This window comes from Alosa sapidissima, chromosome 11, assembly GCF_018492685.1.
Source record: "Alosa sapidissima isolate fAloSap1 chromosome 11, fAloSap1.pri, whole genome shotgun sequence".
Taxonomy (NCBI): Eukaryota; Metazoa; Chordata; class Actinopteri; order Clupeiformes; family Clupeidae; genus Alosa; species Alosa sapidissima.
The window spans coordinates 1,433,896-1,722,253 of NC_055967.1; the positions used below are offsets into that span (position 1 = coordinate 1,433,896).

The window sequence follows — 288,358 nt, forward strand, 5'->3', positions numbered from 1 at the left end:
CTGTAGGCTACTGGGTCAATTTGGGAGCTTGCATGCCACGACTCCTTCCTTTTGGCCAGTTTGCAGGTAGCATAACGTCTTTTTCAATTCATAGAAGGGAGAGCCCAGTCTTTCGTGTGACATTGAGGTGCGCAAATAGTTTTTAATAGCCTGTTAATAGCCTGTAGCTGAAAAGCTTCGTTCACCCGATGCCAGTCACTGATCGCAGTGTAGTAGGCCCCTATCTGCCCCCTTTGGAATTGTATCTAGAGCCTATTATAAGGTCCAGTGCGTTATGTCCTGGGATTCGGACGTGCTCAAAAAGAAAAGAAAAAACACTTGTTGCTTTGATATCTTTTTCGTTGTCGTTTGAACGTCGGCAAGCAGGCATGTTGCGGTTGCAATTTAAATGAAATTTCTACAGTAGGCCTACAACATGCAACATGCTTGTTAGGCTGGGCTACTGTCAATGTACTTGTACAGGTTCAAATGTTGTAAATGTTCAACAATTGCTGGTGTACAGGCCATAATCAATTAGCTAAATCATTTGTTTAGCTGTTTAAAAAAAATCGTGCTACATTCAAACGCAAAAAGGTGCTTTGATATCTTATTCGTTTGAACGTCGGCAAGCAGGCATGCTGCGGTTGCAATGAATGAGGATAATTGGTTTTATCTGCGGATTTATTTTTTGCATTATTTTGAATATGGCTCCAGTCTCAACAGCACTCAACAGCACAGTTACTTTTTCCACACGCATCTAAGTTCTAACACACATATCCCCTCTGCTTTCTCTCTCTCCATCCCTGCGCACGGTGCTTTCTTAAGCTGCACCGTCTTACAACAATTGCATCTACATTTTCATATTAGAATGTTTTGTCAAGTGTAAGCTTAAACTACCGTGATCAATTTAAGTTCCCGTGCCCCCGCTGAAAGTCTCATGCGCTTATCGTTACACTATCAAATCTATAAGTAACGTGACAAATAGGGTATAAGATATATAAACTCACGCTATTGTATTATCATATATGTTTGGTAATGGCTCAGCTTTCTCTGATTGTTCTACTGACTTGGAAACTGCATCATAGAAGCAGTAAGTCAGATCGCATCAAAAATAGTAGTGGCAGAACTCCAAAGTGACACCTTGTGGTTGTTTGTGTCAACTGCAGTTTGTGCCATTTCTGCTGAGAAAATGGGGTGCGTGATTCCTGAAGGAACCCGTCCAAACTTAACTGGGACCCACTGTAGGGGGCGGTAACCTTTCTGATCCTTTTAACTGTCAGTATCTATAGGCTCCTTGCCCTTTCACACCAGGGGCCTCATTTATAAAGCCTGCTACACACAAAAAACGCTGCGTGAACGGGGCTGAACTGTGTGTACGCATCCTTCACCGCCAACATTGACCATCCGTAAAGTTTACGCAAAGTTTTTTCAGGCATCTAAGTCAGCGAGGCCTATCTCACGTCACATCCAAAATATATATTTACAGGTGCCAGACAAAACGTGTCAGAGAGAAACAGGGAGAAGGTCTGCACACAGTTCTGTGTGGGCTCCAAAAAAATACTTTATCTATCTCTTAAAGAAGTACAGTGAAGGCTGTACATCAGCAGTAATATGAAAAATGTACCTCAACGACCATGGCAACCTTGACGGGGACAACAAGGAGGCAGACATCCCCTAGCCCCCCCCCAACTGCACTACCCTATCCCACCCATAGTGTCTATTTACAAATGTACATACTGTAATTACACTTATAGCCATATTCTACTGCTTTTCACCCTGCACATACACTTATTATTAATACTATTGTAATGTTACTGTTTCTGCACTACAATGGTACTGTTACCACACTGCACATAGTTGTACATTCTGTACATATCTGTCTATATGGTTCATACTAAATATCCATATTTATTCAGTTTTTATGTAATATATTCTGTATAAACTGCATATCTATATTGTTCTTACTACTACTATAATGGTACCGCCACTAAATTACACATACCTGTTCATGTTGTTCATACATTGTTCAAATTACATAGCCATATTTATTCTGCTCATAAGGTAACTGCTAATACACTGCACATATTTATTAGGGCTGTCAATTGATAAAAAAAAAATCTAATTAATTACATACTCTGTGATTAATTAATCTAAATTAATCGCATATATGATTTTTGCTGTGAAAGTATTTAAAATATTTAAATTCAAATGAATCATTGAATAATCAGCATTAGTGACATTAAAGTTCAAAAACTCTTTTATTATTATTTTAATAATGGCCATAATAATCTATGATATGACCTAATATGCTGAGGAAATAAATTCAAAAGTGCTTCGGGAAGAAGTATTTTTTATCACATACATTGCAGAGGACTTTATTTTAATCAACACTTTATTTTTATCAACACCATCAGGCCGTTTTTGAAAAGTAAATGTTCCAATCAATGATCTAGGCAGCACATTTTCTTCTCTCTCCTTCATTTTACAGTCTAATGGTTACAAACTACAACGGTTCGGGGTCAAAGGTCATACAGAATCGATTAATCTGCGTTATTTTTTTAATCAGTTATTTTTTCTTAAATTAATTAATCGAAATTAATCAGTTATTTTGACAGCCCTAATATTTATATTTAATTTATGCTACTCTAAACTACCTTCTGCAAAACAACTGTATACTACTGTCTACACTGCACTATATTTCTTGTCCTGTCTATATGCACCACCTGCCTATACTGTGTATATCACATTGCACTTTTCTGCTTTTTTGCACTTCTGGTTAGACGCAAACTGCATTTTGTTGTCTCTGTACTTGTTCTCTGCACAGTGACAGTAAAGTTAAATCCAATCTAATTTAATCTAAAAAATTATCTGCCTCTGCTTTGCCTCTTTACGGATCATGTTAAGCGTCTGCTTCACCTCACTGTGTGTTCACTGTGTGCTGAGTGTGTTTCACTAATTCACAGATTGGGATAAATGCAGAGACCAAATTTCCCTCAAGGGATCAAAAGAGTATATATCCTTATACTTACTTATACTTTCGTTGCCTTGTACTTGTACTCTGCACAATGACAATAAAGTTTAATCTAATCTAATCTAATCTTGTAGTGTGAAAGAAGACACTGCTGTTTCAGGGGAGTCACTACACAATTCTGTTCTGTGTCTTCTGCTATCGGTGCTGCAGTTGCATCTCTATCTACCTCTGTGATCAAAAGGTCTGGAAAAAGGTGTGCGCGCACACACACACACACACACCCAAAAGAAAAACAAAAGACAGGATTAGACAGGATGCTGCTAATGACAATATAAAAAGTAATAAACAATAATAATAATAATAACAATATACCCACTCTCTGCAAAAACTGCTTATCTAATAAAATGTAACCATGTAACAATGTAACAACTCATCCTGAAAACAAGCAAATTTGCGTTAAAATTATTTTTTGAGAGTACTAACTCTCTTCATAGTAAAAACAATACCAAATAGATTTTTTGAATTTAATATAAGATTAATAACACTTGGTTAGATTTTATTTTTTGCAGGGCTGTTAATGATTTTTTAAAAGTCATCTCTGAACTTCTTCAGTGCTGGACCGGTTTCACCATGTTGGACATCTAGTTCCTACTTTTATTTTGAAGGAATGTCGAGTAGCGGATGAAAAACCTTCGTAGGGTTGCTATCAGGGTTGCTAGCCAAACACTGTGGAAAGAACCTCTTTGATACACAAGGAATTTACCCATTACAACCATACCTAGACTGTAAAAACAACATATTTTATCCCATTAAGTTATCAGTAGTACTACCGCTTCGTGTTCAGGTGTAAGTTTATCTGAGTGAATGCGGTAGTTCTAGCAGCTAGCACTAGAGGTTTTAACTAACGTTCGTTGTGTTCGGCTTAAACATCAACGTTGACTAAACACAGTGGCTATAGTCCTAGCTTCTAACGTTAACGTTAATAACTGTTAGTGCTACACGTGTTAACGTTAGTTTGGTTAATGTTATTCATAGCGAACTTAGATAATATTAGATAATATTAACCTAAAAAGATTAGTTAGTCCTGAATTTCGAAATGTTTGTAGAAGCTAGAATTAAATCTTAACTCGGGACTTTTGATTTCGAGTGAATAAATTAACCCAACCTGCAAAATGTTAGATTGGAATGAGATTGAAAATGTTGATCCAGATGAACTGGGAAACGTCGAGGCACTTGTCGACACATTACTTCAGGTAAGTTGTTGCCTATTTATTTATACCAGTGAAGTGAACTATTTTAACATATCGTACATCAATACTGCGTTCGGGTAACGTTATCAATGGATATGTATGGCAAGCCAACGATGCCATTATTACGTCTAACAGTTTGCTTCTAGTTTTAAGATAAAACCGCCGTATTATTTATTAACTAGAAAATGGAATTCCAGGGAATTACCATTGCATGTAAATGCAAAAAAGCTGCTGTGTATAACATTACATTACTTACAGTATGATTATTCAGATTACATAGACGTGTCCAGTATTCTTGAAAACCACTTACTTGATTAGATGTTAGCTTAGAGTATATGACAGTCAGTAAAAATAAATTGTTAATTCAATATTGATCAACATTCTTTGTTTTAATACAGCAGAATGATACTCAGAATACACTAATGCACAATTAACAACCAATGTAAGCTTGAAGTAAAAAAAAATCACAGTTGTGTGTGTGTGTATATATAAACAGAACTTGATAATGCCAATCATACAGATCTATTTATCAGTGGTAATTCTGAAATGGCAGCAAGAGCTAGAGGTCTCAGTTAATTGTAAAAAATAGGTCACTTTTGATGGTGATAAAGACTGAAGAACAAGATCCAGCCCTTCAGATGATCAGTTTTAGACAGAACCTAGGTTAGAATCTTAATTTTCACACAACACAGCTCAGGTCTAAAAACGGAGGTCTAACAGCACAGCTAAGTTTCACAAATGTCACAGCACATGATTCAAATGTATGCATGCTTCATATAGTTGTTGGCATAGTCCTCCTGCAACAATATAATACCAGAGCCCGTCTACGGAGAGCCTTGCCACTCCGTATTAAGTAAGTCCCATTGTACCATTGTAATTTTGGATGCAGTTCCACCAGAGTTCCACTGGGGGCGATCGCCATGAGTGCTGTATGTATTATAAGGTCCTGTCCATGCATTAACTTTGGTTGTTATAATTTTAATATTTTCAGAGCATTTTTTTTAAATTGGGCTTGATTTTCAAAAAGCCTGTTTTCATCTTCTCATTTCACCACGTGGACAGTTAACAGGATTTTTTTAGGTTAGGTTTGAATGTCGTTAGCTAATGTTATCGAAACCTAAAGCTAACCAGTCAATTTAAAGTGACGACTTATTAACGTTGTTTAGGTGGGTTTCATAACTTTCCTTATATCAACGGATTGGATAAGTGCTAACGTTAACTATTCCCCTAACGTTAGAACTACAGAGTTTGGCTACTTGTGACCTATCATTTCATACATAGTCTATAGTATAGAATGCTACATAACATAATGTTAGACTACATAAATGAGTCAAATACCAAAAATCGGACCACTTACCTTGTCTGTAGTTAGAGAAATGTGCCTCTGGAGGAGAGTTTTATGAGCAAGTAAAGTATTACGGCAGGCAATGCAATAATATTATTTTATGTGGGGCAGCTAGGACCATAACAAATGTGGAAATAGTTAAGTAGGCCTACATGGATATTTAATGTGTAAAGTACCAATATTATACCAAGTCCCATTCACAGAATAAATGCATGTAGGTGTTTTGAGGAACACCAAAATAAACATTTACAATTTAATAGATTTTTAGCGCCCCCTCAGGTGAAACACAGCATAGCATTTTGCTCCTTTTATTATGGGGTTAAAGGAACACGCCACCCAATTTTGGTAGTAATGTTCTTACCTTAACTTTCACGAGATGAGTCATACCTCTCCCGTGTCGGTACGTGCACTCAAACGCTCTGGTGCGCGGCGAGATTGTGTTAGCATGTTGCTATGCTAGAGGGCTCAGACGTAGAAGTAATCAAAAACATCCACGTTTTCCCGACTTAAATACAGTTACAGGAGTAGTTGATTAAAATGTCTACGGTCAAACAACATGAAACGTGGCGATTTTCCAAGCGAATAAACAGGAGAACTACAATGTGTGGCGCAATAGCACTTGGGAGTTTGCTTGATCGGCCTCCCCCCTCCCCTCTGAGCTAGAGAGAGGCACACACACACTAGAGATGCGCTGATGGCAGGGCTCCGAACCGGTTCAAGGAACGAAAACCGAAAACAAACGGAATTTTACGAGGAGTGGAAACGGAAACGAAAACAAAATGGTCTTCAACTGTTCCGGAACAGAAACGTTATTCTGAAATCCACAAAACCGGTTAATAACGTTTTTTTTCGTTCTCTTTATATTTTATAAAATTTCACAAAAGCTATGTCAGGGAGACTATTTCCGGTTGTGCGAAAAACAAGTCTGCATCTACACTGTTAATGTGAGCTAACAAGCCACTATGTAGCCAACTACTTAATGTTAGCTGGTGTGGTTGTTACGGATTGATTTCTGCAGTTTGAAAAAAAACCCCGAATAATTGACCTTTGGTCCAAATGTGTACATTTTGTCTTGCTGTTGTAATGTAACCTATCCGTCTGCCACTTCGGATCTTAGGCCAGCTCGTAGCGTAGGCTACTGAAACTGATTTGGAAATTGTTTGTAGCCTATGCGTAATAGCCTATTTTGCCTGTCTACGCCTTGTCGTTTTAAAGTCGGGATTTGAAATGTTTGCGCAATTATAGCCTATTCTATGTAGAAGTGTTAAACGGGAAATTTGAGATCTTGTCAGCAACAGACAGGTTCGTTTATAAACAGGGTTGGAATTATAGCGCAAGCCTTTGAAGATCTCCATATGGATAAAACTTAGGCTACAACCAGGTAAGGAGTTTAGCACGTATCCAGAAATATTTTTGATAAGAAATTATTTATAGGCATAGGTTAGGCCTACAGTAAGTCTGTAGGCTATGGGATGGATAGCCCATCTGAATGTTTTTGGATGCCGCCTGTGATTTATTGGTTGTTTTAATGTATGGGTGATGCAGCGCTGCTGACGTGAGGCTAGAACGCTCTTGCCTGTTCTAGAAAGACTAATCCAATGCAACAAATATAGCTGCAAGCAGCAATGCGGGGGCCTAGCAGAGCGCTATAGCAGGAATGGCGTTGCCATGGCATGAGCAAGCACTCACAGCAAGAGGCCAAATTACACCAATGTCCTTGTGCATTCTCACAATCAGCTACCATGTCCCTCTACCAAGTTTGGACTTCATACACCAAAGTGTTGCTGAGATGTGAGCTCACTTTCTTTATTACAGCACCCCTAGAGGCCAAATGAGACCACTTTCCTACTGTGTCCTCACAATCAGATACGAAGTCCCTGTACCAAGTTTGGACTTCATACATTAAAGTGTCTCTGAGATGTTAGCCCACTTCCTGTTTTGCGGCTTCATCGCCATATTTGATTGGCAGTCATGGGCCAATAAAGTGGAATTTGAAAAATCTGACAAGTATCGTTTGTGCGGCTCGGTCTGAAGATCATCTCCGACAAGTTCTGTGAAAATCGGATGAAATTTGTAACAGCTGAAACTTTCCGTAGAGTTTGGACTAAATCCAATATGGCGGAGGTCCAATATGGCGGAGGTCCAATATGGCGGAAAGTGATAGGATAGGGGTCGATGAATTCGGGATGGTCCAAGGATTCAGACACTACCTGAATTGTGAAAAGAGTCAAGGATCAAGCGCATGAACGCATGTCCAGCATTGAACTGGTGGTGGCGCTAGAGTGTTCAATGCATGAAAATTGCGTGAGTGATTGGGACAGTGTCCTGACTAATGGTATCGAGTTTTGTTATGTTAACTCAAAGTACCACAGAGATGTTAGTCCACTTCCTGTTTGGCAGCTTCATCACCATATTTGATTGGCTGTCACGGGCAAATAAAAATTAAATTGAAAAATCTGACAAGTATCGTTTGTGCGGCTCGGGCAGAAGATCATCTCCACCAAGTTCCATGAAAATCGGATGAAATTTCTGACCACTGAAACTTTTCGTAGAGTTTGGACTAAATACAATATGGCGGAGGTCCAGTATGGCGGAAAGTGACGTAATAGGGGTCATTGAACTTAGGTCGGTCCAGGGATTCCAACGGTGCCTGATATGTGAAAATCGGACGCACCGTTCAATGGTCACATGCGTGAATGCAGTCCAGGTTCGACCCATTGGTGGCGCTAGAGTGTTGGGCATAGAGTTCTGGAATTTGGTGAGCGTGATCATGGGACAGTGCTGAATCAGTGTGCCAAATTTCATAACTTTAGACCCAGCGGTTAAATTTTCGGCCAGATTTTGACCTGTTGGTGGCGCTAGATGGCTGGGTTTAGAGGTCCGTAAATGAGTGTGAATGGTCAGTGAAGTGTCCCGAAACTTTCTGCCAAAAAATCTGCACTTTTTAGCCAGGCGTTCTATGGGCTGCCATAGACTCCAATGGCGGAAGTGTAATAATAGGAAAAGCTAGTAACTCAATGGGTGCCTTCGCTGCTAGGCCCCCAAATATAGCTGCAAGCAGCAATGAGGGGGCCAAGCAGTTGAGCAGGAGTTGGGATTGGACTGGACTGGACTTGACTGTGTTGTGTTAGATAGGATTGGATTGGACCTGATTAGATTGGATTGGACAGGACTGGATTTGAAGGTCACCTAATTTATTGTCTGTCCTCAAGATGTACTCCTAAAACTACATACCAAGTTTGGTTTTAAATCGGTGAAAGTATTGATAATTATAGAAACCCTAGTGGTCAAAGGTCACCAAAATAATTGTGCAGTCTTAATATGGGGTCATGACTCTATACAAGTTTAGTTTCAATCGGTGAAAGTGTTAATAAATATAGCGCCCCTAGTGGTCAAAGCACACCAAATTAGTTTACAGAATTTTAAATGTTCCAATGGTGAGGACTTGCCTATATATTATTTAAAACAAATGGACATTGTCATAATAGATAGCTCAGAACCTCAGGTTTCTAAAAGTATATAACATGACTATGTTTCAGGTAAGTTGATGGAGTGTATCATTCATTTGTAATCACCTGGCGAGTTTTAATTGTTTTATTCAATAATACTCCATGGGTAGCCTTGGCATGTTCTAAAAGGGTAGTTCTATAAGGTATTCCATGGGGAAAAGAGTTAAAAAATCTTTGTATATTCCCACAAGGTGTTTAGGTGCTCTGAAAATGAGAACCAAAAATATTTTTAAGACTTGTAAGGTCTGCTGTTTAGAACCTGAAGGAATTTATTTTCTGTTCATTGTTTTTTGTGAGTGTTTCTACTTATCTCAGTAAGGAAAATAAATCAAGAGCCTATGTTGAGTACAAATATGTCTTCTGAAGGCTTAAACAGAGCCCAGCCAAAAACTTTAATAAAATTTGTATCAACTTTGAGGGACAGCTATGACCATGCAGGATAATCCAGACCAAACGTGACGATTTTGCTACATACTATTTATGTACCAGCATGCAAAATGTGAGCCTCCTACATGGTTTAGTTCTTGCGCTGTGGGCTTTTGAACTTTGACAAAAAAAAGAGGCAGAACAAAATCGACACCCCCCTCCCCCTGTAAAACTGGCTGTATCTTGGAAAGTATTGATCTTACATAAGAGTAATTTTACAGTGTGTCTCCTGGGTAACATAGGTACACCTGGTAAATTTTTCAGAATTTTTTGAGACCTAAGTGCGTGGGCCCTGGTTGAATTGACGTGGAATGACCCCAGGGGTAATTGGGCTTATTGATTGGTCACTTTTTCCAATCAAAGCTCCAAGTGGCCCAAGTGAGCCGGCATACGTGTGCCGTAAAGGATACCATGCCATTAACGTTCAGGCCATAGGGGACCAAAATATGGTTATACGGCATTTGTTGGCAAAGTGGCCTGGATCCATCCACGATTCATTCATATTCAACACCAGGTAGGTCTCTGACATTAACATAAATTATTGTTTTACAGACTTCATTATAGGCTCCACTCAAATACTATTTAAAATATGAAATGTGCCCATTTACAGTGATATCAATGCTTACCTAAGTGAGGGCAGGGCAAGTGGATGGCTTTTGGGAGACTCGGGATACCCCTTGAAACCCTACCTAATGACACCAGTCATGAATGAGCAGACAGAGGCAGAGAGGAAGTATAATGTGGCACACAAAAGGTGCCGTAGCCGTCAGGAGAGGCTTTATGGTATATGGAAAGGAAGGTGAGACATACTGCTTTGGTGCATTCAATAGTGTAGATAAGGTAGTAACCCTGAGTGTAGTAACCCTGAAGAAGAAGCTAGTGTTAAACTATACACTTCAAAAGCAATGTAGCAAATGTATAAGTTTAATATTATTTAATATTAATATGGACTGTAACATCATACCAAAAAGGAAAGCATGTTACCATGACGGCAATACAAACTAACTGGTTAATTGGTGCACTGCTGGTTAATTTATGCTGTTGTAGATGGAGATGCCATGATAAGAGTGGGGGATATCTTCAGTATTCCCCTGAGAGAGTGGTGATGTTTGTGAAGGCCACTGCTGTGCTGCACAATGCAGGATGGCTAATCTCCCGGACCCTGAAAACATCCCGGTTGAAGATGAGGAGGAAGGCCATGATGGCATAGGCCTACATGATGGTACACAGACTGGCAGAAATGCCAGAAACAACTTAATTGCACATTATTATTGGGGGCCAAGCAGCGAAGCTGCGAAGGCACCCATTGTGTTTCTATGATTTCTTATTATTATTTAACATCTTTCCTCTGCCATTGGAGTCTATGGCAGCCCATAGAACCGTCTGGTGAAAAGTTGTGAAATTTGGCACACTGATTGGGGACAGGCCAATGATTCATTTCACCAAGATTCATGCCGGCACCTTGAGGGCTCTAGCGCCACCAACAGGCCAAAGTTGGACGTGCGTTCACGCACGTAACTTTTGACCCATAGGCCCAATTGTCAGAAATGAGGTATCATTGGAATCCTTGGACCAAGCATTGAAAAAGCTTGGTCCAAGAAAAAAAAATTTTCACCACCATTGAAAAAGCTGTTGGTAGCATCGGCTAACTAGCGCCAGATTTTGGAGTGCTGGGGACAAGCTGAGATGGGCTATGAGACATACGTTCACACTCGGTATCATGTTTCAACACACTTTAGGTCAATATCACACCGGAATTCTCCTTTAAGTTAGGATGAGCAGTTAGGATTATTTCTGTAATGAGGCCCCAGAGCCAATGTAGTGAGTTTGATTTTGATACGTGAAAGCTTTGTCGAGATCTGAGTTCACTTCCTGTTTGGCGGCTTTGCCGCCAATTTTGATTGGTCGTGACTGGTGACCAGTTTTGATTATGGGTCTCAAAGGCAATGCATTTATGAGACATGGTCTGAAGATCATCTGTGCCAAGTTTCATGAAAATTGGATGAAATTTGTGACCTGTGAAAACTTTTAAGTGTTTTTGATGAAATCCAATATGGCCGTCCAATCAATTATGTTAATGTCAAAAGTTGATATGTGTCAGCCTAAGGACCTCCCAAAGTATTAACAGAGATCACTAATATGTTTTAACTTCAAACACATCACCCCATAGAGGCCAAAACGTAGTTTTGTTAATTATAGCGCCACCTGTAGGTCAAAAGTCATCAAATTTATTGAGCCTCCTCCTAATTGGGTCCTGAGCCCATGTACTGAGTTTGGTTTTGATATGTGAAAGCCTTGCCGAGATCTGAGTTCACTTCCTGTTTGACCAATTTTGATTGGTCGTGACTGGCGACCAGTCTTGAGTATGGGTGTCAAAGGCAATGCAATTATGAGACATGGTCTGAAGATCACCTGTGCCAAGGTTCATGAAAATTGGATGAAGTTTGTGACCTATGAAAACTTTTAAGTGTTTTTGATGAAATCCAATATGGCGGAGGTCCAATATGGCGGAGAGTAACGTAATAGGAGTTATTGAACTCAGGTCGGTACAGGGGTTCCAACTATATATGGATGTTCAAAATTAAATATACGGTTCAAAAGTTAAGTGCATGGATGCAACGCCAACTTCAACCCATTGGTGGCGCTAAACTGCCTGGGGTTCAGACTTGAAAATTGGTGAAATGGAATATGGGAATGTATGGAATCAATGTGCCAAATTTCACAACTTTTTATTATACGGTTCTATGGGCTGCCATAGCCTTCTATGGCAGAGGAAATATGTGTAAATATAGCTGCAAGCAGCAATGAGGGGGCCAAGCAGTTGAGCAGGAGTTGTCATGGCAACCCAATGTTGCTACATTATACACACACCCAATTAACCCCCCCCCCATCCCACACACAGACATATACACAGATAAACTTCCTATCCCACACATCCCAATAGCTCCCCACACATACGCACACCTCAAACATCACCATTTATTGTGCATCCTCAGGTTGTAGTCACAAGTCCACATACCAAGTTTGGTGTTGATACGAGAAAGTGTTGCAAATTATAGCACCCCTAGTGGTCAAAGGTTGCTAAAATTATTGTCTGTCCTTAGGATGAGGTTCCAAGTCCATATACTAAGTTTGGTTTCAATATGTGAAAGCATTGCTGAAATATGAGCCCACTTCCTGTGACTATAGCGCCACCTATAGGTCAAAAGTCATCAAATTTATTGGTCGTCACAGGCAACCGGTTTGGAATATGTCTCCAAAAAGCAATGCGTTTATGAGTCATGGTCTGACGATCATCTGCGTCAAGTTTCGTGAAAATCGGAGAAACTTTGTGACCTTTGATGCCTTTTAAATGTTTTTGGTAAAATCCAATATGGTGGCCGAATCAATTATGTTGACGTCACATGTTTGCATGTGTCGGCCTAAGGACCTCTCAAAGTATTAATAGACATCACTAATATGTTTTAATTCCAAACACATCACCCGTTACAGGCCAAAACGTAATATTGCTAATTATAGCGCCACCTATAGGTCAAAAGTCATCAAATTTATTGAGCCTCCTCCTTATTGGGTCCTGAGACCCTGTACTGAGTTTGGTGTTGATACGCGAAAGCCTTGCTGAGATCACTCCACTTCCGGTTTGGCGGTTTTGAATATGGCTCCAAAAAGCAATGCATTTGTGAGTCATGGTCTGAAGATCATCTGCGTCAAACTTCGTGAAAATCGGACAAACTTTATGACCTTTGATGCCTTTTAAGTGTTTTTGATGAAATACAACATGGCGGAAATTGACGTCATGGGTGCATCCAGTTTGGTGTCATCCAAGGATTCCAAATATACCTTAATGTTCAAATTGTGGTGTACGGTTCAAACGTTAAGTGCAAAGATGCAATAAAAAAATTGAAACGTTGGTGGCGCTAGAGCACTCCAAGTGCAGACTTGAAACTTTGATAAATTAAAGATATGACTACCGAATCAATGTGCCGAATATCCCAACTTTTTACTGTATGGTTCAATGGCAAATTAGCGTTTCGTTATAATAATAATAATAAGAACACATAGAATCACTATGGGTTGCCTCGCAGCTTCGCTGCTTGGCCCCCAAATATAGCTGCAAGCAGCAATGAGGGGGCCAAGCAGTTGAGCAGGAGTTGTCATGGCAACCCAATGTTGCTACATTATACACACACCCAATTAACCCCACCGTCCCACACACACATACACAGATAAACTTCCTCCCCCACACACCCCAATAGCCCCCCATACATACACATACCTCAAACATCAACAAATGTATTGTGCGTCCTCGGGTTGTAGTCACGAGTCCACATATCAAGTTTGGTGTTTTATATGAGAAAGTGTTGATAATTATAGCACCCCTAGTGGTCAAAGCTCACTAAATATATTGTGCGTCTTCAGGATGTGTTCACGAGTCCATGTACCAAGTTTGGTGTCGATACGAGAAAGTTTTGCTAATTATAGCGCCCCTAGTGGTCAAAGTACACCAAATGTATTGTGTGTCCTCAGGATCGGGTCCCGATTCCATATACCAAGTTTGGTTTTGATACGTAAAGGCGTTGCTGAGATATGAGCTAATTTCCTGTATCTCTAGCGCCCCCCTAGTGGACGAAGGTCACCAAATGTATTGTGTGTCCTCAGGATGGGGTCCTAAGTCCATATACCATGTTTGGTTTCTATATGTGAAAGCATTGCTGAGATATGACACTACTTCCTGTGATTATAGCACCCCCCTAGTGGTCAAAAGACTCCAAATTTATTGTGCGTCTTCAGGATGGGGTCTCAAGTCCATATACCAAGTTTGGTTTCAATATGTGTAAGCATTGCTGAGATATGAGCCTACTTCCTGTGATTATAGCGCCACACTGTGGTCAAAATGTACCAAATTTCTTGAGCCTCCTCCTAATTAGGTCCTGAGCACATGTAGTAAGTTTAGTCTTGACACGAGAAAACCTTGCTGAGATATCACTTCACTTCCTGTTTGACGGCTTTGATGACAATTTAAATTGGCTGTTACGGGCGAACGGTTTTAGATTTGAAGACAAAAAAGGATAACTTTTTTGAGGCTTGGTCTGAAGATCATCTGCACTAAGTTTCGTGAAAATCGGACAAACTTTGTGACCTGTGAAAACTTTTAGGTGTTTTTGATTAAATCCAATATGGCGGCCGAATCAATTACGATGACATCACAATTTGGCTTGGGTCAGCCTATGGACCTCCAACAGTATTAATAGACCCCACTAGTACATTTTAATTCCAAACACAACAGCAGCTACAGGCCAAAACACATTTTTCCTAATTGCAGCGCCCCCTAGAGGTGAAAGGTCACCAATGTTTTTGAACATCCTCCTGATGGGGTTATGAGTCCACGTACTAAGTTTGGTTATGATGCATGAAATGGTTGCAGAGATCTGAGCTCACTTCCTGTTTGGCGGCTTCGCCACAAATTTCGATTGGCTCTTACGGGAGAAGGGTTTTAGTTCCGAAGATGAAAAGGGATCACTTTTGTGTTGCTTGGTTTGAATATCATATGTACTAAGTTTCAAATTACATGAAAATTTATCTAAAAATGTGGAGAATGCAATCAAGCATTTTGGACGATATATTTGCACAATCTGGCAGAATAGGCATGCCGATGTGCGTTTTATTTGGAGACTGTTTTGCGAGACAGAGACTGAGTTTGCTGCTGATATTCTGGGGATAGGCTACAACATAGCCAATGTAGGACTTTAGCCTTTTAATATAGCCTATTTGCTGCATTGGATCAGTCTTTCTAGAACAGGCAAGAGCTTTCTAGCCTCACGTCAGCAGCGCTGCATCACCCATATACATTAAAACAACTAGCGGATGGTGGGCGGGTGCGGTTTTGAAAATTGGTCAAAAAACGTTGGTGCTGATGGATGGTGGATTGATGATAAGTTTTGCTATGCAGTTATGGTTGAAATGGCCCATCAGCGCATCTCTCTGTGTGTGCCTCTCTCTCGCTCAGAGGGGAGGGGGAGGCCGATCAAGCATGGATTCTAAACTCTGTGGTTGATAGGATCTACAATTAGGTGTTAATTAATATTACTACGCTAGGTCGAAGTACTCCCAAGTGCTATTGCGCCACACATTGTAGTTCTCCTGTTTATTCGCTTGGAAAATCGCCACGTTTCATGTTGTTTGACCGTAGACATTTTAATCAACTACTCGTGTAACTGTATTTAAGTCAGGAAAACGTGGATGTTTTTGATTACTTCTACGTCTGGCTACGTCTGAGCCCGCTAGCATAGCAACATGCTAACACATTCGCGCCGCGCACCAGAGCGTTTGAGTGCACGTACCGACACAGGAGAGGTATGACTCAACTTGTGAAAGTTAAGGTAAGAACATATATTACTACTGACATTGGGTGGCGTGTTCCTTTAAGTTTCCAAAACACCTGTAACTACATGCATTTATTCTGTGAATGGCACAGTACATTATTGGTACTTTACACACTAAATGTCCATATTATTTCCACATAGATTTGTATGGTCCTACTAGCTACCCCACATACCATTTCAGTTGTATAAAAATTGCACAAAAATACACTGCGTTCCAAATTATTATGCACAATATGGTGTGGCATACATCCCGCTCCTTCAATTCAGTTGTGTATGTTGATTAGGGATGGGCAAAGCGAGGCTTTATGAAACACTGAAACGTTCGAAGCAATTGTTCGAAACAATTCCGACACCTCAGAGCTGTTTAGGGTGAAACAAATCTGTCAAATGCTTCGTATTGGAGATGTAGTCTTTAAAGTTTGTGGCTCGCTGTGTTACCTGTGTTTAATCTTTGTCAATAGCTAAGCGGTCCTGCCCTTGGTCAATTACTGGATGGGAGACCACATGAAGTCACAATAAAGAGAATCTTATTGCTGCCACTAGTGTTGTTTAAATCACTTTCTTCTTATAAAAACTCTCAATTTCAATTCAATTTCAATTTATTGTGCTTATATAGCGCCAAAACATTACACATGTATCATGGCGCTTTACAGAATGTAGGCAATCAGAGAAAAATAAAAGAGGGAGAAAAGAAAAGGAAGAAAGAAAGAAGGAAGGCCCATGGGTAACAGGGGCGAGGAAAAACTCCCTAGAATTGGAGATACATATAGGAAGAAACCTCGAGCAGATCCACGACTCAAGGGCCTGACCCATCTGCCTAGGGTCAATACGGACAGTAAGGTCTGTAAACAATGCCAAATGCATATGATAGTCAGGTGTGGAGAATAGGACATGGTGTTTAAAGCACCTGAGGTGAAAGTTACAAGAGGTGGGATGATTACGTATCCGGTATGATAAAGCATTAATCATGATTTAGTGAGAGAAAGTGCAATAGTCCGGCGTCGGAATTGTCCAGGAAAGAAAGTTGTCAGGGGGCAAGTGGTGGGTCAGCAGACAGGCCAGAATCCGGGCAGAGTTGTCATAGGCAGGTGATGGGGCTGTACGGGCCAGGAATCCAGGTAGGGGGACAGTAATACAGCAGTCAAGGATGGGACTTCAGGTGGGATGGGTAAGAGGAGGGCCAGGCACACGGATGGTTGATGACTGGTGATGATATACCTCACAAGTGAGGTACAGTAAGGGAGAAGAAAGAGAAATGTAGAATGGGTTAGTATTACTTGAAATCAATGTGGTTAATGTCAAGAAGGGATCAGTGGTGCTATATATTGTTACAGTAAATCATAGTGAGAATGGGCAAGAGAGGGAGAGTTGAGAGAAAGAGAGTAGGGGAGAGAGGAGAAGGGGGAGGGGGGTTGTACGGCGTGGCACATGTGAAACATGTGTGAAAAATCTAGATTTTTGACCATTCTGAGAGTTTAGTTGAAACTGTGTGGTTAATGATGAAGTAAGAAAACATAAACAGATACGATCTGAAACAATACCTTACAAATCAAACGGGGATCGAACCTCATTTGAGCAGCCTGGGCTACCGTGCAAAAAACACCCTCACTAACCACTACACCATCATGGTTAATACTTAAGAAAAGCCTACACTGTTAATTGAATGCACGGGCACGCCTGCTAACACCGGTGAAATGCACCGAAGGTTCACTTAACTTTGGTCACATGACATGGGGATTTTGAACAATGTTTCGAAGCAGTGGTCACATGACATGGCTGTTTTGAACCACATTTCGAAGCAGTGTTTCGAAACACTTGTGCTTCGAAGCCTCGACACTGATTCGAGACGTCGGTTTCGAAAGTCACACCCCTAATGCTGATGTAATTTCTGCTGCACTCACCCAGCCATTACCTTGTGCCACAATACAGAGATGGTGTTTTTTTTGTTTGTTTATTTCTCCACTGAGGCAAATTTTTTGTGGTATGCCACGATGCAACGAGTATACTGCTGACTTGACTCCTGGCATGCGTGGCAGCATTATCACCTGGAGGTCCACGCTCCGAACTGATGTCATGTCCGGCCAGTCCCTCTCTGCATCTGCCAGGTAGCTTTGGCGGCTCTCTAGGGCAGACTGCTTATGTTTGTTCCACCTTAGGCACTCTGGGCAATCTGAGCTTTCTGTCTCCCCTGTGTGGCAGTTCGCATGTTCAGCATGTTCCAAACAGTCCTCACATCGTAAAATAATAACAATTTTGAAAATGTAAAATAATAGAATTTGAATCATGTGATAAATATGTGATGAATCACGATTAACTACAGAAATTCAGCGATTAATTATGATTAAAACAAATAATCATTTGACAGCCCTAAAAAACTTTAAAAAAGCAATCCCTATATGACAGCTATGCTAGATACTTTGTGTGTGAGTGAATCCCTATATGACAGCTATGCTAGATACTTTGTGTGTGAGTGTGTGTGTCAGGACCGTGCAGAGCCTCTTGGAGGGGCAGGTGCTGAAATTGAGAAAGGGGCATATGGAACCAGATTTTACATCATGCTAAAATGAAACGCCTATAATTAATTAGGTTTGATCAAGCAGTTTTCTTTATTTATTATTCCCGTCCCACTTTTTGTACTGACTACTGCTCCTAGAGCGTTTGAGCTGTTCCAACGCGGTTCCAACTCCCAAAATCAGGCCTGAACCGGTGTATGTTGCTTATATTTTTTGAGTGACTGCCCCTTGTCGTTTTTGTGTTATTCCTGTTTTTCGTCGGTTCCCCCCCCATTGAAATGAATGGCGGAATGCTCAGGATTTGAATTTGCATTATGACATCACAGCTCTATCTGCCTGTAAGTCTTGATTGCTTGCACCTGGCAGAGTTCTAAGCCATCTGGCAGCTGCCTAATTGACCTGTTGCTAAGCGCCACCCTTAGAACGCTGATGAGTCAATGACAGTCCAGCCTCAACGGGACTCGGACATCAGCTTGGACAACTCCATAGGAAACAACAGGGAGGAGGAGTTTATTAACTCAAAAAACCCCGACGGATAACCATGGTCAAACGTTTTGCAGGGGGACGTGTAATACTGAAAGCCGGTACCCCGAGAGGCTAGAAAACGGGGTATATTTTCATCAAGAGTAGCCTACAGGACGTCTCTCGCGTTTGCAACAGCTCGACGTAATCTAGGCTACTAAGCCAACAACGTGGGCACAGGTTCCCTGTTAAATCCCAAGATGAAAATGCTCATTAACCAACTACTATATTCTTACTACATCAAATATTAACGTAACCTAACATATCTTAGTATCAATCTTCCGCTAGCTAGCTAGCATTAACGTCAGTGGTTTTTGCACAGTGATTTGCACGGCTACTCGCCACAACTAGCTTGTCACCTTGTATGTATTCTAAAGTTTTGAATACACCCCTCCATAGCATAATTATGTCCCTTTTGATAGCTTCTGGAGGAAAGTAAATCCTTTTTCGACCAAAACGTCCTCAAAGCCTGCTTTCATTTACTGTCAGCTGCCATTGTCCACAATGTATTTCTAATCAAGTCTGGTTTGTTTGTCCGAGTTTTCACACGGTAACAATGTGGGGCGGGGCTTAGCGACAGGTCAATTATGAAGCTGGGCTGTCTGTGTCTGTGAAGGTGTGTGCAATGTGACCCGTATGTCCGATTTTTTTAAAAATGAGGTATGGTTGGAATCGGGATGAAGCGTTCCATGCCCCTGATCAAACCCACTCTTGCAGTTACTCGGAGATGTAATTCTTGTTACTATTAAGACATCTCATAACAGGTCTATAGTTCTTTACAGCAGCTGAATTTCCTCTTTGGGATCAATAAAGTATCTATCTATCTATCTGTCTATCGAATTGAGTGAGTACTTTTCTTGAGCAAAGGTATAATCTTTGCTTAAAGATAAAGGAACTTCTCCAGAACTGAGGGATGAATAAATAAAATGCATGACAGTCTGCAAAATTGTAGGGGTGATGGATTGCAGAAGAGTTGAAGGAATGGAATCCAGAGGGCTTATTGTTGGACAACTACATTGTATGATTTTTGTGCGATTTCACAGTCGGTGACTAAATTTCCAAAGTCAGACAGAAATCATGGGAGTACTGGAGTCGCGCCGCACTCTTGTCAACTAGATCGTTTAGTGTAAGGTGCCAATCTTAGCGGTCAAAGTCAGTCTTTTTCTAGTTTTGGCGTTAGACAATATCAAACATGAAAAGTATTTTTTTTAGTTGTGGCAAATAGTGACATGAACAATATAATAGTGACCTCTCTCCAACAGAAAAGGGCAAAGTAGGCGACAGCTGTAGCCTATATGATAATTTGTTTTTTAACTTAGTTTCTTACAAATTATTAGTCGGCTATTCCATGTGACAGAACAACTCTATATCGGTTAGCGATGTCACACATGAAACAATGCTGCAGAAACACGAAAATATGACTTTGATATGAGTAGGCTATCGTTTGAGTTCCATCTAGTGCACGATGGGAAATCATTTAAAGGAATCTAGTTGCAGTCTTGTAAACAGTGAGCCTGCTAGACTGTGACTTAAAAACTCGATGACTTGTGTATTCTGAGACTGTAGTCTTTCAAAAAAATGTTTCCAAATCTTTCAGTGTAAGGAGGGCATTAGTTGAACAATAAACTACTTTCTTTTTAAGAGGGAAAAAATCCAATGATGGTACGATTTACACGAGGTAATGCCTTAGCATGCTGTATTGTTAAATGTGTCAACAGTTTCGCAGCAGCTGTAAAAGAAGCACTATGACTGAACTTGACTACACTTACAAACTTAGCCTAGCCTTTTAAGTTTTTAGAGATTTATCAATTGCTGGAGTTCCATCTTTTAATGGGGTTCTATTGGAATTGACTCAATGGTTCCCAAATTTTTCATGCCACCCTCTGACAATGACTCGCCGCCCCATCACAACAGCGCTAAGATTGCTCACAACATAGTAGATGCCCGAACAGATACTGTCAACCAGTTGGCATTTTCCTGAACGATGAGTCTAAACAGCTGTCATTTTCAATTGATATTCACTACCATTAACTTTTAATTTAATTTCACTACCTGGACATTTTTCTCCTTAGGTTGAGAAGAGGGATTTACAAGAAAAAGAAACGGCATCTTTAGCCCAACTTTTCAGCATAGTGCAGACTCTCCTGAAGGTAAAGCTACAGTATTTCTACAGTCTATTATTGATGTAGTTATGTTGTAATTTGATCATCTTTGCTGTACTGTGGAAATATTTTCTACAGTTTATTGATGTGAAGCTTTGCTAGTATCAGCAGTCTCTCTACTCTTTTTTTTTTTCCGACAGATAAAATGTCAAGAACTTTTATGTGCATATGAGATGATAGACAAGGCTGGAGTTGATTTGGCAAGAACTGGTAGGTTTTTTTTCTCTTTAGCCACATAGAAGAACTTTTCGTTGAATGTTGCAATCATGAGAAATATAAAATATATTAAATATGAAACATTGTATGTTTTGCGTTTGTGTACTCAGAGAATGCATTTCAAACCGAAGTATCCAAACTACAGAGTGAACTGGAGGTAAGACAGTTTTGCAGTAGTTCCTTTATAGAATAAAGCTATATCATGATCATCTGGTAGGCGCCGCACTAATGGCAGCCTGTTACAGCAGCTCCACTGTGTACTGAGTGTGTTTCACTAATTCACGGATTGGGATAAATGCAGAGACCAAATTTCCCTCACAGAGTCAAAAGAGTATACTTATACTTATACTTACTATATAGCCGGGATGTCAAAGTCAAATACATTAGAGGGCCAAAAAAACAAATTTGCTACAAGCCGAGGGCCGGACTGGTTCAGTGTTTATTAAAACATATTAAAATGACTGCACGTAACCTATTGAACCAAGACGTGTACTGTATTTTATTTAATGATTAAATGAATAATGACTGTGACTGAAGTGCGGGCAAAGTTTGCACAGAAATGTAAGATTTTTCCCATCCTCACCGACCTTGTCATAAAACTTGTTTAAATGATCATACGATGCCTCCTTGCTGCTTTGTCGTCAGCCTTTCTCAAACTTCTTTGACCTGAGGCCCAGTCAAGGCATACTTTGGGGTCATAGGGCTCACCTACATGAACCCACCCCCTCCTCCCACCCCCCATCAAATTATCATAATGATATCACAATTATTATTATTTTTATACTATATTGCTATACATGCTCTTCAAAACAGTTAATGTTTAAAGTGCTAAGATTGTTCACAAAAGTTTGTGAAAACATGCACATCAGAGTACTGCTTTACTAATATAAAATATAATTAGGCCTACAACAGTTTCATTGTTTTTGCATTGTTGCATGATGCTTACATGAGAAATACTCAAAACAACAGCAGTTATATGGGTGCCGTTGTTTTGGGATGTTTCCCTCATGCAAGCATCATACACTGATAGAATATTTATATGCTATTTAATTACATTTAATTTAAATGCCTGAATGTAAGGATTCAGGAAACACATAGCTTTTGTGAATGGTAAATGGCGGATCAGATCATGCGTAAATCACTGATCTGGAGATCTTTAACTATCTTTAACTAATAGCTTTTGGCTGACTTTAATACTTAATGCCAGTGTTTTATATAGTCTGTGCTCTGTTTTTTTATGGAAGTTGCATAAATCCACGTCGTTCTATTAAATGTTGTTTCATAATCAAATTGCCTTCCAATAGGTTGAAGCTTAGCTTTGCTACCAACGAGCACACGCATGCATTGAATAAACGCTCATACCACGACTTAATTATCTATGTTTGATGACACCAAACAAGTATTTCCTACTAATTGCAGAAATGTTTGTTTTCTTTTTCTGTCCGCGGCTCCTTGATCAATTGCGCAGCAAATTATCAGACGATGGCCCGGGAATAATTTAACTGCAGACCATTGTCCACATTGCGGACCACGGCCCATAGTTTGACAAATGGTGATCTGCATGCTGCCATATTAAGTCCTTTTTACGGTGTGTTTTAGCCGGGTTTTCGCGTGGAAGGCTCTGTAGAAATCTGGCACCCTATTCAACGAAGTTAAACTGAAAGAGTGTGCCGTTCACAGACACCAGAATGAACGAGTTAGGCCTACATTAACGTTACATTAACGCACAGTAACGTTAATCAGGCAGTAGTAATACAGTACGTTCAGTTCACGTTCGCTCAAAATATGAACAAGTTCATGACCTTTCGTTCAGTGAACACGTTCAGGCACAACACTGGGGAGGGGGGTAGCTGAAAGTTCACATCTGACTGAATACTGATGAATAATGAAGCCGAGGCCCACTTGCGGCGCCGCAGTGAGTTCGTAGGCTACCGTTGCATTGTGGGGAATGGAGTATTGGTGCGTGCAAAACAGCAGCCGTCGGCTGTGGCCTGCGGGCCGGTTCTAATACTAATCAAATATCATCCCGGTGGCCGGAGATAATTCATTCGCGGGCCTTGACTTTGACATGTCTGCTATATAGCTAGCGTTAGCATTGTGGCTAACTGACTTAGCTCCTGTATGGTCATTGGTCAGAAAATGAATGGGATGACATTCGAAAGAGAAAAGTACAGTTATTTGGTATAACCGCGTTTATGTTTCACAAATACACCAGCAATTAAATTAACTTTATCCATAAAGCAATATTTTAGCCCAGAAATACTTCTGGACAGGGGTGTAGTACGCTGTCCCCCCACTTCTTGGAGCATTGTTTTCACCATTTTAATAGGCATTTATTAATATCATAAGCGTTGTTACCAGTGATAACAAAAGTGCATGCATCACGCAAACGTCTCCAATTAGGCACCCTAAAATTTGTTACAACAATTACCATCATGCTGTAGCACACCACCATGCCTAAAGACATCAGAAAACTATGCAGCTCGTCGTTCCGCGTTACCCGAAAGTAGTTAGAAAGTGGCTAGAAAACCATAGATTACAACTGCCTGTATCCGAATCTAGCAAGCATCTTCGTTGCCGACTGATGTAATTCCTTCGATTGTGTTTCGCAGAAAGCAGGTAGACTAGTCCAGTGGTCAAAATGACATGATAACATACATAAGCAAGTGTGCGTAATAGGCTACAAGTGATTTTTATTGCGGGAGCGCCGCCTCATGTGATGTGTTTAGGGATGAAATATCAAAAATTGTATTAGGCCTATTTGTAATGGAAATGACTGACAAATAGTAAACCAATAAAGTGATAGGCTATCTAACCATAAGCAATGACCCAAATAGTGAACCTGCGCACAAAACAACTTTAGGAAAAACTTGGTGCAGCTATACAAACAAAAACTTTTCAAAGACAGCAACTGGCACTTGCCTGCTTAATGTATTTCTGTCTTTTAATTTTTTGTTTTGTTTTATTGTCTGTGCACCTCTGCGTTTTAATCATTAGCAATGACATTGATATGACGCCCCCTCAAATTGAGCTACACTGCCCACAGCGTATTGAATACGTGTGAATCTTGTGTGTGCTATTGTTATTGCCATGGTTTACAATGACATCATTGAAATAGCTAACTAATTTAATTTAACTAACCTCTAATTTAACCAAACTAACCTTTTACTTATCATGTATACAGACCTTTCTGCCCTGTAACTGACCCTAGCCAGATAGGTCAGGCCCTTGAGTCGTGGATCTGCTCGAGGTTTCTTCCTATATGTATCTCCAATTCTAGGGAGTTTTTCCTCGCCCCTGTTACTCATGGGCTCTCTCTGAATGTTTTAACACCATGAGACGTGTAATGTTTTGGCGCTCTATAAGTGAAATTAAATGAAATTATTTTAAAAATCCCCACTATACCACTCATGGATGTTAATCTACAGTATGTTACGATCTAGCTGTCCTAACAGTGCTTTTACCACCAGTTTAAATAAATATTTACATTTGCGTTCATGAACCATTTCATCTAACAACACCACTGGCATCTTTATACAGTGGGTCCCAGTTAAGTTTGGACGGTTTCCTTCAGGAATCACGCACCCCATTTTCTCAGCAGAAATGGCACAAACTGCAGTTGCCACAAACAACCACAAGGTGTCACTTTGGAGTTCTGCCACTACTATTTTTGATGCGACTTGACTTACTGCTTCCATGATGCAGTTTCCAAGTCAGTAGAACAATCAGAGAAAGCTGAGCCATTACCAAACATATATGATAATACAATAGCATGAGTTTATATATCTTATACCCTATTTGTCACGGTTACTTATAGATTTGATAGTGTAACGATAAGCGCATGAGACTTTCAGCGGGGGCACGGGAACTTAAATTGATCACAGTAGTTTAAGCTTACACTTGACAAAACATTCTAATATGAAAATGTAGATGCAATTGTTGTAAGATGGTGCAGCTCCTTTAAGAAAGCATCGTGCGCAGGGATGGAGAGAGAGAAAGCGAGAGGGGATATGTGTGTTAGAACTTAGATGCATGTGGAAAAAGTAGACGTGCTGTTGGGACTGGAGCGAGTCATATTCAAAATAATGCAAAAAATAAATCCGCAGATAAAACCAATTATCCTTATTCATTGCAACTGCAGCATGCCTGCTTGCCGACGTTCAAACGAAAAAGATATCAAAGCACCTAAAACAGCTAGACAAATGATTTAGCTAATTGATTATAGCCTGTACACCAGCAATTGTTGAACATTTACCTGTACAAGTACATTGACAGTAGCCCAGCCTAACAAGCATGTTGCATGTTGTAGGCCTACTGTAGAAATTTCACTTAAATTGCAACCGCAACATGCCTGCTTGCCGACGTTCAAACGACAACGAAAAAGATATCAAAGCAACAAGAGGGTTGAGTCTGAATGACACGACTCATTTTGATCCTCATACAAGGATACAAGGATACAAGGATACAAGGAAGTTTATTGTCACATGCATATAGTTACTGGAAGTAAGAAATGCAGTGAAATTATGTCTGGTGTCAGCCTATTTGTGCATTAATGGGGGGGGTAAAAAGTGCAGTAGAAGAGGGGTTTAGTAGATTAAGTGGCAAGGGCTGCATAAAAAAGGTGGGGGAGGATTGGGATTGGGTGGGGGGCACCAACAAGGAGCACCCAAGAGCAACAGGGGCAAGGAAAAACTCCCTTACCAAGGAAGAAACCTTGGGCAGATCCACGGCTCAAGGGGCTAACCCAACTGCCAGGGGTCTTGGTGTGTGTGTTGGGGGGATGACAGGGGAGATGGGATAGTGTGCTGTGTATGTGGGGAGAGGGCAGTGTGCAATATGTGTGTTGGAGAAGCTTCCTCATGAGACAATGTGCTGTGTATTGAGGGGGGGGGGGGCAGTGTGCTGTAAGTATGTTGGGGATGTGTGTTGGAGAAGCTTCCTGATGAAATAATGTGCTGTGTATGTAGGGGGGGGGGGACTTACTATTGCAAGCAGAGTACTGTATGTAATGTATGTGAGTGATGACAGTGAAGATGTGTGTGTGGGCGGGAGGGGAGTGGAGCAGTGACTGTGTGTGTGTGTGTGTGTGTGTGTGTGTAGTGTGTAGGTGGGTAGGTGGGGGCAGTGTGCTGTAAGTATGTAGAGGATGTGTGTTGGAGAAGATCCTGAAGACAATGTGCTGTGTATGTGGGGGGGGGGGGGGGGGGGGGCAGTGTTCAGCAAGTATGTAGAGGAGTGCTGTATGTATGTGAAGTGATGACAGTGATGATGTAAGTGTGTGTGTTGGGGATGGGGGTGGGGTGGGGTGGGGGGTGGGGGGGAAGAAAGGCTAGGCAATCAAGGACATGGGTAGATGGAGGAGAAATCAAAAATAATAAATAAAAAGTGTGCAAAAGTTGGAGAAAGTCAGATATGTGTGTGTGTGTGTGTGTGTGTGTGTGTGTGTGTGTGTGTGTGTGTGTGTGTGTGTGTGTTTTGACGTGTGATGAAATAAGAAAATAAATAAAAGGTCTGTAGCATAGGGAGAGGGATGTAAAAGTGTAAAAGTGCTAAAAGTCTTGTAGGTGTGTGTGGGTGTGTGTGTGTGTGGGGGGGGGGGGGGTCATGAGTGCTGAGGAGTGAATGAGTGCAAAGTCAGTATAGTGTGAGTTCAGAGTTGGGAAATGTTTGAGAGTGCTGAGGAGTGAATGTGTGCAAAGTCAGTATAGTGTGAGTTCAGAGTTCGGATGGCCTGGGGATAAAAACTTCTCCTGAGTCTCTCAGTTCTGGCTTTGTGACTACATAGGCGTCTTCTTGATTTCAGCGGTAGGAATAATCCATTGTTAGGATGAGAAGAGTCCTTCAGAATCTTTTGGGCTCTTAGGAGTACTCTTCTGGAATAGATATCTTGATAACCGTATAGATGATTGAATAGATAACCTATTGATGACGGAATAGATAACCGTCTATAAAAAAAGTGTTTTTTTCTTTTCTTTTTGAGCATGTCTGAATCCCAGGACATAACGCACTGGACCTTATAATAGGCTCGAGATATAATTCCAAAGGGGGCAGATAGGGGCCTACTGCACTTAAAACTTAAAAAGATTGAACGAAGCTTCCCGAAATTTGGAAATTGCGATCAGTGACTGGCATCGGGTGAAAGAAGCTTTTCGAAGTTGAACAGGCTATTAAAAACTATTTGCGCACCTCAATGTCACAGGAGAGACTGGGCTCTCCCTTCTATGAATTGAAAAAGACGGTATGCTACCTGCAAACTGGCCTATGATTTCATTGCTGAGTTTGCGGCAAATCAAGATATGGCGAGTCAGTGTCATTTATTTGTCCAATGTTAGCCTACAGACCAGTTTCCATAGTGCACATCTTATCAACAGTTTGAATGTCGTGTGTGTTTCTGCTCATTGACAAATACCGTTCAGCACAATGATTCATGCCCAGTTAATTTCCCCTGTTAGTGTTCGCCTTTGTTACACTATTTGGTTTCGTGATGTAGCCTATGATAAACACCATATGGCCAAATATGTGACTCAGCTAATGTTATAGGCTATACAATTTCCCCTCTTACAGACAAGCTGGTGTAGCTTATTAGACTAGGCTACTATTAAAATGCACCGACGGTAGCCTTGGCTATGTGTAAAGTAAGCTATCGCATGATTTCATGCACGTAAGTTCATGCATCTGTCAAGTTCGCACAGGGCCTCGCACCCCCTTGCGACGGCCCTGCAGCTCCTCCTAAGACAGCGAGGAAAAAGTTAAAATACGCGATAAACCTGGGAAAAGTTGACAGGTTTGTTTCGATCCCGGTGATTATTGTGAAATTGTGCAAACGACAGCCTTTTCAAGGCATTTCAAGGAAGGAGTCGTAGCATGCAAGCTCCCAAATTGACCCAGTAGCCTACAGAAGGCATCAATAGCCTAAATTGTTGGGACTCGGGAGGGTCATGCGTTTTTTCTCAATCACTTTGGAGGGTCATAGAGAAATTTCTTGCTGGCGAGGGAGGGTCTTTTTGACTAACGCTCCCAAAACTCCTCCGGTAGCCCCTGAACAGTCCCTAATTGATTATAGCCTGTAGGCCTACACCAGCAATTGTTGAACATTTACCTGTACAGGACATTGACAGTAGCCCAGCCTAACAAGCAGATGTTTCAAAAGACGCAATTAATCAGAAATAAATAATGTAATCTGCATCGCTTTATTTAACAAACTGCAAGCAACAAGAGGGTTGAGTTCGCTGTGAGGCCAAACCCAAGAGCAGAGCCTATCTGTTAAGGCACTCGATAGGCTATAACGAGCTGTGTGCGCCTGGAAAGACCATAGAAGATGCTTTCTGAATAGCACAGCGAGCGAAGACGGCTCTGGTCATCCCATACCCTCCCCCCACTTCCTGTAGCCTACCATTATGACTTGTTGCCGTTTTGGGACATTAAGCTTTTTCACGTTAAGCCGCCCTCCCCCACCCCCTTCTTTCACAAGCAGTGGGGGAGCGCGGGGCACAAGTAACACTTTTTGGTAGACAAAGGAGGCTTCTCCGTTTCTGTCGTTTGGCCACAATCCGGTGCCACCAGGCCAGGACAGATATTTTAGAGCAGGGGTGTCAAACTCATTTTCATAGAGGGCCACATCATTTAATTTATAGGTTACTGAGGGCCACATAATCGGAGAACATGTGCATGGTGCAACCATGAAATCGGTATTGCAGTAGGCTATGGCTTATTCAAAATTGGTGTGAAATAATGGTCCTAACCACTTTAAAACAGTGTGGCTGAAATAAAAAACAAAAAGCCTACAACAGTAACATTTTCAAATGCAACTTCTAGGCCTACAGTATTAGTTAACAACTGATCAATATGCATTCATGGACTGACATTGATAAGAATAAACTGCAGTCAATAATGTGCATAACAATGTCCATAACACATATCACCACTAAAATTAACTGTGGCTAAGAAAGGTACTGTGTGTGTGTGTGAGAGAGAGAGAGCGCTATGGTACGTACACCCACCCACCCCCACCCCCGCAAAAACAAATTTACGTGTGTACAATATTTGTCCGTTTCCCGGTTTTAGGTCCGTGCATTGCAAAAAAAGTAGCCTACATAGCATAACAATATCCACATGCAATAATACAACAACAACGTCTACGATGACCTATTCATTTGGACAAATTGATACAGCCCTATAGCTAAAGTTACCTTTAGTTTTGTTCTACCGTACCGTGACGTCTGGCTTTAAACAGCTGTAATCTAACGTTCTGACAAGCACACCAATTGCCTACCTTGTTCTTGCCCATCTGGAATAACTCCTCTAGCTTGCTGCCTCCATCCTTTCTGTTTTCGTTGTTTAAACTTGTGATATCCATAACTATTGAATTAGCCCAACATTGTGTGCTGATAACCATATATAGATAGCCGAGTAAAAGAAAACAACAAGTAGCCTAGTTGTGCCTGCGTGCGTATTCTGTCTCCTGCTGAAACAAAATGTGTTCGCGTTAATTTTGATAACGTTCACTAACTTTACGCGATAGAAAATTGTAAATAGCCTGATGGCATGCAGCTAATGGGATACTGTGCATAGTTGGGAAGGTATGGTGAGCCAATTTGGTGTGATGCACATTACACACACACAAGGGAAGTTTTCTCTCGTTGTTGAGGGACTGACGTGCGGGCCGTTCAAAATCATCGCCCGCATATGGCCGTACATGGCCCGCGGGCCGTATGTTTGACACCCCTGTTTTAGAGAGGAGAGACGCCGGTGCAGCTCAGATGTCTTCTTAATTTTCTTTATTCTTTAGTAAAAGGTGCAGAACATTATTAAACTTTGACTAACGTTTCGATGTGTCGATGTTTTTGACTAACGAACATCGAAACGTTAGTCAAAGTTTAATAATGTTCTGCACCTTTTACTAAAGAATAAAAAAAAATTAAGACTACATCTGAGCTGCACCGGCGTCTCTCCACTTTTTGGCTTTGGCTAAATATTTCTAAAATCATTTGAGTTTCACTAGTCACATGTTTTAACAAGCAACACTATTATTGAACTAATAACAGACGTGTGTCGAAAATTGACTTTATTTTCCATAGCCTACGGAGAAATAACATATGCAGAGTCTAACCAAGGTCAATCTTGCCAAAAAAGCCCTCAAACCTGAAAACACATGAGGCAAAAGTGCAAAACATCACAAAACTAACTAAACTAACACGCGCATATTTTTGTATTGCAATCATTGTTGCCTACAGTTGTAACAGCGCGTATAGTCGTTTTATGCGCTCATTATAAAGAATGTTTAACGTGTCCTAAGAACAGCTATCAATTAATCACCAAACGTCTTATAAACAAGTATTGCCAGGAGCAACACCTTGCAAAAAATGATAACAATAGGCCTAGGCTTTATATGGCTCTGCTCCTGCCTAGATTCGAACTCAGAACTGCCTGAAAGTTGCAGACCTGTTCTGGAAATACGTGCATTAACCCACTCGACCGTCAGACAACGCTATCTGTTTCGAGTAGGCCTATTGGGTAGGACTGTAGCCTACACTGGTTGCTGTGGCACAGTCTTGAGTGACCGAATTCGTTTTCCTTTGTCATATGAATGCTGTCATTTTGTTAACATTACTGTTAAGGAGATGCTGTAGGCAAAGTCTATATTTCAACCTCGTTAGTATAGTAAAAAAAATCAGAACTATTCACAAGGTTTCTGGGGAGCATATTTATGTTCTGTTAGCAAGCGAACTTCTCATGACTACCAACAAAGTAGCCTACTGCCAGCTGACGAAGCTCTCATTTTAAAACATTACTGAGAAACAGGCACTGTACAATCAAGAAATCTTGCTACTGAATCCAAAACTATGTTTAACATTATGTACAAAGCGTAGGCTACAGTGGACTAGCATGTTGCGGGGGCTGCTAAAAACACAGAGAAACGCACTGAAAACTCGGCCAATCACAGCCCTTGCTGTCGAATGCGCCGTCTGGTTCGACCGTGGAACGCCACAGCGGACTATGCTGACCCCAAGCGGCTGCAGTTGTACTTACATTTCACCCAGCTGCGTGAATCACCTTGATCGTGAATGAAGTGTCAATTTTTAACTGGGACCCACTGTATGACTATCAGACCCCGAACACAGCAATACATTGAACTTCATCATAATGTAATTTGCCGTACGCATAGACAGTAAAAGAACATCTCTCTTTTTGCCGTCCAGCAATGGCGCCGTCACGTGACTAAGTCACATGTCTGCAAACGTCACCTACAGGAGCCCAGATGACCAATAAGATCCTTGCTAATGAGCTCACGATTCACAACTTCACCAGGCGTGAAAAAGCCTCAGAATCACCTGTGTGAAGCTGGCCCCCCATTCTAGAAGCCTAGTCCGTTCATCACTAGTGGATTTTGTTGAAAGTGAAAGTAGACGGGTTGATCAGCTGCGTTCTGAAGAATGTTTGATTCAAATTCAGTCTGCGTGGCGAACTATTTGTTTCTCAGCAGAAGCCATGAAATGGTAAAGGCCAACAAATTGATTTAGATACATCATTTATGAAGTTGTTATTTTCTCGTTTTGGCTTTGCATCGGGTTCACATCCAGTTCAGGGTTTCCGTTTCCAACATCACTAATCTGAATGACCTATGTCCCGTAGCACTGAGTTCCATCATAATGAAGTGCTTATATCACCTCCAAACTCCCACCATCACTAGACCCATCTCCTCTGCCTTCCACCTGAGCCTGGAACACCTGGAGGATAAGAACAACCACATGCGGATGCTGTTTGTGGACTTCAGCTCAGCATTCAACACGATCTTCCTTCAGTATCTGGTGTGCAAACTGGGTCACTTGGGCCTCGGCACCCTCCTATGCAACTGGCTATTGGACTTCCTCACCAACAGAACCCAGTCTGTACGGGTGAATAATAACAGCTCCAGCGTCATCTCCCTGAACACCGGTTCCACTCAGGGCTGTGTTCTCAGCCCCCTGCTGTTCACCCTGATGACCCACGACTGTCGTCCCAGATTCAGCACCAACTACTTTTTGAAGTTTGCGGACGACACAACCGTTGTGGGCATCATCCAGGACAACAACGAACTGGCCTACAGGGATAAGGTGAAACACCTGGTGGACTGGTGTAAAGTCAACAACCTGATCCTCAATGTTGACAAAGACAAAGAAGGAAGGACATCATTGTTGACTTCAGGAAATCTCGGCCCAGTCATACACCACTCCTCATCAATGACACTGCGGAGGAGGTCGTCAGCAGCAGCAAGTTCCTGGGGGTGCTAATCACCGATAAACTAACCTGGTCCCTTAACACAACCTCCCTGGCAAAAAAGGCACAGCAGCGCCTGCACTTCCTGCGCCAGATGAGGAGAGTCCCCCCCCCCCCCATCTTGATCACCTTCTACAGAGGCACCATCGAGAGTCTACTGACCAGCTGCAGATTCAGAGACAGTTTATTTCCATTGGCCATAACACTGTTGAAAACTCACATACAATAAATAAAGCCTCATCTATGGCTGTAATAACCCCTCGTGCAGCCCCAAACCTCCATGGGATCCTCACTGGACTATAACATCCTGTTACTTTATTCTTTTATCAATGCACTTTTTATACAATTAGATTTTTTTAACCTTTTAAATTATACTAGCACTTTATATTCTGTGAATATTTAAATTCATAATGCATAAAGTGTCCACTCCACCGTGAGCCAAAGTAATGAAATTTTGTTTAATATGTGCACTAATGGTGTGTTTATTGAAAGTCTAAGTCTAAAAGTTGCAGACTCTTGAAATGCCTGCTCGAACCACAATACACCCGAGAGATGTGCGCTTCTATCGGTAAGTTTAATTTGTGATGGCTTCATTTCGTCTGCCTGCAAATGTAGCCTAGGTTTAACAAGCTGCCAATTCACACTGGGTGCAGCAAAAATCCCAGCTATCCACAAGTTTCTTACGTCCCATGTCTACTTAATATAGTCATTTTCGTTGGATAGCCTGCATATTGCGCAATTACTATACAGCCTGTCCAAATATGCCATTTAGGGATCATTATTTGTGTAGCCTAGAGTGAATCCTTACTCAATATTGATTTGCATTGTTTATTATCACATATGTCAATGAGTGGAGTGCATGTACATCTACAAAATTTAAACAGGGTATAAGGCTTAGCCGACAATTAAAAAATAAAAAGAGACCCGCACACTGTTCTATAAGCTCCCAGAGTGGTTTATTATCATCCTGACGAAGACCTCTGGTCGAAACGTTGTTAATAAACTTACGAAGACCTCTGGTCGAAACGTTATTAATAAACCACTCTGGGAGCTTATAGAACACTGTGCGGTATCTTTTTTTTTATTATCACATATGAACATCACATTAAATAACCTAGGACTTCGCGACACGGGGCAAACTTCTACCACCATTCCTCTGAGGGAATGTCCAATCTTTGCTGTAAAAGAGCTTGATGCTCAGTCAATTTCTCCCTGAATAAAAATGATGATGTATGGTTATGAATGGAGGAATGAATGCATATTTATAACTGAATGTATGGAGATGTATGAAATTTTAAATGAATGTTCATGTATGACTGAATGCATGGATGCTTACGGAAGTAGGAATGAGTGTCTGTAAGGTATGTATGGCAGAACAAGTATAGAGAATGGCAATTTTGCAATTTGCACAGCTCCTTGAGTAGCCCAAATGTTTACTGTACATTTGTCTTGTAATTGTTTTAACCCTGTGCTTGTTTTGTGTCTCTGACTCTTGCAGCAATTTCTCTCAGCGTCCAAAACAAATTTCTCCTTGGGGAGTCAAATAAAGATACTTTGACTTTGACTTTTTTTTTTGTTCTTTCTGGATTTAAATTATATAATTATATAACATATTCTTGAATTTCCCCTTGGGGATCAATAAAGTATCTATCTATCTATCTATCTATCTATCTATCAGTCTGGTTGTATTTTAAATAAATCACTCCTCTTTCATATGGCCGCCCTTGATTTCGAACTTGCGCTTGCTAGTCAAGTGTTAAGCTAAAATGAATGCTAGCTTGCTAACAACCAAGCATGAGAATGCTAGCAATGTAATTAATTAAACTGTAGAAAAGATTGTAAGAAGTGTTACATTTTTACCTTATGCCTGCTACCGACTAGGCGTAATATTTTTAGATTAGATTCAACTTTATTGTCATTTAGTTGTCATTTAGCAGAGTACAGGTACAGAGCCAAAAGCCGGCTTTAGACCGTCGAGCCAGGCCAGGCTAGGGTAATTTGAGGGGCCACCTGGTTATAGTAGCTACAGTAGTAGGCTACAAGCCTCATGACCCTGAGACGTTTGGTTTCAGACTGACATGTCATTAGCCTCTCCGCATTACACCTCGACACCCCCTCGCTTGTGAAAACGTCACCAATACCACCCATTTTCACACAAGATGAGCAGAAAGTTGTGTATCTCTTTCCTATACTGTAAGCTATCGATGTCAGTCACCTATTTCTGTCCTTTTACGTGTATGTCACTTAACAGCGTATTCATTTCGGCGGATTCCTAAAGAAATGTAAGCACACACAACATAAGTGTATCTAAATGCGCTATGTACCATAAATGACATTTTACCGTGACTCGAAGAGCTGTAAACAGTGTTGTAAGGCTGTGTGTACAAATCCGCTTGGAGCGCCAGTGGAATTTTGATTTCACAAAGATGTGCCGCGTGAGTGGCCACCCACCAGCCCAGCACCAAACTCCTAGCGCACAGTAAACAAAATAGGATTTTGAAGGCAGTAGATGCTCCTGCTAAGAACCAAACCAGAATTTGTTCAAATCTACACATCTATGGCTACTGGAAAATGTAAGGTTAATTTATCAAATGTTATTTTGAAGTATTAAAAACATCTTTATTTTAGAATTTCTGAACGAAAGGGGCTGAAACTGAAATTGGAGCTTTTACGATAGTGTTATTCCACACTATCGATAGCATAAAACACACTGGCAGGAATAATTTAGTGGGACGTTTGTCTATGTTAATTAACTCATAAGTTCACTTTTAATTTTAGCCTACTGTACTACATGGCGTCCTCTGGACAGAGTTACGGTGTGTTTCCACACCGAATTTTTGCGTCGCTCTCATTGAGGTTGAATGGCCCTGGTTGGGCGAAATGAAAGCGAATCGCCGAGGCAGGCGAAACAAAGTTGGCCAAAGTTTAGCTTTATTTAAATGAGGACCATACGAGAACCAATCGGGTCCGCGTCTTTGTGTTTGGAGACGGGAGTTACAAAAAAGTCTGACCAAGATGGCGGAGACTACTACTACTGAGCTGTAACACAAATTTGTATGCGATTAAAATGTTTCTACACGAACATTGGCAACTTGTATCAACACAAATTGTGGTTTATATGCCACACAAACTTAGTCAGAGCACATACACCACTAAACAGACCACTATATATGTTAGTTTAAGCACTCAATCTTTTTATCTTTTTTAGCTGACAGGCGAAATGCTAGTATTTTAGGACATTGGATTGCATTGTAAACCTAGCTAGACAGCTAGGCTACATGCTGTAACACAGGTATGAAATATATTATGTCTTATTGACCTTGTTGTTTCTATGAACATGAATTGTTGTTTATAGGCAACATCAACTTAATCGAGGCATAAAGACCCCTGGATATCTTCATTAAGTACTTAAACATTTGAACTAGCTGATTAGCCTAATTAGCTCGCTTGCCACCACTGGCTAGACACTGCAGTCAAAAGGTTAACGTTAGCGGTTTCGCCGTCACGCCCCCGAGGCGAAATTTCGCTGGCCGAAAATCGTGAGGTGTTCCGCTGTGTGGAAACCCACCGTTAGCCTACTGACAGGCAAACATTTTTAATACGGACGTAACCGCTATCTCTAAACTCGGTGTACTAGCAAATACTGCTGTGCTTTCTATTCCATTCTATCATGTTTCTCGACTTCACACACAACAACACACAAACTACTTCAGAGACAAGTGTGGTGTCCCACAGTGTGTGGGGGCCATTGATGGGAGTCACATTCCAATCATAGCACCAGAGGAATACCCAAGTGATTATTTTAATCGAAAAGGGTGGCACTCTATATAGTCCAGGCAAAGTAGCGTTTTATGACAGACTAATTGTAAAATCATTTTTTGCAGCTTAGATCATTTCTATGAGGTGTCCAGAACAACATACTAAAAGTCCTAAGAAATCCTAGTTGAGGAAAAATGTAAATTCTCATCAATCCAAAATGTGTGCCAAGAAGGCTAGGCAACAATACACCCCCAATGGGGCTATTTTTTCCCCTTTACTCCTATCAAAATGAAACTTTACACAATGAAAGTACCCATGAAAAGTATTTTTTTTTGTATTAGAAGTTTCTTTGAAAATTAATTTTAATATGCAAATGAGCTATACACTAATCGAATATCCCCAAAATACACCCAAATAGGCTTAATTATTTCCTTTACTCTTACCACAATAACACTTTACATAGTAAAAGAATATATGAAAAGTAACTGTTTTTGTATCACAAGTTTCTTTTGAAATGAATTTGAATATGCACATGGCTCCTCACTTATTGCATATGTCCTAATTTGCATAGGCAGAAACACCATTCATATTAGTCTATGGGCTAGGAGGGGTCCACATGCACCCCCCACTACTAGACCTAAGTGGTATTTTCTTGTAGCCCTGGTCCAAGAAAAAACATGTTACTCATACCTTTGGGTCTGTGCCATTTAGGAAAAACTGTTTCAACCATATAAACCATATATTTTCTGAAAGCTTATACCCTATTCTATTTACCAATACCCAATGTATTATGCATGGGCAGCATACTAATGAGAAGGGTTGGACATGTCTCATGTCATGTTAGATCACATCCTGAGGGTCTAAGATTTCAGAAAATATATGGTTTATATAGTTGAAACAGTTTTCCCTTCATGGTACAAACCAAAATGTATTATGTGTACACTCTCTTCACCTAAATCCATAAAATCCCATTCATTTCAATGGGAAATTTACTTAGTGGTCTACCAGGTACAGTGGGAATAAGTTTATTTCTTGTTAACATGTTTTTTCTTAAACTCTGGGACCAGGGCTACAAGAAAATACCACTTAAGTTTAGTAGTGGGGGGGGGGGTGCATGTGGACCCCTCCTAGCTCATAGACTATATGTATGAGAAATACATAGGCCCAATCTTCATCCAATCATCCTACTGCAAATGGGTGATGGCAATGCTGCTTTTAGACTGGCCTCTAACCTGAAAACTGCCTGGATTGGTAGTACCTGCCAGGGGTATATCCCCCGGCAGTATAGTCTTCAGGGTCACTGAGGCACACACACAAGCCTCCCCACCACGACAAGGTAGCAACAACAGGGGAGTTTCCTTTTCTTTTTTCTTTTTTTTTTAAAGTTTTTTTTTAATGTTTTTCTTTTAAAAATCCAGCCTGGATCCTGGACCCCTTCACTGTGGCTCTTGGTTCTGGCACCCCTCACTTCCTGGTTTGTTCTTTGCTTAGTTCTTCCCCTCTGGGTCATATTCATCTGATAAATCAGGCAACTGTGAGTTTGTAATGGCTAAGATGGCTATTCTGACTTTCTCCTGATGTTATCTGTAGCGGAATGTCATTAGGTAAGGCTTGTTCGCAAATAATAATAAAAAAGAATTTAGAAAGCAGCTGGAGGCAAGATTGTGCAATCAATTCTTAAGGTCAATATAAGTCTTTTTGTTAGTTATTTGGTCCCTGTTTTTAGGGGCCAAGCAGCAAAGCTGCAGGACCCCATTGAGTTAGTAGCTTTTCCTATTATTATTCTGCCATTGGAGTCTATGGCAGCCCATAGAACGCTTGGCTAAAAAGTTCAGATTTTTTGGCAGAAAGTTTCGGGACACTCCACTGACCACTCATACTTATTTACGGACCTCTAAACCCAGCCATCTAGAGCCACCAACAGGTCAAAATCTGGCCGAAAATTGAATCGCTGGGTCTAAAGTTATGAAATTTGGTACACTGATTCAGCACTGTCCCATGATCACTCTCACCAATTTACAGAACTCTATGCCCAACACTCTAGCGCCACCAATGGATCAAAACTGGATTACAAATTTATTACAAATTTCATCCGATTTTCACAGAACTTGGCGGAGATGATCTTCTGCCCGAGCCGCACAAACGATACTTGTCAGATTTTTCAATTTCATTTTTGTTTGCCCGTGACAGCCAATCAAATATGGCGATGAAGCCACCAAACAGGAAGTGGACTAACATCTCTGTGGCACTTTGAGTTAACATAACAAAACTCGATACCATTAGTCAAGACACTGTCCCAATCACTCACAGCAATTTTTATGCATATACATTGAACACTCTAGCGCCACCACCAGTTCAATGCTGGACATGCGTTCATGCGCGTGATCCTTGACTCTTTTGTCTTATTTCACAATTGAGGCAGCATCTGTGTCCTTGGACCATCCCGAGTTCATCGACTCCTATCCCGTCACTTTCCGCCATATTGGACCTCCGCCATATTGGATTTGGTCCAAACACTACGAAAAGTTTCAGCGGTTACAAATTTCCTCCGATTTTCACAGAACTTGGCGGAGATGACTTCAGACCGAGCCGCACAAACGATACTTGTCAGATTTTTTAATTTCAAGTTTATTTGCCCGTGACAGCGAATCACACATGGCGATGATGCCGCCTAACAGGAAGGTGGCTAACATCTCGGCTATGCTTTAATGTATGAAGTCCAAACTTGGTACAGGGACTTGGTATCTGATTGTGAGGACGCACTACGAAATTGGCATCATGTGGCCTCTATAGGGGGCGCTGTAATGCAGGAAGTGAGCTTGTATCTCAGCAACGCTTTGGTGTAAAAAGTCCAAACTTGGTATAAGGACCTGTTAACTGATTATGATGACGCACTAGGAAATTGGAATCATTTGGCCTCTATAGGGGGCGCTGCAATACAGGAAGTGAGCTCCTATCTTAGCAACGCTTTGATGTATGAAGTCCAAACTTGGTACAGGGACTTGGTACCTCCAGGGTTCCCGCGGGGTCTTAAAAAGTCTTAAAAAGCCTAAAATTCAGAACTTTAAATTTAAGGCCTTAAAACGTCTAAAAAACGGCCAGATTTTCATTCCGAGGTCTTAGAATTAATTTAGTCAGGTCTAAAAAATATTTTACCATCGTTCATTTCCAGAAACACTGGCCGCAGAAAGTAGCAAAAACGTATTGAGTCGTAGCTTGCAAAGCAGAGCTCTAGCGTCTTTGCTACCTTTGTAACAAAGCAGCAGAATGCTCAGAACATTGGTTCAGTGTGTTGTAGTTCTTTCTGGGGGATATTGGTGTTGGTACGTAGCCTATGCAGTGATAAATCTACAAATCCTGTGATAAATGCAATACCTGCCCGCAAAATAGCCTACATCTGCGTCTCCTCAGAACTTGTTAAAGTTCGGCTACGTGTGGAAAATGGGAAAGTGTAGGCCTACTTTCAACGAGACATGGCTAGATCCAGTGATGCCGCGTTACTCTATTTTGACCACTTTTTTCGGTAGCGAGTCTAACGCGCTACTATTTCTAGCAATCAGATTAAAGTTACTTATCCAAGTCACTGTGCGTTAGGCCTACTATTTTTGTCATTTACCTTAGTAAAAGATATATTCTTAGCTTTTTTCTTGTCTCGGGGATTAACGCTCACGTTTTCAGCATGATGACGTGTAATACCACGCAGCAACACAAACATAAACAACAATAGAGGGAGGAGAGAGATGCGCATTTTAGCTATAGGCTACAGTCATTATTTTGAGTTTGTGTCCGCTAAACATGATAACATTAAGGTACGTTGTACACTCGTGCTGGTGACAAAGTGCTGTCTAGCTAGACATCCCAAGTCTCCCGAAGTTCTGGGAGTCTCTCGATAGCGGCTTCCTGACGCCCGCAATTAGATAAAATCTCCCGGAAACTAGAACGAACAAGAGCGCGCAAGCCAGACCGGGAATTAAAATCGCATGTGCATCTGAGTTTAGCGTGCACACGATGGAGAGGGAGAGAGAGAGGGGTGGTGCGTGTGTGCCTGAAGCACATCCAAGACAGAGAGCATCCTGGCCTGTTTTGCTAAATCAACCAAACAATTTTCAGTGTAGGTGGGCTTTTATCTTTTTTCTCCCGAACTAAATTAATCAGTTCAGTGTATCTAGGAACAGGAGCATCATGGCAGAGTCAGTGGCCCCCAAAAAGGAACATTTAAGACCCATTTCACATCAGACTGCACAAAAGGGTATACCCTTGTCTCATAAGAGTAAAACATAATGATAGTCTTGCACACTGCACTGTTTGTAGCATTGCCCATGGCTGCAAAAGACTTGTTGAGGTGAGTTTAACAAGTGTCATTTAATTTGCTATTATTCAGGCCTATACTAAATGGCTAGTTGCCAAGGCTACGTGAAAAGCCTTTTCTTTGCAAACACCGCACTCTCCCGTTTGTTCTCTTTTTGAAAATGAAAAGCCCAAACTACCAAAATCTACATATTCTATCATAACAATTTCTATCTATAGGCCTTCCTTATTTGGTGTACTGAATCTGAATTTCAGTATCTAAGTAGGCTAAAGGGCTACCTCCCTAAAATTACTTTTTTTCAGGTTCGGATGTCTGCATTGTTGACATTACTGTTAAAATGCATTTCCAATTAAGTGAGTATTGGCAAAACCGGTTGTCATTTTTATGTTGAGGCGGTGGGGGGTGTTGTCGGCAGCTGCTGAAAGTAACTAATAAAGTAACTTGTAATCTTGTACTTGATTTTAAAAGTAACTAAGTTACTTTTTAAAGGAGTAATCAGATTACTTTTTCAAGGTAACTGTGGCAACACTGGCTAGATCACAGCGATGTCTGCTGTTGGTTACAAGTGGTACCAGCTCCAGGTACGAGGCTCGCTGCAAACTTTACAAAAAAACTATTCAATTAGGGACTCTGGGTGTGAAGGCGCTGGAGCCACAAGCCAGAGCATGCAGATTACTCCGTGAGCAATTCAACAGAGAATAATGGAAGTGGATTTGGACACATATTAAAAAGTCAAAGTCAGCTTTATTGTCAATTTCTTCACATGTTCCAGACATACAAAGAGATCGAAATTACGTTTCTCACTATCCCACGGTGAAGACAAGACATATTTTACCAATTTAGGTCCACAGACAAACATAACATTCAAGTAAACAAAAAAGTATATAATACTATATCTTTAGGAGGGCTTTTGATCATCTTTGGGTGGTTTCAGCTTCAGTGTCCACCCAAAACACACTTTCACACCCAGTTTCAACTTGTCTCATTTTTGACTTCCTTGCTGAAATCTATTCTATTTGAGGGCTAGTTTGTTTTAGATTATTTTCATTTTGGGCTTAAGGTTTAGGGCATTTGGTACGTGACCAATATTTTTCCTTAGTATACTACAAGTGAGCAATGTAAAAATCAGTTGGGTTGTAGACGTTGGGTGTGGAAGGTTACTAGTTTGATTGTTTTATCTGTAAATTAAAGGAACCGTATGTAAGAAAAATATTTCAATTAATCATAAAATGTCCCTGATATGTCACTAGACATTAAGAAATCAGGTTAATTTCAAATACTTATATCACTGACAACAGTAGTCCGGCCGGATAGTCATTTAAAAAAGTGAAGTTGCAGCCCTCAACTGATGTTGATGTTGTGTTTTGTCATGTCATGTTGTGTTTTGGCCTGATGCGCCACCCTCCACCTATTTACTAATCACAAAGTCAGTAGTGTTTCGCCATCCGGGTTGGCAACCTTGAGTCAGGGGGGAGGGGGAGGGGATACACCGCTCTTCAGTATTTTGAAAGTGATTGCAGTACCAGTTTTGGCCACAATCTTACATATGGTTCCTTTAATGCTTTTTCAACGACTTCTCAATGATTTTTTCAGAATTTCTTTGATTTGAATATTTTTTGGTAATGCGTCGTGTAGGTCTTAAATTTCAATATTTATGGTCTTAAAATGTCTTAAAAAGGTCTTAAATTTGACTTATTGAAACCTGCAAAAACCCTGTACCTCATTGTGAGGACACAGTAGGAAATTGGCATCATTTGGCCTCTATAGGGGGTGCTGTAATACAAGAAGTGGGCTCATATCTCAGCAACGCTTCGTTGTATGAAGTCTAAACTTGATACATGGACATATTAGCTGATTGTGAGGACATGCAAGGAAAGTGGTCTCATTTGACCTCTAGGGGTGCTGTAATAAAGAAAGTGAGCTCACATCTCAGCAACACTTTGGTGTATGAAGTCCAAACTTGGTAGAGGGACATGGTAGCTGATTGTGAGAACACACAAGGACATTGGTGTAATTTGGCCTCTAGGGGCGCTGTAACAAAGTGAATGAGCTTATTTCTCAGCCATTCTTTATCCAATTGCAATCAAACTTGCTGTGAGTGCTTGCTCATGGCATGGCAATGCCATTCCTGCTATAGCGCACTGCTTGGCCCCCACATTGCTGCTTGCAGCTATATTTTCTACTTGTGACCTTATGGCTTCTTGGCCATAAGTCAATTACGCCTAGTGTTGAGCTCATTTGCATATTTAAAATTGATTTTTCCAAGAAACTTGTAAAAAAAAAATGTTACCTTCCATGTATATTTTCACTGCAAGGTTTGATTGTGATAGGAGTAAAGGAAAAAATAAGCCCATTAGGGTGTATTTTGGGCATATGCGATTAGTATGTTGCTCATTTGCATATTGAAATAAATTTTCAAACAAACTTCTAATACAAAATGTTTTACTTTCCATGTAGACTTTCATTGTGTAAAGATTTATTGTGGTAGGAGTAAAGGAAAAAACTAAGCCTATGCGCCTATATTCGATTAGTGTATAGCTCATTTGCATATTCAAATTCATTTTCAAAGAAACTTGTAATACAAAAACAAAATACTTTTCATGGATACTTTCATTGTGTAAAGTTTTATTTTGATAGACGTAAAGGGAGAAAATAGTCCCATAGGGGTGTATTGTTGTCTGGCCTTATACTGGCACACATCTTGGATTGATGAGAATTAAACAGATTTCCTCAACTAGGATTTCTTAGGACTTTTAGTATGTTGTTCTGGACACCTCATAGAAATGATCTATGCTGAATTTTTTTTTTTACAATTAGTTCTATTTTTGGCTCCAAAATTAGTTACTTTGCCTGGACTAATAGTGCTACAGGGTGTTGTGAATGCTAAAGGGTTGTTTTGGGATGTATGTGTAGGGTATGCTAGAAGTGTCCATGACGCTCGAATTCTAAGACAGTCTGACTTGTGGGAGAGATTGAGTGATGGACAAATATTAAGTCAACACAAGGTTAATATTTCAGGGCATGACATTGGACAGTTTTTGATTGGAGACCCAGCCTATCCACTACAGAAATGGCTTATGAAACCATTTGCAGACACAGGACGACTTACACCAGAGCAGCACAGATTTAGCACCAAAATAAGTAGTGCACGGTCAGTTGTGGAGAGTTTGGAAGGCTTAAAGGAAGGTGGAGGTGTTTGATGAAAATAAATGATTGTAAAGTTGAAATGGTAAAGAAAATGGTGCTGACATGCTGTGTGGTGCACAACATTTGTGAGGAGTATGGTGACTGCTATTATAAAGACAATGAAACACACATGTGAATGTGCAACCCCCTGTACATGCTCTGCCTGATCGGGGCCAACAGGAAGGAGCTGATGTCCGGGCTGCATTAATGCGCTATTTCAATACCCAAGATGAATGAACACAAACACACACGTACATATCTCTCTCTGTGTAATTGGATATTCTGTTTATAGACAATAGATAATAAACAGAATCAATAGTTATAGACATTACCAGTAAATATTACAAATATCGTGAAACTCCAAATAATAGCCCGGGCTTTTATTTTCCCAAATCGCCAAACTGCACCGGCTAGTATTAGAGACAGGCGTCTATATGAGACAGGCCTTTAATTCCCTTTACATAAAACTTTTCCCCTGCAAAGATGGAAAATATTATCGAATTAATTATTTCAAACACACTGAATGTCTACCTATATGATTAGGCTATCTGATGACAATTACGGATCATCATTCATTTAGTGTTGAGATGTTGTTCATTGAGTGAGATACAGTAGACCTAAGATCCAAATAGCGGGGATAGCCAGAACAGATGAAACACGTTTTAATTAAACATAATTTACAAAGAGATCGTATCACACTGAAAGCTCATATTTTGTCACTAGCAAATAGCCTATATCGGTCCTTTGTCATACAGTTGCATTATCAGCCCTGACCAAAACCGTTCAGGAATTATTTATGCAAAAGTGGAACGTGCTTAATGTTTCATTCTCCCTCCTTTTCGGCACGAATAAAACAGCATGAGAGAGCATGAACCATATAGTTTCTCCCGTTTTGTATTTGCCAAATTTGACAACAGTCTACATTCAAATCATAGCCTACTTCCAGGCGCACGGGAACATATTTTTGACCAGGGGTGAATACGCCATTTCAGCGCCGTGTATGAGTAGGTCTAAGAGTGAGAAGTTTTATAATGCCCTGGGCAGCCACATTCCACTGCAACTATGCGCAGCACTTGCCACTCCGACTCCGAATAAAAACTGCTCGCGCACACACCAGTCCCATAGAAGCGCACTTGACTTTACATCATTAACCTTTCTGTAACGGTTTCGTGTCATTGCGGATCTTAGGTGTGAATTGGGCTTTAAACAGACGATCTGACGGGTTTTAGAAGATTAAATACAACCCGAAACTAAAAAACAGACCAGGCCTCTACTGGAGACCGGCCTTTAACCCAAACCTGTAGCCACGCCAGGCGTTTAAAAGAGACAGGCGTCTCTTTGGGACTCGCCGATTATTTGAAGTTTTACGGTAGTATGTATTTAAGTGTAGTAAATAGTATAAATGGTATTATTGATAGACATATTGCCAGTGTGAATGAACTACTTGTTCTAAACAGAATCAATAGTAATAGACATTACCAGTAAATATTATAAATAGTATGTATTAAGTGTAGTAAAAAGTATAAATGCTTTGATAGATTGCCAGTGTGAATTAACTATTGTTCTTTTTCAATTGCGGAGACAATTCGTCCCATGAGGCCTAATAAAGCATTGCTGGTACTCTCCATTCTATCTAAGAACATTTCGTTGAATCTCTGGCTGTGCTCAAGGAACAATCGGTCTCTTCTTTCATCTACTTTCTCCATGTGCTCCAGTAGGTCCTGTTGCTGTGACTTCCTTTTTCCTACAAAAAACCCACACAATAATATCTTAATTTCCATTTAGCAACCATCATATTTGCCACATTACTTCAGAAAAAACACAATTTGTAAATGTATTTGTAAAAGTATTCACTATGTTCAGTAAACAGGTTTGTATGTACAGTTAAGAACAAAATTATTCATACCCCTGGCAAACTTTTAATGTTGATTTTCTCTTGACCAATGTGTTTGTTCTGCCTGAAAATGGCACTGCCACATGCCAAAAGGTTGCAAGACAATGTGGGAGAAACATGGAATAAAAAAAAGAAGCATTTTCATCTTTCATCAAAATGGTTCATTTAATACCTACCAAGCATCTCCATGTCTCCACAATGATTCTAGACTGCACCTTTTTAACAGCAATCCGGGTTTTGAGTCAGGAACAATTGATTATTTGCAATCACTCTGGCCTTGTGCTCACTTCTTCGACAAATTGTCTGGACTCTGGCTCTGCCACTCTAAAATGTTGATATTGTTCTTGGTTAACCATTTCTTGCATTGTTTGGCTGTATGCATGCTGCATTGTGTGGTTTAAAGGTCCAATGCTACCTATTGGGGCAGGTTTCTCAGCACACTGCCTGATCTTTTCCTCCAGAATCTCAATGTAGCCTCTTTTTTTAGTGTTACCGTTTACTTTGAGAAAGTCACCATTATTATATTAACCATTTTGAGAGCTGTGATGGCAGTTAATGATGCTTCTAATGATTATTTAAAAAGGGTATGAATAATTTTGGACATTTTCATATGTAATTTTTCATTAAAAAAAAAACATTTAAAAGACAAAAACACTTCTTTTTTTGATTTCATGTTTCTACCACATTGTCCTACAACATTTTGTCGTGTAGCAGTGTCATTTTGAGTCAGAACAACCATAATGGTCAAGAGAATATCAACATTAAATCAATATTTGTCAGGGGTATGAATAATTTTGTTCTTAACAGTCAATGGCATAATACAGATTATAGTACAGAAACCTTGAAAATCAAGAGTTTCAAGAGATGGCAAACTGAGCAAAACTTAAACATACTGCTATATGTATTATTACACTGCGTATGATCAGTGTAAATGTAACACAGCCAGTTCCTACCTTCCTTACGAGTATTACACTACAGCAAGTCTCAGTTAATGATCAAATATGACATTTTCTCTCGTTGATCAGACGATCGACACAATTCAGTTCAGGACAGGACTTAACTACACTGACAGCCTAGCTGTTGTAACCGTACAACTTTACCTCAACAGCTGGAAGCAAGCTAGAAGCTACACAAACACACAGCTAATCAACAAGTAACGTTAACGGTAACAAATGAGTAACATTATACAACAAAAACATGCAAAAATATAGCTGCAAGCAGCAATGTGGGGGCCAAGTAGTTAAGCAGGAGTTCGGATTGGATTGGATTGGACTGGACTGGACTTGACTGTGTTGTGTTAGATTGGATTGGATCGGACTTGATTGAATTGGACTGGACTGGATTCGAAGGCCATCGAATTTATTGTGTGTCCTCAAGATGTACTCCTAAGTCCACATACCAAGTTTGGTTTAAATCGGTGAAAGTGTTGATAATTATAGCACCCCTAGTGGTGAAAGCACACCAAATTAATTGTGCATCCTCAGGATGTAGTCCCAAGTCCTTATACCAAGTTTGGTTGCGATAGGTGAAAGTGTTGCTAATCATACAGCCCCTAGTGGTCAAATGTCACCAAATTTATTGTAGGTCCTTAGGATGTGTTTACGACTCAACGTACCAAGTTTGCTGTCGATGCGAAAAAGTCTTCCTAATTATAGCGCCCCTAGTGGTCAAAGTACACCAAATGTATTGTGTGTTCTCAGGATCGGGTCCCGAGTCCATATACCAAGTTTGATTTCGATACGTAAAGGCGTTGCTGAGATATGAGCTAATTTCCTGTATCTCTAGCGCCCCCCTAGTGGTCAAAGGTCACCAAATGTAGTGTGTCCTCAGAATGGGATCACAAGTCCATGTTCCAAGTTTGGTTTCAATATGTGTAAGCATTGCTGAGATATGAGCCTACTTCCTGTGAGTATAGCGCCACACAGTGGTCAAAATGTACCAAATTTCTTGAGCCTCCTCCTTATTGGGTCCTGAGCACATGGGGTAATTTTAGTCTTGATACGAGAAAACCTTGCTGAGATATCACTTCACTTCCTGTTTGGCAGCTTTGCCGACAATCTTAATTGGCTGTTACGGGCTTAACGGTTGGCTGTTAACGGTTTTAGAATTTAAGACTAAAAGGGATAACTTTTTTGAGGCTTGGTCTAAAGATCATCTGAACCAAGTCTCAAGTCCTAACAAATGTGACTCGAGTCCCCCATGTCTGGTACAAACTGTAGAAAGCAGGCCTAGTCAATATTAAAGGGGAACTATGCAGGATTTTTAGCTTAATTTACCTTAAAGGAACCATATGTAAGAAATGTATTTCAATTAATCATAAAATGGCCCTGATATGTCACTAGACATTAAGAAATCATGTTCATTTCAAATACTTATATCACTCACAACAGTCATGTTGTGTTTTGGCCGGATGCGCCACCCTCCACCTGTCTACTAATCACAAAGTCAGTAGTGTTTCGGCATCCAGATCCGGTTGCCAGCTCTGCCAGTCAGGGGGGAGGGGATACACCGCTCTACAGTAATTTGAAAGTGATTGCAGTACCAGTTTTGGCCACAATCTTACATACGGTTCCTTTAACTTAACAGCTGTGGAGTCATCAAAATGGTTATATGACTTTTTCTGGGGTGGCCGTCTCGCTTTCCCCTAGCATCTGTGAGCAGAAAGCGAGTAAACCGCTGTCAGAGGAACAGGGAAAGAGGAAACGGCAGACTGACCGATTGAGGAGAGTCGTAAAATATATACTCTGAAGCTGTAGGGGGAGCTCTGCAGAGAAACCTGCGAGCAAAAAGCTAGAAAACAGCGAAGAAATTGCCAAAACTGCATAGGGGGGCTTTAATAGATTGTTTTGTTAACTCATTGAATGCCAAGCTGTTTTCGGGAGCTTTGTCCTAGAGTGCCAGCAATCTAGACCATTGTTGATGATTTTTGTACAGCCACAGCATATTCTGTGTTATAGCTATGAACACATACAATGGCTCGTTTAAAAGGTGAGACTTTAAGCTCTTGGTGGGTGCAAACCGTGTATTTCTACACGCCTCTGTTCCTAAGAAATCCCAAGCTAAACAGTGGCTAGTTTTCATCAAAATCGCGTTTTTTTTTTCTAGAAATGGAGGTATAACGTCTTTCATGAAATATGAAGTGTTGCCTGTTACTTACTTGTGTAAACTTTCCGGGAAGTGATCAGCGAGACCTGGCGAGACTGCCACCTAGTGATAGACCCACGAAAATGGCCTGGTTTTGACCTGACGTGCATGCGTCACTGATTCGACCCAAAGCGGCAACCGAGTTATGATAAAATGTCCAGATTGTGCGTTTTCATGAGTTTTCGATCGTCATATATTTCATTTCCATTAATCACAGAGTTCCCAAAATCACATATAAGGTGTGTTAGAGTGTCTAGTTTCGTAATTTAAAAAAAAAGCTAAAAACGTAATATTACGTTTTTGGCACTCAACGCATGGGAAGGAAAAACGTAATATTACGTTTTTGGCACTCAGTGAGTTACAGTTTTTTCTGAATGCTTAAACACATTTTTTGTAACTATGGCTTTTTTTGCAAAACTCTACACACAAATGGCAAAACCACTCACTGAGTTCGCAAAACTAAAAGCACAAACACTGCTTTGCACTCAGTTTGCAATTTTGTAACACACACTTTGCACAACTGTAGGCACAATGGCTATTATTTACACTATTTTGCCAACTCTCTGGCACACTTTCTCATGTGAAAACTGTTTTAGATAATTAGTTCACTTTGCAATCAGCCTAAGCACTATAAATAAGCCACAGGTAATGTACAATGGGTACGATGGAGTGAGCAGGAAGAGTGAGAAGAGAAAAAAACAGTCTACATGTGGGGATATTGTCATGTCAGGCCTGGATACATCATTCCAGAATATATTTTTCCCGGTGCCTTGGACTAGGACATTGCATGTGATGTAGACAGAATTTTGAGAGAGACAACCCGATGTAGACTGATTTGTTTTGTCTCAGTGAAATGCTATTTTGTGTTTTGACTTGGAAAAACACACTTGTGTTTGTTTTGATGTGTGTAAATACAACACTAGTACTTGAAGTTGGGATCCCTGTATGTTTACAGAACTATGACAAAAGTATGACCTCAAACTGACATAGTCTACCTTGTGCACAGAGAAAGCAAAAGCCAGATGTGTTTTTTATTCATACCATCAGTGTGTTGTTGGCACATTGTGTGCTTACTATTGTGATGGCTTGTGTTTACTGTTAGATACGAAAACACCATTTTTACGAAGGTGTGAAGAGTTAAGCAAGGTGTGTTAGCTTTTGCAAGAGAACTACAATGTTTTGCTGATTGGGTGAGAGGTTTTGCCATTTGTGTGTAGAGTTTTGCAAAAAAAGCCATAGTTACAAAAAATGTGCTTAAGCAATCAGAAAAAACTGTAATAGGCTAAATAGTTTAGAATTTTTAGAATACTAACAACAAAACCATGCCTTGGCCCAAAAACTGTGATTTAGACATAACCGTGGGCACATGGATAGATAGATCGATAGATAGATAGATAGATAGATACTTCCCCAAGTGATCCACTGATCCCCAAGGGGAAATTCAATTACATTGTACCGTTGCATCCCTACTTCATAAATGCAATTCCTCGTCTGTGTATTCGGACTACTGTGACAGTACTAAGAGGATTACAGCACTAATTCCACTGAGCTCCTTTTCTTACTGCTCCACCAACTTGTAACAATAGAAACATACATATTCTATATTATAATAGAAATGTAATAGTTGAATTATTGTCTTTAAATATAGTTCCATTGTTATTTTCATAGAAGTGTATTTTCACCAATTAATATTAGCATCTCAGTCAATAATATAACAGAACTGTTGAAGTATTCACTTTGTGTCTTGTCCAGATGGTTAATCGCTCTGCTGGGGGTAGAGATACACGTTTCCTTCGAGATGAAATTCGTCAGCTGGAGAGTCACTTGCAGCGCAAGGAGAAGGAACTGGTTCAGCTGGAGAAAGAAATGATGAAAGAAAAGAAGGCAAATGAGAAGGTATATGTTAGGCTTCAAATTGAAACACTAGTCATGTAATGCAATACATTAGTAGTGCATTAGAGTACACCTCTTAAATAGTGGCACATTTTTGATGTTAAGCTGTTTTTTTTTTCTTGGTGAATACAGCTATCAGCCAGAGAGGATGACATTGAAGATAAAAATAGGAAACTGAAGAGAGAGGTATGTATAAGAATGCTGGTGGCTTTGGATTGAAATCTAATTCATTATAAAGCAAGGAATATTTTCCTTGTGTGCAAGGGCGTAGGTTTGGTAAGCTTTAGTGGGGACACATCCCCAACTCCTGCTGTCACGATACCAACATTATTGTTTCAATACCAATACCAAGTTAAGAATCTCGATATCAATATTTTTGCAATGTTTTCAAATCTGATTTGGTTTTGGGGCCCCCACCACCTTTACGCCATCAGTAGGCCTAATATTGAATATTGTGTGATCATTCACATCAGTGGCAATTATAGAATTTGATTGACCCTCCACACACGCACACACACACAGAAAGTGATGGGTGTCATAGGTTTCTATGTCATATTTTGGAATTCATATAAACTTTATATACTGTATATTGTTAATTATTTATAGCATTTTATGATCTGCATAATTACTAATAGCTAAACATATTTGGTAATTTGAATACATCATATTGATATTTAAATTATTACTCTACACTTGTCTTCAATGTCATCACATTTGTGGTGTGCAAGTCTAATTGTGTGCCTGTCACTTTAAGGAGAACGTGCGCAATTAGCTTTCAGACTCACGGTTGTAGGCTAGTGGAAAATAGTTTCGCATAGTGCAAGGATATGTGGATTCAATTCATCATGTATGTTTGCTATGTCATTAGATAAAATAAATGTTCAAAAAACTAACAAGTCAAAGAAAATTTTTCTTGAATGAGATCATAAAAGGAGATACTAAGTGTCTCGCAATGTTCATTTGCCGCGGCTTTTTAAAATAGCTCTGCTGCTTCTGCATAGATTAATCTACCTTCAAAGATTTGCTCTGATTGGATTTCTTCCCAACTTGTCCCACAAAAAGAGTAGTTCTGATTGGATCTCTTCTCCATTCGTCCCTCCCTAACATTTTTGTCTCATTTTTATTCGTTGACTAAAGTGTCAGTTATATTTCGTCACAGTCTTCGTCATCATATCTGACTTTATATTTAGTTTTTATTTATTTTTCGTCCGTGAAAAAGGTTCATTGACGAATATTTTTGTCATAGTCTTTGTCAACAAAATTAACACTGAATACAACAAACCAACATCATTTATATAATTTATAGATCCAAAAAGTTTCCTGTTGATTTAATTGTCATTGTCTATGGCTCTTTCTTATGGTAAGTGGAATGTGGTCTATACCACAGGCCTGTAATGTGGATGGGTCGCTGTTGTGGTGTTCCAGATAGTGTCATGTCATGGGATAGTTGATGTGGCCAGTTCAAATGGCATATTTGTGTTCTGCCAGTCTGTCCTGCAAGCGTCTTTTTTGCCCTTCCAATGTAAAAGACTTTGCATGTAGGACATTCAAGTCTCGTATCGTAAAAGCACCAACTTACGCCCCTTTCGTTCAAAAAATCGAAAACAAAGATGTTTTTTAATACTTCAAAATGACATTTGATAAATTAATTGCCCTATTTCCACCCACTCACTCAGCACATCAACGGCTAGACCGAGAATTCTCGTTGCGAAATCAAAATTCCACTGGAGCTCCAAGCGGCCTTACAACACTGTTTACAGCTCTTTGAGTCACGGTAAAATGTCATTTTTGGTACATAGCTGATCTCCTTTGTCAGAAAATGGCTCGGAGTCCCACGCAGTGTAGCCTTGTATGGAAAGGGCATTGTAGAGTTGCCAATATCTAGTCTGACAGAGGAATTTAAGTGTGCTAAGGCTAGATTGGAAATGACTCTTACTCAGTCCAAGGACCCAGTGGTGAGGAAAGTTGCACCCACAGTTAATGCAGGGGGGAAGTGGAATCCAGAACAGGCAGTTAAGCAAGCTCAATCAGCATTGAGGCATGGGGGGGGTTCTGCAGGTAAGGCTTCTGCAGGAGAAAAGAGGAAAATGGTAGTGGAGGAAATGCATAGACAGGAGTAGACTGTAAGATGTACTAAGTCGCAGGCAAAACAAGGGCAGTGGGTGAACTGGGAAGGGGTGGAAAAGAGACGGATTAAATGGAAAGATCTATGGGGCATGGAAGCTGGTAGGATCAGATTTATGTTAGGTGCTACATATGATGTGCTCCCATCTCCCAAGTCCATGGTTTGGTGAGGATGATAAATGCATACTTTGCTCGTGTGTGGGCAGTCTCCACCATATCCTATCAGGGTGCAAGGTAAGTCTTACCCAAGGGCGGTATACCTGGCGTCATAACCAGGTATTGAAATGTGTGGCAGCAGCAATAGAGGATAAAAGGAGAGAAGTCAATTCATTAGCAGCTAGTAAAGGGGTAAGGCAAATTAACTTTGTACGTCAGGGGGATAAACCATGTTCCGCGAAGGCCAGGTGTAAAACCGGCCAGTTGGAAAATGGAGCGGGCTGGGAAATTTTGGCCAGCAGATGGCGGTACCTCCACATATAGTGAGCACTAAACTACGACCCGATGTAATTCTATGGTCGGATTCAGAGAAGATAGTTTACTTCATTGAACTCACTGTTCCTTGGGAGGACAGAGTGGAAGAGGCCAATGAGCTGAAGAGAGCGAAGTACACTGAAATAGCAGAGGAGGCAGCCAAGCGAGGTTGGAGTGCACGATTAAGGCCTATTGAAATCGGTGCACGTGGGTTTGTGGCCAGGTCTGCTATTAGCTTGCTGTCTGAATTGGGCATTTGTGGTCGAAGTCTAAGGCAGGTGGTAAGTAACATGTCCTTAGCAGCAGAACGAGCAAGTGAATGGTTGTGGGTAAGGAGAAGTTATCCTTCCTGGGGCGCATTTGTTTTGTGTTTGTGATGGACTGTGCCTAGGTTGATGGTAGTTGGCTAAGATTTTTTATGGCTATGGTTCAGTCTGCATCAAAGGGACGGACCAACCTAGCCAACCTAGGTTGGTTAAGGGTATTTGGATGTTTGTTGTGGTAATATTGTGGCAGCATGGGGCATAAGCTAACTGGCTAATTTGTTTTGTGTTTGGGATGGGCTGTGCCTGGGTTGATGGTGGTTGGCTAGCGTTTTTATGGTTATGGTTCAGTCCACATCAACGGGACGGACCAACCTAGCTAACCTAGACCATGCCTAGGTTGGTTAAGGGTATTTGTTTATTGTGGTAATAGGGTGGCAACATGGGGCGTAAGCTAACTGGCTAATTTGTTTTGTGTTTGTAATGGGGCCTAAGCTAATTGGCTAAGCTAACTGGCTAATTTGTTTTGTGTTTGTGATGGGCTGTGCCTAGGTTGATGGTTGGTTGGCCAGGGTTTTTATGGTTATGGTTCAGTCCACATCAACGGGACGGACCAACCTAGCCAACCTTAACCATGCCTGGGCTGGTGAAGAGTATTTTGGATATTGGATATTTCAATGTGGTAATATGGTGGCAGCATGGAGGGGAGTGTCTCCAGGACGCTGGTTTCACTGTTAAGCCTTCATGAGGTGTCGTGGGCCAAACTTAACGAAACATCGGTGAATGCACCGCTTGATAACCCCAATGACATGCCGCATACTATATACTGCTGTTGGATGGGCCATTTGTCTTGTGTTTGTGACCATTTGTTGGTGGATTTGTGGGTAACTTGAGCAGGGGCTTCAAAATCCAAGGTTTTTACCTTGGATTTTGGCACAAGGGATTTTAACATCTAATCCTGTGTATTAATGTAAAGTAAAGATACACTTATGGGGTGGGTGCTTGCGTTTATTTAGGAATCTGCCGTCTTGGTTTGTATAGATATGAATATTAAGTGACACATACACGTAAAAGGGCGGAAATAGGTGACGTTTGGATAAATGACAAAGGAAGTTTTACAGTTGTATGTAGATGCTTCTGAAATGGAGAGTTCGTTCTCAAGTGCACAGACACAGAAAATTAGATTCTGTTCTCAGCCTAGACTTGCCTTTGAACTTTTGCGATTGGTTGCTGATACGAAGGAAGTATCCATATTTGGATTGCATAGTGTCATGCAGGAGAGAGAGATAGCTTTACAACGGTACTGGGCATGATATGTTTCAGATCATGGTCGCAGTAGTGCATGCAACGTTGGAACACTAATAACTTTTGGTGATTTTAGGAGAAATATACAGGTACAAGTTGAAAAACTGTAATGAAATAAAGACCTAAATGTGTAAATCAGAATTTTTGCTGTAAAAAGAATACATGTTAAGGTAGCAAGTTAGCCCAAAATCTCGAAATCGGACAATGCATGAAAAAACAATGTTTTCACCTGCCATGTCTTGCCTTTATTAAGGAGTGTGGATAAATAACACAATAACATAATTTTGGAGAACTACCAAGTTAGCGCAAAAATCCACAATTAGAAACATTAATGTTACCAAGGTTTCCGGCTTACAAATTATGGAATACACTTTAACCAAGTGATCTTGGTCTGTAAAGAAAGAAGCACTTACCTGGAAACTAAATGGGTTATTTTCTGTTTGGACCAATCAAATATTTTCTTTGTGGGCGAGTATATGCATGCCTAATATATGGCAATAGGGGTATAAACAGGAAACTAAAGTTATGCTTTGTGTTGCGGAGTTCTGCCGCCACTTTTTTTGAATATTTTTGTCTGTCGGGAGACCTTTGTCCCTTTCTTAAAGGTAGACCCTGATCCAGGTTATGTTTGGCCGACAAACCAAGCTGAGCACAGCCGTGCTGAGCCATTCCATTCGTATTGAATTATTCAATTTGAGGGCAACAGATTTCTATTTCTGATGTTTGATTGCAACAGATTTTTTTAACAAAACGGCTATGCATTGACAATTTTTCTGTCTTCCCTTCAGAATGATCAGCTTCGTCAAGATGTGGAATTTTATCGTAGAGAACTGGACCAGAGGGTGCCTGTTCAGTCCAAAGAAGAGGGAATTGAGGCTCAGAGACGCTTCAACATAACCAGCCGGCAACTTTACCAATGTATGGAGGAATTACAGGTACTTTTGCAGAGCCTCTGTTTTTTTTTTGTGTTTCCCCCAAAGATCGGTTCAATTGGGGAGAGAGTGTGAGAGGCCCACACACGCACATATTGGAGGTCTTAATAAGGTAAATGTGGGTGTATGGGAGTGTTAGGTGACTGTGAGATAGTGTCTTCGGCTGTCAAATCAGAGAACAATTTAATCTCACATGGATTTTTAATCATTTGTTCTGATGTAAAAGCTGCCATGTGAAAACAAACAAACCCAGGGACAATGGAGAAAAAAACATTGATTCAGCCTGTGAATTCGAACAAAATATGTATGAAAGCGCCCTTAGCCTCAATCCAGCAGAAAAAAGTTCAGTGGAGCGTCAGTCTATCAGCTGGAGTTCAAACAATGAACTAGTGAGCCTGACTGTCAAAATCATCCACAATAACTGTGGGCCAGAATGCAATAATACATGAAATGCAATGCAATGGCAAGTCCAAAATGCAGCCAAAAACAAAAACGCCAAGGTGAACTCCAAGTTCAAGGCACATCAGTGTCGAATTGCACCATTGGTCTCTCTTTGGACAACATTTGGCTTCCCAGAGGACTCCACTGGCTGAATGATCGGGCTAGGATGCATTTCCAGAGAAACTGCAAATGTATGCTTGCTCAACTAGTTCACAGTGACGGCCGCCAGGCCTTGTCTGTAATGGTCTGCATGTGTCTCCCCAATTAGGACTGATGAAGTGGGCGGGGTCGCCTAGATTGCGGCCTACTTCTGGTTCTCGGTCCCACTGTTCTGTCTCTTTGCGCCTTGCTGCTTGCTGTGCCGGTTACCGCTGCTCTATTTACTTTATATTTCCTTTAACATGCAACATGCATACGCTACATTTCCTACACCCAACACACGCCCGCACCACACTACTGAGAACTGACTACTACCTGCTTATACATTAGTCTAGTGTTTGTTATCGTCCATTTTCGTTGTGGTTTATAAAATAAACCCTCGTTATTGTTAAAACATTTTACGCCTCCGTCCTCTATCACTGTCTGGTTGCCATAGGCCATGATATTCACCGGATCAGACATTGGAATTTAAACACTGTATTGTGGAATCTAGAAAAATGATAGAATGGTGTCTTCAACATTCTATAATTGTCAGTTTTCAATAGGGCTTTTTCGCAAACACCGCCGCAGCCATTCCAGTACTATAGGCTAGTCTATGTGACAATCGCCTGCAGCGCGTAGATTTGAGCTGAGCAGAGCACAGTAACCTAACGGCTTCATCTCGTCAATATCAAGAGTAGATAAACTTAATCGTTGTGGACCCATATCTAATAGACTCAATATAGCATTTAGTAAAGATCCGTCATTATTGTCAGCTGTAACTTACCCCGATATTCATAGCCTAACTGTCTTGTTCATACATCGGCACACATATACGCAGCTGAAGTCGCTTGAGTCAAGGTCGCAAACTTATATTTGTTCCACCAACGACATCGTCTAACATTGCCATGATCACAGAGAATAAAGCTGCATCTCATTGGACTGCAATTGTATCTTGCGTTTGCCTGTTGCTCACAACCTGCACCCAAGGACTTTGCTAAAGTAGTTTAAAGTGGGTTAGCCAGTGATCGTTCTTGTCTGATAACTTCTAGGCTACAGATCTATGATGCAATGTTCTGGAGGCAGAAAAGGCTAACATATTTCTCTACATTTCCAAAATCCAAGTGAACAAAACACTATACAAATCAGAATTATCTACTGATATCATTTGCCACTTGCCGTGCATAGCCGACGAGCTGACAGGCGCACCATCTATAAAAATATTAGCCTTCGCTACTGAACGTTGGCTAACATTGCCTACGGTCTAGCAATGCTATCTATGCAAATGCAATACGTCTAAAGGTAATCTACGGTAGGCGACTACATCAGGCTACTGCTGATGTCTCCGCATATTGCATAGGGGCAGCTGTCTGCTGTCTGTACTGTCTAAAACGTATTTAACGTAGCTAATATAGTATTAATAGCCTAATACAAATATAATAATGGCGATGGATGTGAGGAGTTGGCTATAAGTTTAGCCTATTTATCCTATCTAGCGCCACTCCTCCGCTGACTCAACTCCTCAGTAATTTTTTTCTCGTTTTCTGACCATACTGTAGCTGTCAACATAGAGCATTGAAAATAAGGGAGATTTTCCGGTTTACTCACCCAAAATACAGGGAAATTTCAACATTCGTCTTGTTTATACCCCACACTGAACGCGTAAGACCGCTAGGCCCATCACTGTGGGGTGCGGTTGCCTAGCCTACTCTCTGGGATTTAAGTCAAGCAATATAACCATACAAATGTTTCAAAATGAGTAATTTTGGCTTTGTCTGAACTGGCCATTGTAGGCTACGTAAAAAATAAACAAGTAGGCATAGTCCCTATCCAATGATGGGCTATCGGCAAATGTTTGTTTTCCAAAGTAAGAATTTCACTTCACCGTGCACCTTCGACAATGAATACCTCATTACACTTATGTTACTGTTGAACATAGGCCTAACTGGTATCATTACACACATTATTCGGTGTCCTAAACACTGGCATTTTATGGCATTGTGTCATGTAAGGTTGTTGCAAAATCTAGAGAAATGTGTGAGGTGGTCAGCGGGGGATAATTGAGACACACATTGGATCGTGTTATTACTTGCATTCCACACTATTCACAGCTGTGGTATTGGGGGCAGGAGGATTACTGTAAGCGCAGGCTTTATATAAAATTCTTCAACAGAAGGCCTGCCTCGAATGCAGGCGTGCCCAAAATAAAGGCCTGTGGTTTGCACAGCCTACAGTAAGTAGGTTAAATAACAGACCCGCCACAATGTGCGGTATGATGATTTTTTACGAGCAAGATATTTTTGGTGCTCTGCATATTCTTAAATAACAATGATCATCAGTAGCCTAATATTCGACCATTATTTTGTGTAAATGGGCTATGCATTAGGTTAGACACCAGGGGCCATATTCACAAAGCCTTTTATCTTACTACTAGGAGTAGGCTACTCCTAAATAGCAATAAAATATTTTAGCTATAGGAGTTTCACAAAGTTATTCAAGTTATTCACAAAGCCTTTCAGGCTACTCTTAGTAAGGGAAAATGACAACTCCTGAACAGATTCTGGAGCTGAGCGCTCTAGAATCTTTGACTAACAGTCTAAGAGTGAGTGAGTCTTCGTTGCTATGGATGACGTTATTACTCACGCACGAGCTTGAATGAAGTGACCACCTTGATTGGCTGATTGTAACGCGGGAATGATTCCAAACACCTCCCTTACGATGAGTGGCAGGTGACAGGTCTGAGAATGCGTGCGCTACACAAGGACAGAAGATGATGAATAACTGAATAAAAAGGCCTAGCCTAAATTAATCAAGAGTAAGGCAAAACAAATAGCCTAGTAGCCTAATGAAACATACGGATTGATGTAGTATCTTTGTAACATTATTAAATCAATTTGTTACTATGCCTATGCCTATGTTTGCAAAAGAGAACATTTTAATTTGATTCACAATAATGTTACATTTAATTTACATGTTGACAATGAGTAGCCTAGTTTTGGTTGTTGTTGGTGGCGTTATTGCATGTTAGTTATGCCTACAATGCAAAATTGCTTCCTCATGATTGGAAGCTCCTGTAGCCGCATAGGATTTCAAAACAGGCGAAATGCCACAAAACCGGTTTGTGAATAGGTCTGTGAGTTAGGAGTCCTCTTGACTTCTTTTAAGCTGTCACAGCTGGTGGGAAGGTGTGATTTGTTGAGGGCAGGGCCGGATTAACTGGGCACAAATGTCTGATGGCCCTCCCTACCCCCCAGTCAACGTGAATCGGGTGGTCATAGGCTATGCCGAAATAGTTTTCAACATTTTGAATATTAGTGTCGGGTGAATAAGGAAATGTTCTCAAAGTAGCCTTATGGCTGAAAGCTGCTTGGGATCAAGCAATATAACCATACAAACGCGCGCAGTCATTGTTTCAAAAGGAGTAAATTCGGCTTTGTCAGAACTGAGCTGTGGACAACACGGCACGGCATGCCCAATTGAAAATAAGTTAACGCAACGCAACACAGACCCTGCTTCTCTCGCGTCAGTCACTGACATGAACGAAACACAGAACCCGCTTCTCTCACGGCAGTCACTGACAGTAGCCTAGAATAAATGCATGGGGAAAAAAAACTTCCCCATGACAGACATCGTAAAACACTGAAAGTTAATATTTTGTCACTATAACATACATCTGTCCTTTGTCAAATGTGTTATGTTCCAAGTAGCCTAGTGCGTAATTCTGCTTCATAAAGTTGAACGAATACATTTGCTTATTTCACAGAAAAATATAAATAGCCAGTTAGGGTCTACAGTGCAGAGTTGGTAAGTTATGGTAGGCCAACTTGCAGTGAACATACAAACAGGGGAAATTCTTTCTCTAGTAGCTGAGTAGCGCACGTAGACATAAGGCCGAACATGCAAGCGCCAATGAATCGTGCTCTCACGACAATCACACCGTTAAACTTAAATAGGTTAACATCACTCTAAATTCGCCTTCAAGCAAGGAAAACGATGATTTGAAGACATCTGTTTCGTTGGAAGGGCAAGGCCCGGGTAGCAACAGGGCAACACAGAGACAGGCCCGATGGCAGGGCTGTTATGAGAGTATTAAAATATGGGATATTCTACGGGAAAACATTAAAACGGCAGGACAGCGGGGGAAGTTAAAATACGTGAGAAACACGGAAAAAGTTGGCATGCATTGTTTCGGTCCCCGTGCACAGGGATTTTTTGTCATATTATTAATCACATATGATTATTTGTGAAATTGTGCAAACAGGCCCAACACATTTGAAAAGGAAAGACTGGTAGCATGCAAGCTCACGGTAAAGATTGATTTAAGAACGTTATCACAGTGTGTGGCTGTGGCGCAAAGCAGCGCGGGCGGAAGACAGCGACAATTGGCAGGGGAAGGTCATGTCTTTTTTAACAATTCTGTCGGAGGGTCATTGAACAATTTCTAGCAGGCAAGGGAGGGTCGTGCAACTTTTGACTGAAGCACTCAAAATTCCTCCGGTGGCCCCTTATATAAATAACGAACAGTCCCTAGATTGCTGCTGGGCTATATGTCTTGGTTCATGTCTGTTAACAACTCATTGCTGTCAAACGCGTAGCCTATCTCGCGGTTGCATCCATTACAAACAAACATGAAATATGAACGTCTGGGATTGGGAAGAACACTAAATGCTCTACTGAATAAGCACGAAGTCAAACCTTTAAATGAAAAAAACTCTTTAATAATCAAAAAAATAAACCGCTAATGAAGTAAACTTGTGACCATCAAAAATCGTTTATCGCCTGTAACTCCGTGATAACAGGACGTAACAGGAAGGCATTTGGCTGAGCAACGGAGGTTAATATGCTCTATATTTTGTCCAAATGATGTCTGTCTATCATCGTTACACTCGGAGAAAACCAGAATGTTTAATTTGTCCTTCTACGGCTGCAAACGGGATTCACTCGCCGTTAACCAAATATTTCTTTATTAGGGCAGGGCAGGCATATTTCTGGCTATTAAATTATTTATAAACCAATCTGCTAAAGTCTGTAGTGAAGTCTGTGTAGGGTTTTCCAGGCTCCATTTCTTTTTACGAGACACCCTGCTCACTTGAGCCATCTACCGGTTGTTTGGGTTGTTGCAGCGTCTCACTGGGAAAATACAAATTAAAGTCGCGTGATATCACGCGCGGACCGCGAGTGAAGCTGGCCAAGTCGAAGCACTGCCCACTGTATGAATCATCTGACACAATAAGCAAAGTGCACAGACAGTAAGCAAGGTGGTTCAGTGAGTAGGCCTATTGTGTAGGCTAATATAGCCTACTGTTGATTTTTTTGAAAATGGAATCCTTGGACCAAGCCGAGTTCAATGTAGGGGAAATCGTTCAAAATTACATCTCGAACTTCAAACTCAAAAGTAGAATAGACGATGCAGCCACACCCCCAATGTCACATCCAGCATGTATGCCAAGACACACACACGCACACACAACTGCGGCGTCAACACTCCTCTAATTTTAGTTAGTCAGTTAAAAAATTCACATCAACCGAAATCGAAGCCCCTCTGAAATCACTGGTGTGGAAGTGTCCCACATTTTGATCTTCACAAAATTTGACACAGAGCATCTTCAGAACATGCCTCACAAACAGGGTTCTAAATTAACACCCGCCAACCCGCCAAATGTGGGTAAACATTAATTTTAGCGGATGTTAATAAAAACTTACTAGCCAGTTTGGCCGGTGATGCATGAGGCATTACATGCATGATACATAAGGCTCTGTTCTCCGTCATAATTCCCACTGGCAGTACTTCCTACATTTCCCATGACCACTGTGCCGTAATGCTACGTGATGACCTTTCATACGCCCATTGGCTGCGCACAGTTTGCGGTGAAACCAGGACGAGAGACCATGGAAACGAATGGAGCGTCTACCAGAAAACACAAGGAATTAGCAGAACGAACGGAGCCAGAGCAGGGAGCATAGACTGAAAGAGGAGGGAGTTAGCCAGTAAAGTAAAGTACATAACACACACGTTACGAAATATTAACACAATTAACGCATTGTGTTAACCTATTTTCTTTGTGGGGGGGCTGGTGTCATGTAACGGAGGCCGCAAAACCTGAAGCAGCTAGATCGTTTATTTTATTGTCTATGGAGATAGCTGAAGATGGAGAGGAACGTGAGGAGCTTGTAGGTGAAATTTTTCAGTTTTAAAAAGTTGCCTTGATCAGTGATTACCACCACCACACGCATCACGCACTATACATAGGGCACCAAGAGACAGAGGAGGGACCAGCATTTAGCCAATAAATATCCTAGTAGCTGTACTGCAAACTGTTTTTCACTATTGTTAGAGAAAGTAGGACTATACAATGTCAACATACACCAATTGCATGTTACATAAAGGTGATACTTTTCGGGTCCTCATAAAGATCCAACTTGAAGGTAGGCCCTATGCTACTCCATTGGGAACGCGTCTGAGCACGCAGGAGAGGTAGAGAAAACAAATGACAGGTTCCAGCTGGCTTGTCATTGTTGATGATAATTGATATCTCCTTTTTATTAAGTTAAGATTAAACTAAATGCGGCGGTGGTTGGGACAGACTTATGGGGGCGAGAAGAGGAATGAAGCAGGGGGATATCGACAGAGAGATGGATAGATAGATAGAGATCCCAAACATGAAATGAAGTGTTTGTACTTTCTGTGTATATTTTGTGGTATGTATTCATGCCAACAATGTTAATAAAATGATCAAATGCATTCAGTGACACTCATGTCATAAACTCATAATTCTCCTATTTTCACCAGAAAAAAATTGGCTAGTAGAAATTCAGATTGGCTAGTAACTTTAGAAAGTTACCAGCCACATTGGCTGGTGATCAAAAAAGTTAATTTAGAACCCTGCTCACAAAACTTGTGCTTGTTGTAGCCATATTATGTAAAACCGTTCGCCCGTAACCGTCAATTGAATTCGCCGGGGAAGCCGCCAAACAAAGTGAGCTTATATCTCAGCAACCCTTTCATGTATCAAAACCAAACTTAGTTATGGACTCAGAAATATGCCAACTTGTGACGTCAACGTAATCGATCTGGCTGCCATATTGGATTCCATCAAAAACACTGAAAAATTTTCACAGGTTACAAATTGTTTCCGATCCTTATGAAACTCGGATGAACATGAAGTGAGTTCATATCTCAGCAACCCTTTTATGTAACTTAACCAACCTTGAAACATGGACTTATGACCCCATTGGAGGACACTCAAGAAATTTGTTGCCGTGTTTGGAATTAAATCACAGATTTTGTCCGTTCGGCATGAAACTTTGCACAGACGATCTTCAGATTAAGCCTTATATGACAGCATATTATATTTGAAAGCATTTGCCCATCGCAGCCAATCGAATTCGGCGGCAAAGCCGCCAAACAGGAACTGGTCTTATATCTTAGCCAATCTTTGGTTGCTAGACATGAAATTTGCTGTGACTGCTTACAGTCATATGTCTTAACAGCATTGAGTTGCCATGGCATTATGTTATTACATGTCTTTATTGTTATTATTGCTATTTTCCTTAATGTAGTATTACCAACTTTTTAAAACTGTGTACTGTTCATTTTTAACTATTGTATTGTTTTAGGTTGTACAGTAAGTTGCTTTGGACAAAAGCTTCTGCTAAATTCCATCACCATAACCATAACCTCATTCAGAATGACTACATCACTATACAGCTTGTCTTCATCTTGGGTTAGTTTGTCCACTAAAGCACTGGACTCCAGTGACTTAAGTGATTGTCCTTCATTTAGGCCAATGTGTGCCAGAACTCGATCGTTGAAGTCAAATATCCTCAAGAATTTTGTGCTGCCATCAGCCATCACAGCCAATTAAACTTTAGACTACCGCAGCAACTTCAAAGACCAGTGGACCAAATGCTTCAGACATGAAAGAATAGTTATAGGATATTATGATTTTAGAACTGTTACATTCATGACGCTTATGCTAATGTTACAACTGTAGGCTACCGCACGTTTTAATGGCTGCGTCAGGTTGTAACAAAGCTAGCCTAGACCTACGTCGCTGTTAAGTTAAATTCTTAACAAACTAGAACATATTTTTTAATTCTTTCATGAACTAAACATGTATGACTCCTTTCTGGCCAAATTTCACAGCTTTCACGTTTAACAGCATTATGTAAATCGAGTTTGAACGGAGAGAATAGAAAAGTGTTATGATTGTGCCACTTCTCCCCTACTCTCACATAGTAAACAAATGGAATGTTAGAACATTGCACTCCCCAACACAAACCCAAAAGGTCGGGTTTGCTTCATCTTTTGATGATAAGTTTTGAAAATAGAGGGTTAGCCTACTTAACGTAACTGTAATCAAATTACATGGCAATTTTTGTAATCAGTAACGTAATCAGTTGGATTACCAAAAACATGTAATGTAATCTTGATTACTTTAGGATTACTTTTAGATTACTTCAATAAATATGCCAATTAAGTAAAAGACACCACCACAGAATTGAAGAATTCTCATTCTATTTTTCTCCGCTCTTCTCTAAACATGCACAAATCCGCTTAACCTTTATAAGGGCACACCTGGACAAAGAACTTAGCTTTCGCTGTATTTTTTTTTTTACCCAGGGACATAGCCTGAGATTGGCATAAAAAAGGGAAGCATTAAACCCAAATGACACCATGTCCAATGGTGGGGGTGAGAAAATTATTATTTTGGGATGTTTTTCAACCAGGGGGACCTGGTGACTTTCTCAAAGTAAACGGTAACACTAAAACAAGAGGCTACATTAAGATTAGGAGGAAAAGATCAGGCAGTGTGCCGAGAGACCTGCCCCAATAGTATGTAAGTTAGTAAGTAAGTAAGTAAGTAAGTAAGTATATCTTTTGATCCTGTGAGGGACATTTGGTCTCTGCATTTATCCTAATGATGATTTATCCCAATGATCACACAATGATCGAAAACATACAGCCAAACAAGGCAAGAAATGGTTAACAGAGAACATTATCAACATTTTAGAGCGGACCTCAATCCGTCAAAAAAGTGAGCACAAGGCCAAAGTGATGCCAAATAATCGTTCCTGCCTCAAAACCCAGGTTGCTGCTAAAAAGGTGCAGTCTACAATCATTGTGGAGACATGAAGAGGCTTAGTGGATATTATATGAACCATTTTGAGAGCTGTGGTGGTAAATAAAGATGTTTCCAGGGATTGTTTAAAAAGGGTATGAATAATTTTGAACATGCAATTTTTAATAAAAATAAAAATAAAAACACTTTTTTTTGATTCCATGTTTTTACCACATTGTCTTGCAACCTTTTGGCATGTGCAAGTGTCCTTTTAATTAAGAACAAACATATTAGTCAAGAGAAAATCAATATTTGCCAGGGGGTATGAATCATCCGAACATCCGAATGAACTGCTTGTCAAATTAAAAGGCTATCCTAAAAAAGTTGCATTATTTGCATGATAAAATGTAATCAGGTAATCCCCAACAATGTAACTGTAATCTGATTACACAATTTTTTATTGTAATCTGGGCTGATTATAGTTACTTGATTTTTGTAATCTGATTACGTAATCCAGATTACATGTAATCCGTTACTACCCAACCCTGGTCATAACACATCTAAGGATAACATTGTAAAGTTATGGTTGAAAGCTGATTAAAAAATATATTATGATATAATATTAAATATTATATTACATAATACCATAAGTAAATGCCTGAAATGATTTGTGCAGAGGGCAGAAGAAGAAATTGGTCGTTTGAAGACTGACAGTCAACTGATGAAGAGGAATCTTGAGGTGTCTGTACGGGAGATGGAGAAGATGACTGATGAGTACAACAAGATGAAAATAATAGTTCAGCAGTCAGATGCCAGCATGGACCAGCTGCGGAAGGATAGAGACCATGCCAAAGCTCAGGTAAAACTTCATTAAACTCTAATATGACCTTGAACATTCATCTCTCAGAATTTCCTTCTTGAGCTTCATCATCAACAAATGGATATGGGATCTTAATATATTTTTTCAAATTTTTCTGCTAAAATTAAAAATGTATTAATTAAAAGCTGAAATATACTATTTGGTTAAGAATTCAAACCTCAGTGACTTTGTGTAAGTTTCAGATGACAAATTATTCGTATATAGTACAGACGTGATTTTCTTTTTTTTAATATTTATTTACTGAAGGAATTACACAATACACACAAAATATTTTTATTTATTATTCTTTTAACAAGAAAAAGGTTACCATCACCCACCCACCACAAACACCCCTTGGCAGCTAATATGTTCACAAAACAACATTTCACAATTATGAATGCACATTCTCACAGCTATGTATCAATACTCTTTCAAAGCATAGGCCCACATACATCTGTAACATGTTAGGTGCTCAAACAGAGCAGTCATTTACAATGTGTCAACCATTCCATGAGCCAATCAAATATCAAAAGGGGGGGGGGATAAATAAATAGACAATGAAGTGAAAAGAAAATGTACAAAAAAAACAAGAATACAGTGGAAAGGATAGAAAAAAAAAGGAAAATCTCAGTTACAATCAGGGACCCTCACCAGTGGGTAGCTCTTTCAGCTTTTTGAAGTACGACAGAAAAGGTCCCCACTTGAAGTAGAACCTTTCCACAGACCCTGTCAGTGTCAATTTTATCTTCTCTAGTTTTGGAAGAACCAAAAAACCATTACATCTTCCAGCCAAGCAGAAGCTGATTAGCCTGGGTTTTCCCATGCTGCCTTACGCGCGCAATTTTATTCACGCCGCTAGGCAGCCTGGATTCTATGGACTTCGTTTTCACCTCAACAAAGGAACCAATCTCAGAACGGAGGGAGGGCATCAAGACGATGACAACACACCGAAGCCGTTATGAGTTACGTAAAGACGCATTTGATAGACATTCGTAGCGCCCAATCAACGGCTCTAGGCATTCGTAAACCACGTTTCAAATACGAGATAATGAATGTCTAGTTCCCAGACCCCATCTCAATGAGATGAGGTCTGACGTTAGCCAGGCTAGAAGCTGATGGGGATGGGAGAAGATTTCCAAACTAACAAAATTCTCCTATGGGCCAGAAGTAATGCGAATGCAATGATGTTTTGTCTTGCTTAAATGAACTATGCAACTGTATTTAAACTGTATAAGCATAAGTCTAGTACATAAAGATGAAGCATGGACCATTTTCAGTGCCTTCGCCCAATATTCCTCAGGCAGGTCTATAGCAAGCTTATCCTCCTACTTGGTTTTCATTTTTTTAGGTTTTGATCTATTAGAGACATCAGTTGAGAATATAGTAGAGAGATCAGGTATTCACAAAGAATTTTAAAGCTAAAAGTAGCTCCTTACTGGTGAATTTATGAGAGTCCCCAAAAATAATGGCCGTGTCATTTGTAACTTAAGGACTCCTCATTTTTTTTACTAGGAGTAGGCCTAATTCACAAATAATTTTAGCCCTAAAAGTAGCACCTAAGTCTGGGACAGCTTAGAAGAAGTCGAACAGACTCCTAACTCACTAAGACCTAGCATATTCACAAACAATCCTAAGCCGCTTTTTGTGGCATTTCACGTCACAATGTTTTGAAATGCACATGCGACTACAGGAGCTCTCAATCGCGAGGGAATAATTCTGCATTGTAGCCTAACTAAAGGATGCAATAATGCCACCAACAACCAAAACCATTGTCAACATGTAAACTAAATGTAACTGTAATGTTAAGTCTGCTGATACAGTAGTCCTTGGCCTCATCTCCGACAACGATGAGACTGCCTTCTTGGAAGAGGTGAAAAAGCTGATTGCCTGGTGTCAGGCAAACTGTCTCCAACTTAATGTTAGCAAAACCAAGGAGCTAATTGTAGACTTCAGAAGGAGGCAGCAGCAGACTTACTGTACACAAACAAAACACGCTTGCCATAAGGATAAACCTCTGGCCTTTTTCCAAGGTAAGAGTCAAAATCTTGAGGTGTCCCAGAAGACATTTGAACGTGCCTGTACCGTGCAGGAGCAGGCACTATGTGCATCCTATCTGGTTGCCTACAGAATCGCTAAGAATTAAAAGGCCCACACTCTCGCAGAAGAGGTTATCCTTCCATGTGCAATAGACATGTGCACTGCACTCATTGGTGAAAAAGAAGCTGCAAAATTAAAGACAATTCCTTTGTCTAATGATACAGTTCATAGGAGGATCTGTGACATGTCTAATGATGTTGAGCAGCTAACCGAGCGTCTCTCCACTGACTGTTTCGCTTTACAACTTGATGAATCCACTGACGTGGCTAATCGTGCCATTCTTTTGGTGTATGTGCGGCATGTGTGGAATAATGATTTTGAAGAGCAGTTTTTGTTTAGTGCAGAATTGCCGACATCTACCACTGCAGTGGAGATTTTTGCTGCAATGGATGCATATTTTAATTCAGTGGGGCTCTGCTGGTCAAATTGTGTTGGCGTGACAACGGATGGGGCAGCTTCAATGACAGGAAGACATTCAGGGGTTGTCAAACGAATTTTGAATGTAGCTGCACCAAACGCTACGTGGAATCATTGTTTTTTGCACAGAGAAGCATTAGCTGTTAAAGACATGGTACCGGAGATTCACGAAACATTGCGAGAGGTTGTTAGCCTAGAAATCTAGACGCGCCCCTAGCGGCCGCAAATTACATTTGCTGCCAGGGCTAGTCTAGCAACTCTCCGTTGGCTTGTGAGCTCCAGAAATTGAAACTTAATCAGGCCAATGATATCGTGTATAGAGTCGTTAGGTGGGCTTAACATAATGATTGATGGCAGAGTTGCAACGGTTTGGCTTGAATTCCCTGCTACTTGAAAACAAATAAGATAGATGTTGCTGCTTGCGAACAGTGTGACACGAGTTAAGCTTTTATTAAGTAGGCAAACGTTTGAACTAGCCAACTAGCTCCGCTGGTGGGAAACGCATGGGACTCATAGCGCTGCCGCTGTCCTATTGCTTGCAGAGGGAATTTGAAAGACAACTGATTATCCCAAAGCGCAAAGAATGCAAGGTGTTTTCAAGCCTTTTGTCAAAAGATAGGTAGCGGCCACGAACAACTGCTTTATCACACTGAGGTCCGTTGGTTATCCAGGGGCAAAGTGTTATCCCAAGTTTACGAGCTCAGAAACGAATTGGCAGCATTTCTAGCGGAGAAAAAGTCAGAGCTGGCAGAACATTTTAACGATGACCTGTGGATCGCACGTCTCTCCTATCTTGCTGACATTTTTGATAATTTGAACACTCTGAATGTGTCATTACAAGGGAAGGGGCACAACTGATTCGAACAAATGGACAAAATCAATGCATTTAAGAAAAAGTTCTTCATCACAGACCCAGAAGGACGTTTTGTCATCATAAACATCTCAATTCACAATACCCCTGTAACAATTGTTAATGTTTATGGCCCTAATACAGACAACCCAGTTTTCTTTCAGAACCTCTTCACCTCCATCTCAACTCTATCTGGCTGTCCCATCATAATTGCAGGCGACTTTAATACAGTGTTAGACCCCACATTTGACAGATCTGATCACTCTAAAAGCAAACGAATCTGGCAATCCACAAAAACAATAAAACAGTTCATGAGCGATTCTGGCCTTGGCGATTGTTGGCGGCTTCAGCACCCAGACTCCAAATGCTACTCTTTTTTCTCTCCGGTCCACCACTCCTATTCCCGTATTGATTATTTTCTAACCAGCAACTCTATAATGAAAAATATCTCTGATTCAACTATTCATCCCATAGTCATTAGCGATCATGCCCCAGTTACAATTAAATGGAACATAACGAACCAACAGCGACCAATTAGCAAATGGCGTTTTAATACATCCCTCTTACAAGACCCAAATTTCATCAGTTTTGTTGGGAGAGAGTGGGCATTCTTTCTAGAAATGAACGGCTCCCCTGAATCATCTCCTTCCCTTCTGTGGGAAACAGGAAAAACAGTACTCAGAGGAAGAATCATCTCATATTCAGTATACAAAAAAAAGAAGGAAAAATAACAGGAAGTAGAACTCAACAATAAAATTAAACAGTTAGAAGAAACCAATGCAAGCAACCCAACTGAAGAAACACAGGCAAAACTTAGGAAACATAAATTCAAACTCAATGAAATACTCAATAAACACACTCAATTTATGATTCACCGTCTAAGGCAGGAAAACTTCCACCATAGCAATAAATCAGGTAAATACTTAGCAAATCAAATCCAACGTAACAAAGAAAAATCAACAATCCCGGTCATAAAGAACTCAGCAGGGAAGCTAACCAGCTCACCTGAAGAAATAAATCATGTTTTTTACCAGTTTTACAATAAACTATATTCTTCAGAAATAAACCCCAACCAGGAATTCATAGACTCTTTCCTAAACAGCATCGAATTACCACAACTCAATGAGACCGAAATAAAAAACCTAGAATCACCTATAACTCAACAAGAACTGTTTGATGCCCTGAAACAGATGCCCGATAATAAAGCACCAGGTCCGGATGGCTTTCCTGCTGAGTTCTACAAACAATTTTGGACCATCTTAGCTCCACTTTTCATCAGAATGATTAATGAATCAAAACAGAAAGGACGTCTTCCAACTAGTTCCACCACAGCCTCAATTTCACTGCTCCTCAAGCCCAATAAGGACCCAACATTGCCATCCAGCTACCGACCAATTTCTCTCCTCAATGTGGACAATAAGATAATCGCAAAAATGCTAGCACACAGATTAGCAGAGGTCACCCCATCCATTATCCACCCAGACCAAACAGGCTTCATTAAAGGTAGAATTTCATCCACCAACACCCGCAGACTGTTAAATATAATGTATCACTCTACAAATTTTCAAGATAATACCATCATAGCAACTCTGGACGCAGAAAAAGCTTTTGATAGGGTGAACTGGAATTTCCTGTTTTCCACATTAGGGAGGTTTGGCTTCGGGGAGTCGTTCATTAACTGGATTAAACTTCTATATACCTCTCCTTCAGCCACAGTAATCACCAATGGACTAACATCACAAAGTTTCACTCTTCACCGGGGAACTAGACAGGGGTGCCCACTCTCCCCCTCACTATTTACACTATCTTCATTGAACCCCTAGCAGCTGCCATCCGTCAGAACCCCCTCATCAAAGGTGTCCAGACTCCATATATGCATCACAAAATTAGCCTTTATGCTGACGACATTCTTCTCTTTCTTCAAGACCCCACAACATCAGTAGAAGAAACCATCAAACTCATTGACACATTCTCTAAAATTTCTGAATACTCAATCAATTGGAATAAATCTGCAGTTCTCCCATTACATCCCAACAGCTGGGATGTGACAGCCAACTCTTCACCTATCCCACTCTGCACTAACTATATCACTTACTCACTTCAATAGATGATGACCTTCAACGCTGGAAGAACCTCCCATTATCCATCATGGGCAGAATCTCAGTAATCAAAATGACAATACTGCCCAAAATAAACTATCTATTCTCTATGATTCCAACCCAGCCCACCACCCTCTGGTTTAAGTCTCTCGAATCATTAATCACTAAATTCTACTGGAAAGATAAGACCCCAAGGATCAAACTCGCCACTCTCCAAAAACCAAAAGCAATTGGAGGACTAGAGGCCCCACACTTCCAGCACTATGCCCTGGCCAACCAGCTCCACTTCATCCACAAATGGCTATACACCACCCCCTCAGACAACACCTGGTTAGACCTAGAACAAACAATCTGTAAAGAAATTAAAATCTCAGATCTCCCTTTCTGCAGTCAGTCGGTCAAAAAACATCCATCCTTCAAAGCCCCAACAATTTCAGCTACTCTGACAGCCTGGTGGAGATTCTACCACATCACTGATTCACCTATAGCACCATCAATTCGCACCCCGATTTGGAATAACCCAGATTTCACCGTCAATAAAAAAACACTTAACTTTCACACATGGATGGGAAAGGGCATCACTCACCTTCAACACATTCTTCAAGACAATAATCTGGCCTCATTTTCCTGTTTGGTCCAGAAGCACGGCATCGAGAGTAAACACTTCTTACAATACCTGCAAATTAAATCATCTATCCTAGGAAAAATTAACATCCAGACAGCTAACCTTGACATTCCCCCACCAATCTCAGAGCTGCTTAATATTCCCTCTCCCAAATTTACAAAATTATATCTCGTTCAGAAAAAACAATTGGCCTGCCATATCACAAATGGGAATCAGACTTATCAATTACTCCCGGTGCCGACTTCTGGACCAAAATGTGCAAAAACATCTACCTCATGACAAAGAATAGTATTCTACAACTAATACAATACAAGGTTCTTCACAGATTCCACTTCACTGCACATAAATTGGCAAAAATGGGGTTTGGCTCGGATCTTTGCACTCACTGCACACAAAATAACCCAGATACATACATTCATGCGGTTTGGCATTGCACTCCAATCAACCACTTCTGGGTGAGTGTCACAAAATCTCTCTCTTCCATCTTTGGCTGTCACATCCCAGCATCCCCTTCCTTATGCATACTTGGTGATACATCCACAGTCAATTTAAGCAACTCCTGCAATAAAACACTGCTGGTAGCGCTGACTATCGCCAAGAAAACAATCCTCATGAACTGGAAATCTAAGAAAAAAGCTCACATCACTCATTGGAAAAACTTGTTAACAGACTATATATCATTAGAAAACCTATCAACTACAAACTTAATCAATACTCAGGATACAACCTCTCCTTGGTACCCCTTTATCACCTACTTACAGTCCTGACCCTCTTTGCCTGAGTTCCATCTCCACACGATCATAACACACTTCATCAACAGATACACATATCATCGAACACTAGGCAGGGGAGGGTAGCTGGAACTATTATTGTTGTTATTATTATTATTATTATTATTATTATTAGTAATATAAATAGCATCCCCTTCCTTCCCTCCCCCTTTTATTTACATTCTCTGATAACTTTACTAATTTCACTCTTTCTCTCTGCCTCTCCCATCGTTATTCTGCCGGGGCCCCATTGGATGGCTTGGGAGACTCGGTCCTGGCGGGTCGCTGTGTGGTTTTGGCATTGGTTGGGTCCTGTGGGTTATCTATTGGCCCTGGGCCCCCGGTGTGCACCCTCCTCATACGCTCATGCACACGCCTTGTCCTGGAAGCACACAGCACGCTTTACTCTCTTTTAATCGCACTACATGTTAGGTGACATACATAAACAAAAACTACAAAACAGGCTAGGGTAAGAGTGGAGTGCAGGTAGATGCCTCATCAGGTGTCTATCTGCATGCCTCACTTATTTTAATGCACACATTGTTGAGGCATACATCTTACACAGGGTAAGTGTGGTGTGCATGGGGAAATCCTGACAGATATTCACCATGCATGCCCACTTCTTTTAATGCTACACTCTAGATAGACCCCTCAACCTAGCCATTCACATACTGTACATATTTAGGTCAAGAGTGGCGTGTTGGGTGAAGGTCTGGGGGCGAGGTGTGGTTGGTCGTGGTAGTGGGGGATGTGTGCATATGCTGGGGGCCTGGGGCGATGGGTGGCACGCAGGTCCTCCCCTCTGTCAGCTCGTCGCAGTATAACTGCAGGGGCTGGGTGGAACTGTGGCCATTAATGGGTGCCCAGGTTGGCAATCAGTCAGGCAATCAACCAGGCAATCAGTTATTCCTATTATTATACTTATCATTAATAGAATAATTACAACTCCTCTCCTCTGAAACCCTCCCTCTCTATGTTCCAGCTTCTCTCCTCCTGGCCCAACAGCAAACCAGCCTTATACATATGCGCACACACACACACACACATACATCCTCACATACTCACTACCCCTCACCCCCCATCCCCACCCCCATCCCAACACCACCTCATTCACACTCTTAGAGCTACCATCCGCACCCCCCCCCATCCCCCCTTCTTTTCATTCCGGTCATCAATTTCATCCCTGATAATCATATCTGTAATCATCCTGGACGCAAATCATCCTTAGCCTTTCTGTTATTAATGTTATGTTGTGTTATGTTTGTGGAAGCCAAGTCAATGTGATGTCTTGTTAAGTTACAGTATGTGTTTATGTAATGTACGTCTGTTTGTCGTATGTAGTATTCATGTGCATGTCGTAGTGTTGCATTTTCTGTAATGTCAATGATGTTTGCAAATAAAAAAAAAAACTGAGTGATTATGGAAAAAAAAAAAAAAGAAAAAGTTGAGTCTGTGGTCCAAGCATGTTACCAGCGAAAGGTTTGACATGTTACCGAACACGTGTCATGAGGTCAAAAACCTGATGGATACAGACAGATCAGAGCTGAAAAAGGTCATGCGATCTCATTTGGAGAGACTGCAAACGCGCTTCTCTGATTATTTTCCAGAGGAGGAGAACGCGCTGGCTCACATTTGGATAAGGGACCCTTTTGGAACTGACATGGAAACGGTGACAATGTCATCCGAAGCCGAATCTCAATTGGTGGACCCATCATGTGATCGCGGCCTGCAGAAGAAGTTTTCAGAGTTGACTCTCCCTCATTTTTGGTGCAGCGTTGTGCACGAATATCCTGCTCTTGGTCACCATGCAATCAGAGTGCTTTTGCCTTTCAGTACCACCTATTTATGCAAAGCTGGCTTCTCTGCTCTCACGCAGCTAAAGAACAAGTACAGAAACAAACTGAATGTCGAACATGATCTTCGGATTGCACCCCACCTTTAAAGGAACACGCCAACATTTTGGGAAATTAGCTTATTCACTGTCTCCCCTAGAGTTGGATAAGATGATGCATACCCTTCTCGTTTCTGTGCATGCAGTTAGTCAGCCTGAAGCACCCACTGTTAGCATAGCTTAACATAGTTTATTGAGGTGGGCAGTTCCAACTAGCCTATAGCACCCAAAAGTGACTTAAGAACGCCAACATTTTCTCATTACAGTGGATGGAATCCACTATCTTGAAATCTCCTGGCTGCTTCTTCTTATTATTATTATAACCTTTTCTTTTTACCTTTTCAAGAATTAATGCGACTCTAACCACTTAACGTACAGACATGTTGAAATAACCGTTGTGAAGGTCTGGAGTGGGGCAAGAGAGTTATTTTTTCAGATTTTTCAAAGATGAAGTGAATTGATGTTGGAGGTCAAATGTCAAGGTGAAAAACACCTTGAGTGTTATATCTCAAGAACGCCTTGACACACAAGGTCTTTTGGTACGAGGGTTTGTATGAACTCAAAGATTAAGTGATTTAATGTTTTTTTTTTTTCAGGAATTTCCCCACCAACTTTAGCAGCTTTCCATCCACTATTGTAATTCCTTTGGCATTCTAGTTTACATGTTGTGACTTGTATAGTTACAACATGTAGGCTAGGGCTGTACGTTAACTTTTTTTGCAAGTAGCACTGGTGCTACAGAGGTTAAACGTTTTGTAGCACTAAGTTTTTAGATTAGAGTAGGCCTACATTCAACCTTATTGGCTAACTGACATGTCAAGCAGTGCACCCATAAAATGCATCCCTAGACTGTTCCATACACATACAGTAGGCTACAGTAGGTAGCCTACTGAATATAGCTGAAGGTCTGTGGCTAACGCAGTCGTAATTAAAGTGTCGTGAAGGTTTTTTTCTGAACCGATCATGTTCTTGCATATGTTATTAAGCACTACTCACTTTAAAACCCGACAAGTTAATTGAACTCAAAAAATTTGTGAAACCGATTACACAAAAAAATTTAAGTAATAGTAACTCGGTTTTGCTAAGTCAAAGAAACTTACCTTTTTTAATTAGTCTTCACTAGCAAATTTTGAGTGTGTTCAACAAGGTTTTTTTAAGTTAAAGAAACATCAACTACATGAGTTCACGGTAATTAATAAAATTAAGCTTAGATAGCTTAATTGGATTTATTGATGTCAGCCTGAAATATTTCATTTTGCTTCAACCAATTCTTTAAATTAAATTTAAAACTTAAGTTTTAATTTCCAGAAAGTTGAACAAACTTGTCCATTTTGATTAGTTTCAACTAAGGACTTGAAAGAAAATTATTAAAAAGGTTGACAAAGGCCAGTGAAATTCTTCTTAATCTTTTATTTTCATGTAAACCATGGAAACAAATACAGGTTGGAGTTCAGAACAGGGCTGTAGTGGAGGCTAAATTCAAATAAACACAGTTTAGATCAAGGGCATAAAGACTAGATAGATAGATAGATAGATAGATAGATAGATAGATAGATACTTTATGACAAATGCCTGACCAATGCTAGGAAATTCAACAATCATTTCAATCCAAAACAACAGGAGTCTTCTTTGGGCAGAGGGATGCATTTGCACTGTTCGTGCTGATCAGAATGAGTTCAACAGTAAGGTCCTCAATATCTGGGAACTCCGATTGAGAGACCTGAAGAAATGAACAAAGAACAATTGTGTGTTAATTGAATATCTAATAGTCATAGCATCACATGTCATATTAAGTTTAACATTTTATCTTCAAACCTTTCCAGGGCAGTTGCATTATTGAAATAATTACTTGAAATAATACTAAGTAACTTCCCTGGAGTTTCTTGGTGAAAAAACAAACAGAAAAACAAAAGCTTGAAATGTAACTCCAGCGTTATTCGACACATAGCCCTGTTGTGGTAGGTAGAAAGGAAGGCCACGGAGCGCCACAGCACGTCGGATTTTTACATCTGAGGATCCCTGCATGAGAAAACATGGAGTCAAGCCAGTTAATAACTACAAAATGCAATTCAATAGGATTACCTTTCTTTGATAGTACAGCTTCTGAAACCAAAGCATTCTTTTTATCTTAAGTCCATGGAGGAGTTGTAATCTACAAGACCTCTGCTTTCAAAGGGGGTCAAGCACTTGAATATAAGTCAAAGTATGTGGAAACAGGGCCATTGTTAGTAGGCGGTGTGCAATTTCGAGCAAAAACTCAAAATAGGGGGGTAAGTGTAAAAATTTAAAACACATTTGGTCAGAACCACACATGAAATGAATCTATTCCAAGTATTTGTACAAAAGAAATGCTTACCTGGGATTCCAACATGATTGCAGGCCACCACCGAACCAATAGGCTATGTCTGCGGGGAAGGACGTCTGATATGATCTCCTTCCTTCTCAATGCCAATGTTGTTTGCATCAACTTCTGAATCTGTGAATTGAAGGACGAATACACATTTGAACATACTGACAATCTCTATTAGGACAATCCACCATCTCATGATGTCGCTTTAAATGCCACTTTAAATGCATCCTTAAATGGCCGAGAACAGTTTGCACATTAAATGGTGGTTTTCACCTACACAGCTGACATGCGAATAATACACATTCTGACTGAGCATGAACTGTGTGTGACCGTGTCAAATGAATTTAGGCTACTGACTTAAATGTGCAGACAGTCAGTAACATGACAGTGGACTTGAGACTATGTTACGCATAAAGCATGAAGTGGGCTCATATTGACAGATATAAGCGAACATCCCGGTGGACTTTTTTCTTCGAAGTTTTAGATCTGAATGGTATTGTTTGGATACTAAGTTGTTCGTTTTAAACTGAACTAAAAGTGCAAAGCAACAAGGCGATTGCCACAAACTTCTACTTCTGCTTGCCTAATCTGAATTCAAGATACTTTCGCTTTAGGATTCGCGAGGACAATTTGCAAGGTATTGTTTGATTTGGAGTTGGATTGTTTGGATACTAGGCCTACAAACAAGTAGACATGCTTTTTAATCGTAGACTGCAACTACCAAGTTGAAATCAAAGTAGCCTACTGTACATCAATTCCCCTCTCACAGAAGCAGCCTATACATACGCACTTCAAACAAACAAACAAGTGTTTCACAGGGAGCCTCCCATACAAAAATGTGATATATGGCAATATATGTAAATCACATATATTATGTATATGTCAATGTATGCTTCACACATATAAGTCACATATATACACATACATGTCAAATATATTTCAAAATATAGCAAAACTGGCCGTTTTTATATATGTCACATATATTTTCCCAGATATACAAATATATTACAAATATATGTTAGTTGCATATATGTTAATATATGATAAGTTATGTATTTGTACGCATACTAGGGATACCAATATATTGCAAATATAAGGTAAATATATTGCAAAATGTATGTAATGTTCTGCTATGTCACATTTATAGAAATATGTCACAATATCTGTATCAGAAATATAACATTGTTGATGTTCCAAAGAAAACACACAAAATATTTGTTTAACCTTTTATTAAAGTTTAGTTTTTCCAACAGTGAGTACACTCTCCAGGTAGAAACTTTTTTCCCCTTTATGGAAGTGGCACACATTGATTTGGCATATGCAGAATGTACTCTGTGTTCTCAGGGCAGCAGTCCTCACAAATCACCACCTGCAAACAGGGAACAGAGAAGATTTAATATGCTGTAAAACACACATAACATGAAAAGACCATCACTGAAGCACTACTACCTTCACATGCATCTTTAATAAACACACACCTTGGCACAAGTAAGCTTAAATAAGGGCTATGAGATGAAGAACATGTAGCCTAATGATCCATACATCAGAATACTTTGACAAGATTTGGGAAAGATTCTTGAAAGATTGGAGTCTTTTAACTAATGCCCCCCATTCAAGCTTTACTCAAAAGACTATCTTTCAAGAATCTTTCCCAAATCTTCAAAGTCTTCTGTTGTAAGGATGGCTTAACACCACCCTTCACAAACTAAAGATCCATTTAGGCCTACTAACATTCACGTTAGCCTGCATGGTTTTTAGCAGCCACTTTAAATATAAGTTAGCTGCTATAGCTAGGTTAGCTAACTTACTCACACCTGATATTTAATTCAAACTAAAACTTATATTCATAACGACATCTCAGACAGGCTTGTTGTTGGATATGATGTTAACTACCATTTTAGATATTCCACATAATGGTAAAGTTAGTTAATGGAAAAGTTAACATTAACAGCTAACATCGCTAACGTTAGCAATATTAGCTCGCTAACATTATCGATAGCTAATTGATAACATTAACATTAGCTAATTCTAACATGATGGTTAGACTGTTAACAAACGGATTTGGTTAACATTACATTATAAAAACAATATTTTATAACTGATTCCCGTTTACTAAAGGCTTTCTTACCTTGGATATGATGACAGCAGAGTTTGTACAGCTTAGGCTACACAGTTGGATGCATGACAAAAAGTGACGGTTGAAGTCACCGTGGTTGGAGTTCAAATGTCAGTCCAGGGTGGGGGATGGGTATTGCTGTGTGCGCATGCGCATATCAAGATGCGATAAGCATCCGTTATATTTAAAGTAGCTTTGGCCTCACACATTTTTCATGCACATAGTGCAACCCAAAGCGCTCCACACAAAACATTGACACATAAGGCAGCATAGTTGACACCTTATCTGTTACGCCAAGACATAAACAAATATATTCACACTGTTCTCCATTTGGAAAATAAGTAATGTAATCTAGTGTATGATATGTATGCCACCATATATGGAGACTGCAAATATGTCTGCCACATATTCACACATAAAGTTCTCCATATATTTAGAAAATAAGTAGTGGAATCTAGTGTATGGATATGTACTGAATGCCACCATACATAGAGACTACATATAAGTCTGTCACATATTCACACATAAACTTCTCCATATATTTGGAAAACAAATAATTGGATCTAGTATATGAAGATATATAGCATCTTATATGGGAAATTAAAATATTTTGTATGCATGTATGGACATATAGCTTTGAATATATGTTTGACATAAATATTTGAATCACATATATGTCCATATAAGTAAAAGTCTCTGTTATTTGACATATATGTTCATATATTGCCATATCACATTTTTGTATGGGCTACACCGGACGCGTAGCCTAACTGAAGCGCTCCGTTCGCAACGCGCAAAAACAGAAGACGGGTCTTTTTTTTAACGTAGCCTATGCGCCGCTATCACATCTGGTGTAGCCAGCTGCACTGATCACAGTAGAAGTTAATTGCTGTAGCCTTCCTGTCAGTCTCACACACATGCATTGTATTGCCATCAGCAAAACTATCGCACCAGTGCTACGTTGGTAAATCATCCATCGCACAAACTATTTTTTTTAGCATGTGTGACATATATGTCGCACCATACAGCCCTGACTAGGCTACAAATAGGCGATTTCCTATACAAACTTCGAACTATGTTCTCACTCAGGAAAATTACTGCTTTTTGGGCTAAGTGATTTGCACAAAGCTCCAGTAGCAGTGCTTTACCAGAATGAGAATGTAGTTCCAAGCATGTGTGCTTAGAAAATCGTCTACATTATATATTGCAAGTGATCAGATCCAATCTGCCTGTCCAGATAGAGTACTGAAGTGTGACGTTACGTTTCCATGACTGCAGTTTCACTGGATCTAAACCAACTTTCGAAGTGGCATTAATAGCATTGCATGTAGACATGTTTTACCTTCTAGGCAGCAGCTTAGTCACATAAGACGGATTGCGTGCCAGGTGTAATAGTAAGAAATGAAATCCCAGTGGATATTTCACGTCTTCTCAAAGGCTGGTGGCTGTCGAGTGACATTTATTTGCCTCAAAAATAAAGTCAAGACACGTACGTCTCACGTCCGTATTCAAGAGACTGAGACATTCCGATTGAAACGGATCTGAAAAAATCTGATTAGAATCACATTCGAAACCTCTCATCTCATGTCGTTTTTCACCATCCTGACTGCCAAACAAAGCTAGATATAATCTGGATATGGTAAAAATGGTAATGTGAACAAGGCCTTATAGGCTACCAGAGATTGTTTTTGAGTCATATTGTTGCAAATTTCAGATGCATCATTCCACAAAATAATTTCCTTCTCTATCATCAAGTGTATTCAATAGGCTAAACATATAGCCTTAACTCAAAACAGCTGTTAGGCTTCTGTCATTTTGATTTGTAAATGTTACATGCAGCCATGCTTAAATTTTGCTCACTGCACATTTATTATATTGTATTATAATATAATACTCAGTATTCATTGTTGAATACTTAGCTGAATGATATTTTCCCCTATCATCCTATTTTTAAAGCAGGCCTACCTGCGGGCATGTAATTGGACTAGGGGTTTTCTACAGGAATAGCATGTTTGAACGGGCACTGCACGTGGGAGTGGTGTTGGTCAAAGATATCTGTAATTCGGCAATAGGCACGAAGCCATGGTAATGTCCTTTACCAAAACCATGACCATCAGTGTTATATTGGTTTTATACAACAGCTCCATTACCAACCAATTTTTTCGTTCATCCTCCGCCCACAAAAATATTTCCAATCTTTCCCATTGCCTCGCTTGTCTCGCCAACTATGTAAGCGTTTGTGTAATGAGGCTATGTATGGGGTTCTTGAAAGGTTGGCCTATTTCATAGAGGAACATCCCTTGTAACTTAATTTCAAGGGGGGAGGGGTAAAAAATAGAAATGAAATTACGCCTTAATGTATTTGACTTGTACTGACCTCATTAAAGCATGTTGATAGGTACATTTTTAAAATCATTTATCTGAATTACTCATTTGTTTTGGTAGGTGAGAGAGCTAATGGACCAAATTCAGAGGAGGGCTGAGGAAGACGACCCAGTCATGGCTGCAGTCAGTGCTAAAGTGGAGGAGTGGAAGGTGCTTTTTTCCATTTTACATACATTTTGATATTCATTGTACATTTAGGGCTTTAGTGGATGGTTTATATATGTGTTTTGGGTATAACATCCTTTAAACCAATGAGAGCGACATCAGTCATTACTTTTAAGAGGAAGCGTGTTGGTATTTTGACAGTTAGCGCATCTGAAGGAATCTGCTTGCACGCGAGACTGTGTATGTAACACCAGGATTCCACTAAACCTTGCTTTACTTACTTTACTGTGTGACTAGCAAAGTATAGCCTGCATGCGTCTGCACTTGCCTATTATTTGAACTCATAGGCAAAGTAAAAAGCAACGAAATAGCTTACTGTGAGGTGTAGGAAGAACACACAAACCACCCTTCTTCTCCACAAATGCCTTAACATTGTTTCCTGGTCTTTTGTAAAAGTTATTGCGCCGTCAATATCTCCTACAACACTCATTAGCGAAATCTAAGAGATACGTAGTAGGGTGGGCTATAAGGAAGGAACTGATAGCCTAATATCCCCTCTGTTTTTAAAAACAGCTGGGAAAGGCTGTCGCAAATCCCTCAAACAGGTGGTCAATCAGAGATTTCAAACGAACGAGGGAACAACATGTCACAATGCAACACGCCGTTTTCCCTTGATGAAAGTGAAACCATGAGTTTTCCCACATCTCAACTTTAGCCAAAGTTTAAATAATCGTTTTCAGTGATAAAACCTCATTGAAATAATATGCATTTTCCATACGGAGTCTTAGAAGTCATCTGTCTCCTTCTAGCCACAGCGTTTTTGTTGCAAACATAATCAACCTAAGCGTGCTCAGATGACGTGATAGACGAGGCACTGTTGCTCACCTGTCCATCATCGTAAAGCCCGATTTGTTTGGTCCGCCCAGCTCTGGTGCATAGTTGCTCGATAACGGAGCAATGCCAGACCAAACTTCCTGACCTCAAATGTTGTGGGCGGGACTAAGTTCGGCTGGCACCCAGGCTAATCTCATAGGCAACGATACACAGTTCTACAGTTATTTACTTTCACTATTGACTGACAAGGGGTTACAGTCGAAAGCATAGCCTGAAAAAAACCACTTACCCCAATAATGTTCGAATGACTGAATTAAAATCCATAGGATATTTATCCTGCAGATGAGATATTGCCTGGGACTCGTACCCCTTGTTGCTAAGGGCTTATTTTGTGAAAGTGACATTTTCTGATGTTATCCTACAATTGCTGAGTGATATTCAAACGAGTTGAATGAGTCATATCTAAAAAGAGACCACTGCACATTTGAATATGACCGTCAACTCATTCGAATGTCACTCTGTACTGCAACTGTAGGATGACATCAGATAAATGTGCAGTGGTCTCTTAATTATTATTATTATTTAATATTTTCGAGAGCTGTATATTGCAGTTTTGTTCACTTTACTTGACACCGTCGACATAAGAGTGACATGACACTGTTATAACTATGACATGATACTGACATAAAAGTGTCATAAACGTTAGAAAGATGTAATAAACAATTATGATCTCTGTCATTAAGTGTCATTCTGTTTTTGTTATGACAAGTTGACATTGCTTGGGTTGTCTTGTTTTTATGACAACTTGACATTAATCAATGTGACATTACCAAGCTGACATTAAATATGTTTGGGATATCTTTGGAATGACAACTTGGCATTAACCAGAATGACATTACCAGAGGTTGTCTTTGTCATGATAACTTGACATTAAATTTGTTAGTTTGGAATGTCCTTATTAAGACAACTTGGAATTAAACACAACATTACCAGAGGATGTCTTTGTCATGACAGCTTGACATAAACAAAAAATCCACCTCTTTTTGTATTCATGACATTTTGACATAACATTTATTATAATTAGATGTGCAAGGTTAGAGACCAATTCTAGCACTTGATCAGATAGATGTGTAACAGGATATTTCACAAAACTGACTGTCATGACACCATTATGACAGGGTAACGAATAAATTCTTTGACCTAAAGTAAAGTGGTACCATTTTGATTTGTCATTAAGGCGAGACACGGCAGGTGAAAACATAGTTTTTTTCATGCACTGGTCAATTTCGAGATTTTGGGCTAATTTGCTACCTTAGCATGTATTCTTTCACACTACTTACACAGAAACTTACACATACTTACACATAAACACACTTAGGTGTTTGTCATTACATTTTTTCTACCCGCGTCTTTATATTCTCTTAAATTCACCAAAAGTTAGCCTTCTAACGTTTCATGCTCTACCGCGACCGTGATACGAAACATATCATGTGTAGTACCGTTGGAAGGCTCTGTTTTTCCTATGGACACTTCCTTTGTATCCGCAATCAATCGCGAAAGTTCAAAGTCGAGTCTAGGCTGAGAACCGAATCTCATTGGCTGTGTTCCAAGGTTGTTTTCTCAAATTGAGTTTTTGTCATTTTCCAGTCCGGGGTTCGATTCCTGCTCACTGCAGCACTTTTTAAAGGTGCATTTCTCACAGCTAAACCAAGCTAGATACAGTATAGAGATAAAAGGTTGGGCTTGTGGAACTATAGGCTACATGGTCCTCGCTTTAGATTGGGGGGCTGCAAAATATACTACAAATAGGTAAGAAAAGTCTTATAAGCGTATTAGTTATCGTGCTTATTTAATGAGATAATGCCTAATTTGCATAATTAAACATTTTTTTCATAGGTGTGTAAGTAATCAACTGATGAAGTTTCATGGTGATGTCTATTATTTAAAAATTTTACCCTATTCACCTGTACTGTCTCACCTTAAGATATCATAAAGGATAACAATAGCTTTCATGACATCAATATGACAGTGTAATGAATACATTCTTAGACCTAAAGTAAAGTGATACCATCTTGCTTTGTCATTAAGATATAATGAAGGATAAGACTGGATGTCATGACACCATTATGAATTTAACAAATTACTTTAAGTAATAAGTAATTACGATTGTGAAGTAACTTGCCCAACACTGGTCATGAACACATGACACTGTCATGACACATGAACCCAAGAAAAAGGCAGGAAACCTCCTGCCCATCACTTATAAGCTAACTTTGATAAAAACAACCTTTTTGATTAGCATCTTTTCAGCACCTTTTTGAATTCATTACCTACTTAATTTCTAAACTGTTTCTGTTCAATGTTTTTTCAAGTGAAAGCCTTGGGAATAAAATGTTTAATTACTGAGTGTGAGTGTTGATCTTGGGTCATCGTGTTACAAAACAAGCCAACGATTTTTACATCCCATGATAATGTGTTAGGAAGGTAATTTGGCGTGCGATAGATAGATAGATAGATAGATAGATACTATTGATCCCCAGGGGAAATTCAAGGTCTCAGTAGCATACAGACAACACACACATTCACTAACAGCAGAAAAAGTAATTAAAAGTATATAATATAAAAACACAACTAAGCAATAAGGACAGTAGAAGATAAAGAATATACTAAGGGCCAATCTCAATTCTCTGTTTTACCCCTTCCCTTTCCCCTATCCCTTCATCTTACCCCTAGCCCTTGTCCCTCGAAACCGAGTGGCAAGACATAGGGGTGAAGAATATTCCCCTTGGAAATGAGATACCATTAGCCAACCATAAGGGAGAGCTGGATGATTGAAACACTTGAATTAACGTAATTTACAGAGATCGTACCACACTGAAAGCTAATATTTTGTCACTAGCAACCTGTCATCTGTCAAATAGGCTATAAATTGCATTTTCAGCTCGGAATAAAACCGTTCAGGAATTATAAGGTGAATAAAGACCAAAGACCTTAAGGATAACAGCTGAACGTGCCTATGTTCGTTCGCAGCCTACCTTGGTCCGGGTGAATGAAACGGGGATGGGGGACAAAATAAACATGCAGTTTGCTATGTAAACATCGTTACTTGACATCAGAAGCAATCGCTACCTGCCTATGCGAGGAGTCGGCAGCAGGCCTATGCAGCATTCATATCAGACGAGCGGTAAAAAAGTTCAGCGAATTTAGCTGCTGTTGGACTTTACATTTCTGACATGGTATGCTGCCAATTCGCGGGGTAGACATGGAAATATGTAAAATGCGAGACATTCGCGCAAATAATGATGTGCTGTTAACATTCACAAAACAGCGATTTTTTGAAAACTTCCTTGTGAAGAACAGGACCTTCAATATATGGTCACAAGATTGAATGCAACATAAAACAATTACCATTTTAATTTTATAATCATTATTAATGCCAACACTTCATGTCAGTGAATCTCTCGGTGTGCTATTTTTCCGGTGTGAGCGGTGTATGTTGGGTATTTCTCTTACCCCATCTTACTTGGTTTTAAGGGGTATCTACCCCTTGCCCTTATCCCTACCCCTCGATCGAAATGAGAATTGAGATAGCCCTTCGTCTCACGTGCACGCGCAAAACTAAGGGGAAGGGGGAAGGGGTAAAATAGAGAATTGAGATTGGCCCTAAATATAGTAAAATACAAATTATACTAACTAACACTTAATCTAAATCAATTCTAAAAACAGTATCCACATAGTGCTGATTAATCAATCAAGAGGCGCTTGCAATGACTGAGGCAGGGACTGAGCCTGTGATTCTCTGTGCATAGTAAGGTAAGGGTAAGGTGCTCTGTGTGAGTGAGTGTCATGCTGATAGTGCAAATGAGTAAGTCCAACAGTGCAACAGTGCAAGAATAAAGTCTATATATCTATATGAATAACTACTTTAAGAACAGGTATAAGTGTGGCCACAGTTCGGCTGTGGCATGGAGGGAGGGGTTATGCATATGTGCTAATGTGCTAATATAGCACGCAAACAGTGAGGCAGAAAGACAATGGTAAAAAGTGGCTAGTGGACAGACAGTATCCAAACATGGAGGGGGTGAAGAGGCAGACAGACTATGCAGAGAAGTCTATCTCTCCTCTTCCTTTAAGTGAAGCATTGAACAGTTCAATGGCCCTGGGGACAAATGACTTCCTCAGTCTGTCTGTTGTGCAAGGCAGTGAGCGAAGTCTCCAGCTGATCAGGCTCTTGTGCTTAACAATAGTGCTGTGGAGTGGGTAACACTCATTGTCCAAGATGTTGATCAGTTTGTTCAGGGTCCTTTTGTCAGATATTGAAGTAATGCACTCCAGTTCAGCTCCCACTACAGAGCCAGCTTTCCTTTCCAGCCTGTCAATTGGCCGCATCCTTCTTGTTTGTGCTTCCTCCCCAGCATACCGCTGCATAGAAGAGGCAACAGACTGGTAGAACATCCTGAGGAGCTTGCTGCACACATTAAAGGACCGCAGCCTCTTCAGGAAGTACAGCCTGCTCTGCCCTTTCTTGTAGAGTGCATCAGTGTTGGCTAACCAGTCCAGTTTATTGTCCAGGTGGAGACCCAGATACTTGTAGGTGCTTACCACCTCTACATTGGGGACTGGTAGCAGAGTGGGCTTAGACCTGCGGAAATCCACCACTATTGCACCATTGCACAAAGTCCTTCACCAGGCTCCTGTACTCCTCCTGCCCGTTCCTGATACACCCCACAATTGCAGTGTTGTAGCAGAAGTCAGATGTGTACAGGGTGAACAGGACTGGAAAGAGCACAGTTCCCTGTGACGCTCCGGTACTGCTGATCACAGTGTCAGAGAGACAGTTCTTCAGTCTGACGAACTGTGGTCGCTCGGTCAGGTAATTTGTAATCCAGGTTACCAGGTGAGCGTCCACACCCATCTGCAATAGCTTGTCTCCCAGTCTGAGGGGTTGGATGGTGTTAAAAGCACTTGAGAAATCAAAGAACATGATTCTCACAGCACTGTTCCCCTTGTCTAGGTGAGAATGTGTCCTGTGTAGAATATAAGTGATGGCATCGTCCACGCCCACTTTCTCCTGGAATGCAAACTGTAACGGGTCTAGTGCATGGCGTACCTGGGGTCTGAGCATACCTAAGACCAGTCGCTCCATTGTTTTCATCACATGTGATGTAAGAGCGACAGGTCTGTAATCATTAAGCTCACTAGGGTGTGGCTTCTTAGGGGCAGGGGTGAGACATGATGTCTTCCACAGTGTTGGAACTTGTCCAAGGCGTAGACTCAAATTGAAGATGTGCGTCAGTGGCTCCCCCAGTTCAGCAGCACAGGCCTTGAGTATCCTTGGACACAGTCTGTCAGGCCCCGCTGCCTTATTGATGTTCAGTTTGTTTAGTTGAGCTCTCACTTGATCTGTTGTGATGATGGGGGGTGTAAGGGGAGGGAAGGGGGAGGGGTGCATCTGGGATCTGTGTGTCTGATGGCTGTTGACTGAGGTCGTTGTCACCTCATTGTTCGTGATCGCCATGTGGGGGAGGGGTGCAATATCCTGTGATCGCAATATGGTGGGGGTACGATAGCCTGTGATGATGGAGGTGAGTGTTGCACTGGTATTGAGGGGGGGGGGGGGGTGGGGGCTGGGGGATAGAGCTGCTGCTCTTCTTCAGGCCAGTGATAATCTTCATGCCGTCCCATACCTCCTTCATTTTGTTTTCCTGCAACTTCTGTTCCACCTTCCTTCTGTAGTCCTCCTTAGCCTCCTTCAGCTTGACTTTGAGTTCCCCTTGCACACGCCTCAGCCATGTCCCCCTCTCTGAACGCCATCTTTTTCCTATTAAGAAGGGTCTTGACATTGCTGGTTATCCAAGGCTTGTTGTTGTGAAAGCAGCGTACAGTTCTGGTGGGAACAACAATGTCCATACAGAAGTTCAGGTAGTCAGTTGTGCATTGTGTGACCTCTAAATCCTCTCCATTCTGTAACACACTCAAGTCATTGCACTCGAAGCAGTCTCTCAGAGCCTCATCGATGGCATGTCTTATCCTTCATGGTATCTTAATGACATCAAAATGGTGTCCTGACATCCAGTCTTATCCTTCATGATGTCTTAATGACAAAGCAAAATGGTATCACTTTAGTTTAGGTCAAAGAATGTGTTCGTTACACTGTCATAATGGTGTCATGACAGTCAGTTTTGTGAAATATCCTGTCACACATTAGATTAGATTAGATTCAACTTTATTGTCATTTAGCAGAGTACAGGTACAGAGCCAATGAAATGCAGTTGACATCCAACCAGAAGTGCAAAGAAGCATTAAGTACCAAATGCAGTGGTCCCCAAACTACGGCCCGGCACTAGGGCTGGGAAGGTTACCGCAATACAGTGGTCACGTGACCCCTACCGTGGTTCTGAGCTCGTCACCGTCATAACCGAAAAAAAAAAATCTGTGAAAAATTTAGGGGATTCGACTTCGACGTTTTCAACCATGACATATGCACAATTCCGGGTTTAAAACGTAGCAGAGTCTCAGAGTAATCACGTTATGCAGTCAGCTTAGACGTCTGCAGGGGCTAGCCTACATGAAGTCGAATCCCCCTATAATTGGCCTGCACATGTGTGCATGTAGTAGGCCTATGTAATGTCATGATGTGTAATGTGATGAACCATCTTATGACATTGATACTCAGAAAACCACAGTTATATTAAGTAGGCTAACCCTCCATTTTCAAAACTTATCATCAAAAGATGAAGCAAACCCGACCTTTCGGGTTTGTGTTGGGGAGTGCAATGTTCTAACATTCCATTTGTTTACTATGTGAGAGTAGGGGAGAAGTGGCACAATCATAACACTTTTCTATTCTCTCCGTTCAAACTCGATTTACATAATGCTGTTAAACGTGAAAGCTGTGAAATTTGGCCAGAAAGGAGTCATACATGTTTAGTTCATGAAAGAATTAAAAAATATGTTCTAGTTTGTTAAGAATTTAACTTAACAGCGACACGTAGGTCTAGGCTAGCTTTGTTACAACCTGACGCAGCCATTAAAACGTGCGGTAGCCTACAGTTGTAACATTAGCATAAGCGTCATGAGTGTAACAGTTCTAAAATCGTGATATCCTTGTTGATAAACTTCTTTCATGTCTGAAGCGTTTGGTCCACTGGTCTTTGAAGTTGATGCGGCTGTCTAAAGTTTAATTGGCTGTGATGGCTGATGGCAGCACAAAATTCATAATCCATTTTTTATTATTTTATTTATTTATTTATTTATTTATTTTATTGGGGGGGTGGGTGGGTAAGCAAACATCCATACCATCCCAGCCCTACCCGCCACCTCATTTTGAGTGGCCCCCCAAAACATGTCCGTGGTCCGCGGTATATAGTATCTGGCCCGCACGGGAGTACGACATCGTCAAACTATAACCTCCGTAATTTCCCCCATTCATTCTCTATGGTGAGTCTTAACAGTACACATGTCATACTCTTTTTGTCCACTGGTGGTTGTTTTGCCGCTGTTTTGCGTTTGCCATCAAAAACGGAATGAAATGTAGGCCTACCTGCAAACAACGCAAGAGGCCTATGCTGACTGCATCAGTGCTCAAAGTATTTTAAAAGTTTATCAATTAATAACTAACTAACTTATATTCAAGTCATATTTCTGGGTCTTTCCGGGATAATTAGGGCCCGAGCACCGAAGGGCGCAAGGCCCTATTGTTTTTGTAAGGATTATTATTTTTCACTATTATTATTATTATTATTATTATTATTATTATTATTATTATTAGGGCCCGAGCACCGAAGGGCGCAAGGCCCTATTGTTTTTGTAAGGATTATTATTATTATTATTATTATTATTATTATTGAGTATTATTATTGTTATTCTACTTTTTTGCTTTCCTGTTTTTGAGGTGGTTAACATGGTCGAAAACTCTTGAAATTTGGCACACACGTCAGGTGTCACGCATCGCAGTTAGGTACAAGAGCTTGACCCCGGGCGTGGCCCAGGAACTCGCTAGCGCCCCCTTAGGTGACTGATCCCGTGGTTGGCAAATATTTTGAGGTGGTTAACATAATCGAAAAGTCTTGAAATTTGGCACACACATCAGGTGTCACACAAAGCAGCTAGGTAAAAAAGCTTGGCCCCGGGTATGGCCCAGAGACTCGCTAGCGCCCCCTTACGCCCCCTTAGATGACTGATCCCGTGGTGGGCATATACTTTCAGCTACACACACAAAATTTGGTAGGTGTCTGTATCTCCCCAAGATGAACGACTTTCGTATGTACAATGCATTAGCCACGCCCAACAGGAAGTGAGGTATTTGGGATTTTGTGCAGACTAATATGTGATGAATCATGATGCCAAAAGAGGTGCTTCCCATGGGTGAAAACGCATGACATTTGGCGCACACATCAAGTTATACAGTGAATAGACAAGGATAAAAGCTTGGCACCGGGCGTTGCCCAGGAACTCCATAGCGCCCCCTTATGTCACTGTGACTTGTGGTTGGCATATAGTTTTAGATACACACACCAAATTTGGTGGGTGTATGTAACTCCCAAAAACAAACAACTTTTGTATTAACATGCCATTAGCCACGCCCACAGGAAGTGAGGTAATTGAGATTTTGTGCGTTGTGGACATGATCCATTTTAACGTACTCCTCCTAGACGGTTGATCTGATTCATGTCAAAGTTGGTATACATGACGCCAAGATGTTCCTGATTATAAATTGTGAAGCCTTTTTTTGATATGTTGTAATTTGACGAAATGGCGAAATTATGAATTTTAATACCCTTCGACACAAACAGTAAATGTGTCATGATTCATCGTGCATGGCTTGAAATGTTTTAAATTTCACAGGTCATTGAAGACCATGTTAATGATAATATTCACATGCCCATAATGCATGTTTGGCATAGCGCCACCACCTGGCAACAGAAAGAATGGCAATTACACTGATTTCACATGATCAATTTTAACATACTCCTCCTAGACGGTTTGTCAGATTCATTTGAAATTTCGCAAATATGATGCCAAGATGTTGCTGATGTTAAATTGCGAAGGGATTTTTGATATGTTGTAATATGTCCTGATTTTAATATCTCACCACATAAACAGGAAATGTGTCATGAAGTCACAGTGCATTGAATGAATGGTCTGAAACTTCTCAGGTTACTAGATATTATGATTATGAGGATATCCAGACACCCAATGGGCCTGCCTGGCATAGCGCCACCACCTGGCCATGTAGGAAATGTGCCAGAAATGGACAATGCCTTAAGTGATTGATCTGAAACTTTATAAAATATTGGATATCATTATTGTGATGATATTCACACATATAATTCACATGTCTAGCATAGCGCCACCATCTGGCCAAACAGGAAATATGCCAGAAATGCTCTATGCTTTGAATGAATGTTCTGTAACTTCTCAGGTTAATAGATATTATAATTATGCTGATATCCAGAGACCCTATGGGCCTTCCTGGCATAGCGCCACCACCTGGCCAAGCAGGAAAATGTGCCAGAAATTGGTAATGACTTTATTGGTTGATCTGAAACTTTACAAAATATTGGATATCATTATTGTGATGATATTCACATGTGTAATTCACATGCCTAATATAGCACCACCAACTGGCCAAAAAGTGTATCAGAAATGTTCTTTGCTTAAAATGAAAATCTAAAATTTCTCAGGTTAATATATATTATGATTATGATGACACAACATGGGCCTGCCTTGCATTGCGCCCCCACCTGGCAAAGCAAGTAAATGTGCCAGAAAATAACATGCAAAAACAAATAGCACACACATCAAATATGTACATTTTACAAATGCACCACGTCGGTGCTTTGTTGGATTCTGAAATGTCACGGGTTGCGGCCCGCAGGTGCTCGGGCCCGCCATTGCCGCTTGCGGCTATATTTATTATTAGGGCCCGAGCACCGAAGGGCGCAAGGCCCTATTGCTTTTGTAAGGATTATTATTATTATTATTATTATCGAGTATTATTATTGTTATTCTACTTTTTTGCTTTCCTGTTTTTGAGGTGGTTAACATGGTCGAAAACTCTTGAAATTTGGCACACACGTCAGGTGTCACACATCGCAGTTAGGTACAAGTGCTTGACCCCGGGCGTTGCCCAGGGACTCGCTAGCGCCCCCTTAGGTGACTGATCCCGTTGATGGCAAATATTTTGAGGTGGTTAACATAATCGAAAAGTCTTGAAATTTGGCACACACATCAGGTGTCACACAAAGCAGCTAGGTAAAAAAGCTTGGCCCCCAATATGGCCCAGAGACTCGCTAGCGCCCCCTTACGCCCCCTTAGATGACTGATCCCGTGGTGGGCATATACTTTCAGCTACACACACCAAATTTGGTAGGTGTGTGTATCTCCCCAAGATGAACAACTTTCGTATGTACAATGCATTAGCCACGCCCAACAGGAAGTGATGTATTTGGGATTTTGTGCAGACTAATATGTGATGAAATATGTGCTGAATCGTTATCCCAAAAGAGGTTCTTCCCATGGGTGAAAACGCATGAAATTTGGCACACACATCAAGTGATACAGTGCATAGACAGGGACAAAAGCTTGGCACCGGGCGTTGCCCAGGAACTCCATAGCGCCCCCTTTTGTCACTGTGACTTGTGGTTGGCATATAGTTTTAGATACACACACCAAATTTTGTGGGTGTATGTAACTCAAAAACAAACAACTTTTGTATTAACATGCCATTAGCCACACCCACAGGAAGTGAGGTAATTGAGATTTTGTGCGTTGTGGACATGATCAATTTTAATCATGTGAAATCAGCATAATTGTCATTCTTTCTGTTGCCAGTTGGTGGCGCTATGCCAAACATGCATTATGGGCATGTGAATATTATCATTAACATGGCATTCAATGACCTGTGAAATTTAAAACATTTCAAGCCATGCACGATGAATTATGACACATTTACTGTTTGTGTGAAGGGTATTAAAATGCATAATTTCGCCATTTCGTCAAATTACAACACATCAAAAAAAGGCTTCACAATTTATAATCAGGAACATCTCGGCGTCATGTATACCAACTTTGACATGAATCGGATCAACCGTCTAGGAGGAGTGCGTTAAAATTGATCATGTCCACTACGCACAAAATCTCAATTACCTCACTTCCTGTGGGCGTGGCTAATGGCATGTTAATACAAAAGTTGTTTGGTTTTGGGAGTTACATACACCCACCAAATTTGGGCCATGTGGGGGCGCAATGCAAGGCAGGCCCATTGGGTGTCATCATAATCATAATATATGTTAACCTGAGAAATTGCAGACCATTCATTTTAAGCTAAGAACATTTCTGATACACTTTTTGGTTGGCCAGATGGTGGCGCTATGTTACAGTAGGCATGGAAATTACACATGTGAATATCATCACAATAATGATATCCCAAATGTTTGTAAAATTTCAGATCAATCGCTTAAGGCATTTTCCATTTCTGGCACATTTCCTGCTTGGCCAGGTGGTGGCGCTATGATAGGCAGGCCCATAGGGCCAAGCAGGAAATGTGCCAGAAATGGACAATGCCTTAACTGATTAATCTGAAACTTTATAAAATATTGGATATCATTATTGTGATGATATTCACACATATAATTCACATGCCTAGCATAGCGCCACCATCTGGCCAAACAGGAAATATGCCAGAAATGCTCTATGCTTTGAATGAATGGTCTGAAACTTCTCAGGTTAATAGATATTATAATTATGATGATATACAGAGACCCTATGGGCCTGCCTGGCATAGCGCCACCACCTGGCCAAGCAGGAAAATGTGCCAGAAATTGGTAATGCCTATATTGGTTAATCTGAAACTTTGCAAAATATTGGATATAATTATTGTGATGATATTCACATGTGTAATTCAAATGCCTAATATAGCGCCACCATCTGGCCAAAAAGTGTATCAGAAATGTTCTTTGCTTCAAATGAATAATCTGAAATTCTCAGGTTAATTTATATTATGATTATGATGACACACAATGGGCCTGCCTTGCATTGCGCCCCTACCTGGCCAATCAAGTAAATGTGCCAGAAAATAACATACAAAAACAAATAGCACACATCAAATATGTACATTTTACAAATGCACCACGTCGGTGCTTTGTTGGATTCTGAAATGTCACGGGTTGCGGCCCGCAGGTGCTCGGGCCCGCCATTGCCGCTTGCGGCTATATTTATTTCTAGTTTTTATTCACTCGTTCAAATGTTCATAGAGTTCACAAAGTTTTCTTCAGGTGAGTGAAAGTTAGAATGGTGGTCATTTCAGATGTTTTTGCCAGCACTTCATAAAACTCTCATAGTTTGATAACTTTAAATTATTTGTAGGATATTGCTTGTTCACAACTTGAGCTATGTATGCAAAGAAACAGAGTTCAGAGTCTTTTTATTAGTATTATTTCATGTGAGCTACATTTTACACTGATATGGCATGATGGCAACATAAACACAGCTAACAATGGTATTAAATTGCAGTAGCCTATGATTAAATGTAATGGAATATTCAACTAAGGTAGACTGCTGTTGTTCATAGCACTAAGCTATTTATGGTTGATATACTCCGAGTCTCTGGCCCTCTCTTAGAGCCAGGCATAGTGAGCTGGCCCTCGGAAGAAAATGATTGGGGACCAATGACCAAGTGCATCTATTTAACCAAGTGCTAGAAGGACACTCCAAACAAATTTAATGTCATGATGAGTTGTCTTGACAAAGACAACCTCTGGTAATGTCATCCTGGTTAATGTCAAGTTGTCATTACAAAGACATCCCAAACATATTTGACGATTGGTCCTGTCTCGACTTTTCTGACTTGTTTTGAATCGCCTTTGTCTGCTCAGGGTGGCTGCCAACAGCGTGTTTCATTTGGCATTTTGTAAAATCCCATTGATTTCTGTTGGAAGACTCATTGCACGTTGATATTACTGTGCCACCGTCTATGCTTCAGGTTCAAATATTGAACGGAAGTTTATACACGGTTGTGAGGTGTCTGAATAAATAGTTCCACAATAGGCCTAGCAAATAAGACGGCTGGAAATCATACATTGCACCGGTATATTTGCTTTTAATAGTCAACAAACTCCACTAACCACTCGGTGAGTTGCAAAGTTTTGAAAACGAACGTTAAGGGTTGTTTTAGGAAATGTTTGAGTAGCCTACAGTATGCCTGTTGGCAGCCACCCTGAGCAGTCAAAGGCCATTCAAAACGAGTCAGAAAAGTCAAGACAGGACCAATCGTCAAAATTTTGGTGTCCACCACTCTAGTTCATCCAAAACAAACCAGAAAAGGGCCTTAAAGTGCTAAAAACCGGAATTTTCCTTTAATGTCAACTTGTCATGACCAAGACAACTTCTGGTAATGTCACTTTGATTAATGTCAAGTTGTCATAATCAAGACAACCCAAGCAATGTCAACTTGTCATAACAAAAACCGAATGACACTTAATGACAGGTCATAAACGTATATGACATGTTTATAACGTTTATGACACTTTTATGACCGTGTCATGTTATAGTTATGACAGTGTCATGTCAATCTTATGTCGACGGTGTCAAGTAAAGTGTTACCGCAGTGTTACATTAGAAGTTATTCCAGTTTTTCTTATGCATGTGTTTTCTGTTTATCCACAGAGATTGTTATCTGAGAAGGATGACGAGGTCCTGGAATACCAACAGATGAATCGTGACCTGAGAGAGAAGCTTAAAGCATCACACATGGATTCTGATAAGAACAACATATTAGCTCTCCAGCAGGTCTGGCATCTGCAATACTTATTTCTTCCATCTTATCAGCAACATTATTAGGGGTTCAAGCAGCGAAGCTGCACAGGCACCAAACTTGGTAGGTAGATTCCTACCCATGCAGCAATCTCACAAAATTATAATTACCTCACCACGACTCCAGGGGGCGCTTAAATGTGCACATTTATGTTTTAGTTCATATCTCAAGCTCTGTATGGTATTTTTTAAAAATGTTATTTTCCTGTGAAAATGGCATCTTTATTGATAAAACTGAGTCGTCAAAACTGATCATTAAAGGACAATTCCAGCGCAAAATTATAGTTAATAACACATGTGTACCGAGTTCGACTGTTCCCTGGGATATTTTTTCATGCTAATCGAATGTGACCAGTTTTATTGCAAACCGCTAATTAGCTTATAATGCTAGTCTTAGGGCACAGGTGTCAAACATAAGGCCAGATCAAGCCCACCAGCAGGTTTCATACAGCCCCACAGATGTTTTTTGTAGGAAGTGAAAATTAGGAGAGAAAAAAAAAACATTCACATTCACAAGGCCCCCATAAGGTCTCATTCAGATCCGGCCCATTGTGTGTTTGACACTCCTGTCTTAGGGGCACAGAGTAAAGTAAAAAATTTTTTTTATTTCTATACCACTAACAAGGCTCAAATAGCACCACACTTCGACGGTAACGTAATGACAGTCCCTACATGTAAACCAAAGCATTGAGAACTTTGTAAGTATACATACAGTTTATTAAAAAATATATAGTTTAGAAAGACAGTACAGTTCACGTATACAGGCAATACAGGCGGGCGCCATCTTGAAAAAGTCATGTGACCGTTCAGCTCATGTTGCACAACGTTGGACTGGTTGAATGCCGTGCAACGTGTGCTGTAAGCTGTAAACTGTCACACTTATAAAGTACACTTACAAAGTTCTCAATGCTCCGTTTGTGGCTGCTTCACTGCTTGGACCCTGTTGCCAGAACTTGGAACTACAGTGGGTCCCAGTTAAGAATTGACACTTCATTCACCATCAAGGTGATTCACGCAGCTGGGTGAAATGTAAGTGCAACTGCCGCTTGGGGGTAGCATAGTCCGCTGTGGCGTTCTGCGGTCGAACCGGACCAGCAAGGGCTGTGATTGGCCGAGTTTTCAGTCTGTTTCTCTGTGTTTTTAGCAGCCCCTGCAACATGCGAGTCCACTGTAGCCTATAAGCTTTGTACATAATGTTAAACATAGTTTTGGATTCAGTGGCAAGATTTCTTGATTGTACAGTGCCTGCCTGTCTCTCAGTAATGTTTTAAAATGAGAGCTTCGTCAGCTGGCAGTAGGCTACTTTGTCGGCAGTCATGAGAAGTTCGCTTGCTAACAGAACATAAATATGCTGCCCAGAAACCTCGTGAATAGATTTTTTTACTACATTAACGAGGTTTAAATATAGCCTTTGCCTACAGCATCTCCTTAACAGTAATGTTAACAAAATGACAGCATTCATATGACAAAGGAAAACGAATTCGTTGAAGACTCAAAACTCAAGACTGTGCCATAGCAACCAGTGTAGGCTACAGTCCTACCCAATAGGCCTACTCAAAGCAGATAGCGTTGTCTGACGGTCGGGTGGGTTAATGCACGTATTTCCAGAACAGGTCTGCAACTTTCAGGCAGTTCTGAGTTCGAATCTAGGCAGGAGCAGAGCCATATAAAGGCCTAGGCCTATTGTTATCATTTTTTGCAAGGTGTTGCTCCTGGCAAGACTTGTTTATAAGACGTTTGGTGATTAATTGATAGCGGTTTTTGTGACGTTAAATGTTCTTTATAATGAGCGCATACAGGGAGTAAAACAAGCTACGTTAAGCTTTTTCATGTCAAGGTGGTATGTGTTGTTAGGCCTACAGCTTCAGAAAGCTGCAGAGGAGCGCGGGGCACAAAGTAACGCAGGGTTAAATGTAACATGGACTTTTTTCCTAGTTGCAGATGGTTGATCGAGACATATTGGTCAGTTAACCACATTACTATGAGACGGTGTTCCACAAATTTTCAGTCCGTATGGACGTGTTTTCACGTAGATCTACGGCAAAACATCTTTTGAAGGCATCAAAGTAGGCCTAAATAGGTGGTAGGCTACTTGTCTTTCGATTACTGAGTTGTGGGTGCAGCTCACTGACTAATAATTGTCTTGTAGGCTAAAAATGAACACCGCTTTGAAACATGTAGTCAACACATAGGAGCTATCTTATCTTAAAAGAAACGTGACCCAGCGGGGTTAGTTGTAACGCGCTGTTACAACTGTAGGCTGCAATGATTGCAATACAAAAATATGTGCGTGTTAGTTTAGTTAGTTTTGTGATGTTTTGCACTTTTGCCTCATGTGTTTTCAGGTTTGAGGGCTTTTTTTGCCAAGATTGACCTTGGTTAGACTCTGCATATGTTATTTCTCCGTATGGAAAATAAAGTCAAATTTCGACACACGTCTGTTATTAGTTCAATAACAAGTGTTGCTTGTTAAAACATGTGACTAGTGAAACTCAAATGATTTTAGAAATATTTAGCCAAAGCCAAAAAGTGTTACTTTGTGCCCCGCGCTCCCCCACTGCTTGTGAAAGAAAAGGGATGGGGGAGGGGGGCTTCACGTGAAAAAGCTTAATGTCCCAAAACGGCAACGAGTTAGTTGCCTTCATAATGGTAGGCTACAGGAAGTGGGGGGAGGGTATGGGATGACCAGAGCCGTCATCTATCGTCTTTCCAGGCACACACAGCTCGTTACCATATAGCCTATCGACTGCCTTAACAGATAGGCTCTGCTCTTGGGTTAGGACTCACAGCGAACTGAATCCTCTTGTTGCTTGCAGTTTGTTAAATAAAGCGATGCAGATTAGACTACATTATTTATTTCTGATTAATTGCGTCTTTTCATGTCTTTTGCAACATTTGCTTGTTAGGCTGGGCTACTGTCAATGTCCTGTACAGGTCAATGTTCAACAATTGCTGGTGTAGGCCTACAGGCTATTAATCAATTAGGGACGTGACCCTCCCTCGCCAGCAAGACATTTTTCTATGACCCTCCAAAGTGATTGAGAAAAAACGCATGACCCTCCCCAGTCCCAACAATTTATTGATGCCTTAGGCTACTGGGTCAATTTGGGAGCTTGCATGCTATGACTCCTTCCTTGAAATGCCTTGAAAAGGCTGTCGTTTGCACAATTTCACAAATAATCACCGGGACCGAAACAAACCTGTCAACTTTTCCCAGGTTTATCGCATATTTTAACTTTTTCCTCGCTGTCTTAGGAGGAGCTGCAGGGCCGTCGCAAGGGGGTGCGAGGCCCTGTGCGAACTTCACAGATGCATGAACTTGCGTGCATTAAATCATGCGATAGCTTACTTTACACATAGCCAAGGCTACCGTCGGTGCATTTTAGTAGCCTAGTCTAATAAACTACACCAGCTTGTCTTTAAGAGGGGAAATTGTATAGCCTATAACATTAGCTGAGTCACATATTTTGCCATATGGTGTTTATCATAGGCTACATCACGAAACCAAATAGTGTAACAAAGGCGAACACTTTAACAGGGGGAATTAATTGGGCATGAATCATTGTGCTGAACGGTATTTGTCAATGAGCAGAAACACACACGACATTCAAACTATTGATAAGATGTACTGGTCTGTATCTATAGGCTAACATTGGACAAACAAATTACACTGACTCGCCATATCCTGACTCAGGAAAAAAACATTTTCTTGCTTTGCCGCAAACTCATCAATGAAATCAGGTCAGTTTGCAGGTAGCCTAACGACTTTTTCATAGAAGGGAGAGCCAGTCTCTCCTGTTACATGGAGGTGCGCAAATAGTTTTTAATAGCCTGTTTAACTTCGAAAAGCTTCGTTCACCCGATGCCAGTCACTGATCGCAATTTCAAAGTTCGGGAAGCTTCATCTTTTTAAGTGCAGTAGGCCCCTATCTGCCCCCTTTGGAATTATATCTCGAGCCTATTATAAGGTCCAGTGCGTTATGTCCTGGGATTCGGACGTGCTCAAAAAGAAAAGAAAAACACTTTTTTACAGATGGTTATGAGGAGCAATATGAGAGAGAAATTTGATGATCATTGATCGTTGTTTTGGGACGTTGAGCCTTTTCCATAGGCGTCAGTGAAGGAGATTGAAGAATGACCATTTTTTTTATACGAAAATTTATCTGCGGATTTATTTTTTGCATTATTTTGAATATGACTCGCTCCAGTCTCAACAGCACATACTTTTTCCACACGCATCTAAGTTCTAACACGCATATCCCCTCTCGCTTTCTCTCTCTCCATCCCTGCGCGCACAGTGCTTTCTTAAAGGAGCTGCAACATTTTACAACAATTGCATCTACATTTTCATATTAGAATGTTAATTAGAATGAAAGTGTAAGCTTAAACTACCGTGATCAATTTAAGTTCCCGTGCCCCCGCTGCGTGGAAGCAGTAGGCTAAGTCAAGTCGCGTCAAAAATTGTAGTGGCCGAACTCCCAAGTGACACCTTGTGGTTGTTTGTGTCAACTGCAGTTTGTGCCATTTCTGCTGAGAAAATGGGGTGCGTGATTCATGAAGTAACCCGTCCAAACTTAACCGGGACCCACTATGTAGATTATGTAGCTATGTATGTATATGCATATTTATTTATTTATTTCTGTCTATGTTTAGATACTTTTTTTACCTTTGTCTAAACATACCTGTTACTGTAATTTCCAGCTGTCAGGCTATTCTCCATCTAGCTGAAATTATATTGCTATATCATTTAACAAAATCCATTGTCTGAGCAATACCAGCTTTGTTGTTGGCAGTGTTTGTAAGGCAAATTTGTTGGCTGTTATCTTGTTTGCTTTCTAGCTTTAGACAAAAAAAAAAAGAATGCTCAATGCTCCAAGTGGAGTATGTAAATTTAAACTAAATTTCTCATGGTTCCTGTCCCTCTGATCTTTTCTTTTTTTTCTGTCTGATTTCCATCCATACTTTGCTGCTTCAGCTTATTTATGAGCTGTGTGCTGTGAGTATTTGATAGTTAGTTCATATATTTGATAAAAGTTTTATAAAATGTCACTTCATTTGTCAGTTGATATAGCATACTGTTTATATATACAGTTAATAATTCATTCATACCTCTGGCAAATATTGATTTAATGTTGAATTTCTCTTGACCAATATGTTTGTTCTGACTGAAAATGACACGGCCACATACCTAGCTCACTCTGGCCTTGTGCTCACTTTTTTGACGGATTGAGGTCTGGACTCTGGCTAGGCCACTTTAAAATGTTGATATTGTTCTCTGTTAACCATTTCTTGCCTTGTTTGGCTTTATGTATGTTTTGGATCATTGTGTGGTTTAATGATCCAATGTCATCTATTGGGGTAGGTCTCTCGGCACACTGCCTGATCTTTCCTCCAGAGTCTTAATGTAGCCCCTTGTTTTAGTGTTACCGTTTACTTTGTTACATGTTTCCATTGATTATTTAAAAAGGGTATGAATCATTTTGGACACCATTTTTCATAAAAATGTTTAAAAATATGAAAAAGCTGATTCCATGTTTCTACCACATTGTCTTGCAACCTTTTGGCATGTGGCAGTGTCATTTTTAGTCAGAACAAACATATTGATAAAGATAAAATGAACATTAAATCAATATTTTTCAGGGGTATGAATAATGTATATCTTAAATTGTAAAAAAAAAAAACTGTAAATATATGTCCATGGTTTATTTATTTTGATTCACATTTTTGCCAAGTCTAAACCAATCATAATGTGGTGTAATTAGGCGGTTCAAGAAAGAGACAATCAAATCAAGATGCTTAGTGATCAAGTGGAACAATACACAAATGAAATGGAAAAAAACACAAAGTTAATTGAAGAAATGAAGAAGCCCTTGAGGAAAGAGAAAGGTAAACATAAAACATAATTCTCTTGTAAACATCCCTACATATCATGCAATATTTGGTTTACTGTATTTTTGAAATTCACAAGATGCAAAAATACCACTAGGTCCTCTAACAACTGTGCACCTGCGGAAGATAGAGGAACTACAGGCAAAGCTCCTTGTGGCTGAGAGAAGGGCATTCGAGGCTGAGGAACTAGCAGAATTAGCTGAGAAAGATGCCAGACTCAAGGACAAGGAGCTCAGTGACACTCTTACTCGCATAAGAGTCTATGAGTCTGTAAGTTATGGAAATTCATGAAGTAAATCTCCAGTGTCATAAAATGAAAACAAAGTGTCTTGTCTAAAATGTCTTGTTTTTAATTTGTTGACTTGCTTAATTTAAGGGCACAGATGGCTTAGAAGCTGCTATTGCTGAAATCAAACAATTTAAAGACCAGATACGAATAAGAGATGATGAGACGGAAGCAATGACCAAGGAAATCAACAAATTAGAGATGAGAATGAATGATCTATTGGACCAGAATGAGGCCTTGAGAGAGAGACTTGGTCAGTTCAAAGTATTTGCCATATCACTCTGGATTTGATTTAAGGAGCAGTAATTTGTGTTTTAGATTCCAATGTGTTGAAGAATTATTGAATTATTGTGTAAAAAGAATTATTGCAATGTCCTTTTATTTTTTTTTTTAAAAAGGTCTAAACCCGGAGGGAGAGGTGGATTTGACTGAATTCCGAAGGTCTAAGGCTTTAAAACAAAGGCAGTATAAAGCAGAAAATCAAGTATTGATGAGAGAGGTAATGCTAGTTTCATAATTTGTTGTGCTTTTTATCTGTGTAATGTAGAGGTCGACTGATGTGTTTTTTTATATGTTTTTATTGATTCATGTTTCATGTTTTAACGAGGCAAACACGCAACACCAAAGCTTTAAAAGTAATCAAAAACAAACAAAAAAAAAAATAACTATATATATATAAATATATATAAAAATACATACAACAAAGTCTAGAGTTTTACATCATACACATGGCTTAGATAGGTACCAAACCAACTATTTCATTAAGTCTTTAAAAAAAGCTAAAGCAGCTGACCAGTAACTGATTGTACGAGATGTAGCTTTATGAAATTTGGCTGTAGCATGCTCCAAAATGAAAATATCCAAAAGGTAGGAATGCCAGACTGATATGTTTTTTTATTTTTTATGGCCAATGCCGATTCTGATCTTTAGAAATCTGGATCGCCCTATATGCTGCTATTTCTTTAGCTGATATTTGACTGTTTTTCCTCTCTATTTGTATGATAGAAAATGAAAAGATGATAACAACTTAAGCCTTTCCATTTTCTACCAGGAACAACATTGTTGTACTCGTGCAAAAGTTCTGGCTGGACTCTGCTGGTAATTCAATTGACAAAGGGGCGTCACACATGTTCCACAGCAACAATAACACTGAGCACCTGCCTGTTGATCCACTTACAGTTTTTCTGATTGCTTTGACCTGCTTAAAGAAACTGGGATTCACTTGGTCTTCATTAACAGCTTCTTGCAAAGCAAAAGTCATCTCTCGCAAATGTGTTTACACGTTTTGATTGGGTTCACACATTTGTCACACCCTTTTGCAAAACAGTTAACACAGATGTCATTTAATAATCTTCAGTGGATGGTTACCCCCCCCCCCCCCCCTCCTCCACCACCCCCCAACATTCTAAATCATTTTTATACATCAGATTGTTATGTAGCGTAGACATCAGAGTTTCCGCTAGAAAAAAATGGTGCCGGTCAAAGTGACCGGCAGAGGTTTCGTTTTCCGGACATTTTGATGATATGCCGGTCAAATATCCTATTATTCCTTCTTAATTAGTCAAATTGAGGAAAAAAAAGGCTATGTAGCTTAAAGAATGACATAATCAGGCTGTATAGAATGCAACATGTTCATTAGCCTAACTTAAACATGCCTAACAAGATCTATCCAGTATATTTTCATGGACAGCAAGAGTCCACTTCGTTCATTGTTTTAAAAAGGCTACGTTGTTTGTTGCTGCTACCCACGTTATCTCCAGTGGTGACTATTTAACTTACACAGATGCGCACACACAAGAATGAGCGCTCACACCACTACCCCCTAATGCTATGCCTCTTTATTTGATGACAATAAATTAAGAAATGTTTCCTATTCTGGGAAATGTTTAGTTTCTTTTTCTTTCGGCCGCGGTTCAATGATGCCGTGTAATTGTGCCAGAAATTATCCGCGGACCAGTAATCGCCTCGTCGAGGAGGCCCTAACCCTGCAGATCATAGACAGAGAACGCATAGGCCTACTGTATGCTTTGGGTAAAGAACACTTTGCATGTCCAGTGTACACGGAGAATGACCGTGTCTTGGAGTGGCCGCACCCCCCGCAACTCCACTTCCAATGTGACTGATTCCGACAGATACGCCCGACACTTCTGCTTTTTATCTGGTGGTGGTGGAGTTGACCGGACATCTGAGGCTTCAGACGTTACCAATTTATCATCATCTATCGCGTCTGGCCTCTGAAAAAACTTGTAAGGCTAGTCTGCCTGGCCTGGCCATGTTTGAACCGCCTCACTCATTTGTTCGTTGTTTAACATGGACGTTTTAAGCCGCGCTTCCTATTTGAAATGCAGCATAGGCTATGCGTATTGTTTAATAGCTTACTTTTCAAACGGTAGAACCTGTTCATTTAAAAACATAGCCAGAGGACGTATAATATAGGCTTACATATTAAGGCTTATTCTCAAATTCAGATTGCGTTAGGGGACGGGATTATTAGCCAATTTCAATCGGACAATTTGACCGGAGAGATTTAATTTTGTCGGACATTTAATTTTTTTTCCGGCCAATGTCCGGTAATTACCGGAAAACGGAAACCCTGGTACACATATTATACATAATTTGAAAGCTTGGACTCTTGGGAATCAATACACGACAATTTTTTTCATGTAAAATATGTGTAGTGCTTTACATTGTCAGATTAATCTAACTATGTCTCACTTGAATTTAATCAAAAATGCCCTCCTCCCCCTCCCCCGCCTTTAGTGCTTCCCTACCTTCTAACTGCAGTGTATATCCTTAGTTAACTATGTTAACCATGTTACTTAGCTAACTCAGTTAATGTTTGCTAGCAGTTATACTAACAATCTTAACTATGCTAACAATGCTAACCATGTTACTCAGTTAACTTAGCTAATGTTTTTAGAAGTTATGTTAACAATGCTAACTATGTTAACCATGTCACTTAATTAACTCAGTTAATGTGTGCTAGCAGTTATGTTAACTATGCTAACAATGTTAACCATGCTAACCATGTTACTTAGCTAGGTTTCTAGGCTGTTGTTAGGGTACTTGAGGTGGTTGCTAGGGTAGTTATGGTGGTTGTTATGCTGGTTGCTAGGGTAATCATGTTGGTTGGTAGGTTGTCATTTTGGAAGTGGTTGATAGGTTGTTTTCTAGGGTACCTGAAATGGTTCCTAGGCTGTTGCTAGGGTATCCATGATGGCTACAATAGTTGCTATGTTGGTTGCTAGGTAGGTGGTGGTTTAATACAATTGGCTGGAGGCATAGTTGATTATAAGTGACAGTTGGAATGGCTGAAACGTTAAAGGTGTGATTTGTAGGATTGTTACCGAACGTTATGTAGGCCAAAATCAAAACACTGGTGAACATTCTCAAGACTACCAGACGCGAGGCTCTTCTGGGTTGCCAGATGTAATGAAGACTTAGCTAACGTTAGTTGACCTGCAGCTGCTTTAACGTTTCTCCAACTATGACCCAGCTACACATTACGGAAACAGTGAAAACAAAAAATACCTCTCTAACCAACGTAACATATTTAGCTGAAGTTAGCGATGCAGATGAAGTTTAGCCTAGGCTACCTGTTGTGGAGAAATATGGCCAGCTCTGCGTCAGACTTAATATTCTTCATTTGACGAAGACGTCACCATCTCAGGAAGCTCCTCCGATATCCACTTAATTTGTTTCTTGTTTTAATTTTGGAAATTTACCTGCCTCTCATAGGCGTTCATGACTACAACTGACAGCTGTTGACAGTTGGCCTTTGCTAATTTGGCAACCCAAATAGGAGGACGTGCTAGCCCATTATTAATACGCTATTCTAGAATTAATCGTTCAAAACATAAACTAAAATTCCAAAATTCCGCCCCGTAACTCATTTTTTTTTATGGGTTTTACGGGTTAGAGTAATGTTGTCAAATAAGCCATTACTTCAATTCATCGTGTTTCCTTACTCTCTGACAACATATGGTGATCATTTTTGGAATGGTTACAGTTTATTTTCCATTATTTCCTACATACTGGACCTTTAAATAGCTGAGTAGTTTAAATGGTTAAATTATTTAAAAGTGAATTATTGTAGTGAGGACTTTTATTTTGACACAGTTGTGGGCAGAGGAAGCAGTGGAAAAGGACCTGTAGTCTTAAGAGAATGAGATTGTATTCTTAAAGCCTGAGAAACTGACAGGTGGTGCAGGTGGCCTAGCCACCCGGCCCAGGATTCTAATTACAGTGCATGAAAATGCACTGTACTGTTATCCAAACTTTTCTTATTACAGTGCATGAAAATGCACTATTTTGTTCTTCCTATTATTATTTTTCTTCTAACGTGTTTAATGTAGCTTCAACCATTTAACGTAGAAACTTTATTCAAACTGCGTTGCGTAGGTCTTACTAAGGACATGTGTGCTTTGTACTTTACAACTTTGTAACTTTTATACTTTTTAAACTACTAAATATTAAACTATTGAAAATTTCCCCATAGACTTAACATTGGCGATTGTGACATCACAATACAGCCATTAAGGAATTAGAATCCTATGCCAGGTTTTCAACAAAGTTGAAAGCACACATGTCCTAAGTAAGACTTACGCAGCACAGTTTAAATGAAGTTTCTACATGAAGCGTTTTAGCTTTTTTATTTTTTTTTTCATTACAAACATAGACACTCTAACACACCTTATGTGCGATTTTGGGAACTCTATGATGAATAGAACTATTTATTATTCAGGACTATAGAACTATTTCACTATTGACTGACAATGGGTTACCATCGAAAACATAGCCTGGAAAAAGCAACAGTTACCCGAATAATGTTTGAATGACTGAATAAAAAAACCTAAATATTTATCCTGCAGAGGAGTTGCTGTTTACATCTCGTGGCAGTGTGTCTTCAGCTGTGCTTCATATGCGCCTAATCACTTTTATCCGTCATTACCAATTTGCAAATGATGGTAATTAACTACTCATTGTGAGATTGGATTTTGTAAAAGCTTTATTCTAATTATGTTTCCCCTTTGTAATCGTGTAATTTGTAACGTTTTGCGTGGATGTGCGCTGGTGCGCGTTCCTATGGATGAGAGAAGCAGGGTGTGCACCCGTCCATATCACTGTTGATAATGCAACAACACGTCAAGGATTTCTTACCAGGTTTCTCTTGGTCAGTGGCATAATGATTTTTAGAGGGTGTAAGATAGCAATTTTGGATCGTACGCCGGAACACACCTTCTGCCACACCCCTGGGCGCAAAGCTTAATAAAAGTAAAGCGCATGGCGAAAAATCCGAGACTAAGGAAGGAATAAACTTTGCGTTGGGATAATAATACGCTTTGCGCCAGGTTTTGTGTTGCGAAAATAGGGCCCTATATCATGCTACTATCCATAACTTTATTATGTAACGTTATTCAGCCTATAAAAAAACATTTCGACACCATGTTCATTTAATTGATTCTCTATATCATTCATACAAACAAGTAAGGTACTACAAACACTAACTTGACCTCTCATCCTTGTTATTGCAAACACTAAATGGAACAAATGTTTTCGTAGGAACTGAAGTTCATATAGGTTTTGCTCTCCTGATTTTTAATTGGTTGCCAGTTGTTGCCGCTGAACTCGGTCATTGCTCATTACCATAAAACAGCCTTCTGTTTAACACTCTGAACGCCCAAAATGCGACACAGGCGGCTTTGCAGCTTCTCGCTGCCAAGAGATGCTGGCTCTCATAGAAAATGAATGACGTCGATAAATGACAAATTTTGCAGCTGTAGTCACTCTTGGTGTGTTCGCAAAGTTAGGTTTTTGATTATCTGTCCCCTGTCACAGATAGAGAGACTCGAGGAGGAGAGACTTGATCTCAAAAAACAGTTAAGAGTCATGGTGAAAGGAAAAGGTAAACCACCTATATTCAATCTTGTATTTGAGGTCAGCATGCTCCTGTTGTAGTTATTCTAGATATTTATTGTCTAATGAAACAAACTAATGTATGATTTCATTTAGTTGTGTAATATACTTTCACTCAGGTATGACGGTGAGCAGTGAACTTATGGCTAACATCTACACACAAAGAGAGCCTGCTATTGCATCCACAGAAGATGACAAAGTTAAAAAAATGGTATATCTGCTTTCCTTATCAAGTCTTGCTTGCTTTTTAGAAGGCAAGTGCTTGAAGTACCATGAAATATTTTGATATTACTTATAATATATACAGCGTACGAGTGTGTGTGTGTGTGTGTGTGTGTGTGTGTGTGTGTGTGTGTGTGTGTGTGTGTGTGTGTGTGTGTGTGTTTCGGGGGGGTGGGGGGGGATTTCACAGAAATACTTCACATTTTCACATTTACAATATTTCACAGAATGAACATCTTCGGATGGAGCTTAAAAGCAAACAGATAGAACTGGAGCTAGCAGAAAAGGAATCATCTGAATTTAAGGCCAAACGTATGTTTTCTTCTCTATACTATGTTTTTAAAATTAATTTTAATGTGAATTTAATGTGAAAACGGATTATCAGTCAATGTGCATTATCTTTACAGTTAATGAACTCTTAAATGAAAATAAGCACCTGGAAGAAGGCATTAAAGAGATACTTGCAGCTTTACAGGACAGCCAGAAAAGGACACACACAGAATTGGGAATTAGTGTTCCCAGTTTGGAAAGACTTGTGACTGTGAGTTTGGTCTTGGAAGGTTCTCTCTTTGACATATGATTTTATATGGTTGAGAAGTTTCAGTAATTCACATTAAAACATTGCCTCAGCTTTTACCTGCTAGGAATGTGTTCATATGTGTGGCTTTTTGTGTACATTAAAGGCTTTAGAAATGAGAAATTCAGAAGGAACGCCTGAAACCAATCTGCAAATTAAGATGCAGATTGACTATTTAGCAGACCGAAACCATGAACTCAGACAGGAAATGAAAGGTGTAAGGGAGGATTCAGCGCTGACTTTGAGAGAACTGACAACGGCCAATGAAAAGGTATTCAATTTCGATACTTCTTAAATGCTGTAATAATAATTAAGCTCCATATATTCAAGTTGTCAAGTAACTAGCTGACTGAAATTGGAACAAATATTCAGTACTGAGCTGATTAAACATTTGACACTGACTCTGTAGCAATGCCAAATGAGTCAGTCATCCCTCCAGGCATTGTAGTTTATATTTTGGTTGTGGTAGTCTTTTTATGCTTTTTATAAGTCACATATGATTGGAAAAATACAGTCCTATATGAATAACCCAGGAATATGTGGTCCCTATGGTATGGGTTTATAAAGTTGTGCAGTGCAAGCATTGTCAATTTTACTCATTCCGTTGTTAAAGTTCATAGTTACCTGTGGCTTAATTTCACTCTTTCCATTTTCACCACTGTGTACAGTGTTTCCCCTACAATGTATTCATCAGCGGCGCAGCGCCGCTCCTGGAATTCAAGTGCCACTGCAAAAAAAGTTGCCTAATTAAAAAAAAAACTTCAGGAACAGCTTCCGTTCGTTTAGGTTTGATGTCAACAAATAATAGTAGGCTAACGTTGAAGGCGCAGTCAGCAGTTAGCAGACGCAATTTTGTGCAAAAAAAACGTACTGTAGCCTACATTATGTTAACCAAGGAACCAAATTAAACACGCCAGCGAGATAGCTTGTCCCTACCTTCAGTAGCCTATTCCCAGATAAATTCCACACATTGTTTCGTTTTTGTTTGTGATACAGGCAATGCTTTCAAGCCCTGTGATGCTAACATACCTAGGCTGTGAAACTAAGGTCTAGCTTGCCTATAGGTGGGTTTAATTGAATTTGAGTAATAGGATACGCAACCATTTACATCTGGAGATAGTTTGTAATTCCTGTAGAGCTCACCAACATTATAGAAATGATACAAGACACTTATCTCCTATAATCCAAGATAGATTTTCTTCGAGTTTTTGAGCATTTATTTGACCAAATGACAAGGAAAACATAATTCATTTCATCCACATATTCTTATGCACCATGCACAACAACGCTACTAAGTTATCTTAAAACGGTGAGAATCAAGCAAGCCTCACAGGCCGTCATGGCATTAAAGTGACAGGCACTCAATTCGACGTGCACGTTATGTCATAATTTGTAACTCAATCTGTCCATTTCTTTCACAAAATCCACCAGAAGTCACCATTTAAGGAGTAATTTCTTTTTTTTTGGGGGGGGGGCTTCCTACGATCAACAGCACCGCTGCTGGAAAAATTTCTGTACCGTTAATTTTGCACAGCAATCGCTGCATAATGTTGCACTCACTTTTGTTTGAATGTGTTTTGGCAGATTATGCATTTGGAGAGTGAGTTAGAAACACTGATGAAATCTAATGTGAACAAAGAGGGTTTTAAGGGCTTGTTCATTCCCGAGGAATTGACACCATCTAGTGTGGACACCATCAGCTCTCTAAATGATTACGCTGTTCGACTTCTGCTGGTTTGTTAAAAGCATATTTCATTCTTAAACAATGTATACATTTTTGAAAGAACATATTTATAATAGACTAGATATTTCAGCAGTTTGGTCTGATTTTGTGTGCCATGTAACTATTTTCTTTTAGGAGGCTAAAGATAAAGAAGATATATGCAAACGACTCCAGGTGGCTTTAAAGGAGTATAGAAGGAAACTAGCTGTGATTCGGCACCAGCAATGTCTTCTATATGAAGAATACCAAAGGTTTGGTTGACAAGAAAAAGTATCTCTTTATAATTGAAAAAAGATAGCAAACGATTTTATTTAAAATATTAACTCTAGCTGGTTTTGATTTCAGAGAGAGAGCGGCATGGCAGAAGGAGAGAGAGTTACTTAAGGAGGCAAATAATAAGTTGGAGGAACAGAAAAAGGTGGATGAGATGAAGGTCAAAGAGTTTACTGTGAGTATGATTGTAGGCCTCATTCTTAACACTTTTTCACCTTCACACCTTATCACAGGATCGTATATATGGCCACAAGATTGAATGTGACGTAAAACAATGATAGTTGTAATTACTGTCAAAATGTTCTCTTTATGAGTCTCGCACTCACTTGTGCTGCCATGTTGCCGGTGTGCCCGATGTATGCTTAAGCAATATGACATGAGTGGGAGGGGTGTTGGCAGTGTTTCCCATACATTGAACCTTTATTTTAACTATGTAGAAAATGTTATGAATTGCATCCACACATCAGCAGCCGTTTAACTGTGTTACAATTGCAAGGGTTCCCTCACAAACGTCTTAAAGTGACAGGCACTCAATTAGACCTATACACTACTAAGCCGATCTTAATACCCAATAAAAACATAATGTAATAATCTGCAAATCTCTTAAACTCATATTTACTTGCAAAAAGGACACAGACAACATATCAAATGTTGAAATATATGTCAATTTTCAATTTGATACCAGCAACATGTTTAAAAAAAAAGTTGGGACAGGGATAACAAAATGCTGGAAAAGTTGTGTAATGATAAGAAGAAAACAAAAGGAGCAATGTTTCTCAACTAATTAGGGTAACTGGCAACATGATTTGGGTATGAAAAAGAGCATCCCAGAGAGGCAGGGTCTCTTAGAAGTAAAGATACAGCGGTATTCATCACTCTGTTTCATTTGTGCACACAGGTTTACACAATGTAATTTCAATGCTTCTTAAGATGAAATTGTGAAGTATTTGGGGGGTTCATCATCTACAGGACAATATATTATTAAAACATTCAGAGAATCCAGTGAAATCTTTGCAAACAAGGGAAGGAGCTGAAAAACACACTGGATGGTCGTGGTCTTTTGGACCTCAGATGGCACTGCATCAACCAGACCTGTTTCCACACCTGTCATTGTATGGGCTCAGGACAACCTCTGATAACCATTGTCTATGTGCACAGTTTGATACTCAATTAAAAAACTGCAGCCAAAATTGTATTGAGACACAATACAGAAAATACCACCGTCTTATCTGGGCCTGAGCTTGTTTAAAATGGACTGAGGTAACATGGAAAAAGGTCTTGTGGTTAGACCAATCAAAATTTTCCATTCTTTTTGGAAATCATGGATTCATCTGGGCTAAAGAGGAGAGGGCCTGTCCAAGTATCCAACCTATCCAACTTGTTTTAGCGCTCAGTTCCATACCCATTATCTATGACGGCATCTTGCACATTTGGCAAAGCACAATCAATTCTGAAAGATATACAGCTTTTGAGCAACATATACTGCCATCAGGCAATATCTATTCCAGGGAAGACCTTGAATATTTCAGGAAAACAATGGCAAAATGAACATTTTCTGCACATATTTAAATAGTATTTATCCATAGAGGAAGAGTCCATGTGCTAAAATGGCCTGTCTGCAGTCCAAATTTGTCAAATTAGGGGCATAATGGAATGAAAAACATGATTAAGACTACCCCATACTGTTGAGCAACTGAAATCGTGCATTGGGGAGTAATGTGACAACATTTCATTCTCAAAACTCTAGCAAATAGTCTCCTCAGTTCCTAAACATTTACAGAATTTTGTTAAATGAAGAGGTGAAACAGTGCAGTGGTAAACATGCTCCCGTCCCAACTTTTTTGAAACATGTTGCTGGCATCAAAGTTTTCATTTTCAACATTAGATATGTTGTCTGTGTCCTTTTTGCTGCTAAATATGGGTTTACGAGACTTGTATATTATCACATTTTGTTTTTTATTTGCATTTTACACAACGTCCCAACTTGTGGGGGGGGGGGGGGGGGAAGTGCAGTAGTAGTAGTAGTAGTGCGGTTGTATAATGGAAAATGTCTCATACCCCTCGTATGTAATGAGACTGAAAAATCTTAATTTGAAGGGCTATGTGGCCCTAACCCCTAGCTGTACCCCCCCATCCAAAAGAGAAGCGGGATACCGCTACACAGGGGTGTTGCAAGCGGGGGGTTATGGGTGTTATAACATCCCCACTTTTGCTGAAACACGATTTTATATCCCTCCTACTTTTTGTCACGAAAATGTAGAAATGCAGGGAGTCAAAGACATTGAAATTGGGGGTGCACGCACCAAGCCACTTGTTGTTTCTGTGTAGACAGGCCCTTGGCAACACTTGACATGCAACTGCGTTCTGTTCTCACAAACTATGAGCCTCCTCGACAAGAGGATTATTGGTCCGCGGAACCGCAAAGTTTGGTATTATGGAACCACGGACTGAAAGAAAAATAAACTAAAAGTTTCCCCAATCAGGAAATACTTCTTAATACTTCTTTGGTGTTATCAACTATAGAGGCATAGCCTACAATTGGTATGAGCGCTCATGCAATGTGTGTGCGTCCCTGCGCAAGTGAAACTTAACGCAGGAGATAACGTGGGTTAGAAGCAACAATATTTAAAACAACAACAACGACGACATGGATTCCTGTAACCAGGGATGTAAACTTAGTGGAGGCTAAACGCAAGTAAACACAGTTAATCCTTTTATATTTATTTATATTCCCTTTGCATACGTTTGCAAACATGCTTTGGGTAGACTTAAAACATTTTTGAATTTGATCTTACAGTTCAGTCATTATTCTGTGTCTTTTACATTTACTTTACATTTAAAAATTATAGTTAGGCCTATGCATTAATAGCCCAGTGATGCCTCAGAATTAAGCTTTTGTCTGTTAGGCTACAATAGCATATATCGTAGCAAATATAGCCTGTTGCGGTGACGGCTTTAAAAACATTCACTTGTCATGCTGGAGTGAACGCAGACCATGAGCTTGCACAAATAAATGAATTAGTGAGATGATCTGCATCTTCATTCACCTAAAGCCACCATGTCACATGAGCTACACAGAAAAGGGGCGCTGCTTGCTCTGTTCTGTCCCTCCCAAACTGCATTGAAATGGTGTTTAGTAACAAGAATTTCTAAATTTTCCTGGGGGACAAAAGCCCCTGGACACCCGCCAATATTGTCCTCTGCCCCTGCCTCTGCCCCTACACCTAACATAAACGCACAAAACTGAGGGTAGAGCTAAGGGAAGCATTGGAATTGGCCTTAACCCTGCTATTGTTACCTGTGTCAAACTAGAGGAAAAATCCAGCAACATGACAAAAAGTGAAACAGAGGCCTTACCCAAGCTGGAATCTAGAAAGGACACTATTGTCATAATGAATCTGGCAGGGTACCCGCGGGGTCTTAAAACAGGGTGTCTGCAAGGTAGGGCTGGATATCATTCAAAATGTACGGTGCCAATTTTGATACCTTGATGTCGATGCCAGTTTCTAAATAATACTATTTTTTTATACCATTGTTTGTAAATCAATTTCAACAACAAAGATGCATTTTTCTTTAGTGGTGAAACAAATCAGTTATCAACATGAGCATATTAAAAATAAATACATTCTCCTTTAGTGGTGAAACAAATAACAAATCGGTTATCAAAATTAACATGAACATATTAAAATAAACAATATGTAAAAGATTATTTCTGTATAGGCCTACTTAACATATGGGTCATTCTCAGGGTACAATTCGCGTCTCAATGATAAAGATTTAGTTATTATCAAAAAGATAAATCTTTATGGAATCAATTTTGAACAATTATGCTAATAGAACAACCTTTCAGCAATAACAATGCTTTATATTTATTTTAGACCCAATTTATCCACAAAATATTAACTAAATTACTTTTTTTATTATTGACTGTCTCCGACTACAGATTCATGCATTCAACTTGACTAAACATAATGTTATTAAGTCTAACAATCTATTTTTTGGAGATTAATTTACTAACTGTTATAACATCAATTACATACAATGTCTTTTTTCTGTATATATACTCTTTTGATCCCGTGAGGGAAATTTGGTCTCTGCATATATCTCAATCCGTGAATTAGTGAAACACAGTCAGCACACAGAGAACTCACAGTGAGGTGAAGCACACACTAATCCCGGTGCAGTGAGCTGCCTGCAACAACAGCGGCGCTCGGGGAGCAGTGAGGGGTTAGGTGCCTTGCTCAAGGGCACTTCAGCCGTGCCTACTGGTCGGGGTTCGAACCGGCAACCCTCCGGTTAAAAGTCCGAAGCGCTAACCAGTAGGCCACGGCTGCCCCTTATTAAGTGAGATTTAAGTTAAAAAAATGATAGATTTTTCTGTTATTACATCATTTTTTTTAAATAAATACTTGAAGTCTTACAGGTTTAAGCTCAGCAAATACTTGTCATGTTAACTTTGAGGTGTGTTCTATGATTTGAGGTGTGTTCTTTCTGGTTTCTCTCCACTTGAAATATACCCCAAATTATAGAATGACCCATATTCAGTATTAAAGTGAAGAAATGTAAATGTAGCCTAACAGATTAGTGCAAGATTTTTTAATTGCAAACTGCGTTGCACATAAGCATCTCTTGCACATAAGTGACATTTTGCTTTATTGGCATCCACCTTAATGGAGTGGAGCCACACTTTGATTTCTTTGCCATTTTTATACTACGTGAAAAAACAATACACCTCTCAAGACAACGTGCCCCTTTGTATACAATGTGTCCATGCTTTTATTCCTATGGCAAAATAACGTGGATTTTGGATAATCACACCTGCCAAAAAACTGTCGATAATGTAGAGCTCTGACGTTTTGCCCTACACACATTTGTCATCTGACAAGTAGTGGTTTTTGTGTTTAGATTTTTGCTATGGGAGTTAACCAAAACGAACCCCTCAGCACCATAGATTTTCATAGGCTATCACATTTTTACCCACAATTAGCAACTTTAGCATAACAATTAGAGGTGTGAATCGTCACTGATCTCCCAATTCAATTCGATTACAATTATCATGTCAGAGATTTGATTCGATTCCTCGATGCATCACGATGTGTTGCTTTTTCTATTAAAGCCATATAGGATATTTGACTTGATGGAATGCATTAAGATACTGTATAGTTCAATATAATACAGTTTTCTATATTTCTTCATATGATTATGTTTTCATCCAAAAATAAAAGTAGTAAGATACAAACAATCTTTTTTATACAAAGGCTGAACACAGCAAACAATTGTCAACAAATTACAGCATTTCCTGAGTATGACAAACTTCACATGGAACATCCATTTTCATATCATCAAACAAATTGAACAGAAATGTTGTTAGGCCTACATTTAGCCAACACATCTTTACAATTTCATGTCGACACTAATTACCATATGTCTGTACAGAAATCAACTTTACATTTTTTACATAAAATTACATAGCCCTACAGTTACACTGCACAGCATATTATAGGCTACATATATTGCCTGATGAAAGTGGAAAGCTAAGAGACATAGGCTACCGAAGTTGTGTTCAAGATCTGCTCCAGTGAAATCCGCGTGAATGGACAGACAACCAATCTGAACACTGCGTGTGCACCAACCAGTGGAATATTCCACATTGCCAGCTTTCGCTGGGCCTAGCAAAACAGCTACTACTACGCCTTTTATAGTTATTGCACATCTGAAATCTCTCCATGATCTATGCACAGGTAATGCACAGTCCTATTGTATGGCATGCATACCACAAGATTTTCAGCGCTATTGCTACACGGAGGAGAAAAGGTCTGTGAGCTAAAGTTTTTCAGTCCTTGAACAATCATGCACGAATCGTATAGGACGAACACGGAATACCCACAGAACTTTCGCAACTATAAGCTTCTATTGGTTACACCAGACAAGCAAGCTTTTTTTCTTTTACTGTCTATGCATGCGAGCAGTGTGTATGCGCTCAGCTATCGTTGTTGTTTGATTGAATGGGAAAAGGATTCGGAGCCAGAGGCTACAATTATACCCAGCTACAATTTGTAAGGTAGCCTATCACCAGAACCAAGTTAATGCTACAGATGTATAGTCCAGTCATTTTATGAAAAAAGCTTGAACAAATTGCAACAGAAGAAAACTTAACTGATTTTGCATCCTCAATTGGTCCTGAGTAAGGGGAAAAAAGCCCCGAAGAATCCCAATAGGGGAAAGTTTAGAAAAAAAGACCTAAATATACCCTATTCATGCGCTATACAGTATTTTTCTCACGCAAATAGGGGAAAAAAATTACCCTTCACATATCACCATGAAAATTAGTTGATTGCATTATCATACCGGATATGTAATCATCCCACCTCTTGTAAATTTAACCTAAGGTGGCTTTAAATACCATGTCCTATTCTCTACACCCGACTAACATATGCATTTGTCATACAGACCTTACTGTCCTGTATCTGACCCTAGGCAGATGGTGTTATAATAACACCATCTAACATAACATTGGCGACGAAGATGGAGCTTGCACTCCCAGCACCTACACCTTTCCTGGCATTACCGGACGAGCCTCCGGTACCGTGGATCCGTTGGCTCCAACATGCCCTGCCAGAGGACAAGCATGCCAGCGCTGTGGGAAAGACAACCACAAGTCTGTCGTTCTGCACCGGCTGGGGTCGGCCCACGGTCAGGCCCACGACAGGCTGGGGCTAGCTCGTCGGCCCCAACACCAATACACTCAATCAGCTCTGCCCATGTGTCCTTCAAGACGTGCACGGTGGAATTAGATGGGGTCTGTGTACCGTTGCTGCTGGATACCGCAGCGGCTTTATCTCTTCTCAACTGGGCCACAGTCAAGCGCTTCCTGCCCCATGTCATGCTGCAGACACCTTCGGCCGTTCTCCATGGATATGGCAATGCACAGATCGACTTAGTGGGCTCCCTCAGCTGTTCAGTGCGACACGGCAACAAATCCATGGCTTCCTTCACCTTTTAGGTGGCGCGGCATGGAGCTAACCTCATGGGCTTGGACCTTATCACCAGCTTGGGCTTCACGTTCATGGACAGCTGTGGGGCTAAGATTGTCCAGGTCAGCACACCAAGGGAACAGCGATGGCCAGCACTCTTTTCCGGCCTTGGCTGTATCTCCGCTTTCACCCATCAGCCTCTACTTCACGTGGACATACACCCGGTCATACAGCCTCTCTGCCACATTCCCATGGCACTACGAGATGACGTCACAGCAGAGCTGACAAAGCTGTTGGACATAGGCATCATTGAGCAAGTCAACACCTCGCCCTGGATCTCTAACCTGGTCATTGCGAAGAAGAAGTCAGGGGGTTTGCGTGTGTGTGTGGACCTGAGGGCGGTGAACAAGGCCGTTGTACCCAACAAATACCCGCTGCCCACAGCAAAGGAGCTGACTTCTCAGTTTTACGGCTCCACAATGCTTTCAAAGCTTGACCTCCGCAAAGGCTACCTGCAGGTACCTCTGCAACCGGACAGCCATAACCTCACCGCTTTCGTCACACACGCAGGCGTCTTCCGCTACACCAGGCTCCCTTTTGGCCTATGCTCCACCCCTAGCTGTTTCCAGAAAATAATGTCCACCATCTTCGCTGGTATCCCAGGGGTGGTGACTTCAGTCGCGCATTACGAGGCGTGAAGCTGCGTGAAGCTACCACCATAGTACCACTTTCAGCCGCTCTGCCACTGTACATCACTCTGCCTGCCGGCCCTGCTGAAAAAGCTCGATTTACCTCGATTTAGGCTACTTGGGTATGGCTTAAGGCTTGACTACACGGTGGTAACGGAAATCGAAATTTGCTGTCTACATTATTGTCAGTGTTGGGTTAACGCAACTACGCAAATCAAAACAGTGCGTGATAATTGAGCCAGTAGAGAAATAACTGTTCAGAATTAATCTGTAGCCTTGGGTAGGCTTTTGCGACGTTTTTAACAGGCTACGCTATAGAGGCTTAGACAACTATGACCCACGTTTTGGTTTCGTAAAATTAATTTGCCCTACTTCTTGACTGCAATGTAGTCAATTGACTGCTTGACATGTAATTTTTTTTTCTGTACAATAAACAAATACATCTGCTTTATGCCGCAGAATTACATATTTGGAACTTACATAGTCCAATGCATCATTACACTACGTTAGTGTTTCCCAAAACCATAGTAGCAACGAACGTTCACAACCACTATCGTAAAGTTGTGTAGTTACAACTACACCTCTCGACCTGTGGTAGAATCATAGTTCCAGGGATCTTCATGTCAAAGACGTCACTGACGCCAGTTATTTGTTTGCAAATTAATAATTATGAATATATTTAGGTTTCTAATTTTTATTTACACTTCTAACCACCATACATCCATATTTTAAATTGCCCAAGGCAGAAAATACATAAATTAAAAGTCAATTTGCAGCCATGTGCACGTAAGTAAAAGTCACACACCTGCAGATAATAATAAGGTGGTGCGCACTTTTTGACGAGTCAGCTGAGAATATGTAGCCTTTGATTTTCATGGAGGGGGGGGTCCTTGTTAGTTTATGCAAACCAAGCCAAGAAGGCTGATTCTGATTTTGATAATATGATCTGCATAAAAGATAAACTTAGGTATACAACGATGTCAATATTGTTGTCAAAATCTTAACCCAGATTCCAACTCTTGGACAGGGGACTGGTAACTGCTGTGCAACGGCGGCTGTCATCTGCCGGCCTTAACGCAATGCGCCACAGAAGTATGTGCAGGTGCCCGTTCACGTGCTACTAAACGCCATTAACCACCTTAGTTTCCAAACTTCAGTAGTCTGGACTATCATGGTCCAAACTTACAGTACTATGTAAGTACGACAGTTTTGGGAAACTTACATGTTGGTTAGTTGAACGATGCATCCTATTAGTAAAAAGCTAAACTCCGTAGTTGTACGGGAAACGCACCCCAGATCAGCTTGTAGGCCATTAGCAATCTGTTTATTTTATTTTATGAAGCCTACACAGTAGATCACATGCCACATTCTCACTTTCAATAGACAGATGCAATAGCCATTGGTCAAGTATTGAGTATAAAACAATTAAGATAGTATGAAGTACTTTTTGTATAGGGTACTATCATAAAAATTCGTTAAAACGAATAGCATTTTGCAACTTGACAAAACACTGGATTAATGGTGCATTCAGAGCACCTCGGAATGACAAGGACCGCCCCCTTGGCTACTTTGTTTTTCCGACAGCAAGTGTTCATGTGCTTTGCCAACGGAATGTGTGACAAACACGGATGCCACAACAAAGGTTAAAACATACACTCACTAATCCTAAACAAACAACTGTATTTGCTTAAAATCTAGTGTAAGATGCTCGTGAAAGAAATATATGCAGCTTTCAAGTGATAAAAAGGGCAAATTCCCAGGTTCACATTAAAACTGTTGGACATGAAAGGCCACATGGACTACAAACGAACTACAATGTGACGACAAACGTGATGACGAGCCCCTATCTGGGCAACTCTGTTAGCAAAATCTAGCCCCAGTTTCCGACCTCTGACTCACACATTAAGTGACGTGAATGACGAGGAATGATGATGTTTTCACTCGGAGAAAGGTTTTTCCGAAGCCCATGAACGCTAGGTTAATATCGTAGGCACAGGAGAAAACTTGTACAACCATTGGCCCGTGGGGAGAGCACATGCCAGTTGCCTCTCCCTTCAGTGCTATGACTCATTCGGCTGTGAGCTTGTTTCACCAAAAAAAAACTAGCAGATATCAATGTGTCTTTGTTCATGGGTTTGGCCTCACAGCAGAGGCTTAGACAACTATGACCCACGTTTTGGTTTCGTAATTTGCCCTACTTATTTACTGCAATGTAGTCAATTGACTGCTTGACAGGTTATTTTTATTTTTCTGTACAATAAACAAATACATCTGCTTTATGCCGCAGAATTACGCACTTACGTACGGGGTTGGTATGAGGATTACTGTTAGCGCAGGATTTATATAAAATTCTTCAACAGAAGGCCTGCCCAAAAAAAGCCCTGTGGTTTGCGGAGCCTACAGTAAGTAGGTCTTAGTGAGTTAGGAGTCCTCTAGACTTCTTTTCAGCTGTCTCAGAGGTGGGAAGTTGCGTTCGTTGGGGGCAGGGCCGGATTAACAATTCATAGACCCTTGGGAACAAATGTCTGATGGCCCCCCCCTGCCCCCCAACCAACGTGAATCGGGCGGTCAGTTAATAGGCCTATCGTGAAGATTTGTATTGCCATTTAAGGCAGGAGCGCATCTGTGAGGCCAAGCCTCACTAAGTAGCCCGTTTGTTTACAACTAACATTACATTTAATTAAACTGCTTATAGGCTATGCCGAAATAGTTTCAACATCATCAGTGTCGTGTGAATTAGGAAATGCCTTATGGCTGAAAGCTGCTTGGGATACCCCCTGTCAAGCAATAACCATACAAAAAGTTAAAAACAGATGACATGATGCACGTCACTGACATAATGCGCAAATAATATAGCCTAGATATTCCAATATATTCGAATACATGTGTTTATTTTAGAGGGGATATTCGAACGTCATTTTTGAGCAATTTTGACAGCCCTAGTCCATTGTAGGCTACGCCAATCGTCTATTAACACCTTCCACCTAACCCCAGTGAGTGGGGGTCGCTATAATGCGTGTGAAATAGCACCATTGAGTAGCCTATGCGAAATAGCCTTAAAATCGTTCCGGTGTTATGTGCCTTCTGGTTTCTCCACCTACTGGTTTCCTTGCGCGTGCATGCGCTGCAGCAGTTGTCAGACATTCACAAACAAGTTGTTTTAGGCGGTTTGAAGTCGCTTTTCATACGCCATGAGCGCTCGGCTACATTACAGCCACTCGGACAAAAGACATGTAAAAAATATATGTTTTGAAAACTAGCATTAAACTGGATTCGATCCCGCAAAAGCAACACACGCGTGACTCTCTCCATCCTGATTCCCTACTCTTTGAGCCAACTAATATGTTACGCGAATCAATTAACTATTGTAGGCAACACCCAGGTAACATGTTGTCCGGGCTATCTGAAACAAGGGGTTGCCTCTCATCTACAACAACTGGTTACCTTGGGCTGCTACAGTCGTCAGTGCACTGTGCACAGTAGGCCTATGCTACTCTTTGTGGTTGATCAACTAAAAATAAAAGATATATTTGGTGATGACGTTATTGTAGGCCTAGTAGACCTAAATTCTGAGAAATTAAATGGTACGAGAAACGATCTACATAGCGCACCAGACCGCGATGTCTTCAAGGGTTGAATGAAGGGAGTTTGCAAAAATTAGTGTATTTTTCAAGTCAATAAACATTCTTAATTTTCGAATGTCTTTGTCAGGGAACATCTGACTTTTAAAAACCATAGGCCTGGTAGTCGCTCAGACAAGGAGTTATAAAATAAAGGCAATACCATTTGTGTCACCTAATGCAGTTCAGTGAATTAGCAAGATACCATCAGAAGGCAACAATCATAAAGCACAGTGCGCGCGCTCTCTCCCCTGCGCATATAGCTGTCTGCGTGTTGTAGGCTAGATTTGCGTGAGTTCTTTCTATCTGCTTTACTTTTGTGAGTTGCGACCACGTAGGAGGTACCAGTTGCGACCACGTAGGAGGTACCAGTGTTTAGCTGTGTCACAAAACAATAAGCTTTGTCAGACTACTTGATTCAGGGCTATATACATTTTAAACATTCGGGGCTGAAGACCCGACAAAGCCTTGCGGTAATTCTTCAGGTGGGAAGTGTCAGGAATTTTCATACGAGAGACGCTCTCATTGGTGGTTAGTATATGCAGTAGGGAATTGACAGCAACATATCCAATCACATTATGAGAGATGCTGAATTTAACATAAACTGCGATGTTTGATTTTAAATGAATGTAAATTTAGCCGGGACTGTAAGCTGGCACACGTGGGTGCTCAATGTTTTCAGTGGGTGCCCGAGAGACGGAGCACCCACGGTATCGGCGCCTATGACAAGCGTATCTCGCGGTTGCATCCATTACAAACAAACATGCAATGTGAACGTCTGGGATTGGGGAGAGCACTAAATGCTCTTCTGAATAAGCACAAAGTCAAGCCTTTAAATGAAAAACACTCTTTAATAATCAAAGAAATAAACGCTAATGAAGTAAACTTGTGACCATCAAAAATCGTTTATCGCCTGTAACAGGACGTAACAGGAAGGCATTTAGCTGAGCAACGGAGGTTAATATGCTCTATATTTTTTCCAAATGATGTCTGTCTATCATCGTTGCACTCGGAGAAAACCAGAATGTTTAATTTGTCCTGCGTTTCTTCTACGGCTACAAACGGGAAACCAAATATTGTTAACCAAATATTTCTTTATTAGGGCAGGGCAGGCATATTTCTGGCTATTAAATTATTTCTAAACCAGTCTGCTAAAGTCTGTAGTGAAGTCTGTGTAGGGTTTTCCAGCTCCATTTCTTTTTACGAGACACCCTGCTCACTTGAGACCTCTGCCGGTTGTTGCAGCGTCACTGGAAAAATACAAATTAAAGTCGTGTGATGCCGCGAGATGCCGCGCGCGGACAGCGAGGGAAGCTGGCCAAGTCGAAGCACTGCCCACTGTACGCAGTGGGGGCTGTGCTGTCTCAGCTCCACAACGGCACAGAGCGACCTATTACATTTGCCTCCAGAGCCCTCAATTCAGCAGAACAGAAGTATTCCGTCGGGGAGAGAGAGGCCCTGGCCTGTGTCTGGGCTTGTGAGTGGTGGCATATGTATGTGTATGGCCGTTCATTCACATTACGGACGGATCACCAAGCACTTACAGCCTTGCTCGCGACGTCTGGTTCTGGGCACAGGCCTCTGCGCATCCACCGATGGTACGAGAGACTTCACCAGTACAATTTCATGCTACAGTTCACACCGGGGCGAGAGAATGTGGTGGCGGACTTATGGCTACTACATACTCGCCGCAACCAACCAGTAGCGTGACAATGTGACGTCAAAATGACGTAGATCTCACTGGCGCGCCAGGATTTAGGCCGGGTAGCACATGGTAGCGCACCACTCTATTGAGCACGACAAACCAGAAACCGGAAGATGCAAGCGAGAGTTGCAGTGTTTTGATACAGTTGTGAATTTTTAATAGTTTGCTGGATAAGTTAACAAAGTTACCAGCGAGAGTTGCAACACATGGAATTAAGAGGAAAGAATAGAAACGATTTCTTTTCAAACACAAATTTTGAAACGAATAGAAACGATTTCTTTTCTTTCCACTTCAGGAAATTACACAAACTCAGCCAGCTGCTAGCTAGCTAGCCAGCTAACTAAACTGTTTAAATTATTAAAATTTCCCTCGGGATGACTAAAGTATCTATCTATATATCTCTCTATCTACCTGTGCACACACCTTGAAAACTAGATGATAATGATGATGGTAGTTGTGAATAGCAGCAACCAAAGTCTGAAAGTACCATCACAGAGGCTAGCTACTAGTGTTTCTTACTGCAGCTTCTTCTACTGTGTAACGTAGTTAGCGTTAGTCTTTTCACAACAGCGACACCTCTGTTCAGGAGAATATTGCAACTAGTGTCGCAACCACCACGCGCGAGTATAAATGGTTACAGCGCTCCTGTGACGTCACATTGTCGCGCTACCGGTCGGGAGTGGCGAGTCTGTTGGACGCTTTACTTTCACGCTCCACACCACCTTCAGCTGTGGACCTGAATCCAGACAACAGCGATCTGGACCTTATCCAGCTCCTCCACTCCCCTCTGGAGGCAACGGTGTCACTTCACAAGCTCCAACAGGCCTCTGAACAGGACCCAGTGCTCTCACAGCTCCGCACTTTCATCCACTCTGGGTGGCCTCCAGCCTACCAGAGAGTCTGGCGCCATTCCGCCGCTTTAAAGATGAACTTTTTTGCTGGAACGACTACTGCGTTGCAAGGGGCCATCGTACAGTCGTACCCTCCGCCTTAAGGGCACGTGTCCTGTCCATGGCTCACGAAGGCCACCTCGGCATTGTCAAGGTGAAGCAGCGCTGCTGAGAAGTGGTCTGGTGGCCAGGCATAGATGGTGATGTTGAGGCTATGGTGAGAGACTGCACAGCCTGCTTGGTGAGTGGAAAGACTGGCCCCCCACCAGCTCCTCCCCTTCAGCCACTGCAGTGGCCAGCTGGGCCTTGGGAGCACATCCAAATGGACATTTGCGGTGAGCTCCGTGGCATCCCACATCACCAACGGTTCCTCATCGTAGCCTATGACCTGTACTCCAAGTGGCCGGAGGCAGTCTCTACCGGGTCGGTCACCACACAGGCGGTCATTGACTTTCTGGAGGTGCTTTCTGGAGGCCCACACTGGGCCATAAGCTCCTGTCATTTTGGTCAGCGCCTCACTAGGTGACTGAGCAACTGGGCCCTGCCACCTTTCGCATTTCAGACGGAACACGGTGGCATGCACGCCGTCTCCGCAAAGTGGCCCCACCTACCGCAACAGACCTGGAGGTCAGCTAAGATCCTGATCCGGACTCTGGAGGCCCCAGCACGACTGGTCCGTGCCCGCACCAAACCGGGCTACCTAAACTCATTCCCACTTTTTTCGCAGACGCATCCAGAACAATAAATTATGTCAAGGTCATACTCTAATGTGAATTTAATGGTTTCCATCTTTGAGTTTAGGTATTTATGGAATTCTTTTAAATCATCCACACTGCCACTGCAAATACGTTTTTTTTTTTTAATGTTATCCACCCTGTCTGTTGGATTCTGATTAAATGTGGAAATCTGTTGCCAAAAAAGTTCCCTACTCACCTTGTTTATCTGTTTATACCCAGCATTGGCTTGATGTCTTAGAAAAGCACCCTACAGAAATCAAGAGATTGATCTCGGAGGCAGCGCGAAAGATGACTGTGCTTCGAGTGAATGAAAAGTCTCTAAGTAGGTATTGCACCACTTTGCTGGAATTGGAACAGCACCTTAGGAAGGAGAACAACAAGCTTAAAGATGATTTTGTTAAAATGGAAATTTCTGTAACTGAGAGGATATCTTACTTACAAAGATATAAGGTAAGTTTATTTTCTAAAGTATGTTAATAATTTGATTGTCAATTAATGTTTAAGTACATTTTATTTGCTGCTTGTACTAGATTGGATGGTTCTTACTTGTAATTTATATTTGAAGGACATGGCTGTTTTCAAAATGACTACATTACAGAAGACTTTGGATAAAAGTGTCCCTTCCTCAGAACTTGAGAAAGCCAATAAACAGTACATCAACCTCACTGTTAAATATAGAGACCTGCTGCAAAAAGACAACCATCTAATTCAGAGGACCACTGTGCTGGAACATTTAGAGGTAAAAAAGCACATTGTTTCATATTACTTTAGACTGCACCTTTTAAAAGATGTATAAAACATATCTTTATATATCCTCTTGTCTTTCCTCAGCAAGAGAATGTGTCTCTTCGTGAACACATCAGCTCCCTCAGCAAAGAACTGCAAATCAACAAGGAGAGAGTTCATATCCTAGAACAAGAATGGGATCACAGAAACTCTCAAGGTAGAAGTTGAAAGTTGAAATGATAGTAGGTGGTGCATAATTCACAGGGCAGGCTATTGACTCATTTGAAGCTTTTGCTGATTACTCTCAAAGCCCTACATGGTCTGGCACCAGATTATATATCAGAGATTGTATCATATATTAAACACCTATACTCTTAAAATGTGTGTTTCCCCAATCCCCATGTTTATTTTATTGGTCGCCCTGGTTACTTATAGGAGAAAAAAAACGTTAATTTTAAAAATAAGATTAAACTTTTGTACATACGTGTCCATAATATTTTGTATTATTTACTTTTTTTTGTTGTTGTTGTATTGTAATTAATTGTGCTATGATATTCTATAGTCATACACATTATTCCTAGTCAAAAAGGTGCTATATTAATACAGTTATAATATGAACATATCCATCTATATTATGAACATATCCATAGTGCTGTGGTCATAACAGCTTTTTTTTTTTACTCAACAGATACCAGCAGCGTTGAAAAGGCTGAGACAAACAGCCAAATAGTGTCTGTTTCTAAAATGATTGCTACTTTGGAGATGAAGGAGCTGAATGAGAGGCAGAGGGCTGAGCACGCCCAGAGAATGTATGAGCACCTTCGTAATTCTTTAAGACAAGTGGAACAACGTAATTTTGACCTTGAGAAGAAATTCCTGGAGGTAAATTTGTCTTTCAGGTTCAGGGTATTTGTGCATTTTTTTTCAAAGTCAAATGTTCAAAAATCAATAGCAAGACACTCGCGCCTAGTGAATCATGCGTCTTTTATTTATATTTCCCCCAGTGAAGCTTCAATGACCCAAATAACCACCAGGTGGCACTTGTGAGCAGGGTTAGGAACGCCGGCTTTTGCCACTTTGAGTCTATGCGCGCCTGTATGCTACAGTATGGACCATATGGGGCGTGCCATGACTAAATTAATCTTGTGTCCCGGAAATCCATTTCGAGATATAGCGATTTGAATGCAGCGAGGGTCAAAAATGACAAAATTATGCATTTTCTAATTTCACCACTAACACATTCCTTTATCTCTTACCTATCACTCATAGACGTATCTTACTGTAAAACGACCTAGAAATTTGATTTTGAAGGCCAAATGTGTAGGCTGCGCATGAAAACTTTGGATAAAAAGTTGACGTTTAAGCATTAGGCTATTTTTGTCCTTGTCGTCTTCAGAAGTTGATCGAACATTATAGGCTAGCCTACCTCACAAATTATACGAATGCCTCACAAGTTTTACCGCCTGCGTGAAGGGAGCATTTAGAAGCTGCGCTCTGTAGTTGGAACTTTAAAGCTGATTTTCTCAAAACTTGTTTTTTTGCTGAGATGAGGATAGCCTTCACATTTTGGCCAATATCTCTGGGTTAGCTAAACACATGACCTCTTGTTTTAAACCCTAAGGTCTGTGGATTATGAATATCTAATAAATCCATTTTTTTTATTGCGTCAAACTAGACTCATTTCGTCATGGCCCCATATACCCAACATTTTTTCAGTTGTTTCCACAATATTACCACCTGATGAGCTTTCATTTCGATGGCTGATAAACCTACAGTATGTCTCCTGCGACAGTCCCAACATTTAGCACTATAATCAAACAATCCAAAAGTGAGTTGAATCCCAAAGCAAACTGAAAATCTTCTGCTTTTAATATAGCCTACCGATACGCTGCTCCGAGCGACACGCAGTCTCACGATAAAACGTTTTATTGTTTATGAAGGTGTTTTTGTTATTTTATGAAGAGGCATCTGGCTGTTTTGTTTATGGCTGTTTTGCTTTCATTAATGGTTTAGCTCATGAGGTCACATGGCCAGTGGCTACCCCACTTTTTGGGAAAAAATTAACAATAAAATGTCTCATTTAACAACGCACCACAAAACATCTTCGTGTGGGGCTTTCTATAGGTTTCAGAGATACGGGCTGTATCGTGAGACAAACAGCAAGAACAAAATAGGTTGATCTATTTCACTTAACGCGCTTTCTAAACTCCCTGCGTGCAGATACTTACATCGGGCAGATACCTAACATTTCATTCGTTGCCTACATCTTTTTTGGTCTTATTTGAAACAATTCTTGTAGGTATCCATTACTCTGCTACAGTGGGCAGTGCTTCGACTTGGCCACCTTCCCTCACGGCAGAGGTCTCAAGTGAGCAGGGTGTCTCGTAAAAAGAAATGGAGCTGGAAAACCCTACACAGACTTCACTACAGACTTTAGCAGACTGGTTTAGAAATAATTTAATAGCCAGAAATATGCCTGCCCTGCCCTAATAAAGAAATATTTGGTTAACTGCGAACTTCCCACCTGAAGAATTAACGCAAGGCTTTGTCGGGTCTTCAGCCCCGAATGTTTAAAATGTATAGAGCCCTGAATATCATTTTAAAAGTAGTCTGACAAAGCTTATCGTTTTGTGACACAGCTAAACACTGGTACCTCATAGAACGTCTATAACATAGCCTAGGTGGTCGCAACTCACAAAAGTAAAGCAGATAGAAAGAACTCATGCAAATCTAGCCTACAACACGCAGACAGCTTCATGCGCAGGGGAGAGAGCGTGCGTGCGCACAGGTGCTTTATGATTGTTGGCTTCTGATGGTATCTTGCTAATTCACTGAACTGCATTAGGTGACACAAATGGTATTGCCTTTATTTTATAACTCCTTGTCTGAGCGACTACCAGGCCTATGGTTTTTAAAAGTCAGATGTTCCCTGACAAAGACATTCGAAAATTAAGAATGTTTATTGACTTATACACAAATTTTTGCGAACTCCCTTCATTCAACCCTTGAAGACATCGCGGTCTGGTGCGCTATGTAGATCGTTTCTCGTACCATTTAATTTCTCAGAATTTAGGTCTACTAGGCCTACAATAACGTCATCACCAAATATATCTTTTATTTTTAGTTGATCAACCACAAAGAGTAGCATAGGCCTACTGTGCACAGTGCACTGATGACTGTAGCAGCCCAAGGTAACCAGTTGTTGTAGATGAGAGGCAACCCCTTGTTTCAGATAGCCTGGACAACATGTTACCTGGGTGTTGCCTACGTTATTAATTAATGGTAGCCTACAATAGTTAATTGATTCGCGTAACATATTAGTTGGCTCAAAGAGTAGGGAATCAGGATGGAGAGAGTCACGCGTGTGTTGCTTTTGCGGGATCGAATCCAGTTTAATGCTAGTTTTCAAAACATATATTTTTTTACATGTCTTTTGTCCAAGTGGCTGTAATGTAGCCGAGCGCTCGTGGCGTATGAAAAGCGACTTCAAACCGCCTAAAACAACTTGTTTGTGAATGTCTGACAACTGCTGCAGCGCATGCACGCGCAAGGAAACCAGTAGGTGGAGAAACCAGAAGGCACACAACACCGGAACGATTTTAAGGCTATTTCGCATAGGCTACTCAATTTCACACGCATTATAGCGACCCCCACTCACCGGGGTTAGGTGGAAGGTGTTAATAGACGATTGGCGTAGCCTACAGTGTACTAGGGCTGTCAAAATTGCTCAAAAATGACGTACGAATATCCCCTCTAAAATAAACACATGTATTCGAATATATTAGAATATCTAGGCTATATTATTTGCGCATTATGTCAGTGACGCGCATCATGTCATCTGTTTTTAACTTTTTGTATGGTTATTGCTTGACAGGGGGGATCCCAAGCAGCTTTCAGCCATAAGGCATTTCCTAATTCACCCGACACTGATATTCAAAATGTTGAAACTATTTCGGCATAGCCTATACAGTGGGCAGTGCTTCGACTTGGCCAGCTTCACTCGCGGTCCGCGCGTGGGATCACGCGACTTTAATTTGTATTTTCCCAATGAGACGCTGCAACAACCCAAACAACCGGTAGATGGCTCAAGTGAGCAGGGTGTCTCGTAAAAACAAATGGAGCCTGGAAAACCCTACACAGACTTCACTACAGACTTTAACAGGCTGGTTTAGAAATAATTTAATAGCCAGAAATATGCCTGCCCTGCCCTAATAAAGAAATATTTGGTTAACTGCGAGTGAATCCCGTTTGCAGCCGTAGAAGAAATGCAGGACAAATTAAACATTCTGGTTTTCTCCGAGTGCAACGATGATAGACAGACATCATTTGGACAAAATATAGAGCATATTAACCTCTGTTGCTCAGCCAAATGCCTTCCTGTTACGTCCTGTTATCACGGAGTTACAGGCGATAAACGATTTTTGATGGTCACTTCAAGTTTACTTCATTAGCGTTTATTTCTTTGATTATTATAGAGTGTTTTTCATTTAAAGGTTTGACTTTGTGCTTATTCAGTAGAACATTTAGTGCTCTTCCCAATCCCAGACGTTCACATTGCATGTTTGTTTGTAATGGATGCAACCGCGAGATAGGCTACGCGTTTGACCAGTTGTTAACAGACATGAACCAAGACATATAGCAGCAGCAATCAAGGGACTGTTTGTTATTTATTGAAGGGGCCACCGGAGGAATTTTGAGTGCTTCAGTCAAAAGTTGCATGACCCTCCCTTGCCTGCTAGAAATTGTTCAATGACCCTCCGACAGAATTGTTAAAAAAGACATGACCCTCCCCTGCCAATTGTCGCTGTCTTCCGCCCGCGCTGCTTTGTGCCACAGCCACACACTGTGATAACGTTCTTAAATCAATCTTTCCCGTGAGCTTGCATGCTACCAGTCCTTCCTTTTCAAATGTGTTGCGCCTGTTTGCACAATTTCACAAATAATCATATGTGATTAATAATATGACAAATAATCCCTGTGCACGGGGACCGAAACAATGCATGCCAACTTTGTCCGTGTTTCTCACGTATTTTAACTTCCCCCCGCTGTCTTGCCGTTTTAATGTTTTCCTGTAGAATATCCCATATTGTAATACTCTCATAACAGCCCTGCCATCGGGCCTGTCTCCGTGTTGCCCTGTTGCTACCCCTTGCCCTTCCAATGAAACAGATGTCTTCAAATCATCGTTTTCCTTGCTTGAAGGCGAACTTAGAGTGATGTTAACCTATTTAAGTTTAACGGCGTGATTGTCGTGAGAGCACGATTCATTGGCGCTTGCATGTTTGGCTTTATGTCTACGTGCGCACCTGAGGCTACTCAGCTACTAGAGAAAGAATTTCCCTTGTTTGTATGTTCACTCCAAGTTGGCCTACCATAACTTACCAACTCTGCACTGTAGCCCCTAACTGGCTATTTATATTTTTCTGTGAAATAAGCAAATGTATTTGTTCAACTTTATGAAGCAGAATTACGCACTAGGCTACTTGGAACATAACACATTTGACAAAGGACAGCCACAGAAGTTTTTTTCCCCATGCATTTATTCTAGGCTACTGTCAGTGACTGCCGTGAGAGAAGCGGGTTCTGTGTTTCGTTCATGTCAGTGACTGACGCGAGAGAAGCAAGGTCTGTGTTGCGTTGCGTTAATTTATTTTCAATTGGGCATGCCGTGCCGTGTCGTCCACAGCTCAGTTCTGATAAAGCCGAATTTACTCCTTTTGAGTGCGCACGTTTGTATGGTTATATTGCTTGACGGGGGATCCCAAGCAGCTTTCAGCCATAAGGCTACTTTGAGAACATTTCCTAATTCACCCGACACTAATATTCAAAATGTTGAAAACTATTTCGGCATAGCCTATTAACTGACCACCCGATTCACGTTGACTGGGGGGCAGGGGGGGCCATCAGACATTTATGCCCAGTTAATCCGGCCCCAACAAATCACACCTTCCCACCAGCTGTGACAGCTTAAAAGAAGTCAAGAGGATTCCTAACTCACAGACCTATTCACAAACCAGTTTTGTGGCATTTTGAAATCCTATGCAGAGCTTCCAATCGTGAGGAAGCAATTTTGCATTGTAGGCATAACTAACATGCAATAACGCCACAAACAACAACCAAAACTAGGCTACTCATTGTCAACATGTAAATTAAATGTAACATTATTGTAAATCAAATTAAAATGTTCTCTTTTGCAAACGTAGGCATAGGCATAGTAACAGATTAATTTAATAATGTTACAAAGATACTACATCAATCCGTATGTTTCATTAGGCTACTAGACTATATAGGGACTATGCCTACTTGTTTATTTTTTACGTAGCCTACAATGGCCAGTTCAGACAAAGCCGAAATTACTCATTTTGAAACATTTGTATGGTTATATTGCTTAACTTAAATCCCAGAGAGTAGGCTAGGCTACCGCACCCCACAGTGATGGGCCTAGCGGTCTTACGCGTTCAGTGTGGGTTATAAACAAGCTGAGAATTAGAATAGCGGTGTCACGTCTGCCTGTCACAGACGTGGGGAGCTGAAGCTTGGGATACAGTTACTACAGTAACAGTATTTTATTTTACTTCTTATGGAATATATTTTTTTTCACTTTTATAAAGGCTTTGTTTGAATGCTGTTGGAACAAATAGTAGTTGATTATAAAGGCAACTTTCTGTTGCAATATTCTGTGTGTTCTGTGTTCTGATCCAGTGGTTCTCAAACTTTTTCTTTCATTCCCCAATGCCTCCTTGATCAAGGAGGCATTGACTGATGATAGTGGAGATAACGTGTTATCCCGAGGCCTTTGCAAGTCAGCATCTCCGACGGTAGTCTACCCTATTAAAAATATAAGTTTTCGATGTCCCAAACGGAGAGCCATACTTTATTGTTTTAACGATCTCTATGCTACTCACCAAAATGTAGGCATGGGAACATGATGAAGTATCCAACTGTCGTGTGTTAAATTATTGTGATTACGAGCCAGTGGGCCAACATTATGCGTAACTCGGACATCTATGCAACAGACTCATATTGTCCTCGCATTCGCAGAATGAGGACATACAGACTGCTCAGAGAACAGGTGTACCTCCAGTTATGCATGTCGATCGGGTTACGGCAAACGAAAATATGTTTAAGGATGGCCTGGCAGTGTTTTTTTGCGCGTCTGCAGAAGTCAGCTAAATATGAATGTAATTCTGCGGCATAAAGCAGATGTATTTGTTTATTGTACAGAAAAATAAAAATGACATGTCAAGCAGTCAATTGACTACATTGCAGTCAAGAAGTAGGGCAAATTAATTTACGAAACCAAAACGTGGGTCATAGTTGTCTAAGCCTCTATTGCGTAGCCTGTTAAAAACGTCGCCAGATAGTATTGAATCGGCAACAACATTGTTTTCTGCAGAAGCCTACCCAAGGCTACAGATTAATTCTGAACAGTTATTTCTCTACTGGCTCAATTATCACACCACTGTTTTGATTTGCGTAGCTGCGTTACCCCCAACACTGACAATAATGTAGACAGCAAATTTCGATTTCGATTTTCGTTACCACCGTGTAGTCAAGCCTTAAGACATAACCAAGTAGCCTAAATCGAGGTAATGTTTAATTATGCATGATTTATTTTGTTATTGAATTCGTAGGCTGGGATTACTCTCGGCAAGTCTCCTGCTTTTTCAGTATGGGCGGCAAGCAGAGCGATGTACAATGGCAGAGCGACGCACAGTGGCTGAAAGTGGTACTAAAGCTTCACGCAGCTTCACGCCTCGTAATGCGCGACTGAAGTGGTCATTTGCGCAGTAATCCAGTAACAGTAATCCTCCTACCCCAGCTACCACAGCTGTGGATAGTGTGGCATGCTCACGCTTGTCTCCTTCTTGCAAACTAGGCCTATAGCCCAACCATTTACGCCTTCAAAAAATAACAACTTGCCAGATATGCCTTCATATCTTTGGGCTTCATTCAGCATTCTGTTCTTCCACTGGAAATGACTCTTCTACATTTGCTGCCTGCTGCATCCTTTCTGTTTGTATTGTTTAGAAAATGTTTGACGTCTTGAGTTAAACATTGTTTGCTGGTAACCAGACACAAATAGCCTACAGATTCTTGCGTGCGTACATTCTCTATTCTCTCCAAAATGTGCCCGTTCTATAGGCTGGCCAAGTGCGTAATTCTGCGGCATAAAGCAGATGTATTTGTTTATTGTACAGAAAAATAACCTGTCAAGCAGTCAATTGACTACATTGCAGTCAATAAGTACAAGGATACAAGGATACAAGGAAGTTTATTGTCACATGCATATAGTTACTGGAAGTAAGAAATGCAGTGAAATTATGTCTGGTGTCAGCCTATTTGTGCATTAATGGGGGGGGGGGGGGGGGGGTAAAAAGTGCAGTAGAAGAGGGGTTTAGTAGATTAAGTGGCAAGGGCTGCATAAAAAAGGTGGGGGAGGATTGGGATTGGGTGGGGGGCACCAACAAGGAGCACCCAAGAGCAACAGGGGCAAGGAAAAACTCCCTTACCAAGGAAGAAACCTTGGGCAGATCCACGGCTCAAGGGGCTAACCCAACTGCCAGGGGTCTTGGTGTGTGTGTTGGGGGGATGACAGGGGAGATGGGATAGTGTGCTGTGTATGTGGGGAGAGGGCAGTGTGCAATATGTGTGTTGGAGAAGCTTCCTCATGAGACAATGTGCTGTGTATTGGGGGGGGGGGGGGGGGGGGGGGCAGTGTGCTGTAAGTATGTTGGGGATGTGTGTTGGAGAAGCTTCCTGATGAAATAATGTGCTGTGTATGTAGGGGGGGGGGGGGGCAGGGACTTACTATTGCAAGCAGAGTACTGTATGTAATGTATGTGAGTGATGACAGTGAAGATGTGTGTGTGGGCGGGAGGGGAGTGGAGCAGTGACTGTGTGTGTGTGTGTGTGTAGTGTGTAGTGTGTAGGTGGGTAGGTGGGGGCAGTGTGCTGTAAGTATGTAGAGGATGTGTGTTGGAGAAGATCCTGAAGACAATGTGCTGTGTATGTGGGGGGGGGGGCAGTGTGCAGCAAGTATGTAGAGGAGGCTTACTGTAGCAAGCAGTGTGCTGTATGTATGTGAAGTGATGACAGTGATGATGTAAGTGTGTGTGTTGGGGGGGGGGGGGGTCAGGGACTTACTATTGCAAGCAGAGTACTGTATGTAATGTATGTGAGTGGTGACAGTGAAGATGTGTGTGTGGGCGGGAGTGGAGCAGTGACTGTGTGTGTGTGTGTGTAGTGTGTGTGTGTGGGTAGGTGGGGGCAGTGTGCTGTAAGTATGTAGAGGATGTGTGTTGGAGAAGATCCTGAAGACAATGTGCTGTGTATGTGGGGGAAGTAGGGCAAATTACGAAACCAAAACGTGGGTCATAGTTGTCTAAGCCTCTGCTGTGAGGCCAAACCCATGAACAAAGACGCATTGATATCTGCAATAGATTTTTTTTTGGCGAAACAAGCTCACAGCCGAACGAGTCATAGCACTGATGGGAGAGGCAACTGGCATGTGATCTCCCCACGGGCCAATGGATGTACAAGTTTTCTCCTGTGCCTATGATATTTAATCCAGTGTTTTGTCAAGTTGCAAAATGCTATTAGTTTTAACGAATTTTTATGATAGTATGAAGTACTTTTTATATAGGGTACTATCTTAATTGCTTTATACTCAATACTTGACCAATGGCTATTGCATCTGTCTGTTGAAAGTGAAAATGTGGCATGTGATCTACTGTGTAGGCTTCATAAAATAAAATAAACAGATTGCTAATGGCCTACAAGCTGATCTGGGGGGCGTTTCCCGTACAACTACAGAGGATAGCTTTTTACTAACAGGATGCATCGTTCAACTAACCAACATGTAAGTTACGACTGTTTCCCAAAACTGTCGTACTTACATAGTACTGTAAGTTTGGACCATGATAGTTTCCAAACTTCAGTAGTCTGGACTAAGGTAGTTAATGACGTTTAGTAGCACGTGAACGGGCACCTGCACATACTTCTGTGGCGCACTGCATTGAGGCCGGCAGATGACAGCCACCGTTGCAGAGCAGTTACCAGTCCCCTGTCCAAGAGTTCGAATCTGGGTTAAGATTTTGACAAAAATATTGACATCGTTGTTTACCTAAGTTTATCTTTTGTGCAGATCATATTATCAAAATCAGAATCAGCCTTCTTGGCTTGGTTTGCGTAAACTAACAAGGACCCCTCCATGAAAATCAAAGGCTACATATTCTCAGCTGACTCGTCAAAAAGTGCGCACCACCTTATTATTATCTGCAGGTGTGTGACTTTTACTTACGCGCACATGGCTGCAAATTGACTTTTAATTTATGTATTTTCTGCCTTTGGCATTTTAAAATATGGATGTATGGTGGTTAGAAGTGTAAATATCAATTAGAAACTAAATATATTTATAATTATTAATTTGCAAACAAATAACTGGCATCAGTGACGTCTTTGACATGAAGATCCCTGGAACTATGCTTCTACTAGCATTCTACCACAGGTCGAGAGCTGTAGTTGTAACTACACAACTTTACGATAGTGGTTGCGAACGTTCGTTGCTACTATGGTTTTGGGAAACACTAGTGTAACGATGCATTGGACTATGTAAGTTCCAAATATGAATGTAATTCTGTGGCATAAAGCAGATGTATTTGTTTATTGTACAGAAAAATAAAAATGACATGTCAAACAGTCAATTGACTACATTGCAGTCAAGAAGTAGGGCAAATTAATTTACGATACCAAAACGTGGGTCATACTGTAGTTGTCTAAGCCTCTATAGCGTAGCCTGTTAAAAACGTTGCAGAAGCCTACCCAAGGCTACAGATTAATTCTGAACAGTTATTTCTCTACTGGCTCAATTATCACACTACTGTTTTGATTTGCGTAGTTGCGTTACCCCAACACTGACAATAATGTAGACAGCAAATTTCGATTTCGATTTTCGTTACCACCATGTAGTCAAGTCTTAAGCCATACCCAAGTAGCCTAAATCGAGGTAAATCGAGCTTTTTCAGAAGGGGCGGCAGGCAGAGCGATGTACAGTGGCAGAGCGACGCACAGTGGCTGAAAGTGGTACTAAAGCTTCACGCAGCTTCACGCCTCGTAATGCGCGACTGAAGTGGCCATTTGAAAGCGATACCCACTGTACCACCAGAAATAATCATCACTTATGTACAATGTAGGCCTACAATATGTAAAATTGGCCTACGCTATTGTATTTTAATGCCAGTAATAATGGTGGTACTCGGAGAGCCAATTGTTTTCTGTGGTGGTACTCATTGTGAAAAGTTTATGAAACACTGATCTAAGAGAGACCACATTTTGTACAGTGCTTAACCTGGTACCAGAGATGCTTACTGTAAAATCTAAGTCTTCTATCTGAAAAACTGGGGGCTCAACAACTCTTTAAATGTGCTATTTTATTTCGCCAAGCCAAATTTGGGAAGAAGTTTAAGTACCCACCATTCTAGGTTATACTTGAGCTACACCCCTGACATTCCATGTCTGGATGCTATAAATAACAGATATTGACTGTAGAAAATTTGAAGGCTACAGGTGAGTTTTCCAGATATTGCTGTTTAAAAATGGCTTTTCAGAGTATGATGCCAAAAAAATGCCCATAATGACCCTCCTGTCATGGCTCACATTATGTGTGGCTCAATTAGACGACAATTGTTTTTGAATCAGTAGATGTTCCTCTATCCAGCAACAGTAAAACCATCCACAAAAGCCACTGCGCATGTGAGATAATGCCTCATAAAAATTTAGATAGATGAAAATTCTGCTTTCAGTGGTTCTGATAACCCCCTAGTACACCCTCTTAATTTCACTTCATCTTCAACTTTTGGTCTGTAAAACTAGGGAACTCAGGCTCTATGGAAATATGAAAGTTATGTTCATATCTTTATCAGAATTATCAGGGTAGCCATTGCAATTTCAGTAATTTTCTTAAATTGCCTGATTTTCAAGGGTCTCCAAGGGGTGCCCCAGAACTCAGTAAAATAGCTGAAGGGTTTTAATCATATGGCTGTTCATAGTTCCACATACCTATCACACATACAAAGTATGAGCCGATTTGGCCTAACCCATCTTCCGACCTCTGCCTTTTTTCTCCTGCAGTGATTCTTAAAACTTAGAACCCTAGACTGTTTTAAGGGCATTTTCACTACCTTTAGTTAGAAGCATTTATCCTGGTCATTGTAAGCGCCATACACACAGCAGTCTAGGCTACCCAAATCTGCCACAATTTAATGTATTAATACTTGCATTGATTTAATTTTGATTTTAAATAATAAAAATACAAAAAGCGTATTATAAAAATTCTTATATTTTCTTTTTTTTGTGATTGGAAATTTTATTGGTTTTAAACATCAGTACAAGTTACCAGTCACAAATGAAGAGCATGAAAATATTCTTCACACAAATAAACAAACATACATACACAATATATTTATATACCTACAAAGAAACCAGACAAGACCACAACAAAGAAAATTAAGGTAAAAAACAACAACAACAGCAAAATACATAGGGAGGAGGCCTGCGCTAGAATGTGTAGAAAAGCTCTTGTATTGTGTGGAGAGGGGGCTGAGCCTGTAGTTCACCCCTGAGGGTCATTTATAAATTGAAGAAAGTTTTGCCATTTGAAGTAGTACCAATCTAACCTATCCAGCAGGGTAAATGATACTTGCTCATATGCAGCGACTGTAGTCAAAGCATTGTACCAATCTGTGATTGATGGGACATGGGCTGACTTCCACTGTTGGACCAGTAGTTTCCTACCAATCATAATAGCTGTCTGGACCCATTCTGCATGGACAGTCGCAATGTCAACTTTTAGTGTAGATGGGTCTCCTAATAGGTATAATCGAATGCAAAAGGGAACCTCTAGGCCCACGACTTTCTGAATGCACTCATGAATTGATGACCAGAAGTCTTGAACTTTTTGGGCAGTGCCACAACATATGGGTTAGTGTGCCATCATCTGAGCACTTCCAGCACCATGGGTTAGCAGTGAGCTTAAGCCTGTACAATATAGAGGAAGTCCAGTACATTCTATGTACTAGTGCAGTGCCTCTTCAAACATGCCATTCCTGAAGAAAACCCGTAGCCCAATTACATGCCCACAGGTATGCCTGCTTTAAAAATAGGATGATAGGGAAACATTCCAGCTAAGCATTCAATAATGAATACTGAATATTATAATATATTAGCCTATAATTAATGTGGCCTCTAATACATGTGTAGCAGCTAATAAATTTAGGCATGGCTGCATGTGACATTTCCACAGATCAGAATAACATAAGCCTAACAACTGTTTTGAGTTAAGGCTAAATGTGTATTAAGCTTCTGAATAACTTCCTAATACTGAAGACAAACCATTTTGTGGAATGATTCATCATTGTTTGAAATTTGCAACGATGTGACTCAAAAACAGTCTTTAGCATAAGTGACGTCACTCAGTCTGCCACTTGTTGTTGTCTAGCTATGTGGCATTAGCCTATCGCTCGTTTCAATTTGGGACCTTGCAGTCGGAATTGTCGTTTGTTTAGTCAAAGTCTCAAGTCCAAAGTAGCCTGGGCTATTCGAAGTTTATTGCACATACTTTTATTTTGTGTGCTCACTACATACCCGTGTTTGACGTGTTGTTGCAAAATCCGCGTAATCATTTTATGCAAGCAAACTACATACAGGGAGTCTTTATTGTTGAGGTCAGACATGATAATCATCTTGCATCTTAACCCACAATCGGTTCCCGTAATCCGTTTTATAAATTGCGACTGACTATCATCAAAGTGAGACCTGTCAGTACACGATCCATGGGGTGGAGCTCCCCTGAAACTGGTCCCTTTGGAAACAGTGCAGTGCAGCGATAAACGTCCTACGTAAATAAGCATATTTTGAAATATGCATTCAAAAATTTTCAAAATCGAGAGTGCACACCTTTGTGCCACGCGCGAGCCACATACGAAATCTTAGGTCAGTCTGACAAACGGTCAGCGAGATATGCATGCCACAGACACACAGACACACAGATGCTTCTTGCTTTATAGATAGATTATCTTGAACTGAATAAGCCTAGTGCGAAGATCACGTCTTTAAGTTGCGAATTATATTGGTCCATTCTTCCTCTGTTAGTGTAGTTTCAAGGTCTCTGTCCCATACTTTCTTTAATGAGGCCATGGTACCGTGTCTCTGCAGCAGCATTGAGTAATAAAGAGATGCCTCATGACCCTTTCCATATGTTTTTTTTATAATGAGGGAAGGAGTCTCTGGGAGGGAGCTGTGGGAGGTTGAAATTTATTCTTTAAAAGACTATGGGCCCTATCATGACATTCTAAAGTGCATCGTCACTCGTCAAAAGTCTATTCAAATTTAGTAGGATGTCCAGTTCACATTGGGAGGGGTTTCGCTATCAAAAGTGGAGCGCATGGCGTAACAAGGTGTTCCAAGGTCTTTTAATCAGTCATATGGGTGTGTTTGGGGCGTAACATCATTTTAAACCAATGAGAATGACATCTGTCATTCCCTTTAACGGCGCAACGCGCGATATGTCAAATAAATGCATCGGTATTTTGGCATTCAAAGGCGCATTTGAAGGAGGCTGCTTGTGAGACCGTATAGAATAGTCATTCTTAAACCATGCTTTACTAAAACCTAGCGTAGCCTTCACACATTTGCACTCGTCTATTTGAACTCATTGGCAAAGTGAAACTAACTTCACCAAGGAGTCAGTCAACGACAAGACAGTTATATGCAGTTACTTTCACTATTGACTGACAATGGGTTACCACCGAAAAAGCAACACTTACCCTAATATTGCTCAAATGACTGAATAAAACAACATTTATCCTGCAGAGAAGTTGCTTATATCTCGTGACAGTGCGTCTTCAGCTGTGCTCCATATGTGTCTCTCGCCTCTCCCCTAATCACTTTTAACCGTCATTACCAATTTGCAAATGATGGTGAATAACTACTCATTATGAGATGTACAGTATTTCGTAATATCTTTGTTCTAATTATGTTTCCCATTGTAATCGTGCAATTTGTAATGCTTTGCATGGACGTGCGCTGGTGTGCGTTCATGAATGATAGAAGGATGGTGCGTGCACCTGCCAATATGACTGGTGACATGTGCTCTTAAAATAGCATATGAACAACTCGCCATTGGCTTCTGACCAGGTTTAGGTGGTGTATGATAGCGATTTTTAGACAACGCGCTAGGCCCCTCCCTAGGTACGGTGTTCATTTTAGGACATCCTCAGACTCAGGTGTCAGACTCAGAAAAACATTGGTCATCTTCAGACAAAACTGCCTCAGCTTCAGAAAAACTTCTGTCATCTTCAGACAAGACAGTCAGATCTAAAAAACGATGTAATACCATATCTAAAAATGATGTAATACCATATAATACCATTATAAAACGTTAGCAGTTGTCATTGTCATTGCACAACAATAATAGACAGACATAAAGATAGACAGGTACTTGAAATGTAATCCCCAGGGGACAATAACTGCAGCGTTGTTGAATTAATTTGATATGAGATGTTATCTTAACTTGCCTTGTTGTTGGTGCCTGCTATTTCATGTAATGGTATTATCATAATGGTATTATATGGTATTACATCATGGCATAGCACATTTGTCTTTATGGGGGTTTGGGAATAATGATGTGATGATAAAGATGCAGGTTTCTTACTGGTAGGTAGTGTACAACTGGGAAACGGTTAGCAAAAGTAAGAAATAATGGTCCAGGTGTCGTTCTGGACTTTCGTGGTGGAAAAATGTTTAACCCACTTTTCCCTAGCTCATTGAATGTACCGTAGTCCTACGAAAAACAAATTATTTTGCTCTATGTAGTACGTAGCTTACTCCGGTATGTGCCTTACAGCAGCTGCTAATGTTACTAGCGAAGTGAGGTTAGCTAAGTTTGATACATGGATTTCCTACAATGTGTATACCATTGGATCACTTTCTACCTTTACTTATAATTTCTACATCTAACCAAGCACCAAATATAACATGCCAGTGACAGAATAAATGTATTAAGCATAATATTAAACTCACCGTTCTGTATCCGTCGTCTTCTTCTGTCCCCACAATAACTTTTCATTTGAGACTTTTTCGTCTGACTCTGTTTTTTCTGACAGTGTTTTTTCTGAGACCTGACTCCACTTTTTCTGACAGCGTTTTTTCTGATACCTGACTCCTTAGAGATGTTTTTCTGAGGCAGTTTGGTTTGAAGCAGTTTTATCTGAGGATGACCGATGTTTTTCTGAGTCTGACACCTGAGTCTGAGGATGTCCTAAAATGAACACCGTGCCTAGGTTGTTATTTGCCACACCCCTGGGCGCAATGCTTAAAAAATAACCGTGCAAAATACCGAATTCAACTTTGCGCGGGTGAATAACGAGTATTACGCCATGCGCTAGTGACCCAAAATACAGCCCTATGAATTTGTATGTATCGCCAGTAATTGTTGATTATTTTGCTGTCACTTCGTCTGTTTTATAACCCAGAAGGATGTACTTGGTATCAAATGATAGCTCTGTGTATCCTCATTCATCTGACATGCGTGGCATATCTATCCAATCATGGATCCGCAAGTAATTCAAACGAGAGTAATGGGTGTGCAGCGTTGGTTTTTGTACAAGACGTTATTATTTTGCAGTCACTTCGTCTTTTTTCGATTTTTAACTTCTATTTCTATTTTCAGAGTCCCGTTGCTTTTTTTTTTTTCATAAAATAATTTCACAATGAAGTTAAGTTAGTTACGCTTACCAAAGCATCAGGCAACAGGCTAGGTAACTAATTAATTTTCATCTGATGTCAGCATTTCTTCCCCATACATGGTGTGTACTGACAGTTAAAAAGTTCAGTTTTGCTCTCATCTGACCAGACTACATTCTCCCAGTATTCCATAGGCTTGTCTTTTGAGAATTAAAATAAAATTCTCTACTAAAGTATCACACAGAGGGTAGATAAGAACATGAGGTCTACAAATGCTGCGGCAGAGTCATTGGTAAGATTTTGACAGTTATTGGTCTTACTAGTTTTTCACATAGATCTCTGTTTCTTGAAGTCACCAAATATTGTTGATACAAAAAAGAAGAAACATCTGTGATCTGCGATCTGTGCTACCTAACTCGAGTTGCTGCAGCCACTGCTATAGCAGCCAGGCAGCTACAGTACTCGGTGACCGCAAGAAATAGAGATCTATGTGAAAAATCGGAGTTTGTATTATCTAACTTATGTTGTAGACTTTCTCTCAATATTTTGAAGGGTCAGCACCCGAGTGCCCTCCATTGATGAACCGCCACTGCACAGCAGTAGTGGAAAGTCACTAACATTACTAGATCAGACATTAGGATAAAAATAGTGCATTTTATGTTTAAGAAAGAATGTGTCAAAAAATGGTTTTGCATGGCTCTGGGCTATTTGGACATATTTGTTTTTTAATAGTTTTGGGAAATTATTATAAAAATATATAAATTCCATGATTAATTGCATTGTAACATTTTTCAAACATATTTTTAACAGTATATTTCAGCCATCTGGCTGGCTAAGATTTTCCTGAAATATTTAAAACAAATATCTTACAGTCAGTGGTCAATGTTCCTAAATTATGTGATAAATAAATATATAAATGTTATTGTAGTGCATTTAGACATATGTTTGTCAAGTTACTTGCTAAATTCTCATTAATTAACTTATCCTGCTCTGATTTATGTCTTACCAGGTGTCGAAGCAAAACTTGGATGCCCAGAGAGTAGAGCAGGAGCTGCGTGATGAGCTGGCTAACAGTGTTAGTAATGCTGTGAATGATAGCAACCAGAAGTATATTGCTGATCTTGAGAAGATACACACTGAAATGAAGATGGAGATATCCAAGTGAGGATGTGTTAAAAGTGCTAAATAATATAACTGAACCATCATAAAACTTTTAGAACTAGTTTGAAATTGTCTTTTCATTTTATATAGCTTGCAGGAGGTGGCCAATGTGGCAAAAATGCAGGTTTCTGCACTGGAGGCCAGACAGCAATCTAGAGAAAAGGAAATTGAGGCTCTAAGGAGACAGACCTTAGATTATCAGGTGAGAGTACTACCCCAACCTACAGACTGTGCAGACCAATGCAGTTTGGATACAAGAGTGTTAGCAAAGTTCTGAACCGGTTTTCATGTTGGACAGATTAAGAAAAATTCCAACAAACAGTTCAACCCATGAAACGGAAAATGGAGACAGACCTACATTTAAGAGATTAAAAATGTTGACCAAATGATTTCCATATGGTTTTCACTCCTTCTAGGGTTATGGATCTTGCGTTTTCACAAATCTCATGCTAATTCAAGGATTTTCCATAATTGCAATATCTCTTCACATAACCATAACCATGCAAAATATTTCAGCAAAAAATCATAGAATCTCTGCATTATTTGTGATTACTCGTAAAACTTCAAATAATAGCCAAGTCCCAAATAGACGCCTGTCTCTTCCAAACACCTGGCGTGGCTACAGGTTTGTGTTAAAGGCCGGTCACCAATAGAAGCCTGGTCTGTTATTTAGTTTCGGGTTGTATTTAATCTTCTAAAACCCGTCAGATCGTCTGTTTAAAGCCCAATTCACACCAAAGATTCACAACGACACGAAACCATTGCAGAAAGGAGTTGCAGCAGTGTGAATTAGATGTTGCATGCGTTGCAAGCTGTCGCAAAGCATTCACCATGTCTAGTCACAGTTGCAAGGTTTTAGAATGTTGCATCAAGTTGCTGGTTAATAGAATGTTGCAGCTCATCTCGTCGCAAATCTTTGGTGTGATTTGGGCTTAAGTATGATGCAGACTGCGCACGCTAACGTCATGATTAGATGGCATTAAAAGACTGTGGTGGGGAAAAGCTAGAGTTCCAAATTCTAGCCTATAACTTTTTTCAATATGAACTATGCCTGTATGTCCGACTTTGTCATCGTTCAATTCATCCCTTGTCTTTAAAATTTGCGGATAGGCCGATGGTAAGCTTGTTTTTATGCTGGCAACAAAACAAAAGGGTTCGCGAACGTTATTCTTTATTCTAAATGTGTACCGCCATGGCGATAAAGAGAAAGAAGTAGACTATGATTTGAAATGTAAGCTGACTGTTGTCAAATTTGCCAAATAAAATCCGGGAGAAACATAGTCTCGCACCAAGCCAGTACCAACCCTCACTCTCCCCAATGCAAAATGAGGCACCTCCTAAATAGGCAAAAGTATTACCAATCACCCAATCAGGGTTAATTTGACCATAACAACAGCTAGGGAAATTAATTTTAGCTTAAGGCCACAGATAAGGTATTAATCAACATAGAAAATAACATGGCATGAAAACAAAATATTATCATTGTACCCAAAACCAAGTTATATCATATTAACTAGATAGATAGATAGATAGATAGATAGATAGATAGATAGATACTTTATTGATCCCCAGGGGAAATTCAAGGTCTCAGTAGCATACAGACAACACACACACATTCACTAACAGCAGAAAAAGTAATTAAATTATATAATATAAAAACACAACTAAGCAATAAGGACAGTAGAAGATAAAGAATATACTAAATATACTAAAATACAAATTATACTAACTAACACTTAATCTAAATCAATTCTAAAAAACAGTATCCACATAGTGGTGATTAATCAATCAAGAGGCACTTGTAATGACTGAGGCAGGGACTGAGCCTGTGATTCTCTGTGCATAGTAAGGTAAGGTAAGGTGCTCTGTGTGAGTGAGTGTCATGGGGATAGTGCAAAAGTGATAGTGGTCATGGTGATAGTGCAAATGAGTAAGTCCAACAGTGCAACAATGCAGAAATAAAGTCTATATATCTATATAACTATTTTAAGAAAAGGTATAAGTGTGGCCACAGTTCGGCTGTGGCATGGAGGGAGGGGTTATGCATATGTGCTAATGTGCTAATATAGCACGCAAACAGTGAGGCAGAAAGACAGTGGTAAAAGTGGCTAGTGGTAAAAAGTGGCTAGTGGACAGACAGTATACAAACATGGGGGGGGGTGAAGAGGCAGACAGACTATGCAGAGAAGTCTATCTCTCCTCTTCCCTTAAGTGAAGCATTGAACAGTTCAATGGCCCTGGGGACAAATGACTTTCTCAGTCTGTCTGTTGTGCAAGGCAGTGAGCGAAGTCTCCAGCTGATCAGGCTCTTCTGCTTAACAATAGTGCTGTGGAGTGGGTGACACTCATTGTCCAAGATGTTGATCAGTTGACCACTTTCTTACGTGGTACAAAAAGAAGAACCGTGCCTTCCGTAGCAAAATCATCTTTATGCATGACAATGCACCATCTCATGCTGCAAAGAATACCTCTGGGTTATTGGCTGCTATGGGCATAAAAGGAGAGAAACTCATGGTGTGGCCCCCATCTTCCCCTGACCTCAACCCTATCGAGAACCTTTGGAGCATCATAAAGCAAAAGATCTATGAGAGTGGGAGGCAGTTCATATCCAAGCAGCAGCTCTGCATGGGAGGCTATTCTGACATTCTGGCAGCTCTGGGAGGCTATTCTGCAAAGACATTAAAGCAGAAAGTCCAAGAACTCACATGTTCAATGGATGCAAGAATTGTGAAGGTGATATCAATGAAGGGGTCCTATGTTAACATGTAACTTTTCCCTGTTATGATGTTTTTGATTGAAATTACTTGATTTCATTTATATCACCTCCTAATGCTGCAAATTCAACAAATGACCATTTTTAGTTCTTTACAACCTATAAAATGTCTTGAAACTCTCTTGTGCATAATAATTTGGAACAGTGCATTTTGAGTTTTTTTTATTTAAAAAAAGAAATACTGTTCTCAATGGGAGGTTTGTTCAATAAAATTTGAATTTTACTCTAACGGTTGATGACTTGAATATTATGCCGACTGTCATTTGCATCGACTATTTAGGAAAATCGGAAAAATTTAATTTGCATAATAATTTGGAATGCAGTGTAGTTGGCTAACATAAAATCATTCTTCTCTTTCCACCCAGGCCCAGTCGGATGAAAAGGCCCTCATTGCCAAGCTCTATCAGCACATTGTTGCCTTGCAGTTAAGTGAAACAACTGCTCTGTGTAAGCTGGAGACCACCACTAGCCAGCTCTGTAAAGTAGAGGCTCAGTTGTTGCGTGCTGAACAGCAGTTGGATGAAAAGGAAAAAACACTGTGGCACGTTCGACAGTATGCTCACGGTCAAGCCAAACACCTTAGACAGACAATACAGTCATTGCGGAGGCAATTTTCTGGTGCCCTGCCCCTGGCTCAGCAGGAGAAATTTTTCCAGATCATGGTGCACCTCAAGGAGGATCACAATCAGGTGCGACATGAGGCTCTTCAGGCGAGAGAGCAGAGAAGGAACTTCGAAAGCAAGGCAAAAGAACTGGACCTCAAAGTCAAAGGACTAGATGACCTCATGACCACTCTTAAGGATACCAAAGGGGCTCAGAAGGTTTGTGTCACTTATATATAGACTAGATGTACCACAGAGCGGTACAAAATATGACCGCTGCCCAGTCCAGCACATTTTTTCCACAAAAATAAATCACGCTGAAAGGCCTATATAATTCTAACTGTCTCACTAAATTGCATTATCCACACTCAATTCTCAGACAAACATTCTGCTAGACAACAAGTACCAAAACATGATTCGTTCATAGATTTCACATGTAAAATTCATTTTATACAACCCCACCCCCCATCTTGCCTGTAAATAATTCTGAGAAATTCTTGAATTTTGTGCATGTGTGCGTGTACACGTTTATGTTTATGTGTGTGGGTGTGTGTGTGTGTGTGGGTGTGTGTGTGTGTGTGTGCGTGCTTGTGTGTTTGCCTGCGTATGTGTCTTTGTGCATGTGCATGCATGCGTGCATATGTCTACTGTGTGAGTATGTCATACGTATAATTACTGTGAATGTATGTGTGCGTATGTATCTGTTTATGCACATGTGTGCACATGGAATGGGTTAACATGACCCCTGGAGGCAAACATACGGAAAAAAGTGGTCATCCTAGGCCCTACGGTTCTCAAGATATTCACAGAAAACTGTCTGCCCTACCCTCCTTTCGGGGGGTCCAGTACAGCGGGGGGGGGGGGGGGCTACAGATCAAAACCAAAAACGATGGTTCCATGCTATCCGTGTGGGGTTACATGCCCACCAAGTTTCGTGTACCCCAGTCTTTCAGTGTCCCGGGAATCCTTGTTGGTGTACGGTCACTAAATGTACACATAAATTATTTTATTGTAAGGCCCCCCATGAACGAAAGTTCACAAAACTTGGCATGCATTCGGAGGGTGTCATAATGATCCTACACTTTCAATTTCGTGCAGTTTTGACCATGTCAGCCAGAGATATTGTGATGAAAACACCACATTTTTTGCTTTTTAATTTTTAAGTAGGTGGCGCTATACATGAAATAAGTGGTAATGGGATGGGTTGACATGCCCCCTTAAGATCAACATACAAAAAAAAGGTGGACCTCCTAGGCCCTACGGTTCTCGAGATATTCACAGAAAACTGTCTCCGGCCACCTACAGGCCAGTTGGTGTATAGTAACATAAACTAGAAAACGCAATTCCAGGGAATTACTAGTGCATGAAAATGCAAAACACATGGTGTGAAATATATTGTTAAAACAGATGATGTGCTAATTGGCAACCAACATGATGAGGTTTAATATAGTTGGAATTACTGAACTAGGTAGATGAGGTTTAATATAGTTGGAATGACTGAACTAGGTAGATGAGGTTTAATATAGTTGGAATGACTGAACAGTTAAATAAGTGGATGGTTTAAAAGGTTAAATTATTTGCTAGGTAGATGAGGTTTAATGTAGTTGGAATGACTGAACTAGGTAGATGAGGTTTAATATAGTTGGAATGACTGAACAGTTAAATAAGTGGATGGTTTAAAAGGTTAAATTATTTGCTAGGTAGATGAGGTTTAATGTAGTTGGAATGACTGAACTAGGTAGATGAGGTTTAATATAGTTGGAATGACTGAACAGTTAAATAGGTGGATAGTTTAAAAGGTTAAATTATTTGCTAGGCAGATGAGGTTTAATATAGTTGGATTGACTGAACTAGGTAGCCTAGATGAGGTTTAATATAGTTGGAATGACTGAAAAGTTAAATAGGTGGATAGTTTAAAAGGTTAAGTTATTTTCTAGGTAGATGAGGTTTAATATAGTTGGAATGACTGGGCAGTTAAATAGGTGGATAGTTTAAATGGTTAAATTATTTGCTAGGTAGATGAGGTTTAATATAGTTGGAATGACTGAACAGTTTAATAGGTGGATAGTTTAAATGGTTAAATTATTTAATAGGGAATTATTGTAGCGAGGACTTTTATTTTGAAACAGTTGTGGAGAGAGGAAACAGTTGAACAGAATGTGTAGTCTTAATAGAATGATTATGAAACAGTTGAAGGCAGAGGATACAGTTGATGGGAGTCATAGTTGACTGACAGTTACAACAGTTGAACAGTTGATAACAGTTGAACAGTTTAAAAGTTGGATAGTTTAAAGGGACTTTTAATTTGAAACAGTTGTGGGCACAGGAAGCAGTTGAACAGGATCTGCAGTCTTAATACAGCCATATTGTATGCTTAACCCTTTCGTGCCCGTGCCGAACATTCCATTTTTGGTGCTGGATGACCTCCTTACACAAAAAACCTTATTTCTTGAGTATAATACATACCATCAATGGGATATACATACCATTGTAATCAGAAGGGTCAGTTCTATCAAATGATGTAAAATACATATGGTAATGTTGATATAGTAATGAACAGTCTTTGAAAATCCTCTCCAAATGTATACCGAAATTCGTTAAAATTTAATTTGCATAAAAATTAATTTTCATCATATTTCTGTACGAGATAGAGACAAATATAGAGTGTATGACATGTTCAGCAAGTTGTGGGCTATTTAACAAAAAAGACTGAATTGGAATATCACTAACCTTTCAAAAGTTATGATAAATTAAGTGATAAGTGTAAAAAAATGCAGGAAACGGGATTTAGAATGTTGACAGAATTCACATTCTCTTTCTCACCAAAAACATAAAAGTATGCATAAAAACTAATAATGAAGTCAGACACAATGGTTTAGATTTATTTGGTCCATAAGAATAAACCATTTATTTGTATATAAGCAAATGCTACAGTCAACAATAATGATATATAAAAGAAAAACATGTACCTTACCAGTAATATAGGATAAGTATACTGTATATTTATTGAAGATCAATTCTGAATAGAGACATAGAATACATTTGATTCAACAGATACAACTTCCTTATATAAATTAGTGTAATATGAAAATGATATACATCTATAAAATGTATTATTTATGAAAAGCTAGGAATACAATCAACTTCAACATCACTCAAAAATCAATGTGTCTAAACATTGATTGGAAATTTGAAAGTGGATTACATAGAACAAGCCTGTTGAGAATAAACACATACACACATATACACACAAACTCACACACACACAGAGGAGGATAGGGAAAGGTGGGGTGGGGAACCTGAAGGTTAAACACAGAAGACCTATGACTCATAACGAAACGCATCCCCTTCTGTAGAATGCCAAATCTGACAGCAATTTTGTTTACCAAAAAAGCAGTCACCTACCGCTAAACTCCAGGCCATACAAGCTACTTTAGTGTTATTATGTATTGTTTTTATAACAAAGCACAAGCACAAAAACAATTTTTCTTTGGCTCCTGCTGTACAGGAATATGTACTTGATGAAAAGACGACAGAGTAGTAGTTGGAGCAGCTGAAGGCGAGGCTGAAATTTTGACGGAAATGCCTGCCAGCTGTTGTGATAGATTTTCGCCAAAGTCTTTCTGGCTGTAGCTACCAAACCTAGGTTCAACACCAGATTCTGCATTGCCAAACTTGAAATAATAAGAAACTACTGAAACAGCAATGTCAATGGAGAAAAAGTGTACACAATATGTATTTCTCATTTGGTCAACGCTCCCTGATCCCTTCAGAGACTTGGTTCCCCAGTAGCAATGGATATTAGGGAGTGAAGTGAAGTCCCATGTCAATGATCAATCCCAGAAAACTGTGAAACTCTTCTGGGGTCTCTTCGTCTAACTCTTAAATGCAATAATGACATTTCTGACATAATATGTGATATGTGTTTTCTATAAAACTACATATTGAGAAGAGTAGAATATCAAGTCATGCCATCTTAGAAAATGTTGAGACAAGCACGTCTGATGTTTGTCATTTAGAAGTTAGCAAGGTAAAACAGTTCACTACAAACTGCCTGAGGTAACAACCCGAGGAGAGGCAATACGTTAATTAGCACTACATTTCTGACAGAATCCGTGATTTCACATCTTGTTTTCTACAACTACATATTGAGAGGAGTAAAAATATCGCTCAACTTATTTCATGTAAGAGAACACAACTTAGAAACGCGGCGCCCATTGATTTATTCAGCTTTGGTATGCTATACTGACTTGCCAATATAATGCTTACTTAACAAGCAAATTGGTACTAGAAAACAAACTTACTTACAGGTTATATACTAACAGGTTTTTAAATGAAATTGTCAAATGAAAATAACTGATATCAAAAGCAAACGAGAATACTGCAAGCAGTTCAGAGTAATGCAGCTAGCTAAAGTTACATGAAGACGCACTTAGCCCCCGCTATGCCATAATGTTGACGCTGATGAGAAAGCATATTACTGTCAAATAACATGATTTTATGACTACAAATTAAGATTAACCATAACTAGAAACAATGTAAAATATATATTACCTCAGTTTATCCAGCTGTGTGGTTTCCAGTCGAGGTAAACTCCAACGAAGTGCAGGTGGCATCTGGCGGTCCATGTTAAAATGTACGACTGAAGGGAAAAGTTTTTTTCACGACTCATCTTCAAGTATCCAAAACATTTCGCGCCATAAACCCCTTAACCAATCATATCAAATTGAAGCTTATGTTGTCAGCATTACGGGGAAGATTTCAGAAATAAAATCAGTCATTGGACAGCTGAGATATTAGATGATTGGTCATCGTTAAAATTTTAACGAAATTAGAATGGTCGGGCTTGTAAGGGTTAACAGTAAAATATTATAGTGAGGACTTTTATTTTGAAACAGTTTTTGGCAGAGGAAGCAGTTGAACAGGATGTGTAGTCTTAATAGGGCCAGTTTGTATGCTTAAAGCCTGAGACTGGCAGTTGGTCCAGGTGGCCCGAACACCTGCCATAGGATTCTAATTGCTTAACGGCTCTATTGTGATGTCATCAGCCCATGTTAAGTCTATGGGGAAATTTTGAGTAGTTTTTAATTAATAGTTTAAAAAGTATAAAAGTTACAAAGATGAAAAATACATAGCCCACATGTCCTAAGTAAGACCTACGTAACATAGTTTGAATGAAGTTTCTACGTTAAACGGTTGAAGCTGCATTAACTGCGTTAGAAGAAGAAGAATAAGAAGAAGAAGAAAATGCCTAGGAAGAACAGTACAGTGCATTTTCATGCACTGTAATAAGAAGAAGCCTAGGAAGAACAGTACAGTGCATTTTCATGCACTATAATAAGAAGAACTAGAAAAGCATTTCCTGAAGGAAATACAGTGCATGAAAATGCAAAAAATATGATGTCAAATATCATACAGAGTAAAAACAAACTATATTGGTTGCTAGGTAGATGAGGTTTAATATAGTTGGAATGACTCAACAGTTAAATAGGTGGATAGTTTATATAGGTAAATAATTTACTTGGTAGATAAGGTTTAATATAGTTGGAATGATTGAACGGTTAAATAAGTGGATAGTTTAAATGGTTAAATTATTTAGGTAGATAGTTGACGATAACTGACACTTGGAATGGCTCTAATGTTTGCTAGCAGTTATGCTAACTATATTAACAAAGATAATAATGTTAACCAAGTTACTATGCTAACTAGCATGCTAACAATGTTAAAATGCTAAGTATGTTAACCATGTTACTTAGCTGACTTAGCTCATCATTTTAAGCAGTTTTGCTAAAAATGCTAACTAGCATGCTAACATGCTAGCATGCTAACTATGCTAACCATGTGACTTAGCTAACTTAGCTAATCATTTTGAGCAGTTTTGCTAAAAATGTAAACTAGCATGCTAACTATGCTAACCATGTGACTTAGCTAACTTAGCTAATCATTTTAAGCAGTTTTGCTAAAATGCTAACTAGCATGCTAACATGCTAGCATGCTAACTATGCTAACCTTGTGACTTAGCTAACTTAGCTAATCATTTTTAATTAAAAAGTTAAAAAGTTCAGTAGTTTAAAGGGTTAAATTGTTTAACAGTAAAATATTATAGTGAGGACTTTTATTTTGAAACAGTTTTTGGCAGAGGAAGCAGTTGAACAGGATGTGTAGTCTTAATAGGGCCAGTTTGTATGCTTAAAGCCTGAGACTGGCAGTTGGTCCAGGTGGCCCGAACACCTGCCATAGGATTCTAATTGCTTAACGGCTCTATTGTGATGTCATCAGCCCATGTTAAGTCTATGGGGAAATTTTGACTAGTTTTTAATTAATAGTTTAAAAAGTATAAAAGTTACAAAGTTGAAAAATACAAAGCCCACATGTCCTAAGTAAGACCTACGTAACATAGTTTGAATGAAGTTTCTACGTTAAACGGTTTAAGCTGCATTAACTGCGTTAGAAGAAGAAGAATAAGAAGAAGAAGAAAAAGCCTTGGAATAACAGTACAGTGCATTTTCATGCACTGTAATAAGAAGCCTAGGAAGAACAGTACAGTGCATTTTCATGCACTGTAATAATAATAATTTTAACTAGAAAAGCATTTCCTGAAGGAAATACAGTGCATGAAAATGCAAAAATATGATGTAAAATATCATACAGAGTAAAAACAAACTATATTGGTTGCTAAGTAGATGAGGTTTAATATAGTTGGAATGACTAAACAGTTAAATAGGTGGATAGTTTAAATGGTTAAATTATTTAGGTAGATAGTTGACGATAACTGACAGTTGGAATGGCTCTAATGTTTGCTAGCAGTTATGATATGATAGTTAACTATGTTACTTAGCTAATCGTTTTTAGTAGTTTTGCTAAAAATGTTAACTAGCATGCTAACTATGCTAACCACGTTACTTAGCTGACTTAGCTAATCGTTTTTAGCGGTTTTGCTAAAAATGCTAACTAGCATGCTAACTATGCTAACCACATTACTTAGCTGACTTACCTAATCGTTTTTAGCAGTTTTGCTAAAAATGCTAACTAGCATGCTAACATGTTAGCATGCTAACTATGCTAACCACGTTACTTAGCTGACTTAGCTAATCGTTTTTAGCAGTTTTGCTAAAAATGCTAACTAGCATGCTAGCATGCTAACTATGCTAACCATGTTACTTAGCTAACTTTGCTAACTAGCTACAGTGGGTAGGAGTCATAGTTGATGACAAGTAACAGTTACAATGGCTGAACAGTTAAAAAGTTCAGTAGTTTAAAGGGTTACATTGTTTAACAGTGAAATATTGTAGTGAGGACTTTTATTTTTAAACAGTTTTGGGCAGAGGAAGCAGTTGAACAGGATGTGTAGTCTTAATAGGGCCAGTTTGTATGCTTAAAGCCTGAGACTGGCAGTTGATCCAGGTGGCCTGAACACCTGCCATAGGATTCTAATTGCTTAACGGCCGTATTATGATGTCATAATCATAATGTTAAGTCTATGGGGAAATTTTGAGTAGTTTTTAATTAATAGTTTAAAAAGTATAAAAGTTACAAAGATGAAAAATACAAAGCCCACATGTCCTAAGTAAGACCTACGCAACGCAGTTTGAATGAAAGTTTCTACGTTAAAACGGTTGAAGCTGCATTAAATGCGTTAGAAGAAGAAGAATAATAATAAGAAGAAAAAGCCTTGGAATAACAGTACAGTGCATTTTCATGCACTGTAATAATATTAAGAATAATTCGGATAACAATAGAGTGCATTTTCATGCACTGTAATTAATTATAGTGCATGAAAATATACTATACTGTTCTTCCAAAATGTCTTATTATAGTGCATGAAAATGCACTCTATTGTTATCCGAATTATTCTTAATTACAGTGCATGAAAATGCACTGTACTGTTCTTCCTAGGCTTCTTATTACAGTGCATGAAAATGCACTGTACTGTTATTCCAAGGCATTTTATTATAGTGCATGAAAATGCACTATACTGTTCTTCCAAAATTTCTTATTAGAGTGCATGAAAATGCACTCTATTGTTATCCGAATTATTCTTAATATTATTACAGTGCATGGAAATGCACTGTACTGTTCTTCCTAGGCTTCTTCTTATTACAGTGCATGAAAATGCACTGTACTGTTCTTCCTAGGCATTTTCTTCTTCTTCCTCTTATTCTTCTTCTTCTAACGCAGTTAATGCAGCTTCAACCGTTTAACGTAGAAACTTCATTCAAACTATGTTACGTAGGTCTTACTTAGGACATGTGGGCTATGTATTTTTCATCTTTGTAACTTTTATACTTTTTAAACTATTAATTAAAAACTACTCAATTTCCCCATAGACTTAACATGGGCTGATGACATCACAATAGAGCCGTTAAGCAATTAGAATCCTATGGCAGGTGTTCGGGCCACCTGCATCAACTGCCAGTCTCAGGCTTTAAGCATATAAACTGGCCTTATTAAGACTACACATCCTGTTCAACTGCTTCCTCTGCCAAAAACTGTTTCAAAATAAAAGTCCTCACTACAATATTTCACTGTTCAATTTAAGCCTTTAAACTACTGAGCTTTTTAACTGTTCAGCCATTGTAACTGTTACTTGTCATCAACTATGACTCCTACCCACTGTAGCTAGTTAGCAAAGTTAGCTAAGTAACATGGTTAGCATGTTAGCATTGCTAAGATTGTTAGCATTTTTAGCTAAACTGATTGAAAATGATTAGCTAAGTAAGCTAAGTAACATGGTTAGCATAGTTAGCATGCTATCATGTTAGCATGCTAGTTAGCATAACTGTTAAAAATCATTAGCTAAGTTAGCTAAGTAACATGGTTAGCATAGTTAGCATGCTAGTTAGCATAGTTAACATGCTAGTTAGCATAGTTAGCATAACTGCTAAAAATGATTAGCTAGGTTAGCTAAGTAACATGGTTAACATAGTTAGCATTTTAGCATTGTTAGCATGCGATTTGCACCTGTATCAACTTCCAGCTGCAAATCTAGGCCCCATCAAAGAATCAGTTCAACTGATTGCACCTGTATCAACTGCTTTCTGCTGAACTAGGCCAACTCTCTCTGTGTCTCTCCATTCTACAAGGATATAAGGCACATTTCAACCAACTTTCTATCCATTCATCCTCTTCAAACCATTCACTCATCCACCCATTAAACTATCCATCAACATCCATTAACCAATCTGCCTATCAACATCCATTACACTATCTACATTTTTAAAACTATATACTCTGTCTCAGGCTATTAAGACTGCCGTTAAGCAATTAGAATCCTAGGCCAGGTGGCCAGGCTATATTAAACCTCATCTACCTAGTTCAGTCATTCCAACTATTAAACCTCATCTACCTAGCAAATAATTTAACCTTTTACACTATCCACCTATTTAACTGTTCAGTCATTCCAACTATATTAAACCTCATCTACCTAGTTCAGTCATTCCAACTATATTAAATCTCATCTACCTAGCAGATAATTTAACCATTTAAACTATCCACCTATTTAACTGTCCAGTCATTCCAACTATATGAAACCTCGTCTACCTAGCAAATAATTTACCCTTTTAAACTATCCACCTATCTGTTCAGTCATTCCAACTATATTAAACCTCATCTACCTAGTTCAGTCATTCCAACTATATTAAACCTCATCTACCTAGTTCAGTCATTTCAACTGTGTTAAACCTCATCATGTTGGTTGCCAATTAGCACATCATCTGTTTTAACAATATATTTCACACCATATGTTTTGCATTTTCATGCACTGGTAATTCCCTGGAATTGCGTTTTCTAGTTATTATTCTTCTTCTAACGCACTTAATGCAGCTTCAACCGTTTAACGTAGAAACTTCATTCAAACTATGTTACGTAGGTCTTACTTATGACATGTGGGCTTTGTATTTTTCACCTTTGTAACTTTTATACTTTTTAAACTATTAATTAAAAACTATTCAAAATTTCCCCATTGACTTAACTTTGGGCCTTTATGACATCACAGCAATTAGAATCCTATGGCAGGTGTTCCGGCCACCTGTATCAACTGCCAGTCTCAGGCTTTAAGCATACAAACTGGCCCTATTAAGACTACACATCCTGTTCAACTGCTTCCTCTGCCAAAAACTGTTTCAAAATAAAAGTCCTCACTACAATATTTCACTGTTAAACAATTTAACCCTTTAAACTACTGAACTTTTTAACTGTTCAGCCATTGTAACTGTTACTTATCATCAACTATGACTCCTACCCACTGTAGCTAGTTAGCATGGTTAACATAGTTAGCATGTTAGCATTGTTAGCCTTTTTAGCAAAACTGCTAAAAATGGTTAGCTAAGTAACATGGTTAGCATAGTTAACATGTTAGTTAGCATAGTTAGCATAACTTTTAAAAATGATTAGCTAGGTTAGCTAAGTAACATGGTTTTACATAGTTAGCATATTAGCATGCTAGTTAGAATAGTTAGCATACCTACTAAAAAATATTAGCTAAGTCACATGGTAAGCATACTTAACATGTTAGCATGCTAGTTAGCATAGTTAGCATACCTACTAAAAATGATTAGCTAGGTTAGCTAAGTCACATGGTTAACATAGTGTTAGTTAGCATAACTACTAAAAATGAAAACATTAGCTAAGTTAACTAAGTTAAGTAACTTGGTTAACATTATTATCTTTGATAACATAGTTAGCATAACTGCTAGCAAACATTAGAGCCATTCCAACTGTCAGGTATCGTCAATTATCTACCTAAATAATTTAACCATTTAAATTATCCACCTATTTAACCGTTCAATCATTCCAACTATATTAAACCTTATCTACCAAGCAAATCATTTAACTATATAAACTATCCACCTATTTAACTGTTCAGTCATTCCAACTATATTAAACCTCATCTACTTAGCAACCAATATAGTTTGTTTTTACTCTGTATGATATTTAATATCATATTTTTGCATTTTCATGCACTGTATTTCCTTCAGGAAATGCTTTTCTAGTTTATTGTGTGGCCCCCCATGAACGGAATTCCACGAAACTTGGCGTGCATTCAGAGGGTGTCATAATGATGAATGTGTGGAGATACATTGAGCCTCGTAAATGGGTGTAAAACAGTGATTTATTTGCATGGCTAGCCCGATGCCGAAGCACCACTATTGAAAAAGCTGTTGGTAGCATCGGCTAACTAGCGCCAGATTTTGGAGTGCAGGGGACAAGCCGAGATGGGCTATGAGACATACGTTCACACTCGGTATCATGTTTCAATACACTTTAGGTCAATATCACACCGGAATTCTCCTTTAATCGTCAGGCTATAACTAGACTGCATTACGTAATTATTCACAACAGGTGCGTTCTCTGAAAATGGAATAACGTCCTGCAGTTTGAAAACAGAAGCGTTCTATCTATCTATCTAAGTGTTGTGGATGACTTTGCTACAAAGCCTGTTACAAAGCCTCCAACACCTATCTCCAATGATTTTGCGTATGTGCGTGCCAGCCACTACTAAAGTGAACAATGTGCTCACTTTGCTCTGAGACTGAGACCACTTTGCTCTCAGTCACAACAATGCAATGGGGAACTTGCAGTTGCCTTCCAATAACCGCAAGGAGTTCCCAGTACCATGTTTTGCCCCATCTTCCTGTATTGCTTGTATTTGCCCGATGGCCACTTTTCTGTATTTTGCTGTGGTCAGACAAATTCTCATCAGAATTTTAGTCTGGTAACACATTATGGGTTTGTGTTTCAACCTAGCTTGGAGACCACCCTGAATTTACATCACCAACAACATTTGAGAAAGTGAAATGTTTTCTGTTTGTCTGTTAAAGATATTGCGCTGTCAATATCTTGTATAACAGATGCAAAAGAGGAATCTAAATATCTTGCTTCTCCAGCAGCAGCGATTTTGTTGTAAACAAAATCACCTCAAGCACGCCCAGGTGACGTGGGTGACTTCTTCACTGATGCTCATTTGCCCATTATTGTATACAGCCAAACAATTTGATTAGCCCGAACACATCTTGATCAGGCATGTAAATTTGTCAATGGAGTGACTCCATACCGAATTTCCTGCCCTCTAATTTTGTGGATGGGGTAAATTCAGGCTAGCTTCCATGCTAATTTTTCTGTTCTCACACAAACAAAATTCTACTGTCCCTGTCATTCGCCAGCAAAGAGTTAGCCTCAACTCTCTTGTTCTCAAGCAAACCTGCCAGTGAAAGTAAAGAAACTGTATAATGTGAGTGTTTGACGTTGTCCCCATACAAAGTTGCCCCCAGTGTAGATGCTTAGCCAGCTAACTTGCTGAGTCAATAATGAACAGTCTAAGCTGGCTAAGCATCTACACTGGGGGCAACTTTGTATGGGGACAACGTCAAACACTGTTGTTTTTGTCCTTCAATAGGGCTCAAGTTGAAAAATGCCAGAATTCTCCTTTAATTCTTTATTTTTTCTGTTGCTGTTTGCTGTTTCAACTATTAACCTTTCCATACATATTGCTTGTATGTATGTAATGTCTTATCTTTAGGTTATTGAGTGGCACAGAAAATTGGAAGAGGCCCGACTGCTGGAGTTGAAAAGTAATAGAGAAGTTAGTATTCAGAGGGAGGAAATCAAATACTTGAAAACTGTGATAGAGGAACAAGAACGGTCCATCAGTGCTTTGGAGGATGATCACATTAAGGACAGCAAGGTAAACCTGTTCAAATACAATTGATTAAATATATAGGCCTAGTCCATGCTCAGTTAGATAGTGAGCATCTCCCAGGATAACTTTGTAAACATATCAGCAAACCATTAGTTCTTCCTCTACTTCTGCCAGATCTACACTTACAAACATGCACACACAACATTAAGAGCAAATTTATTGAGACTTGCTCCTGAATAAGTAAGCTCCAGAATTAACTTTTGGGACAAAAAAACAGCATAAATGCCGACTGGCAAAAACAGAATGTCATAACATAAAAATCTCATAAGCCCATATTTAGCTGCAAAAAGGACATAGACAATATATCAAATATTGAAAGTAAATTTGATGCTAGCAACGTGTCTCAAAAATGTTGGAATGGGGGAAACAAAAGGTGGAAGAAGTTTTGTAATGATAAAGACAACATAAGGAGGAATATTTCACAACAAATTAGATTCACTGGCACCATAATCATTTAAGAGATGCAGTCTTTCAGAAGTAAAGATGTAGCCTGACATTACACTCACATTCTAGTCAGGATTAGAGTCTGATACTGCTCTATTGGGATGTGATTATGGTGTGTGAACAGGGGTTTTTCTTCTCCACAAATGCCGCCTTCTTCTCCACAAATTCTTTAACATTGTTTTCTGGTCATTGCAGTGTCGATATCTTGTACAACAGACGTGATCGGGAAATCTAAATGACCTTTTAGCAACAGCGTTTTAGGAAGAACCGGGAAGAATGACACACTTTTTATTTAAATGTCACTTACAAAGACATCATACCATACTGAAAGCTAATATTTTGTCACTAGCAACCCACATCTGTCCTCTGTCAAACACAGCTGCATTTTCAGCTCTCAACAAAATCGTTCAGGAGTTCTGGTCCGAACCGTGGTTTGGGCATAGTTGCTCCACAACGTACAAGTCCAGACCTTGCCACAAATTTGCGGCAACCTGAAATTTCAAGGGCATTCACAAATGCTGGTTAAAACTCTATGCAAAACTCCATACTATGCAAAAAAAGAAACCATATTTACATATGATACAGAAATGTTGCCGACTTATCTTGGCCGAGCTCAATTAAGATTGACTGAGACAAAGAGGAAAACTATCCTGTGGTTAGACCAATCCAAAATATTCCAAAAGGCAGCCAAGCCTCAACGAACAGGAAGAGTTCAGAGAGTAAACGCATGTTGTATCATAGGAGATGTTTGCAGTGGGACAGTAAAGAAAGCCAAGAGTAAATAAACTGTATTCGCCAGCAGTATTATTTGATTATTTAAACCACCGGACAACTTTGAAAAGCCGGATGAATGGCCTGCGTGGAGACAGAGGTTCGCACGATTCAGGTCGGCGACAAAGTTAAGCTAAAAAAACAGTGATGTTCAGGTTAGCACACTCATTTACGCTATGGGCAACGAAGCCGAAAATATATTCAAAACATTCGTCTTTATGGAGGAGGACGTCAAGAACCATTATTAAAACGGTGCTCGCGAAATTTGACGAATACTTCGTACCGAAGAGAAACACAATAAGAGACAACAGAGACCAGGCGAAATGGCAGAGATGTTCATACTGCATGAATTAAATGAAAACTGTGACTGGTGAAAAGAAAAACAAACACATTAGAGACAGACTGATTGTGGGAATTTGTGACAAAGAACTGTCCAGACTACTGCAATTAATGTCTGACCTCACTCTAGAGAAAGCAGTGACAATGGTGAGACAAGCGGAAAAAGTAGCATAACAGATAACCCAACAAGAGCAGCAAGCACAGCTCACCGTACAAGAAGTGAAACACAGACGCCTAACACAGAAAGGATGGAAACCGCAGGCGAAAGAGGGGAACGATGGACAGCACTACTCAGGAGATTTCAAGTGCCGTCGATGCGGGAAAGAGAAACACAAAATTCCAACCAAATGCCCAGCATTAGAGTCGGAATGCAGAAAATGTGGGAAGAGTGGCCATTGGGAGATACATAGTTTTTTGAGTTAGTGAGGGAAGTTACTCAGAACAAAGAAGAAGAGGAAATCTTCTACCTAGGGGCAGTAAGTAAAACAAAGTAGTGTTGAACAGTGGACTGAACAGATTCACATAGGACACACTCCAGTCAGATTTAGAATCGATATAGGAGCAGATGTCACTGTAATGAACGTGAAAAACATTTAGAGCTCTTAGGCCTGAAAGAAAGCTTGAGGCGCCCAGCAGATCATTAGAAAACTCGGGCGGGACACTTGATATAATGGGCCAGTTCACTGCTAGTGCACTGCATAAAAACAAGAAATATATCTTCAACATATGCGTAACAAGAGGGCCTACAGTTAGCAACCTGGGAGACAGCGGTAGAGATGGGGATGGTGAAGAGAATACAGCAGGTTAGGACAGCAGTGGGACCCCAGGGGGTGCTCAAAACCGACTCAGTGAAGAGACACCTAAGAGAGGGAGCTGTCCCATATGCTGGACACACCGCCATTAGAGTCCCTCTGCCGCTTCTTCCCAAAGTCCAAGCAGAGCTACAGCGAATGGAGGAACAGGGTGTGATCATAAGTGACCCAACCAACAGACTGGTGTGGCCGCCTACCAATTTGGCGGCCATGTTGTCTTATTCCTGCTAATAGAGCTCAATGGACTCAACGACATCTACATATCTATGATATTGACTCTTTGATGAACCGTTTCTTGTCCTCAAACTGCCGCAGACACTTCCTAGCAAAGATTCTAGAGCGCTCTAAGCTTCCTAGTAGGCATCTGTCTAGTTCTCCTGTAGTCATAGAGATAATAAACACTAACACAGTTCTGAACTCCCAGTCGGCTGAATGGCGTTTTAAAGGGATGTGGACACCGGCGTCATTGTGAGTGCGGTGCACTCTGCTTTCAACATTCAATTACTTTACATTAGATTCCATTGTTCTCAATACAACTCCGCACTACAGCATCACACTTTGCCTCCGCCGCCGTGTAAATCACGATTCCGTTCTATTTTGTTGGCGCAGCTCCATAAAATGAATTGTTCATACGGACACTGGTGCCGACTCATGTGTACGTAGTCCTTCAGTCGACATAGAATTAAAATATCACCGAAGCATTTCAAGTTTAAGTTTTAATCTAGCCTACGACATAAACATTGTTTACACTTCTACACTGTTACACGCAAACTGAACATAGTTAATGGAGATAAGGACTAGGCTATTTCTGTTTGTTATGCACTTCATTGAAATGTGCTGTAGGCCTAGCCTACATTTTGCACACTTCCTTTTGCACACCTCCATGTTCCTTATTGTCAATCCTTATTTAGTTTGTTATGCCTTTTATAATGTGTATACATTTTGTGCATGTATCTCTGCTGTAGCATTTATGTAAGGGATAATGTATTGTCCGTCGGTAATTATCGGAAAATAAGTCCCAACAGGGCGAACAGAACCCCGACGCACATTGGAGGTGTTTTGCTTCGACCTGAAGGAACTGATTTTCTGATAATTACCAGCGGACAATACATTATCCCGCTTATTATATGGTTACTTGCCAAAACAAGAAAAGGAACTTAACACCAGGGGTCTTTAAAAATGATTTTGCTACCGTTTAGTGGCTTCCACTGACAAAATAAATAGTTCGCCACACAGATAGGACTTCACAGTTTCAGGTGTTGCGTGGCAACATCTTACTAGCTGACTTTCACTTTCAATGAAATTTCATTGCAATAAGCGAACAAACTTCTTGTGTAATGATATGAAAGACGTGAATCAAAAGCACAAACCCGTTGCCATTGACAGCGGTCATTATATACTTTGCAGCGGTAATTATATAGATTAACATGCATCCGAACGTTGGGAAGGCCCATTCATGTGAAAGGAACTTTCTGCAGCACTCTGAAGAGCCATGTAATAAGTTGGTGTATCAGCTATATTTCTGAATAATACATTGTGTTGCCTCAGGCCTGCTGCACATCTTTTGAATTTTTATTTGAAATAATCAAATACGTCTTAAAGTTAAGTTCATTAAGTAGCTTTCTTTACTTTCGTTTGATTCCCAATCAAGACACTGGTAAGAATTGCTTTACATTATTTATAGGGACTTCTGGAAAGTTCAGAAATGCAAATCATGTGATAATACATGCATATGATAATGTTATAATAAATATGCATATGAATATTTCAAAAGCAGGCTCTCCAAGGCTTCTTGGGTTGTTACAGTATTTGTATGACTAGGGCAAAAACCCAGTCTTTTAAGGTTTAATGTAGGAGACATATAGGACTATAGGAACCAAGAGCTTTGTAATACTGAGCTTAAAGTCCAATCACCTTTGTAGCCTTTGGTTTCATTCCTTGATTAATTCACCTCTGTGCTGTCAATTAAAGTCTGTTGAATTCTGCGTTCTTTGAAATCAGTGTTAAGACACATTTAGACACGTATTCCACAGGAGTTCTATGATCTTGATGACAATTCACAGATTCATGAGGAGCATCAGTTGCTTTGGGAAGAAAGGGAGGTGGAATTGGAGCGCCAGCTGGAGCACTATGAGAAACAACAGAATCAAGTTGACAATGCTACTCAAAAGGTATCATACAAAAGTTATCAAAATAATCAAATTATAATTGTAATATGTAATGATTCATTGTTGTTCACTCCGACTGTGGTTTTCAGATAAGTGGTGTTCTCCCGGATCCAACTCTGACTGTCTTTCAGCAGCTGAATCATTCCCTGAGGAAAATTAAAGAGCTCATTCACACTGTTGCAGAGAAGCAAGCGACTTGCAATTTGCTGGAACAGGTGTATATTTTTGGTGACCCTAGAGCTCCCCCTAGAATCGCGAAATATTTATATTTTACCTTGTCGTCGTAAATACTTCTCACGGCTCTAACCAGGGGCGTAGATTTGCGTGGGGACCGAAGGACGTGTCCACACCAATGTCAAATTACGACTGAAATGTCCCCACCAATATTCAGGTTGAAATGGGGGGGAAAGTGGTCACATGCGCTACACAAAGAGTTAAAACATTTCTCACTTCAGTGCTGCAGATCATCTCGTACAGATCTTGTAATGTGCAGTAGCCTATAAGGGTAAATCGCGCTGATTTGAAGTTACCTATAATAACTACCAGTGAGCCGCAGTCTCCTGCGCAGCATGGCGCAGCGCTTCAGCTTCACTTCATTACAAGGCATATGAAGTACGTCCAAATTCACCCATTCTTCTCTGTTGAACTCCTCGAGAAGTAGGCTACTCATCACACATGTCACATGAAAGAGCCTTTTCTCAGCTTTTAAACGGTGCTAGCTAGCCACTATTTGCTGTGATAAACAGTTTGCGAGAAAAATAACTTAAAGAGATTTAATAATTATTCTCTGCGCCCATCTCCACATCCATTCGTCTCGGTGGAATATTGTAGGCCTACACACTCTTCACGCAACACATGACAAACCATACATCAGAATAAACAGCAGACCTTACCGAACACAAAGGTGTAATGCATTCCCGTGTAGCCTATAGTTAGCTGTTCCAGAGTAATCCGATTTTGAAATAAATTGTAGCAAAATTCAACATGGTCTTTCAGCTTTAAGCATTTCTTAAAACTGAGCTGTGCTTACATCGCCTAGATATCTGTAAATATTAGAATCAGAGAATATACAGGCAGCTCACGGTTAAGAGTTTGTCAATGTAGCCTTAATGATTTATTTTCACAAAATGCTAAGCATGCCTGCATTTACGTTTTAAACATGCATTTAAATTTAACTGAGCTGTGCCTAAATGGGTCAATGCGTTGATTTCATAACAGACCAAATAGAAAATGAATGCTAAATGTTAAATATAGCCTACATATCTGTACATATTAAAATCAGATTATGTTGGCTACACAGTATAGTTGGTAGCACATTGGTTGCACATTTTCTACTTTTTCTATTTTATAGTGGCTGGTGAAAGAGTTGAGTGTTTTTTTTTCTTTGGGGGGGGGGGGGTGGTTAGTAGGTAGTGTCCCCACCAAAGCTCAGACCAAACCTACGCCCTTGGCTCTAACCAGCTATGCTCTATAGCTATGCTAGGTGAATGATTCCCCTATTACACATTTTTTTCCCATTAAATTGGCTTTGAAGCTATTATATTACTCCGACCGTTATCAACAACATAGCGGCCTGTTGTTTGAGGTCACAGATACATAGCTTGAGTTATTCTGCTGGTGGCTAGCTCAGGCAGGTAGCTACATAGCTACATAGTTATGCTATCGGGGCAGATTTTAGACTATGTTTGTGCTTCTTAAAAGGAACCCCGACTAGTACGACATGTTGACCTTACAAGAATAACGTTGTCAGCTATAAGAAGGTGGTATAAAAACACTCCAAATGTTATAGTGTTTATTTTTTAAAAATTTAGAAAACCTGTTCCTCGTAGGCCGCCATGGTTATGTACGTCTCAATGCTTTCTGGGTAGTGATGTGACTTGGTTGAACCGGCTAGGTCTTGACAGTAAGCCTAGGCTACAGCGAGATGAGCACGTCTGCCGTTCAGCCTTTTCATTTTGAACCCGAGCTCACCATAAATGCAAAAAATAAAATCTAACCAAGTGTTATTGATCCTATCAAGATCAAAAAATATATTTAGTATTGTTTTTAGTATGAATAGACTTACCTAGCGTTCTCTATTGGGGTAAGTGTTCCTTTTTCCAGGCTATGTTTTCGATGGTAACCAATTTGTCAGTCAATAGTGAAAGTAATTAACTGTGTATAACTGTTTTGTCATTGACTGACACCACGGTGAAGTTAGTTTCACTTTGCCAATGAGTTCAAATAATAGACAAGTGCAGATGCGTGTAGGCTATACTCTATCTAGATGGATGGATGGATGGATGGATGGATGGATGGATGGATGGATGGATGGATGGATGGATGGATGGATGGATGGATGGATAGATAGATAGATAGATAGATAGATAGATAGATAGATAGATAGATAGATAGATAGATAGATGGATGTAATGTAGCCTAGTTGTAGGCCTAATGTTTATTGTGAAATAAAATAAGTAGCCTAGAAGGGAAAATTCGAAATGAGGAGAAATAAGGCAAGATAAGAGTAATTGGGAAGAAAAACAGAGTAGCCTTAGCTATTTTAAGATCTTAAAGTGAACTTAGATAATAGACCGCACCTTTTTAGCAGCAATCTGGGTTTTGTAAGGCAGGAATGATTATTTGCCATCACTTTGGCCTTGTGCTCACTTTTTTGACTGATTGAGGTCTGGACTATGGCTGGGCCACTCTAAAATGTTGATATGGTTCTCTGTTAGCCATTTCTTTTGGCATGTGACAGTGTCATTTTCAGTCAGAACAAACATATTGATAAAGAGAAAATCAGCATTAATTCAATATTTGCCAGGGGTATGAATTTTGTTCTTAACTGTGTGTGTGTATATATATATATACAGTTATATATATAGCCTATACAGGCATGTTAAACATTTTGATGCTCTGAAATTTTCAGTATGTGGACCTCGCTGAAGTTTAATTGAATACCCCTTATTTAGTGGAATAACTGTTCCATACGGTCTCGCGTGCAAGCAGATTCCTTCAAATGCACCACTGACTATCAAAATACTGATGCACTGTTTGAAGTTACGCTGCTTGCTGTTAAAAGGAATGACCGATGTCATTATCATTGGTTTAAATGATGTTACGCCCAAAACACACCCATGACTGATTAAGAAACTTAGGAACGCCTTGTTGCGCCATCCTCCCGACGTTTGATAACGAAAACACTCCCAATGTGGACTCGACATCCCACTAAATTTAAATAAGCTTTTTGCCAGTGACCATGCATTTTAAACTTCGATAATAGGGCCCTTTGACTGATTTTAAGGAGTCTTATCAAGACAAGTTTACTCAACACACTGGCAAGACAAATTTGCTTGTTTATAGGACAAATTTGCTTCATGCATTGGCAGCCAAATTTTCTTGTTTTCAGGAAGAGATGTCTTAAAATAAGTCAAACTCTTCTGAAATTATTTTAAGAGAAAAAGCTAGGTAAGTCTCTTTATACTGAAAAGAATACCAACTAGATTGTTTGATCTTGATATAAGATCAATAACATTTGGTTAGATTTTATTAGATAAGCAGTTTTTGGAATGCGTCAGTGCTAACTATGCCTTTCCCTATACAGAAACTGAAAGAGAAGGAAGAAGCATTATGGAAAGCAGAGCAAAATGTTCTCACTCGAGACAAGGTCATTAATGAGTTGCGCCTTTGCTTGCCAAACATTGCTGAGAAGGAGAAGATCTTAGCAACCCTCAGCAGACAGGACAATCTTGAGAGCCAACCTGCTTTCAGAGTGGCTCAACAAACTATAAATAGCCTTCAGGGACGCCTGAACCAGAAAGAAGAAGTCTTGAAGAAGTACCAACATCTTCTGGCTAGAACAAGACAAGTACAGTACAGTCGCTGGTGTTCTATGACATTAGATTTCATCTATATTCTTAAGTCTCAATACATCACAAATACTTTAAAATATAGTTACAGTCTTCTCATTAACAGGAACAAGAAGACATTACAAAAAAACACAAAGAAGATATGCAAACTCTTCAACAGAAGCTTGAACTACTTACAGAAGCTTCATTAGGTCACCTGAAACAGACAGCTCTGGTAAGAACACTACAATATAATGAATGTAGCCAGTAGTACAAGGACAGTGGTATACAGTGAAAGATTGTACGATTATCATTGATATTTTTCAGGACTTAATGAAGAAACCCTTTATTACCATACCAACCACAAAACACCTAGCTCGTTTAGCTGAATTGGAGCAAACTGTGGCTGAGCAAGAAAACTCCCTCACCACCCTGATGGATAAGATCAAAGAGAAGACCGCAGAGTTGGACAAACAGAGACATATCATGGACATCCAGGCCAGAAAACATGTCATGGATAAAGACAAGTACATAATATTTTTAGTCACTACACCATCTTGGCTTTTTTAGATTCAACTTTATTGTCCTTGTGCAGATTACAAGTACAGAGACAACAAAATGCAGTTTGTGTCTAACCAAAAAATCTGAAAAATGCAATGTGATATACAAAGTAGGTGGTGCATAGACAGAACAACAGATATAGTGCAGTGTAGACAGTAGTATACAGTTGTTTTCAGAAGGTGGTTTAGAGTAGTATAAATTAAATAAATATAAGTATGTGCAGTGTATTAGCAGTAACCTTATAAGAGCAGAATAAATATGGCTATGTATGAACAACATGTACAGATATGTGCAATGTTGTGGCAGTACCATTATAGTAGTAGTAAGAACAATATAGATATATGCAGTGTATTAACAGAATATATTACAGAAAAACTGAATAAAAATGGATATTTAGTATGAACCATACATATGTACAGTATACATACAGCTATGTGCAGTGTGGTAACAGTACCATGGTAGTGCAGAAACTTAAAGGGAAACTTGGCAAGATTTCCCCGTGGATTTGTTTACAAGCTAGCAAAACGGTTAGCATAAGTTCGGCAGACAATGTGGATGTTACAAGGTAAGAAACACGATTTATGTAATTATATATATGTAATTACAGTATGTACATTTGTAAATAGATAGACACTATTGATGGAATAGGGTAGTACAGTTGTGGGGGGGCTGGGGGATGTCTGCCTCCTTGTTGTCCCTGTCAAGGCTGCCATGGTTGTGGACACCTCAACAGGCACAGGCAAGGAGGCATCAGGCGGGGATAGGGGGGTGATGAGTTTTTTGGATGTCACCAGAATGCAGAGCTAGAGTTTAGTAGGGTGACAGCCGCAGGAAAGAAGCTTCCTCTGAACCTGCTGTTTCGGGTGTGGAGGGACCAGTGGCCGGTTGCACAAAGCACCTTAAGTTTTTTCCCTTAAGTATGACCCTTAACACTTAATTTCTCCTCAGGTAAGGGATTTACTTAAGGGTGTTGCACAGAATACCTTCAAATGTTTCCTTAGTTAAGGAGAAACGTCAAGGGATTTACTGCACTGAAAGGGATTTTCCGGCATGAAAATTCTATAGTTTCCACGGAGATTGTTCAACAGCTGTAGCCTAGCTAACTGCCTTTGCCGCGATGCTGTTAGTTAACCCACCGAACACAGTGCTTATATCTTATCATTCATCTTACCTTAATAATATTAGCGGAAATTATCCAGGTAGCAAGTAAAACATGTTATATACATGAACTGAACAATACTAGTTGGCAAGTTAGAAATGATCCTGACTGTCATCAGTGCACCAACGTTTTGCCTAGCGAACCGAACCGAAGCTCATAGGCTAACAAGACATCCACATGAATTGTTAACGTTAGCCTACGTAAACCAAACAATAACAATACGGCATGTTTCTGATAGGCCTATCTATTTGACAGAGGAAGCATATTTTTATATTGTTTTGAATGGTCAAAAGTAGTTAATAAACTTCATTTATCAGCATCAATTCAGTTAATAATATGGTTAAGGTAAAGTCAGATGTCCCTTAGGATTTTCCCCTTAGTTAGACTACTAAGGTCTTTTGTGCAACAGTTTAAGGGATTTCTTACAAGATAAGGACAAACCCTTAAATACTAAGGGAAAATGTTAAGGAAGGAGAAAACTTAAGGGTGTTAAGTTTTATTTTAAGGGACCCTTAAATCAGATTTTAAGGGAAAAACTTAACTTAAGGTGCTTTGTGCAACCGGCCACTGTCCTCTCCCCTGAGGGGAGTGGGGTGATCAGTCTGTGGTTGGGGTGAGAACAGTCTTTGATGATGATGTGCGCCTTACGCAAGCATCGCTTGCCCTGGATGGAGTGAGGAACCGGAGATGCATTGGGCAGTTTTCACCACCCTCTGCAGTGCTTTCCAGTCATGGGTAGGGCAGTTGCCATACCAAACTGTGACACAGTTGGTGGGGATGCTCTCGATGGTGCAGCAGTAGAAGTTAACCAGGATCTGAGGAGACAGATGGACCTTCTTTAGTCCACGCTGAAAGAAGACGCTGGTGAGCCTTTTTGATCAGGTAGAGGTGTTGAGGTCAGAGATGTGGACACCCAGAAACTTGAAGCTGGTGACACGCTCCACCTCAGTCCCGTTGATGAGAATGGGTGTGTGTGTGCCATCTTTAGACTTCCTGAAGTCCACGATGAGCTCTTTGGTCTTCTTGGTGTTGAGAGCCAGGTTGTTATCAGTGCACCACGATGTTAGGTGCTGGACCTCCTCCCTGTAGGCCGTCTCGTTGTTGCTGATGAGACCAATCACCGTAGTGTCATCTGCAAACTTGACAATGATATTAGAGCCATGTACAGGTGTGCAGTAGATGAAGATGGAGTAGAGGAGAGGGCTCAGCACACATCCCTGTGGAACGCCAGTGTAACCCTAACCCTAACCCTAACAGACTGAGGTTGGTTGGTTAGGAAGTCCAGACTCCAGTTACAGAGGGAGGTATTGATGCCCAGTTTGGTGATCAGTTTGGAGGGGATGATGGTGTTGAATGCTGAGCTGAAGTCAATGAACAGCATTCTTACATAGGTGTTGCTATTGTCAAGGTGGGATAGGGCAGAGTGAGGTGCCGTAGAGATGGCATCCTCTGTTCTCCTGTTCTGACGGTAGGCGAATTGGAAGGGGTCCAGTGAGGCTGGTAAACAGGTCTTGAGGTGGGCCAGGACCAGCCTCTCAAAGCACTTTATGATGATGGGGGTGAGTGCGAATGGACGGAAGTCATTAAGGCTTGTTGCAGTGGAGTGTTTTGGCACCGGCACGATGGAGGTGGTTTTAAAGCACGCGGGGACAGCTGCCTGGGCTAGTGACAGATTAAATATGTCAGTCCAAACCTCAGTCACCTGCACTGCACAGGCCCTGAGTACGGGTCCGGGGATACCTTCAGGACCAGCAGTGGTGGAGAGTGTGAGGGGCTGGTGATCTGCAGATACCACAGCCTTGATGGCCACCTCCTTGTTGTCCCTATAAAAGCGGCTATTGAAGTGGTTCAGCTCATCAGGCAGGGAGGTGTCGGTGACAGGGGGTTGGAGTTAGTAGTTTTGTAATCTGTGATGGCCTGGATGCCTTGCCACATGCGTCGGGAGTCAGAGTTATGAAATTATCCTCAATCTTTAGCTTGTGGATGTGCTTGGCCTTTTTGAGGCCCCTTTTCAGATCAGCCCTGGATGAGCTATAGGCTTGAGCATCACCAGATCTGAATGCGATGTCTCGTGCCTTCAGCAGGAGTCTGACCTCACTGTTCATCCTTGATACAGTTCAAAACGGAGGAGGCATATGAATCAATGTCCGTGTGGAGGTCATGGGTGGCCTGAGTTGCAAACAGCTCTTCAGTCAGTGTTTTCAAAACGCCAGTTCAGTGTTTTGAACACAATAAGGGTAATATACAATACACAATAAGTGTATAATAGCCTTATACACCAATATCTTCCTAAGATTTTCTTAAATCTAAAGTGCGTTCAAATTTGCAAGTGTTTGTTTTTGGCGAACGTTTGCAAACACTCGCAAACTATGAAGATAAACTATGGGGCACCTAACCCCTTCACTGTGTGCTAAGTGTGTTTCACTAATTCACGGATTGGGATAAAAAGGATCAAAAGAGTATATAGTTAGACATACTGTAAAAGGTGCAAAAGTCGCGGGCACATTTAACTGCAGATTTTGCATGCGCACACTAAGTCACAAATCTGTAACAGTAAATTTGAAGTCTATGGAATCAAAACAACGCCATAAACTACATGGGGGCTACGGGTTCACAAATCCTTGTAAGTATGTATAAGTATATATACTCTTTTGATCCCGTGAGGGAAATTTGGTCTCTGCATTTATCCCAATCTGTGAATTAGTGAAACACACACAGCACACAGTGTACACACAGTGAGGTGAAGCACACACTAACCCGGTGCAGTGAGCTGCCTGCTACAGCGGCTCTCGGGGAGCAGTGAGGGGTTAGGTGCCTTGCTCCCTACACATAAAACGAAGCACCAACAACGTAGTTAGCGAACCCAGAGTTTATTACAGAAGACTAAAAGAAAGCTTACCAACTGTCCCCCCTACCACCTGCTCCTCTCGAAGGAAAGTCCGTATAAGGCATTATCTTCCGGCAATAAACGTCATGCTCTGTGTGAGATCTCAGTCTTCTGTGAGATTAACAGTCTTCTGTAATAAACTCCGGGTTCGTTAACTACGTTGTTGGTGCTTCATTTTATGTGTAGGGACCTTGAGCAAGCTACTGACGAGGTTTGATGCTGTTTTGAATGCCGGCTGATTTGACAATACCAGACCAAGAAGCCATGGAATTTTCTTCGTACAGGTACAGGTCTTGTAAAACAGTCTTTTTAATAAACTCCCAGTACACTTATACTACTGCAGAAGTATGGTGCTATTTTGAGCATGATAAGTGGTTAAAAAAATGTTCCTTTTGGATATGTTTGGCAGCCTGCCCTAGGACTTCCACTGTTGATTGGAGGTTGACTGGAGGTTGATTTTGCTTACAGCAAAAAACTTGTTGCTAGAGTAGCTTAACGTTTAGATGTCGCTATCGCGTCTGTTGACAACAGAAATACAGAAAATAGCGATTAATGCATTCATCAAGTAGAAGGATGTTTTGGCCGTTATCCCTACAGGATTCACGGTAGGCTATCCAATTGTGTTCAGAATCTTTTTTTCCCTTGTATCGGTTGAAATATGCCCCATAATCATGTCTCAATGCTCCAGTTCCAGACTCAATTCTGATTAAAATTGAGTTGGCTACGTCAGGCTTGTGTACATGGGTTTTAAGAGCAAATTTCTTTGTAAGAACGATCGAAGAATGATACTCAATGACTTTTTCTGATGGAAAACTACCAGTCAGAGAAACACAGTTCCAATTGGAACTATCCAATTTAACTACCAGGGACTGAAAACAGAATGATTTTCATTTCGGTTCGTTCTAAAAAAACTTTATTTTTTCGTTCCCGTTCCAGTGTTCCAAGGCCACTCCTCTAAATGGTAACCAATTAGAACGTTATAGAAGAATGGTTGATAATGTTCCTTTAAAAATGACATTGCCTTGTGATTTAGGCTGCATAATTGGAAAAGGCAGTAAGATGGTGTTGGATATGAAAATCCTTTTTTGATCAACTCATAATAGGCCTAGCATATTATACAGGGGAGATACTGATTCATAAAATCTGACTAAATTCATCCTTTGAGGGGTCTGGGGAACACTGTGTGGGCAGGTGACTTTCCAAGCCTATGACTTTTGAATAATATTTAAAGAAAATTAATCTGAACGATACGTACCGTTATTAACCGGTTATCTAAAATTGAAAATAGTGTTTTCACTCCGGAACAAGTGAAGTTTGTTTTGTTCCCGTTTTTGGTTACGTTCATCCAAAAATTTAGTTTGATTCCGGTTTTCGTTCTTTGAACTGTTTCTAATCCCTGTTACAGTACAATTCACTTGGTTTGATACGGTTTTGTTGGTCAGGGCATTCTTTTGCTGTTATCAAAATGATTATTTGAAAATCAAATTTATGCATGTGTCTTTTTAGCATACTAGTACAATATTCTAATGAAATTCGCATTACAGGCTGGAAGAGAGCTACAAAGCTCAGAAAAAAGTTGTACAACAGGAAGCTGAGGAACTCGGAACACAGGTTGCTCAGATGGAGAAACAACTGCATTGCCTTCAGACAGAGTTGGATTCTCAGAAAGAGGCTAATCTTCGCTCACCAAGCCAAACCATGAAGAATCTTGTGGAGAGCCTTAAAGCTCAGCTTTGCCTTAAGGAAAAGCAACAGAGGGTTGTCAATGTTACAGTAATTGATTAATGAAACAAATCAGATACTTAAAACTTAAAAACTCAGAATTATCTGTACGTAACATTTGTTTTATTTCTACCAGTTGAGTATATTTTGCAATGAAAACTATGTTTCTGACAGGCATTGAGCAAGGCACTACTAGAACTGCGTGCTGAGATGACCTCCCATGCAGAGCATCAAACAATTATCAGTGTCACACAGAGAGAAGAGGAGTTAAATATTCAGCAGATTGTTGACAAACACACCAAGGAGTTGCAGGTTAATTTACATGCCTTAAGTTGGATGTAGAGGTCCATTTGTTTCTCTCTGAGCTGAGCTGAATTTTTCTTTATGAAACAGGGCCGTATACAGGAGTTAAATGAGGAACTCTTAAATGCAAAAGAAAGTGTAAGTGTGGCCCAGAGCAAGGAGAGTTCCATGAGGGAGTCCCATGAGGGCCTGGTTGTAGAACTTCAGAAGAGTCGCAGAGCTCAGAGTAAACTGCAGGCTGAGAAGACTGGCTTGGAAGACAAAGTTACTAATCTGAAACTGAGAGTAAAAGGGCTCACCAGCAATTTGCAGGTCAGTATCTCAGATTCCATGCTGCCAAGTAAATTTGCCGATGTAAACCATTGTTTGCATTAGCGAACATTAATTTGCATTAATGTGAACCAATTCTTATCAGTGCATCTTCATCGGTAATCAAATAATTGCAAAGCAAATCACTCGGTACCGAACACTGTACCTTTACCGGTACCGACCGAATTAGGAAGAACAGTACAGTGCATTTTCATGCACTGTAACTAGAAAACGGAATTCCAGGGAATTACCAGTGCATGAAAATGACGCTAGGACAGACATGGTGGTTGCATAGATTAATAAAAGTTGATAGTTTAAAAGTAGACAGTTTAAAAGTTGAATGTAGATAGTTTAAAAGTTGTTAATAGACAGAGTTTAATGGATGTTGATACACATATTTTAATGAATGTTGAAAGTTTAAAAGTTATTGATAGACTGATAGTTTAATGCGTGTTGATAGACAAATAGTTTAAAGGCTCTATATAGGAAGATAGTTGACAATAACTGACAGTTGGAATGGCCCTAATGTTTTTACTATTTTAACAAAGCTAATAATTAGCTTTACTAATTTACTATTTTAACAAAGCTAATAATGTTAACCAAGTTACTTAGCTAACTTAGCTAATGTTTTCTAGCAGTTTTTTTTTTTAAATGTTAATAATGGTAATGCTGTTAACTATGCTAACAATGCTAACCATGTGACTCAGCTAACTTAGCTAATCATTTTTAGCAGTTATGCTAAGTTGCTAATTATGTTAATGATGTTAACCATGCTAATGATGCTAACTAGCTAGTGAGGACTTATTTTGAAACAGTTGAAGGCAGAGGATACAGTTGATGGGAGTCATAGTTGACTGACAGTTACAACAGTTGAACAGTTGACAATAGTTGAACAGTTGAAAAGTTGGATAAAGGGACTTTTATTTTGAAACAGTTGTGGACAGAGGAAGCAGTTGAACAGGATCTGTAGTCTTAATAGAGCCATATTGTATGCTTAAAGCCTGAGACAGAGTATATAGTTTAAAAGTTAAATGTAGATAGTGTAATGGATGTTGATAGACAGAAAGTTGAATGGATGTTGATAGGCAGGTTGTTTAACTCATTGAGTGCCAAAACTATTAAGAGAATGAGACTGCATGCTTAAAGCCTGAGAAACTGACAGTTGATGCAGGTGGCCAGAACACCTGGCCTAGGATTCTAATTGCTTAAGTGCTCTATTATGATGTCATCAGCCCATGTTAAGTCTATGGGGAAATTTTGAATAGTTTTTAATTAATAGTTTAAAAAGTATAACAGTTACAAAGATGAAAAATACAAAGCCCCCATGTCCTAAGTAAGACCTACGTAACATAGTTTGAATGAAGTTTCTACGTTAAACGGTTGAAGTTGCATTAATTGCGTTAGCGGAAGAATAAGAACTAGAAAAGCATTTCCTGAAGGAAATACAGTGCATGAAAATGCAAAAAAATATGATGTAAAATATCATACAGAGTAAAAACAAACTATATTGGTTGCTAGGTAGATGAGGTTTAATATAGTTGGAATGACTGAACAGTTAAATAGGTGGATAGTTTATATAGTTAAATGATTTGCTTGGTAGATAAGGTTTAATATAGTTGGAATGACTGAACAGTTAAATAGGTGGATAATTTAAATGGTTAAATTATTTAGGTCGATAATTGACGATAACTGACAGTTGGAATGGCTCTAATGTTTGCTAGCAGTTATGCTAACTATGGTATCAAAGATAATATTGTTAACTAAGTTACTTAACTTAGTTAACTTAGCTAATGTTTTCATTTTTAGCAGTTTTGCTTAAAATGCTAACTAGCATGCTAACATGCTAGCATGCTAACTATGCTAACCATGTTACTTAGCTAATCATTTTTAACAGTTATGCTAACTATGTTAGCTAGCATGCTAACTATGCTAACCATGTTACTTAGCTAACTTAGCTAATAATTTTTAGCAGTTTTGCTAAAAAATGCTAACTAACATGTTAGCATGCTAACTATGCTAACCATGTTACTTAGCTAACTTAGCTAACTAGCTACAGTGGGTAGGAGTCATAGTTGATGACAAGCAGACAAACAGTTACAATGGCTGAACAGTTGAAAAGTTCAGTAGTTTAAAGGGTTAAATTGTTTAACAGTGAAATATTGTAGTGAGGACTTTTATTTTGAAACAGTTTTTGGCAGAGGAAGCAGTTGAATAGGGTGTGTAGTCTTAATAGGGCCAGTTTGTATGCTTAAAGCCTGAGACTGGCAGTTGATGCAGGTGGCCCGAACACCTGCCATAGGATTCTAATTGCTTAACGGCTCTATTGTGATGTCATCAGCCCATGTTAAGTCTATGGGGAAATTTTGACTAGTTTTTAATTAATAGTTTAAAAAGTATAAAGTTACAAAGTTGAAAAATACAAAGCCCACATGTCCTAAGTAAGACCTACGTAACATAGTTTGAATGAAGTTTCTACGTTAAACGGTTTAAGCTGCATTAACTGCGTTAGAAGAAGAAGAATAAGAAGAAAAAGCCTTGGAATAACAGTACAGTGCATTTTCATACACTGTAATAAGAAGCCTAGGAAGAACAGTACAGTCCATTTTCATGCACTGTAAAAAGCCTTGGAAGAACAGTACAGTGCATTTTCATGCACTGTAACTAGAAATGCAATTCCGAGGAATTACACGAGGGGATGCAGTCTGCTGGTTAGGGTGTTGGTGGGGCTGTTGAGCTTGCTGCTAGCTGGTTGGTAGGGTAATTGTGATACCAGCAAAGGTGCTTTTGGAGTAACCAAATTTGAATCTTGTGTGACATGTCATTCTTAAGATATCATACTCAAGGTGTTTTTGACCTTGACATTTGACCTTCAACCTCCAACCTTCAACTCACTTCATCTTTGAGTCCATAAAAACACTCGTACCAAATTTGAAGCATGTACGTCAAGCCGTTCTGGAGATATAATGCTGAATGCATGAGATATGGCTGGGACTTTTATTTTGACACACAGGAAACACTTTAACAGGATGTGTAGTTCAGGTAGAGGTAGAGATTGTATGCTTAGAAGCTGAGACAGTTGAATTCCTCACAGGTGACACCTGTGCCAGTGTTCTGATTAGCCTGGGAACTGCTCTGAGAACTACTTAACGAGCGCAGCTGGCTCTATTATGACATCACAGCCCCCATTCAAGTCTATGGGGGAAAAATACACTTTTAATTACAAATATCTCAAAAAGTATAAACTTCTCAAAAATGAAAAACGGACAGGACAGTAAAGCCTTGGAAGATCTACGGAACGGTGCTTCAACCAAATTTGTACGTTAAGCGGTTTGGGCTGAATAGCACGCACAAAAAGGTAAAAAGAAAAATAATAAGAAGAAGAAGAAGAAGAAGTCTCCGGATTTCAATAGAGGGGATGCATGTTAAAATGCTAATTATGCTAATTGGCTAACTAGTTAGTGAGCACTTTTATTTTGAAATAGTTGAAGGCAGAGGATACAGTTGATGGGAGTCATAGTTGACTGACAGTTACAACAGTTGAACAGTTGACAGTAGTTGAACAGTTAAAAAGTTGGATAGTTTAAAGGGACTTTTATTTTGAAACAGTTGTGGGCACAGGAAGCAGTTGAACAGGATCTGTAGTCTTAATACAGCCATATTGTATGCTTAAAGACTGAGACAGCCTGAGACAGTGGCTGCAGGTGGCATAGGATTCTAATTGCTATTGTGATGTCATAATCCAATGTTAAGTCTATGGGGAAATTTTAGTAGTTTTTAATTAATAGTTTAGTTACAAAGTTGAAAAATACATAGCTGAAGTCACATAAGTAAGATCTACGCAACACAGTTTGAATGAAGTTTCTATGTTAAACAGTTGAAGCTGTATTAAACGCACAAAAAGCGTTAGAAGAAGAATAAGAAGAAGAAATCGGATAACAATAGAGTGCATTTTCATGCACTCTAATAATATTAATATTAAGAATAATTCGGATAACAGTAGAGTGCATTTTCATGCACTCTAATAATTCGGATAACAGTAGAGTGCATTTTCATGCACTCTAAAAAGCCTTAGAAGAACAGTACAGTGCATTTTCATGCACTGTAATAATAATAATAATTTATTATTAATAATATTATTATTATTATTGTTGCTGTTATTATTAATATTATATAAATTAATATAACTTAATAGTATACTCATGTCCATAAAATAAGGAATGCGTCCATTGAACAATATGTCAATTGAAAAAGGTTCGTGTCATTGCCGCACTTGAATGTGCCTTATTTTTCTGTTACCCGAACACTGTGTCTTCCATTGTCCCTTAGGATATCCTACATAATATACTCTTAAGATCAATATAACAGATGGAATTCCATTATATCATTGATTTATTACTTTTGTGGGAAGTTAATGTAATACATTTTTTTAACCTTCTCACCAACATGATAACTTCCTGCAACATATTAATTACATTGTTGGGAAATTATTACGTAGGCGGGAGTTACAGGCGCCCATAGGCATGACTCTACAGGTTAGTAGAGTCAAAAAAGTGGACTGAAGTGGGTAACCTAAATTATGATGATCTGAATTATTAGTTTAGTGTGTTACAATGTGCCTCTTTGGCCATTATGTCCTTTTATTTTGCAGTATCAGAATGAAAGCGAAAAGAAAGGGTCTTCAGTAGAAGGGTTACAGCAAAGCAAATTAGAGACATCAGAGCCTTCAGATGTTATGGTTGGAAGAAAGGATAAAGACAAGGTAAGTCACCATCCACTATGTCCTCATCTAAGAACTCAGACCATGACTTTCACCATTACATTCTATGTTGTAATTACTTTCAGTTGACTTTTGTTACATTACATTCTTAACATGACCATCAAATTGGCCTTTTTACATTACTTCTTTCTAGGGCTGTCATACGATTATTTTTTTTTTATTGTGATTAATCATAGAATTTCTCTAGTTAATCGCAATTAAATCACATATTTTATTACATGATTAAAATTCTATTACTCATCTGCAGATTTGCATTTCTGAACTTTCCAGAAGTTCATATTAACAATGTAAAGCAATTCTCACCAGTATATCTTGATTGGGAATCTAATGAAGGCAAAGAAAATTACTTTATGAACTTAAAGACGTATTTGATTATTTCAAATCAAATTTCAAACGATGTGCAGCGGGCCTGTGGAGTTGTATTGAGAATAATGAAATCTAATGTAACTGAATGTCGAAAGTGGAGTGCACTGCACTCATGTCGGCACCGGTGTCCGCAGTGCTTTAAGCACCATTCAGCCGATTGGGAGTTCAGAACTGCCTTGGTGTTTATTATCTACATGACTACTGATTAGGCAGAAGCCTACTAGGAAGTGTCTGTGGCAGTTTGAGGACAAGAAACAATGCATCAAAGGGTCAAAATAGTAGCAGTCAAAGAGGATCGTTGATAACAGAAGAAGCGATTGATAACAGCAGATCGCACGCGATTAATGCGATTAAAAAAAATGAAAGTGTTATGCTTGGTCCTTAAAGGAATTATCCGGAGTAAAATGCTACAAAACACTCCAGAGCGTGTTACTCCACACTCGCCAATCGACTCCTACGGACTTTCCCCTAAAGCTGCCAGCTGCAGCAGCAACATTTCCGGAAAGGTACTGGCTTGATGAAATTCATTCTGGACCCTCTATCCGACCACATAAAGACCTCGGGATACTTCGGTTTGGCTTTAGGGACCCTCTACTCACTACCACGTAAGTGTAATGTTGTTTGGAACTGTAGAAGAGGTATAAAAATAGTGTTTTGTAGCGGCGAAATGACATGCCCTGGTCACTTCCAGGCTAACGAGTTTTGACTAAAAACGGTAAAATCGAACTTTCTCAAAACACATCCGAATGACATGATTTTGATGTCAACTCAACGTATGTACTCCCAATCATCCGAAAATTGATCTAAAGTGCATTTTACTCCGGATAATTCCTTTAATCGCATTGCAATTAACGGGTTAATGCTGATATCCCTACTTTTTAATTAATGCAGTTATTTTGTAAGGTGCAAATGCCCATCAAACCCTGTTATGTGAACCCTGTCACCTACTTGCAGACTGACCAATGAATCTGCCACGGTCTCTGACCCTAGTAGCCACTGCCATGCTTTGCCACTGCTGTTTTTTTGTTTTGTTATTAATTACAGATGATAAAGACGTAAGATTATTGTCATTTCGTCAGATAAGAGCACTTCTACCACGCATTCGCTGGAAATAAACTTTTTTTAATTTGATCATTTCAATTATTCAGTATTGGAGCAGGTTTGAGTACAGATGGATCCACAAATGAGTTTTCATTCTTATTAATATTGCGGGATAGGCCATTTTGTCTTTGTGGATGTCTGCACTCTCGAGTGGCCTTCTAGTTAGCATATTAAAATGAGTATGATTGAGGGAGGGTGGAGTGTAATGCTTGTGCATGTGCGCTTAATTACACGTTAATTGGGATGTAGTTAGTATTAGTTTTGGGTCGTTTAAGAGGGGTCTAAAGACATTCCTATTCAACATATACTTAGTTGTTTAAGCGCTTATGTGTTATGGTTTGTATAATGTTGTTTTATTTCAATTGGGCTGTTAATTAATTTGACATTATTGTTTATTATTGATATTCTCCTTAATGTAGTCTTAGCATGTCATTGTTTTTATATTATTGATTGAATGGACATTATTGTTATATTGCCTTTCCCCTTTTTTTCCATTGTTTTTTATTAGGCTATTGATTTAATTGATATTATTGTGTATTATAACTATTCTCCTTATTATATGTGACCTACATTCTAATCTGTTCCCTGTTCAATTTTAAATATTATTATGTTGTTTGTATTTATGTGTCGCTTTGGACAAAGGCGTCTGCTAAATCCATAACCATAACCATAACCATGTACAAGGAAAAGCTGCGTGGAATGCTGTGTACGCACAGTTTCATGCATCAGATTTTTTTTGTGCGTACGCTACTTTCCAGGTTTGCATGTACGCAAGTATGCAGAGTTGTATTGAGAACAATGGAATCTAATGTAACTTAATGTCGACAGTGGAGTGCGCTGCACTCATGTCGGCGCCGTTGTCTGCAGCGCTTTAAGCGCCATTCAGCCGATCATGAGTTCAGAAGTGCGTTGGTGTTTATTATCTCCATGATTAGTATGAATTCCAAGCAAGTTTTTGTACATAAGGCCCCTGTTCAATGCCACAAAAGTGTAATGATGAAATATCATGCTTGAAATCAATGAAGTGTACAGCTACGGGATATTATGGTCATTTCTATGTATAGTGCTTTTGTGTTCACTGATCCATTGTTTAACTGCCTTGTAGTTATAGCATATTTATGGAAAATTTGTTAGAGTAGACAAAAACTGTGTTGGAAAACATTAGTAGTTACATTTTACAACCTTGTCAGTTACTTGGTTTGTTGCATATCTGACCTATTTTCTCTGCTAAATAAGTTCAACCAGGTCAGCCATATTTCTGAACTCGTGTTTGACGGAAACTTGGAATATATTTTTAAATACCAGCTACAGAATGTTCTAGTGTGGTCCAGTTTTGTGAACATCATGTGTTGAAGTGGCACCAAATGTGTTTTTTTTTTTTTTTTGCAATGCAGTCTAGTCATTAACATACAGTTATCCAACACAATTGCATATTTTGCAGTACACATGTATGACATGCATATGAAACTACCCTTATCTAGATGTATAATGTTTTTAAAAATGTTTAATGTCATGAACTGTTTTACAGATGTCAAAAGAAGAGATTACAAGGTGGGAGGAAGCTAAAAAGTGGCAAGCCAAAGTGGAAAAAATACGAAAAATACTGAAAGAGAAGGAAAGAGAGGTGGAAACTTTGTCAAAACAGTTGAATACAACCAAAGATCTCTACACCAGGTTTGATACATTTGTTCATTTTCCTTTGACGGTACTCATCGTAGCATAGTTTGTTAATTGGCATTGACACTTAAAACATACTGCCAGCTCTTCATGTGAGTAGGAGCACAACACAAGTTACCATAAAGGTAATCGCCACGTGGTTTACATGGCTCTTGGTCATTACAAAAATATGTTGAGCCAGTCAAGCAAATTGCCAGTTTAATCAGTTAGAGATGAAGCGCCCAAAGCGGTGACATCACATGCAATTGTAATTCATTATCACCATATTACAAAAAAACTCTGGTCCTAAAATAAAGTATGACCACTAGAAGCAATAGAGGTGACCCCAATGCATATCAGATGGAAGCCATTCATTTAAAGGAGAATTCCGGTGTGATATTGACCTAAAGTGTATTGAAACATGATACCGAGTGTGAACGTATGTCTCATAGCCCATCTCGGCTTGTCCCCTGCACTCCAAAATCTGGCGCTAGTTAGCCGATGCTACCAACAGCTTTTTCAATAGTGGTGCTTCGGCATCGGGCTAGCCATGCAAATAAATCACTGTTTTACACCCATTTACGAGGCTCAATGTATCTCCACACTTCATTGGTAGACTTCCGAGGGCCCTGACATTTAAAACGAGACATTGAGAACTTTGAAAAAGCACTGGTAGTTTACTTACAAGACGATTTATACAGACAGTACCTTCACGAAGTTTAGCGTTTGCAGCCATCTTGAATTTAGTCACGATAAGTCGAGCAACGAGTAAGAATGAACAGGTATGATAAGGGATCAGATTCCAAAAATAATTCAGTGGAAATGCATGGATTCCAGTTTCTTCCAGTAGCAGCAACTGGAATCCATGCATTTCCACTGAATTATTTTTGGAAACAGTGATTTATTTGCATGGCTAGCCCGATGCCGAAGCACCACTATTGAAAAAGCTGTTGGTAGCATCGGCTAACTAGCGCCAGATTTTGGAGTGCAGGGGACAAGCCGAGATGGGCTATGAGACATACGTTCACACTCGGTATCATGTTTCAATACACTTTAGGTCAATATCACACCGGAATTCTCCTTTAATTTCCCGATGTGGACCGAGATATAATTTTTCTCTTAAAATGAGCTATGTAGAATCCCATCAACTCCGCTAAGCTCTAGGAACGCAACCAGTAAGGGGCAATGAGATTACTTTCCCTCCCTATAGTTAATTTTTCTTTTAGTTTTTTTAGACACTGGTTGTCTTCAGAGGCGGTCCTACCTTGTATGATGCCCTGGGCGACCACCCCCTCAGCCCCCAAATGTTGTTGTTCGACACCCCCCTCCTATACACCGCAAATTCTGGTGGATTTAAAACTACTGTTGTCCTATGTAATCGCACAGCTAGAAACATAGCAAGAGGCTAACAACCATTTAATTAACGTTATCCTATTTCATGACATGTTTACTTAGGTTAGCATACAAAGTTAGCTAGCATGCTAGTGGGTTTCCCATTTACTGCCTATGGGTTAATAGCACACTAAGTTAACTGTTAGCGCTGTCTATTGTTCTCAAGCAGTTGGCAGACACTGGAAAAAAATACCAATGTGATGGTTACTTACTCTCACTTATTGACTGCATTTTTCATGTTTTTCAATTACTAAGTCTACAGGCTTTCAGTGGTCTAAGCTAGCAAATAAAAACATAGACATAGGAAGGCAGGACTTCCGGTAGCTGAGCTGCATGGGCTGGTGTATGTGAATTTTGGGGGCGAAACAAGAGTGCAGTCCCCACGTTTTAGGTAACAATGGGGCTTTGTTGAGATTGGTCTGCTTTAACAGTGGCCATTTCAAGTTGTGGGATTTGCATACGAAGAAGGTGACAATAGGCTTTGAGGTTCATTGTATGTCTATTTTACTAACCTACACCAAGGCAAACACAGTTTTACATCATATAACCCCTTTAATGGTGATTAGTACTCTGCAGGCTTTAAAAAGATTCATCATTGCATGTTCTTTTGGATCACACAGCTTCTGTCTGCCTCTGTTTCTGGAGAAAAAAAACATACTAGCATACTAGATGAGGACTTTTTCCAGACTTCAACAATCCGATTTGTTAACTTCTCGTGGTTTCTTACCTTTGCAATATCATTGTGAAAGGTTGGAGGAGGAGAAAATTAATCTACAAAAGAAACTATCACGGAATCGTGGAGTGACTACAAATCAGGTCATGGAAGCACGGAGTCTGGCATCTGAAAAGGAGAATGAGGAATTAAGGAGGAGAAATGCTGAGCTGGAGCAACAGATACAAACTATAAAGTAAGTTAATATTGTGTTAGGTGTTTAAGGCTTAACAATTGGTTAGCAATTGGTTAGCATCTGAATCATTGTGTCAACACTCCACTTTGTGACCTTGAACAGACAACAACAGGCTTTGCCAAGAGATGTTGCAATAGAGGACCTGCACCTTAGGAACCGATATCTCGAAGACAAGATACTGTGTCTGGAGAGTGAACTTTCTAGGGAACCATCTGTAAGTCCCATTTATATATATATATATATATATATATATATATATTACAACTAATATTGATGAAAAAAGTAGGTGTTTCCTGAAGAAAGGAAATGGACGAAGCATAAAAAACGAGAGAGATTGAAGAATGTCTATTCTTCAATCTCTCTCGTTTTTTATGCTTCGTCCATTTCCTTTCTTCAGGAAACACCTACTTTTTTCATCAATGTTAGTTGTAATCTAGTCTAGTTATAATTCATATTCCTATTGCTATTATCAGGACATGGTAATTGCCAGTTATCCCAAACTCATCATTTTAAAGTCACTTTATAGTATTACTATTAATGCATTTTTTTTTTTATGTTGTCTACTTTTCCTGCCTTATTTCCAGTTATTTTTTGGGGGGGCTTTTATTTTTAATTCATTTCTACAGCGAGCTACTAAAGGGAATGGTCCGTGTATGATTCATTCATTCGTTTTTCCATTTAAAACCGACAATCAAAAAATGAAAATGCACTTGTTTTTTGTATATCTAAAACCAAAATGAAAAACGTGTATAACAAGTTTTTTTTTTTTTACATTTTCTGATTTTGTACTCAAAACAAGAATGGACAAATCAGATAAGTCACCGTTGTCCTCAAATAGAAAGCATAGCCTACAACGTTAATTTAACCAATTCTTCCGGAAGTCAGTTAATTGTTAAACAACATTTGGATTAGTAAACTATGTCTACAGGTACGGGGGTTTAAAAACTGAGATTGTTCCTTTGTATTGCAATTCTATCCACACGGATAGGCTAACCAAAAACAGCTGTTGAAGGCTGAATACGTCAAAGATATGACAATATTGCCCAATCAGAGGGCTGACAACATGTTAAATAAAAGGGAAAACGTCACAATCTAAAAACTCTGCAACAGTTTTCGAAAATCTCCACTTTGGCCAGAGTTTATATATATATAGTGCCCGAAAACTGAGTTTTCGTGTGAATGAAAGGCCTAAACGCATTTAAAAATACTCGGCTACCTATAGACATGGCCCAGGTTATTATGTCAGAGACTTTTCTGGCCATAGACATATATAATATGAACTTTGATTATGTAAACTGAAGGGTTTCACGTTTCAAGTGGTTTTCCACTTTTTATTTCCACTCCGTTGATTTCAGAGAAGCAGGAGGAGGTTTGAGTTAGGTTGATGTGTTTTTTTAGTGTCTGCAGCTTCAAGTTTGAGTAGATAATATTAATGCACAGCACTTCAACACGCGTGTGCACGTATTTTAATAAATAATAATAATACATTTTAGTTCTTACATAGTGCCTTACAAAGAACTCAAGGTCGCTTTTCAGAGTAAATACAGTGAAAATAACAGAGATAATAATAAACACAAATATTAAAAACAAATAAAAAAAACAATAATAATTAGGGATGCACGATATATCGGAGGCCGATATATTATTGGCCGATGAAAAATGTAAAATTTCATCGTTCCGATAACAGAATTCCGGCCAATAATCTGTACCGATATTTTTTAAATCCCTAATTTCCTAAGGCCCGCCTGGCTACACTGAGCTACTTGAGCTTGGTTGGCTATACTTCCTCCTCAAAATAATGTCAGAGGTGTGGATATATTTCACCATTCTAACAAGATATGTGGATCTGCGCTGAATCTGAGCAGCCCAAAATCCTCTTGTGAATGATCCTCCGTTTAATCTAAGCAGAGCGGAGCTCAGCCTTCGTAGAGCCTTCTTGTGCTGGTGTGTTTGCATTTTACTGTGCTAGTCGGGGAAACAAATAAACAAACTCGATGGGACAAGAAGATAGTTGTATTTTGTGTTATATTTGCATTTTGTTTGCTTGGGTTTTGTATTATTACCGAGGTTAACCATTCCTGCCTTAGTTACAGACAGGTCATCATTATAAGTGATTAAAATCTTAAAAACCCCTTTCATTTCGGTTGCAGGAGGTTGTGCGCAACAGAGTAAACGGACACAAGAGACAGTCCGAGAAGTTGCAGCTTTATTCAGTTACCCGCAGTTGAAACTAAACATAACTTTCCTTCACAAACTCTGATTTGGTTGCTATAGCTTTTCCCCAGCTTATAGCAGTTCATCTGCATTGAGCGTTTACTCCATTGATATGAAAATGATTCACTGTTGCTGGCCACTCACTCGTTATGGTTATGGAGGGCTTTGAATGTCATCAACAGGATTTCAAAGTTGACCAATTGAGAGACAGGCTGTCAGTGTAGCTCTGGGCAACTAGACAGGCTAGTAAGGAAAGCTGGCTCTGTCGTGGGAGCCGAACTGGAGTGCATCACTTCAATATCAGATAAAAGGACCCTGAGCAAACTGATCAACATTTTGGACAATGAATGTCATCCACTCCACAGCACTATTATAAAGTAAAAGAGCTTGATCAGCTGGAGACTTCGCTCACTGCCATGCACAACTGAAAGGCTGAGGAAGTAATTTGTCCCCAGGGCCATTGAACTGTTCAATGCTTCACTAAAGGGAAGAGGAGAGATAGACTTCTCTGCATGTCTGTCTGCCTCTCCACCCTCTCCATGTTTGTGTACTGCCTGCCCACTACTGTTTTACTACTGTCCACAGCCTAATGTTTTACTACTGTTTTACTGCTACACTGTTTTTCATGATATATTAGCACACATGACCAATGGCTTCTGCTACAATACTGAATGGCACCCTAATTGTAGGGTGCCATTCACTATTACCTCAACCTATTCTTGCACTGACATAGTTTTTTATATTACCTTGTCTACATTATACATTACTCTCTTATTTGTCCATATTATTTATGCTGGTCTCTAGACCTTATTCTTGCACTGTTGGACTACTTTTTGACACTCACTCTCTTGAGCACCTTACCATGCACACAGAATTACAGGCCCAGTCCCAGCCCTGTCACTGCAAGCGTCTCATGCTTGATCATCCTCAAGCACACTGTGGATTTTAATTTAATTTATATAGTATATTTAGTATTTAGTTTTTCTTATCTTCTACTGTCTCTATTGTACATTGGAGTTTTGTTATATGTATATACTTATATTTACTCTTTCTGTTGTAAGTGCATGTTGTGTGTGATGTCTGTATGCTACTGAGACCTTGAATTTCCCCTTGGGGATCAATAAAGTATCTATCTATCTATCAGGAGAGGTGTAACATGTTGGGAGGACTTAATGCGGGTGATGATCCGTGCTGTAGAGTTTTGGATGAGTTGGAGGCGACGGATGAGTTTGTTTGGGATGCCTGCCAAGATTGCATTGCAGTAGTCGATGCAAGATGTTATAAGGGTGTTGACAAGCACTTTAGCGGAGCGTTGCGTGAGTGCAGGGTGCAATCTGGAGATGTTTCTGAGGTGAAAAAACACAGTCCGACAGACATTATTGATGTGTTTGGAAAATGAAAGGGTACTGTCAAGGATAACGCCAAGGCTCGTCACCTGTTTGGAGACAGGTATCGTGGTCTCACCAAAGGAGATTGAGGAGATACTGTTTTTTGCTAGCGTAGATATGGTGCCAATGAGTAACAGCTCAGTTTACCTACTTTAATTTCAGATTATTTCTTGTCATCCATGTCTGTATGTCATGGAGACAAGCAATGAGAGTACTGGGAGGGAGAGTGGTAGTGGGTTTGGTGGACACATAGAGTTGTGTGTCATCAGCATAGGAGTGAAAGTGGATGCCATAGTGTCTGAAGATGTTACTGAGGGGAAGGAGGTAGATGATGAAAAGAAGTAGATCCAGTACCTGTGGGTAGATGAACCCTGTGGGACTTTGTGGTGGAGGATGGAGCTTTCTGACCGGTGGTCCTGAATTTGGATATAATATGTTCATAGTTTGTGTTTTTTACCCTCTTGGGTTGCATGCTGGATGAGACATTGGGGATGTGATAGGGCTGCACGATTATGGCCAAAATGATAGTCACAATTATTTTGATCAATATTGAGATCACAATTATTCATTCATTTTAGTGACAAAAATATACATTTCCGGAAAGGTACTGGCTTGATGAAATTCATTCTGGACTCTCTATCCGACCACACAAAGACCTCGGGATACTTCGGTTTGGCTTTAGGGACCCTCTACTCACTACCACGTAAGTGTAATGTTGTTTGGAACTGTAGAAGAGGTATAAAAATAGCGTTTTGTAGTGGCGAAATGACAGGCCTGCGTCACTTCCAGGCTAACGAGTTTTGACTAAAAACGGTAACATCGAACTTTCTCAAAACACATCCGAATGACATGATTTGGATGTCAATTCAACGTACAGTGGGCAGTGCTTCGAATTGGCCAGCTTCACTCGCGGTCCGCGCGTGGGATCACGCGGTATCACGCGACTTTAATTTGTATTTTTCCAGTGAGACGCTGCAACAACCCAAACAACCGGTAGATGGCTCAAGTGAGCAGGGTGTCTCGTAAAAAGAAATGGAGCCTGGAAAACCCTACACAGACTTCACTACAGACTTTAGCAGACTGGTTTAGAAATAATGTAATAGCCAGAAATATGCCTGCCCTAATAAAGAAATATTTGGTTAACTGCGAGTGAATCCCGTTTGCAGCCGTAGAGACGCAGGACAAATTAAACATTCTGGTTTTCTCCGAGTGCAACGATGATAGACAGACATCATTTGGACAAAATATAGAGTATTAACCTCCGTTGCTCAGCCAAATGCCTTCCTGTTACGTCCTGTTATCACGGAGTTAGGCCTACAGGCGATAAACGATTTTTGATGGTCACAAGTTTACTTCATTAGGGACTGTTCGTTATTTATTTAAGGGGCTACCGGAGGAGTTTGGGGAGCATTAGTCCAAAAAGACGTGACCCTCCCTCGCCAGCAATACATTTTTCTATGAACCTCCAAAGTGATTATGAAAAAATCACTGTCAACTTTTTCCGGGTTTATCGCCTACTGTATTTTAACGTTTTCACATATTTGGCCATAAGCCGTTTATCATAGGCTATCACGAAACCAAACTACAAAGGCGAACACTTTAACAGGGGGAATTAATTGGGCATGAATCATGCTGAACGCTATTTCGCTACCTTAGAATAATAAGGTTCTATCTGCGTTTTGAGTAGGTACAACCGGGACGATTGAAACGGGGACGAATGAAACATTCGTTTTCTCCGAGTGCAACGATGATAGACAGTCATCATTTGGACAAAATATGGAGCATATTAACCTCCGTTGCTCAGCCAAATGCCTTCCTGTTACGTCCTGGTATCACGGAGTTACGAGCGATAAACGATTTTTGATGGTCACAAGTTTACTTCATTAGCGGTTTATTTTTTTGGATTATTAAAGAGTGTTTTTCATTTAAAGGTTTGACTTCGTGCTTATTCAGAAGAGCATTTAGTGCTCTCCCCAATCCCAGACGTTCACATTGCATGTTTGTTTGTAATGGATGCAACCGCGAGATAGGCTATGCGTTTGACAATAAGTTGTTAACAGAACCAAGACATATAGCCCAGCAGCAATCTAGGGACTGATCGTTATTTATTGAAGGGGCCACCGGAGGAATTTTGAGTGCTTCAGTTGGAAGTTGCATGACCCTCTCTTGCCTGCTAGAAATTGTTCAATGACCCTCCGACAGAATTGTTAAAAAAAGACATGACCCTCCCCTGCCAATTGTCTTCCGCCCGCGCCAACTTTTTCCGTGTTTATCACGTATTTTAACTTTCCCCGCTGTCTTGCCGTTTTAATGTTTTCCCGTAGAATATCCTATATTTTAATACTCTCATAACAGCCCTGCCATCGGGCCTGTCTCTGTGTTGCCCTGTTGCTACCCATTGCCCTTCCAACGAAACAGATGTCTTCAAATCATCGTTTTCCTTGCTTGAAGGCGAACTTAGAGTGATGTTAACCTATTTAAGTTTAACGGCGCGATTGCCGTGAGAGCACGATTCATTGGCGCTTGCATGTTCGGCCTTATGTCTACGTGCGCACCTGAGGCTACTCAGCTGCAAGAGAAATAATTTCCCCTCTTTGTATGTTCACTGCAAGTTGGCCTACCATAACTTACCATTTCTGCACTGTAGACTGGCTATTTATATTTTTCTGTAAAATAAGCAAATGTATTTGTTCAACTTTATGAAGCAGAATTACGCATAGGGTACTTGGAACATAATACATTTGACAAAGGACAGATGAATGTTGCTAGTGACAAAATATTAACTTTCAGTGTTTTACGATGTCTTTGTCATGGGGAAGTGTTTTTCCCCATGCATTTATTCTAGGTTACTGTCAGTGACTGCCGTGAGAGAAGCGGGTTCTGTGTTTCGTTCATGTCAGTGACTGACGCGAGAGAAGCGGGGTCTGTGTTGTGTTGTGTTGCGTTGCGTTAATTTATTTTCATTGGGCATACCGTGCCGTGCAGTCCACAGCTCTTCAGTTCTGACAAAGCCATAATTACTCCTTTTGAAACAATGAGTGCAGGAAGGGGGGGGGGGTGTCCCAAGCAGCTTTCAGCCATAAGGCTACTTTGAGAACATTTCAATTCACCCGACACTAATATTCAAAATGTTGAAAACTATTTCGGCATAGCCTATAAAGCAGTTTAATTAAATGGAATGTTAGTTGTAAACAAACGAGCTACTTGGTGAGGCTTGGCCTCACAGATGCGCTCGTGCCTTAGATGGCAGGAAAAATCTTCACGATAGGCCTATTAACTAACCACCCGATTCACGTTGGCTGGGGGGAAGGGGGGCCATCAGACAATTGTGCCCAGTTAATCCGGCCCTTCCCCCAAAAAATCACACCTTCCCACCTCTGACAGCTTAAAAGAAGTCAAGAGGACTCCTACTCACAGACCTATTCACAAACCTGCGGTTTTGAAATCCTATGCAGCTACAGGAGCTTCCAATCGCGAGGAAGCAATTTTGCATTGTAGGCATAACTAACATGCAATAACGCCGCCAACAACAACCAAAACTAGGCTAGTCATTGTCAACATGTAAATTAAATGTAACATTATTGTGAATCAAATTAAAATGTTCTCTTTTGCAAACGTAGGCATAGTAACAGAATAATTTAATAATGTTACAAGATACTACATCAATCCGTATGTTTCATTGGGCTACTAGGCTATTTGTTTTGCCTTGATTCATTTAGGCTAGGCCTTTTTATTCAGGGGCCATATTCACAAAGAATTTTAAGACTAAAAGTAGCTCCTAACTGGCGAATTTAGGAGCAACTCCTAAAAATAATGGGCGTGTCACTCCTAACTTTAGGACTCCTAATTTTTTCACAAAAAGCAATTCACGAAGCATTTTAGACCTAAAAGTAGCACCTAAGTCTGGGACAGCTTAAGTCGAGAGGACTCCTAACTCACTAAGACCTAGTCATAAACAGCTTTTTTGTGGCATTTTACGTTGCGATGTTTTGAAATAGCCTATGCGCAACAGGAGCTTCCAATTGCGAGGGAACAATTTTGCATTCATAAAGGGATGCAATAACGCCACCAACAACAACACAAACTACTCATTGTTAACATGGAAATGAAATGTAACGTTTCATTGTGAATCAAATTAAAATGTTCTCCTCTTTGCAAACGTAGCCTAGGGATATGGTGACAGATTAATTTAATAAATGTTGCAAAGGTAGGCTACTGTATCAATCCATAGGCCTATGTTTCATTAGGCTACTAAGCTATTTGTTTTGCCTTACTCTTTATTCATTTAGGCTAGGCCTTTTTATTCAGTTATTAATCATCTTCCGTCCTTTACACTACTTGTGTAGCGCACGCATTCTCCGACCTGTCACCTGTCAGTCATCATCGGAAGGGAGGTGTTTGGAATTCCCGCGTTACAATCGTCAGCCAATCAAGGTGGTCACTTCAGTCAAGCTCGTGCATGAGTAATGACGTCATCCATAGCCACGAAGACTCACTCCTAGTTTAGGAGTTGTCTGAAAGGCTTTGTGAATAACTTTTAAGAGAAAACTCCAAGCTAAAATCTTTAAGTGCGATTTAGGAGTGGCCTACTCCTAGTAGTAAGATAAAAGCCTTTGTGAATAGCCTACGGCCCCAGTTATTCATCATCTTCCGTCCTTGTGTAGCGCACGCATTCTGAGACCTGTCACTCATCATTGTAAGGGAGGTGTTTGGAATCATGCCCGCGTTACAATCATCAGCCAATCAGCCAATCAAGGTGGTCACGCTTGCCCATTTACCCAAATTAATGGTCGAATATTACTGATGATCATTGTTATTTAAGAACATGCAGTGTGCGTAGGGTACCAAAAACATCTTGCTCGTAAAAAACCATCATAACGCACATTCTGGCGGGTCTGTTATTTACTGTAGGCTGCGCAAACCACATGCCTTTATTTTGGGCAAGCCTGCATTAATTCATTCATTCAACCTTTATTTATTCTTGGACGGTCATTGAGGGAAGCCCTCATTTTCAATGAAGCCGAAATTACAGAAGCGAAGCAAAGCGCTCCACAAACAAGACAACATTCGAGGCCTTCTGTTGAAGAATTTTATATAAAGCCTGCGCTGACAGTAATCCTCCTGCCCCTGATAGGCCTACCACAGCTGTGGATAGTGTGGAATGTTCAAGTAATAACACAATCCAATGTGTGTCTCAATTGTCCCCCGCTGACCACCTCACACATTTCTCTAGATTTTGCAACGAACTTACATGACACAATGCCATAAAATATGCCAGTTTTAGGACACAGAATAATGTTTGTAATGATACCAGGTAGGCCAGTTATTGTCGAAGGTGCATGGTGAAGTGAAATTCTTACTTTGGAAAACAAACATTTGCCGATATCATCGCCGATCATCAGAATATTGCAATAGATTCTGTGTTCTGGACTGCAGGTAACTTGTTAAGCCAGTGGTTCTCAAACTTTTATTTCATTCCCCACTTTGATCAAGGGGCATGACTGATGATAGTGGAGATAACGTGTTATCCCGAGGCTTTTGCAAGTCAGCATCTTCGACGGTAGTCTATTAAAAATTAAAAAAAGTTTTCGATGTCCCAAACGGAGAGCCATACTTTATTGTTTTTAACGATCTCTATGCTACTCACAAAAATGTAGGCATGGGGACATGATGAAGTAGGTTATCCAACTGTCGTGTGTTAAATTATTGTGATTACGAGCCAGTGGTTTTCAAACATTATGTGTGACTCGGACATCTAACTAAATGCAACAGGCTCATATCGTCCTCGCATTCGCAAAATGAGGACCAGTGTTTTGTCAAATTGCAAATAGCTATTCGTTTTAACTATTTTTTTTTATGATAGTAGCCTATACAAAAAGCACTTTATACTATCTTAATATTGGAATATGGGGAGGGAAGTGGCGCGTCTGCAGTCAGCCAAATATGCATGTAATTCTGCGGCATAAAGCAGATGTAATTGTTTACAGAAAAATAAAAATGACATGTCAAGCAGTCAATTGACTACATTGCAGTCAAGAAGTAGGGCAAATTAATTTACGAAACCAAAACGTGGGTCATAGTTGTCTAAGCCTCTATTGCGTAGCCTGTTAAAAACGTCGCCAGATAGTATTAAATCGGCAACAACATTGTTTTCTGCAGAAGCCTACCCAAGGCTACGGATTAATTCTGAACAGTTATTTCTCTACTGGCTCAATTATCACACCACTGTTTTGATTTGCATAGTTGCGTTAACCCCAACACTGACAATAATGTAGACGGCAAATTTCGATTTCGATTTTCGTGTAGTCAAGCCTTAAGCCATACCCAAGTAGCCTAAATCGAGGTAATGTTTAATTATGCATGATTTATTTTGTTATTGAATTCGTAGGCTGGGATTACTCTCGGCAACAATTATGTAAGGGACGGCAGGCAGAGCGATGTACAGTGGCAGAGCGACGCACAGTGGCTGAAAGTGGTACTAAAGCTTCTCGCAGCTTCACGCCGCGTAATGCGCGAATGAAGTGGTCATTTGAAAGCGATGCCCACTGTATGTACTCCCAATCATCCGTAAATTGATATAAGTGCATTTTACTCCGGATAATTCCTTTAAGGCGACACCTTTACTTGCTTTGTCAGTGCTGTCAGCCCCTCGTGCCCTTCCTACGCCCAGGAGCTCCCACTGTTCATCTCAAGCTGCAGACCATCCAGGGCCAAGAGTCTGATCTATAAGCATGCTCAGCATAAATGCAGCGCGCTCCGGTGACTCCGCTGTGGTCAGACTCTAGCACTGTCAATGTGTGCCTACCGTTGCCAATGAGGCACTGTGGAAGATGTGTTCCCAATGGTTAACGTCAAGTGAACTTCACTGAAAGTGAATGCATGTTCATGCATGTTCTCTGTATCTCTTCATCAAGCATCATCGCTTCAGAAGAATAAGTGAGGATAACTTTCTTGCGACGTGCACTTATAGGCACGGAACTACGAAAAATACGGGTTGTTGGTTCAGATCACTGATGTCACCTTAAAATGACTTCCTGGGGGGGCGCTGTGGCGCAACAGGCTACAGCGTCCATACCCTGTATGGGTCCAAGTGCTTACAGGGACCCAAGTTCGAATCCGACCTGCGGTCATTTCCCAATACCACCCCATCTCTCTCCCACTCACTTCCTGTCACTCTTCACTGTCCTGGTGGAATAAACTTAATTTACCTTCACAATTACTGAATAGCCTATGAAACCATTTGTGAAAAATGATAACTGATAAAGACATAGACTAGCATATTGTCTTAATCTAAACAATGCCAAATGAATTAATTTTATGACTGTCAGGATAATGCCATTGGTTTCCCAAGTAAGTAAGCCTCTGTCACTGACAACATTCAAGCTTGCCAAAATTGCAAGAACTAGAACATAGACCTCCACAATGAATGTGGAACTCGACAATAAACTTTTTTTTTTTACGGTCAGTAATCCATCTTGCGCAAAACCACTTTTTGGTCATGACACAATCATAAAAATAAACTTTGTTTTTGCAGTCACTGGTACAGCGTGCTGGGTCTCCATCACAGAAAAAGCACAAACTACAGGCAGAAAACCTCCGGCTCTCTGCAAAAAACCTGGAGCTCTGTCTCCAACTAGAGCAAGCAACCAAAGACGTCCCCAGATTAAAGGTATACTGTATAACCTAAAAGAGCATCTATTTACAGGTCACCAATCTACTCTTTGTTTCTCATATTTGACATATTCCTAACAGGATCAAGTGTCTGATCTCAAAGACATGTGCAATGTTCTCATAAAAGAGAAGGCTACATTGGAAACTAAATTTGAGCACATTGGCCAGGTAAATCACATATTGCTCTATGTTAATACACTTTGCCTTGTACATTATACAGCAATACAGTGACACAATTATACAGTGATTTTCTCCTTTTGTAGGCAGGTGGTAGTGGTAAAACAGTTCCTGAGCTGGAGAAGACCATTGGCCTGATGAAGAAGGTAGTGGAGAGAGTCCAGAGAGAAAATGAGGCTTTGAAGAAGGTCTCAGCTACAGGCATGCAGGAGCAGCTACGTACAATTGAGCAAGAGCATGAAAAACTAAAGGTGTGTAATATTTCCCTGTAACTAAATTAAAGGAAAACTGGTCTAACAACAACCTAGGGTCTATTTTTGTTTTGGACCAAAACGATGTCAACAACGTCTGTGCAGTTTTGAATAACACCAGAATATGGATGTAAAACAGAATAGCATATAGGATAGCTTTTGGGGGCAACTTTGTTTGTTTACTTTGTCAAAGTAAATCACTCCCTGTAGGAAAGCTGAGAGAACATGGAGAAACACTAAGTTACAGGTTCACCGTGCCATTCTAAAAGAAAAATAGCAAATTATAATAGACCTGTTCTGAGTGAGAGAAGGATCCACTTAGGTAATTGCTGAAAACAGTGGAAACTCTAGGATGTTGTTCTCCACCATTGACATGTTAGTACATCAACCATCCTTTGACACACTCAGTCAGGCATCTTCTCTAAGATGCAAAGAATTTGCAGACTTCTTCAAAAACAATGTAACTTCTATAAGGGATGCTATTGGTAACATTCAGTAGGTAATACGTTTGATAGTACACCCAAAAACATTTTTAGCACTACACTGCAAAAACTGCTTATCTAATAAAATCTAACCAATTGTTATTAATCTTATATTAAGGTCAAACAATCTAGTTAATATTGTTTTCAGTATAAAGAGACTTGCCTGGCTCTTTCTTAGTTAGAAGAGGAGTTAGTGACTCCTTTTAAGACGTCTCATCCTGAAAACAAGCACATTTGTCTGCCAGTGCATTAAGTAAATTTGTCTTGATAAGACTCCTTGAAATAAGTCAAAATCTTCCTAAATTAAGTCAAAATTATCTTTCGAGAGTGCAAGGTAAGTCTCTTCATACTAAAAACAATCCCAAATAGATTGTTTGATCTTAATATAAGATTAATAACACTTGGTTAGATTTTATTTTTTGCAGTGTACTCAATCCTTATTCTTCTAGATTTGAGTGCAGCATTCAACACCATTGATCATAACATTCTAATTCACCGCCTTGTGAAGTGGGTTGGTCTCTCTGATAATGTTCTAAACTGGCAGAGATTTTTATGTTAGTCTAGGAGGTCATGTGTCTGTAAAACATGACTTGCTTTTCGGTGTGGCCCAGGGGAGCTGTCTTGGTCCTCTGCTCTTTTCCCTATATATGCTTCCTTTAGGAAACATTATAAGTCAGCATAATGTAAACTTCTACAGCTATGCAGATGATACCCAATTATATATTTCTGTAGAGCCAACTAACCCAAATGCCCTTTGCTCCCTTATCACATAAAGCTAGATGATGACAAAACAGAGGTACTTTTGGTTGGAGCAAAATCAAGCTTTTAGTGTTGCGTGGTCTGCCCGAAATTTAGCGGTCGCCCGCGGTTGTGAGTCATAATTTTTTTTTTTTTTATGAAATTCGGGTCATTTGTGGGCGGGTCAGTTAAAATTACATTTTTTTTTTTTTTTAAATACTTCAAGTATCACGAAAAGGCTAGCATCAATATTTAACTCATAATTGCTTTTCAAAGATATCTGTTGAAGCATACAGTGGGCAGTGCTTCGACTTGGCCAGCTTCCCTCGCGGTCCGCGCGCGGGATCACGCGGCATCACGCGACTTTAATTTGTATTTTTCCAGTGACGCTGCAACGGCGCTGCAACAGCCGGCAGAGGTCTCAAGTGAGCAGGGTGTATCGTAAAAAGAAATGGAGCTGGAAAACCCTACACAGACTTCACTACAGACTTTAGCAGACTGGTTTAGAAATAATTTAATAGCCAGAAATATGCCTGCCCTGCCCTAATAAAGAAATATTTGGTTAACGGCGAATCCCGTTTGCAGCCGTAGAAGAAACGCAGGACAAATTAAACATTCTGTTTTTCTCCGAGTGCAACGATGATAGACAGACATCATTTGGACAAAATATAGAGCATATTAACCTCCGTTGCTCAGCCAAATGCCTTCCTGTTACGTCCTGTTATCATGGATATCACGGATCACTTCATTAGCGTTTATTTCTTTGATTATTAAAGAGTGTTTTTCATTTAAAGGCTTGACTTCGTGCTTATTCAGAAGAGCATTTAGTGCTCTCCCCAATCCCAGACGTTCACATTGCATGTTTGTTTGTAATGGATGCAACCGCGAGATACGCTTGTCATAGGCGCCGATACCGTGGGTGCTCCGTCTCTCGGGCACCCACTGAAAACATCGAGCACAATTGTTGCTGTCAATTCCCTACTTCATATACTAACCACCAATGAGAGCGTCTCTCGTATGAAAATTCCTGACACTTCCCACCTGAAGAATTAACGCAAGGCTGTCGAGTCTTCAGCCCCGAATGTTTAAAATGTATATAGCCCTGAATATCATTTTAAAAGTAGTCTGACAAAGCTTATTGTTTTGTGACACAGCTAAACACTGGTACCTCATAGAATGTCTATAACATAGCCTAGGTGGTCGCAACTCACAAAAGTAAAGCAGATAGAAAGAACTCATGCAAATCTAGCCTACAACACGCAGACAGCTTTATGCGTAGGGGAGAGAGAGCGCACGCGCGCACTGTGCTTTATGATTGTTGCCTTCTGATGGTATCTTGCTAATTCACTGAACTGCATTAGGTGACACAAATGGTATTGCCTTTATCTTATAACTCCTTGTCTGAGCGCCTACCAGGCCTATGGTTTTTAAAAGTCAGATGTTCCCTGACAAAGACATTTGAAAATTAAGAATGTTTATTGACTTGAAATATACACTAATTTTTGCAAACTCCCTTCATTCAACCCTTGAAGACATCGCGGTCTGGTGCGCTATGTAGATCGTTTCTCGTACCATTTAATTTCTCAGAATTTAGGCCTACAATAACGTCAACACCAAATACATCTTTTATTTTTAGTTGATCAACCACAAAGAGTAGCATAGGCCTACTGTGCACAGTGCACTGACGACTGTAGCAGCCCAAGGTAACCAGTTGTTGTAGATGAGAGGCAACCCCTTTCAGATAGCCTGGACAACATGTTACCTGTTATTAATTAATGGTAGCCTACAATAGTTAATTGATTCGCGTAACATATTAGTTGGCTCAAAGAGTAGGGAATCAGGATGGAGAGAGTCACGCGTGTGTTGCTTTTGCGGGATCGAACCCAGTTTAATGCTAGTTTTCAAAACATATATTTTTTACATGTCTTTTGTCCGAGTGGCTGTAATGTAGCCGAGCGCTCATGGTGTATGAAAAGCGACTTCAAACCGCCTAAAACAACTTGTTTGTGAATGTCTGACAACTGCTGCAACGCATGCATGCAAGAAAACCAGTAGGTGGAGAAACCAGAAGGCACACAACACCGGAACGATTTTAAGGCTATTTCGCATAGGCTACTCAATGGTGCTATTTCACACGCATTATAGCGACCCCCACTCACCGGGGTTAGGTGGAAGGTGTTAATAGACGATTGGCGTAGCCAATGGGCTGTCAAAATTGCTCAAAAATGACGTTCGAATATCCCCTCTAAAATAAACACATGTATTCGAATATATTGGAATATCTAGGCTATATTATTTGCGCATTATGTCAGTGACGTGCATCATGTCATCTGTTTTTAACTTTTTGTATGGTTATTGCTTCACAGGGGGGATCCCAAGCATCTTTCAGCCATAAGGCATTTCCTAATTCACCCGACACTGATATTCAAAATGTTGAAACTATTTCGACATAGCCTATAAGCAGTTTAATTAAATGTAATGTTAGTTGTAAACAAACGGGCATCAGACATTTGTTCCCAAGGGTCTATGAATAGTTAATCCGGCCCTGCCCCCAACGAACGCGACTTTCCACCTCTGAGACAGCTGAAAAGAAGTCTAGAGGACTCCTTTAGCAAACCACAGGCCTTTTTTTGGGCAAGCCTGCATTCGAGGCAGGCCTTCTGTTGAAGAATTTTATATAAATCCTGCGCTAACAGTAATCCTCCTACCCCCCGCTACCACAGCTGTGGATAGTGTGGAATGCTCACGTTTTATGTCTCCTTCTTGCAAACTAGGCCTATAGCCCAACCATTTACGTCTTCAAAAAATAACAACTTGCCAGATATTCCTTCATATCTTTGGGCTTTTTTCAGCATTTTGTTCTTCCACTGGAAATGACTCTTCTACATTTTCTGCCTGCTGCATCCTTTCTGTTTGTATTGTTTAGAAAATGTTTGACGTCTTGAGTTAATGCATTAAGCATTGTTTGCTGGTAACCAGCCACAAATAGCCTACAGATTCTTGCGTGCGTACATTCTCTATTCTCTCCAAAATGTGCCCGTTCTATAGGCTGGCCAAGTGTGAAATTCTGCGGCATAAAGCAGATGTATTTGTTTATTGTACAGAAAAATAAAAATAACCTGTCAAGCAGTCAATTGACTACATTGCAGTCAATAAGTAGGGCAAATTACGAAACCAAAACGTGGGTCATAGTTGTCTAAGCCTCTGCTGTGAGGCCAAACCCATGAACAAAGACGCATTGATATCTGCAATAGTTTTTTTTTTGGCGAAACAAGCTCACAGCCGAACGAGTCATAGCACTGAAGGGAGAGGCAACTGGCATGTGATCTCCCCACGGCCCAATGGATGTACAAGTTTTCTCCTGTGCCTACGATATTTAATCCAGTGTTTTGTCAAGTTGCAAAATGCTATTCGTTTTAACAAATTTTTATGATAGTACCCTATACAAAAAGTACTTCATACTATCTTAATTGCTTTATACTCAATACTTGACCAATGGCTATTGCATCTGTCTATTGAAAGTGAGAATGTGGCATGTGATCTACTGTATAGGCTTCATAAAATAAAATAAACAGATTGCTAATGGCCTACAAGTTGATCTGGGGTGCGTTTCCCGTACAACTACGGAGGTTAGCTTTTTACTAACAGGATGCATCGTTCAATCAACCAACATGTAAGTTACGACTGTTTCCCAAAACTGTCATACTTACATAGTACTGTAAGTTTGGACCATGATAGCTTCCAAACTTAAGTAGTCTAGACTAAGGTGGTTAATGATGTTTAGTAGCACGTGAACGGGCACCTCACCTGCACATACTTCTGTGGCGCATTGCGTTAAGGCCGGCAGATGACAGCCGCCGTTGCACAGCAGTTACCAGTCCCCTGTCCAAGAGTTCGAATCTGGGTTAAGATTTTGACAACAATATTGACATCGTTGCTTACCTAAGTTTATCTTTTGTGTAGATCATATTATCAAAATCAGAATCAGCCTTATTGGCTTGGTTTGCGTAAACTAACAAGGACCCCGCCTTATTATTATCTGCAGGTGTGTGACTTTTACTTACGTGCACATGGCTGCAAATTGACTTTTAATTTATGTATTTTCTACCTTGGGCATTTTAAAATATGAATGTATGGTGGTTAGAAGTGTAAATATCAATTAGAAACCTAAATATATTTAAAATTATTAATTTGCAAACAAATAACTGGCGTCAGTGACGTCTTTGACATGAAGATCCCTGGAACTATGCTTCTACTAGCATTCTACCACAGGTCGAGAGGTGTAGTTGTAACTACACAACTTTACGATAGTGGTTGCGAACGTTCGTTGCTACTATGGTTTTGGGAAACACTAACGTAGTGTAACGATGCATTGGACTATGTAAGTTCCAAATATGAATGTAATTCTGCGGCATAAAGCAGATGTATTTGTTTATTGTACAGAAAAATAAAAATGACATGTCAAGCAGTCAATTGACTACATTGCAGTCAAGAAGTAGGGCAAATTAATTTACGAAACCAAAACGTGGGTCATAGTTGTCTAAGCCTCTATAGCGTAGCCTGTTAAAAACGTCGCAGAAGCCTACCCAAGGCTACAGATTAATTCTGAACAGTTATTTCTTTACTGGCTCAATTATCACACCACTGTTTTGATTTGCGTAGTTCCGTTAACCCAACACTGACAATAATGTAGACAGCAAATTTCGATTTCCGTTACCACCGTGTAGTCAAGCCTTAAGCCATACCCAAGTAACCTAAATCGAGGTAAATCAAGCTTTTTCAGAAGGGGCAGCAGGCAGAGCGATGTACAGTGGCAGAGCGACGCACAGTGGCTGAAAGTGGTACTAAAGCTTCACGCAGCTTCACGCCTCGTAATGCGCGACTGTGGCCATTTGAAAGCGATGCCCACTGTACTTGCCACAGGGTGGAGACGGGAGAGATGGAGACAGTAAAGAAGCTGAAGACGCGAGAAGTTAAAATAATAAAGACACCCCTCCAGGAAAAGCAATATGGGAAATATTTGGAAAGATGACAGTAGTACACTTCTTGCGAAGCCATTTAAAAGTATAACAGCCACAAAACAGGCACGACCAACATACAGTAACTCGTCACAAACAGAGCACCGGTAGATTAAACCCTCCCAGCCAAACCGAGTAAGTGCAATTCCCAGACCTTAAGCAAGCAATAGATAGCCTTATATACTGACCTGGAACAGCTTTTTTAGACTAGGCACAAGACCTAATGACAAGTCGTTCAGTAAAATAATATTGATACTTTGCCACCTGCCCATGTTAAACTTTTAGCCTACAGCCGTGAGCAGGCGCTCCTAACTAGCTCCTATTTAGCTAACTTGATCCCCATCAACGAACTTGGGCTACTATGGCCAATATCTTTGAAATTTAATGGTCTTGGTTTTATTAGGAATACATGAATTCTTGGTGGATTTGGGCCGCCTCAGACTCGTGGTGTGAGCGGTATCGGAGCGGAACAGTCTGACAGCCTGCATGAAGATAAGCATTAATGGTCCAATAGTAAAAGAGTGCAATTACCAAAGGGCCCTTGAAATGTTCTTTTTAAAGCCAAGGAGGATGGCTTGTAGCGATGCTAGTTGTCAGCTCTGCCATAAGTAGTGACTGATCACATTTGCACATTTTGTTGTTTTGCACTTGTTCTATAGTTTGTAAATAGTCTTTGTTAAAATTGTGCAAATTACACATATTTTTTTAAATATTTGTATACTGTTGTAAAGTGTGTTATTACTTTATTAACTGTTATTTTGAGAAGCTGGTTATTTAGTTAATATGTAGTGTTTAATAACTAATTGTTAAATGTACAGAGTCTGTAGTGTATCGCACAAACAAGATGCCAGCACCCACACCCCCCCACCCCCGTCGGACGGCAACCGATACCATTGATTCAACTTAATTTAGACATAGTAAGATTAATCTGACAATGTAAAGCACTATACAGATATGTACATGAAAAAGGTCGTCATATATAGATTCCCAAGAGTCCAAGCTTTAAAATGGTGTATAATATTACTATGCTACATACTGTAGCAATATGGTGCATACAATTGATGTAGAATGTTGGGGGGAGGTGGGGGGGGGGGGGGGGTAGGTGTGCCATGGAAGGCACACTGTTTCATACCAGGCCCCCCCACACACACACACACACCAAACCCCCCCACCCCCATACACACACCATTTCATCACCCCCCCCCCCCCCCCCCCACACACACACACACACACACACACACACACCCCAACAACCCCTCCACCCCCACACACACACACACCATTTCATCATCGCCCTTTTTATCATCCTATACTGAAGTTCAAGACGACACCCAATTCATTACAACCTCATTTTCTTTTTCTTTTATTTTGGGGGGGGGTATATATATATTTTTCACAACAGTTATAGTCTACTGGTTGGGAGTGTTTGGAAGTTACGCTTTGTGCCTAGGCTGAAGTGCCAGAAGAGAAAACATGCAAAAGAACAATACAGACTGTCAGAAACATTTACTTCCAATCTTTTAGGGACTGATTCCTTCTCTAATTCTGGCTCAATCATGCACGACCCCATTCCTTTTTTTTTTTTTTATATATATATTTTTTTTTTGGCCTTTTTATGGCTTTTTTAAAGAAAGGACAGTGGAGAATGACAGGAAGCGAGCGGGAGAGAGAGTTGGGGGTGGGATCCGGAAAGGACCACAGGGCGGGGATCGAACCCGGGTCACCGGCGTATGGTGCAGGTGCCCCAGCCAGTCGCGCCACGGCTGGGGCCACAAGACTCCATTTCTATTGAGCTATTGCTACAGTAGGCTAAACTGGCTTTGGATCATAGCGTAAGCAGATCTTAAAGTGAAAGATCAGATTGCGTCGTTCATTTGTAGAGTGTTGCAAAGTGAGTAGTCATTGACTGCAAGGTAATTCATTTGTCATGTGGATGTCCAGAAAACCATGAGTGGGCGCTAAATCTGCCAAAACGAACTGTTTTTTTCTCCAGCCTATTTATAGGGTTGGAACAGGGCTTGTGAAATAACATTGGAGCATTTTTTGAACTGACCTAAGTTGCATACCTTCTGTGTTAAAATCACACAACAAGGTAAAATGCTCCATTCCATTCTATCACCCCTTTAACTAAGTTCAAAAAAACATTACACATTGCTACTATGGAAAGGCGCTCTGCAGATAAGCTGAAGAATTTTTTACTTTTTGTAAGTCTAAAGAAAGGTTATTTAAAAGACTGTTTATGCAGTCAGGGCACTACCTTCCTCTGCACAGTAGCATAGAAGATTAATTATTTTTTTACCACTAATAAGTGTCCTGATATACTATAGTATTTCTTTTCTCTAGGGGATAATCAGTTGTAAATGCAATTCTGGTTTTACTCAAACTGCACCGATTAATGTTTTAGCCTGAAACAAAAATGTACACTAATTATTATACAAAAATAGATGTTTCCATATAAGTGGTATAAAAAAAGGAAAGAATACTCTTTTTTTAATATTATTTCTCATTATTTATATCCTAGTTTGTGTGTAGAGCGATGTCATGATATCTGTGGCTCAAGTAACAGCTTTACAGCTAATGAATTTACAATGTCACATTTTACAAATGCATTACACATGGGAGCCATGGATATCATACCATCATAAACAGGGTAAATAATAAATGATGGGGAAAAAAGAAACATTTTGGATAGGCTTTCCCATTTTGTAAATGTTTTGAAACTGCATTATCTTTTATGTAATTGTATCATTGCCATCTCCCTCTCATAGTCGGAGTATGATAAACTCAAAGGAAAAATGCAAATGGAGTCAAGAAAAATGGGGCTGGAGAAAATTGTGATGGAAAATGACCAGTTAAGGAGAGACATTAAAAAGGTAAGGATTGTGCATCTTAACTTATAAGATTTAGCTAAACTAATTTACCTATTTGCAATAGGTAAACTGCTTTCATACCAAGCATACAGCTTAATTATAATTTCTAATTACAGGAGGCAGAGGCAGCAGAGAAACTGAAACTGGAAAAGGCCTGTTTAGAAGTGACCAGTCAGAAGCTTCAGTTAGATCTGGATGAAGCTAATCAAAGGCTTTCTCTAGCAGAGTCTACTTCAGTAGGCGCTTTACAATCTAAGATTGTAACGAGAAACATTAAGTAATTTATAATTCACACTGAGACTTGTTTGTGAGTGTTTGATACTCAAATAACATACTATCCTTGCCAACACTAAATGCATATTAAGATTTGTCTTCATGGTATTAATAAAAGAGACCTCAGATTCAGTGTCATTTGCCGTCTTTAAACAGCCATGACACAACCATCTCCAATATATTAGAATGGCAGGCCAGTGTTAACTTCAATGGTCTGCCATAGAGACAGAGCATATTTACACTGCACAAATTTGAATTTCCCCTTATTGTTTAGTTGCGGATCCCCATTAGTTGACGCAGAAGCGGCAGACTAGTCTTCCTGGGGTCCAATTAAAAATCAGAACATACAAATAATAAATTATCAATCACATATTGTACATTCAAATACAGTAAGAGACTTTGCCTACAGCATTTCCTTAACAGTAATGTTAACAAAATGATAGCATTCATATGACAAAGGAAAACGAATTCGGTCACTCAAGGCTGTGCCACAGCAACCAGTGTACAGTCCTACCCAATACTCGATGCAGCTAGCGTTGTCTGACGGTCGAGTGGGTTAATGCACGTATTTCCAGAACAGGTCTGCAACTTTCGGGCAGTCCTGAGTTCAAATCCACGCAGGAGTAATGATGCAACGTTTTTCTTTAGAAATCTTTTTATTGAATCTAAGTTGTAGCTTACTACAGACAGTCGATGAGGTGTTCTGAAGTAGGCTTAGGCTGGGTGTAGGCTACTTTGAAACTTTTGCGGGGTAATGGGAGCATTTGGGACATAAGCTATGTTAAGCATAAGCTACATTAAGCTTTTTCATGTTAAGGATTTTATGTCCTTAATTTATTTATATATTTAGGCTACTTGCGCAAACCCTGTATACTTTTATTGCCATACAACAATATTGGTGGTATTTGTTGTTACATTAGCTTCAAAAGGCACCGCTTCAGAAAGCTGCACTGCTTGTAAAAGAAGGGAGTGGGGGAGGGGGGCTTGCAGCCAAGTGTCGGGAAAATGCATGCGAGCACAAACCGAGAGAACAGTGAAGGAGTGGCCGATCCCGGAGCTCCGTACAGAAAAAAGAGAGCACAAATCTGGCACAAACCGACAAAACAGCGAAGGAATTGTCAATCCAATCCAATTGCCAATCGTTTTTTGCCTTTTTTTATTCATGCCCATTACAACTATAGACTATATTACTACGAGATAGCCTATAATATAATAGAGAAATGTAAAGTCAGGAAAGTGCTTCAGAGAATTTTGCCATGTTATCCATTGGAAAAAAAAAAAGGCTACACAGTTCAAAGAGGGCTTCAACTACTAAGTTTTTCGTTTAACTATTGCTGTTACACCGTTGGAAACAGTTCAACTTAGTCAAATCAGTTCAGCATTTCATTAAAACAGAAGAGAAATTATCAGCCATCAACAACAAGCGGGACTTCATATGGATCAGATGCCAACTCAGTCAATAAGAAGGACAAAAATAAATTAATGTAATGTAAATGTAAACTAAGTGGAGGTTAGGGGAGAAGATAATGGGTTTTTTTTTTTTTTGCTACAGCACATGGAAAAGAGGGCTGCTCCTCCCTATCTCACTGTCACTTTTACACCTCAGTGGCCTAGTAGCATAACAGGCAAGTACGACGCAGGCGACCAAAGTTCGATTCTTGATTGAAGCGTGAATGCATTCTGCTGATAACGTTATTTTTCGTGCAAAAGGCACATTAGGAGAATGTCGCAAAAATTAAATTAAAAAAATGTCAATGTAAAATAGAAGCAGGAGCAGGGAGAGTTTGTACCTCCAAAATGACTCTATTGCAGAGATCAGTTTGTCTCTGCTCTTGGGTTTGGCCTTGCAGCGAATGTAACGTTTCATCGAAGCCCAGACTAGAGGAACAATATAAAGCCTGGAGCAAAACCACCAACTGGGATGGATCGAAGGGAAAGCGAGCACAGCCGCAGAATGTGAAAAACGTTATGGTCTCAACACTGCAACGAAAGTTTCCTGCTATGGGAAGGACTGCATCAATAAGATCAACGAATTCCTCCACACAACACAAAGATCTTCCCAGGGATTCAACGTGCTTTAAATGAAGAATGTAGAATGTAGAATGTTCATTATTTCAATAAACACGTTTTCTCTGAAGCACTTTCCCGACTTCACCTTTCTATAAGCATATTATGGACATAGGGGTAGAAAATGGGATTTAACTAAACAAATATAACTAAGTAAACTGATTGTGTACTCTACAGTAGGCTATGTTCTCCCTCTCAGGCTGTACAGTAGGCCTATTGAAAGTAGGCTAATGAGCTTAGACACAGAATAGACACATTAGCGCTTTCAGCCTAATGACTTTCACACATGATTTGAATGATTTACAGTAGACACATTAGCACTCCACATGTAGAGACTGCAGAATACAATGTGTAAATGGTGTTCAATGATTTGCCAATATAATAGTCTTCTGCTGGGTTGCATGTAGCCTACTGTACATGTTTTCAGCCTTTATTGGTTAAATGACCATTTTCATTACGAAAATATTTTTAAAACTCAGTGTCATTCAGACTCAACCTTCTTGTTGCTTGCTTGGTGCTTTGATATCTTTTTCGTTGTCGTTTGAATGTCGGCAAGCAGGCATATTGCGGTTGCAATTTAAGTGAAATTTCTACAATATCCCAACCTATCCCACTCTGATATTTATAGAGTTAAGATAAATTCTTATTTCAATTTTGGGTTCGGCAAAGGACGTTTTTTGGCTTTTTTATTCATGCCCATTACAACTATGCTTATCCGCTTTGACTTAAAGCATCCGTCTCTGGTGTCCAGTCTCCAAGTGTCTCATGCACTATCGTTACACTATCAAATCTATAAGTAACTGTGGTGTACTTCCATTAACGAGACGGCTGCACACGTTCAAAAGGCTTTACTAATAAATGACGGTCACAGCACATACAGTACATGTATGTTCCATACAACGTGTGATCTTGAGCTTGCACAGTACACAACAACTCAAACTACGGTAAGCCTATTAGATCAAACTAATGTGTCAATACACCGCATTACCTCCCTTTTTAGTTTGAAGGTAACTTAAAATATTGCAGTATAAAGAGGAAAAAACGCACGCACATTCCAATCTAATCCTGGGTGCTGGACAAAACACTTACGATGAGAAAGAGGGAAAAAAGTCCGCAACACCAGTATGCTCCTGTTACGGCCCAGGCCGCTGTGTCCTAACTCCGCCCATTGGCACTGACGTGCCTGGGTGCTTGTTTCCCCTGTGTGCCCAGGTGTGCCTGATTGGGAGTGATATTTAAGATCGGCTCAGTCTGCACTCCAGGCGGTTCTCCTCCTCCCGGCTTGGCATTCATTTTGTTGCGTTACCTTCTTCTCTGTACTGACTTACACTTCACTTTTGCGTAACTAACACTACCCTGATTTGCACCTCACCCTTATCGTTATTCTGAAATATTAGTTTATGTTTAACTTTCTTTAATAAATTCATTTATTATTATTTCAACACTGCGTTGGTCTCCCCTGAATGTACATACTCCGAGCCAGTGTGTTACATGTGGGGGCTCGAGCCGTGAGTGTTCCGGAATTGGTACGTAATATTTTTTAGCTAACTCGTCTGGTGGTTACAAAATAAGTTAATTTGTTGGTCAAGTTAAATATTGCCTCTGGTAGCCTATTTGTGCTCACGGGTGTAAGTTACCTGTTGTAGCAAAAACGTGTTTTCGAAATTGGGGAGTACCACGCAGTAATTGTTTGTTTAGCTAAGTGGTTAGTTTGGATTAGTGACTTAAATTGATTGCTTGGTAATTTCTTGGTTGGTTTGTGTTTTGCTTTGTTTTGGGTTGCCGTGGAGGAGGGGAGCCATTGGAGCCTGGCAGCCTGTGCGTTTCTTTGGCTGCAAGGTTGACGCGCAGTTTACAGGTCGATTGGGTACAGGTGCCTTTTGTTAAGTGGGTGGAAGGTAGGTTAGACCTACCGAGCTAACGTGAACCCCCGTTGCAGGTACAAGCGCTTACCGCTGTTTATTTCTTTGCCTTTTTTATTTTAACTTATTGTTTTTGGTGTGTCGAACGCGCTGGGGTTGCGGGAGCAACTCAATTGTATGGGGGCAAACTGAAGACTAGAGGTGGAAATATTTAGGGAAATGTTTGGGAGATAGATACGGGGCAGCTCTTGTATCGGGGAAATGGGGTGGCTGTAATACCTGTACCTGATTGTTTGCCTGTTTATAGCGTCTATCTTTGTAAAATTGTTTTTGATTAGTGAGTCGCATTCAGTTACATCAACGTTAACGTTAACGCACTTAGTTACATCAACGTTAACGAAAAGGAGATGCCTACAGTGAAGGTTGAAGAATTTTTTGAGTCTCCATCGGAGGTTTTGTTGGAAAGTTTAACGAAGGATCAATTATGTCAAGTGATTGATCATTATGGATTCGAACATATTCCAAAAGATCTTAAAAAGCAAGAACTGAAAGAACGTATAAAATCCAAACTAGTTGAATTGATGATTATGTCGATAAATCCAGCACCCGGTGGTTATGGCCCAGCAGCGACCTCCACTCCTAATGGTGAACAGGTTTTCAGTTTTGAGCAACAGGCTGAACTTTTAAAATTACAAATGGAACAGAAACGGTTCGAGGCAGCGGAACGAGAGAAAGAGAGAGCGGAACGTGAGCAGGAGCGTGCATTAGAACTAAAACGCCTAGAGGCAGAGGAAAGAAGACGCGAAAAGGAGAATGTGGCACATGTGAAAGAACGTGAATTAAAACATGCACTGGAACTCCGACGCTTAGAGGCCGACGAAAAGAGACGCGAAAAAGAAAATGAATTAGAACTTAAGCGTATAGAAGCAGAAATAAAGAAACAAGAATATGAAAAACAGTGTGACTTAGAACAAAGACGAATTGAACATGATTTAGAATTGGAAAAACTTAAACAACGTCAAGTAGAGACTGAGCGAGACAGCGATCTTCAGAGAGAGAGGTTAAAATTAATTGCTGAAGGGAAAATGCGGGGTGACGGGGATTCCTCTGGGTTGTCAATGGGCACGGAGAAAAACCTGTCCCATATGATTAGGTTTTTGCCGAAGTTTAATGACCGTGAGCCTGATATTTTTTTCTCTCTTTTTGAAGGTATTGCTGACGAACATGAGTGGAGTGACTCAGACCGTACACTGCTGCTTCAGACCACTTTTACTGGGCGTGCTCAAGATGCGTTTGTGGCGCTGTCGGGGTCCGAGCGTAAAAATTATCAGAGCGTAAAAGAAGCGGTATTAAGAGCGTATGAACAAGTTCCAGAGTACTATAGACAACGGTTTAGGAACTGGAGGAAAGGTGACCGTCAAACGTATGCTGAGGTCGCTAGAGACCTAGTTGGGTTTTTTAACCGTTGGTGTTCCTCAGTTAACATTAACACACGTGAGGAGTTAGTAGATTTAATGATATTGGAACAGTTTAAGAATATCGTTCCCGACCGCTTAGCTACATTCATTAATGAGCACAAAATAAAGACGGTTACTGAAGCAGCAGTGCTGGCCGATGAGTATGTTTTAACGCATAAAGCTAAATCTAGAGATCACTTTAATACTCATTTCTCTGCTCGAGAAGAACATGGGCCGCCTCGTTTTTATGACAATTGGAATTCGAAATCAGAAGTTAAAGATTCGTCTGAGCGCAATAAGTCTGATCCTGATCGCTGTAATTACTGCTGGGAGGTTGGGCATTGGAAAGCGGACTGTGAAGTGTTGAAATCAAAAAATAAGAACAAAGTGAAACCGGCCAAGTGGAGTTTGTGCGCAGTTCCTGTCCGACCGTATAAACTTAAAAATGTAATAGAGGGAAAGGCATTTTGTCCAGCAGGTGATGCTATCCCGGCAGGTGCTTCGGGGTCGGCAGCACCTGTAGCGGAGCCGTCTAGAGCTGAGGTCACTGTTGCTGATGAGTCTGTGGGTGAGAGCTACGGCCCATTCATCACGGATGGTTTCGTCTCATTAGGGGGTTCATCTGAGCGAAAACCCGTAAAAATCTTGCGTGACACCGGTGCTACGGAAACGTTCGTATCTGAATCGGTTCTACCCTTTTCTGGTGAATCAAGCACGGGGAAAAGTGTTCTAATTCGGGGCATTGGGATGACATCCATGTCCGTTCCCCTTCACAGGATTGTATTGAGTTCCGATCTGGTGGAGGGGGAGGTGATTGTTGCGGTTCGGCCAGCATTACCAGTGCCTGGCGTTGACGTGATTTTGGGAAACTTACTTGCTAAAGACAAAGTGTGGGCTAGTGGGCCAGCATCTCTGGTAGTGACCACTGAGCCTGTCCAGGCTTTAAGATCAGATGAGTGTGGCGTAGCATTTCCCGAGGTTTTCACTGCTTGCGCGGTGACTCGCGCAAAGAGTCGCGCGCAGGTAGTGAATGGCTCGACGGAGTCTCAAGGTAAACGTTCTCTTCCTCAGTTGCCTGTTTTACCTATATCCTTTGATCGTGACGATTTTATTCAGGCTCAGAAACGTGATGAGGGCTTGGCTGAGTTGATTGCTTCGGCCTTGCCTGAAGAGGAGCTACCGAACGTAGATAAGGGGTATTTTATTATTGACGGCTTACTTGTGCGAAAATTTATTCTTGTTAACAATGGTATGTGTGACACATTGGTTCAGTGCGTCGTACCGAGTAAATATAGAGAACTGGTTTTACAAACAGCACATGGGGAGGGAGCGGGGCATTTCGGGGTGAAGAAGACTTACGATCGGTTGTTACAGCACTTTTTCTGGCCGAGGTTGAAACGTGAGGTGGCAGCTTACATTAAGACTTGCCATATTTGTCAACTTGCTGGCAAACCGAACCAAGCGATTAAACCTGCGCCTCTGCGTCCCATCCCAGCAGTGGGCCAGCCTTTTGAGCGGTTGTTGATTGACTGTGTTGGCCCATTGCCTCCTTCAAAGTCCGGTTCTCTTTATTTGTTAACGGTTATGTGTCAAGCAACGCGTTACCCAGCGGCATTTCCTTTGAGAAGTATCAATACGAAGTCTATCGTAAAGGCGCTCTCGCAGTTCATTTCAGTGTTCGGGATACCCAGGGTTGTTCAATCCGATAGGGGCAGTAACTTTACATCTAAAATGTTTGCTGAAGTTTTGAAACATCTTCGAATAAAACATAATCTGAGTAGTGCCTATCATCCGCAGAGCCAAGGCGCTCTTGAGCGATTTCATCTTACACTCAAGTCCTTGCTGCGCGCGTACTGTTCGGAACTCCAGCGCGACTGGGAGGAGGGTCTTCCGTGGTTGATGCTGGCTGCTCGCGGGGTATCGCAGGATAGTTTGGGTTTTAGTCCAAACGATTTAGTTTTCGCACATAAAGTCCGTGGTCCTCTGTCTGTGCTAAAAGATGGCCTACAAGAGTCAGAGCCGCCAGTCAACCTTATTGATTTCATTGATGGTTTTAGGCGTAGGTTGTTTTTGGCGTGGCAATGTGCTGCAAAAAATCTCTGCAAGTCGCAGGCACGTATGAAAAAGGTGTTTGATTGCAAGGCCGAGTCTAGAGTGTTTAGTGCAGGGGATCAGGTATTGGCGCTGTTGCCAATGCCTGGTTTTCCCTTTCTCCGGTCCATTTACAGTGGTCCGTCAGGTAAATGAGCTGGATTATTTGATTGCGACACCAAATAGGAAAAAGTCCTCTCAACTTTGTCACGTGAATTTATTAAAACCCTACTATTCTCAGTCACCCAGGACGGAGGAGCCTGGTGATCCGGTTAGTTCGGTTGCGCTGGCTGTAGGGGGTGCGACCTCTTCTCTTCAGAGGGTGGCAGCTGAGGGGGAGGATGAGGTCGGCCCAGACGACTGCATCCTGTTGCCGCGGTTAAGAAATTCAGAGATGTTGGAAAATCTTGATGGCCTGTTAGGTCATATGCCTGCTGATCAGAGGGGTGATCTTAAGTCTTTAATTTTGGCTTTTCCTAGTTTGTTCTCCGATGTACCGTCATGCACAAACTTAATGGAACATGATATAGAGGTTGGTGAGGCTAATCCAATTAGACAGCGGTTTTACCGTGTGCCGGCAGTTAAACAGAAGGTTTTAGATGACGAAGTCCAGTATTTGCTTAGTAATGGGTTGGCTAAGCCATCATACTCCAGTTGGGCGTCGCCCTGTCTATTGGTCGCTAAACCGGATTCTACTTTTCGCTTCTGTACAGACTACCGAAAGGTAAACCTGGTCACTAAACCGGACTCCTTTCCCCTTCCTCGTATGGAGGACTGTATAGACCGTGTGGGCGCAGCGAGGTATGTAACCAAATGCGATCTTTTGAAGGGTTACTATCAAATTCCTTTAACTGCAAGAGCTCAGGAGATCTCTGCGTTCGTCACCCAGTCTGGACTGTTTTCTTACAACGTCATGTCTTTTGGATTGCGTAACGCCCCCTGCAGTTTTCAACGCCTTATGAATCGCGTGATTTCGGGTCTTGAGGGATGCGCAGTTTACTTAGACGATCTGGTGACATGTAGTGGTGATTGGCAGGAACATCTCTCCAGGCTTAAAGCTTTGTTTGAGCGGCTTGTCGAGGCTAATTTGACTATCAATTTAGCAAAATGTGAATTTGCGCAGGCGACCGTAGTCTATCTGGGGAAGGTAGTGGGTCAGGGGGAAGTGCGGCCTGTGCGCGCTAAGGTGACGGCCATTGATAATTTTCCACCTCCTACAACGAAAAAGGAGTTAATGCGGTTTTTAGGCATGATCGGTTACTACCGGAGTTTTTGTTTTAATTTTTCTACTGCCGTTGCACCCCTCACCAATTTGCTCAAGGGTAAGGCAAAGTTTGCCTGGACCCCGGAATGCCAGCAGGCATTTGAGAATGCTAAGTTGCTGCTCAGTACTGCCCCCGTCTTGGCTGCCCCCATGCTAGACAAGCCATTTAAGATCCAGGTTGATGCCAGCCAGGTGGGGGCCGGTGCTGTTCTTTTACAATCGGATGAGACGGAGATTGACCGCCCTGTTTGTTATTTTTCTAGAAAGTTTAACAAATATCAGCTTAACTACTCAACGATTGAAAAAGAAGCTCTCGCCTTGGTATGGGCTCTACAGCACTTTAATGTGTATGTAGGCGGTGGAGTCCATCCCATTGTTGTGTATTCAGATCATAATCCATTGACATTTTTACACTCTCTGCAAAACCCTAATCAACGCCTCATGCGGTGGGTGTTATTCTTACAGCCGTACGATTTGCAGATACGGCATATTCGTGGCATAGAAAATGTTATGGCGGATGCACTGTCACGTGCCCCGATTGTGTGAGGCTTGCCTGTTTCACTTTTCTTATGTCCTGTCTGTCTACCCCTGTCCCTCTTAGAGTACTTTTTCAGGCTCCAGAACAATCGAGGGCCAGGTGGCCGAGGGGCTAGAGAGTGAGACGTGGTGATGGGTGTGAGTGTGGGGTCTCCATCTGACCCCTGGGAGAGTGTATGGTGGAAGGTAGAGTGTATGTTGGTGGTGGATGCTGATGTGTTGGGCGATAAATGGGATGAGTCAGAAATGTTATTGCATATACTCATTTATGTATATTTTATCGTCACAGGGGGATTTTGGGTTTGATTAGTGACAGAGGCCCACAGTTGTGGGCCTCTGTTTTAAGGGGGGGGATATGTTACGGCCCAGGCCGCTGTGTCCTAACTCCGCCCACTGGCACTGACGTGCCTGGGTGCTTGTTTCCCCTGTGTGCCCAGGTGTGCCTGATTGGGAGTGATATTTAAGATCGGCTCAGTCTGCACTCCAGGCGGTTCTCCTCCTCCCGGCTTGGCATTCATTTTGTTGCGTTACCTTCTTCTCTGTACTGACTTACACTTCACTTTTGCGTAACTAACACTACCCTGATTTGCACCTCACCCTTATCGTTATTCCGAAATATTAGTTTATGTTTAACTTTCTTTAATAAATTCATTTATTATTATTTCAACACTGCGTTGGTCTCCCCTGAATGTACATACTCCGAGCCAGTGTGTTACAGCTCCCAAGTTATAATTTATTTACCATGACGTTTCGGGCCAACTCAAGCCCTTCATCAGACGAGACACAGGTTAACTAAGGTGCGTGTGTGTGTGTATCCAACCCCAGTTATTCTCACCGTTGTTTGCTGTGTATCTTGGGCACTCTGAATAGAAGTGGCAGCTGCATTCATTTTCATTTGTAGCCTACATTAGGTGTTTTGTTTGATTTTGTTTAGTGTTTGCTGTGAAACATCTTTGCTGTGTGGTGTGTCTTATTGGTTGGTACCATCACTACATCTATGAGCCTCAGTATTAGCTGTTGAGTACTGGTTATATTGAGCTGAAGCCCTGGACTATTGCAAATTTGCACAGTGTATTGTCTGACTGTTGGATGTCATTTATAATCCTTTAATAGTAACTTATTTCAGTGACTATAGTTATTGTTCCTATTTACTACTGTTTGCATAATAATATATGTGCCATATTTATTACTTAATGCCACTTTGCACAATATCTGCAATACTACTTACTGCCATTTTGTACAATATTGAGATTGCCTTTTGCACACTGCCTACGGTTATCCTTACTGGTGGCGATTTATAGCCCATTGTCTTCCTTGTATTTATAAACAACTTTGTGAAATAAATAAGAATTTGAATACATGACAGCTGTACCCTGATTAGTTTATTCTCTTACTGAACTTGATGGGGAGTTGACCTAGGTGTATGGTATAGGGCTCTCCCACACTTCTAACCGGGAGTGGCGTAGTCACTGTTTAGAATATTATGCTACAGGCCACATTTGAAAGCCATGGCTTTCTTGGGGCATACAAAGGTCCCATACTTGCAATTTTCAGTGTAGCAGGATACATTAGACGGAAGCTCACCTCTCGGTCATGTAGCTTTTTCTTGCAATCTTTGACGATGATGAAGCATGACAAATTCAATCTCGAAAAGTCCGGGAAGAGCATAATGTTGTTATCCTCCCAGCTCAACTTGGTCTTGTTCCTCGCCGCACGAAGCACTAAATCCCTGTCGGAAGATCTCAGAAACTTCGCCAGTATTGGTCGCGGTTTACCTCCTGACTTTTGGTTTTGGCTAGTGAGTCTGTGTGCACGTTCTCTCGGGCTTCCCCTCGATGCCGAGTAACACAGGGATCAAGTCCTCCAAAAACGTAACGCATCCCCATCTTCTTTCCCTTCAGGAAATCCAATAAACCGGACATTGTTACGCCTTGCACGATTTTCCATGTCCTCCAATTTATCCCAGATCATATCTACCTCTTTCTTGCTAGTGGGAGGGTTAGCTTGCCAGTCTTTCTCAGCTGTTTCAAGGTATTCCTTTCCAAATCGTCAATTTGTGTGATTAAAGTGGAGAGTTTGGCTTCCGTTGAAGCGGTGGTACGGCAAATTTCTGCCAATCCCTCTATTTCGCTAACCTGACTCTCGCCAGATGAATTTCGTTTCGCTTAGCTCCGCCTAGCTTCACTCACATCCATCTGGGACCTCTTCCATTGAGAGTGATTTCTGCAGCAGATTTTATGGTAAAGCCAATCAGGACGCAGGGCGAGAGTTTCATAGATGTGACATAGCGTAGAAGCGACTGTGAGACTGTTATCAGCGTCACGGGTTGGCTTTGATGTAAGTGGTTGAAGTAGCACGTCAATAGATGACGAACAAGTGGCTTATTGAATCATATGCAAGCATTTTTTGATTAGGCCCAGCCTTCTGAAGCAACACTCCAATGGATTGCTTCCAGATGGATGAGTGGAGCTAGGCGGAACGAAATTCATCTGGCGAGAGTAAGGTTACTATTTCACTGGATATCTTCATCAATGTTGCATAAATATTATTGATGCCCTGGCTTATGCACTGGGTCGGTTGATTAGCAATAGCTCTCATGTGAGCGCAAATGCTTTTTAATGTCGCCACTGCTCGGTGTCTTGGGACTTTTCAACATATTTTAGCCCTTCACTAGTTTAACTCTCAACAAATATCTGGTTAAAAATGAAATTTAAAGAATAAGTACAGCAGAACCTAGCGGAGCTCACTTTCAGGTAGCCTCCTCTCGCATTGAATCACGTGACTCTCCAATATTGCTCCAACTTTAAAGTACACTTCTACAGTTAACATTATGACTATGAATATCAACATTACACACATGATTCAATTAACTTTACTGAATGCTGTTAACTCCTTTAGTTACTTAAACTGTGAACCTGTAATAAACTAAAATCAGCAAACAGTCTGCAGTTGAGTTGCTTCCTCATTAGACCCTTGATCTGGAGTTTCTGGAGAGTAGCGAGGTCTCAGCTGGTCTCGGTGGCGTCGGTACACTTGGTCTTGGCCCCTGTATGACACCGGCCCAGTCTGCTGTTTTACTACTCCTGGAATCCACCTTGGAGTTTCTCCTGCCGTTTGTCATGTTCTTCCTTCTGCCGATACTGCTTTCTCCTCACTGTTTCTTTGATGCTTGGTTTCAGGAAGTCCAATCTAGTTCGCACATGTCTCTTCAATAAAAAGTCGGCAGGTGACTCTCCAGTTGTGCTGTTGGGAGTTGTGCGATAGCGCAGCAGAAAGTGAGAAACTTTGTCCTATATGCTTAGATCTTCTCTTGACAGCTTTTTCATGCCAGTTTTAAATGTTGAGACATATCTTTCTGCTAAGCCATATGTGGCTGGGTGTCTTGGAGCACCTGTTGTGTGGATAATTCCATTTCTCCTTACAAACTGCTGGAATTCCATACGATGCAAACAATCTCTTCAATCTTGTGATGGTTGCTGTGGAAGTTATTTGGGTAATTTTGTACACTTCCAACCATTTTGAATATGCGTCAACTATGATCATGAACATGTTGCCCATGAACGGCCCTGCAAAGTCAATGTGAAGTCTTTTCCACACATCCCCAGGGGTGTAGCGGGGTGTAACATGGCGTGGCATGCGTTGCTCTAGCTGGCACGTCTCACACTCTTTGCAGACATTTTCTATGCTCATGTCGATTTTAGGCCACCAAACATATTGCCGTGCAATTGCCTTCATCTTTACAATGCCAGGGTGCCCACTGTGGATCTCTTTTAGCACTGATGTTCTCAGCTTTGCCGGTGTAATTACTCTTGAGCTCATCTCTTTTTCTGTTATACACTTTCAGTTCATCAGGAATTTCTTTTGGCCATCCTTCCATGATGTACCTGTACAGCTTTCAAAGCTCTTTGTCGGTCCTTGTGGCCTTGGCAATCTGTCTTGCTCTCAGTGGCACACCCTCTAGGTGCTCACATATAAGCGCATCAATGTCAGTAGCACACGTGACAGCCCGTCAGCGTTGCCATGCTTTTCTGACTGGCAGTAAACAATGTTGTAATCATACGCAGACAGTATGATTGTGTGGTAATCATACGCAGTAATCATACGCAGACAGTATGATTGGCCCACCTCTGGATATGCGCTGCTGCCATTGTGGGGAGCCCTTTGTGCTCTCCAAACAATGTCAATAGAGGCCTATGATCTATGATCAAATTTAACTGTCGTCCCCACAGATATTGATAAAACTTTTTCAAGCCATACACTAGGCTCAATGCCTCTTTCTCTATCTGTGAATACTTTTTCTCTGCTGGGGACAGCGTTCTAGAAGCATAAGCTATCAGATGCCCCATTTGGTGTTGTGTGCTGAATTACTGCTCCAATTCCATAAGCAGACGCGTCACATGCAAGGGTAAGTGGCAGGTTTGGATCATAGTGCACTAACACTTTGTCACTTGTCAATAGTTCTTTACATTTATTAAATGAATCCTGCTCAGCTTTGCTCCATCTCAAGGTGGTTTGGTCTTTTAAGAGTCTGTAGAGTGGTGCCAGCACTGTGCTCTGCTGTGGCACAAAACGGCCATAGTAGTTCACCAACCCTAGGAAGGTTTGTAGCTCTTTGACATTTGTGGGAGCTGGTGCATCATGTATAGCTCTCACCTTATCTTTAGATGGATACACTCCCTTGCCATCTAGCACATGGCCCAGATATTCAATTTGGGTCCTGCCAAACTCACACTCTGTCTAGGTTCCTTAGATGTTCCTAGGCTAATTTTTTTCATGGGTTTTACGGGTTAGAGTAGTGTTGTCAAATAAGCCATTACTTCAATTCATCGTGTTTCCTTACTCTCTGACAACATGGTGATCATTTTTGGAATGGTTACAGTTTATTTTCCATTATTTCCTACATACTGGACCTTTAACTCATTGAATGCCAAGCTGTTTTCGGGAGCTTTGTCCTAGTGCCAGCAATCTAGACCATTGTTGATGATTTTTGTACAGCCACAGCATATTCTGTGTTATAGCTATGAACACATACAATGGCTCGTTTAAAAGGTGAGACTTTAAGCTCTCGGTGGGTGCAAACCGTGTATTTCTACACGCATCTGTTCCTGAGAAATCCCAAGCTAAACAGTGGCTAGTTTTCATCAAAATCGCTGTTTTTTTTCTAGAAATGGAGATATAACGTCTTTCATGAAATATGAAGTGTTGCCTGTTACTTACTTGTGTAAACTTTCCGGGGAAGTGATTAGCGAGACCTGGCGAGACTGCCACCTAGTGATAGACCCACGAAAATGGCCTGGTTTTGACCTGACGTGCATGTGTCACTGATTCGACCCAAAGCGGCAACCGAGTTATGATAAAATGTCCAGATTGTGCGTTTTCATGAGTTTTCGATCGTCATATATTTCATTTCCATTAATCACAGAGTTCCCAAAATCACATATAAGGTGTGTTAGAGTGTCTAGTTTCGTAATTACAAAAAAAGCTAAAAACGTAATATTACGTTTTTGGCACTCAATGAGTTAAAAACGAACTATATAGCCTATAGCCACCTAGCAGAGTGGAGTTTTAAATAACAAGATGCATGGGTTCGTTAAGCTTAAGGAGAACGAGTCATTGAAAACTCAAATTCGATTCTACAAAGGCAAAGTAAGTAAACTCCAAACTGTAGGCTATTGAGTGCAGGGCAGACCTAAAACATAGCGAGAACTCCAGGAACCAAGGGAAGTGTTCACTTACAGTCTGATGCCTCTCCAAATGCAGAAACGAAGCGCAATCATGCCATTACGTTAAGACGTGTAAAGAAAAAAATATTCATATTTTGCTGTAATCCAATGACATGAAAAAAGAGTAATCCACAGCAAACAGTAGGCCTAGATGCACAAAAAGGGTCATGGTGTATCTAGCCAGACCTACGCACGTCACATTCACCAGCCAGTTCCAAACAGGTGAACGAGGCCTCTCCACTGCTGTTTAAACAAAGTGGAATAAAAAGTCCAAATCTACACACAACGCAAATTCAATTAGTAAACTGACAGGACATTTATATAGCCTACATGGCATTTAGGCAACCTTTATTGCAACGTTGGCACGGCAAGATGTCCAGACTAGTGCAACTGTAATTTTCGCTTGATTACAGGGACTACTGGAGCGGCCCACTCGCTATGCTTTTTCTGGGGAAATGATATTCTCCTTCTCCAGCCTTCTTAGCTCGTCCTCCACTCGAACTTTCATTGCAAAAGGCATGGGGCGGGCTTTATGGAATCTTGGAGTGGCATTGTTTTTTACCGAAATTGTTGCCTTGATTTCCTTTAATGTTCCCAGTTCATCTTTGCCTCAATTGTTGTGCATCTCGATGAGCCGTTTCCATGTTGAGTGCGATCTCAAGGGCTCTCGCAAAAGTCAGTCCATCCATTAAGAGTAATTTGCGCTGACTGGCTTCATTGTAGATTCCACTGACAAAGCCATCACGCAGAGCCTCATCCAACTTCTCCCCGAAATCACACTGCACAGCTAACTGCTTCAGCTCGGCAGCAAAATGAGTCACTGTTTCGTCACTTTTCTGAACACATTTCCGAAACCTGAAGTGTTCGGCTATGACCAACGGTTTGGGCTCATCGTATCCTGTGAGTATTCCCACGATCTCATCAAAGGTTTTGTCTTTCGGCTTCTGGGGATGAACCAAGTTACGCAAAAGACTGTATGTCGAAGCACCCACAGCACTTAATAAAGTTGCTACCTGCTTGTCGTCTCCAACGTCATGCGCTATGAAAAAGAGCTCCATGCGCTTCACGTAGGCCGACCACTGTTCATGTTCAGGCTTGAACTCGTCAGGTCTAGCAAAGTTAGCCATCTTCACTCACTTCACTGCTCACTACAGTAAAATCCACTTTGCCTCGTCGCCAATTATGTGGTGTACTTCCATTAACGAGACGGCTGCACACATTCAAAAGGCTTTACTAATAAATGACGGGTCACAGCACATACATGTATGTTCCATACAACGTGTGATCTTGAGCTTGCACAGTACCCATTAACTCAAACTACGGTAAGCCTATTAGATCAAACTAATGTGTCAATACACCACAGTAACCGTGACAAACAGGGTAAAAGATATATAAACTCATGCTATTGTATTATCATATATGTTTGGTAATGGCTCAACTGCCTCAGATTGTTCTACTGACTTGGAAACTGGATGCGTCATGGAAGCAGTAAGTCAAGTCTCATCAAAAATTGTAGTGGCAGAACTCCCAAGTGCCACCTGGTGGTTGTTTGGGTCAACTGCAGTTTGTGCCATATCTGCCGAGAATATTGTGCACCATTCTTGCGTGATTCATGCAGGAAACCGTCCAAACTTAACTGATACCCACTGTAGCAGTGACATCAGATTACAGATAAAAACACAAAATACAATACAGTGAGTGCCAAGTCAGATTCCAGAGTTCATAATTAACATGTGTAGCAGGGACAAGAAATTTAGCATAATTTAGTGACGACTACGCCACCTCTAGGTTCCTAGCACCCCTAGGAAATAGTTTAAGCCAATGCTAACCCTTTAAGTTCAATTTAGGCCACACAGGTTCATAACACGTGGGAAGATAGAGACATAGATTCCAAAAATATAAATGTTATTGACCGATCTTAGTTACAATCATAAAAACACAACTCTGAGGAAATGTCACAGCAATTCACACACACACACAATACTGTACATACGGTGACCAGCGAGGCTGCACGTCAGCTGGCACACAAGGTCTATGGGCACTCTTAAAAGAAAATTCCGGTATTTAGCACTTTGAGTCCCTTTTCTGGTTTGTTTTGGATGAACTAGAGTGGTGGACACCGAAATTTTGACGATTGGTCCTGTCTCGACCGTTCTGACTCATTTTGAATCGCCTTTGACTAGTCAGAGTGGCTGCCAGCAGGCATACTGTAGGCTACTCAAACATGTCCTAAATCAACCCTTAACATTCGTTTTCCAAACTGTGCAACTCACCGAGTGGTTAGTGGTGTTCATTGATTATTAAAAGCAAATATATCGGCGCAATGTATGATTTCCAGCCGTCTTATTTGCTATTGTGGAACTATTCACAACTGCTCAATATTTGAACCTGAAGCATAGACGGTGGCGCAGTAATATCAACGCGCAATGAGTCTTCCAACAGAAATCAATGGGATTTTACAAAATGCCAAATAAAACACGACATAAACTGTATTTCGCTACGCTACTTGTTTTGGAACACCAACGAACACCACTAACCACCGGAATTTTCCTTTAAGAAAAGGGAAAACCGAGCAGGGCGATGGCTTAACACGACCGGCAGGACTACAGGAGGGGAAAGCGGTCCAGAAGACTCACACACATCACACGTGAGAATCACACTGCAATCACTGCACTCGCACTGCAATCACACTGTACTCCAAAGATAAGGACTGACACCCGAGGTGTGCTACAGGAAACGTGAAGGGACCCCACCACCTGAGGGTTAGCCTGCCGCTCGCTTGGACCACACCGCACCTGTCCAAAGGAGAACAAGGGAGAGAGGGGGAGAGACTATGGTTAGAATTATGGGTAGCACAATCACAGTAACTTAGCCATGTCGGTATGATTATTATACTCAGGGGTGAAAGTAAGCCGGTACTGGCCGGTACGGAGTACCACTAAAATATTTGGAGAGGGTACGCCGTACCGGAAAGAAAACTATACTGTCTCTGAAAAATATTGCACTTTCAGCATGACAACACAACTGCTAATGTCAAATTACCAGAAGCAACACGTTTCCCCCAAAATATATTTCATATACATCGTTCTGAACTGTATCTGAATTGTGTCTAAACCTCCCGTGCAGCTGGACAGACAACGAGCAAGCTATAGCGCGCGTACAGTAGCCTACAGTAATTGCGCCAACGTGCACTGGTAAAGTGTTTTAGCAGACGGACGTTTCTTGGAAAGTCTCCCAAATAAAAAAAACATACAGGCTAAAGAAAAATATGCTGATGTTTCAATAGCCTATTCTGGTTTTATGTAGTGTTTTGCTGGAGAGACAAGAGACAGACAGCACGTGTACGGCTTAACCAGATCTTGCGCAGCAATAATGAAAGTGTTTTAGCGGACAGAAGTATGTTGCAGTCTCCCAAATAAAAAGGCATGACTCAAAGAAACGTGTTTCATGATGTATACAGTAGCCTATATAAAAAAAAAAAATTGGAAGTGGGAGCGAGCAGAGTAACTAGGCTAAATATTTCATATTTAAAATTTTCAGCTAACATGGGTTTACTAAATATAGGTGCACTTACTACCAAAACCTTTGCAATCAATGATTTTATTAGTGAAAAAAAATTGGATTTTCTGTTTCTTGTTGAAACCTGGCTGACTTCAGACAGCGAAGCTGTTCTTGTTGAGACTTGTCCCCCAAATTATAATTTCTTCCACTCAATTAGACAAGGCAAACGAGGTGGTGGAATTGCCTCCATTCTCTCAAACAAATATAGTTGCGCACGAGTCAACTTTGGCGAATTCGCTTCCTTTGAGTATATTGCCCTCACTCTGAAGGCTGACCCAGCTGTACTTCTATTAACCTTATACCGCCCTCCTAAACTATGGACTGGCTTTCTCGACCAGTTTTCTGAACTTATGTCGCTCATCATCACTAGCTATGATCGGATAATTGTAAATGGCGACTTCAATATTCATGTCAATAAGATAACTGATGCTAAAGCCAGTAAGTTCCTTAATGTGTTGGACAGTTTAGAGCTAAAGCAGCATGTTACAGGACCCACCCACAACCTTGGCAACACCCTCGATCTAGTCATTTCCAGAGGGATAGAAGTCACAGACTTATCAGTAAATGATATAAATATGTCTGATCATCATTGTGTATCTTTTAATATTGTACTACATACTCCAAAAATTCATCCCGAAATTGCAATCAAATCGCGACTCTTGGACATTAGAGCAGAACAGCAGTTCATAGCTCTTATAGACTCCATAAATTTAGATATTTTACATCATCCCATTGATCAAATGGTAGAGGCTCTCAATCGTGAATTAGGCGCTCTGCTTGACAGAGTGGCACCCTTAAAGACTAAAAAAAGGCCCTGTAGCAAACTGACACCTTGGATGAACGAAAATATCCATGATCTAAAAAGATCATGTAGGAAAGCTGAGAGAACATGGAGAAAAACTAAGTTACAGGTTCACCGTGCCATTCTAAAAGAAAAAATTGCAAATTATAATAGAGCTATTCGGAATGAGAGGAGGAACCACTTCTCTAAGGTAATTGCTGAAAACAGTGGAAACTCTAGGGTGTTGTTCTCTACCATTGATAGGCTATTGCATCAAACACCTTTTGATACACTCAGTCAGGCATCCTCTCTAAGATGCGCAGAATTTGCAGACTTCTTCAAAAACAAAGTCATTTCTATAAGGGAGGCTATTGGTAACACAAGTAATATGTTTGATAGTACACCCAAAAACAGCCCCCCAAAATTAAGGTCCTTTAGCACTATTACTCAATCTGAGCTTGGTAAAATTATAACTCAAACCGGCTCCTCAACATGTGTTTTAGATCCAATCCCTACTACATTCCTCAAAAAAGTATATGATGGCTTAGCTCCCTTTTTTCTCAAGGTAATAAATACCTCATTAGAAACAGGTATATTTCCAACTGCTTTTAAAACCGCTGTTGTGAAACCTTTACTTAAAAAGTCAAATCTTGACCATACCAATCTGAGCAACTACAGGCCTATATCAAATCTATCGTTTTTGAGCAAAGTACTTGAAAAAGTTGTTTGTAATCAGTTAAATACCTTCCTCAACGAAAACAGTATCCTTGAAAAATTCCAATCAGGTTTTAGATCAAATCATAGCACAGAAACGGCTCTAGTAAAAATAGTCAATGATCTCAGACTGGCTACTGACTCAAACAAAGTCTCAATCCTTATTCTTCTGGATTTGAGTGCGGCATTTGACACCATTGATCATAGCATCCTAATTCACCGCCTTGCGAAGTGGGTGGGTCTCTCTGATAATGCTCTAAACTGGTTTCAAACCTACATTACTGGCAGAGATTTTTATATCAGTCTAGGAGATCATGTATCTGAAAAACAAGACTTGCCTTTTGGTGTGGCCCAGGGGAGCTGCCTTGGTCCCCTGCTATTTTCTCTATATATGCTTCCATTGGGAAACGTCATAAGTCAACATAATGTAAACTTCCACAGCTACGCAGATGATACCCAATTGTATCTTTCTGTGGAGCCAACTAACCCAGATGGCCTGTGCTCCCTCACTGCATGCCTAACCTCCATTAATCAGTGGATGAGCAAAAACTTTTTGAAACTAAATGATGACAAAACAGAGGTACTTCTGGTTGGACCAAAACTAAAGCGAGATATTATTCTTAGTAATCTGGGGAACTTGGCACACCAGGTCAAACCAAAAGTAACAAGCCTCGGTGTCATCTTAGATGCAGAGTTAAGTTTTAAGCCCCATATCAGTAAAGTTACTCAGACAGCCTATTTCCACTTGAGAAACATTGCCAAAGTGCGGCCCTTTTTAACTCAACAAGATGCAGAAAAACTAATTCACGCCTTTATCACTAGCAGGTTAGACTACTGCAATGCACTTTTCACTGGTCTTCCCAAAAAACATCTAAAGAAATTGGCACTCATACAGAACTCTGCGGCTAGACTTTTAACTAAGACTAAGAAGAGAGAACACATCACCCCTGTGTTGGCTGAACTGCACTGGCTCCCTATTTCCTATAGAATTGATTTTAAGGTTATGTTAATTACTTACAAAGCTCTGAATGGCATAGCACCTAGATTCTAATCTTTTAATCGTACCCAAAGTGCTCCACAAACAAAGTGGAGAAGCTGCGTTTATCCATTATGCCCCCAAACTATGGAACACCCTGCCTCTGTACATCAAGCAGGCGAGTTCAGTAAATATTTTTAAAAAAGATCTGAAAACATACCTGTACAGGAAAGCTTTTAGTTAACTCATCTTATCCTGTAGACTACATTTTCAGATTATTCTACATCTGCTACTATTGGAGGGCGCAGCCAGCCAAAAGCAGATGGGCTCCCCCTATTAAGTCAGGTTCTGCTCAAGGTTTCTTCCTGGAATATGGGAGTTTTTCCTTGCCACAGTTGCCATATGGCGTGCTTGTGGGGGGTAAGAGGGTTAAGGCTGCCAGTCTTATGACGTCATTTTCTATATTTTTGATATGTTGCTGAGTATATCATAAACAGCAAAGAAAAGTGATTGATAATGACTGACTATTATTGTGTTACATGCTTCAAATGTAAAGCACTTTGAGCTGCATTCTGTGTATGAAAGGTGCTATACAAATAAAGCTTTATTATTATTATTATTATTATAAATAAATAAATAAATGTTGAAATTAAGTGTTTCCAATTTATTCATAATCAAAAACAGATACAGGTGGGTTAAAGAGTGATACTAGAGTGATAAGAAGTCCTAGTGAATGCTTGATAAGTAGACTATAATACAGTAAATAAATAAATAATTAGGCTAAGTGAAATTTTCGGCGCGCGCATTAGAACTCTATCATAGTACCACCAAGAAATAAAAACTACTTTCACCCCTGATCAGGGCTTGAAAACGAAATTATTTTTCAAACGTTCCGTTCTGAACGGTTCAGGTAGGCCTATGTTTAACGTTTTCGTACATATCGGTCCTGAACCGGTTCGGAACGCAAAATATCGTTCGTTCTTAAAGTTCCGGCAGTGTTTGGCGGGCCTATCAAGTCTATTTTTGTGGACTTTACCTTAGAATAGACATACTCATTATTTCCTCTTGATTTAGCCTATACCGTAGCTATGCCCAAAAATAATAAATCACAGGCGGCATCCAAAAACATTCAGATGGGCTATCCATCCCATAGCCTACAGACTTACTATAGGCCTAACCTATGCCTATAAATAATTTCTTATCAAAAATATTTCTGGATACGTGCTAAACTCCTTACCTGGTTGTAGCCTAAGTTTTATCCATATTGAGATCTTCAAAGGCTTGCGCTATAATTCCAACCCTGTTTATAAACGAACCTGTCTGTTGCTGACAAGGCCTATCTCAAATTTCCCAAATTTAACTCTTCTACATAGAATAGGCTATAATTGCGCAAACATTTCAAATCCCGACTTTAAAACGACAAGGCGTGGACAGGCAAAATAGGCTATTACGCATAGGCTACAAACAATTTCCAAATCAGTTTCAGTAGCCTACGCTACGAGCTGGCCTAAGATCCGAAGTGGCAGACGGATAGGTTACATTACAACAGCAAGACAAAATCTACACATTTGGACCAAAGGTCCATTTATTCGTTTTTTTTTTTTCAAACTGCAGAAATCAAATTATTAGGCTGTTTGCCTACAGTAGTTGGCTACATAGCGGCTTGTTATTTCACATTAATGCAGTGTAGATGCGGGCTTGTTTTTCGCACAACCGGAAATAGTCTCCCTGACATAGGATATGCTTTTGCGAAATTTTATAAAATATATAGAGAACGAATAAAAAAACGTTATTAACCGGTTTTGTGGATTTCAGAATAACGTTTCTGTTCCGGAACAGTTGAAGACCATTTTGTTTTCGTTTCCGTTCCTCATAAAATTCCGTAAAATTCCGTTCGTTTTCGGTTTTCGTTTTCGTTCCTTGAACCGGTTCGGAGCCCTGCCCCTGATTATACTTAGCTTTTGAGCAGTGGGGCTAGAGGCTGGGATGGTCGTCCCACAGACGTTGAAGGCCCCAGAGGCCAAGCCGGAGCAGTGCAACCACCCTGGTCACGGCGATGGAGGGAATAACGTCACTGCACACAAATGCACGCACACACACCACTAACACACATGCACAGCAGCCGTTCTCACAATGATTTAACCCAGCAAATATGCAAATGTGCATGCAGCACAAAGCCATGCAGCTCTAAACATTCATTAAAACAAGGAACAAAAAGGAAAGGCACAGGATTAACTAAGAAAAGAACACAATAAACTACATGCGAATAAACATAGAAAAGCAAGCACTCAATTAGATGTAGCTGACTACTGCTGACTGCAAGCTGACTACGCCACCCCTTGAACCTGGGTACAATTTATCTGAGCAAGGGGAACTCAAATGTTGTTGTCACAGATGGTGAAAGTGAAAAATATAATGTTTATTAATAAATAGGCTCACAGGGCAGTTGGTTAGTCACCAGATAAAAGAAGAAAAAAAAGAAAAGAAAGTGAATCACATGGACAAGGGTAGGGACTGGGGAACCTCAGCGTGGGCCAATAGGAAGACTAAGATTAGGCCAGATCTTTCTAACACACGTGGTCTGGCGCACACTGAATAACACACGTTTAGCTGCTGGGAAAATACACTCGGGTGGTACGTGAAAAGCCAATTAAGAGTTCATCCTACACACACACACACACACACACACACAAATGTGACACAGCAATTAAGAGTTCATCCTACACACACTGCCGTTGCTATTGGGCTACTGGAGTGGGAACACTAGAGACCGGCTACCCAAAGCTAAGTCGCTAATGGGCCTGCTAAACACTGAGGCTTTCAGCTAGGATGAGGGAGGGGAGACACTGGACTTAAAGTAAAGAGAGAAAAACAAATAATAATAAAAAGAATAAACAAAATAAGTCCACTCTAGCCTACGGCTCACCCGTTTATACAGACACTACGGCAGGTATGCCAGAGGAAGATGGGTAACCAAAACAAACAAATAAACTATGGGTGGCACCAAAAATATAAGTAAAAAGAGAACAGCAATTAGCAACGTTGTGTAGTTGCAGGGATCTTTGACACTGCAAGCATAAACACAAACACGGTAAGAATGGTTGCACTGTCGAGCAAAAGTAGCAATTACAAACAGCCCACATGATCAATTAAATACATGGTAAAATATTAGCCAGTCAGCATTGCAGTGTTCTACATTATTAGAGCCAACATGAATGGCCGCTATGGCCTGGCAAAATGCAATGCAATGTACAGATCAGGTTTAGTACATACCTGTCCAAGAAGGCTATGGCTTCTGGAGAACCAGTCCCCCCCCGCTACAGTAACCGCACTGGCGGACACTGGTGAATGGTACATAAAATGCTACATTGAGTCCGGTCTCATACTACAGACAGAAGAATGCAAACACCACAGCTCCGTTCTATAACGTACCTTGTAGCTGACGTTACTGAGAACACGGCCGCATTCGCACACATACACACACAAGCCTGCCACGGTCCTGCCTGCGTCTGCTCTCCTATACACAGTTAAACAAATGCCCACTTAGCAAACTAGTTATCGTGACAAAAGAATGTGAAAGAAATTCAGACATACCTGTGGACTCCACCAACCCGGAACCAGCTGTGTTTACTACAAGCTACCGACTTAAGGACCCCAGGTGCCTATAAATAAGCCTGTCGGTAACGCGGCAGGTAGCTTGATCAATCAACACCCCATTCCCCACTTAATGACGTAGAGCATATGTTTAGAGAGAGAGAGAGAGGTCATGAGACTAGCTGTGCAGAACGGGAGAGATAGAGAAAACAGCAAACTATTACTGGCCCACAGGCTACAATTCACCCCCTCCAAATGAATCGGCAGCCCGATGATGGCGGCTGGGAGCCTGCCACCTTGCCCTCACATCTCCAGCTTCCCCGCCCTCTGCCGGACATGTTCCTGGGTTATCCTTAGGCTCTGCTGATGTTCGTGAACCCAGTCGTCCAGCGTACTCTCCCCCCAGTTTTTCAGAATGCTATGTTATAGACGTTCTATGAGGTACCAGTGTTTAGCTGTGTCACAAAACAATAAGCTTTGTCAGACTACTTTTAAAATGATATTCAGGGCTATATACATTTTAAACATTCGGGGCTGAAGACCCGACAAAGCCTTGCGTTCATTCTTCAGGTGGGAAGTGTCAGGAATTTTCATACGAGACGTTCTCATTGGTGGTTAGTATATGAAGTAGGGAATTGACAGCAACATATCCAATCACATTATGAGAGATGCTGAATTTAACATAAACTGCGATGTTTGATTTTAAATGAATGTAAATTTAGCCGGGACTGTAAGCTGGCACACGTGGGTGCTCGATGTTTTCAGTGGGTGCCCGAGAGACGGAGCACCCACGGTATCGGCGCCTATGACAAGCGTATCTCGCGGTTGCATCCATTACAAACAAACATGCAATGTGAACATCTGGGATTGGGGAGAGCACTAAATGCTCTTTTGAATAAGCACGAAGTCAAGCCTTTAAATGAAAAACACTCTTTAATAATCAAAGAAATAAACACTAATGAAGTAAACTTGTGACCATCAAAAATAGTTTATCGCCTGTAACTCCGTGATAACAGGACGTAACAGGAAGGCATTTGGCTGAGCAACGGAGGTTAATATGCTCTATATTTTGTCCAAATGATGTCTGTCTATCATCGTTGCACTCGGTGAAAACCAGAATGTTTAATTTGTCCTGCGTTTCTTCTACGGCTGCAAACGGGATTCACTCGCTGTTAACCAAATATTTCTTTATTAGGGCAGGGCAGGCATATTTCTGGCTATTAAATTATTTCTAAACCAGTCTGCTAAAGTCTGTGTAGGGTTTTCCAGCTCCATTTCTTTTTACGAGACACCCTGCTCACTTGAGACCTCTGCCGGCTGTTGCAGCATCGTTGCAGCGTCAAAATTACAGCAATTTGACTGGAAAAATACAAATTAAAGTTGCGTGATGCTGCGTGATCCCGCGCGCGGACCGCGAGGGAAGCTGGCCAAGTTGAAGCACTGCCCACTGTAAGGGGTAGTCCTGGACTTCTAGATTCCATACAACTGACACAACTGCTGGACCAACAGACTCTCAAAGTTCCTCCCTTGGTCCGAATGTAAACGTCTTGGAGGGCCAAAACGGTGGAACCACTGCTGGACCAACAGTCGGGCCACTGTAGAAGCCCTCTGGTCCATGGTGGGGATTGCTTGGGAATACTCTGTCAAAACGAGGACATTTTCCCTTCCATCACTCGCTGGCTCTAATGTGGTGAAGTCCATGGCCAGAATTTCATTTGGCTGAGTAGCCTGGAGCGTTCCTCAGTAGGTGCGGACCTTTGGCTGGACGGCCTTTCCCAGCACACACCTCTGACACTGTTGGCACCAGCTTTCAACATCCTGTGCCATATTTGGCCAGAAACAGCGGGCCCTCAGTAGTTGGACGGTTCTTTCGGTACCCTTGTGTCCCTGCTAATCGTGGACACTTCGAAGAACGTCCTCCTTTAGGCACTAAAGAGTCAGCATATGGTGTATTTCTGGGCCTCCCCCCTGAGCATGGATGAGGCGGTAGAGCACCCCTTCCTCCTCGATCAGGCAGGATCTTGCTGGAAGTGGACAATGCTGCTCGGTCCTCCCTCCTTAGCCTGCTCCCTTGTCGACGGTACCTGTACACTGGCCCAATCACAGGATCTGCCTCTTGTAGCAGCCGCAGGTCTTGGGGCGTGTGGCCTGGCAGTGCCACCACCTCTTGGCACTGGCACCTTGTGTTAGCTTGCAGGACGATGCCTGACAATGCTCCCAGCAGTGGGACTTCTGTGCCAATGGCAAAGCGCTCCAAGTATTACCCAGTGTGCCCAGTGTAAAGTTTAAATGCTGATCCTGTCATTAATAGCAACAGCATAGACATATGCCTATTATAAAGTGAAAATCCGTTGCACACGGGTGGTGCCATAGGTCTATGTTTGCTTACATGAAACATAATACATAATATGTTTACATATTGATAGTAAATAATCCACGGACCCCGACCACCAATGATGTGTCTTTTGACTGTTTAATTGAATCAACTTAGAATTACTCAACAACTTACATTGTTTCACAATCACATGGGCTATAGCCTATAAGGCTGTACACAGAGCCAAACACACGCGATAAGAGCAGCCAGCGGCACCAACCATAAACAATAACATTATGGCATAAGCTAACATATTATGGCAATAGCCTATTATTTACAATAGGCTAGCTAGGACTATAGCACAACACAACCCTCTCACTGCTTGGAGAGACGCAACAGCACATACTGAACACAACACAACGATGCACATAGCCCTTCTTATAAGTAGACGGCCTATCACATAACAGCAATCCTTAGGCCTACAACAACAGCAAATTTTAAGTAAAAGCAGTGACCTAACACAGAAGTGACCACAGCAGCCTGGGTTCAGCTGATTTTGCTCGAGGTCCGGTAAGCCATGATGTGGACAGGCGATGACCTGATTTAAGCCAAGATGTGATGAAAGGCGTTGAATCGAATCTCTCCAATGGAGGTCCATTTAGGTCCACAAAAAGTAGTGGTGAGATGCTGGCTTCACGTAGTCTATTGTGAGTCTTACAGTCAGTGTCATTCACAGCTGAAAAGCCCCTCACGCACTCCGATGAAGTGGGCAGGTATGTTCTGCTTGCTATGGACAGCTTCTCCAGCGTTTTTCCTGTTGGAGCATGATCATCTTGTAACTTCCACTCGCGAAGCTCCTGCACTGCTTCACAGGCAGATTCACCGAGTGTTTTCGCAAGGGCCCGTATTTCTTTTTCTCCATAAAGTATAAGTGTGTTGCGGTCCTGTGGCCAAAAGCGCTTTTTGAGGGGTTTGAGCATATTCACGAGATCTGACTCTGGCATTCGCTTTTTAACATTGTCGATCACAGACTGATAGAACTGACCCCTTTTAATCTCACCGCTGCTCTCAATTAGCTCCAAACTTTTAAACAGTCCTTGTGCTATGTGTTCCTCGGCCTTCTGTGCAGATTTGTGTCGTGGAAAAACCGGTCCACTTCCGAATCCACTGAACAATTTATCACTTAACTACTTACTAATTAGCACTCTGGAACAAAGCGTCCGAAGGAGACAATGCAGACAGGAGATCTCTGAAGACTGCTGATCTTTATTCACCGTATTGCAGTGATAGTCCAGCCTAAACGATGTCCAGACCAGGTGTCAAGCAATAGGGTGATGTGAGATGTCATCAGCTGGCGCCCCCGATGAGATCTGACTAACAGGTGGCTGCGACCTATCTTTTATACTCCTTAACCTTGGGGTTGGGCCCTCTCGCCACCCTCGAAAGACACCTGTTGGCCTATCAGCATCCACCAAGGTTACGACTATTGGTGGAACCCATTGTCTCATCATGCATAAATTATATGCAAAACTGTCTCCTTCTGGGTTTTTTTCCCAGATTCTGTTTTTTTCCAGTTGTAACAGGGCTTCTTATCTTGCCACCTGTTACTTGGCCTTGCTGTTACCACCATTACATCATCCAATTACATCATCCTCTCGCTCTCGACCATCTAGTTCACTGTGAACTCCTTCACCCCCTCGACCATCCAGCCAGGTGTCACTGTGAACTCCCTCACCCCACTCCTTAACTGCTGGTCTGGTCTGTTTAAGATGTGTACAGGCCTTGAAGTCTCATAATAATTGCAGTAATATCAAAGTTTATAAAAACCATACATGCATCCGTTAAGTCATAGAAATCCACCACATTTGCCTCCACACTCTTTCATAGCGGAAAGTACATCGATGCACTGTTGAATATGACAATTAGCGCTCACTATATCCATGTCCCTTGGCTGCAACCTTAGTGACAGGGCCTGCAACTCACGAAGTATGTCTTTCATGCAAGCCAGATCGGCTACAAATCCAGTGTTTGAAAGTTGTTTATGGAGGCCAAGGAATTTCGAGATGGATCCTCAGTGTCATTACGAGATGGATCCTCACTTGCGACTTTAAAGTGGCTTGCTAAAGCAGGGTAGTTGTTCCAGACTCCTTTTACAGTTCTAAAACTGCTCGACACCCACCTAATAGTAAAAATCTGCCCGATTTTTAAAAGCTGCACGTTCAACTCCGCGAGGAGTCTGACCAGAGACGGTTGATAAAGCGAGACGATTCATAAGAGGGTAAATTCTGGCACGTTGTGACGTGGGGTTCGAAGCTGTCACGCCCATTTAGGAGTCTGGCGGGAGGTCCAGTGTCTATGTATTCCTATGGGAGAAATGAACATTTTCACAGAATTTGACCAATCCCTTAGCCCTACATTCAGCGATGTAAGTTTTGAACCCATTTTCTAGAAGCCACATGTCTCCCTAACATTCCGACATTGAAATTGTATTTTCCAACTAAACAAATAAAGACAAAAATAGCTTTGTTCGTGATCTGTCACTGTCTCCTCAAAGCTCTGGTGCACAGCCACCTGTTCTCAGAGGCTCTAGTCTAGACTCAGAGATGGTTGATAAACTAACCTAACATATTTTTGCTAGAACTAGACTACCACAAAGTTGCTGAACGTATGTTATTTCAGGTTTGTTTGCAACAATATATAAGTTTAACCAAAGTTCTTAGCTGCTAGCTAGCTAGCGAACATTCCCATTCACTTTCCGTTTACTGTGCTAACGTTAGCTAGCTAGCTAGCTAGCTCGGTTAACGGAGCAAAATTAAATTATTCATTCCGTGTCCGAAAGAGTGTTTCATTGGCATCACACACAAACAATGACTGTAAAATAGTATACAAAATGATATGTATATGTTATTATCGCTTATTCAGAGAAAAGTTTATGTTTTGACACGCCTATTTAGGAGTCCGGAACTAGTGCCATTTCGTTCCATTGGTGAATCGTCTTATGATTCATCTTAGTTAACTATAGAATCTTTGGTCTGACATTCTTTGCTGACTGGTTGTATAAAGTGTACAACTTTGAAAACGAAAATCTCGAAATGGTTACATCCAGCAACGAGGACGGCACGATGGACTGCCAGCTCTAAGGTGGCAAAGGCAGTGTATTGGCTGAATTCTTGGGAAGTCCTGTTTTAGGCGAGTAATGACCCCACTGCGTTTGCCAGTGAGGACAGAAGCGCCGTCAGTGGCTATACTGATTAGATTTTTAATCAAAAACTCCTCATCAAACCCTGTCACATAGAGTCTCTCTCAGGCTGTTGTAGATGGACTCGGCGTCTGTGCCCTGCGCTAACTCCTTGAGGTCTAAAAAGACATTATCCACATCTCCCTTTCCTGTCACGTCACATCTCACATACATAATCATATACAAGGATACAAGGAAGTTTATTGTCACATGCATATAGTTACTGGAAGTAAGAAATGCAGTGAAATTATGTCTGGTGTCAGCCTATTTGTGCATTAATGGGGGGGGGGGGGGGGTAAAAAGTGCAGTAGAAGAGGGGTTTAGTAGATTAAAGGAGAATTCCGGTGTGATATTGACCTAAAGTGTATCGAAACATGATACCGAGTCCCCTGCACTCCAAAATCTGGCGCTAGTTAGCCGATGCTACCAACATCTTTTTCAATAGTGGTGCTTCGGCATCGGGCTAGCCATGCAAATAAATCACTGTTTTACACCCATTTACGAGGCTCAATGTATCTCCACACTTCATTGGTAGACTTCCGAGGGCCCTGACATTTAAAACGAGACATTGAGAACTTTGAAAAAGCACTGGTAGTTTACTTACAAGACGATTTATACAGACAGTATCTTCACGAAGTTTAGCGTTTGCAGCCATCTTGAATTTAGTCACGATAAGTCGAGCAACGAGTAAGAATGAACAGCTATGATAAGGGATCAGATTCAAAAAATAATTCAGTGGAAATGCATGGATTCCAGTTGCTGCTACTGGAAGAAACTGGAATCCATGCATTTCCACTGAATTATTTTTGGAATCTGATCCCTTATCATAGCTGTTCATTCTTACTCTTGCTCGACTTATCGTGACTAAATTCAAGATGGCTGCAAACGTTAAACTTCGTGAAGATACTGTCTGTATAAATCGTCTTGTAAGTAAACTACCAGTGCTTTTTCAAAGTTCTCAATGTCTCGTTTTAAATGTCAGGGCCCTAGGAAGTCTACCAATGAAGTGTGGAGATACATTGAGCCTCGTAAATGGGTGTAAAACAGTGATTTATTTGCATGGCTAGCCCGATGCCGAAGCACCACTACTGAAAAAGTTGTTGGTAGCATCGGCTAACTAGCGCCAGATTTTGGAGTGCAGGGGACAAGTCGAGATGGACTATGAGACATACGTTCACACTCGGTATCATGTTTCAATACACTTTAGGTCAATATCACACCGGAATTCTCCTTTAAGTGGCAAGGGCTGCATAAGAAAGGTGGGGGAGGATTGGGATTGGGGGGGGGGGGGGGGGGGGGGCACCAACAAATAGCACCCAAGAGCAACAGGGGCAAGGAAAAACTCCCTTACCAAGGAAGAAACCTTGGGCAGATCCACGGCTCAAGGGGCTAACCCAACTGCCAGGGGTCTTGGTGTGTGTGTTGGGGGGATGACAGGGGAGATGGGATAGTGTGCTGTGTATGTGGGGAGAGGGCAGTGTGCAATATGTGTGTTGGAGAAGCTTCCTCATGAGACAATGTGCTGTGTATTCGGGGGGGGGGGGGCAGTGTGCTGTAAGTATGTTGGGGATGTGTGTTGGAGAAGCTTCCTGATGAAATAATGTGCTGTGTATGTAGGGGAGAGGGGGGGGGCAGTGTACTGCAAGTATGGTAAAGGGACTTACTATATTGCAAGCAGAGTACTGTATGTATGATGTATGTGAGTGATGACAGTGAAGATGTGTGTGTGGGCGGGAGGGGAGTGGAGCAGTGACTGTGTGTGTGTGTGTGTGTGGGTAGGTGGGGGCAGTGTGCTGTAAGTATGTAGAAGATGTGTGTTGGAGAAGATCCTGAAGACAATGTGCTGTGTATGTAGGGAGGGGGGGAGCAGTGTGCAGCAAGTATGTAGAGGAGGCTTACTGTAGCAAGCAGTGTGCTGTATGTATGTGAGGTGATGACAGTGATGATGTAAGTGTGTGTGTTTTTTGTGTGTGAGTTGGGGATGGGGGGGGGGGTGGGGGGGTCAGAAAGGCTAGGCAATCAAGGACATGGGTAGATGGAGGAGAAATCAAAAATAATAAATAAAAAGTTCTATGGAGATGTGCAAAAGTTGGAGAAAGTCAGATATGTGTGTGTGTGTGTGTTTTGACGTGTGATGAAATAAGAAAATAAATAAAAGGTCTGTAGCATAGGGAGAGGGATGTAAAAGTGCTAAAAGTCTTGTAGGTGTGTGTGGGGGGGGGGGGGTCATGAGTGCTGGGGAGTGAATGAGTGCAAAGTCAGTATAGTGTGAGTTCGGATGGCCTGGGGATAAAAACTTCTCCTGAGTCTCTCAGTTCTGGCTTTGTGACTACATAGGCGTCTTCTTGATTTCAGCGGTAGGAATAATCCATTGTTAGGATGAGAAGAGTCCTTCAGAATCTTTTGGGCTCTTAGGAGTACTCTTCTGGAATAGATATCTTGTAGAGCAGGGAGTTGAGTTCTTATAGTACGTTCAGCTGAGCGCACTACTCTCTGCAGAGTACTACAATCTCTAACTATGGAGTTCCCATACCAGGTGATGATGCTACCAGTTAGAACACTCTCAACCGCTGAAGTGTAGAAGGCCTTCATGATGGATGTAGAAACTTTGAATTTCCTTAGCTAACGAAGGAAGTAGAGTCGTTGTCTGGACTTTTTCAGAACATATTGAGTGTTAACAGTCCATGTTAAGTCTTCAGTAATGTGGACACCAAGGTATTTAAAACTTGTGACTCTCTCTACAGGTTGCCCGCTGATCATTAGTGTGGTGTAACTGTAGTTCTGCTGCTGCCTTCTGTAATCCACTACCATTTCCTTGGTTTTATTGATATTCAGTGTCAAGCTGTTAGATTGACACCACTGTGCCACCTCATCAACCTGATCCAAGTACAGCTGTTCATTGTTGTTACTAATCAGGCCCAAGATCACTGTGTCATCTGCAAACTTGATGGAGGTATGACTACTGTTGGCTTTGCAGTCATGTGTGTATATGTTGTACAGCAGTGGACTCAAAACACAGCCTTGGGGAGCACCAGTGCTGATGGTTAATGAGTCAGATGTCAGACCCCCCACTCTAACCACTTGTGAACGGTTGGTGAGGAAGTCAAATATCCAGTGACACAGGGTGGTGTTCAGTCCTAAGGCCTTCATCTTTGTGACCAAGGTGAGAGGTACTATCGTGTTGAATGCTGAACTAAAGTCAATGAACAGCATCCTCACATAATTCCCATTCCCCTCCTCCAGGTGAGTTAAGGTGGTGTGCATAAGGTTTGAGATGGCATCCTCTGTAGACCTGTTGGCTCTGTAAGCAAATTGGAGGGGGTCGAAGGAGGCAGGGAGGGATGAGCAGATAATGTTTTTCACAAGCTTCTCAAAACGCTTCATCACTGTAGACGTCAGGGCTACTGGGCGGTAGTCATTCAGACATGATGGACTTTTGTTTTTCGGTACTGGAACAATAACAGACTGCTTGAGGCAAGTAGGAACTGTCTCTTGAGCCAATGATGTGTTAAAGATATAAGTGAACACAGGAGCTAACTGAGCAGCGCAGGATTTCAAAACCCTGTTAGAATGATAGGACAGATTTGGCGTAAAGTCTCCTTTTTCGACTAAGCCTACACACTGAGCTTTCTTTCTTCTCATTGAAATGACAACTTCCTTATCATGACGTTTATCGCGTGTTATGATCTCTTTATTTACACCGTCTGCATTTATACCCAGATCTCGATGGCAAAGAATGGTCCAATAATGTCCATGTGTTGGTGTTCCCCTGTGATATATTATTGATTTAAGATCATAGGTCACATCAGTTGACTGATATTGCATTATGGATGTATGACACGGATTTCCTAATTACTGTTTTCTTACCTGCCCTGGGGAGGATTACAATTAAAATGTCAGGAATGTGTGTAAAACGTATGGTGTCTTTACTTGCAACCACATTGAAATGCATGTTTAACCTACACAAATACACAAATCTCTCTACCTAAACCATACATTTATGGGGTAGGCCTACACGAGATCTGCCGGATCATTGTGGTTGCCTAGATCGATAGATGGGAACAAATGGGAACAGCCTGCCCGGGCGATTCAGTCGACATAAATTGTACATTTTCAGAAAGCTGATGATGTGGGGATGTCATTTCACCCCCATGTTGAGGGGGCACAAGACTTAGTTTTCTTAGCTCAACAACTTGACAACAATGTCTAATTAATTAACAGCCTAATAAACAATACTATACAAATCATAACACATAAGAAGCTTCATAAACTAAACGTATTTTTTAACATTTAACCAGTTTTTTCCTAATAAATTATTTATTTCACATAGGTTTATGTTATAGGGTTAGTCAAATCAAAAGTTTGTTTCATTATTCTGAACGATCTCCATTAAACCCAATGTGGTTAGCGGGACTTTTATTTTGAAAAAATGGCTAACTCTTAGCCGCCTTTGCTAGCAATAGATACATCCGGCACGAACATTCTATTTTCGCTAGGTTTACGCTGCTCCTGCCCCCTTGGTAACCATAGACATAATATACATAGACGCCGCATTGGCTGCTGGAAACAAGAAATGCGGCCGCCATCTTGGACCTGTCATACTCCTCATTGCGTTGCAGCAGAAAACACAAGATGACAGCACTGTGCAGCATGTTCCTGCTCAAATCGGCGGACCATACTCGGGGGGTTTTACTTTTCACAAGTAAGATTTAACATTACCGTACTATTGGTTGTATTTTGTATTTTCGAACAATGTGGCCTGTATCATAGCTACATGTATGACCTTTGCAGCAAAAAAAACCGCGTGAAAATCTGTTCGGTATTCAGTGAGATATGATTAATTAAGTGTGCTGACAGCTCATTGCACCGGCCAAACAGATTACACTGAGTGGAGTGGATGACCGGTCCAAGATGGCGGCTCCAAATCTCGTCAGCGCTAGTAGGGAGCAGCGGTCGATGCGGCGTCTATGTATATTATGTCTATGTTGGTACCGACAGAGACAAATCATTCAGACCCATACTCCATTTCAGAAGGTGGCGGTAATGCACCAAACGTTGTTTGCCAACCGCCATAAAACTAGAAGAAGAATCTTGCTGCCTGTGCAGTTATGGGAGGTAGCAGCAACATTTTCACCGACGGAGGGAATTTTCAGTCTTTGAGCTGTCTGCTACAAATATCTGAACACTGTAAACTGTAGTTTTGCAAACAGGTTAGTTTTTCGCTGAACTTGGACACCTCTCGCTCGCTTAACGCTAAAGTTTGCTAAACGCAACGTATCTGGCTAACGTTAACGTTAGCGTAGTTGGCTAACCTCACCTTGTAAACAATGTTCAACATTAATGTGATGAATTATTCAGGTGTGATCTCTCATCCAGTCAAATGTAGGATACAATTTGACAAGCACAGTTGGCTGACACAGTGGCTATCTGGAAATAAGTATATTGATTGACGTTTATCTTATGGTCTAACTGTTTGACGTTGAATGCACACACTGCGATGACTAACATTACTTTGCTGTCCCTTTGTGTTACCCGGCCCGGACAAAAAAAAAAAAGGTGGTTAAGTCTAGTCTTATGTCTTATGATTTTTCTAATCCTCCATCATGTGTATGGGGCATATTCTGATGGGATAACCTAGCTGCAAAGTGGTGGCTAAGTTGTATTTATCATGGCTAGTCTACCCACATTAGGCCATGTTGGACTATGCGTAATGGTGCATCAAAGTAGAGAGACGTGTCTTAATTAATGTGTTTCAGAAACTATTTACTTTAGGTGGTCGAATTGGATGCCCCTTAATGGTACACATGCATAGTTCAAACAGTCAATTACAAACATGTTTTCAAAGTACTGATCACAACCAGTAGACTACAAATCTAGTAGCATAAGTTCACATGGACTGTTCTTGAATGTTATTGTCAACATTCTAAATTGCATCAGTTTGACAAGATTGCCCATCTTCACTAGTGAACACCAGCCGACTGAGATTTTCATTCATCTTGAATGAAGTACCCTTTCCATCAAAAGTGTTATTGTTTTTTGTTTTTGAGAATTAATTAAATTAAAATTTTAAATAAAAAAAGAAGCATAGATTTATATATTTTCTCATGAGGTCGATGTCCCATTTAAAATAATATTAAAGCAATTTATACTCAATATCAATTTCAGCTTTCCTGTGAGAAATAACTGATGGATACACCTCACCAGAATTGTAGTCTATTTGTTAACATTGAGAGAAAATTGTAGGCCACTGTTACTGGTTCCTACACTGGATTTTGTTATTGCGTCAATGAGTGTGTATTGATATAATAGCTGTGATGGTATACTATATCCATTGCATGTTAAAGATGTCATATCAGGTGAATGTTTAATTGTTTTGACAGACTGTTCTGTATCTAACATTGCAGTTCCCTTTAATTTGTGGCCTTGAGGTCCTCCATCATGGGTGCTGAACAAAGTGGTGATTCAGAGCATAAGCACTCCGACTGTGGTACGTCAGGTGATGAACATCAAACATTTTCTGGTCTCATTTTAATGTCAGGGAATTGTCATTCCATTCCAAATCAACTTATTTTAAATAATTTTCCTGACTCACCAGTAAGTCAGAGTCTGAGTAAGTTTAGTATCTTTAGTTTCTGGTGTAAATCAGTAATAAATGAGTGTTGCTAAAAGTGACACCGTTCAATAATTTCTGTTCAACTTCTAAATTTGTTGGCAATCGTATGTTTGTTGACAATGTACAATTTATCCTGCAGCCCTTGTGCATGCTATCTGACTGCATTAGGAGTGGGCAACATTTTCTGACTGGTAGGCCTGCAACCCCTGGCAAAAATTATGGAATCATCACTCAAGGATGTACATTCAGCTGTTTTATTTTTTAGAAAAAAGACAAATCACAGATGTGCCTCAAAACATTTTTGTTCTGTAACAGATGAACATTCTGGCTTTGTGAAATATAGCTAAAAAATTTAACAATTTAAGGCAATAAAGTACATACTTGACATACGTGTTGTCAAGGCAGCAATTCCACTGGATCTTAAAGGAGAATTCCAGTGTGATATTGACCTAAAGTGTATCGAAACATGATACCGAGTGTGAACGTATGTCTCATAGCCCATCTCGGCTTGTCCCCTGCACTCCAAAATCTGGCGCTAGTTAGCCGATGCTACCAACATCTTTTTCAATAGTGGTGCTTCGGCATCGGGCTAGCCATGCAAATAAATCACTGTTTTACACCCATTTACGAGGCTCAATGTATCTCCACACTTCATTGGTAGACTTCCGAGGGCCCTGACATTTAAAACGAGACATTGAGAACTTTGAAAAAGCACTGGTAGTTTACTTACAAGACGATTTATACAGACAGTATCTTCACGAAGTTTAGCGTTTGCAGCCATCTTGAATTTAGTCACGATAAGTCGAGCAACGAGTAAGAATGAACAGGTATGATAAGGGATCAGATTCCAAAAATAATTCAGTGGAAATGCATGGATTCCAGTTGCTGCTACTGGAAGAAACTGGAATCCATGCATTTCCACTGAATTATTTTGGTGGCGTTATTGCATCCCTTTTATGAATGCAAAATTGTTCGCGCTCCTGTTGCGCATAGGATTTCAAAACACGGCAAAATGCCGCAGGTTTGTGAATAGGTCTGTGAGTTAGGAGTCCTCTCTGTCAGAGGTGGGAAGGTGTGATTTGTTGGGGGAAGGGCCGGATTAACTGGGCACAATTGTCTGATGGCCCCCCTTCCCCCCAGCCAACGTGAATCGGGTGGTTAGTTAATAGGCCTATCGTGAAGATTTTTCCTGCCATCTAAGGCACGAGCGCATCTGTGAGGCCAAGCCTCACCAAGTAGCTCGTTTGTTTACAACTAACATTCCATTTAATTAAACTGCTTTATAGGCTATGCCGAAATCGTTTTTTTGAATATTTTGTCGGGTGAATTGAAATGTTCTCAAAGTAGCCTTATGGCTGAAAGCTGCTTGGGATCCCCCCCGTCAAGCAATATAACCATACAAACGCGCTTCCTGCACTCATTGTTTCAAAAGGAGTAATTTTGGCTTTGTCAGAACTGAAGAGCTGTGGACGGCACGGCACGGTATGCCCAATGAAAACAAATTAACGCAACGCAACACAACACAGACCCCGCTTCTCTCGCGTCAGTCACTGACATGAACGAAACACAGAACCCGCTTCTCTCACGGCAGTCACTGACAGTAACCTAGAATAAATGCATGGGGAAAAACACTTCTCCATGACAAAGACATCGTAAAACACTGAAAGTTAATATTTTGTCACTAGCAACATACATTTGTCCTTTGTCAAATGTATTATGTTTCAAGTAGCCTATGTGTAATTCTGCTTCACAAAGTTGAACAAATACATTTGCTTATTTCACAGAAAAATATAAATAGCCAGTTAGGGTCTACAGTGCAGAGTTGATAAGTTATGGTAGGCCAACTTGCAGTGAAACTACATACAAACAGGGGAAATTCTTTCTCTTGTAGCTGAGTAGCCTCAGGTGCGCACGTAGACATAAGGCCGAACATGCAAGCGCCAATGAATCGTGCTCTCACGACAATCACGCCGTTAAACTTAAATAGGTTAACATCACTCTAAGTTCGCCTTCAAGCAAGGAAAACGATGATTTGAAGACATCTTTCGTTGGAAGGGCAAGGGGTAGCAACAGGGCAACACAGAGACAGGCCCTATGGCAGGGCTGTTATGAGAGTATTAAAATATGGGATATTCTACGGGAAAACATTAAAACGACAAGACAGCGGGGGAAAGTTAAAATACGTGATAAACACGAAAAAGTTGGCATGCATTGTTTCGGTCCCCGTGCACAGGGATTAGCATATTATTAATCACATATGATTATTTGTAAAATTGTGCAAACAGGCGCAACACATTTGAAAAGGAGGGACTGGTAGCATGCAAGCTCACGGGAAAGATTGATTTAAGAACATTATCACAGTGTGTGGCTGTGGCGCGGGCGGAAGACAGCGACAATTGGCAGGGGAGGGTCATGTCTTTTTTAACAATTCTGTCGGAGGGTCATTGAACAATTTCTAGCAGGCAAGAGAGGGTCATGCAACTTGCAACTGAAGCACTCAAAATTCCTCCGGTGGCCCCTTCAATAAATAACGAAGATTGCTGCTGGGCTATATGTCTTGGTTCATGTCTGTTAACAACTCATTGCCGTCAAACGCATAGCCTATATCTCACGGTTGCATCCATTACAAACAAACATGCAATGTGAACGTCTGGGATTGGGGAGAGCACTAAATGCTCTACTGAATAAGCACGAAGTCAAACCTTTAAATGAAAAACACTCTTTAATAATATAAAAAAAATAAACCGAAGTTAACCGAAGCTAATGAAGTAAACTTGTGACCATCAAAAATCGTTTATCGCCTGTAACTCTGTGATAACAGGACATAATAGGAAGGCATTTGGCTGAGCAACGGAGGTTAATATGCTCTATATTTTGTCCAAATGATGTCTGTCTATCATCGTTGCACTCGGAGAAAACCAGAATGTTTAATTTGTCCTGCGTTTCTTCTACTGCTGCAAACGGGATTCACTCGCAGTTAACCAAATATTTCTTTATTAGAGCAGGGCAGGCATATTTCTGGCTATTAAATTATTTCTAAACCAGTCTGCTAAAGTCTGTAGTGAAGTCTGTGTAGGGTTTTCCAGGCTCCATTTCTTTTTACGAGACACCCTGCTCACTTGAGCCATCTACCGGTTGTTTGGGTTGTTGCAGCGTCTCACTGGAAAAATAAAAATTAAAGTTGCGTGATCCCACGCACGGACCGCGAGTGAAGCTGGCCAAGTCGAAGCACTGCCCACTGTACACACAAGTAAAAGGCTATGAAACAACATCAACAGTATACTTTACACAATAATCTTGCTAATGTGCTAACTGGCATTTATTTGAAATATTATCAGCAAAGTTGTAATGTGAAAACTTTATTTCACGGTGTGTTCCGAACAACATAATGACATGACATTAATCTTTCATGTGCATGAGGATCACATATAGCATCACAATGAATATGAAGATCATGCTAAAAGTTAGCTCGCAAAAACACAAATACCGTGGCTTTAATTTATGGGCTTTTCCCAAATCACGGAAGTAACGTCGACGCAGCGGTATAGTAGCAGATAGTAGTATCCATCAGGCAAGTCTTATTTAAATAAACTGGTGTATTTACAAACTTTTCAATGCCTCGTTTTATGAGTAAAGAACATACTGTAAAAGTTTCGTACCATTCAGGGCATTATTAGTGGGGTAATTTACGAGATAAAAGTTGGTACCATTACGACTGCAGAAACTCATTAGTTTCTGACAGCGCTACTCGACCAGGGTTCGACCAAGGGAAAACAGGTTCTGGGAGGGTGTTTGGCTCGGGGTCATGGTGCAAAGGACCCTAGGGTGAAATTACTCCGAACCATCGCTTTAACCCTTAGAACTCGATTGATGCAAAGTGCGTCAAAAAACACACCCTTTCTTCTCTGTTACATTGCTCCGCAACTGTTCATTGCAGCGAGATGAAACCTTTATTGCGTGACAGAGCAGAAGTGGGGCTTTCCAGCGAGACCACGCACCTGTCTGTACGTTAAAGTATGAAAAAAAAGAAAAAAAAATGAAATTAAATCAAATTGCATCATATTTACAGTCTATACTTCTCTGCGTTCACCTGCGCACCCATTACTCTCGTTTGAATTACTCGCGAACCCATGATCGCATAGATATGGCAAGCATATCAGATGAAAGAGGAGACACAGGGCTATCCATTGGTATCATGTATATCGATCCTTCTGGCTTATAAAAACAGACGAAGTGACTGCAAAATAATGTCATGTACACAAACCAACGCTACACACCCATTACTCTCGTTTGAATTACTTGCGGACCTGTGATCGGATAGATATGCCACGCATGTCAGATGAAAGAGGAGACACAGAGCTATCATTTGATACCAAGTACATCCTTCTGTGTTATAAAACAGACGAAGTGACAGCAAAATAATAACTTCATATAGCTGGACTTACCCCACGTTTTTGTCTGTTTTTGTGGCAAAGCATGTTTATAATCCAACGCTATCATGTGTTTCTCTATGGCAAAGCATGTTCATAATCCGGTTTTGAAATCCTAACAAATTCCTGCATGGCATCCAATTCAAGGCTCACATTGCATCCCAATTTGTTCAACAAAGAAACACCTTTTTTGCCTTTACTTTGTTCATGGCAATGCAGTAAAAAGTTGAGAATCATTATGAGTGCATAGTTGCATGTTGGCGCATAGTTACTGTTATGATCTGGGTGGCCTAGACTCTGCTGAAAAAAACAATATATAATATGTGTGTGTGGCACTTACAATGACCAGAATAAATCCTTATGAATAAAGATAGTGAAAATGCCCTAAAAACAGCTTAGGGGTTAAGCTGCTCTGACGGGGTAGCCTGTTAGCGCATAGTTGCTGTTAAAATGCCTAGCGCTGGGAATCTAAACACTTCAACACCGGCATATTATGTAACATGTTTAAAATTATTGCGTGTTATGGGGGAAAACATCATTAAATGTCTTGAAAAATTTGGGAACACACTGAATGAACTTGAAAGTCCCTTGACGTTAGATTAGGTTGCTTGCAAATGCCGTTGTCCATGACCGGGCAGTTCCATGGCAAGTGGTTTTAACATACCTTATGGCAAGTCGCCTAAACTGTATAAACTTGAAAGCAGAGCTTACCATTGTGTGTGCATCCATGGCAAGCTGCTTTAACTTAATGAGCTTCTAACAAAAGTAGTCTGATATTTTATGTTTTGGCCCTTCAGTTGAGTTCAAAATAAAATGGACACAATGAAATAACAAACACTTGATTTAAAAAAAAATGAAAATAGTCATGACGAGTACGAATGAACAGGTTTGATAAGGGATCAGATTCCAAAAATAATTCCGTGGAAATGCATGGATTCCAGTTGCTGCTACTGGAACAGTAAACTTCCTGAAGGTACTGTCTGTATAAATCGTCTTGTAAATAAACTATCAGTGCTTTTTCAAAGTTCTCAATGTCTCATTTTAAATGTCAGGGCCCTCGGAAGTCTACCAATGTGTGGAGCTACTTTGAGCCTCGTAAATGGTATAAAACAGTGATTTATTTGATGGCTAACTAGTGCCAGATTTCGGAGTGCAGGGGACAAGCTGAGATGAGCTATGAGCCTGAAGTTCACACTTGGTATTATGTTTCAACACACTTTAGGTCAATATCACACCGAAATTCTCCTTTAAGAAGCTAAGGAAAAAAATGAAACATGAAATTGATATGGTCCCGGGCCGGGAGTTGGAGACTACTGATGAAGAACATGCTCCTCTACTATCCCTCATAGCATCTTGAATTATTTGTCTAACTATCCCTTCTAACATAGAACCTCAGTACAGATCTATAGACTACTAAAACATACTAAAGATAATTATTTGCACTAACCAGAGGTGCATGCAACGCTAGATGAGCATGATTTATGTTGCCATGTACTATATGCATGATTCGGATATAAGTGTATCACAATAAAGTCTGCTTGATGTAGATGTTGATTTCTGTTTTTATTTTCAGTGGTGGCCTCTCCTGCAAAACAAAGAGCCAAAATGGATGACATTGTAGTAGTTGCCCAAGGAACACAAACATTACGCAATATTCACAATGATCCGGATGTTATCAAGCTCCAAGAAATCCCAACTTTCCAGCCACTTCTGAAAGGTCAGGATACACTTTTCATGCATTTCATAAGAAATGCATACATGCTATAGTGTATGTTACACAATATGTTGTTGAACATATGCTAGAGTACACATATTCCACTCTGTATTGATTTTGGCAGGGTTTTCCCTGCCTTAGACAAGCGTAGGCTTAGAGTCTAAGCATTTCTGGGGAGTGTTCAAAGCCAAATGAACATAAAAACATTTACAGTGCATCCGAACCAACTTAAGAAATATTTGCATAATTTGGGGCAGAAGGGGAACCAATAGCAGTAGTTTCTGGGTCATTCTATATCAAAACAAGCTTAACAATGTAACATGAATAAAGTATGCTCACGATTTGTGCCTGTCTGCAAAAGAATGTTTAAAACCTTTGTGTCTCTTTAAATGGAGCTCTATTTTCAGGTGTTTTGAGTGGCCAAACCTCTCCCAGTAGTGTCTGTTTAGAGAAACTGGACACTGTAAATGTGCTGCAGCTTTGTCTTCGCTACCAGGACCACCTCCATCAGTGTGCTGAAGCTGTGGCATTTGACCAGAATGCCCTTGTTAAAAGAATCAAAGAGGTATAACCTTGCCTTTAATTGTGTAATTTCTCCAAAAATCAATTAAGAATAAATTTTTTAAGTGGGTATAGTCAAACGATTTTACAGCTTCTTTTGTCCAGATAAATTTTCACCTTTATATCACAGCTTAATGTACGGCATACACAATCAGTTCGTTGGTAAACCAATGATTGTGTATACATAAGTCTGTAAAACCTCAGGAGCTTACACTTGGTCTTAAAGGAACACGCCACCCAATGTCAGTAGTAATATATGTTCTTACCTTAACTTTCACGAGTTGAGTCATACCTCTCCCGTGTCGGTACGTGCACTCAAACGCTCTGGTGCGCGGTGCAAATGTGTTAGCATGTTGCTATGCTAGCGGGCTCAGACGTAGCCATAGAGGGATGAAGATAGCAGTAATCAAAAACATTCACGTTTTCCCTACTTAAATACAGTTGCACGTTGATAAAAATGTTTAAGGTCACACAACATGAAACGTGGCGATTTTCCAAGCGAATAAACAGGAAAACTTCAATGTGTGGTGCAATAGCACTTGGGAGTACTTCGACGTTAGCGTAGTAATATTAATTAACACCTAATTATAGATCCTGAGGTATGACTCAACTCGTGAAAGTTAAAGGAACCGTATGTAAGAAACATATTTCAATTAATCATAAAATGGCCCTGATATGTCACTAGACATTAAGAAATCATGTTAATTTCAAATACTTATATCACTGACAACAGTAGTCCGGTCAGGATATTGTCATTGTTGTCAAGTTGCAGCCCTCAACTGATGTTGATGTTGTGTTTTGTCATGTCATGTTGTGTTTTGGCCTGATGCGCCACCCTCGACCTATCTACTAATCACAAAGTCAGTAGTGTTTCGCCATCAGGGTTGGCAACCTCGAGTCAGGGGGGAGGGGATACACCGCTCTTCAGTATTTTGAAAGTGATTGCAGTACCAGTTTTGGCCACAATCTTACATATGGTTCCTTTAAGGTAAGAACATACAGCGGGGAAAATAAACATTGAACACGTCAACATTTTTTTCAGTAAGTATACTTCCAGTGAGGCTATTTGCATGACATTTTCACCAGATATTAGTATTAACTTAGGTAATCCACACATATAAAAAAATCCAAACATTAATGTTCATAAGTAGAGTTATGAGTAAAAAAGTGGAATGCCACAGGAAAAAGGTATTGAACACGCCTACTGAAATTTCTTAAATACTTTGTGGAAAACCCTTTATTTGTAATGAGAGCTTCAAGTCATTTCCTCTATGACGAAACTAATCAGTCGCAGTATTCAGGTGTGATTTTGGCCCATTCTTTTAAACAGATTGTCTTTTAATATTGAGGATTCCAGGGGTCCCTCTTGTAAATCCTGATCTTTAGGTAACTTCCAAAACTGTTCAATTGGATTTAAGTCAGGGCCTGCATTTCCTTTCTCTGAAACCAATTGAGAGTTTCCTTTGCTGAATGCTTTGGATCATTGTCCTGCTGGAAGGTCTAGCCATGTCTCATCCTCATTGTTCTGGTGGATGGCAAGATTCTCCCAGAAAAAATGGCTCCATTCATCATTTCTTCAACTGTATGAAGTCTGCCAGTACCATGAGATGAAAAACAGCCCCACACTGTGATGCCTCCACCTCCAAACTTCACTGTTGGTATGGTATTTTTAGGGTGATGCACAGTGCCATTTCTCCTCCAAATATGGTGTGTAGTATGACATCCAAAGAGTTAAATTTTGCTCTCACTTGACCAGAATACATTCTCTTAGTATTTCATAGGCTTGTCCAAATGTTGTGTAGCAAACTTTCAATGAGCTTCGACATGTTTTTCTTCAGTAATAGAGTCATGTGGGGTGAGCGTGCATAGAGGCCATGGCAGTGGAGTGCATTACCTATGATTTTCTCTGTAACAATTTAACCTGCTGCCTTCAAGTCTTTCTGGAGTGGTCCTTGGCTCTTAGGCTATACTTCTGACTATCCTTCTGACTTCCTGGTCAGAAATCTTGTGAGGAGATCCTTTGCATGGCCGATTGGTGATGCAGTGATGTTCCTTCCACTTGCAGATAATGGCTCCAATACTGCTTACTGGATGATTCTGAAGTTTTGAAATGCATCTGTAACCAGATTTTTATTTTGTGTGGATTAATATAAGAAAATTTTACGCGAATAGCCTCTGGAAGTATACTTACTGAAAAAAATGTTCAATACTTATTTCCTCCGCTGTATATTACTACTGACATTGGGTGGCGTGTTCCTTTAAGCTACGCCGGTCTTTACTCAGAGTTCTAAGTTCAACCTGATAGATACACTAGTTTCACCATCTAGGCTTAAGCCTTCCTGTCGCTAAGACCGGTTGTAAATCTTAGGCCTAATCGGTAGCAGGCGTAAGGTCAAAATTTAAGCACTTCTCACAATCGTTTATAGTACAAACTACACTGCTAACATTCTCATGCTTGGTTTTTAGCAAGATGGCGCTCAATTTAGCTAGACACTTGACTATCCCAGCTAGGCAATAATTAAATGGCTTTGTCGGTATCATTCACGGATAAAAAAAACCTTTATTAACATCTTATTAACATCCTAAAAGGATAATCATAGATTTGGAAACTTCAAAGAACATCTATGCATCTAGCCCATCCTGTTATACTTTCGTGTGCCTAAAAGTAACTGTAACCAAACATTACATTATGTTAGCTAGAAAAAATTGCCTATCAGCTGGTACTGCATTCGTATGATTAACATGGTTGGTTGATTAACGTTATTTATTGGGATTGTATTTCGTATTCCAATGGGGTCTTAGGTCTCTCAGTCTGTATATCATAGACTACTGTACAGACATATGTAAACTTTTTACCTATAACTGTAATAAAGTGTAGATTACATAGCCTCCTACCAGTCATTATGTTCTGCCAACTTGCATGTTGTTTCCATTGAGGTCTTCCCTCTCAAAAGATAAAGCTACACATCTTGCGTTTCCTTTGCTTATTCCATATCAAGACGATACCTGGAAGGAATGAATATATGTGAACTTTATTTATTTATGGAGTAAAACATGGCACAACTTTTAAGCATTATGGTTATGATTATAATTATATGATTTAGCAGACGCTTTTGTCCAAAGCGAGCAATAATAAACAATAATGTCAATGCAATATCAATGATCAATAGCTTAATAAAAAAAATATATCATAATATACAAACCATAATAAATTATAACAGCATCTCTTACACGTGTTGCCTCTCACACCAGTTACCACTGTTTCCTCTGAAGTGTGTGTGTGTGGAGGGGGGGTGCTCTAAAAGATGGCAAATAATCTTTGCTACTGGCAGTTAATGGTTGTGGTCATTGTTCCGTAGGCATTCACATGATTGCGCATCGTTAAGTCCTGTTCGTGCAATCGACGTAAAATCCATTCTAAAGACTGGTCTTAACAGTTAAGACTAGGCGTAGCAAAGACCAGGTGTTCATACATCTGTAAATGGGAAGCCAATTGATTCAGACCAAACCATACACTATTCCATTTAATCAGCACATTACTTCCAGAGCATTGAGGAGAGAGGTGTGAGTGGAGTGTCTGTTCAACTCCAATATCACCATTTGTCAGGGGTGCAGGCTGTACTATTAAAGTTCTTGTTAAAACTTTGTTGAGGTTTTAGTCTATAAATAACAACACCACCTTGCTGTAGCTCACAGTAGAGGAAACACCATGCAACACCATGTGTCTGGTTGATATTGGTCATTTCTTCTGAACTAACAGCCTGAATGTACTTTTTTATAATTGTTAGATGGATCTCTCTGTAGAGGCCTTATTTAGCATCATGCAGGACCGGCAGAAGCGCTATGCGAAGTACGCAGAACAAATCCAGAAGGTAAATGAAATGTCCATGATTCTCCGGCGCATCCAGATGGGCATTGATCAGACTGTACCTTTGATGGAGCGTCTCAACAATTTACTCCCTGAGAGTGAACAACTTGAGCCTTTCAGCATGAAGCAAGACAGTGGGACCAAATAGCAACACTCCTGATGTTGTGATGCCTCGACCTTGGATGGAGCAAATTTAAAGTCCCTTGCTCATTGACACGCTTCAGACAAATCTTGGAAGCAAACAGAATTACACCACTGAACTGGTGAAATGTAGTTTTTTTTTTTTTTTTTTTTTTTTTTAAGTATATTTTTTTGGCCTTTTATGCCTTCGATTTACAGGACAGTAGAGAATGGCAATCGAACCCAGGTCGCCGGCGTATGGTGCAGGTGCCCCAGCCAGCCGCGCCACGGCTGGGGCCAATGAAATGTAGTTTTAAAAGGCCTAAAAGCTTTACAGCTATTTCCTGTGAAGAGGTTGACTGAGGAGAATGCCTAATGTTGTTAATAGAATAATAAGATTTGTATATTTGTTTTGATCTAATATCAATACTGTGCTATAAAGTTATCACTCAGTAATGTCTTTTAATGCTTTTGTGTCAATCTTATCCCAGAAAATGAAGGAAGTGTTATGTTATACAGGTTTTATGCACTCACCTAGCAGATTTTATTTATGCCAAGCTAAGTTCATGCCATGAAGCTAAAATTAGTTGACAATGGCTGTCATGTCATGGACGAAACCTACTAGCTGTTAGCCAATCAGAGTCAAGCAGCTTAGCTCGTTGAATATTAATGAGAACTGGCGCAAATCGAGCTGAGTCTTCCTGCAGGCTTTCAATACCACGCTAGAATGGCTTGAAACAAGGTAACCAAGGCATGTTTTCAACAAAAAATGTTACAGAGTCCATGATAGAATTTCAGACATTACCACAAAGTAATGAAATACGTGTGGCAGGGCATCTTTAATGTTTATTACTAGGGACATCACTAGGATTGAAAGACAGGCTTAGCCCCCAGGGTTGTAGGTAATGTGTTCACAAAGCACGCCAAATATTTTCATCACACCTTAAAAGGGCTTCAATGAAATTAAATAGCATGACTTATTCATGTTTTCAAAAATGGATTTAGTGTTTTGGAAAAGAGCTGTTCATATGCTAGCTATGCTTTATCGTTTTCAAGACAGTATACCCATATTTGGGAAAGTATGATGTGATCATGCTTGCATATTTCTTATGCCAGCCTTTATATCAAGGAAAAATATGTTGTGTCTCATGATTGTTCTGCATTCATGTCACCTGAAGCTATTCAAATCTATTTGATCAGTTGATCTGTGCATGCCATGACTTTTGATTCTTTAATATGGAAACCAAGGTCATTATTTTCGGCTGCTATTACTTGGTCGAACTTTACCAATCACATTGATCAGAGATTCCTAACGTTACTTCCAACTTCGCCTAAACTTTACAAACTGACAATAAACAGCACCAACAGTCAGGAAACAATGTATGTGGGTCTACCTTTGCTGTAAATAAATTTCTGCATTTTTTGACGTTTGTAGGTGTTGCTGCTTCTGTTTATCACAATAAGTTTCGGTTTCATCTTTCCCTCTCGATGCTGATTGGCCTGACATTTTTCTTATCTGAGGGAAACGGTTATGAACTATGGTCATCCAGACTAGATCTCCCCGAAAGAAGATCTAGGTGGGCGATGCCAGGCTAAGGGGACATAGGGCCCTGGGAACATACAGTGCCCTCCAGAAGTATTGACACAAATTGAAGCAAATGGGTCATTCCACGTCAATTCAACCAGGGCCCACGCACTTAGGTCTCAAAAAATTCTGAAAAAATTACCAGGTGTACCTATGTTACCCAGGAGACACACTGTAAAATTACTCTTATGTAAGATCAATACTTTCCAAGATACAGCCAGTTTTACAGGGGGAGGGGGGTGTCGATTTTGTTCGGCCTCTTTTTTTTGTCAAAGTTCACAAGCCCACTGCGCAAGAACTAAACCATGTAGAAGGCTCAAATTTTGCATGCTGGTACATAAATAGGAATAGTATGTAGCAAAATCGTCACGTTTGGTCTGGATAATCCTGCATGGTCATAGCTGTCCCTCAAAGTTGATACAAATTTTATTGGAGTTTTTGGCTGGGCTCTGTTTAAGCCTTCAGAAGACATATTTGTACTTCAAAACATAGGCTCTTGATTTATTTTCCTTACTGAGATAAGTAGAAACACTCTCACAAAAAACAATGAACAGAAAATAAATTCCTTCAGGGTCTGAACAGCAGACTTTACAAGTCTAAAAAATAATTTTGGTTCTCATTTTCAGAGCACCCAAACACCTTGTGGGAATATACAAAGATTTTTTAAATATTTTTTTCTTTATTCTCCATGATCTTTTCTTTTCAAAAACACCAATTTGACTTGTCTTATGCAAATCTTTCTTTTTCACTTTCCACCCTGAACATGGGCAAAATGCACCATTGACATCAATATGTTTTGTATAGAGCTACCACAGGTTACTCTATACAACCACAGGTGGCAGTGTGGTGACTATATATATGCCTAATGAGAATTCTGGTGGAGGGGCTATGATATTATGGGGCTGTTTTTATTCCCAAAGGCCTTGGGAACCTTATTAAGGTGCATGGTATGATGAACCCCAAGAAAAATCTGAAAATTTTCAATGGAAATCTGTCACTGGAAGTCTGTCTCTGCCACTAAGGGCCTGTCCACACGGAGACGCTTTTTAGGTTAAACGCAGAGGTTTTGCTTCGTCTTGGCCGAGCGTCCAAACGAATCCTGTAAACGCATTGCCCGAAACCGCACTTTTCTGAAACCTGGTCCCAGAGTGGAGAAATCTGAAACCGTAGCCCGTTTGAGTTCGTTTAGACAGCGAAACCGCACATCCTGCTTGCGTATCGATGATGTCATCGCCACACCTCAGCTGCCCTGGACTTGCACTTATAGTATTGCCTAACAATACTTCATACATGACATTACCTACGATTACACTCCGTTAAGATAAATATCACAACTGATGCTGCGCAGTGCCGATAGCTTATGACTTGGTGGACTGAACACTGTTTTTCCCGGTGTTTTTTTTTTATGCATTCTAGCTACTGTCAGTGACGCGAGAGAACTTAAGTTATTAGGAAAGTGCGGTGTAAGTTTAGGCTACATTAATTTGTGCGTAGTGCCAGTGTCATTCATTTATTTTACATGTCTTACAACATATATACATGCATTCACAGTCGAGTGAAATCAAATATAAGCATACAAAGACGCTTAGAACTCACGTTAAGCCGATGGTAGCACACTGAATGCGAATGCACGATTTGATGCAGGCAAAAGTATTGACTGTTACTAACAAAGGTTTTATAGCAATATTATAAATGTGGCGACAGAATAGCCTAGAACTTGGGTAAGCCTTGCGTTTAGTAGCCTAATTGCAGTGATAGCCAAAACTAATGTGAATCACGGACTATCCTACAACCAAAGAAAGTAAAGGTGATTAGTAGGCCTACCTGCGTTAGCCAAATAAAGGACAGGAATGCACCCTTCACAAACCGTAAAATAAAGTTTATTAGTTTTACAGTTGGCTACAGTTGACAGTTCACCATCAGTCCACACAAACAATTCTGGTTTCCTTGCACTAGCCATTTCGCCGTAGCCTATTCTGTCTGTTTTTAAAGCGCAAGTTTTGGTGAATTTCTGTAAAGACACAGTGCCACCTATAGGCCTGGGGTATGAAGTAACGTGTTGAGTCGTGTTGAGATGGATCCGTTTGGACGCAAATATTCTTGATACGGTTCCAGGGAAGACGGAGGAAAAAAAGATCGGTTTGGTACGTGTGGACTAGGCCTAAAAGTGGGTCATGATTGGATCATTTATCAGGTCATTGACCCAAAACAAAAATGGTTTACTGAACATAAAATCCAGCTTCTGCCAATGCCATCTCAGTCCCCTGATCTAAAATCCATAGAAAAACAGCGGGGTGAGTCAAAGAGGAGAATGCAGTGTGGACCTAGGAATCTGGGCGATTTTGGGAGATTTTCTAAAGACAAATGGTCTTAAATCCCTTGTTTTGCATTCTCCAACGTTATGGGGTGTCATAGGAGAATATTACAAGCTGTTTTATTGGCAAAAGGTATTACCAAAGTCCTTTTAGGCAAGTCCCTCCACTCGGCAGCCATATTGCAAGCTTTTTGGGCACTCATCGGGCATCCGTTTTGGCAGAAATGCGTGTGCGCAAGGCTTCACGACACCAATCTTGCTCCAGCGGCGAGATCACAACACATGATTGGCACATGTCTTCAACACACCATATTATTGGCTCAATGTATTCACAACATAGCACATGATTGGCTCAATCTATTCACATGTCGACGTTTTGCCGCAGAAGGGGTGTGATATGCCTAGACAACTGCCATATTGGTGTTACAAACTATCCCCATGCATTTTTATGGAGGATGTTTTGAGTGCTGTGTATCCTCATTAGAAAGTCTCTGGTATTACAAACAGGGTAGCCAATAGGAGACGCCGTTGTTAAAAATATTTTTTCCTTTTTCTCAGAATACATTTGCCTCTCTTCAAGGTTGGATTTTCTATCATTGTTTTCATTGTGAGATTACATTAATCATCAAAAGAAAAAAAATATATTTTTTAATAATTCTGGAGGGTACTGTAGAATGAGTGCCTGTTCAAACATGTTAGTCCTGTAGAAAACCCCTAGCCTAATTACATGCCCACAGTTAGGTCTGCTTTAAAAATAGGATGATAGGGAAAAACATCATTCCAGCTAATCATTCAATAATGAATACTGAATATTTTATTATAATACATTATAATAAATGTGCAGTGAGCTGAATTTAAGCATGTCTGCTTGTGGCATTTTTTACAGATCAAAATTACAAGCCTAACAGCTGTTTTGAGTTAAGGCTATATGTTTAGTAAGGGATAACGGCCGCCGAGGTGTCCTGTTATACGGAATTAATGGACGAGGGGCAAAGAACTCCCCGACGCGCAGCCTCCGCCCGAGTCCATTAATTCCGTATAACTGGACAAACCTCGAAGGCTGTTATCCCGCTTACCACCCGGTTGCCACTGTAAAGCCAAGTTGTTAGTGCCATTTATCCCGGAGTAAGGAGAAAAATTCAACATCTGAGGTAAGAAAGTAACTTTTTTTTTTTAGATTTATTTTTTTCTAGTGCTTTTACCATTGTAGATACAGTTGTATGAGTTACATCAGGTCAAACTATAGTTTCTCTAGTAAAGAATGGTGTAGCTCTCTCTTGCTAATGTCAAAGCACCATGCTAATACAGCTAGCTAAACAATGGATGACAGTGGTGGGGTAGGTTGTAACACAATTTTTGAATATGTTAAAACCTGTGGAATGGGGCTAGTAGACCCATTTAATGTCTGTTTAATTTCATCTTTGTGTGTGTGACTGTTCAGCCCTCTCTCTCTTTCCATGAGAGACACAAATACATACACACACAAAAGTATAAACACTGTGGTTTTTATATTTAGTTTAAAACGTTAATATGATCTTCATTCTCTATGTGAAGAACGGATTGTATGGTATACAATATGTTGGTGAATCTATTTTCACACCCCGTGTACCCTGTTTATGCAATAAATCAGTATATCAAATGGAATTCCATTGTTTTTCTGCATTTATTTTTACCTGTTACAATCTACCCCAATAGGTGTTACAATCTACCCCAGTAGTGGGGTAGGTTGTAACAAAGGTACACACTGTATTTGTCATAATCTCACAAATTCTGTAATATAGTTGAAGAGATTTAAATGGTTGCCACTTGTAGTAGACAAATGTGGGTACTTTGCCAAAAAGTTCCAGAACTGTAGCTTTAAAAGAAATGGTAGTTTTAGGTGCTGAAGAAAAATGTGTTACAACCATACCCGGTCTCCCCTACTTAAGTAAATTTTCCACGTATTTGTACTTTACTTAAGTAGAATTTATAGTGCATACTTTTGACTTTTACTTCGTTACATTTTACAGCAATTATCTGTACTTTTACTCCGCTACATTTCTACAACACCATCGTTCCTTTTTACGATACATTTTATGATCAGATTTTTTTCTCTCTCTGACAAACATGTTTGTTTTACCAGGGTGCGGGGTTGCTACCAAAGATTCTGGAGCGCTACGTGCCCAGCTTCTAAATCTTTAAAACATAAGCTTCTAATCTAGACCAGGCAAAGCGTGAGCTTGTAGCCATCTGCATTCGGTAGGCTATATTCACTAGACCCATATGGCTACAATGGACATGCAACTGTGTCCTGTGCCTTTCTCTGTCTGTTATCTGAAGCGTTAGGGCCTCCTCTGCGATGAGATTGCTATCCGCGGATCAGCGAAGTTACAGGCTATGTCCATGCTTCTGTCACACGTCTGATCATTTGCGGCACAAATGAATGGTAGACTATTATAGAACCGCTGGCCGAAAAAAACGTACCATTTTCCAGATTAGGAAATATTTCTTAATTGTGTGTGATCAAATAAAGAGGCATAGCCTACAATTGGGGGGTAGAAATGTGAGCGCTCATTCAATGTCTATGTGCGTCATGCGCAAGTGAAACTGAACCTAATCATAACACCTTTCTCAGCAACTTTTCTGTTCAATCAGCAGAATTGGCATTACGATCCACCCGACGTTTCCCTTGTCTACCCCGTTAAACTTCAGGCTCTCGTGTTTTGCTGAATGATATTTTACTCAGCAGATCACCCTAGTAGATAACCAGAATTACAGTCCCTAATTTTCAGAGAATGTCAGAATGTAAACTGGGCCACAGATGGTAAGCACAATTGCATTAGCTTAAATCTAGTCGAGTAGGCTATAACCTAAAACTAGCTTAATTAAAATGCCACAGCCCATACTAATCTTTCTTTTAGAATATAGATATTAAGAGAATAAATCATTATGCAAATACCTTTACTTTTAATACTTAAAGTACATTTAAAAGCAGGTACTTTTTACTTTTACTTAAGTAGGGTTGTCATTGTGGTACTTTTACTTTTACTAAAGTAAATATTTCTCTGTGTATTTGTACTTTTACTTAAGTACTGAGATTCAGTACTTCCTCCACCACTGTTTACAGTTGATTCCATTGTTGCGAAGCCTGCCAGGCCCAACCGTTGTCCTACTATGGTTGTTACCATTCATAAGCATTGATATGGAACGGCGATTAAACTTTTTTTACCAGATCTACTTCATAGGTGTCTCGTTATTCAGAATTAAAAGCCAAATTAAAACCCTGCCGGCCAATCAGAAAAGAGTATTTCTTCTCTCCGGGTGATAAGCCTATTTAATAACTTGATGATAGAGAAGACAAACCATTTTGTGGAGTGATGCATCACCTGAAATTTGCAACAATGAGACTAAAACAATCTCTGGTAGCGTATAAGTGACATCGTGCTGTCTGCCACTTGTTGGCTGTTGCCTGTCTTTCTTTGCATGTGTCGCATTCTGAAACATTGGGACCATTATCGCTTGTTTCAATTTGGGATATTGCAGACGGAATTGTCATTTGTTAATTCAAAGTCTAAAGACAGTCCAAAGTACAGTAGCTTGGGCTATTCGAAGTGTCCGTTTGTTGCACACCGTTTTTATGTCATTTTGAATAACCACTGCATACCCATGTTTGTTGGTATGTTGCAAAATCCGCAAAATCATTTTATGCAAGCAAACCACATACAGAAGCATTCTTTACTGTTCAATTTAAATTTAATTGTACTTATAGAGCGCCAAAACATTACACATGTCTCATGGCGCTTTACAGAGTGTTAGATAATCAGAGAAAAGAAAAGAAAAGAAGGCCCATGGGTAACAGGGGCGAGGAAAAACTCCCTAGAATTGGAGATACATATAGGAAGAAACCTCGAGCAGATCCACGACGGATCCACGATGGGCCTGACCCATCTGCCTAGGGTCAGATACAGGACAGTAAATACATGACAAATGCATATGTTAGTCAGGTGTAGAGAATAGGACATGGTGTTTAAAGCCACCTGAGGTGAAAGTTACAAGAGGTGGGATGATTACATATCCGGTATGATAATGCATTAATCATTAATTTAGTGTCAGAAAGTTGAAATAGTCCAGCGTAGGAAATGGAATTGTCCAGGGTATTAGGAGTTGTCAAAGGGCATGTGCTGGGCATGGGCATAGGCTGTACAGGCCAGGAATCCAGGTAGGGGGACAGTAATTGGTGATGATAGGGCAGTCATAGGGATGGGACTTCAGGTGAGAAGAGGGCCAAGCACACGGATGGCTGATGACTGGTGATGGTATACCTCACAAGTGAGGTAAGGGGGAAGAAAGGGAGATGTAGAGTGGGTTAATATTACTTAAAATCAAAATGATTAATGTCAATAAGTAATCAGTGGTACTATATATTGTTACAGTGTACCATGATGAGAATAGGCAAGAGAGGGAGAGTTGAGAGAGAGAAGGGGGGGGGGGGGGTTGTACGGCGTGGCACATGAAAAGTCCATGACAGCACTATGCTATAGCAGCATAACTAAGGCATGGTGAGGGGTAGTCAACACCAGCGCAGGTATGGTCAGTAACCACCATTGCACGCATGACTGGAGTGCCAGTCACACGAGGACTCAGCAGGGTGGTCCATTCCAAAAATCCCTAAGGTGGGTGAAGTTCCACACCGCACCATACCTAACTATGGGAGGCAGTAAAGAGGTATATTTTAAGTCTAGACTTAAAAATAGGGAGGGTGTCTGCTAGTCAGATTGAGGAAGGGAGATTATTCCAGAGGGGTGTGCGATAGCTGAAAGCTCTGCCTCCTACTGTAGTTTTTGAGATTCTTGGAATTACAAGAAAGCCAATGTTCTGTGATCATAGCGGCTTGGGTGGGTTATATGGGACTAGGAGATCTTTAATATATTCTGGTTCCTGGCCATTAATGGCTTTGTATGTTAGAAGTAATATTTTTAAGTCAATGCGACTTTTAACAGGCAGCTAGTGTAGGAATGCCAGAATAAGGGAAATATGTTGCGATATTGCGAGTATGTGTGCGAGCAGGCAGCTGCATTTTGTATGAGCTGTAAGCTCTTTAGACAGGTGTTATTGCAGCCAGCATATACAACATTGCCATAATCAATCCTTGAGGTGACAAAAGCACGGATTAATTTCTCAGCGTCTGGTAAGGATAAGGACTTCCTTATCTTTAAAATGTTCCTTAAATGGTAAAATTAAGTTTTGGTAATCTGTTTGTGTGATTATTTAGTAATCTGTTATGTGATTATTTAGTGATAGGTCTTGGTCAATTGTAACTCCTAGATTTTTAACACTTGTCGATGAGGATAGTCGAAGATCAGTATATGTAGCCTGTGATGAGGATAGGATATCCCTTATCTTTTTAGGACCTAAAACCATGACTTCTGTTTTATCGGAGTTCAAAAGCAGGAAATTATTTGTCGTCCATGTCTTTATGTCTCTTATACATGTGTCAAGTTTGGCTAACAGAGTTAATTCGTCAGGTTTTATAGAAAGGTATAGTGTATCGTCTGCATAAGAATGAAATTTAAAGCCTGTGAAGTAGTATGTCATGGTCTATGGTGTCAAAGGAAGCACTGAGGTCCAGGAGGATCAATATTGATATATGTCCATTATCGGCAGCAATGAGGTCATTAAAGACTTTAACTAAGGCTGATTCAGTACTGTGGTAAGGTTGTTAGGGTCAAGGGTAGGTTTTTTGAGGGATGGCTTAATAACAGGTAACTTAAACAACTGTGGTACATGCCCTGATAGCAGTGAATTATTTATAATCTGGAGAAAGCATTATCCAAGAAAGGGAGAGCAGTCTTCAGAAGATGGGTAGGAATAGGATCTAGTAGACTAGTTGTAAATTTTGATGAGGAAATTGTGGAAGTGAGGTCTAATATGTCGATAGGTGTAAATTAATTCAATGTTACATTACATTACATTTGGCTGACACATTTTTAACCAAAGCGACTAACAACATGGTAAACAGTTTAAGTTTTAAAGCAATTCTCTCAACAATTTTAGGACAATTTAAAAACGGTAGAGTACAGTATGAATAAGTGCATCAGTGAGTGCTGTTTTTAAACAGTTGAGTGTCAGTTCAAGATGGGTGGTAAGTGCTAGGATCAGCAAGACTTGTAAGTGGTGCTATGAGAGGAGATGTTCTCTAAAGAGCTGGGTCTTCAGGAGTTTTTGAAAATGGAGAGGGATGTCCCTGCCCTTGTAGGAACTGGCAGTGTGTTCCACCAACGAGGAACAACAGATGAGAAAAGTTTGAATTGGCCTGAGCGTACCATAGACAGTAAACGATATGGACAGAGTCATCATATAGACATCAGTCGAGGCAGGTGAAGCAAATTTCAACCGTTTCGTGTTGGTCGACGAGGCTTTCTGCGCAGGCTCAGGGGACGTAGATGTAACGTAGGCATGTAGTCTGACTCGTGTAACTCTTGTGATAGCTGCACCGAGAGATTGGGTATGTAGCCCCTTACTTCGTTACCACCACGTCTACATTACTGTTCTAAATGTCCAAGTTGTTCGTAGATAAATGTGATTTCATATAAACAGCACTCGCCACATTCATAGCCTACTGTCAATCCATCAAAACTTCGCTGAAATGTTGTGCTCCGATGCTTTCGTTCTTATCCAGAGAATACGGTTATTTTGCTCCTGTGCGATGCTTTCACCCGCTCTGCCCGCATGCTCATTACTTAAATTACGTCACGTTAGCATTGATTTCGGAAAAAAAAATTATTACTCAGCCGGTAAGTCAGTTACGAGGTTATGACGCCAATCACACAATGTTGTATTACTCCGAAAACAGAAAATGTTCATATAAAGGCTTAAAACGCTTCAGCTATAACGTTATTTGATGTCAAAGTGGCGCCAAATTGAATGGGGTTCAATGGGATGGCTAGGTGGAACTGGTCTACTATTTAGCCTCAGATCCGCCATAGTGTCTACGCTCTCCGAACGTTCGCCTGCCCCCTTGGAGCGTACCGGTGGTAGAGCTAGACATCGTTCGTCTGACGAGCGCAACGGTCTGGAGGTAGCGTATGTCTGTATGAGGGCATTCAAGTAGGTGAGAGCAGAACCGGAGACTACTTTGTAGGCAAGCGTTAGAGCCTTGAATTTGATGCGGGCCGCCAAAGCCAGTGTAGCTGGACGAGCAGTGGGGTAACATGTGCCCTTTTGGGTTAGTTGTAGACCAGGCGCGCCGCCGCGTTCTGAATCATCTGAAGAGGTTTCACTGTGCAGGCTGGGAGACCTGTCAGGAGGGCGTTGCAGTAGTCAAGTCGTGAGATGACTATTGCCTGAACCAGGAGTTGGGTAGCATCTTGAGCAGGGATGGATTACTGCACGGGCCTACCGGGCCCAGGCCCAGGGGCCCAAGGGGTCAGGGAGCCCTGAAGCCCAAGCCTTTGCATGAAATATCATTGCCTCAATATCAACAAATCAGGATGTAGGCTATGAATCTGATTGAATTTAGTATTGGCCATCCCCAAAATGCACCAGAATACAGGGAATCACATCAAACAAATTAAAAATGTTCTGGGGGAGGACCCCCAAACCCCCCCTCCCACATGACAATAAGTGGGGGGCCCTTAATACATCTGGGCCCAGGGGCCCGAAAGTTCATAATCCGCCCATGATCTTGAGTCAAGTAAGTAGGGTTGCCACATTTGATTTGTGAAAATCCGGGACATTCCCAATTCCTAATTCCCAATCCGGGAATTGTTGGACACTTTTTTTTCTTGGTTCCCAGGAGGATATAAAGGTAGAGTTGTGACAACTCCATTGACGCTAATGTTCCATTTTTTTCCAACAATGGCGGCTCATAGAAGCCTCAAAGTTGGGAGACGGCAGCCTATTTAAGCCTAAATAAGCAAAATTATGTTTCCGGTTTACTTCCGGCTTTTGGCAATGGCGGCCAAAAAGTAGTACAAAGCTTATCAAAATAATAGTCTGCTTGTGATTTCGCTGTTTTGACTGGCGTGTTGAAAAATAAACAATTAAATATTCGACCGTATGTCTCCACTGTGTTATGTGTAGCATGTGGCTTTATGGCAGAGCACCTTGTTGTTCTGTTGCCCCCCCCCCCCTTTCTCTTTTGTTTCATAGCGTACTACTGTGACGCCATTAGCTGGGGTTGTAATTGGACGGCAGGTAGGAACGGGCACCTGGGGTCCTTAGCCAGGTAGCTTTCCCTGCTGCTAGCTCAGTCAGAGACTTTCTAATGTGGAGACACAGCACTCAAAAAATACTCCATAGAAATGCATGGGGCTAGTTTGTCACGCCAATATGGCCGTTGTCTACACATATCCCACCCCTTCCTCGGCAAAACGTCGACATGTGAATACATTGTGCCAATCATGTGGTGTGATGTGAATACATTGAGCCAATCATATGTTGTGTTGTGACGACATCGTGCCAATCATGTGTTGTGATCTCGCCGCTGGAGCAAGATTGGTGTCGTGAAGCCTTGTGCACGCGCAGTTCGACCCAAAGATTGTGCCCGATGAGTGCCCATAAAACATTGGTATATGGCCGCCGAGTGGAGGGACTTGCCTAAAAGGACTTTGGCTCAGTAGAGTGTGTGTGTGTGTGGTGGCGTTTTTGGGTGCTGTTCCCGTGTTAAGGTATGTCGGCAAATATTTTCCTTTGTTGGGGTAGCTTATGAGGGAAATTGCAACGGCACTAAATAGGCTTTGTTTGTTAGCAGTGAGACCTTCTTGAGCGCTTTCCCCTGCCGGCATGTTATCCAAACATTTCATTGAGTGAGTCCTTGTGGACGGAGGTACGCTAGCATTGCATTCCACAGTACATGTTTTAAATGTGTATGTGTTCTGTTTTTAATGCCCAGTCTCTCTATTCTTAACCAGCGTCTTGCTGGATAGTGTGGCTGCTGAACGGGGGTGTTAGGATACGTATCCTACGATTATGGTCGCTTAACATCGCTACAGGTATGTGGTAAACTGTAGAGACCATGCTCTGTTTATTTATAATAATGCAGTGAGACGTTGCTCGCTTAGTGTCACCAAGCAACTGGGGGGAGGCTTACGGGTAATTATCTTATTTGGGGCCTGAGTATCTTTCAAGGGGAATTGGGTGTTCTATGGTGGTCAAGTAATATGGCCGACGGCCCTGTATTTTAAATTAATGTTGCCTTAGGTTACACATATGCACTTAAATGTATTTGAATGTTTGTTTTCTTTGTTTGTGTTGTTGCGTAGGCCCACATGCTACGCCGTGCAAGCTGCTGTTCTCTTTTAGCCATTACTTTGCGTGATTGTATGTGTGTGTGTGAGTAGGCTACAGCTCCCGCTGTATGTTGATTGTAGTTTTTCTTTTGTTCTTTTCCCCTCTGACCTGGTGGCTTAGCGTTAGGGATTTAGCGTGGTCTGTCTGTATAGCGAGCCACGGGGTGGAGGGGGTTATTTTTTCCTTTTTATTATTTGTTTTGTCCTTGTAGCTTGTTTATCTCCCCTTACTTTAGCTCGCCCCGTACTGGCCAACCCAGGTAGCCGAGTTAGCTTATGCAGAAGCAGTCGGTCTCCTTCTGTTTGAAGTCACCCGAGTGTTATGGTGTGAGTGTGAGCTCAATAGTGACTTTAGACCTTACCCGAATTGCCTTGGATGTAAGATTGCAGTGTATTAGTAGTTTGAACTCTTATTGTGTGCTACCGTAAAGGTTTTGTTCCCATTTCACGTGTGTAGAGACTGGCCTGTTAGTGTGGCGCCTCTCGGTGGCTTGGCTGGCGGTAGTCTCCCCCCCCCCCATGTGTTTACTGATGACTAACCTGTGCAACACTTTTTAAAGGAAATAGTAAAAGCTCTTTAATAAAATTCTATTTTTGTATTTTCATAAAACACGTGTATGTGTGGATCTTTTGGACAGAGTTCTCCTTGCTCTAGAGTATCAAGTCAAGGGGTGGCGTAGTCAATCACTAGAGGGCGCTACAATCTGGCGTAGTCGGCAGGACGATTCTCTGCAAAGTGTTGCATAAGGTTTGGTTTTGTGAGCAGCAGTGTGTGTGAGTGTTTGTGTGTATTTGTATGTAGAGAACAGCAGCTGGCAAGAAGATGGCAGAACTCCAGGAGCTACGAGACCGCCTGGAGCAGCTTCAAGCTGAGAATGAAAGACTTTCAAATGCTAGAGGTGATGGTGTTCAGCCTGGGCGACATGAACAAACTGTGTACATACCTAGAGAGAGGAGATGCCCAACATTTTCTGGTTCTTCTGTAGCGGGGTCCTTGTCAATTGAAGAGTGGGCCGAGGAGGCAGAAACTTGTATTAGATCAAGGCATGTGTCCGATCACGAAAAAGCTATATTTTTGTATGATCACCTTGAGGGCGAAGCCCGAAACGAGATCAAATATCGACCCGCAGCAATCAGAGAAGACCCTAAAGAAATTGTTAAAGTCTTATGTATTTTGGCAGCAGCGTTTTTTTGATCGTAAACAAAAAGATAATGAATCTTTGTTTGAATTTTCACATGCATTAATGGAACTCATAGAAAAAGTTAAATTGTCAAAACAAGACTGTATCTCTAATCCTGATCTAGTGTTGAGGGATCAGTTCTGCGAAAACGTTCGTGACCATACATTGCGAAGGGAGCTCAAGAGGCTGGTACGGGCTAACGAGGGTTGGACTATTTTAGATGTGCGGCGTGAAGCTACTAGGTGGGTGGAGGAGGGCCAAGCAGGGCGAGACCGAAGCCACCGTGCTTTGGGACGTAGCAGCGAAGCACAGTATACATCTCAGTGTGAGGCCACCTTCACTCAGACCTCAGAATTAGCTGAATTGAAGAACTTGGTCCTAAAGCAGCAAGCCCAGCTAGACATGTTAGTGAAGCAGTTAGGGCAGCCTAACACCAAACCCTTTGCTGCTCGCCCCCTACCAAGCAGATCCACCTCCCAGCCGTCCTCTGATAATCCCTCTAGCATGTCCCTGCCCCCTGTCAGTAGCGTCACTGGCCCGCAGGGAAACTAATGCCCCCCAGTGTACAGAGCCATGCACTGGGAGGGGAAGTCTCTGGCTCTGTTTGTTCGCCCTCATATAGTTGGTTAGTGGGAAAATGTCCTGTTTTGAATGTCACCATGGAGGGGGTAACAGTCCCTTGCCTTGTTGATACTGGTTCGATGGTTACAACCATTACCGAGAGTTATTTTAAGAAGCATTTTGTTCATTTGCAGAAAAGAGATTGTAACTGGTTAGGCCTTAAGGCAGCGAATGGTTTGGATATACCTTATAGTGGCTATGTGGAGATGGATGTAGTCGTATTGAGGCAGCGTATTCTGGGAAGGGGGGTATTGATTGTAAGAGACCCTGAAGATGCCACTCTTTACCACCGTAAGACCGTAACACCAGGTATTCTAGGGATGAATGTGCTCGGTGAGTGTTACAAGGCCCTCTTTGAGCAGTTGGGTTCCCAGCTCTTTCACTCCCCTCTAATCAAATCGGCGGCTCGGCAGGCTTTGAGGCAGTGTGAAAGGATTAAGGCCGTCGTCAACGCCACCAAACCCTTTAAGGTCAGAGTTCAAGGGAAGACCTCGATCTGTCTCAAGGCGCGTGCTCTAACCCTAGTTCCCGTCACATGTCCCCAGCTGGAGTCGGTGGAGTTCTTGCTTGAGCCTCTAGGCTTCGAAGAGGAACAATTGCCAGAGGGTCTTCTTATGTCCCCCACCCTTGTCTGTGCCCGAAAGGGACTCCTGTACGCACCTGTCGTCAATGTCAACAATGCTGAAGTGTGGCTTCCCTCACGTCGTGTCATCGGCACGGTGCAGGCTGTGCTGGCGACCCCTATTCGGAATACGTCCATTGCTGTAGACCCCTCTTGGGAACAATGTTGTGCATATGTGTCAACCCAGGAAGTGTCCCCACCCTCTACCACCTCTGTCCCAGTCCATGACTTTTTTGGGGACTAACTCAGCCGCAGGCCTCTCTGGCTCAGTCCCTGTTTGACAAGTATAGTAGCATATTTTCCCAGAGTGAGGGAGATTTGGGGTGCACTTCTCTAATCACACATGAAATCCCCTTGCTAGACGATGCCCCTGTTCGTCAACCCTACAGACGAATCCCGCCATCCCAGTACGAGACAGTGAAGGCGCACATTCAGCAGCTTCTCGACAGCCAAGTAATTAGAGAGAGCTGTAGCCCGTACTCCTCCCTTATTGTACTTGTGACAAAGAAAGATGGGAGTCTAAGGCTTTGCGTCGACTATCGCCAACTAAACTCCAAGACTCGCCGTGATGCGTACCCTCTTCCCAGGATAGAAGAGTCTTAGATGCCTTGTCAGGGGCTAAGTGGTTTTCCACGTTAGACCTGGCGAGCGGCTACCATCAAGTTCCGGTGGCAGAAAAGGACAAGCATAAGACTGCCTTTTGCACCCCGTTTGGTCTTTTTGAATTTAACAGAATGGCCTTTGGCCTTTGTAACGCTCCTAGCACCTTCCAGCGTCTTATGGAGCGCATTTTTGGGGATCGTCGCTACCAGTCCGTTCTTCTATACCTCGATGATGTCATAATTTTTTCCACCACTGTTGAACAACACCTAGAGCGACTGGAGGAGGCATTTACAAGGCTAGAAAAGCAGGGGCTGAAGGTTAAGCTGTCTAAGTGCAAGTTTTTCCAACATGAAGTGAGTTACCTTGGCCATGTGGTCTCCGCTGAGGGGGTGCTACCGATCCGGCGAAGATTGAGGTCGTGAAGGAGTGGAGGCGTCCAGGTCATCTTGCAGAGCTTCGGTCGTTCCTTGGCTTTGCGAGTTATTATCGCCGTTTCGTGGAGGGCTTCTCCAGGCTTGCAGCGCCCCTACACCAGTTGGTGGGGAAGCTTAGTGGACCACGACGGAAGGGGAAGACCCCCCCAATTCCGCTATCGGCCGCCTGGGATGAGTCTTGCGAGAATGCCTTTGAGTCACTCAAGAGTAGGCTCACTTCCGCTCCTGTCCTGGCGTACGCCGACTTCCAGAAGCCCTTTATTCTGGAGGTGGATGCTAGCCATGGGGGGCTGGGTGCCATTTTATCACAGGAGCATGATGGGAAGGTCCGACCAGTGGCATTTGCCAGTCGAGAATTAAAGCCGACTGAACGGAACATGGAAAATTATAGTTCTATGAAGCTGGAGCTCCTCGCTGTAAAATGGGCGGTTACGGAGAAATTCCGAGAATATCTGCTCGGGAACCAGTTTACCATCTTGACAGATAATAATCCACTCAGTCATCTGCAGACCGCCAAGCTGGGCGCGCTTGAACAGCGGTGGGCCTCACAGCTTGCATCTTTTAATTTTACCATGAAGTACCGCCCAGGCAGGAATAATCAGAACGCTGATGCATTGTCCAGACAGTATTTGGAGCGCTTCTCCCTTGGCACTGCGGTACCAGTGCTGGGAGCCTTGGCTGGGAGGTGCCAAACATTAGTCATGGATAGTCACTGTGAAGAGGTGACCGCTTTGCCTGGGCGTACACCTCAAGATCTTCAGAACCTGCAGGAGGCTGATTCTGTCATTGGACCCGTCCGCCGCTACCATCAGGAAGGGCGATGGCCATGTGCTGAAGAGCGTGAAGTACTGCCTCAGGCCAGTAAGGTTCTCCGTCAATGGGACCGCCTGATGGAGCAGGAGGGGGTGTTGTATCGCCTCGTTCAAGCCTCAGGTAGCGGCCACGACCTGCTCCAACTACTCTTGCCTCAGTGCTTACGGGAAGAAGTTCTGAGAAGTGTCCATGACGATCAGGGGCATCAAGGCACAGAGAGGACCCTTCATCTCCTGCGGGGCCGGTGTTTTTGGCCGAATATGGCTCGAGATGTGGAACAATGGTGCCAGAGGTGTCAGCGGTGTGTGCTGGGGAAGGCAATACAACCCAAGGTCCGGACCTACTGGGGGACGTTGCAGGCGGGTCGGCCAAATGAGATCCTGGCCATGGACTTTACATCCTTGGAACCAGCAAGTGATGGCAAAGAGAACGTGCTTGTTCTAACACAGTGGTCCCCAAACTACGGCCCGCGGGCCGGATACGGCCCGCCACCTCATTTTGGGTGGCCCCCCAAAACATGTCCGCGGTATATAGTATCTGGCCCGCATGGGAGTACGACATCGTCAAACTATAACTTCCGTAATTTCCCCCATTCATTCTCTATGGCGAATCTTAACAGTACACATGTAATACTCTTTTTGTCCACTGGTGGTTGTTTTGGCGCTGTTTTGCGTTTGCTATCGAAAACGGAATGAAACGTAGGCCTACCTGCAAACAATGCAAGAGGCTGACTGCATTAGTGCTCAAAGTATTCTAGAAGTGTATCAATTAATTTTTAATAACTAACTAAGTCAAGTCATATTTCTGGGACTTTCTGGGATAATTATTTCTAATTCGTTCAAATGTTCATACAAATTCACAAGTTTTCAGGTGAGTGAAAGTGGTCATTTCAGATGTTTTTGCCTGCACTTCATAAAACTCTCATAGTTTGAGAACGTCAAATTATTTGTAGGATATTGCTTGTTCACAACTTGAGCTGTGTATGCAAATACACAGAGTTCAGAGTTCACACATTTTGGATAAAATACACTTTTGGGACTCCCTGCTAATACTTTTGGGAATGTTAAAGTCTTTTTATTAGTATTATTTCATTTGAGCTACATTTTACACTGATATGGCATGATGGCAATATAAACACAGCTAATAATGGTATTAAATTGCAGTAGCCTAAGATTAAATGTAATGGAATATTCAACTAAGACTACTGTTGTTCACAGCACTAAGCTATTTATGTTTACTAATATACTCCGAATCTCTGGCCCTCTCTTAGAGCCAGGCATAGTGAGCTGGCCCTCGGAAGAAAAAGTTTGGGGACCACTGTTCTAACAGATGTTTTCACCAAATATGCTCAAGCCATTCCTACACAAGATCAAAGGGCACCTACTGTAGCCCGTATCCTAGTGCAACAGTGGTTCCATAGATTCGGCCCTCCGGCACGAATACATTCGGATCAAGGGCGGAACTTTGAGGGCTTGGTAATCCAACAACTCTGTCAGATGTATGGGATCCAGAAAAGTAGAACAACACCCTACCACCCGCAAGGAAACGGCCAGTGTGAACGGTTTAACCGGACGCTGCATGACCTGTTGCGCACACTGCCAGCGGCGGAAAAGCGGCGATGGCCCCATCATCTGCCCCAGCTCACTTACGCCTACAACACGACTCCCCACCAGACCACTGGGCACTCCCCGTACTTTCTCATATTCGGCCAACACCCTAGGTTGCCCGTGGACTTCCTCCTCAACACCAATGGCATGCCTCAGGAGCTTGGCAACCTGGAGGAATGGATTCAGAGGCACCAGCAGAGTGTCAACATGACACAAGAACATGTCAGGCAACGAGCTGCTGAGCAGGCACAGAGGCGGAATCAAAGCAACAATGACCGGGCGAATGATGCTGGGTTCCGGGAGGGCCAGCTTGTATTTTTGCGCAATCATGCCCATGGGCGAAGTAAGATTCAAGACCTTTGGAATGCCAATGTGTTTAAAGTATTGCAGGGCCCCAGAAGTACCGGTACTGTTTATACAGTGGCCCCCTGGGATGGAGGACCTTGCCGGCAAGTTCATCGGGCCGAGTTGAGGGCAGTGCCGGAGGGGTGGCAGCCAGAATCCGATGGGGACGCCCGCTCAACGGTCCGACCCACTAGAGCAGGTGTGGGAAGAGCCCCTGCTCGCTCTGATATGGGCCCATCTGATGGCGTGGTAGTAGTGTACGGCGAGGAAGGACCCCAAGAGGCCCCAGCCCTGGTCAGGGCCCCAGTTCTGGATGACAGTGAAGTCCGGTCCGAAGACCTGCCTTCCACCAGGCAAGGACCCGGTGGACCTGTAGCAAGTCAAGGGGGGAACCTCATCCAGCTGCCCGAAGTCCTGGAGTCACTTGAGGCCCCTCAGCCTGAAGAAGTGGATGTCCAGCCGGATAGTCCGCCTTTATCTTTGCGACGTACCGTCAGGTCTACAGCAGGGCACCACCCAAACCCCCACCATCTGCCACAGAGCATTGCCATGAGGAGTGGAGAGAGGGAACCACAAAATGAAGACCAGGAAGAGGAAGCATAACCTGCCATTGTCGGGCCGCCGATTCACTTGGAGGGGGTGGATTGTAGCATGTGGCTTTATGGCAGAGCACCTTGTTGTTCTGTTGCCCCCCCCCCCCCCTTTCTCTTTTGTTTCATAGCATACTACTGTGACGTCATTAGCTGGGGTTGTAATTGGACGGCAGGTAGGAACGGGCACCTGTATAGGCACCTGGGGTCCTTAGCCAGGTAGCTTTCCCTGCTGCTAGCTCAGTAGAGTGTGTGTGTGTGTGTGGTGGCGTTTTTGGGTGCTGTTCCAGTGTTAAGGTATGTCGGCAAATATTTTCCTTTGTTGGGGTAACTTATGAGGGAAATTGCAACGGCACTAAATAGGCTTTGTTTGTTAGCAGTGAGACCTTCTTGAGCGCTTTCCCGTGCCGGCATGTTATCCAAACATTTCATTGAGTGAGTCCTTGTGGACGGAGGTACGCTAGCATTGCATTCCACAGTACATGTTTTAAATGTGTATGTGTTCTGTTTTTAATGCCCAGTCTCTCTATTCTTAACCAGCGTCTTGCTGGATAGTGTGGCTGCTGAACGGGGGTGTTGGGATACGTATCCTACGATTATGGTCGCTTAACATCGCTACAGGTATGTGGTAAACTGTAGAGACCATGCTCTGTTTATTTATAATAATGAAGTGAGACGTTGCTCGCTTAGTGTCACCAAGCAACTGGGGGGAGGCTTACCTTTCAAGGGGAATTGGGTGTTATATGGTGGTCAAGTAATATGGCCGACGGCCCTGTATTTTAAATTAATGTTGCCTTAGGTTACACATATGCACTTAAATGTATTTGAATGTTTGTTTTCTTTGTTTGTGTTGTTGCGTAGGCCCACATGCTACGCCGTGCAAGCTGCTGTTCTCTTTTAGCCATTACTTTGCGTGATTGTATGTGTGTGTGTGAGTAGGCTACAGCTCCCGCTGTATGGTGATTGTAGTTTTTCTTTTGTTCTTTTCCCCTCTGACCTGGTGGCTTAGCGTTAGGGATTTAGCGTGGTCTGTCTGTATAGCGAGCCACGGGGTGGAGGGGGTTATTTTTTCCTTTTTATTATTTGTTTTGTCCTTGTAGCTTGTTTATCTCCCCTTACTTTAGCTCGCCCCGTACTGGCCAACCCAGGTAGCCGAGTTAGCTTATGCAGAAGCAGCCGGTCTCCTTCTGTTTGAAGTCACCCGAGTGTTATGGTGTGAGTGTGAGCTTAATAGCGACTTTAGACCTTACCCGAATTGCCTTGGATGTAAGATTGCAGTGTATTAGTAGTTTGAACTCTTATTGTGTGCTACCGTAAAGGTTTTGTTCCCATTTCACGTGTGTAGAGACTGGCCTGTTAGTGTGGCACCTCTCGGTGGCTTGGCTGGCGGTACACTAGGGCGTAATAGTTTAGTCTCCCCCCCCCCCCCCCATGTGTTTACTGATGACTAAACCTGTGCAACACTTTTTAAAGGAAATAGTAAAAGCTCTTTAATAAAATTCTAATTTTGTATTTTCATAAAACACGTGTATGTGTGGATCTTTTGGACAGAGTTCTCCTTGCTCTAGAGTATCAAGTCAAGGGGTGGCGTAGTCAATCACTAGAGGGCGCTAAATATGTATGGTGATTGAAGGCTACGAACGGCATGAATGTTGACAATTATTTTAGTAAATACTCAACAGTATGTCTCCAAGGTTTACAGGCCACTGTGGCCTTGGTGCCCCCTTCTTTCAATATTCTGCTTTGCATTCATCTAATAGCGATTTTCATTTAGCCTATGGCCTGTAAAAATAATCTTTCGCAAATTAATTCAGTCTTACGCAGTGGAGAAAATGACAGCGCATGGCAAAGTGCGTCCGAATTCACCTATTCCTCTCAGTTGAAATACTTGCGTAAGTAGCCTACTCATCACACAGACACATGCATCACATCACATGAAAGAGCTTTTTCTCAGCTTTTAAACGATGTTTGCCGCTAATTGCTGTGGTGAACGGTTCGCGAGAAAAGTAAATAATATGATTAAATTGAATCATAACTTATAGGTTCTGCGCCCATCTCCCTACCCATTCATCTCGGTGGAATACTTCACGAACCCTTTGTTCAACACATGACAAACCATATCAGAATAAACAGCAGACCTTACCAAACACAGAGGTGTAAAGCATTCCCTACAGTTAACCATTCCAGAGTATTCCGGTTTTAAATGCAGGTCTACATTTATGTCTCCAACTTTGGTCTTTAGGTTTCAAAATGTGTTTAAATTGTTCTACATGATTTCATAACAGGCCAAATACAAAATACATGTGACAAATATTGCCTAGATATTGGTAAATATTAAAACCAGAGGATATACAGCTGACTAAGTTTGTGAAAGGAGCCTTAATGATCACAAAATGCTAAGCATGAATCCCGGCTATTTGAGTTTCTTAAAGCTGACTCTGAGCTGTGCTTTGTTCAATACATGATTTATAACTGGCCAAATATAAAATAAATGTTAAATATAGCCTAGATAGCTGTAAATATGAGATGATCAGATGATTTACAGTTCTATGTCTAGGCCTATGTCATGTTTCATGTTTTTGTAATGATTCATACAGTGATGCAAGACTACTGCTGTGAATAGGCTAAATACAACTTTGATCATTTTTATAGCCTACTACTGTATAGTTAACTTTTGGCCTTTGTGCCCCCCACCAAATATGCCCAACTGAAGGCCAAGTGGCCTTGCCCCTAAAATGGTGAAATTCCAAGCCTGGTTCTAAGTCAAACGGAGGGGTGTCCTTGAAAGACCTCCCTATTAAATGTGCTAGGCTATATAAATAAACTTGACTGCTTATTTTTTCTCTCATAATATGCATGAGAACTGATCACTTTCACAATGAATGTATGTAAGACTCAGGGGTCTCGAGTGTCACACATTGAGCGTGCGTGACAGTCACTCATTTCGGTCTTTAGTCACTCACTCCCGCCACACATTGTATTTCTCAGGCAGAAAAAAATATTTATGATATATTTAATATGCTGCAGCGCCCAAATGTCTATGGCTGCGCAGGCATCAAGCGCGTCTCCCTGGAGTTCTTAGACGATTCTGCCACTTATCAGCCAATCAAAAAAAGAAAGGGCCTACACATTAGCCAATCAGAAAATAGCACTACTGTATTTGGGCAGAATCTGCGTGATTCTGCTACCGAAAATTTCGTTCACCCACTGGAGCTTCGCGCATCACTTTGAGCATAGGCCTAGGCTAAGTCATCTTTTAATGTTACAACAAATTCACAAATTGTTTGACACAAACAATGACAACTTGACTGCTGTTAGAGAATGTTTCCCAGATAATTTGCATCAGTTGGTCATGAGTGTCTGAACTTATCCAATAGTTACAGCCTGTTCACCGACAACACCTGCTCAGAACAGTCTAGGCCTAGTCATATTTTCGTTATCACACAATGACAGACATATTGTCACATTATCAGGCTTAAAGTGTTCAGGCACCGTGCCTAAATTCAGGCGTGAGCTGGTATGCTTAAGATTTGAAAATAGGCAATGAGACAACAGTATATATGACGTCCTCATAAATGTCTGATAACTTCAGGCACATACATTTTTATTGCTTTAAGTCTTGCTTTAGGCTATAAACATCTCTCTCTCTCCAAATAGGCTTAATCATTTTATTAGCACTAAATAAATAAAAGTTAATAAATAGTAGGCTAAATAAATTAAAGTGTATTGCATAGTCGGTGTTATAGGTCACTTTTAAAATCTTGTCATATTGCATAATTATATCCTGGCCATGAATGCATTAATCATTGCATCTGTCTTTAAAAATAAAAGAGCAATCCTCTCATTCGCCTTGACAGGAAAGCCTCCTAAAAAGGCCAGGTTAGAGGATGCTTGCACAGATAAGGTGCAAGGTACCTTCAATATGGGGGTCAAATCTGTTCAGCAGAGGGAGGGGAACCACATTCTGAAATAAAAATTGGGGAATTGTCGTCTGGGTGGCACTAGCAGGAGATAAAGCGAATGACCTATTGACCTGTATTGGCACAATGGAATTACACTGTCAACGCAAAAGTTGTTAGGCTGAGAAAACTAAAAAATGTCTATCTTCCATATCAGGGTCATCTGTTCATCAGAGGGAGGGGAACCACATTCTGAAAAAAATTTGGGGGAATTGTCGTCCGCGTGGCACCAGCAGGCCTCAAAGCGAATGACCTATTCACCAGAATGCGGTTCCCCTCCCTCTAATGAGTAGATGACACCGATATGGGAGATAGACATTTTTTAGTTTTCTCAGCCTAACAACTTTTGCGTTGACAGTGTAATTGCATTGTGCCAATACAGTTCAAAAGGTCATTCGGTTTGAGGCCTGCTGGTGCCACCCGGACGACAATCCCCCCCCAATGTTTTTTTCAGAATGCGGTTCACCTACCTCTGATGAACAGATGACACCGATATGGGACATAGACATTATTTAGTTTTCTCAGCCTAACAACTTTTGCGTTGACAGTATAATTGCAGTGTTTCAATGCAGGTGAATAGGTCATTCGGTTTGAGGCCTGCTGGTGCCACGTGGACGACAATCCCCCCCAATGTTTTTTCAGAATGCGGTTCACCTACCTCTGATGAACAGATGATATTAATGATGATTAAGCGCTTATTGTGGCCGGTGATTTCAATCAAGTACATCTGAACCGGTCCATGCCTGAATTTATTCAACACATTCACTTCCCTACACGTGGTGACAACACACTGGATCACTGCTACACACAGTTCAAGAACAGTTACAAAGCGAAGTCTCTACCAGCTTTCGGAAAATCAGATCATGCCGCTGTTTTCCTACTGCCTATGTACAAACAGAGAAGTCGGACGGACCCCCCAGTGACGAAGGAGGTCAAGCGCTGGACTGACCAATCGGAAGCCAGGCTACAGGACGCCCTTAGCAACGTTGACTGGGAGATGTTCAAGACGAACTCTGCTGACATCAATGAGTTTACGGAAGTATCATTGAGTTACATCAATATGCTAACTGATTCCATCATCCCAACTGTAAAGATCCGAAGCTTCCCTAACCAGAAACCATGGGTGGATAGAGAAGTGAGAACGGCATTAAAGACACGCACCATGACTTATAATGCTGGGCTTATTTCAGGGGATATGACGGATTACAAAGCAGCATCTTATAGTTTACGTAGTGCAATTAAAGATGCTAAGCGGCGCTATAGAGACAGAGTTGAAGCTGATTTCTTGGAGGGTGATCCAGCACGAGTGTGGAAAGGACTCCGAACCATCACTGGCTTTGAAAGAAAGTCCCCTCCTATGATGAATGTGAGTAAAGCCCTCCCTGATGAACTTAATGCTTTTTATGCTCGCTTTGACATGAAAAACACAGACTATATTGGACTAGCTGCAGCATGTGAAGCAAATGAGGATGCACCTTTCTGTGTCTCTGAGGTCGATGTGAGCAATGCCTTTAGGAGGGTTAATTGTAGAAAAGCTACTGGACCGGATGGAATTTCTAACAGGGTTTTGAAATCCTGCGCTGCTCAGTTAGCTCCTGTGTTCACTTATATCTTTAACACATCATTGGCTCAAGAGACAGTTCCTACTTGCCTCAAGCAGTCTGTTATTGTTCCAGTACCGAAAAACAAAAGTCCATCATGTCTGAATGACTACCGCCCAGTAGCCCTGACGTCTACAGTGATGAAGCGTTTTGAGAAGCTTGTGAAAAACATTATCTGCTCATCCCTCCCTGCCTCCTTCGACCCCCTCCAATTTGCTTACAGAGCCAACAGGTCTACAGAGGATGCCATCTCAAACCTCATGCACACCACCTTAACTCACCTGGAGGAGGGGAATGGGAATTATGTGAGGATGCTGTTCATTGACTTTAGTTCAGCATTCAACACGATAGTACCTCTCACCTTGGTCACAAAGATGAAGGCCTTAGGACTGAACACCACCCTGTGTCACTGGATATTTGACTTCCTCACCAACCGTTCACAAGTGGTTAGAGTGGGGGGTCTGACATCTGACTCATTAACCATCAGCACTGGTGCTCCCCAAGGCTGTGTTTTGAGTCCACTGCTGTACAACATCTACACACATGACTGCAAAGCCAACAGTAGTCATACCTCCATCATCAAGTTTGCAGATGACACAGTGATCTTGGGCCTGATTAGTAACAACAATGAACAGTTCTACTTGGATCAGGTTGATGAGGTGGCACAGTGGTGTCAATCTAACAGCTTGACACTGAATATCAATAAAACCAAGGAAATGGTAGTGGATTACAGAAGGCAGCAGCAGATCTACAGTTACACCCCACTAATGATCAGCGGGCAACCTGTAGAGAGAGTCACAAGTTTTAAATACCTTGGTGTCCACATTACTGAAGACTTAACATGGACTGTTAACACTCAATATGTTCTGAAGAAGTCCAGACAACGACTCTACTTCCTTCGTCAGCTAAGGAAATTCAAAGTTTCTACATCCATCATGAAGGCCTTCTACACTTCAGCGGTTGAGAGTGTTCTAACTGGTAGCATCATCACCTGGTATGGGAACTCCACAGTTAGAGATTGTAGTACTCTGCAGAGAGTAGTGCGCTCAGCTGAACGTACTATAAGAACTCAACTCCCTGCTCTACAAGATATCTATTCCAGAAGAGTACTCCTAAGAGCCCAAAAGATTCTGAAGGACTCTTCTCATCCTAACAATGGATTATTCCTACCGCTGAAATCAAGAAGACGCCTATGTAGTCACAAAGCCAGAACTGAGAGACTCAGGAGAAGTTTTTATCCCCAGGCCATCCGAACTCTGAACTCACACTATACTGACTTTGCACACATTCACTCCTCAGCACTCTCAAACATTCCCCAACTCTGAACTCACACTATACTGACTTTGCACTCATTCACTCCTCAGCACTCATGACCCCCCCCCCCCCCCACACACACACACCCACACACACCTACAAGACTTTTAGCACTTTTACATCCCTCTCCCTATGCTACAGACCTTTTATTTATTTTCTTATTTCATCACACGTCAAAACACACACACACACACACACACACACATATCTGACTTTCTCCAACTTTTGCACACTTTTTATTTATTATTTTTGATTTCTCCTCCATCTACCCATGTCCTTGATTGCCTAGCCTTTCTGCCCCCCCACCCCCCACCCCACCCCCATCCCCAACACACACACTTACATCATCACTGTCATCACTTCACATACATACAGCACTCCTCTACATACTTGCTGCACACTGCCCCCCCCCCCCCCACATACACAGCACATTGTCTTCAGGATCTTCTCCAACACACATCCTCTACATACTTACAGCACACTGCCCCCACCTACCCACACACACACACTACACACACACAGTCACTGCTCCACTCCCGCCCACACACACATCTTCACTGTCATCACTCACATACATTACATACAGTACTCTGCTTGCAATAGTAAGTCCCTGACCCCCCCCAACACACACACTTACATCATCACTGTCATCACTTCACATACATACAGCACACTGCTTGCTACAGTAAGCCTCCTCTACATACTTGCTGCACACTGCCCCCCCCCCCCCCCCACATACACAGCACATTGTCTTCAGGATCTTCTCCAACACACATCCTCTACATACTTACAGCACACTGCCCCCACCTACCCACCTACACACTACACACACACACACACACACACACACACACAGTCACTGCCCCACTCCCCTCCCGCCCACACACACATCTTCACTGTCATCACTCACATACATTACATACAGTACTCTGCTTGCAATAGTAAGTCCCTGCCCCCCCCCCCCCCCCCCCCCTCCCTACATACACAGCACATTATTTCATCAGGAAGCTTCTCCAACACACATCCCCAACATACTTACAGCACACTGCCCCCCCCCCCCCCCCCCCAATACACAGCACATTGTCTCATGAGGAAGCTTCTCCAACACACATATTGCACACTGCCCTCTCCCCACATACACAGCACACTATCCCATCTCCCCTGTCATCCCCCCAACACACACACCAAGACCCCTGGCAGTTGGGTTAGCCCCTTGAGCCGTGGATCTGCCCAAGGTTTCTTCCTTGGTAAGGGAGTTTTTCCTTGCCCCTGTTGCTCTTGGGTGCTCCTTGTTGGTGCCCCCCACCCAATCCCAATCCTCCCCCACCTTTTTTATGCAGCCCTTGCCACTTAATCTACTAAACCCCTCTTCTACTGCACTTTTTACCCCCCCCCCCCATTAATGCACAAATAGGCTGACACCAGACATAATTTCACTGCATTTCTTACTTCCAGTAACTATATGCATGTGACAATAAACTTCCTTGTATCCTTGTATCCTTGATATGTGTGTGTGTTCACCACCTCCTAGGACACTGTACCCGCCATGTGTTTCATGCCGCCCCCCACCATCTTCATGCTAGCAGCCCCTGCTACCAGCCCCAGCCCGATGCCAACCGCCTTGTGCTGCCCATCACCCCCTCCTACAGCATCTTTAAACCTTTAAGAAGATGCTGTATGCCATGGACACTCCGCAGAAATATGTAGCTGTGTACAAAGTTGTATCTGTTGCTGTTCATTCCACTCATTTCCTTCAATAATGGCTGATGCTGATGTGTTTTATACCTACTTCTGTTTCTCTGTCCTGGTGCATAGCATTTTGAGTGTATGCTTGTATTACTGCTCATAGTAGTAAAATGTAGAAAATGTAAAGCCATGTTGGATGTTGTCTTTTTTTCTTGTTGGGGGGGTTTGGGGTATTGTCGTCTGTGGTATAACCAAGCAATAAACCGAACTGACCTGTATTGGCATAATGGAATTACACAATGGAATTATTATTGAAATAAAAATTGGGGGGATTATCGTCTGCGTGGCACCAGCAGGCCTCAAACCGAATGACCTATTGACCTGCATTGAAACACTGCAATTACACTGTCAACGCAAAAGTTGTTAGGCTGAGAAAACTAAAAAATGTCTATCTCCCATATCGGTGTCATCTGTTCATCAGAGGTAGGTGAACCGCATTCTGGAAAAACATTGGGATTGTCGTCCGCGTGGCAGCAGCAGGCCTCAAAGCGGATGACCTATTGACATATTTGTGACCGATGTTGACCAACAAAAGTTCTTAAATCATACACAAACCATTAAAACATCCATATTTGCATTGATTGTGATACACAGAGGTGTGTTGTGCTGAAATAAACCCAATTTCACTTATCTTAGATCAGTGGTTCTTAACTGGTCTGGCTTTGGGACCCACAATTTCCCATGTTCATGAAGTCACGACCCATATTTTATAGCGTTCAAGACAACATTTGGTGAGCTACATGCTAAGAAAGGCGAAGTGCCTGTAGGCCTATTTGTTTGGAACATGCTGTTTGGCATTACATTTGTGAAGTCTCCAACTCCTGATGTCACCTTAAAGTACTTGACAGGTCTGTCTTTGACAGGTGTACTTTATTATGAGGCATTTTCACTCATGTTCCAGTAATTGTGAACATCGCACACTGTGGATTCTGCACCATTTCGTCTCAATTTAAGTCTATTTGAAATGGGCGATTTCTTCTCTTTTTTTAACCACAAGCTCCGCGACCCACCCAGAATGGTTCCGCGACCCACTTTTGGGTCCCGACCCACCAGTTAAGAACCACTGTCTTAGATGCTGTGAGAATTTTGATGGACAAAAAAGTTTCAGAAACCGCCATTTAGAGAGCATATTTTTGACAAATGTTGACCAACAAAACTTCTTAAATCATACACAAACCATCAAAACATCCATAGTTTGATTGATTATGATACACAGAGGTGTGATGTGCTGAAAATAAACACAATTTCACTTATCTTAAATTCTGTGGGAATTTTGAGGCACAAGAAATCCTCAGAAATCGCTGTTCAGAGAGCATATTTTTGACCGATGTTGACCAACAAAAGTTCTTAAATCATAGACAAACCATTAAAACATCCATATTTTCATTGATTATGATACAGAGAGGTGTGCTGTGCTGAAATAATCCCAATTTAACTGACCTTACCTGCCATGGCAAGTTTGATGCAACGGACATACTCAGAAACTACAATTTATATACCCATGTTGGCCAGACAGGCCTAGGTAAGTGTCACACCCATTATTTCCTGAAATGTCAACAGTGGCACATATTTCAATACAGGGAATGATAAACTTGTTTGTGAAATTTGAGACCTCCAGCTGCTTGTGTGTTGTCAAGAGGCGGAGCCAAAGATTGGAAAATGTAGATTTCTAGGGGGCGCTATAGAGTCTGTGAATGTGAGAGTTGTGATTTTACTTAAATGTATTTTATGTCATACATAGATGTCACATGCCAAATTTAGTCTGTCTATGAGCTATACAAGTTAGAAATGCTAACCCTAGGTTTAGATGGCCATAATTTGCATAGGTCAGACAGGCCTTGATAGGATTACATCAGTTAATTTGAGATAGTGCCAGCATGTGGCACATATTTTGATACACGGGATGATAACAAACTAGTTTGTCAGATTTGGGACATCTAATGGCTTTTGTGTTGCCAGGAGGTGGAGCCAAATATAGGAAATATTGGATTTCTAGGAATTGGATTTCTAGGGGGGGCTATAGAGTCTGTGAATATTTGACATGCGATTTTACCATAAACTCATATATTGTGTCATATACGGATGTCACCGCCATATTGAAGATAGAATTTTTTTAGTTTTGTCAGCCTATCAAGTGTTGCGTTGACAGTGTAATTGCATTGTGCCAATACAGGTCAAAAGGTCATTCGCTTTGAGGCCTGCTGCTGCCACGCGGACGACAATTCCCCCAATTATTTTTTTTAAATCTGGTTCACCTACCTCTGATGAACAGATGACACCGATATGGGAGATAGACATTTTTTTTTAGTTTTCTCAGCCTAACAACTTTTGCGTTGACAGTGTAATTGCATTGTGCCAATACAGGTCAATAGGTAACGGTAATTCACTTTAATGCCTACTGGTGCCACCCAGACGACAATTCCCCAATTTTTATTTCAGAATGTGGTTCCCCTCCCTCTGGTGAACAGATGACCCCCATATTGAAGATAGACATTTTTTAGTTTTTTCAGCCCAACAATTTTTGCGTTGACAGTGTAATTCCATTGCGCCAATACAGGTCAATAGGTCATTCGCTTTATCTCCTGCTAGTGCCACCCAGACGACAATTCCCCAATTTTTATTTCAGAATGTGGTTTCCCTCCCTCTGCTGAACAGATTTGACCCCCATATTGAAGGTACCTTGCACCTTCTCTGTGCAAGCATCCTCTAACCTGGCCTTTTTAGGAGGCTTTCCTGTCAAGGCGAAAGAGAGGATTGCTCTTTTATTTTTCAAAGACAGATGCAATGATTAATGCATTCATGGCCAGGATATAATTATGCAATATCTGCAAAGATATGCAATCCTTGAATTTCCCCTGGGGATCAATAAAGTATCTATCTATCTATCTATCTATCTATCTAATATGACAAATGTTTTAAAGTGACCTATAACACCGACTATGCAATACACTTTAATTTATTTAGCCTACTATTTATTAACTTTTATTTATTTCGTGCTAATAAAATGATTAAGCCTATTTGGAGAGAGAGAGATGTTTATAGCCTAAAGCAAGACTTAAAGCAATAAAAATGTATGTGCCTGAAGTTATCAGACATTTATGAGGACGTCATATATACTGTTGTCTCATTGCCTATTATCAAATCTTAAGCATACCAGCTCACGCCTGAATTCAGGCACGGTGCCTGAACACTTTAAGCCTGATAATGTGACAATATGTCTGTCATCGTGTGATAACGAAAATATGACTAGGCCTAGACTGTTCTGAGCATTATCTGGGAAACATTCTCTAACAGCAGTCAAGTTGTCATTGTTTGTGTCAAACAATTTGTGAATTTGTTGTAACATTAAAAGATGACTTAGCCTAGGCCTATGCTCAAAGTGATGCGCGAAGCTCCAGTGGGTGAACGAAATTTTCGGTAGCAGAATCACGCAGATTCTGCCCAAATACAGTAGTGCTATTTTCTGATTGGCTAATGTGTAGGCCCTTTCTTTTTTTGATTGGCTGATAAGTGGCAGAATCGTCTAAGAACTCCAGGGAGACACGCTTGATGCCTGCGCAGCCATAGACATTTGGGCGCTGCAGCATATTAAATATATCATAAATATTTTTTTCTGCCTGAGAAATACAATGTGTGGCGGGAGTGAGTGACTAAAGACCAAAATGAGTGACTGTCACGCACGCTCAATGTGTGACACTTGAGACCCCTGAGTCTTACATACATTCACTGTGAAAGTGATCAGTTCTCATGCATATTATGAGAGAAAAAATAAGCAGTCAAGTTTATTTATATAGCCTAGCACATTTAATAGGGAGGTCTTTCAAGGACACCCCTCCATTTGACTTAGAACCAGGCTTGGAATTTCACCATTTTAGGGGCAAGGCCACTTGGCCTTCAGTTGAGCATATTTGGTGGGGGGCACAAAGGCCACATGTCAGGGCACCAAGGCCAAAAGTTAACTATACAGTAGTAGGCTATAAAAATGATCAAAGTTGTATTTAGCCTATTCACAGCAGTAGTCTTGCATCACTGTATGAATCATTACAAAAACATGAAACATGACATAGGCCTAGACATAGAACTGTAAATCATCTGATCATCTCATATTTACAGCTATCTAGGCTATATTTAACATTTATTTTATATTTGGCCAGTTATAAATCATGTATTGAACAAAGCACAGCTCAGAGTCAGCTTTAAGAAACTCAAATAGCCTAGATGCATGCTTAGCATTTTGTGATCATTAAGGCTCCTTTCACAAACTTAGTCAGCTGTATATTCTCTGGTTTCAATACCGATATCTAGGCAATATTTGTCACATGTATTTTGTATTTGGCCTGTTATGAAATCATGTAGAACAATTTAAAAACATTTTGAAACCTAAAGACCAAAGTTGGAGACATAAATGTAGACCTGGCTGCAAATTTAAAACCGGAATACTCTGGAATGGCTAACTGTACAGGGGAATGCTTTACACCTCTGTGTTCGGTAAGGTCTGTTGTTTATTCTGATATGGTTTGTCATGTGTTGAACAAAGGGTTCGTGAAGTATTCCACCGAGATGAATGGGTAGGGAGATGGGCGCAGAACCTAGAAGTTATGATTCAATTTAATCATATTATTTACTTTTCTCGCGAACTGTTCACCACAGCAATTAGCGGCAAACATCGTTTAAAAGCTGAGAAAAAGCTCTTTCATGTGATGTGATACATGTGTCTGTGTGATGAGTAGGCTACTTCCGATCGCAAGTATTTCAACTAAGAGGAATAGGTGAATTTGGACGCACTTTGCCATGCACTGTCATTTTCTCCACT

General features: G+C 40.8%; 3 protein-coding genes, 1 long non-coding RNA gene and 1 pseudogene across 14 annotated transcripts; 3 read left to right on the forward strand and 2 right to left on the reverse strand.

The window, feature by feature from the left end:
* Nucleotides 1-3,638: 3,638 nt before the first annotated feature.
* cep290 (centrosomal protein 290) lies at nt 3,639-207,588 on the forward strand. Of its 6 annotated transcripts, none has more exons than XM_042108679.1 (48): nt 3,639-4,203; nt 20,971-21,048; nt 21,201-21,270; nt 21,387-21,433; nt 50,577-50,720; nt 50,850-50,903; nt 55,669-55,815; nt 66,130-66,312; nt 81,973-82,062; nt 96,520-96,642; nt 101,642-101,662; nt 102,429-102,552; nt 102,653-102,825; nt 102,932-103,094; nt 103,240-103,340; nt 108,680-108,746; nt 108,877-108,968; nt 109,207-109,291; nt 109,387-109,520; nt 109,663-109,827; nt 111,141-111,290; nt 111,415-111,530; nt 111,625-111,727; nt 126,387-126,617; nt 126,733-126,906; nt 126,999-127,110; nt 127,582-127,775; nt 144,646-144,797; nt 144,888-144,999; nt 147,936-148,391; nt 160,690-160,854; nt 165,299-165,406; nt 165,493-165,618; nt 168,990-169,253; nt 169,361-169,468; nt 169,561-169,760; nt 175,385-175,613; nt 175,737-175,874; nt 175,956-176,177; nt 180,823-180,933; nt 183,947-184,092; nt 186,216-186,374; nt 186,477-186,588; nt 197,511-197,645; nt 197,729-197,815; nt 197,911-198,075; nt 207,082-207,186; nt 207,300-207,588. In XM_042108679.1, exons 1-48 carry the CDS (start codon nt 4,123-4,125, stop codon nt 207,462-207,464), a joined length of 6,687 nt encoding a protein of 2,228 aa, XP_041964613.1. In that variant the 5' UTR covers nt 3,639-4,122; the 3' UTR covers nt 207,465-207,588. The 6 variants fall into 6 exon arrangements, with proteins under 6 accessions (XP_041964613.1, XP_041964614.1, XP_041964615.1 ...); XM_042108680.1 differs by having other exon boundaries at nt 175,385-175,598; XM_042108682.1 differs by lacking the exon at nt 3,639-4,203 and adding an exon at nt 17,847-17,968.
* LOC121723313 (putative nuclease HARBI1) lies at nt 9,752-10,711 on the forward strand. 2 transcript variants are annotated; one of them, XM_042108912.1, is made up of 3 exons: nt 9,752-9,994; nt 10,091-10,279; nt 10,528-10,711. In XM_042108912.1, exons 1-3 carry the CDS (start codon nt 9,792-9,794, stop codon nt 10,688-10,690), a joined length of 555 nt encoding a protein of 184 aa, XP_041964846.1. In that variant the 5' UTR covers nt 9,752-9,791; the 3' UTR covers nt 10,691-10,711. The 2 variants fall into 2 exon arrangements, with proteins under 2 accessions (XP_041964846.1, XP_041964847.1); XM_042108913.1 differs by having other exon boundaries at nt 10,121-10,279.
* A 12,436-nt stretch (nt 207,589-220,024) lies between the features above and the next one.
* On the reverse strand, nt 220,025-220,553 carry LOC121724077 (annotated as a pseudogene).
* A 4,397-nt stretch (nt 220,554-224,950) lies between these two features.
* Nucleotides 224,951-232,101, reverse strand: LOC121723346. Of its 2 annotated transcripts, none has more exons than XR_006034930.1 (4): nt 232,084-232,101; nt 231,922-232,006; nt 231,763-231,830; nt 224,951-225,252 (listed from the first exon to the last, which is right to left on the reverse strand). It is a non-coding gene; the product is annotated as an uncharacterized LOC121723346 (long non-coding RNA). The 2 variants fall into 2 exon arrangements; XR_006034929.1 differs by lacking the exon at nt 224,951-225,252 and adding an exon at nt 230,415-230,563.
* A 10,543-nt stretch (nt 232,102-242,644) lies between these two features.
* On the forward strand, nt 242,645-255,401 carry borcs5 (BLOC-1 related complex subunit 5). 4 transcript variants are annotated; one of them, XM_042108906.1, is made up of 5 exons: nt 242,645-242,845; nt 244,040-244,131; nt 250,252-250,395; nt 250,788-250,957; nt 254,742-255,401. In XM_042108906.1, exons 2-5 carry the CDS (start codon nt 244,074-244,076, stop codon nt 254,967-254,969), a joined length of 600 nt encoding a protein of 199 aa, XP_041964840.1. In that variant the 5' UTR covers nt 242,645-242,845; nt 244,040-244,073; the 3' UTR covers nt 254,970-255,401. The 4 variants fall into 4 exon arrangements, with proteins under 4 accessions (XP_041964840.1, XP_041964844.1, XP_041964841.1 ...); XM_042108907.1 differs by having other exon boundaries at nt 242,648-242,845; nt 244,040-244,122; XM_042108908.1 differs by having other exon boundaries at nt 242,652-242,845; nt 250,800-250,957.
* The last annotated feature ends 32,957 nt before the right edge of the window (nt 255,402-288,358 follow it).

Coding starts and splice junctions, on each gene's coding strand:
- cep290 (XM_042108679.1), top strand. CDS start 4,123: ATGTTAGATTGGAATGAGATTGAAAATGTTGATCCAGATGAACTGGGA. Junction 101,663..102,428: donor TTATTTATGAGCTGTGTGCT/GTGAGTATTTGA, acceptor TGGTGTAATTAG/GCGGTTCAAGAAAGAGACAA. Junction 103,341..108,679: donor ATCAAGTATTGATGAGAGAG/GTAATGCTAGTT, acceptor CCCCTGTCACAG/ATAGAGAGACTCGAGGAGGA.
- LOC121723313 (XM_042108912.1), top strand. CDS start 9,792: ATGACCCCAGGGGTAATTGGGCTTATTGATTGGTCACTTTTTCCAATC. Junction 9,995..10,090: donor TCATTCATATTCAACACCAG/GTAGGTCTCTGA, acceptor GCCCATTTACAG/TGATATCAATGCTTACCTAA. Junction 10,280..10,527: donor TATGGTATATGGAAAGGAAG/GTGAGACATACT, acceptor ATGCTGTTGTAG/ATGGAGATGCCATGATAAGA.
- borcs5 (XM_042108906.1), top strand. CDS start 244,074: ATGGGTGCTGAACAAAGTGGTGATTCAGAGCATAAGCACTCCGACTGT. Junction 244,132..250,251: donor CTCCGACTGTGGTACGTCAG/GTGATGAACATC, acceptor TTTTATTTTCAG/TGGTGGCCTCTCCTGCAAAA. Junction 250,958..254,741: donor TTGTTAAAAGAATCAAAGAG/GTATAACCTTGC, acceptor TATAATTGTTAG/ATGGATCTCTCTGTAGAGGC.